Source organism: Saccopteryx leptura, chromosome 1, assembly GCF_036850995.1.
Source record: "Saccopteryx leptura isolate mSacLep1 chromosome 1, mSacLep1_pri_phased_curated, whole genome shotgun sequence".
Lineage (NCBI taxonomy): Eukaryota > Metazoa > Chordata > Mammalia > Chiroptera > Emballonuridae > Saccopteryx > Saccopteryx leptura.
The window spans coordinates 160,832,165-161,120,522 of record NC_089503.1 but is presented as its reverse complement, the minus strand read 5'-3'; the positions used below and the strand labels follow the sequence as shown (position 1 = coordinate 161,120,522).

At 36.9% G+C, this 288,358-nt stretch overlaps 2 protein-coding genes across 5 annotated transcripts; one reads left to right on the top strand and one right to left on the bottom strand.

Moving 5' to 3' along the window:
- Window positions 1-68,021: 68,021 nt before the first annotated feature.
- Window positions 68,022-103,185, bottom strand: LOC136388148 (uncharacterized). The gene is made up of 3 exons (XM_066360127.1): window positions 103,149-103,185; window positions 73,157-73,699; window positions 68,022-73,063 (listed from the first exon to the last, which is right to left on the bottom strand). The coding sequence occupies exons 1-3, from the start codon at window positions 103,183-103,185 to the stop codon at window positions 72,666-72,668; spliced, it is 978 nt and encodes a 325-aa protein (XP_066216224.1). The 3' UTR covers window positions 68,022-72,665.
- NIPBL (NIPBL cohesin loading factor) lies at window positions 73,061-286,601 on the top strand. Of its 4 annotated transcripts, none has more exons than XM_066378956.1 (47): window positions 73,061-73,469; window positions 168,321-168,466; window positions 171,855-172,020; window positions 174,240-174,367; window positions 182,167-182,266; window positions 183,281-183,432; window positions 185,549-185,706; window positions 186,646-186,742; window positions 188,193-188,819; window positions 195,270-196,928; window positions 215,044-215,226; window positions 219,623-219,820; window positions 220,064-220,135; window positions 220,234-220,323; window positions 222,441-222,544; window positions 225,465-225,551; window positions 229,988-230,219; window positions 230,805-230,956; window positions 231,490-231,570; window positions 231,995-232,095; window positions 235,020-235,158; window positions 237,278-237,360; window positions 237,912-238,044; window positions 238,917-239,060; window positions 242,679-242,768; window positions 243,695-243,909; window positions 244,002-244,104; window positions 244,380-244,478; window positions 244,589-244,735; window positions 246,881-247,015; window positions 247,885-247,983; window positions 249,381-249,434; window positions 259,987-260,095; window positions 261,533-261,669; window positions 267,366-267,506; window positions 267,618-267,711; window positions 268,133-268,287; window positions 269,034-269,124; window positions 271,908-272,081; window positions 272,488-272,678; window positions 274,880-274,987; window positions 275,651-275,851; window positions 278,653-278,799; window positions 282,119-282,393; window positions 283,745-283,919; window positions 284,883-285,112; window positions 285,628-285,769. In XM_066378956.1, exons 2-47 carry the CDS (start codon window positions 168,403-168,405, stop codon window positions 285,632-285,634), a joined length of 8,127 nt encoding a protein of 2,708 aa, XP_066235053.1. In that variant the 5' UTR covers window positions 73,061-73,469; window positions 168,321-168,402; the 3' UTR covers window positions 285,635-285,769. The 4 variants fall into 4 exon arrangements, with proteins under 4 accessions (XP_066235053.1, XP_066235042.1, XP_066235026.1 ...); XM_066378945.1 differs by having other exon boundaries at window positions 73,159-73,469; window positions 219,623-219,814; window positions 284,883-285,071; window positions 285,628-286,601; XM_066378929.1 differs by having other exon boundaries at window positions 73,160-73,469; window positions 284,883-285,071; window positions 285,628-286,601.
- The last annotated feature ends 1,757 nt before the right edge of the window (window positions 286,602-288,358 follow it).

Below are 288,358 nucleotides of genomic sequence, written 5' to 3'. Positions count from 1 at the left end.
GTGAGACAAGTAGAGAGTGTGGGGGATATAGTAATGATGTAGGTGATTTAACAACTACAGAATCATCCTTAGAGCTACCCCTTCATGTGCCTCTTGACCAGGTTGACTACCGCCAGCCAGTGCACTCATTTTTTCAGTCTCTCTGAATCACTGGATGGCCACCGACTGTGTGGCGACACCACTCAGTCATTCGGAGGACCCGCAGAAGTCCATCCAGTGTGCTGGCGTCTGGTTATGCCACTGGTAGAAGCAATGCCTTTTGGCAGCCTGCAGCTGTAGCTGATGCTTAACTATAAGGCTTTTCTAGTAAGAGGGTTATTGAAAGTTGTATAAAATTGCAGCAATTTTACTGAACCTCTAAGAAAATGTTCTGTGGTTAGGAAGGGAAAAGAAATGATTTCAAATGCATTATATGAAAGACACATTAAACTAGGCAGTTTAAAGGAAACGGGCTAAAAATAAAGGGAGCACAGAATCAATTAGCCCAGATATCCACCGAGGTGGCGGGAAAAAGGATCTGGGAACAAAGTATGTGTTAATTTAACAGCATCAGGCTAAATGATGAAAAGAGATGTTTAGCAAATAGAAAAACACCTTCAAGTGAAAAGCAAAGAAGAGAAAGGTTTCCAAAGAAATTATTTTCATGTCAAGCTGAACAGAAAGCAGGTAGGAAAGTCCACACGAGAGAAGCAGGGAGCTTCCTCTCAGAAGAAGCAGTTTCATCTAGAAGTTGTGACATCAGGATCCACATCTTTTGTAGGCAGCCCCCAAAGAAGCCATATGGGACAAAAAAACTAGGATTTTCAAACCTGTTTCATTTGTCTTGGAAGGTTGTTTAACTTTTTTTTCTATATGAAAGAAAAACACATCTTAGTCAAGTTATTAACCTCACTGCACCTCGGCTTCTGGCTTTAAATGAGTTTTAATATAAGCAATTAGAAAAGCATCTGGCATATTGGGAATCTCTGCATAAGTGAGCTGTACTTTATCTTAGGTAAATTCAACCATCCTGACTTTGGAGGAGAAGAAAGGACAATTTGAATCACATGAGCAGTTTAGCCCATTGTTCCACTCAGAGAGCATATGCCAGGATCGAGTGACACGGGACATATGAATCACAGTTTCCTCCATGGGACTTGGTTCCCAGGTGCTTTTGGGAGGCATTTAAAGATATATATATTTTCCTCCAACATAGCCTCTAACTTACATCCCAGCCACTTCATCTGACATTTCAACAGAAGAAATAACATTCTGTCCCAGTGCTAGGGAGACCTTGTTATATTGTTCTCTAATGTACTACATTCTTAAGTGATTTTCAGGGGCCAAAGTATAGATATATGATTTTTGCCTTAAATTCTGATATCTAAGATGTCACTTTACATCTGTATTTATTTCCTTTTGTTGTTGTAATAAATAACTACAAACTTGGTGGCTGAAAACAACAGAAATTTACTCTCTCACAGTTCTGGAGGCCAAGAGTCCAAAATCTGTTTCACTGACCAAAGTCAAGGTGTCCACAGGACTGCACTCCCTTCAGAGGCTCTAAGGGCAAATCTAATTCTTGCCTCTTCTAGTTTCGGGTAGCTTCCAGCATTCCTTGGCTTATAGCTGCATTCCTACAGTCTCTGCCTCTGTGGTCACACTGCTTCCTTCTATCCAGTGTGTATCAAATGTCCCTCTGCTTCCTTCTTATATGGACACTTGTGATTGCATTTAGGGTCCATGTGGATAATCCAGGATAATCTCCCTATCTCAAGATCTTTAAATTAATCATGTCTGCAAAGTCTCTTTTGCTAGGTAAGGTAATACCCAAAGGTGTCAGGAATTAGAATATGAACATAGGCCCTGGCCAATGGCTCAGTGGATAGAGCATTGGCCTGGTGTATGGATGTCTTGGGTTCAATTCCCAGTCAGGGCACTCAGGAGAAGCAACTATCTGCTTCTCTTCCTCTTCCTCTTCCTCTTTTCTCCCTCTTCCCCTGGCAGCCAGTGGCTCCATTGGTTCGAGCATGGCCCTGGGTGCTGAGGATAGCTTAGTTGGTCCAAGCATCAGCCTCAGGTGCTAAAAATAGGTCAGTACTTGAGCATTAGCCCTAAACAGGGTTGCCAGGAAGATCCTAGCCAGAGCATATGCAGGAGTCTCTCTCATTATCTGCTTCCCACTATAACTCTGTGTGTGTGTGTGTGTGTGTGTGTGTGTGTGTGAGAGAGAGAGAGAGAGAGAGAGAGAGAGAGAGAGAGAGAGAGAGAGAATGAGAAAGACATCGTGATCATGGGTGAGACCACACTGTGGTTTGACTTGAGTACCACTGAGACAACCCAGCTATGTCCATAGGTTCAAACTGATCTCCAGAGGAGAGAAACTAGTTGCTGCTAGACAGGCTTTTATCATCTGCTTTGAATACATGAGGTGGATCTTCGATTACAAAATTTCCCCAGCTTTAACTTAACAAAACAAGTTCTAGTTCCCCATCTTCTCCATGTGTTGTTTTCAGTAAATACACATTTGGTCTGTGTGAATAAGGAAGATTTCTCAAGCTCTGTTTCAAGACCCATATATCCTATTCCATTTGTCTGATTCCACCCCCCCCAACCCACCCTCTCTGGTTCTTCAAATGCTTTAAGGAACAATCAGTTTTGCTGACACATGAAATCCCATTTTCCACATGTTCTTATGAGATTAACCCCAGCCAGTAGAAGCCAGAAACTGCCTTCCATCAGAAGATAAGGATTGCATGTCTCCATGCTTATTACAAAATTTTCTTGAAGAAGAAAGTGAAAAGGATGGAAAACTGATTCCCAAGCATATAATAATCAACCTCTTTTCAGTCTCCTCTAAATTAAATGGAATAGGTGCATAACAATTGATGCTAAACAAATACAATAATAATAGTAGTACATTTAGAATCTTATATCCAGAATGTGTGCATGGAGAAGATCAGAAGATGCTAGAACCCCCTTGTTTATAGGAGGTAGTAATACCAGTTGAATAAAGTTCAAGAGAATTCAGGTTCTATCCCCTGAATAATGTGAAAGAATGCAGATCATGTAAAACTTCTGATTTCTACTCATTTGAATTCAGAACTTGTTTTAGAAGCAGCTAGGTCAAGATCAAGATTGCACATAGAAACTGAGGAGAGGAAAAGAAATGGTTGAATGTGTGTAGCTTGAGTTATTCCTAAGAAGCCCACCACAATAACCATGATAATCAAACAGAAAAGAGAACGTAATAATAGAGTAATAGTGACAAACTTAGAATGATAGAGACAGAGTAATCATGAATTTATCTAAACTGGTTATACTTCCACCACTGACCAGACCTAACCTACCTGTCCATCTGTGTCTCCTGTGTGTACCTATCTGGACCCAAATTAATATTAAACACCCTTCCCCCAGGAATGTCCACCCCTTTTCTGCTTTCCACTGACCAAAAATTACCCATAGTTCTAGCTCTACTTTTTGTTTAAAATCTTCCAAAGCCATCCAGCTTATGTTGACTAACACACAGATACACATGCGCGCGCACACACATGCATTTTATATATAGAATTCTATCGATTGTTTTTATGTGTATCGTACACACCTTTGTATTATTTAATGACAAGGATCACTATGTAGGTGATGATCACCACACTCTCAGGGTTGAGACCCCATTCCTAGGCCAATTGCTTGAGAGTAGCTTTATTTATTTAGCTATTTTCAGTAACTGTTGGGAGGAGGGGCTAGACAGACTAAGTGCATGATTACTGAATGGACTTGAACCCAAGACTTTTGGAACCTTGACAAGGTGCATGGAAACTGAGGAATTGCCATTTCAAAGCATCTAACGGTTTGCTGTTGTGCAAGAAGTACAGAATTGCACACACTTTTCTTTGTTTGGGAAAAACTACCTTGATGGTATACTTACAAATGTAAAGAACATGCCCTGGAGAAGAAAAGAGAAGTCTTTGAAACTGACTGTAAGGGGCTAAGGGCTAAAGCTACAACGGATGACAATATCTGTGTTGTCGGCAGTTGGAACAGTGGGTCTGGCTTGAGCAGCTTTAAGTCTAAATCCCTTTATTATCAGTAGCAGTGTGCTTGTGCTGGCCTTCCAAGAAAGGTGGCTTTGGGGTGTATCCCTGGCAAATAAAGACTGCTGGTGAGTACACAGCAGAGCTCCCTTCTCCTCTGCCAATAGAACTCATCTAATTTGAGGTTTCAATGAGTAGAGCCCAAAAGTATAAATCCTAGTCATCTAAGCCAGTTCTATTCATCCTGTCCCACTTTGACAGATGATCACTTTCTCAGACTTCCTTTAAGGTAGGGCAGTTCATGACACCCCATTCTGACTAATGAGATGTGACAGGAAATCTTCTGGGTGTGTGTGGTGGTGGTGGTGGAGCGGTGACATCTGTGCTCCACTTTTTTTCTGCTTCTGTGCATTCCTTCCTGCTTTAGACCATGATGTCTAGAGTTGTGGAGGCACTCTTATGGCCACCAGGTGACTCAAAGAAAGATGAAAAACCAACACAAAGGATGGCACGGCTGAAAGATGCAAACAGCCTGAGCTACAGATAAATGTTGAGCCATTTCAAACCTAGAATGCTTTCCTCCAGACTTTCTGTTATGTGATAAAATTATCTTTATTTCTAAAGATATTACTCAGTGGGTATTCTGATACTTGCAGCCAAATGTATACTAAATAATAGAGCGCTTCACTTTTGTCACTGAGAATATCAGCAGCAGAGGTCACGCTGGGAAGACTTGACTAGCAGACCAGAGTAAAAGAAATTGGGTGAATTTTTCCTGAACAAATATGAAACAATTATCTAGGGGCTCTTAGAAGCATGGCCAAGTTCTTGTGCAAATAGTTGGGGCTCAAAGACATTACAGTCTAGATCTAATATAAATGGTTTTAATTGGACTCATAGGCTAGAAAGTTACAGAGGGCAGACCACTGACATTCCTACCTCTCACAATTAGTTAGCTGATTATACTAATCAAGTTGTCTATCTCATTGCTACTCAAAGTGCCAATCTGCAATGAAACATGGAGGTGGCACTAGATTATAACTAACATACTGCTTCCTTCTTGGAGAAATCTTGCCACCAGGGGATAAAAAGGACAACTAAATTGTGCTTCGTGATTGGCATTAGGCAACAAGTTCCTTATCTCCTTGCTGATTGGTAACAGTTTGCAGACCTATAACTGGTCCACAGATCCCACAGTAATGAGTTACAGGTCAGGCACCTCAGTAGCTTGCATATGATAACTCACAAAGAAAGAAATCTCATGGTTCTGCTCTGACACCTACTCTGATAATCACAGTAGAATACTTCTTAATATCTAAATGTGCTGGCTACCAAATTATGGTTCTTTTGAAATTTTCTTGAATACTAACTAAGTGTATCTGTAGGCACTATTGCCCACTTCACCCAGATGGTTAGAAGTAAAGAAATTTCGCCCTGGCCGGTTGGCTCAGCGGTAGAGCGTCGGCCTAGCGTGCGGAGGACCCGGGTTCGATTCCCGGCCAGGGCACACAGGAGAGGCGCCCATTTGCCTCTCCACCCCTCCACCGCGCTTTCCTCTCTGTCTCTCTCTTCCCCTTCCGCAGCCAAGGCTCCATTGGAGCGGGGATGGCCCGGGCGCTGGGGATGGCTCTGTGGCCTCTGCCTCAGGCGCTGGAGTGGCTCTGGTAGCAACATGGCGACGCCCAGGATGGGCAGAGCATCGCCCCCTGGTGGGCAGAGCTTCACCCCTGGTGGGCATGCCGGGTGGATCCCGGTCGGGCGCATGCGGGAGTCTGTCTGACTGTCTCTCCCTGTTTCCAGCTTCAGAAAAATGAAAAAAAAAAAAAAAAAAAAAAAAGGAATTTCATGTTCTGTGTGGCTTCCAATCAGATCTTTCAACTATATCCAATATAGACCTCTTTCTCATGAGGTTAATATGTATGTACAATATTAACACACTAAATATCTGCGGGATCATTTAGGAATTACATTCAGCTATAAGAATTAAAAACTTGAAGGGAAAAAATATTCAGTGACTAAACAAATTAAGGGCTTTGTTTTTCTCATATGAAAGAATCTGGGGTTGGTTCTGGGTTGGTATAGTGACTCTCTGATGCCATCAGATCCCAAGCCTCCCGTCTTTCCATTTGACTGTCCTTGGCTGTTGCTTCAGGACCTCAGGTTGGCTACTCTACTAGCAGATGCATATTCCAATTCCAGGCGGGAAGAAAAGGAAGGGAAAATAGCAAAAGGCACATAGTAGCTAATTCTGACCTCTGTTAGAGAGTTGTAGCAAATGGTCCACCTGGGATCTTCCACTTCTGCATCTCCATGGCCACCTGCAAGAAAGCAGGAAAAAAAAAGTGGTTTTGTTTACCCCTTCTGTTAGTTTGCTATGGCTGCCATAACAATGTACCACAGTCTGGGGCGCTTAAATAATCTTATTTTCTCACAGTTCTGGGAGCTAGAAGTCCTTAGATCAAGGGGTCTATAATGTTGATTTCTTCTGAGGTCCCCTCTTGGTTTGTAGATGGCTGTCTTCTCTCTGTGTCTTCACATGGTTTCTCCTTTATGTGTATCTGTGTCCAGATTTCCTCTTATAAGGACACCAGTCACATTGGATTAGGGCCCACTCTGGTGACCTCATTTAACTACCTCTTTATTCTATCTCCACGCTCAGTTACATTGTGATGTATTGGGAGTTAGGACTCTAACTTAAGAATTTTAAAGAGACACAGTTCAACCCAAAACACCCTCTCAAACATAATCAGGGTCCTGTTTATAAGAAAAAAGGGGAACATTGAGAAAGGGTAGGCACTGTAATATCTGCTGAAACTACTATACTGCTTATAGAAATTAGGGGACATTTCAAAATGAATATGAAGCAATGAAAAAAGGAAGCATTTGATTTTTTTTATTAAACAAGAGCATCAGAAAAGCAAACAAGTCAAAGATAGTTGTTCAGTTATGCAAATGAGATGCAAAACCAACTTTTATTTCACTGGTGAAAGTGCACTAGACAAAAGGCTGAAAGTACTGGAGTATCTGCACATTCCATGATCCCCTAGTTTTTGTGAGCAGTGTATATTGCTTGTTTTTCTTTAAACAAACAAAAAAGCTTGAAAATTGCCTCAAATCAGTTTAGATATTTATAAACATGATGCATGATGAGGACTACCTAGCTATAACAAAAGATCTGCTTGTTTATTTAATTTTCCTTATAATAAAAGACTTTCTCCAGTTGCCATGAACTACTTTAGGAATGCTTTGGAAGACACCAGCAGGTGTTCATAACGTTGAATAGCAATTATCACAAATAAAGGAGAAGCTACTTTTTTGAAAATCACTATTCCTAATGTTTGCTGAGGCCTTTATAATTCAAACTATAACTAAGCAGGACCAATTCTTTCTCCCTAGCAGTTTAGTGTCAGAAGATTTTTATCTCTCAATCATTAAGTGAATTAAGTACATATTCTTGATTTTGTTAGTATTTTTTCTTTTATTTTTGCTGAATTATCCATCATAACAACTAAAAAACATGTTACTACTCAGGTCTATTCTTCAAAGTCTTAGGGAATTGCCACATCTTATAAAACGTTTAAGAAATAGACCCTAGTCAGTGGCTCAGTGGATAGAGTGTTGCCCAGTATATGGATGTCCTGGATTTGATCCCCAGTCAGGACATACAGAAGAGTTGACCATCTGCTTCTTCTCCACTTCTCTCCCTCTTCCCCTCCCGCAGCCAGTGGCTTGATTAGTTCAAGTGTGGCCCCTGGCACTGGGGATAACTCGGTTAGTCCAAACTCATCAGCCTCAGGTGCTAAAAATAGCTAGGTCCTTGAGCATTGGCCCCAGATGGTGTTTCCAGTCTGGTCAGGGCACATTGTCTCGCTATCTTCCCTCCTCTCACCTAAAAAAAAGAAAGAAAGAAAAGAAAAAAGAATTTGCTAGGCAAAATTCTTTTGATATTTTGCTTTTAACATATATAGAGAGAGAGATAGATGTCGATATATGGATATATACAATTGAAATATAATTTTACCTTTCAAAAATGCATTCTTTAAAAGTGTAAACCAAGTGGATGTTCGGTATATTCACAGAGTTGCACAACCATCACCACCACCTAATTCCAGAACATATCTAACACCACCAAAAGAGGCTTCATTCCCACTGGTAGTCACCCTCTATTCCCCTCCTCCAGCCTTGGCAACCACTAATCTACAGATCTCTGTCTCTGCCTATGCTGGACATTTGGTGTAAACGGAATCATACAATATGCAGTCTATTTTGTCAGGGTTCTTTTACTTAACATGTTTCGAGTTCCACCCATGTTGAAACATATAGCAATACTCGATTTCTTCTTTTTAATTTTTTATGGTAATAGCTTTCATTTAGGCTCCCTGGCTCTTTCTACATTCTCTATGCTGCAACCAAGGTGATATTTCTCAAATGCATTTTTTATCCCATTTTTTTTCTTTTTAACCTTTTTTTTTTCTTTTTTTTTTTTAATAAGGCACACTCTTAGGTAAGAGGTGCTTTTTTTTTTTTTTTTTTTTTTTCATTTTTCTGAAGCTGGAAACAGGGAGAGACAGTCAGACAGACTCCCGCATGCGCCCGACCGGGATCCACCCGGCACGCCCACCAGGGGCGGTGCTCTGCCCCCCAGGGGGCGATGCTCTGCCCATCCTGGGCGTCGCCATATTGCGACCAGAGCCACTCTAGCGCCTGAGGCAGAGGCCACAGAGCCATGCCCAGAGCCCGGGACATCTTTGCTCCAATGGAGCCTTGGCTGCGGGAGGGGAAGAGAGAGACAGAGAGGAAAGCGCGGCGGAGGGCTGGAGAAGCAAATGGGCGCTTCTCCTATGTGCCCTGGCCGGGAATCGAACCCGGGTCCTCCGCACGCTAGGCCGACGCTCTACCGCTGAGCCAACCGGCCAGGGCGAGGTGCTTTTTTTAATTAATTTATTTTTTTAGAGAGGAGAGGGAGAGACAGAGAGAGAGAGAGAGGAGAGACAGAGAGAGAAGGGGGGGGGAGCTGGAAGCATCAACTCCCATATGTGCCTTAACCAGGCAAGCCCAAGGTTTCGAACCAGCGACCTCAGCATTTCCAGGTCGACGCTTTATCCACTGCGCCACCACAGGTCAGGCTCTTTTTAACCTTTAAATGCACTTTATCCATTTGTCCCACACCTGACCCCCTGCCTCTGACAACCACCAATCCGTTCTCTGTATTTACAACCTTGGTTTTTATTTTTTTGTTGTTTTTAGATTACACATGTAAGAAAGATCATACACTATTTGTCTTTTTCTGACTTATTTCACTTAGCATGATGCCCTCAGGGGTCCATACATGTTGGCCCAAATGGCAAGATTTAATTTTTTAATGGCTGACTAATATTTCATGGTATATATACCACAATTTCTTTATCCATTCATCCTTCAATGGACACTTAAGTTGTTACCACATCTTGGTTATTGTAAATAATGCTGTAATGAACATGGAGATACATATATTCAAGTTAATGTTTTTGTTTTCTTTGGATAAAGTGTTCCTTTTTATGCCTGGATGATATTCCAGTGTACAAATCTTGCTTTAAGATTTCATCACCATCAAGGATTTTGTATTTATTCTCTGATTCCCGGGAGAGGCAAAGAAAACCATTTTAGATTTCTCACCCCTATTGAGTTCTTATGAACCTCAATTATGCCATCTACACAATGAACTATTTTTCTCTATAACCTTTAAGAACCCAGCTTTTAAGAGTTTCCAGGCCCTGGCCGGTTGACTCAGTGACAACATCGTCCTGGCGTGTGGATGTCCTGGGTTCAATTTCCGGTCAGGGCACAGAGTAGAAGTGACCATTAGATTCTCTACTCCTCCCCCTTCTCTTTCTCTTCTCTCTCTCTCTCTCCCTCTCTATCTATCTCTATCTCTATCTCTATCTACCTTTCTCTTCTCCCACAGCTATGGCTTGATTGGTTCAAGCACATCAGTCCCAGGTGCTGAGGATGGCTCTGTGGAGCCTCTTCCTCAGGTGCTAAAAATAGCTTGATTGCAAGCACAGTCTCAGATGGGCAAAGCATTGGCCCCAGACAGGGTTGCCAGGTGGATCCTGGTTGGGGAGCATGTGGAAGTCTGTCTCTCTAACTCCTCTCCTCTTACTTGGAAAAGAAGAAGAAAAAGGAAGAGTTTCCATAGAGCCCTATGATTATTTTTTTCCTGCATTAAATGAAAATTTGAAGACATATGCTTCCATTTTATTTAAACTAGATTCCCCTCCTCCAGCACAAGATGTAGAAAATTTATTGAATGTTCCTTTATTTTTCTATTGTTTTCAAAGAGCTAAGCTTTCAGAAGCTTATGGGTAGATTTGTAAATAACCAGGCTTGGAGACAAAGACATAAAACTGGAATAGCTATGAAAAAATTTACTTCTGTTGGAAATTATCTATTGAAGGATAAATACTCACATTACCTTGTTGTGCCTGTCAAATGAAGAAAGAGGATACTGCTTTGAGTATTCTGATCATCGGCTTTTAATGAGGGAGAAATTTATTTATGCAAACAGCCATGAAGTAATGTGTGCCTCATTTACTTATGAGCACATCTGGCTTGGAAATAGAAGAATCTAGTAGTCAGACCCCCTGCAAATTCCCCAATCTATACAAAAAAAAGACAAACCACACCCATTATACCTAATAACAAATTCCTTTTGCATCTGGTTTAACTGAGCTTGAAAAAGGATGCTTGTTATCATATTGTGTATTTTCATTCCAAAAATTTCCCTTTCATTCAATTCAAAGGGGACTCTGTGGGCAGAAGTTGAGAGTATAAATGTCAGAATTTTATATTTTATAGGGAGAAAAAATGAGATGAGAAGTCAATAAGTGTGGAATATCTGTATGTATATGAATGAAAATAAGGGGGTTTGAAAGAATATAGAACAAATGATTAATAGGTCTGGAATGCCTTAGTAAGACACATATATGGCAGATAAATTCAGGACCTGCTACTTCATTGAAGTTTCTGGGAGTCCAGTAGATAAAACATCTCAGAATATCTTCTCAAAAAAGTGAAAGAAAAGGTGCTGGAGTGTGGACCTTTTCTTACCCAGAAATGCCCAATGGACCTCTGGGGATGCGGAGATAGCACTTTACAAAGTGATCCTCCAGGCAGCCTGCTTTGCAAGGAGCAGAGAGAAAGTGAAGCTCTTTAGCTGGTCTGTACTAACGTGTCCCTTACAACACTATTCTATGAGATTTGAAATGACTAAGGCAGATATGAAAAGCTGCATTTGAAGAATCACTGCCTAGGCTTCTAAGAGAGTTTCATCAGAAAATCATGCCCTTCTTAAAGATAACTATTTTCCTGCAGAGAAACAGCTTCAGCTTAGTGCTACTCTACCTAGTGGAGACCTCACACATACCTGTGTTAGTTGCTACTGGAACGAATGACTACAAACTCAGTGGTTGTAGTAGGCTGAACAATGGCCAGGTACAAGATATCAAGTCCTAATTCAGGAACCCGTAAATGTTACCTTATAAAGAGAAAGGGTCTTTGCAGATGTGATTAAGTTAAAGATCTTGATTCTCCTGGGTTATGTGGAGGGCCTGAAATGCAATCAAGAATTAGCTGCAAATGTGTGGACAAGTCTCTCCTGCAGATGACCATGCTTGCTCCCGATTCTCCCAACTCACCTACAAAGATCATAATTTACAAAATAAATTAAGGGCCAATCTTTAACTAATTGCCTGACAAGCATGATACTTGTTTTTGTTTTTGTCTTTTTTTTTTCCTATACTTGTTCTAGATGGTTGAATTGATAACACTGGGGAACAAAATTTTTGTTGCATCCACAAAAACACTTGTTCTTACCTAATTCGAGTGTGCTGATCTCAAATCTGACATTAGTTTTTCTCTGTAAGCTACAGTTTCTTTGTAATTCAAGATTTTAGGTTTTCATCTTATTGTAAAATTTTCAACATTTAGTTTAACATAATGAAGTAGAATGTCTTCTTGGGCATCATCTTTGTGAAAATATAATGATTTATATAATTCAGTAAATACACTAAAAGATATGATTGCATCAGAATTTGTCTACAATTTCGAAATAGAACATATTAAAACACTTATTTTAGTCATAAAATTTGTGCAAAACTTACTTAAATTCTATTCAGGCAAAAATTTGCATTTGTAGCTCTTGCGTTTGTGTACTTGTTGAGGACAATCTCATTTGATGCTCCAGCAGTAGTCTGCTTATCACTAACAGCTCCAAGATTTTTGGGAAACTTATCAAGGTGACTTCAGGAAGTGAATCTTAATGCTCATGTTACATCCAATGTTGCGGAAAGCCAACAGCTTCCTTTGTTCATAGTTTTCTGCTTTTTTGTTGCCAAGGAAGTTCTTTGTAACTGCTATAAAAGACTGCCATGCTGCTTTCTCCTCCTTATTCATCTTCCTGGCAAATTCTTCGTCATGTATGAGGTGATTTGTATCAAATACACCTGCTTTTATCTTCTTGAAAGACAAGGCAGGAAAAGCAGAAATATGTTGAAAGCATTCACTTTCTCTATTCAAAGCCTGAACAAACTGCTTCATTAAGCCAAGTTTGATGTGAAGTGGGGGAAAAATGATCCTGTCTCAATTAACTACAGGTTCATTCACAATATTTTGCATCCCTACTTCCAGAGCTTCACGTTTCGGCCACTCCTTCTGTGTCCAGTGTTTCTCCTGAGCTTGGCTGTCCCACAAACACAGAAAGCAAGGATACTTCGTGAAACCTCTCTGTTGTCCTAGCAGGAAATTTACCATTTTAAGATCCACACAAATGATCCAATTATGCTCCTCATACTTCAGAAAGTCAAGGACAATTTTTATGTCATTATAATCTTCTCACAGATGAGTTGAATAACCAATTGGAACCGCTGCATAAACATTACTGTTGTGTACAAGAACACATTTCAGACTTCGTTTAGAGCTGTCAAGAAATAGCTGCCATCCTGTTGGACTGTAAGTGGTAACACCTAGCTGGCTGAGAAGACTACTGATATCATGACAGTAAACAAAGTGTTTGTCTTCAGAAAAAAAAGTCCACAAAAATTTGTTCTCGTTTCCTGAAATGGAATACTTTAGCTGACCAGTGAGGTACATTCTTTTCTTGAAGCCTGGAGGATAATAACTCAGCTGCTTTCTTTGATAGGCCCAAACCCCTCCTACTAAGTCATTCAGTTCGGGTTGGCTAAACTGCTGAGGGGTTAATGACTGCTTGGCAACAGAAGAAGACCCTTCAGAGTCTATAACCATTTCCTCATGCATCTTTATCAAAATACACTTGATCACCATATTCACTTTCTTCATCTTTAGAAGAAATAAAACCATCGAAAACTGGAACCGGGAGTGTCTCAGAGTGTGGGAAAGGTCGTATTGCTGAAGGAATATTAGGATATGCGATCATATGCCTTTTTTTCTTGCCGATGCCCTCTGTATGGATCAGACAGAAATAACAGTCACTGCTGTGGTCCTTAGGTTCATGCCAAACCATGGGAATACCAAAAAGCATTCCTTTGTGTTTTCCTTTTGTCCAGTCACGAAGCATTTCCTCACAATTGTGACACACAATATAAGGAACCCAATTCTTGTCTTGATTGCCAAGGGGAACTTGAAAATAGGCAATATATGCACGTGTCACAAATGATGAAATATTGCGCCTTTGACGTTGAAGTGTGTAACAGCCACATATATAACAGAAGGTGTCAGGATTATTCTTACATTTACGCCTACTTGAAGAAGCCATGATTCAAAAAAAAATTTTGTTCCTCAGTGTAATGTGCCCTTTGTTAGTAATAAAAGTATCAAAATTTTTAAGTATTAGAAATATAGACATTTTAAGGAGATTTGTAAGTGATCTATATACAGTATTTCATATTTTATATTATATAAAGATGCTACGATAGTTATTCATTTTATTTATTTTTTTCTACTTTTATTGGAATACTTAGCAGATACTTCCTTTTCTTTAAATTAAATGCATTCCATCAATTACCACCTACTTCCTTCATACCAAATACTGCCCTAGGCACTTTGCAAATGTCAATCCTCTTTTATCATCATAACAACTCAAATAGGTATATGTAAGTCCATTTTATTACTAAAAAAACTGAGCCTCAGACTTCTGGGATAAGATGGGAGATTGAAACTACTTCAGAGAACTCTTTCCTACTCCACCTGACGAAATGATCAAAAACATTTACATACTTGCAATCACCAAACAAGAAAAGGTGTTCAAACCTCAAAAACAAGTTTCCATAGAAAGAAATAGGAGATTCTGTAGTTGAGCAAGGAAACAACTGGCTCAGTTCCTAATACCACCTCTGCCGTCAAGACCTCGTAATGATCCTGAAAGTTCTCAATAATCTCAAGCCCAGAGAAAAGCAAATGAGCAACCACCCTTGTCTTCCTCTTCCTCCTTCTTCTCTACTGCTTTCTTCAGACTATTACATAGATAGTAATGGGGGAAGCAAAAAGCTTGGCCCTCTGCCCTATTACCCTGATCCCAGAATGAGCCAGAGGCCGGTGAGGAGCCGGAGTACACCTACAGATTCACATAAACGATGAATTCCAGGGGCTCAGGGAACTTCCAGACCAGGCTCTGGCCCAAGTCTGTATAAACCTGGGTAGTCATTTGGGTAAAATGAACTGAGAGTTCCAGTCACCTTCCACCCATGGAGGGATCTGGAAATCAGAAAGAGTGTAAATGAAGTTTGTGTTATAATTCCCCTAAAGTCTCAGAGCCAGTCCTTGGGATGGGCCCTGTGACATAAAAAGGGTGAGGAGAAGACCCGTGAACAAGAGAGGTATGCTGTGCTGATATGAACCCAGACTGTGCTGTGTGCTTCCTCGAAGAGATCTGTTTGCTTCTCACGGGCAGGGAGCCTCATGCAGAATCAAAGTATCTTCTATTTCCTCCACTCCAAGGAGCAGATACCATTGCTTCCTCTTCATAGTAAAGCCTGGGTAAGCAGAGCCACTCTCAGCATCTAGTGAAACCTGAGACCTGAAGTTTGCACAGCCAAATAAAATGATGGCTGGCTCTGAACGGCTCCGATCTGTTGGGAGGAATAGTGAACACCAGCTCTAGGTCTTAAAAGAGAAGCTTATGAGAAGACAAAGGATTTGAGTAAGGAGACAAAATGAGAAGAACAGAGGGCTTGGCAGAGCAAGAGTATTCATGGAGTAACCAGTATGTATCACTCACCAAAGAAGTTCCCACTAAGGAAAACAACTCTGAATTCTCTAATTTCTATTCCTCACTTAGATTAGGAAGAAGTGCCCCTTCATGATCAAAAAGAAGGTCCCCACTACCCCTTTCAATAGCCATGCCCTACTGGCTGGGTGTGGTGGAATGTCATTCGTGACATCAAATGTGGAGCCAGTTGGAATCATCCTGAATATTGGTATGGTCCTTCCCCATGGTCATTGCTCTCTCTCATCTGGTGAATCATTCAAGTTTTAGTGGACATAACTAAACATCTTTAGTTTTTATTTTTTCATTTTTAAATTATTTGTAATTGTGGTAAAATACATGTAACATAAAATTTACCATCTTACTTAATTTTAAGTGTACATTTCAGTGGTATTATGTACTTTCAGACTGTGGTATGGTCACCACCATCATCTCTAAAACTCTTTTCATTGTGCAAACCTGAAACTCTATACCCATTACACAATAATTCCCTGCCATCCCTGTCCCAAGTCCCTGTCAACCACCATTCTTCTTTCTGTCTGTATGAATTTGATTACTCTAGGTACCTTCACTAGCCATGCAATTATTCACTTAGCTCATGAGCTTGTGGTTGGCTGATCTTGGCTGAGCTTATGAGAGGCAGCTCAGCTGAGGCAACTTGGCTCTCATCCATCTCCTCAGATCAGCAAGATTATGGAACATATTCAACTCATGGTGATGTCGGAAATGATGTCAGAAGAGTGAGTGGAACCAAAAAAAAAGAAAACTTAAAAACCAGATTTTGACAACAATGCAATGCAAAGCAATGAATGTAAATACTCAGCACCTGTTAAAGGGCCCAGCAGGACCAATTTTTAAAATATTTTGTTACTTTGTTTTACTTTAAAGCATTTAACTATAAGATGCATAAAATGCCTGCATTTTTAGAGAAAGATTTTCTGATCCTAATTTTACATTGTATTATGTAAGCATGTAATAGAAAACTAAATTATTAATGAATTAATTTATCAAAATCAGAGTTCATAAAAGTTGTTTCTATAAATTACCTTTTTATAGAAGTATGATTCTATAAAAGAGACAAAGAATCAGGTCTAGAAATTTAGAAAGAGCCTTGTTTCTAATAATGACTGATTATTTCTGATAACAGGAAAAATAACAATCTATATCTTAATTTGACTATTTGATCATTTTACAACAGCAGTAAAATATGCATAACATCTAAATGATTATTAATATCAAAATATATCATCTAATGTTTGGAATAGGGAGAGACTTGTGCTTGCTCTCATGGGTGATAGGATCTCTAAGGTCAATGCCAGCTCAAATACTAGTTGAAGATATTTAAAGATACATGACTGTGACCAAAAAGTTCATCAAGATATATGTTGCCCTTTAGGAACCAATGGATCTAAGTAATCAGCTAAAACCTACAATAGCACACACACATATTGAGTCCAGAAAATATTCTTTGTTTGGGAAGCAACAACTTCCAGCCAAATTCCAAACATTGGTGAAGTTGACCAATAACTTTTAAAGCACTTTGCAACTGGAACTTTCCTCTAGCAGCACATTTCACATTTCCATCCAAGTCCCTTCCTGGTTAGTTATATCTCCCATTAAAATTACACACACACTCTCTCTAGCTTGTTTCAGAATGTAATTGATCACCACGGAAATGGTGTTTATCTCAGTAGCAAGATCGTTCTGGGCAGGGAACGAATACAAAATACCCAACAGTAAGACAAAGCAACACACAAAAACTGTGTCATGTCTGGTAGTTAAGATCTATTAGGTGCTCTGAGTTTCAAATATATATCTTCTGGAAATTACAAATAGGATAGTTTCCAGAGAGAGCCCTTCATTACTGTTTACTGTAACTTCTCCCTGGCCCTATTTTACAATAACCTGGTGGCATCATCCTCAGAGCGTGGAGGAAACATGCTGTTTAGAAATCTAGTTTTTAATACACTTTAATGTAATGATCCCTGCTGCTCTATTTTGAATGTTATAATTATGTTATTTTAAAGTAGGCTTCAGGGAACACCAACGTTATTAACTAACTACATAGCGTAAAGGCTATAAAATTCCAACTGTGTTTAACTTAAAAACCAATTTTGCCCGAAACTTCAAGACATCTTTATAAACTCTAGGGTAGTTCAAACAAGCAGAGAAGCCAATGAGGTATTCTAGACTCTCATAGGTCTCATCTGTGAACTTCTGCTCATGTTATTCATGCTAAACTGAATTCCATATGCCTGCCTCTTTTCTCAGTCACAAGCTAAATATTTCTAAAGGCAGTTCAAAGTCATAAGAAATGTGTGTGTGTGTGTGTGTGCGTGTGCGCGTGCGCTCACGCACGCTACATCCTATACCTGCCTTTGGCCTGGCTCTCCTGACATGGGAACCTAGTGTCTTAGCTCACGCTGTTATAACCAAATACCATAGATTTGGTGGCTTAAACAAAAGAAATTTATTTCTCACACTTCTGGAGTCTAGGAAAATCCCAAATCAAGGTGCCAGCATGGTATGTTTCTGGTTAGGATTCTCCTCCTGGCTTGTAGAAGGCTGCTTTCTTGCTGTGTCCTTACATGGGAAAAGAGGGAAAGATTGCTCTCTCTTCTTCCTCTTATAAGGTCACAGTTCTATTGAATTAGGGCCCCACCCTTATGAGCCCATTTAATCTTAATTACATCCAGATACAGTCTTCTTGGGAGTTGAGGAGCTGCAATATATGACTTTGGCAGGACACAGTTCAGCCCATAGCCCCGGGGAAATGCAGCGGCTGGCTGCACCCCCTTGCTACCCCATCTAGCTGTGAAACAGAAAGAGCAAGAAATAGATCTGAAGGTGACAGAACAAGACAGGTGCATTCTTCACAATACCACAAGGTAGGTATTATCATTCGCACTTTACAAAGGAAAAAGCAGAGGCCAGTTAAATAAACTTGTTCAAGGTCAAGTCATACTAACCCAGGTCTTCTCATTTCAAATTCAGCTGACAATAACTTCCATTGATCCTTCACCATATTCAACTACCCTGGCTCACCTTTCTCTGAATTTCTGTATCACTTTTATGCTTTACCTTGCAATTCATCAATGATTACTATCTTGTTTTAATCCCATCGTCCTTTTAAAAACTATCCCATTATTCCACATGTTTCTAATTAAACCAAAATTACCATAAGATCAGGAATTCTGTAACTCTTCAAACAGCACACATTCCATTGCCTAGGTATACAGTAGGTGCTGAATAACTGTTGATTGATTACTTTTCTCCCATAACATTTCCCACAGTATTAGAAGAAGGCTTTATTCTTTTTTGTTAATAACACCCTTCACCAGTTTTCCAAAATGCCATAGTTCTCTAGTCATCAAGAAAAACGGTCTGTAATTCAAGGAAATCCTCTATATAAATACTTTATTATTTTAGATGTAATCTCATAGAATGGCCTATTGGTATGAATCAGGATCTTTAAATACTTTCCAATTTCCCTCTTAACTGGGTTATCTGTCAAGGTTATCTTTTATCTTCACCATGATTCATCCTTATTGTGAAACTGCCATCATCTTTTGTCATAACTGTCCTACAAATATCCGGCTTGCTCACCGTTGATCAGCAAGAAGATGTCAGCATTTTTTGCAGATAAAATTTATTTTAAAAAATCCAAAATTCCTTTGCAAAATCTCCTGAGGGAAAATGAGAAAGATTTCTTTCATCATCGCCATCTATGTTATGAAATATGCCATGTATTTCAAAATCACTGAGAATATTATAAGCATAATGAGACATAAAACAAGACCAAATTTTATAGTACTCGAATTAAAATTTCAAAATCATGCTAACTTTTACTTGACCCTACCTCGGCTGCCAGTTCCTGGACCCGATCATAACTAATAAATCCTTTCTTCAAGAATCTGACTCCCTCCCTGGCAGGATAGCTCAGTCAGTTAAGTCTTCCTGATTGATATGCCAAGGTTATGGGTTCTATTCCCAATCAGGGCACATACAAGATTCAACCAATTAATGCATAAATAATTGCAATAACAAATTGACCTCTCTCTCTCTCTCTCTCTCTCTCTGTCTCTTCTCTCCTTCTCTCTCTCTATAAAAATCAATCCATTTTTTAGAAAAGGAATCTAACTCCCTGATAACTAGCAATTATCCTTCCACATTCCTTCCTCTGGCCCCGCTGCATAAACTCTTCACCACTCCCAGCCCTCCGGCTCATTCCCTCACCACTTTCTCTCCATCCACAACCACATACCCCACTCCCTTTGCTGCCCTCCTTGCCCCAAAGGTTCTTTTTCTGCATCTTTATTCAAGCTGCTGAACCTTCTTGGAGAAAATAACATAATTAGGCTATGTGATGTCTGTGCTTTTGTCTTTTTCCAGGGGCAGGAAATAGCTTTGGCTTTAGTTTTATTCTTATTTTGAGGGGTGTGAAGGCTGCAGCTTCTCCTAAGTTTTAAGTAAAATTAATGGTTCCCATTAGACCCAAAGTATACTTAATTTTTTAAAGTTTTTTATTGATTTGAGAGAAAGAGAGGCATCAAGTCATGGTTCCACTAGTAGTTCCATTTAGTTGTGCACTCATTGGTTACTTCTCATTCGTGCCCTGACTGGGGATCCAACCTGTGACCTTGGCACGCTGGACAACACTCAATCCACTGAACCTCCCGGCCAGGACCCATACTTAATTTTTTAAAAAATTAATGCACTCATAGTTTAAAAATTCAAGCAATATGAAAGGTATAGAAGGCCAAATATGTTTCCTCCCACTCCTGACCCTCGGTCCCCTGGTTGTCTCTGCAGCAGCAACCAGCTTTTTCATGGGGGGCGTTGTCTCCTTTGCAGAATTATAATAGGCGAGGCTGGGTGATGCTGAGCTAGTAGAGGGAACCCAACATCTAAGTAGTAAACACATCAAAGATTTTGTTCCTGTCCTGTATCAGGGTACATGTTGAAGCAGCATCACCCTGTGAAGTACCCCCTCAGCACGTGGCTTCCAGGGAAGGGGGAGCAGGAAGGCTGCGCAGGCGCTTTCTCTTCTACAGGGTCCCACACTGCCCAGGGCTAATCACACTGTCTGCTCCCTCGCAAAGGGAAATCTGCCTGTGCCCAGGAGGCAGAGGGGGACCAGCTACTGGTAAACACTAATCATCTCAATGACCTCCATACTTACCCGTGCATTTTACACAAATGGAAGCATACTAAACACACTTTACTTGGCTTTGCTTTTTCCACTTTACAATATATGTTGCATATGATAGAGTATGATGGCCATACTCTAATTTCTTTATCTAGCATTTAATTAATGGATATTTAGGTTGTGTCTCGTCTTTTGTCACTGCAAACAGTAGCTTTATATATGTCCTTGGAAGAGTAATATTAATAATAAGTGACATGCATTGAGATCGAACCATGTATGAGGCATGTTCAAAGCCTGACGCCTTCCATACCCTTAGCCGCCCTATGTGAGACACACCCTACTCGGCAGGTGCCTCGCTTACACTGGCAGGGGCTAGCCTCAAACCTGGCAGCTGGCCCCAGAGCCTATCAGGATCACATATATATTTGCATCTAGAAGCACAGATTTCTGTAGTAAAAATCTCTGTAAGTAAACCTTGTGAATCAGAAAGTGTTTACACTTTAACTTCTGCCAGATACTCCCAGGAGGGCTAGATCCCTTTTGTAGATTCTCCCTCCCACCCTGCTCTGAGGACCCCGTTCCTCACTGTTTTCCACAAGCAGCCCCAACCCCACAGCATCTTCTTCTGGCAATCCTGGCTCTCATGGGAGGCAACCCAGGAGCACGGGGAAGTTTAGAGCCCATGGCTCCACCCTGGATTGGTTGATGACCCTGGATCGGTTGGAGCCAGTTGATGACTGCTTTTCTCTTTCTGCCTCAGGCAGAAATTTCTCCACACCTTTCTGAGGGCTCCTCAGACCTCACAGCACTGAGCAGATGTCTTCAAAGCAGCAGCCCACCCACAGCGCATCTTTGTGCTGGTTATGCAGATGTACTGGCTTTGCTCTCTGCTTTCTCAGTCTCCTGTCCTCACCGTTGCCCCCTGGGGTTACTTTCCACATAGAGTGTCTGCAGCACAGGATTTGTCTGGACTCTGCTTTATCTTTAAACGTAGTAAGTGCCTTGGTGCACCGGCCGGATCCCGCTTAGGGCTAATTCATTTCCTCTGCGCTGGGACTCTTGCCTGCCCTATGACTTGCAGCTGAGTGAGTCTCTTTTAGGGTGTTGCCTTGGCTGAAGGGAGCCCTTTCGCCCAAACCTTTGCCACAGCCTAGCCCAAGTGACTAGTGGATTTGGGGCAAGGGAGCCTTGCCTCAATTGGAGACATCTCTGAAGGGCAAGCTCAGCTCTGGAGATTTCCATGGGGTCTGCCAAACCCTCTTTTGGAGCGGCATCCTAGTTCAGCTTCTCTCTTTGCTCCATCCTGCTTTCCTCCCTCCGTCACAGGCCTGGTTGCCCAGAGCACTCCCCAGGAAACTTCCTGCAGGTGAATATCTACCGCAGAGCGTGTTTCCTAGGAAACATGGCCTAAGACATTAAAGCAAGACAGTTGGTAGTAGGCGTAGGCCTTAAACATGGCCCTTAGGTTAAGATTTTGGAACTAGATCACTCAGAAATTGTAAGAAGCCCCCATTCCGTTCCCAAGACTCAGTTGTGAGAAATTGAGATGAAGTACAGGTGGACAAGGACTTTCTGGAATATGCAGTAGCTATGGTACTGAGTGGTGGTAATGTTAACTATAATGATTTAGTGGTGGCCTGAAGTGGTTTTTATTTGAAAGGTCTCATAGAGACTAAACAGGGGAATTCACAGGGATCAGATGAGGATCTCTACTGAATTCTTTAAGTATCGACGGAGGCACTAGTCACTCTACATTTTCTCTGGACTGTGGTATTATTTCTGACTCACTGTGTTGGCAGTGGGCAGGGGATAGTTTCAGAGGCGTACAGAATGACTGGTCTATCAGCACAGCAACTGACACGTTATCTATAATGAGGGGGCCCAATTTATGGCAAAAGTGTATGTCAGTGGGCATAGGAGCATGACACAAACTAGTTTTTTTACATACCTCTTTAGCCCAAAGCATCTAGATTAATTAGATGACCTTTTATAGGCTCAAATAACTCTCCAATTCAAGGGTAACCCCCTGGGAAGGGTGGGGAAGAACACAATACCAAAGTTATAGTAAAAGCTTTGGATCAGTGACTTATAAAATGTGCAGTGTCCCCAATGGTTGCAGTACACAGTCCCAGAAAACAAAAGGTAGAAGTGAGATTCATCCTTTTACCATCACTACCAGTGACATATTTTCAGATTTTGTACTTCACTTCTCTGAAACTTTGTTTTGTTAGATCAGATTATCATTATCAAAAGAACACTTCTATTAGAGAACACAATAATTAAGACTTCTCTGGAACTTGAAGCTATGACTATTCCCTGGTCACTTTGGTCTCCTCATGCCAATAGTCAAAGAAAAAGGCTTACCATGGGAATCTAGGCAGATTATGTTTGCAACTCAAAGGATTCATGAGAACATCTCTTGGTGTTTCCATGCCTAATGATAATAATGAACAAGTGACTGCAGCAGCCATAGTCCCCCATGGCCTGACCATGGCTCAGGCACCTCAGAGTGAAGACCTGAGTCACCTCCATCCCCCAACCCAGTCAAGCAAAATATAATGGACTAACTGAAAATATACAAAATGGCTAATAACTACATGAAAACATGTTCAACATCATGAATCATTAGGGAGATTCAAATCAAAGCCACAATGAGGTATCACCCACACCCATTTGGAGAAGAAATGGAAAACAGTAAGTGTTGGTGAGGGTGTAAAGAAATTGGAATGCTGTGTACTGCTAGTGGGAGTGTAAACTGGCACAGCCACTGTGGGAAACAGTGTGTCAGTTCCTCAAAAACAAACACTCAATTACTGCATGCTCAGCAATTTCATTCTAGGGTATACAAACAAGAGAATTGAAAGCAGGGACTCAGATACTATTGTCCATAGTAGCACTATTCACAGTAGTTATAAGGTGAAAACAACCCAAGTGTTTATCAACAGATAAATGAATAAACAAAATTGTGTGTGTGTGTATGAAATAAGCCACATACAGAAGGACAAATAGTATATAATTCTACTTTAAAAAGGTATTTAAAATAGGCAAGTTTGGGCCCTGGCCAGCCAGTTGGCTCAATGGTAGAGCATCAGCTCAGCATGTGGAAGTCCCAGGTTTGATTCCTGGTTAGGGCACACTGGAGAAGTGACCATCTGCTTCTCCCTCCCTGTCTCCCTTCCCCTCCCTCAGCCATGGCTCAAATGGTTCAAGCAAAGTTGGCCTGGGTGCTGAGGATGGCTCCATGGCCTCACCTCAGGTGCTAAAAATAGCTCATTTGCCAAGGTCAGAGCAGCCCCAGATAGGCAGAGCATTGCCTGGTAGGGAGCTTGCCAGGTGGATCCTGGTCAGGGAACATGCAGAAGTCTGTCTCTGCCTCCCCTCCTCTCACTTAAATCAATCAATGAATAAATAATAAAAATAGGCAAGTTCATAGAAACAGAAAGTATAACAGAGGTTACCAGGGACTAAAAGTGGAGGGAATTGGAAGTTATTATTTTAATGCATATAAAGAGTATGGGAGGATGAACAAGTTCTGGAAATGGGACAAGTAGAGATGGTTATACAACACTATGAATATACTCAATACCACTGGATTGTGCACTTCAAAATAGTCAAAATGGTGACTTTTATGTTATCTTTATTTTACCACACAGAAAAAGTGAATACAGTGATACATCTAGATAAAAATTCTACTACATTGAAGCTTTATCTATTTGTTATTGGGGATAAATTAGATAGAAAATTAGACAAAATACAAAGACAATTTACTAATTTTTATTTATTTATTTTTTATAGCTTTTCCTTTCTTTTTTTTCAATTTACTAATTTTTAAATAAAATTTGGTTCGGTTTTTGTTTGGCATTTTCTAGATATCAGTTAGAATACACATAAAAGGATTCTATTTACCTTGCTTTGTCTCTTCATGAGAATACACTTCATACTATCAGTATAAGTACAGTTGACTCTTAAACAATGTTAGGGGCCCTGACCCCTGCAGTCAAAACTTGATGTGTAACTTTAAAAATAACTTTTTTCCATTAATTTGAGAGAGAGAGAGAGAAGGATCAACTCATTATTCTACTTAGTTTTTCCATTTCGTTGTGTACTCGTTGATAGCTTCTCCTACATGCCCAGACCAGGGATGAAACCCATGACCTTGGTGCACTGGGAAGACACTTTATCCACTGAGCTACCTGGCCAGGGCCTGTGTATAACTTCTGACTCTCCTAAAACTTGATATCTATGGGGAATTGGTTCAAGGACTTCCACCCATACCAAAATTCATGGATGCTCAAAGCACACAGTCAGCCCTTCGAATCTCGATTCAACCTATCACCGATCATTTCAATCTTCAATTGGTGAAATCCACTGATGCAAAACCTAGGGATAGGCAGGGCTGACTACATATTTATTTTAAAAAATCCAAGTGTAAGTGGACCTGCACAGTTCAAACCCACGTTGTTCAAGGGTCAGCTGTAATTGTACAATTAAGGTAGAAAGTGATGGCAACATTATTCATTGAACCAATGTGTATTTTATCACTCATTAATCCAGTATACAAGGCAGATATAAATATGTATTTTACCAGTTTTGCACCTTTTAGGGCATATGCAGTCTTCCAACAAATTTCCGTGAGTAGTTAGCTCCCTTCTGTATTCATATGCAATACAGTAGTCTAAGTACATCTTTATATTTCCTGGGCATCCCCTCAGAGATTGATTAAAATGATAAATTAGCTGTTGATGCAAGATCTATGTTGCTTTTCTTTTATGTAATCCCACAGGAAATTTTAAAAATTTATTCATTTTAGAGAGGTGGGGGGAGAGAGAAAGAGAGAAAGAAGGGTGGGAGGAGGAACAGGAAGCATCAACTCCCATATGTGCCTTGATCAGGCAAGCCCAGGGTTTTCTAGGGTTTTGAACCAGCGACCTCAGTGTTCCAGGTTGACGCTTTACCCACTGCGCCACCACAGGTCAGGCAGGAAGTTTCAAAATTAAAATACTGGCATATAACCTGTAATAGTCAAAAATATTCAAATATACTCATTGTTTTATATATATATGTATATATAAAACAATGAGTATATATATATATACACACTCATTGTTATATATAACTAAAGTGGAAAAATTGATAAACAATACAAACATCATGTTCTTGTTTTTATTACTTGACTGTTATATTCAGTTACACAGTCATTGCTCTTACAATACATGGAAGTTACTGTTTCTGTATTTAGAATTGGTAATTTAAGTTTAGAATATGGATTATTATTTTCCCTGAAATTATATATACCATTTTAATATGCTGATGCAGTCAAATATTTCACTAAGGTGATACTTGTTCCTTTTATAATTATAACTCAAATAATTCATTTTAGCCTGTTGCTTTGTGATCTTATTCTGTGCAATTTTACTTTCAAGTTACTGTCATATTATGGTTTTCCTTTTTTTTGTGATTACACTATGTTTTCTTTTGACTTTACTTTTTTACATGAAATACATAGAGTATAAAATTAAAGTGTTTTAAATGAATTCTCTAAAAGTAAAATATACTGACTGGCCCACAAGGCTCCCACAGCTCAAGGCAAGGGACCCTGGGAACTTCTGTTTCTACGTTTGATTATTATGCTAATCAAGATTCAGTTTTTACCCCCAAGTCTGTTGATGCCAGTTGCACTAGTTATTATAATTATATAATTCAATTAAGTATCACATAAAATTAGAAATGAGGGCCCTGGCGGTTGGCTCAGTGGTAGAGCGTCGGCCTGGCGTGCGGGGGACCCGGGTTCGATTCCCGGCCAGGGCACATAGGAGAGGCGCCCATTTGCTTCTCCACCCTCACCCCCTCCCCTCCTTCCTCTCTGTCTCTCTCTTCCCCTCCCGCAGCCAAGGCTCCATTGGAGCAAAGATGGCCCGGGCGCTGGGGATGGCTCCTTGGCCTCTGCCCCAGGCGCTAGAGTGGCTCTGGTCACGGCAGAGTGACGCCCCGGAGGGGCAGAGCATCGCCCCCTGGTGGGCAGAGCGTCCCCCTGGTGGGCGTGCCGGGTGGATCCCCGTCGGGCGAATGCGGGAGTCTGTCTGTCTCTCCCCGTTTCCAGCTTCAGAAAAATACAAAAAAATTAGAAATGAGGGTAAATAAGTTAGGCTTTGATTCTGTGAAAACTAAGTCAAAGGCTTGCCAATGCTTAAAAAACAAGTTGCTAAAAAATATCAAATAACATGCAGGTGAGGCAATTGTAAAAATAATTTTTTAACTGTAAAAATTTGAAAGATGCTGCTCCCAGACTGCTCTGCAATGTCTTTATACTCTCTCCATATTAATGAAATGGAAATCATAAAACTGAAGGTGATGTAGATAAGTGTGTGATTTATGCCAAAAAAAAAAATTATTTTCAAAAATTCAATCAGGGGACAAAGCTCAAGAGAAAGAATTTGGCTCTACTGAAGATTTGGTGAACAAATGCACCATGTACAAGCTTTCATTTTAAAACATGTCCTGTATTTTTATGTTATTTTCCCCTTCAACCACTCTTTAAAATTAAAATATATTTGATGTATAACATATTACACTGCATAAATTTAAGGTCCTCAACATATTAATTAGATACATTTTTAAATTTACAATCATTGTAGTTGTAGCGATAATTAACACCTCTACACATCACATAATTACCATTTCTCTTTTGTTGTTGAAATAATTAAGATCTAATCTCTTCACAACTTTGATATACTTGATTATAAGCATAAGCATATGAAAACACACTTATTTAAAAAATCAAAAAAAGGTCAAAAAGTGAGCCCCGTGAGCACTCAAGGAGAGAGAGAAAGGAGTAAGGGAATGTGTTAGCTCATTTTACACAGACTTAAAAATATCCTGTTATTTGTGCGCTCACTTGAAGCATGTGGACAATTATTTCACCTCTGTAATTGCCTATTTCCTATTATCTTTATTCAAAAACTGAATGAACATTTGTTAATAACAGGAGCCCAACCTAAACCAAAAAGGAAATGTATTACTCATGTAGCCATCCGGTGTGAATGAATCAAAATTATACTTTTTTTTTTCTGTCAGATCAGGAAAAAACAAAACAAAACCAAAATACACCACATAAGATAATATATTTTTTATTGTGCCACAGAATTTTAGTAATTACTTTGGGCGCCATGAGATGAAAACTTGAAAATTGCTGGCATGGGAGAATAAAATGCTCTGTTCAGCCTCCAGCGCAACTGCATGTGGAGTGGAATCGAGGTAATAGCACCAAGAGAAGGAGAAAAATATTCTGGGCAGGCAAAAATTGTAAATGTCCACTAGTAAATTTCTTTTTTCTCACTACTCCTTTTTTCTCTCTTGCACTTTCCTTTCTGGGAAAGGACCTGAATCAAGTCCTCTTTGAACTTTTTCAAGTGGCTCACTGTTAATTTGATAGTAATAAATTTAAAAAGTAAGCTCTCTTTTATTATAGGTAGAATTGTGTCCCCCCAAAATACATATTTGAAGTCCTAACCTCCACTACCTCATAATGTGACCTTATTTGGAGATAGAGTCTTTACAGAGATAATCAATTTAAAATGAGGTCCTTAGGGTGAACCCTAATCCAATAAGACTGGTATCCTTATAAAAAAGAAAAATTTGAAGATGCACACATACAGGAAGAAGGCAATGTATAATGTGAGAAAAGGAGACAGGCAGGGAGAGGGGAAGAATTTAAAGATAGATGTAAATTATTGGTAGTATTTTGGTTCTTGGCTTGGGTGAATATTTACCATACCATTTTGGGTGAGGAGGCAAATAAAAATAAAATTTAAAAATAAATGGTAAATAAAAAAGTACCGTACATGGATTCATGATGATAATGTATTATGACTAACTCAATTCTGTTTACTGTGATCCAAATAAGATATATTATGTAGATAGAAATCATTAAAAGAATAGGGTCAATAACTTTCAAAATACCAGAATAAAAAAATAAGAAAATAAAAGTTAAGAGGAAAAAGGAAAAAGCACCGTCCCAAAAACCATTACTTTTTTGTCTTGTTTTTTAGTATATTTTCTTTTCATACCAGACTACAGAAAATTTCTTCATGCACCAGTTACTAGAAACCAGTGACCTAGACTGAGCCCGCAGAGGATTATAATATCTTCAATATAAACTCACCATGAAACTTCACATACTGTCTTTGGAATTGGGGCAAAGGGCTTTTATTTGTCTTGTCTGAGTCTCTATTCTCAGAAATAAACATTCCAATGACCATAAGTATTAATGCTATTGCACCTTGGAAACACATGGTTTAAAATGGATGTTAGCAGAAATCAGCCTAAAGATGTCACTCAACAAAATATTTCCAGAAGCTGAGCACTTAATTGCCCTTATTAGCACCATCTGCTCATCATTCTTACTTGTGGAAAAGTGTTTTCATCAGCAAACAAGTTGAAAACAAAGCAGATCACCACACTTTGTTTTGAATCTGACACCACATTTTGCCTGCCTCTTATCACAGTCTTAAATAATCAAATTTAATAAGTGAGCTGAATCATAGTATTCGCATTACATGTTTGACCCTGGTTTATTTGGCTCCCTCAGGTACGGATTTTTTTCCAGAGGTCCTCTTCTCCCTAGATCTGCCCCATCAGATTACTTAGCTGGACATTTGAAGACATCTTCTCTTAGTGGTAATATTTGAGCAAATTGTTTCACACACTCAAATTCTTTTTCATTCTACAAATCCAATAGTTCTACAAATCTGGTAGAGGATCATGCAAAAACTAAAATCAGATGCTGGTAATGATCTGTACTAAGCATCACTGCTTATAAAGGCATTTGACAACTAAGCATTAATAATAAATGAGTTTACTGCATGGATTTCCTGCCTTCAATGTTTACTTTAATTCCGTGAATTTAAACATACTTTATCTTGAAGATATCTATAAAGAAATATTATAGTTAATCATAACATTCATTTCAGAATTTGACTTAAAATTTATAAGTTAGGCCCTGTCTGGTTGGCTCAGTGGTAGCACATTGGCCCGGCATGTGGAAGTCCCAAGTTCAATTCCTGATCTGGGCACATTACTTTTTTTGTATGTGTGGCAGAGACAGAGAGAGTCAGAGAGAGGGACAGATAGGGATAGACAGAAAGGAAGGGAGAGATGAGAAACATCAATTCTTCGTTGTGGCTCCTTAGTTGTTCATTGCTTGACTTCTCATATGTGCCTTGACCAGGGTGGGAGTGGGGGGCTACAGCAGAGCAACTGACCCCTTGCTCAAGCCAGTGACCTTGGGCTCAAGCTGGTAAGCCTTGCTCAAATCAGATGAGCCCAGCTCAAGCTGGCAACCTCAGGGTCTCAAACCTGGGTCCTCCACATCCCAGTCCTACGCTCTATCCACTGCGTCACCGCCTGGTCAGGCCCACTCCTTCATACTTATTTATATATCACTTTCTACATAGAAAAATATAACAAAAAAAAAATGGTAATTTTCCAAAGTAGCAATTTAGCTAAAGCAAACATGACATTTATTGAGAAAGAGAATGTAAACAGCAGCTTTCTTAGACATCTTGGCTGTTGGTATAACTGTTTATATTACACAAAATTGAAACTTTTATTGAAAAAAATTAAATTATAAATAAGGAAAATAAGACTATGCTCAGAACTTTATCTAGAACATAAAAGTCTCTCCCAGGAGAAAACAGCAAAAAGTAGTTTTACAAAGATGTAGATTTAAGTTTACTCTTCTGTTTTTTCATAAGAAAAGCACACACAAAATCCCTTGAGTTTTGAATACACTACAGTGTCAGTCATGGAAATAAAATATAGCATTTTTAATTAAAATACATTTTTTCCCCTGGCTTGATAGCCCAGTTAGTTAAAACATTGTCCTGGTGCGCAGAGGTTGATGGTTTGATTCCTGGTCAGGGCACATACAAGAACAAATCAATGTTTCTGTTTCTCTCTTTCTCTAAAAATCAATCAATAAATTCAAACATATTTAAATTTATTTTTATAGAGTTAACTCTTTTTAACTCTAAGCCTAAAAAATATAGCAATTTTGTAGACTGAAAAAATTAAAGGGATTCAGTATAATGACTAAAAGCTGTTTTGTTTTCAACCTAAAAAAATGTTAACAATTATATCTTCTCCCTAACCTTGTTGTGTTAATTACCGGAGATGCATGTAAAAGATCTGGCACATGCTCAGAAAACAGCAGCCATTATTATTGTAAAACATGCATTAAAAATTTGTAAATATTTTAAACTAGAGGTGCACTATATCAGTAGATTTTTCTCTATTTCCTGTTTCATTAACTAACAATTTGGCACTTCTCACCAAACAGCTCATTAGTTGTATTCCACTTTGTAGCAAAGACTGGTTAATACTTACTAAAAGGGTTCACATTACTAAAATATTATTATCACCTACAAAAAATAATAGAGTGCCGTCATTAGTCTTGTTCACAAAATAGAAATATTTCAAACCAATTATTCACACACTTTAGGTTGTGTCATTCTTAATTTTAAAATTTATCTGTGAAGTATGAAATCTCACAGGTAAAAGATCATGTGGAAACACTGTAAGTAGATGGCCAAGTACAAGCCAAGGACAGAGGCATCAGAAGGAAGCCATCCCTGCCCACATCTGAATCTTGGACTTTTAGTCCTCAGGTATTGTGAAAAAATACATTTCTGTTGCTTAGCCAAAAAACAAGAAAGAAAAGAAGAAAGAAAGAAAAAGAAAGCAGGAAATAAAGAGAGAAAGAGAGAGAGAGAAAAAAAAAGAAAGAAAGAAGAAAGAAAGAAAGAAAGAAAGAAAGAAAGAAAGAAAGAAAGAAAGAAGAAAGAATAAGAAAGAAAGAAAAAGAAAGAAAGAGAGAGAGAAAGGGAGAGAGAGAAAGAAAGAAGAAAGAAAGAAAAAGAAAGAGAGAGAGAAAGGGAGAGAGAGAGAGAAAGAAAGAAAGAAAGAAAGAAAGAAAGAAAGAAAGAAAGAAAGAAAGAAAGAAAGAAAGAAAGAAAGAAAGAGAAAGAGAGAGAAAGGGAGAGAGAGAGAAAGGAAGGAAGAAAGGAAAGGAAGGAAGGAAGGAAGGAAGGAAGGAAGGAAGGAAGGAAGGAAGGAAGGAAGGAAGGAAGGAAGGAAGGAAGAAAGAAAGAAAAAAAGAAAGAAAGAAAGAAAGAAAGAAAGAAAGAAAGAAAGAAAAGGGAAGAGAAGGAGGGAAGGGAGAGAGGAAGGGAGGGAGGAAAAGAAAATATGGAATTTGCTAATCTGCAAAGGATTTCTCTCTTATGACAATTAGTATAGTAAGTACAATGTTTTACCTCATTAAGCAGCTTTTAGTAAAACATATCAGCAAAGAAAATAAAGATTTAAAATTTACATGTAAGTTAATGAAGTGGAACATAATTATGGTGATACATTTATTAAGAAAATCTAGTATCTGTTAAAATTAATCTTAACATCATCTATGTAGTACTCCTCTCACCAAAAATGTTTAATATGAATCTAATCATGAGAGAAAAGATTATAGCAGTCCAAACTGAGGAACCATTTCTAAAACATTCTGACCTGGATGCTTTTCTATAAGAAAAGGCTGGGAAAGTGTTCTAGATTAAAAGAGACCAAAGAAACTTGACAACTGGATGCAATGTAGGGTCTGTGATGGGTTCTGAGGCAGGGTTTAACATGACTTATATATTGTCTATTATTAGGACAAATGGGGTAATTTGAAAATAGACTGCATATTAGATAATAATAATAATGGATTTGTGTTAAATTTAAGTGTAATCATTGGGTTATTATGTAGAATATCCTTGTTCTTGAGAGATACATGCTGAAGCATCAGGATGCTTGCAACTAACTTTTAAAATGAAGAAAAAAGAAAAAACAATTTTGAAACATGGAAAAGAAAATCTATAGAAAGAAGTAAATATGGTAAAATGTTAACAATTTTTCAACCTACACGAGTAGTATACGATTGTTCTTTGTACTATTCTTTCAAGTTTTCTATAGGTTTAAAAACATTTTTTTATAATTTTATTTTTTTAATGGGGTGACATCAATAAATCAGGATACATATATTCAAAGATAACAAGTCCAGGTTATCTTGTCGTTCAATTATGTTGCATACCCATCACCCAAAGTCAGATTGTCCTCTGTCACCTTCTATCTAGTTTTCTTTGTGCCCCTCCCCCTCCCCCTCCCCCTCTCCCTCTCCTGCCCTCCCCCCCATAACCACCCCACTCTTATCATTGTCTCTTAGTCTCACTTTATGTCCCACCTACGTATGGAATAATGCAGTTCCTGTTTTTTTCTGATTTACTTATTTCACTCCGTATAATGTTATCAAGATCCCACCATTTTGCTGTAAATGATCTGATAACATCATTTCTTATGGCTGAGTAGTATTCCATAGTGTATATGTGCCATATTTTCTTTATCCAGTCATCTATTGACGGGCTTTTTGGTTGTTTCCATGTCCTGGCCACTGTGAACAATGCTGCAATGAACATGGGGCTGCATGTGTCTTTATGTATCAATGTTTCTGAGTTTTTGGGGTATATATCCAGTAGAGGGATTGCTGGGTCATAAGGTAGTTCTATTTTCAGTTTTTTGAGGAACCACCATACTTTCTTCCATAATGGTTGTACTACTTTACATTCCCACCAACAGTGTATGAGGGTTCCTTTTTCTCCACAGCCTCTCCAACATTTGCTATTACCTGTCTTGTTAATAATAGCTAATCTAACAGGTGTGAGGTGGTATTTCATTGCAGTTTTGATTTGCATTTCTCTAATAACTAAGGAAGATGAGCATCTTTTCATATATCTGTTGGCCATTTGTATTTCTTCCTGGGAGAAGTGTCTGTTCATGTCCTCTTCCCATTTTTTTTATTGGATTGTTTGTTTGTTTGTTGTTGAGTTTTATGAGTTCTTTGTATATTTTGGATATTAGGCCCTTATCTGAGCTGTTGTTTGAAAATATCATTTCACATTTAGTTGGCTGTCTGTTTATTTTGTTATCAGTTTCTCTTGTTGAGCAAAAACTTCTTAGTCTGATGTAGTCCCATTCATTAATTTTTGCCTTCACTTCTCTTGCCTTTGGAGTCAAATTCATAAAATGCTCTTTAAAACCCAGGTCCATGAGTTTAGTACCTATGTCTTCTTCTATGTACTTTATTGTCAGGTCTTATGTTTAGATCTTTGATCCATTTTGAGTTAATTTTAGTACAGGGGGACAAACTGTAGTCCAGTTTCATTTTTTTGCATGTGGCTTCCCAGTTTTCCAGCACCATTTATTGAAGAGGCTTTCTTTTCTCCATTGTGTGTTGTTGGCCCCTTTATCAAAAATTATTTGACTATATATATGTGGTTTTATTTCTGGACTTTCTATTTTGTTCCATTGGTCTGAGTGTCTATTTTTATGCCAATACCATGCTGTTTTGATTGTCGTGGCCCTATAATATAGTTTGAAGTCAGGTATTGTAATGCCCTCAGCTTTATTCTTTTTCTTTAGGATTGCTTTGGCTATTCGGGGGTTTTTTATAGTTCCATATAAACCTGATGATTTTTTGCTCCATTTCTTTAAAAAATGTCATTGGAATTTTGATGGGAATTGCATTAAATTTGTATATTGCTTTGGGTAATATGGCCATCTTGATTATATTTATTCTTCCTAACCAAGAACAAGGAATATTCTTCCAATTCATTATATCTTTTTTGATTTCCCTTAACAATGGTTTATAGTTTTCATTATATAAGTCCTTTACATTCTTTGTTATGTTTATTCCTAGGTATTTTATTTTTTTTGTTGCAATCGTGAAGGGGATTATTCTTTTGAGTTCGTTCTCAAATGTTTCATTGTTGGCATATAGAAAGGCTATGGATATCTGTATGTTAATTTTGTATCCTGCGACCTTACTGTATTGGCTTATTGTTTCTAGTAGTCTTTTTGTGGATTCTTTGGGGTTTTCGATGTATAGGATCATATCATCTGCAAAAAGTGATACCTTTACTTCTTCTTTTCTGATATGGATGCCTTTTATTTCTTTGTCTTGTCTGATTGCTCTGGCTAGAACCTCTAGCACCACATTAAATAAGAGTGGAGAGAGTGGACACCCCTGTCTTGTTCCTGATTTAAGGGGGAAAGCCTTCAGTTTTGTGCCATTTAATATGATGTTAGCTGATGGTTTATCACATATGGCCTTTATCATGTTGAGATATTTTCCTTCTATACCCATTTTGTTGAGAGTCTTAAACATAAAATTGTGTTGTATTTTATCGAAAGCCTTTTCTGCATCTATTGATAAGATCATGTGGTTTTTGTTCTTTTTTTGTTGATATGGTGTATTACGTTAACCGTTTAACATATGTTGAACCATCCTTGAGATTCTGGGATGAATCTCACTTGATCATGATGTATTATTTTTTTAATATGTTGTTGTATTCGATTTGCTAGTATTTCGTTTAGTATTTTAGCATCTGTATTCATTAGAGATATTGGTCTGTAGTTTTCTTTTTTTGTGCCATCCTTGCCTGGTTTTGGTATGAGGGTTATGTTGGCCTCATAAAATGTGTTTGGAAGTATTGCTTCTTCTTCAATTTTTTGGAAGACTTTGCGTAGAATAGGAACCAAGTCTTCTTTGAATGTTTGATAAAATTCGTTGGTATAGCCGTCTGGGCCTGGACTTTTATTTTTGGGGAGGTTTTTAATGGTTTTTTTCTATTTCTTCTCTACTAATAGGTCTGTTTAGGCTTTCTGCTTCTTCTTGACTCAGTCTAGGAAGGTTGTATTGTTCTAGGAATTTATCCATTTCTTCTAGGTTGTTGAATTTAGTGGCATAAAGTTTTTCATAGTATTCTACAATAATTCTTTGTATATCTACGGTATCCGTGGTGATTTCTCCTCTTTCATTTTGGATTTTGTTTATATGAGTTTTTTCTCTTTTTTCCTTGGTAAGTCTTGCCAAGGGTTTGTCAATTTTGTTGATCTTTTCAAAGAACCAGCTCCTTGTTCTATTAATTTTTTCTATAGTTTTTCTGTTCTCTATTTCATTTATTTCTGCTCTGATTTTTATTATCTCCTTTCTTCGGCTGGTTTTGGGTTGTCTTTGTTCTTCTTTTTCTAGTTCCTTAAGGTATGAAGTTAAGTGGTTCACTTGGGCTCTCTCTTGTTTGTTCATATACGCCTGAAGTGATATGAACTTCCCTCTTATCACTGCTTTTGCTGCATTCCATAGATTCTGATATGTCGTATTGTCATTTTCATTTGTCTGTATATATTTTTTGATCTCTGCACTTATTTCTTCTTTGACCCATTCATTTTTTAAAAGTATGTTGTTTAGTTTCCACATTTTTGTGGGACTTTTTTCCTCTTTTAAAAACATTTTTAATCTAAAATTGAGAGTTACAAAAGCCTAATTTGAAAAGTACATTGTATCTAACAATAAGTAGGCCCTCCCTCCTTTCTCAACCCTGCCCTCCTGCCCGCATCCTCTGAAGGTACCAGTTGTCTGCTGGCTGCACTGTCCTGTCATTGCACGGGGTTCTGGTGCTGTGCAGAAACCATGCACAGTAAATCCACTGGAGCCATGGGTGTGTTCTCTTTCATAAGATGGTGTTCATTCTCAAGGGCACATGACTTATTAAGTTCAGATCATCTGCATGCATACTTTGTCTTTGACTAATCAAACAAGAATTTGTATATTATTCTAATTGAAATAAAAACATCATAAAACTTATGGGGAGGGCCTTTATTAAAAATAAAAAAATTCTTTGTTTCTCAGTTTCCCACCTGTACATTAAGAGAACACTACCTGCCATACAAGATTGCTGTCAGGATTAAGTGAACAAGTCTATGAAAACCCTAAGTCAGGAGTTTTCATAAGTTTATTAAGATTTGATAAATTGTGGCAATTGTTTTAATCTTAACCATAATTTAAAGAGTAGGGTCTTATCTGTTGTCTGTAAGGAAAACAGCAAGGTATTATGCATTAGAATTCACAATTAAATTCAAATATATCATTTGTAGTGACAGAGAATGAGTAAAGTCTCTTAAAATGTTTTACTCTAAGAAAAATGACCTCTCTGATAGATGGTACCTGTTCAATAGAAATATGATGTTATGGAGATTCACAGGCAATATTAAAGTACTGTGACTTGTTATATCCATAGTCTTTAATTCTAAAATTTTCCTTAGAAGAACTCTACCTACTGGTTGTAGAATAGTGTGCAATTATTCTTTTTTCTCTTCATGCTTCTTGCACTAGGAAATGCCAATAATAGATGTCCAATAAATGCTGAAGTAAAGATGAGAGAACAAGATAGAATGTGTGCTGGCCCTGGCAGGTTGGCTCAGTGATAGAGCATCAGTCCTGCGTGTGGATGTCCCAGGTTCAATTCCCAGCCAGGACACACAGGAGAAGCAACCATCTGCTTTTCCACCTTCCTTCCCTCCTTTCTCTCTATCTCTCTCTTCCTCTCCTGCAGCCAAGGCTCCATTGGAGCAAAGTTGGCCCAGGCACTGAGGATGGCTCCATGGCCTCCACCTCAGGCACTAGAATGGCTCCAGTTGCAACGAAGCAATGTCCCAGATGGGCAGAGCATCGCCCCCTGGTGGGCATGCTGGGTGTATCCCCGTCAGGCGCATGCAGGAGTCTGTCTCTCTGCCTCCCAGCTGCTCACTGCATAAAAATAGGAAAAAATAAAAAAATAAAAAGAACACGTTCTGTTCATCTAAAAGTAACACTTCACTTGAGTCTAGATATGAGAGGAGATGTTGGAGATTGAGGAAATGGTCATGTCGGATCATGAATTTTCCAGGCCTTTTTTCCATTCCAAAATAGGACTTCTTATGAAATAATTAACTTTCACTAACATTACTAAGTAAAATAATAAATATGTTGCACATAAAGTAAATTTTTTAAAAAAAAAGTATATGGTACACTTTAGTGCATTTCTCATTAATATTTAACTCTCAAGAGTCACTGCCTAATCTAACTTTCCTTTGCTCAGACTTGGTTAGAAGGCTTTTTTTTTTTTTTTTTAGTGAGAACGAGAGAAAGGAAGAGAGGGAGAGAGATAAGGAGCATCAACTTGTTATTGTGGCATTTTAGTTGTTCATTAATTGCTTTCTCATATGTGCTTTGACCAGTGGACTCCAGCTGAACCAGTGACCCCTTGCTCAAGCCAGCAACCATGGGGTCATGTTTATGAACCCACGCACAAGCCAGTGACTCCGCGCTCAAGCTAGTGAGCCTGCACTCAAGCCAGCGACCACAGGGTTTCAAACCCAGGTTCTCAGCATCCCAGGTCGATGCTCCATCCACTGCACCAATGCCTGGTTAGGCATTAGAAGGCTCCTTTTTAACTCAACCTCTGTAGGTTAACCTTTTATGCTACTTGATTTATGTGCTTTGGTTTCTCAGTCATTAGCCTAAATAATTTTCTAACTTTTGAATAAATAAGAAATAACTATACAGTGGTAGAGCGTTGGCCTGGCGTGCAGAAGTCCCGGATTCAATTCCCGGCCAGGGCACACAGGAGAAGCGCCCATCTGCTTCTCCACCCCTCCCCCTCTCCTTCCTCTCTGTCTCTCTCTTCCCCTCCCGCAGCCGAGGCTCCGTTGAAGCAAAGATGGCCCGGGCACTGGGGATGGCTCCTTGGCCTCTGCCCTAGGCGCTAGAGTGGCTCTGGTCGCAACAGAGCCACGCCCCGGAGGGGCAGAGCATCGCCCCCTGGTGGGCAGAGCGTCGCCCCCTGGTGTGCGTGCCGGGTGGATCCGGTCGGGCACATGCGGGAGTCTGTCTGACTGTCTCTACCCGTTTCCAGTTTCAGAAAAAAATACAAAAAAAAAAAAAAAAGAAAGAAATAACTATAGATAATTATCTTAATTAATTCACTTTTTGGTTCTTCAAAATCATATTTTTAATGATCATAAATAAGTTTCTCAAATCATTCACACACAGGTATACACACATATACATACACACATACATACACCATTGGCAAAAAAACGACTATAATTTAGGTTGTTCTGTTACTTGCAGCAGAAATCTTCTTTGCTGATTTTCTGAAAGTTAAAAGATAGTACTTTGCCTGTTCCACTTAAGTTCAAGCACTATCTAAAGCCTTCTAATGATGCCACTTTTGAAGATAAATGTTTCATCTTCTATTTTTTTCCTCTCTTCTACTGTGTACCTCTTCTCACTTCTGACAAGATTTTATTTCTATAAAGGAAGCATTATGAAATTATAAAGAATTAAGTACCTGCAAAATCCCCATTTTAAGTACTTTTTCTCTAGCATTGTGATGTGCCAACTTCTAAAGTATTAAGCAGTTTTATCCTTAGTGTAATTTTAAAATTGAGATAAAAGAGGCCCTTATGCAGGGTTTGCCACTGTGTAGACACAGATCACCTGCATCAGAATTTACAGCAGGGTTTGTTAAAAATGCAGACTCCTCAGCCCATCCCAGAACGGGTGAAATTGCTGTCTTTCCAGGTGGATCCAGGAATATGTATTGTAACATGTTCCCTGATTAAAGATGGAGAGCTGAAGGCTTAAGGCAGTGGTTCTCAAACTTTTTGAAGTCGGGGTGCATTTAAAATCCTAAAAATAATTATAGGCACACTATATACAAATTTCTGAGAAATATGTTATAATACTTAAGTCAAATATTAAAGAAAAAATATATAAAGTCCAAGTGTTCTTTTATGCTAAACGAAATAAATACGACAAAATTGAATTTATTCTGACATTAAAAAACATTTTTATGTTACATTTTTTGTTATGTTTTCTAGAATTTGTAAAAAAGAGGGGTGAAAAAATTTAAAAAATGACAAGAAAGTTGTCTTTTTATATCTATAGATACATTCTTAGTAAGATTCGCCAGGTCCTGGCGCGAATGTGTTAAGTTTTTTAATTCTTGTGTTTATGAGAAACATGAGCCTGGTGTGTCCTAGTGATTTCTTCAATGTTTGGGCATATATTTGAAAGGCAGACTCTCATTTCCTTGTCAATACATTGAAGAATTCCTCTCTTTTTACTCTTAATTGTGTTGAGGGTAGAAAATCCTAATTCACATAAATAGGATGTTGAAAATTGTAGTAAAATGTTCAAAGCTTTTTTAGATATTGCCACATATTTTTCTTTTAAAGAAATACAAAAGGCTTCAAGAGACAATTCCTTATGTTTAATCATCAATCCATGATCAGTGGATATAGCTGCCAGTTCTTCTTCTATTAATGTTAAACCAAATCACTTGAAGTTTCCATGAATAGGTTTCTAATCCAATCATATTGTTCAGTGTTAAGTGATGGAAAATGCTATAAATTAAATTCTGCCCATCAGCCTTCAAGTCCCATTTTATTTACACTTAACTTTTGCTCACTTCCAGAATTGGATTCTTCAATATCACGCTTCTTTTTGAGAAATCTATTAATTTTATTTGGGTGTATTTATCTAAAAATAATATAATGATGTGTTAACAAAAAGAGCAGTATTTATATTTACTTTTATATCTGGCACATGCTGTGAACCAGCGCAGCTAGTAATTCCAGGTCCTGAGTGGGAACGGTGAGGAATTAAGAAAATACACGGAATTAAGAAAATATGGGGTCTGGACGGCCTTATAATTGTTGCTGGCAAGAACAAAGTGTGCCCCAAAACTGCATCTTGCTTTATTTATTATAGGGCAAAGTGGGCCATTAGCAAATCAATGAGATCTTTAATCATGTTTCCAAGGCAACCCAAGAATTTTACCAAGTGCAGAAAACTCCCACCACACATATCATCTTAACTTTACACCAATCAAAGGATAGAAGAAACTTGCCTCCAGTCTTTCCGGGGAACATGGGGGATAGTGTAAACAATCCAGCACCACAGCTTAACAGCCTTTTGCAACCTAATCAGGCAAATGAGGTGGGGGTTGGGCAGACTGTCAATTTACAGCCAATTCCCCACACCTCTGTCCCCCAAAAATCTAAACTCCAAAAACCCTGTTTGTTTTTTGGTCCCCAACAGGCACATATTTCTCTGGAATACCATAGGGCGCATCTGGAAATCTTCTAGGGCACACCAGTGCGCCCTGGCGCACACTTTGAGAACCACTGGCTTAAGGTAACCTATTTTGAATAAAGTTGGTTCAGAGGTAAAGGAGACTTTGTGATGGGATGCCCTAGACTCTTCAATACCCTGAAGAAATAAGATAGTCTATGGGCTACTAATTTTTTTAGGCTTACATTGAGTCACCTCAGAGAAGAAATCTCTAATAAAAGCCGCTTTTCAATGTTCCACATGGAAAAGCAGAACTATTCATCATAGGTCCACGGAAAGGAAGCAATAACCAGCTTGTGGACATGGTGTCCCACCTAGACAAATTTCTCTCTCTGCCTCCCCTAGGCAGGGTGGTCAGGTGGGAAAGAGAGTATAGGGCCTCTGATTCTTGTTTGGATCCTTGAAATAGTTTAACCATTAAGGAAAGAGACTTCTCCACCCAAGGGCTGATAACTGGTCTAAATAATATTTCACTATAGACAATAAAGAGACTGTTGAAAAAATCATTCTGACTGCAACCTACAAATTTTACTCACTGGTTTATGAGCTATTATTTCCACAGCTCTGACAAGAAAAAGAAATTTCCCCGATTATTGGCCAAAAACGTCTCCTAAAACAGTGGTCCCCAACCTCCGGGCCGCGGACCAGTACTGGTCCATGGGCCATTTGGTACCAGTCCGCAGAGAAAGAATAAATAACTTACATTATTTCCATTTTATTTATATTTAAGTATGAATGATGTTTTATTTTTAAAAAATGACCAGAGGCCCTGGCCGGTTGGCTCAGCGGTAGAGTGTCGGCCTAGCGTGCGGAGGACCCGGGCTCGATTCCCGGCCAGGGCACACAGGAGAAGCGCCCATTTGCTTCTCCACCCCTCCGCCGCACTTTCCTCTCTGTCTCTCTCTTCCCCTCCCGCAGCCAAGGCTCCATTGGAGCAAAGATGGCCCGGGCGCTGGGGATGGCTCTGTGGCCTCTGCCCCAGGCGCTAGAGTGGCTCTGGTCGCAATATGGCGACGCCCAGGATGGGCAGAGCATCGCCCCCTGGTGGGCAGAGCGTCGCCCCATGGTGGGCGTGCCGGGTGGATCCCGGTCGGGCGCATGCGGGAGTCTGTCTGACTGTCTCTCCCCGTTTCCAGCTTCAGAAAAATGAAAAAAAAAAAAAAAAAAAAAAAATGACCAGATTGCCCTGGCCGGTTGGCTCAGTGGTAGAGCGTCGGCCTGGCGTCCAGAAGTCCCGGGTTCGATTCCCGACCAGGGCACACAGGAGAAGCGCCCATTTGCTTCTCCACCCCTCCCCCTCTCCTTCCTCTCTGTCTCTTTCTTCCCCTCCCACAGCGAGGCTCCATTGGCGCAAAGATGGCCCGGGCACTGGGGATGGCTCCTTGGCCTCTGCCCCAGGCGCTAGAGTGGCTCTGGTCACAACGGAGCAATGCCCCGGAGGGGCAGAGCGTCGCCCCCTGGTGGGCGTGCCGGGTGGATCCTGGTCGGGCGCATGCGGGAGTCTGACTATCTCTCCCCATTTCTAGCTTCAGAAAAATACAACAACAAAAAAAAAAATGACCAGATTCCCTCTGTTACATCCGTCTAAGACTCACTCTTGACGCTTGTCTTGGTCACGTGATGCATTTATCCGTCCCACCCTAAAGGCCAGTCCTTGAAAATATTTTCTGACATTAAACCAGTCCGTGGCCCAAAAAAGGTTGGGGACCACTGTCCTAAAACATATGGCAATCAAGGGATTTGGTTGGGTTGTACTTGAGATTGACAGGTACTTGAATGACTTAACCAGTTTTTCTCCATTCTTCTGTGCCACCTGAATCTTCAGAAGACTCAGGAGCTAAACAGAAGGCCCCTCAAAAATAAGAGACCACCTGGGCCCTGGTTGTAAGAGAACAGTAGAAGACAAAGAGCAGAGAGGTATGATGAGATACGAAGGCCGCAATCTCAAGGGCCCCAGATGAGGATGGATATATCTACTACATGAATGAAATGGGCCAGAGGTAATTGACTATTTCAAAACAGAAAGGGCATAGATGCTCCAAAATCTAGCCCAGGCAAACGGCACCATGTCGAAACATCACTGAATGTGTATGAGTCTTCCAATTTTTAAAGGGAAGCTAGAAAACTGAATATTTATGTGAAAGCTCCTAATTTCCAAACGTTGACTCAAAACAATTTTTAAACACTGCGTGAGCCAACAAAAACACATATTTAAGACTGAGTTTGACTTGTGAGCCTACAGTTGCAGCCACAGAGTTTGGCCTTCAAAGATAAAATAGAAGAACAAAAGACTATTGAGATTTCAAAATTAACTGAGGAGGGGAGGGTTAAGTATCTTTCGAAAGTATTAATGTGCTATTCGCCTCTGCAGTTCTGAGCGAAATGACATTGGCCCTCATCTACTTGAAACATTGAATCATCCCTTGGCGTGGGGCAAAGATTAGGAATTATTTTACAGAAAAAGAATTTGAAGACAGAGACCAAGGTAAATGAGTTGAAAATTTACACCCACAATTGTTAAGTTTCTAGTGTGATGCTGTTTGAAAAACCCTTGGTGCATTTTGCCTAGCTAAGTTCAGACGTTTTAAAGGAGCTCATCAAACCAGTCATTAGTTACCCACAATCTGTTTTCTACATTAGCAAGCAAATAGAAGATATATTTTAGAAATTGCTGGGATTCAGACTCTACAGGCCTTGCTCAGTTGTCATAATTATTCATATTTGCACAAATCATGGGATGAGGGTGGAGCATGAGGAACACATAGATTTGTAAGTTTCTCTCACTATTGTAATAGGGTGTAATGAACTGGGTAAGAGGTTGGTCTTTGGAGGCAATCTCATTTAAATTCTCAATTCTGTTGCTTCCTAGCTGGTTGACCCTTAGTCTAGGTACTTAACCTCTCTGAGGCTTCATTCCTTCCCTGGCTAATGGAGTAAACCACAGCAATTATCTCATGGGTTTTAAGGTGTAAGTGCGATAATATATGTAAAGCATTTAATTTAGTACATGACATATTGTGAGTATTAGATTCATAGCAGTCATTATGATCGTCTCATTAATTCCCCATTGTGTTCAGCTCTTGACTAGTTTCTCTTTCTGGTGATGACAACTAGTTCGGATGCTCTGCCATCTCCTGCTTTAATCTAGGGCTAAATGCCACTGCCTCTTCAGCCCTGGTTCCAGATCAGATGTGTGAGATGAAGATGTCATATGTGGTTGGCCTGAGTCGCTGTTCTCTTCTGTTTTGTTATGTCATAGGAGGTCACCAAGTATAGCTGTTTAAGATCTCAAGTTTCAAAGCCAGAGTGCTCGGGTTCTGCCGCTTACTTCCCCTCATTGCTTCGGTTTCCTCATCTGTAAAATGGTAGTAATTAGAGTACCTACCACATTATTACTAGTCTCAGGGTGGAAGGGTTAAATGATTAATTCAGAAAACATCCTTAGAACAGTGCTGAGTGCATAGAACACTCAATAAATGATAGGTATCATCTTCAATTTTTAAATGAATAAGTTGAAATTCAGAATTATGTATCCGGGAAGCATCAGAGCTGTGATTTCAATCCAAATCACTATGATGCTAAAGTCTACCTCAACCATTACTAGCCATAACCTCTTCAGCAGGTAAACAATATATTTACTTATTACTTACAAATGCACAACGATAAAACAGTTTATAAATAAATACATGTGTGAATAGGTATTAGATATACATATTTTTACTGTGTTCATTTTAAACAGCAGTTTTTTTCTCCCCCAAATAAATCTCAATAATATTGGAACGCCAATAACATTATAAAGCAGATTAGAAGTTGTGGTGGCAGAAGGGACAAGTCAATACAAGCAGGATACGGGAAGGTCCCAGGTGGGCTGTGCCTTCCCCAGGCTTTTCTCATCAAGATGGAGAGGCACTTTGTCCAACCCTTGGTCTACAGTTTGAGTTTTCTATCGCTGCCGTAACAAATTACCATAAATTTGGTGACTTACAACAATGTAGATTTGTCATCTTACTACAGTTCTATAGGTCAGAAGACTGGCACAGGTCTCACTGGGTCAAAATCAGGGTGTCAGCAGAACTGCATTTCTTTTTGCAGGTTCTGGGGCAGAAATCTGTTTCCTTTTTATCTTCCAACTTCTAGAAGCCTTCTACATTCCAAGGCTCACAGCTCACTTATTCCATTTCCAAAGCCAGCAACAGTGAATGCAGTCCTTCTCACATCATATCTCTTAGACCCTGGTGTGGACTCTCTCTGACCACAGTCAGTAAAGATTCTCTGATTTTAAGGTCTCACAGGACTAGATTGAGACTACCAGGGTAACCCAGAATCATCTCTTCATTTCAAAGTTCATGCTTTTAATGATTTTGTCAAAGTCTGGGATTAGGGCATGAACATCTTCAGGAGGGTGCAGGCATATTCTGCCCACCACAGCTATATAGGACTTGTTTTTTAAGCTGTTATTTTAGGGTAAACATTGATCATTTTTTCTGGTAATTGAAAATAGGGGATATTTTAGTGGAATATAGAGAAATATACAGACCAAATCTTTTCACATTAAGACATTTTTACAAAGATGTCACACAGTGAAAAGGAAACGAAAATAGAATGCAGTGCAGTCCAGGTTATTGAGCTCAATAAAAATATGTTTATTTTGACTAGCTAATTACAAAGGTTATGAAGCCAATTACAAATTACATTTAGTACAATTGTATTTATTTTTATGTATGCCTTACCTCATTCTACAAATATTTAAGGCAGAAATGGGATTTAGGTTTTAAAAGTCTGTCATTTGGCTATGCACAATAAATTTAACCGATAGGAGAGAAAATAGTTATATTTACAAGTTGGTACTTCTCCACACAAGGAAGACATTCATGGTTGCTTTCTTTCACTAAAAAAGCGTAAATAATTCTTCAGAAAATATTAAACTGTTGATTACTTAGTATTTCTCAATAGAACAAAAGCAAAAAAAGAAAAAAGGCTTTCCTTCAGGTTAATGTAAAAGAAATTTACACCACTGTGTTATACAGATATGTAACATAGCCTTTAAAAAGATTATGCCTGCATGACCATGGTCTCTTGCAAATAGTTTCATGAAGGGGCTGTTTTATGCTTTCAAGAGCTCCAGAGTGGGGGTGGGCTGCAGTTGACCACTCTGTCTCCCCTCCTCAAGGACTCTCTGTTGCCCCCATGCCCGCAGCTTCTTCTCCCCATTTCTGCTGTTTCTAACTTTCGCTCCTCTGTAGTTTTTCCCTTGACTCTCCGCTCTCCTTCTTCTTCACTTCCTTATTCTTTCAGTTCTTCTCACTAATTCCCTGCTTCATGACTTGAACAAACAAAAGTTAGCAAGATGGCTTTTATGAAGAAGATAAATCAACCAAAGTGCTCTGGAGGTATCTTGTTTTGTTTGCTGTCCGTTGGTTGGTATGGTCAACCCCAACCATCATGATGCAGAAGGCTTATGCTTTGTTTTGACACTTTTCTCTGCAATGTTTGTTTTGTTTAATTGTGGGTTCAGAGTTGTTTTTGAAGGTCCAGAGTTGCTGAGGGTGGATGTTGGATAGGCAAAGATTTACAGTAATTATGTCACAATAACAAACTAGTTCTGGATAAATTATTTCACTAAACAGAGAAAGAGTCGCACAAGTCCTAACAAAAGTTAATGATTTGAACATTTCTCCAATATTTATTGACCCTAAAATATATGTCAAAACAGTGCACAAAGTTTCAATCACAAGCATGACAGGCATACATTTTAAGCCTAAATCCATGTTTTTCTCTTTGAATCACCATCAGAAAACAATTCTTCTTTGATTAGTATCAACTAACAACAAGAATAAAAGGCAGTTTAAAATTTTTAAAGTCAATTCATTAAAAATTCATCTTAACGCCTGACCTGTGGTGGCGCAGTGGATAAAGCGTCAACCTGGAAATGCTGAGGTTGCCAGTTCGAAACCCTGGGCCTGCCTGGTCAAGGCACATATGGGAGTTGATGCTTCCTGCTCCTCCCCCCTTCTCTCTCTCTCTCTCTCTCTCTCTAAAATGAATAAATAAATAATTGATCTTATCAACCAATGCAGAAAAGCATTTAATAAGATAGGACATCCATTTATGATAAAAAAAAAAAAAACACTCAACAAAATGGTTACAGAGGGAAAGTACCTCAACATAATCAAGACCATATATGACAAACCCTCAGATCATGTATCATAAAATCCCAGGAAATGTACACATGAAACCTATACACTTTTGTTGACCTGTGTCACCCCAATAAACTTTATTAAAAATAAATAAATAAGTAAAATTCTCAAAAATATATATGTTAACTTATCTCTGTAACTTGATAAAATAAGCTAAAATTAAACTGAGTTTATCATGACAATTAGCTAAGTGGCACTAACAGAAGCATTCACTGTGGCTTTATACAATACAATTCTTAGAAAAAGAGACAGCAATGATTCTCCAAGACACTAAAAAAGAATGAAAGTGAGGAAATATTTCTTTAAAAATACTCTAACATGCTTTTAGAGAGATATAGTTCTAAAACTATAGTAGTGTATAGTAGTATAACATTCACTGGATGAATTAAAAATGTTTCCAGCCTGACCTGTGGTGGTGCAGTGGATAAAGCGTCAACCTGGAAATGCTGAGGTTGCCGGTTCGAAACCCTGGGCTTGTCTGGTCAAGGCACATATGGGAGTTGATGCTTCCAGCTCCTCCCCACCTTTTCTTTCTCTCTCTCTCCCTCTCTGTCTCTTTCTCTCCCTTTCTCTCTCCTCTCTAAAATGAATAAAAAAAAATTAAAAGAGAAAAAAAAAGAAATCGTTAAAAAAAATGTTTCTAAAATAATCAGATAACAATTCTAGCTGGGCATTAAGATAAAAGTTATATGGTAATAGATTCTTTCATATAACATTTCTGTCTGGTCACTGAAGAAGAAACCAAAATCAAGCATCATTAACTTGAATCAAATATACACAAAAACTTTATTATGTGGTTCATTATTATCTTACATGGATTTTAATTCAAACTCTACCCCAAGAAAATTAAAACAATTTATAAATAAAGGTTACAGCAATCAAGGCAGTCTATAAAGAAACCCTATTTCCTTATCAGCGTTATAATAGGGCAATTTTTATTTTTTTAAAAAGTAGACTGTGATAGTATAGAACACTATGTCAGACACTAACATCAATATTAATATTTGAGTTCCTACCTTAAAAATTGTAATTTTGGGCCCTGGCCCGTTGGCTCAGCGGTAGAGCGTCGGCCTGGCGTGCGGGGGACCCAGGTTCGATTCCCGACCAGGGCACATAGGAGAAGCGCCCATTTGCTTCTCCACCCTCGCCCCCTCCTTCCTCTCTGTCTCTCTCTTCCCCTCCCGCAGCCAAGGCTCCATTGGAGCAAAGATGGCCCGGGTACTGGGGATGGCTCCTTGGCCTCTGCCCCAGGCGCTAGAGTGGCTCTGGTTGCGCCAGAGCAATGCCCCGGAGGGGCAGAGCATCGCCCCCTGGTGGGCAGAGCATCGCCCCTGGTGGGCGTGCCGGGTGGATCCCGGTGGGGCGCATGCGGGAGTCTGTCTGACTGTCTCTCCCCATTTCCAGCTTCAGAAAATTAAAAAAAAAAATTGTAATTTTGAAAATTAAATATGGTTCAAGATCAGTAACCAATTGCTGATCAAACAAAACAGCCTCTTGCTGTCTTGGAGCATGCGAAGCTCTTACTCACCTCGCACATCTTACTCATCTTTACTCTTGTTTTCTTTCAGCTTGGAAAACTGTTCCCCAGACATCCATATGGCTCGCATCTCTTTTCATTCATGTCTCTCAAATGCTATCTCCACAGAGGGGCCTTGCCCCGGCCATTGGCCATCATTCTCCATCCTCTTTCTTCTTCTCCACAGAACTTATCACAATAGCATATTCAATATTTATTTGTTCTTTTCCCTATTGACTGCTGACACTCACTAGAATATAAAGTCTCTCCTGTTCACCACTGCATCCCTAACAGTTAAAGTGGTTTCTCAATAAATATTAGTTAAGTATTCAATAAATATTTGTTAAATGAATGATTGATTGTAAGAAATTCTTTGAAAATGAAAATTTGCAGTCTTAGACCTAATGTACATTTAAATATTTATACACTCTCAAGATGAATGTCCACTACAGATTTATTTTAATTTAAAATACAAACCAGAATTAACTTTCACTGGTATCTAATTAAGGCAAGTGAAAAATAAAATAATAAAAATATTTCATAATAGTTTAGAAAAATGAAGCTCATTGTTATGCCCTTTCGTCTCAGGCTAGTCCAAAGACAAACTGCAAAGTGCATGGAGTTTATCTTAATCCTCTTCTATCTCCTCTCCAAAAACATGTCTCCTTCCCTCTGCTCAACCTGCCACTCATAGGGCCCTTCTTCTCTACCATGTATCAGCTGAATCTCTTTTACAAGTACACGTGGAATAAAAAACTAACCAATATCTATCTATCAGTGAAAAGACAATTAGTCTTACTGACTCCTCTCCTTATATCTAATCATTTAACTGCTTTTACTGGAGGATGTCACAGTACCATCAAAGTGAGTGTTTTTAAATGTAACTAATACCCTCGAGGAAAAATGTATTGATTCAGCAAAATATATTTGGTGTGGCCAACTTGTGCACAGTTTAGATAGGCTATACTTTGGACCCTAAAGAGTAGTCCATAGATTAAATGAACAAATGACTAGGTTTATTTGTTAACCTAGGTAAAATTTGTCATCTTATTGAGATTAAAACTTTATCATTGCTGTATCTATAAAAAGAAAAATATCAAGGAAAATAATTACCACTAGGTTCTGCTTTAAATTTCAGTTTGTTTCCAGATATGTTATCTCTTTTGATCCTCATGGCCCTGAAATAAAGACAAGGCAAGTATTACACCCACAGGTGGATACACTGTGCAAGTTAAATTTCAGGATCCCTCCTTTGCATGAAGCTTCTAGGGCTAGGCCCTAGCTATACATTTTTGTATTATTTTTCTTAACATGTTCTCCATGTTTTTAGGGAGCCTTCCCTGACCACTTACACCAAACTACACACTGTTTCAAGAGCACCCTGAGGAATAAAGATATGTTTGTTAGGCAGAGAGCATACGGGAATTTAGCTTCTAGGAAGAAGGAGCAGGGTACTGGGTACTAATGACGAGATTTCATGAACTAACGTAACAGAAGGTGAACACTGAGAGTGCAGGTCCTATGCTGAAACTGAGAGTGGATAGAGGTCAGATTATGGAGGGACTGAAAAGCAATGTTTAAGATTTCAGGCATTTATTGAAGTGTTTTAAGCTTGTATTGTATTATTTATTTGTATGCTGCTTTGTATTATTTATTTATTTTTCTGCTCAAAAAGGTGCATTTTCTTTATTTTAAAAAAATTTTTAAAAGCTGGATTATTCCAGTTTTTCTATATTAAGATTAATATTAAGTTAATTAATTAAAAATTAATACAAAATAAACCCAAAGAAATGTGGTAAAATCAAAGAAATATAAATCAAAATTGTAATACATTTTTCTCTTATGCTAGTAAACTAACATTAAAATAATTATTAATAATATTAAAAACTATTAAAGCTGAAATGGAATGAAAACACAAACAATTTTACTGATATTTTCCATTTGGAGAAAAATATATATAATACGAGGTAACAAGTGCTATATAAATGTTTATATCCTTTGATTCAATAATCCCACTTTTGCGATTTTTTTTTTTAAAGACAATTTAAAATAAGGAAAAAGCTTTCAATAAAACAGTGCTCATGGAGGTGTTAATCTAAAACAGTGGCAGTTAATTGTGACTCTTAATGTCCTAAAGCAACCAGGCACAGACCTGGTGATGTTTATCAGGATATAACAGTTTGAGTGATTCTAAAATTTTGGTATAATTTTCTGGGGTTGGAGGCTTCAGAGTGGGATCCTTTCCTTGGGCAGAATAGAGTCTGTTTGAAGGTTCTGGGACCTGGAAAAGATGAAATAATGTGAAAATGAATTGTGCTATTGTATATGAGCTATTCTTAAGTTTAGGGTTATTTTCTGGTTACAGTATTGTTAGGCTGTGGCATACTAATAAAATTTTTATGGGTAGATTTTTGTAAACTACTTTTGGGAGGGCAGAGGATAAGTCACTCAAATGAATCACCATGACATACCTCAGAAATTGATGGAGCTGACAACCTGGGAAAAGGTACCAAGTTTATACAGAGGCATCTATCTCTGTATTTTTAAACTTTCAAATACAAGTCTATAATCAAGTAGCAATGGACAGATTTAATAATTTTAAATAAATATATGTCTAAAAGACCTCTTGGGTAAAATTATAAGGCAAATAACTCATAAAAACATGTTTATATTTGATATAAACAAAGGATTAATATAATTATACAAAGAGTTCTTACAAATAATTGAGACAGATGGCTGCTACCATAGAAAAGTATTTCAATTACATAAAAATGTCAGAAGATGAAATGCAAATAGACAATAAACATAAGAAAAGATATGCAGCTTAATTAGTAATAAAAATGCAAAGAAAGAAAAACTTTCTGGATAGGCAAAGTTTAAAAGGATTTATAATAGTGACGTTGAGGAATTAACATTCTCTTACACTTGATGGGATTGTAAATTGATACCATATTTTTGGAAGACAGTTTGAAAATATATACCAAATTTTTCAATGGATATCAACTTTTGCTCCAGCAATACCACTTCTAGAAATTTATTTCTAGATGACTCAGCAAGTACTCAAAGATTACAAAATAAGGATACTCTCTATAGTATTAAGTTTTATATGTTAGTAAAAAATTAGAAACAACCTAATTGACCTTGAAAAGGGGCTGTTTGAACAACTTATCACTCAACCATACTATCCAGTCATATAAAATAATGACATAGGATGTTGTACACAACATATTCTTTCGTCAGAATGCAGTGTACAAAGCAGTATGCATAATGTCCAGTTGTTCAAAACTATATGTAAATGTATGTATATGTGTGCCTCTGTGTGAGTACGTGTGTACGCACTATAATAAGACGACTAAAAAATTGTTTAACAAAATTTTAGTGGTGCTAATCTCTGGTGACATTTCAGGTGATTTTTCTCTCTTCACTTATGCCTTTGTGTGTTGTTTTGATTTTTTAAACAATGATCGTGTATTATCATTAAAGTCAGAAAAAATTAAAGCTATTCTCACTTGAAAAAATATACACTTCATATTTTATTTTTCACTTTAAACTCCGTATTTAATGCTGTAATTTAGAAAGTTATTCATGGAAATTCTCTTAATTCGTATCATTGTCAATGATACAAAAAAGTGAAAATTAAACCAGTTCATTGTAGTTTGAGTATCATACCGCCAGTACTATTTTTAAAAAGTTTCCCTTTTAAAATAATTTCCATTTAAAAAACTCTGTTTGAAGAAGCCAAGTCTTTAAATAAGAAAATTGTTTTTGCTTTACTATAATTTACAACCTCTTGCTCTCCGCAATACACACACAGAGCCACCCACACAGCCAAATACACAGCCACACACATCCAGCAGCTAGCCACACGCAGAGCCACTAAGCTGAGCCGATCGTGGACCACAAGGACGGCCAGTGGACGCTTCCATTTTTTCAGAGCAGTGGGGGTATTTCCATAGAAATATAACTTAGTTACTTCCCTCTTTAATAAAAGAATCTTAACTATTACCGATGAAGTCAATAGAATAAATTACAATAAACATGTACCATAGAATAAGTGAATCTGGGATGGACATTTGAAGTTAGTATCCTCTTTTTCTCTTATATAGGAACTCGCTAGGAGGGATGGTTTAATCCGGGGCTTCCCGCTCAGGTAAGTAGCTTCACAGTTTTCTCCTCCTTATTACTAATTAGATAATTCTCTAATAACACTAAGGCCCCGGAAGTGTGTCTGCTTCCAGAAATACAAGCACTTGTTTGACCCTCTTCAAGAATTCCCCCGATATTATTGCCAACAGCTAATAGAAATGTTTACCTCTGGACCTCTCCCCTCAGGTGTGCAGAAGGTCAGGGCTGGGAGGGCACGTGGGATGTGCTCAAGTACTATAAATAGAATCTGCGTTTAAACTTTACACACGAAGTAATTTACACTCCTAAGAAGGTGGCTGTGTACAGTGGTAGGAGGAATACCAAATGTCTCGGATGTATCAGGAAAGCCTAGTTCCATGTAAGTACTATTTTCAACGAAGGCTACTCATCAAATGTGTAATTAAATGTAACCTGATTTTTATTTTATAATGTTTAAGGTAAATAGAAAAACATCAACGTGCCCAGGGTTTTGGTTACTTGATGAAGCCAATCCAAAGAAAAAGTCGATGTTTCTAAAGAAAACAAGAGAAATGTAAGTTTGAAGAGATTCAGCACCTGCCTGGTGTTTTACATGCATTATCTCATTGCTTTCTCACTGAAGAAAAGGTTTCATTGGGGAAAGTTAATTTGCTCGAAGACACAGAACTATTAGAAATTATAGTGTAAGAAAGGGAGCCCAGATCAGACTCTTACATCCATGCTTTATCCACAATGCCAAGCTGCCTCTAATAAAGGACTTCAGCAGTCATTTAGGTGTCTTTCTCATTTTAAGTTGAGACAACTTAACTGGAAAGATTAATTCGAAAATGCTCCCATTACTAGTTTGTGGTAGAGCCACAGTGAAAATGTAGACGTTGGAATCCAGGCTGCTTTCCCACTAGAGTGTACAATGACCATACCATTTGGTCTTTTGCTTTTAAACAAAGCAGAATTGAAGATGTGAAAAGTATTTTTTAATCCTTTCTTTTAAATGGACTAAATAAAGTCTTAGAATATTAGTAACATTTTTTTCCCTAAAGCATATAATAAGCAAAACCAATTATGCTGCAGTACATATACTATTTCTGGGATAACTTGGGTGTAAGTAGTTGTATGTAGCCTGGGCTTTATTTCATGCGATAATGTATTGAGTGTTATTATAAATTTTAAAAAAGGCACAGCTTATTTTTGTCTTTTCCATATATTCTGTGACTTGAGTCAAATATTTACTAAAAGTTTATTCATTAGTGAAATTGGTACACTCTTATAGTACCTAAGTAACAGCATATTTATTTCTTAATAAAGCAAAGGATGTTCCTTGTTTAATAATTTTGGTAGCATAGAAAGTTTCATAAAAATCTGTGAAAAGTTAACAGATTTTTATTTGTTTGTTTGTTTATTTATTTATTTAGAGGAGAAGAGAAATTAAAGAGGAAAAGCATTTTAAAATTTCTCAAGTGATAGCTAAGAATTAAAAAAAATTTTTTTCATTGTAAAATATATCAGTCCTATGAGCTAGATAATATTTTAAAAATAGAAACACTGGGTTATTCGGGATAATTTGCCTAATATCAGAGTTAGAATGAAAACTTGAGCTAGTCTAGTAATCACAAATGTTAATTATATGCCAGACATTGTGCTAAAACCTTACAAGTATTATTGCCTTTAATTCTTACCCTTAGCTGTATGAGTTAGCCACAGCTCTAACTTCTAATTTATAAATGAGTGAATAGGGGTTTACAAAGTTAAGTGACTTATTTATAGGAGTTAACTGATTATCCCAAGCCCTAGCAATTATTTATATCTAAATTTTCAAGGTGTATACTTAATAAAATTCTCTTTCTCATAGAAATGAAATTTCAAATAAATAATAGCAAAGGTTAGACATAAAGATATAACATTTTAGAATGTAATATTTGCTTTTAGTTTATCAAAATAGGTTAAAAATTGACCCATTCTTGCAATATTGTATTTTTCTAGCATATAAATACTGCCACATCAAATTTTAAAAAATTTATTGATTTCACCTGAATACATTACTTATATCTGCATCAGCTTCTTTTAAAACTTAAGACTTAAATTATTAAAAGTATTGAAGAGCTAAAGGTAAATGTTAAAATGTGTTGACTTATATAGCAAACTTATTTATATAACAAAATCCATACGCTCTAAAGATATATAAAAAGAGTTGGACCTGTTTGTAACCATGTGGGCCTATTTGGTTTAGTTAAAAAATAAAGCTTGAACAATGTCTATATACTCTGTGCCCAAAACATTTGTACACATCATAAAGTTCTATTTGGAATTAGGTAATTTGGTTTCCCAAAGAAAAGTACCTTAATATTAAACATATTAATAGAGGTTGTATGATTAAAATGATTTTTATGATCAAGAATGTTGTTAAAATTTTTTTTTTTTTTGTATTTTTCTGAAGCTGGAAACGGGGAGAGACAGTCAGACAGACTCCCGCATGTGCCTGACCGGGATCCACCCGGCACGCCCACCAGGGGCGATGCTCTGCCCACCAGGGGGCGATGCTCTGCCCCTCCAGGGCGTCGCTCTGCCGCAACCAGAGCCACTCTAGCGCCTGGGGCAGAAGCCAAGGAGCCATCCCCAGCACCCGGGCCATCTTTGCTCCAATGGAGCCTTGGCTGCAGGAGGGGAAGAGAGAGACAGAGAGGAAGGAGGGGGGGGGGGGTGGAGAAGCAAATGGGCGCTTCTCCTATGTGCCCTGGCCGGGAATCGAACCCGGGTCCCCCCGCACACCAGGCCAACGCTCTACTGCTGAGCCAACCGGCCAGGGCCTTTTTTTTTGTTAAACAAAATTTAACAGGTTTCTTTATTGAGAATTTTCAGAACATTCAAGATGTTGATATATATGATAAATCTTCAAGAGGGGAAAATGGCCAAAGAATCCTTTAATTCTGGATCATTCTTCAAAACTAATGTTATGTGAAACAATTTGGGAAATAATATAGTGACTCAGTCTAATTAATTCATGTTAAAATAGATTTGGTACAATACAATATTAACCTCTTCACACAAAAAGTTGATGATTTGCCAAAATGTGTAATATACACTCTATGGGTTTCCCCCCTAGATTTTATTCCAAGCTTTATGCTATTTCTTACCCTGATAGTGTATGAGAAGGGTACAAACCCCAGAATTTCTTAATTTTTAATTGAAATGTGATCATTTGGGGGTCATTCATTTAACAGACATTTATAGAGTACCTAGCCAAGCACTGTGTTGCTGCTGAAACTATGAGTAGTTTGGGGAAAAGATACATTTTAAAATAAAAAGTAGAATATATTAAGATCCATGTGCTAAGTCCTATGTAAACTCCTAAGGAGTAGATGAAGAAAGTTTCTCATTTATCACTTATTATAAATGTCTGCTTAGCTTATAGCTCTAAGACAAATTTTCTCTTCAGCATTTAGATTATATTTGATCATTAATCCAAGAAATGTTGTATTTTTTGGCATATAATTGTATTATAACTAAATCCATATTTCTCTTTAAAATTTTTTATACTTTTCTAAGCTTTGAAATCCTCTTTCAAAAATTTTGTATAGCTTCTTATGTGGTCTTCAAGATTTGTACTATTTTATTTTTAACTCTCCCTGTTTAAAGTAGATAGAAGTTGGTTTCTGGAGATAAGTGAGACAATAAATAGATTTTTCCCAAATGTCTAGTCAGTTTTCACAGCACCATTTTGAAAATAATTTCTCATGCCCACTGACTTGCTTTCCAAGAGATTTTACATGTGATCAATTGTTGTGTTTGTGCTGTTCTAAATGCAATTGATTTAGTTCCTTTTAATGCAATAAAATGGCTAGATTGTGAAAACTTTAAGAGAGTTATGCTGATGTTACTTCTGGTCTAAAACTTTCGGTAATTAAAGGACCCAATTATGTCTGAGCCTGTCTTGGGCTGTTATAACAAAATTCCATAGACAGGGTGGCTTACAAAACAGGCATTTATTTCTCACAGTTCTGGGGGCTGAGAAATCCAACAAAAGGTGCTAGCATATTTGGTTTTTAGTAAATGCTCTCATTCTGGCTTGCATTTGGCTACCTTCTTGCTGTATCCCCACTTGGTGGAGAGAGTAAGCTCTGGTGCCTCTTCTTCTTCTTTGAAGGGAACTAACCCCTTCATAGGGGCTCTACCCTTATAACCTCATAAGAACCAGATTTTATCTCAAAGACCCTGTCTCCTAATACCGACATATTGGTGGTTAGGGCTTCAACATATGAATTTGGGGAGAGCACACAAACATTCAGTCCACAGCAAAGCCTAAATAGCTAAATGATTATATTTGCTGTTTGGTGTTGCAAGCAAGATATCCAAATATACTGAACTTGAAACTGCAGAAGGGAAAATAAAAGAACTGATGAGTTGGCGAAGGAACTATAGTTATTAATATTCAAACCAGAACATGGGAGTGGGTAAATGTTCCTTGGAGTGTGCATTCATGTCCCACATCAGAACTGCCTTGTGCTAAACAGAATCCCAGAATATGAGGAACTGCCTAGCTATTTGGCAGAAATAAAATAAAGATTTCTAAAGAAATTCACAAATTTACATTAGCATGAATTATGCTTCTAAGTTTCTGCAGCTGACTTTAGAGTGATGTATTTGAATTTTTTAAGCATCTGCCTTGTCAACATGACTCTACTCAAAGAGCAACTGATTGATTGAAGTGAAAGCAAACTATTCCCACCAAGAATCCATAGTATCCCCAGGATATTGAGGATGAATATATACATCACACATTACTATTCTGAAATTTCTGGCTCTGTGGCCAAATTTTTGCAATATATGAGTCTTCCAACTTTGGTAATGTCCATTATAGTTCTTTCCTGAAACAACGGAAGTTGAATCTGAGGGCCACTTTTAGTAATGTAAACCTGGAGATTGAGATGTGCCCTATATTTGGTCCTTGTTTTGTTTTTTATTCAACAACTTTTTGAGATAGCATTCATATACCATAGAATTCACCCATTTAAAGTGTGCAATTAAATGTTTTTAGTGTATTCAGACATGTTCAACCATCATTATAGTCAATTTTAGAATCTTTTCATCACTGCAGAAAAGAAATCCAGTTCTAGTTAGTTAGCTATCACACCTTCTATCCATGCCCTCCCCCAACAGCAGCTTTACACAACTGCTAATTTACTTTATGTCTCTATTGAGCTCCCTATTCTGGATTCTCATGTTACTGGAATCATGCAGCATGTGGTTTTTTGTGACTAACTTAGCGAAACGATTTCAGGATTCATTCATTTGCAGCATGTATCTCTACTTCATTCCTTTTTATGGCCAAATAATACAGATGGGGCAAAAGTAGGTTTACAATTGTGAGTACGTGAAAAACAATTTACTCTTGTATTATTATTTATTAATTATTGTATTATTTTCCATATGAAAAACTGTAAACCTACTTTTGCCCCACTCTGTATCTCATTGTATGGATACTGCATTCTGTTTACACATTTTTCAGTTGGTGACATTGAGGTTGTTTCTATCTCTGTGGATTCTGAATAATGGTACTGTAAACATTTGTGTATAAGTTTCTGTGTGGGCATATCTGTTCATTTCCTTTGGGTATACCCTAGGAGTAAAATTGCTGGGTCATGCTGTAACTAAATGTCTAATCACTTGAGGAACTGCCTGTTTCCCAAAGTGGCCGCACTATTTTACATTTCCGCCAGCAGTGTCTGATGAGGGTTCCAGTATTTCCACATCTTTGCCAATACTTGTCTGACTTTTTTATTCTCTCCACCTAGTGGGTATGAAGTGGTAACTCACTGTTATTTGGATTTGCTTTTCCCTGGTGACTAACGATGTTGGGAACTTTTTCATCTGCTTAGTGGCCATTTGTATTTCCTCTTTGGAGAAATATCTGTTCAGATCTTTTGCCCATTTTTAAATTGTGTTACTTGTTACTTTATTATTGTTTTAAGAGTTCTTCATACATTTTATTTTCCTTTTTTATTATTTATTTAAAAATTAAATTTAATGGGGTGACATTGGTCAATAAGAGTACACTGGTTTCAGGTAAATATCTGTAGCATTTGAAGCCTTGATTGTGTTGTGCGTACATCACCCATAGAATCATTTTAGATGCAGATCCCTTGTCATATAAATATATGATTTGCAAATATTTTTCCCATTCTGTGTTTTTTTCTCTCTTGTGTACTTTGAGGCACAGAGTTTTTAATTTTGAAATCATTTTTTTTTTGGCGTCATGTCAGATCTAATAATCCTTTGCCAAATCCAAAGAAATAAAAATCTCCCCTGTGTTTCCCCCCGAGTCTTATAGTTCTTACTCTTACATTAAGGTCATTGATCCATTTTGAGTTAATATTTGCATATGGGTACAACTTCATTCTTTTGCATCTTGGTTTTTGAGCAAAGTTTGGTCTGTTGTATAACAATATTCTCACTGATTTCTCTAAATTGATTGCAGACTAGTAATTGGCCAATAATCATATGAATAAAGCTGATTATACTATTTGGATAGTGTTATACTAAATACTTTTGAATAGTTAATTGGATATAATTCTATTGTTATGATTTAAAATGCATGTGGCCTATAGACATATGGATTTCTGAATGTGGTTTACTGTTGAAAAACATAGATATCTCTGGAATATATGTTTTGCATAATACTCATTTCTATCCTGATATGATGGAAGACTGTGATATTACCCTTGTCTTACAAGAATCAAAATATGTGAGGAGAGTGAAAACCAGTGACTGGATAGATATTATGAGAGGGGTAGTAGTAAGAGAAGCCAGGGTTAAGAAGGAATAATTTAAATGAAGCAGAAAGAATAGTCAGAAGTGAAATTGGATTAGAGCAACACCTTAATGCTGGTGTAGTCAGAAACTACTTAGAAAGTTTGGAAGCTGTAACTAAACTTTTTAGATTCCGAATGGGTGTAAATGTTATGTAATGCTAAGAACAATTTGCTGCTGCAAAAGAAAATGTCATTAACCTTTTCTGTTCTCTTCAGAAATCAACTGTTCTACTACTCTCCCATTTTCAAGTAAAATGTAAGAGAAAGACACAGTAATTGAATAACTTCCAGGATTAGATATAAGATTTTATAGGCCATTGATTTTAGAGTCAAGTATCTGTTACAATATTTAACTAAATGTCTTATAAATAAAAAGGTTTCTTTGCAAATATTTTAGAAAGTGTTGGATTATAAAACTATAGCAGTGTTTGGTAGCTTGCATTTTCTTAATGGTCCTTATAATTCTTTGGCTTTTTCTTGTTTTATAAGTTCTCCCTAGGTTCAACTCTGGCTTCACTATCATTTTTATGAAGATGGCTCTCATGCTTTCAGCTTTGTCTCCTGAATATCCACACGTATTTTCACCTCTCTACTGGGTATTTCTAAGTGGGCATCTAAAAGGCAACTCAAATTTAACTTATCCAAGACTAAATTTATTCTTACTCTTCTCTGCTCTCAGCCAACACTTTCTCCAGTGAGTCTATCTTGTTTAATGACACCAGAGTCCATCTGGAGAACTAACCCCCTGGAGAACTAACCCTGAATTGTCAGTAATGCTTGAGTCCTCCTCTGCCTCACTTTCTCTTACTTTACATAATCATTGGTGCAAGAAGTCCTCAATTCTACTTAAAATTATTAGGTTAATAGGATCATAGAGGTTTCAATCAAGTGTACATCTCTCTGTGTGCCCACCGCCCAAAGTCAGATCATCTTCCGTCACTGCATATTTGGTCCCTTTACCCCTCCCACCCTCTCACCACCCCCTTTCTTCTGGTAACCAGCATACTATGATCTGTGTCTATGAATTTGTTTTATATCCCACATATGAATAAAATAATATATATAGTTCTTTGCTTTTTCTGACTTATTTTGCTGACCATAAAATTCTCAAGGTCCATCCATGTTCTCATAAATGTCACTATGTCATCTTTTCATATGGCTGAGTAGTATTCCCTAGTATGTATGTACCACATCTCTTTATCCAGTCTTCTTCGGTGTCTCCATGTCTTGGCCACTGTGAATAATGCTGCAATGAACATAGCGGTGTATATATCTTTGTGAATAAAAGTTTTCCAGTTTTTTGGATAGATGCTCAGAAGAGTGATTGCTACTGGGTCATGTGGTAATTTTATTCTTAAATTTTCTTTTATTAGTGCATGAGAGAGACACAGACAGGAAGGAAGAGATGAGAAGCATCAACTCATAGTTGAGTCACTTTAGTTGTTGATTGATTTTCATTAGTGCCTTGACCGGAGGTGGGGGGGAGGGTCCAGCTGAGCCAGTGACCTCTTGCTCAAGTCAGTGACCATGGGGTCATGTCTATGATCCCATGTTCAAGCCACGCAACCCCACGCTCAAGCTGGTGACCTCAGGGTTTTGAACTTAGGTCCTCAGTGTTCCACGTTGACGCTCTATCCACTGTGCCACCACTGGTCAGGCCTTAATATTTTGAGGAACTGCCATACTATTTTCTATTAGCTGCTGTACCACATCAATTCTACTTTATCTTTTAAATCTACCTCCTCCTTCTGACCTCATTTATCCCTCACCATTAACCTCTTCTACCCTCCCAACCCCCTTTCCCTCTGGTAATCACCACACTGTTGTCTGTGTCTGTAAGTTTTTTTCTTTGCTTAATCCTTTCACTTTTTTCACCCATCCCTCCTACCCTCTCCCCTCAAACAGCTGCCAGTCTGTTCTCTGTATCTATGAGTCTGTTTCTGTTGTTAGTTTTTTTCTTCATTAGATTCCACATATAAGTGAAATCACGTGGTATTTGTGTTTCTCTGACTGGTTTATTTCACTTGTATAATACTCTCTAGGTCCATCCATGCTGTCACAAAGGGTAAGAGTGCCTTTTTTTTTTTTTTTTACAGCTGAGTAGTATTCCATTGTGTATATGTCCCACAGCTTTTCTATCCACTCGTCTACTGATGGGCACTTGGGCTGTTTCCAAATCTTGACTTTGGGTGGCGAATGCATAATAAAGTAAGTATACAGATGATGTATTATAGAATTGTACCCCTGAAACCTACATAATTTTATTAACCAATATCACCCTATTAAATTCAATAATAACAAAAAGACCAAAAAATAAATCTACCTCTTCTTCTCCAGCCCTGTCCCCATAGCTGAGCTCATCTCCCTTAAATGATTAACTTTCTTCTTGATGCCCATTTCTCCAGCCTCTTCTTATATTCCATCCTTCCTTCAGTTACCTAAGCTTCTTTCTTTTTTAATTGAAATCACAAAATACAGCCTTATCACCAAAAGACAGGTGAGAAAGGACTATGTCAAAGAGTATGACTACTTAGTTGTGTACATATTTCTAAATTGTATGAATCTTCTAGGTCCCGCACAATTTCACTCTTCTTTTCTAATGTAATACGTACTTCTTTTTAGTGTTAATTTGCAGTTACTTTAAGATGCAAATTTCATCATATTATTTTGGGTGTAAAACTCTTTACTTGTTAAGTGTGGGTAAAATCCAAACACTTTGTACTGGAGTGGCAGATCCCTGGCCCTTTATCTAACCTGCATTCTAACCAAAGCAATTTTCAGATTATGAAATACAAGGAACTTTCTCTTGCATATATATTTTTTGTATATTCATCTTCCTCTTTAGATGGGTCAATTTCTATCCTTCCTTTCTTTCTCTGCCTGGAAAACTATCCTTCACTATTGCTCAGATTTAACCTCTCCTGTGAAGCTTTTCTCAAAACCTCCAGGTATGTTTAGTACTTTCATAGCACTTTTGATGCAACTTACACTCATTATCTTGCTGTTTTCCATTTATTTGATCTACTCTTTCTCTGACTTGTGAGTTATATGAGGGAAGACATAAGGTTATTCATTTGTATTCACTATTTCCAGTACCAGGGTGTTGAGCAGAGGCTTATGGAATGAAGGATCTATAGTAAACAATAATAAAAATGTTGTGCATTCATAGGAACAATTTATCCCCCAACTTTAGATATACAAATTCAAAATCTCCTTAAGAAGCATACTGTCTTCTTAAATAGAATTTTTAGGAATAATATTTCTAAAAATATAGAAAAATACAGAAAATTAGAAATTCATTTATTCAGAGGTCGTACTTACATTAAATATACTTGTTACATCATAGTCAGAATACTTTCAAACCAGTGTTTGGGTATTTTTTTTTTTTCTGAAGCTGGAAATGGGGAGAGACAGTCAGACAGACTCCTGCATGCACCCGACCGGGATCCACCCGGCACGCCCACCAGGGGCGACGCTCTGCCCACCAGGGGGGGATGCTCTGCCCCTCCGCGGCATCGCTCTGCCACGACCAGAGCCACTCTAGCACCTGGGGCAGAGGCCAAGGAGCCATCCCCAGCACCCGGGCCATCTTTGCTCCAATGGAGCCTTGGCTGCGGGAGGGGAAGAGAGAGACAGAGAGGAAGGGGGGGGGGTTGGAGAAGCAAATGGGCACTTCTCCTATGTGCCCTGGCCGGGAATTGAACCGGGTCCCCCGCACGCCAGGCCGACGCTCTACCACTGAGCCAACCGGCCAGGGCCTGTTTGGGTATTTTTTAAAGAGCCATATTTCACAACTATCTTTTTACAGCAATATTATAGGTAGAATTAAAGCCCATAAGATTTAATGTAAGCACAAGATTGAAAATTAAATCATTATCAATTCTAAGCTCCTAGCACAAAATTGATATTCAAAAACTTTTACAAAAAGCCTGTATGTGCAATAAATTCTTCAAATTAAAAATATTTTCAATGCGAAGTATTGTCAAGTACTACTATAGATCTTCTAAATTCATGATGTAAGCCAGTGGTCCCCAGCCTTTTTTGGGCCATGGACCGGTTTAATGTCAAAAAATATTTTCATGGACTGGCCTTTAGGGTGGGACAGATAAATGTATCACGTGACCAAGACAAGCATCAAGAGTGAGTCTTGGCCCTGGCCGGTTGGCTCAGTGGTAGAGCATCGGCCTGGTGTGCAGGAGTCCTGGGTTTGATTCCTGGCCAGGGCACACAGGAGAAGCGCCCATCTACTTCTCCACCCTTCCCCCTTTCCTTCCTCTCTGTCTCTCTCTTCCCCTCCCTCGGCCAAGGCTCTACTGGAGCAAAGTTTGCCCGGGCGCTGAGGATGGCTCTGATTGCGGCAGAGCGACGCCCCAAGATGGGCAGAGCATCGCCCCCTGGTGGGCATGCTGGGTAGATCCCGGTCAGGCACATGCGGGAGTCTGTCTGCCTGCCTGCCTCCCCATTTCCAGCTTCGGAAAAGTACAAAAAAAAAAAAAAAAAAAAGAGAGTCTTAGATGGATGTAATAGAGGGAATCTGGTCATTTTTAAAAAATAAAACATTGTTCAGACTTAAATATAAATAAAACGGAAATAATGTAAGTTATTTATTCTTTCTCTGCGGACCAGTACCAAATGGCCCATGGCCCGGGGGCTGGGGACCACTGATGTAAGCTATGTCCCTTTACATTAAGCAAACGTTACATAGTTTTCCTGGATATGATCATGAGGAACCTGAATATACTGTAGAAAGCTAATGGATGTTGATGGTAGAATTAGGATGAAGGCAACACCAAGAAAACTTATCAGAGAGGGAATTTAGAAAAGGTACAAAATTTAATAGTGTAAGAGAAAGAAGCTGATAAATTAGAAACATGACTATTAAAGCAGTTTGGTTTTTGGAGCTGTTTTAAAGAACATATACAGATTTTAAAAGTGTGTTAAAAACAGTATTCATGTGTGGGTATAAATGCCTGATTAAAATTTTGTATTTAATTTTTCTAGGGAGAGCCAAATTCTTTATTTTACCTTCCAATTTTGTTTACTAGAAGTCACTTTTTTGGTGCTTTTCCTAATGTTATCATTCCTTACTCTGAGATATGACAAGGTATGATGTGCTTTTTTCTTTTTCCTTTGTTTGGTTTTGAGTTTATCATTTACAGTCAAACTTAGATTATTAAATAGAAACTAGATAAAACAAAAAAAAACACTACACATTTAATAGACTTTAAAAATTTGACTTTGGGCCTGACCAGGTGGTGGCGCAGTGGATAGAGCATTGGACTGGGATGCGGAGGACCCAGGATCGAAACCCTGAGGTCGCCAACTTGACCCAACTTTGCTCATCTGGCTTGAGCAAAAAGCTCACCAGCTTGGACCCAAGGTCGCTGGCTCAAGCAAGGGGTTACTTGGTCTGCTGAAGGCCCGAGGTCAAGGCACATATGAGAAAGCAATCAGTGAACAAATAAGGTGTCGCAAGGAAAAACTGATGATTGATGCTTCCCATCTCTCTCCGTTCCTGTTTGACTCTCTCTGTCCCTGTAAAAAAAAAAAAAAAAAATTGACTTTGGTGAGTTAATGGCTTTTTTAGACTTTTATGAGTTAACCATTATTATGCATATCAATCAGGAGAAGGTACAGGGCAAAAGTATTGCCACCTTATTAATGGAATTTTTAAAAAGATGATTATATTTTTCAATGGATGGAAACATGAACAAAATTGAAAATATAATTTAAAAGGTCAGGCTGTTTATACAATTCTGATAGTTCATATTTATCACAACTTGTTTAAAAAAGCACATAATCAGGCCCTGGCCGGTAGGCTCAGCGGTAGAGCGTCGGCCTAGCGTGCGGAGGACCCGGGTTCGATTCCGGCCAGGGCACACAGGAGAAGTGCCCATTTGCTTCTCCACCCCTCCGCCGCGCTTTCCTCTCTGTCTCTCTCTTCCCCTCCCGCAGCCAAGGCTCCGTTGGAGCAAAGATGGCCCGGGCGCTGGGGATGGCTCTGTGGCCTCTGCCCCAGGCGCTAGAGTGGCTCTGGTTGCAACATGGCGACGCCCAGGATGGGCAGAGCGTCGCCCCTGGTGGGTGTGCCAGGTGGATCCCGGTCGGGCGCATGCGGGAGTCTGTCTGTCTCTCCCTGTTTCCAGCTTCAGAAAAATGGAAGAAAAAAAAAAAAAAAAAGCACATAATCAGGAGTAGTAATACAGGTTGAACCACTTTATTTGGTATAAAAATGTCTCTAGGATTGATGTATTGATGTCAGATCAATTTTACTTCTTGGAGATCACTGCCATGATTAATTGATTTGATACCCATATATATAGATATAATGTCAGTATAAACTAGCATTATAAAAGAACTGAGCTACAGAAATTTACGGTCTACTATTCTTGTGCTCAGTATTGAATGATTTGCTTCTAAGTACCATCTCCTTGAATTCAATGGGTTGCATATTGAATTTTCATGACTGTTCACATATTAATTAAATTAAATCATTCAACAAGATTTAAAAATTTTGTCTGGCTCATAATGCTCTAGGTCCTATGGAGATGGTATTTAAAAGTTTATTTTTTTGTTTTTTGGAATGGACACACACATAAGCAAATGTACCTGTAGCTAAAACTTGACTGAATCGTCCTTCTATGCTTTGGACGGTGTATTTTCATAAATGCTGCAATGTGTACGGGGCTAGACCAGCATAATTTAGTTACCTAAAATTGTTCGGGCCTTTACATTTTTTATTTTGATGCAGAAACCCGGCTCTTATAATTTTACTTCAACTCACTATTTTGTCAGGCATTTTGATGTTCTTAGAAGATATTAAATAAGCTGACAGTACAATTATCATTTAGCCACTATATTCCTCCAAACATTTGTCACAAAATAAGTATTACTTTTTGTGTTGACAAAGGGTAGTGAAAACAATTTTATTTTTAAAGTGAGAAATCTCACATAGTTCACTGTAATAATTTCTATTATAATTTATTCCTTGCTTCTTAAATTATCAAAGTGCATCTAAATTTAATGAAAGGTCAATCTACTTATTAGCATCAACTTTGTAATTTTAAAATATGCCCCGTTAAAGTCTAATTTCAGCTTACATAAAAATGAAATTATTAAGAAATGGTTCGCCTGACCTATGGTGGCACAGTGGATAAAGCATCAACCTGAAAATGCTGAGGTTGCCGGTTCAAAATCCTGGGCTTGCCTGGTCAAGGCACATATGGAAGTTGATGCTTCCTGCTCCTCCCCCCCCCCTCAATAATAAATAAAATCTTTAAAATAAATAAATAAATAAATAAATAAATACAGAGCAGCACTTTATAAAAAAAAAAAAAGAAATGGTTTATTGTTATATCTGGCTAGTGATTCATTATGGCTCTAAGATATTGTTTTATATAGTTTTCCATCTTAGATTATAATGAGACATTTCCACTTGTATACTTCTACTTGAATTTCCCCTGCTTAATGGTCGATAAACATCATTATTTTGCTTTGATCCATCTAAATTTCACTACTTATATTAGAAAAAAATCAATAACTAATTGCATATCTTATTCAATTTTTAAAATTTGGTTTTAAAGAACTCTCTTTTATGCCATTATTCTCCCTCTGGGCTGTCCTTAAACAGAAGTGTTTCCTTTCAGTCCGCTTTCTGCAGGGTGATTTTGACAGTTGAAATTGTCACCCTATCCACATCTGATACATTGTTAGCTTTCTATACTTTTAGTTGTCTTTTTGGTAAACTCAGAGTGCAGCTGCCAAAACACTCAAGCTCAAAACAGGAAGTCATGTGGCTTTCCTTTGTACTCCTTTCAGGACTAATTTGGCTCCCCCTGCTGGCTAGTAATATAATTTCTTTCTTAAATTCATAGGGTATGTATTATATTGGTAAAAATACTTTGGAAAAAACTTTGTTTCAATCATTTACTTAGAGACTATTATTTTAGTTCCCTAGAAAATTTTGTTTAGCTAAGGTTTTATCCAAACCAGGTCTTAAATACTTGTGAAAGGAAGCTGGCACATGTCCAAAAAAAAAAAAAGACTTGAATGCTCTTAGATTTGCTAATATTACGTTACTGAAATCTATACTGAAATAATAAAATATTTAAATTTTATTGAAATGTCTAAAATTTATTAAAACATTTTAGTATATCGTACTTCCTATCTTATTTTCGGCTTGGTAGATCCCACTTACACAGTACATTGCCTTTTCAAATTCTGTACACAATTTTCTCCTTTTTCAATTTTCCTTTTTTAAGTTCTCTATACAATGTTATGTACTTAAATATATAAATGAGTTGGATGGCAAATGAAAGTTAACTATTTCCTTTAAGAAATGATTATTTACTTTGGCTAGAGAGAAAACATTATTGAAAATTTATGTTACTTTTTAGAGGAGGAAAAGTTTCAGTCATTTTCAGGGAATAAATTGTATTTATGATACTCTGTAAAGGTAACAGTTTGCTTTTCACTCCTATGACTAGTTAACAAACACCTGTTTTAAGAATGGAAGGGGCCCTGGGTTGGCTCAGTGGTAGAGCGTTGGCCTGGCGTGCAGGAGTCCCAGGTTCGATTCCCGGCCAGGGCACACAGGAGACGTGCCCATCTGCTTCTCCACCCCTCCCCCTTTCCTTCCTCTCTGTCTCTCTCTTCCCCTCCAGCAGCAGAGGCTCCATTGGAGCAAAGATGGCCTGGGCGCTGAGGATGGCTCTGTGGCCTCTGCCTCAGGCGCTAGGATGGCTCTGGATGCAACAGAGCGACGCCCCAGAGGGGCAGAGCATCGCCCCCTGGTGGGCATGCCGGGTGGATCCCGGTCCCGGTCGGGCGCATGCGGGAAACTGACTGCCTCCCCGTTTCCAGCTTCGGAAAATTGCAAAAAAAAAAAAAAAAAAAAAAGAATGGAAGGTGGGAATAAATAGGCAGAAACAAATATTTTTTTTGCCTCATTTTATTATTTTTCTGTATCAGGCATTTGAAATTAGATGTGTTACAACAAATCAATAAGAAAATAGTCATAAATCTAAATACAATAATTTAGCTGCACTAGGAAAATAATTCTTCCTCACGGAACTTCAATGATATTTGACATTTCTATATAGTTTACCTACTCTTACCTTAAGATCATTTTTCTGAACCAATTACCAAATCTGGCACCTCCTAAAATTCCTATTTCACAGGTAAGCAGACCTTTCTAGTATTTTTTTATTTTCTAAGGGAAAATGTAAAAGAAAAACTAAACTGCAGATTAAAAAGAACAAAACACCAGGTTTTACTGGCCTATAATCCACTATATGAAATATACAGGGGTTGGCAAAAGTAGGTTTACAGTTGTTTGTGTGGAAACACGCAGGTTAATTACAACAGCTTTATTAACTCAAAAGAATGTCTTAGCACTGTAAACCTATTTTTGCCCACACCTGTTATTACAAGGTTACCTAGCACTTGCACACAGAAATGAAATTTTCATTAAAAAATACTTTACCTTTGTTATGTACGCTTAGATTTTCTATTTCCTCTATATTTTAAATAAAAAGTACTAGTCACAACCCACTACCATTTATTTCATGATTCATAATGGTATATGACCTCATTTTAAAACACTGGTCTGGAGGAGATGCTTTGAAATGAGCATCATATGCACTGCCTTCATACCTATTTTAGATGTTTTTAAGTGATTTTTAATTAATTTTACATTTTTTTTCCATTGATATGAGGGATAGAAGAGAGAGGGAGAAAAGGAGGGGGTGAGAAAGAGGGGGAGGAGTGAGGGTGAGATAGAGATAAAGGGAGAAGCATCAACTGGTTTCACTTAGTTGTGCAAACATTGCTTCTCATGTGTCCTGGCCAAGGATCGAATCCGCAACCATGGTGTACCAGGACAATGCTCTATCCACAGAACCACCCAGCCAGGGCCTGTTTTTAATGGATTTGGTATTCTTCCTTCATAAATATTGATAATAAACATTTTAAAAATCAATGTTGTTCGAGATTAGTTCAGTATTAAAATACATTCATAGTTTAATTCTATGGTTCACGAACAGATTTTCATGAAGATTTAATGACTATACATAATTTTGTACTGAAATTATATTTCAGAAATGCCTTTTTTGAGGGCCCTACTCTATGCAATGCACAATGAAACTTGTAGTATAACAGCTAACTGGTCACTTTGATTTAGGAATATAAAGCATAGATGTGTAAAAATGCAAACAATAACATAGGAAAGTCAAAGGATTATAAATATAAGTGGATGACATGGATAATAAAATCTATGCATTTAGAAGTGAGAAGGATTAATGAAAGGACAAAACTTGTTCTTGAAGGACAAGAAAGTCATCCAGGAGAAAAACCATTTATTTCTAATATCTTAACAAAAATAGATTAAATATGTTGAATAACCTTCATAAATACTATTGCAAATTTGACTAAGGTACTTACTTTAAAAACTTGAAGTAGGAATTTTTTTACAGAATGTTAAATTGTTTGATATTTTTGTAGCTCACCCTCAAATTAACATCTACATATAATTAACTCTTCATCAAAGTTTAAGATAAAAGTCATCCTAAAAGTAACTTAATTATCCTAAATAGGAAATAATTTTGGTAGATTCTGAAATCTACAAAACATACAAACACTGCATGTTCTTTTTTACAATATTTTAAGAAAATGTTCCTGTAAGAGTTAATTTTATCACTAACAAAGGATAGAACTGGTGGGCATAAAATAGTGCGATTCTAAAAATTTTTATTTTTATCATTTTATGACAAACTATATTTCTCTCAAAGATAAGTTTTATCAATAAAAATAATTCAAAATCAATTACTGCTGATGGCATTCAATAGTTAATACTTAAAATCCATTTTAAAATATTAAATCTTCTGTAATTTATTGATCATGGGACTGTCCAGGTTTAGCCTTGGCAAATAAAACGAATACTTGTTAACTTAGTACTTAAAGCATGGGGACCATTTCAGATTAGATTCAGGCTTTTATTGGGCTACCCTACAAATTAAGAATGGACAAATCAAGGATAGAAGGCCACCATAAATCAACTGATTTTAGACAGAGTTTAAAAAAATGTAAGAGCAAAAAAAAAAGGGGGGGGGGGATAGTTTGAAAAAATTATTAAGCAAAAAACTTCCAAAAACAGAACCCAAGAAACCAGACAATGAAATCAAGACAACACTAAGATTAAATTAATAGATTCTACACAAGATCTCAACTTGGCTACTCAAATTTAGCTAAGCAAAAACACATTGATTTAATGGAGACATATTCTGATATGCCTTGAAACAATTTCTTTAATGCTATGACCTGGAAAATATTGGTATAAACTAGATACAAAATAAAATCTTTAAAGGCAGAGACCTTCTTTATTTTCATTTACTAATGTAAAGGAGGTGCCTATCATAAAACCGATGAGCATTTAGTAAGTGTCTAATAAGTAAATGAGGAAAGAAACTGAAAAATATGTATCTAAAATTTTAAAATGCTACAATAATGCCAAGAATTCGGTTATCTGGACATGCAAAATTATTAGTTTGCCAGGAATACTTACAAAAGTATATAGGAAGATAATTGTTTCCTTAGGCAAACTGAAATTCTATTATTTTGAAACTGAGTGAAAAACATATTCCAAGCCATCTGTATAAGACTTAAAGCTATTCTTAAAGATTAACGAGTAAACATAATCAACAGACTGTTGGATTTACTAAACAATGTCTAATTAATTGTTTGATGGTTATAACTCTCAAGACTGTCTAGTCCAAAAACTCCATAAATGAAATTATGATTATTTGTATTGATAGTATCATAGCCAAAAGCTTATTGCAGATTCTAGTTTGCTGGTATGCTTACTTGTTTTAATTTAAAAGGTCTGTCTCTCCAGCCACCAGGAAATAAAAATCCTCAATTTGTTTCATAGTTTTCAAAAGTTATTATCAATTAATTTATTGGTATACCTGGTGCTGTCATAAAGTAAATGTAAATGAACAGCAAGCTAAAATGTGTATTAAAATATCCACACTAATCCTAACCTCGGCTTTCACTGAATCTTTTCTATTGAAGGAAACTGTAAATCTCACTAGCACTGCTTTGCTTAACAGCATAATTGAGTAGTAACCAGAGCAGCCATATGTGCTCCTTTCTTTATATAGGGCCTCAGAAACACGCACCTTTGAATCTCTGTAAGTGGCACACATTTTGTGCCCAATAAATATTTTCTGAATAAACTTTTCAAGTAATGCTGCATTTGGGGTAAGCCAACCAATTCTTAGAGACTTTAATTTAGTGAAAAGAGCAGGTATTTTGCAAGAAAAAGGGCACACTGGATGAACGCAGTCTGTGATTCAGGAAGAGAGCAAAGTTGTATGAATAGGATGGGACCAATCCACTGTCCTCTAGAAAGCCCATTTACAGAAACCTAAAAAACTTTGACGTTCTACTAGGGAAAACAGATAAATACGTAAGAGCTGTCGAATGCCTGCAGGATGTAGTAGAAAAGGGGGGCAAGGAACTTGCAGGTTAAAGAGTGTCCACGGAAGCCCCGAGGTGACACTGGAGCAGAGACCCTGAAGGTGAGGGCGCAAGTCTTATGGATACCTGGGGACAGAGTCCGGCGGAGGGCAGGGCGAACGCAGAGGTCCCGCCTGCGAGGACCGAAGCGCCGCCTCCCCGCCCCAGGCACGCGGGGCCCCACGCTGCCAGCGCGGCTTTGGCTCTGACTCGCAGCTAGATGCAAAGCCGGTTGGAGGGTCAAAAAGGGACAAGATCTGGCTGAGACCCTCCAATTAATTTTTTAAGGCAAAAGGAATAAACTGGAGGCAAAATCTCCCATTTACAATTAACGGTATCATTTAACTAAATTCATGAAAATATAACACAGATATCGTCCCATTTAGTAAAACTCGCTTACCTACTGCACTTTGTACCTGAAGAATGGCCCCCTTTTAATTTACAGAAGTCAATAAAGAGCCGTGGAAGCATAGTTTTTTCACGTTGTTACAGTAAGACTACAAGAAGCATGGCACGCTACACAGAATCACATTTGTATTCCAGCCTGGTCCAGGACCTTAGTTTCAAATGTAACGAGAAAAGCGATGTTTGAAGTCGGCTGGCCCAGGCCCACCCGTGGCCCGCGGTCGCGGGTGGCCGGGGGCGCGGCGGGCGGCTCTCCCGCGCGCTCGGCTCCACCCACACTTAGAGGGGGGCGCGGACCGGCGCGCTTCGGGCGCCGCGGGCCAGCCACTTGCTCCAACAGCGTCGCCTACAGGTCTTTATCCTGATAGGGAAGAACCAAAACCACCGCCAACAAAAAAGGAGGTTCAGAAAAGACCGCCTATTTCCAGAAATAAATGAATGACAAACACGATTCCAATTCGATCCAGCTGGGAATCCTCTTCACCTCCACGGGCTGCGTTCTGACTCCGCAGAAATAACGCAGAGACGGGCTTCAAGTCCGGCCTCTCCAAAGGAGAGAAGGTGTACGATCCATCCATCCACCACGCTGCAGGGATACCATTTAAAACATGCATCGTCGCCGTCGGATCGCGGGCGTCCTCTCCGCGGCCGCCCCAGGCTCGGCGCCCTAAAGCTAATGTCGACCCGCGGGGGCAGCGAGCGCGGCCTGCGAGCCGGGCCGGGTCGGCGCACCAGCCACGCACACGGCCGCCGCAAGCTCAGGTCGGCCTCCGGGAAAACAGAGACCGGGGAGAGCCGGCCCGGCCGCGCCGCAGGACCGACAGGGAAAGGCGACACCCGCAGCCGGCCTGCGGAGGAGAAGGGTGCTGAGGCGAGCGCCGCCGCCTCGCTGCCGACCCCCGCCGGCCCCGGACGCCGAGCGGCGCGGAGCGGCACGGCGCGGCCGAGGACCAGAGCCCAAGTGGCGGCGGCGGCGGCGGAAGTGGAGTGGGGAAGAGGGGGTGGTTGTTAGTGTTTGGCGCCGGTGGAGGGAGTCATTCCTGCAGCTGCACTTCCGGTCGGCATTTTGTTCTGAGAGGGAGAGACGGAACGAGAGAGAGAGACACACACAGGGCTCCTTCCCCCCCCGCCCTCCCCCCCCTCCCTCCGTCGGTACCGACTCACCCGACACCAGCAAGCCGCAGGGAGGGACGCCCCCGCCGACTGGAGGATTGGTTCCCGGGCCGGCGGCGATGCCCCCCCGGTAGCTCGGGCCCCTGGCCGGCTGTTTGTGAGTGTTTCTATGTGGGAGAAGGAGGAGGAGGAGGAAGAAGAAGCCGCGATTTGTCTTCTCGGCTGCTCTCCCCCCGGCTCTACATGTTCCCCGCACTGAGGAGACGGAAGAGGAGCCGTAGCCACCCCCCCTCCCGGCCCGGATTATAGTCTCTCGCCACCGCGGCCTCGGCCTCCCCGCGGATTCGGACGCCGATTCGCCCAGGTAAATTCCTGCTCTTTCTCGCGGCGGCGGCGGCGGCGGCGGCGGCGGCGGCGGCGCCGGCGCCAGGTCCTCAGCGTCTCTCCTCCGCGCTCCCCTCCCCGCCGCTCCCGTAGCGGCCCCAGGTCTCCTCCGCGGGCGAGTCGCGAGTTCGCTCCTCTCGGTGGCAGCCGCCCTGCTGGGCGGTCGTTTTTGTACCCGCTCCCGGCCGGCTCCGGCGGCGGGGACGGCTCCTGCCGGGCGCCCGGGGAGGCGTAGGCCCGGCGGAGAGTGCAGGCCGCGGGCCAGCGGAATCTACTTGAGCTCGGGGATTAGGAGAGCTCCGGGCGGAGCGGGGCTGCTGCGGCTCGGTGACAGGCCTCGCCCGGGAGAGGAGCCGCCGCCAGCCAGCAGGCGGAAACAATACAACGGGCAGCGGCCGTGTCCCCGCTCGTCCCCATATTTACAACTTTCCCAGTCCGGGAGTGGGGAACGTCCCAGGGAAACAAACAACCCCCCTTCTTCCCCCTGTGACCCCAGGAAGGGAGGAAGTAGTTTCAGTTAGTGAGACCAAATGTAAATACTCCGACGCGGATCCTCTGCTAATTCTTTCCCCGTGGAAAACTTGTTTGGACGTTGGAAAGTTAATCGAGACTCTTTTCTTTTGTAGAAGAATTCAGTCGTTCACATGAATATTTAATACAGAAAACCATAGTGTGGTAGACACCGCATATGCCCCGCTCCCCACCCCCCCTTTTCTGTTGTTTGACAGTGTCTGTTGCACATGGACTTTATATTCAAAGACAAGTATAAAGTACTTGACAGGTTTACCCTGCCACTTTACGTTTGTGTTATATAAGGACAGTTTTAAACGAGTAGACGTGAAAGACTAAGGTACTTCCTGATCTAACTGCAGAAGCATAAAAATTATTTTAAATGTTTTGGAAATTGTGCTAAGATACAGGTAGAACCATTTTTTTTTTTAAGTATACAGATTAATTTATGCTTAAAATCCCTGGGAGGTTAAAAAAAAAATGTAGAAGGTGCCATCCTTTAATGGCAGGGCAGATCTTCTTGAGGTCCCAGGATTGTCATTGGCTGTTTGTGCCCATGATGTTTGACTGTGTAATGAGAGAGGTGTCATTTTAATAGGTCAAATGTATCTGTAAATGCTGGAGAAAAATGTAAGTTCTATCTTAAATTCTAGTTCAAGTGTAAGTTAAATGTTTTGAGCTTGTTCATGGAGGCGTAGGTTGGTAGAAAGGAGAAACAACCGGTTTACAAGTTTCCAGCCATAAAAATTGCGTTGAAAAATAAGTGTACATGGCTTTAGACTATTTGGATACTTTGTGTGATATTCACGGTAAGGAAACTTTCATTGGTTAAAATGAAGCAACACGGATCAGCAAAGTCCCTTGTTTTACTGGTGGGTGTTAACATTGGTTCGAATTTTTGTGTGTGTCTCGTTGAATTGTCATTGTCCAATAAGTAACTTTTCTGAAGGTTATTTTTGAGTTTAGTATTCTGCTTAAAATAAATTGTAGCACACTTACAGCAAACGTATGGAAAAATGTTGAAAAGAGTGAAGTTAATATAGCTGTCACGTACCAGGCATGTTTTAATGCTATAAATCCGTGTAGTAGTCAGTAGCGTGTCCGTGATTTGTATTGGTCAGGGAGCAGTTTGAATTTTAAAAAGCCTGAAGCTCCTGCGGAGCCCCAATCCCGGCCTCCCTCCCTCCCACTAATCTCCCATTCCTGTCTTTGTGCTGCCTGCTCCTGTTAGACACTGTTTGCTACAGGGCCTCAGGCCTACGCAGGGTGGGGGGCATGCCTGTTGGGGGCAGAGAATGCAGACGGGAGCAACACTTCACGTTTAAAGCAGAGGGTTTGGGGTTCGTCGAGGCAGATAAGGGCTTCAGTGTAAATGTTTGAAAGTCCCTTATATGAACCTGTAATTGTCTTTACAACTTTTATTTAGATAAAATATGGAGACATGTCAAGGGATGAACAGATTTCTATTAAAGGTTATGGAAAGGAGTTCTGCTTGCTTGCTTAGTTTTTATCAACAGAAGGAACTTTCCGAGTTTTACACTTAAAGGGAGCTTTCTTACACAGATGTTTGCATCTGTGGTATCTTTTTATGTGACTTATTTTTTTCTAGTGACTTTGGAATTAAATGAAAGTGAATTCTTGTCAGATCTTATTTTCCTGATTGTTCATAGTTAGCGATCTCTAAGTAATATAGATTGTTTGATAGCTCTTAAGATAGCATAAACATCTCTCTAAAGCAGACTGAAAATATTTTTTTATTTGGCCAACTAAGTTAAAAGGTTACTTTTAAAGGAGAAAACGTTATAAAACTATAATAAAACCTAAGCTTGAACTTTAAATTTTTGATAACAGTTGGAATGAATAATTTCTGTTTCTCTAGAGATTATAAGAATCCTGCTCTACTTCCCTGTATTGGTTGGGATAGTCGCCAGTGGTTAATCTTGTATTTCCATTATTATTTTTTTTAATTCAGTGAAAGGACCATAGTGTTACAGTAATCTTACAATCCTAGTTATGTATGTGGAGAAATAGTTTCTAATATAGGTAAAGGGAATTTCAACATTATGATTTACTGTTTCCTTGAGTCTGCAGAGTTACCAATAACATATAATACGGTAATTACTTGTAAAGAAATCAGTTTTAAAGTAATGAAAATCTAGTTAATCAAATTAAAGTTGAATATTAAGTAATAATTGTTAGTGTTTTTAGAAAGGTATATGGGATGCTTCCTTTTAAAAGCCACTCAATATTTGTTTACTGGTTATTTAAAAGCATTTTGAATCAATGTAGGGATCATTATAAAATACTGTCCACCTTTGAAAAGAAAAAAGTTATGTTTGAAGATAGATTGAGATTCTCTTTGGGGAGGAAAAGTGAAAGTTTTCTGTATGGTAGTAAATACAGTTTTGGTTTTCTGCATAATGATCATATTAAATTTCAAAAAATATTATGAGCAAAGCTGGATCAATTCAAAAATTTGTAATTTTCTTTATTTGGAGTTGGACTACACAACTCAAACATGTATTTTTTAAGGATTCCTAATTTCATATTTAATTTTTTTCAGTTCCATCCATTACCAAACTGCTATGCTAGAAACATTTGAACCTGTCTGTATTATATTTTGACATACCGTGATACGGAATTCTACATTTTCAAAATAAGATGTAAAAGTTAGTAATACAAGAGTAAAGAAAACTAAAGAGTTTAAGTTTTTATATGGTTTGATTTAACTTTCCCCACCTCATTGCGTATTAGAAAAACTATAATTTGTAAGTAATTCTGAAATTTTAAATAAAAGATTTCAGTTTCATATGAGGTGATTGGGAAAACTGAAGTAAATAAAAATTCTTACTAGAGAAATGCACTTCAGTTCTGTTTGTCACATTTCTTTGCCATAAAATGAATAGGAAATTACTAAGAACTTTATAGAATTCTGGTAATTAACTGTTTAGTTGAAGTTTATTTTAATATCTGGAGCATATTAAGTTGGCTTTGGTGGTAAGTAATGGTGTTATATAGCCTTTGAAAACCATTTAAGAAATACTTTTTAAGCAGTTTTCTCTTTTTAGCAGTTGTCATTTATCATTATTCTTTGTATTTTTAGATTGGTCCTTTTTCAAGGTGACCTGAGTTCCTTTATAAATATTCTCATTTCCCTGTGAAATAAGTGACCAGCATGACTTCCATTTTTTTAATGATAAACTTGACATCATAGGCCATGTGATTGGTATAGATTCTTGTAGTGAGTCAGTGAGAGAATAAGGGATTCTCTAATTCTTAATAATTTTATCTGAGCTCTGGTCATGGTGCTATGTATTGCTTAGGGCTGACACAGAACCATTTGTGATTTTTTCAATTATCTAAGTCCAAGGTGCTTTTCTCTATTTCTTTTAGAGATAGGATACCTGTCTCTTGGTTGTATTTTCTTGGTATGAAAATAGTACTTTTATGTTAGAAATCCTGACCTTGTGAGGTTGATTGAGTTTTAAAATATATTCTATCCCTCCTAAGAACTGTAAGTGAATTAACTCTGTTTGTAGTAAACAATACATAATGACTCACAAAAATTTTATTTTTATACTCTTTTCTAAAATTACTAGAATGGAATTTTAGTGTTTCTAGTTGATTTAAAAATAATTTTAAACACCATATTTTTTTCATTAAAGGCCATCATTACAATTTTAAAGGGTATTTTATGTGCTCAGAATTTTTTTCCCAAGTAAGTAATAAAATGATTTTAGGTATTTCTCTTCTATATTGTTCTATTTGTTGCAAATCTAGAGTCAGTTTTGATGAATTGTTTATCATCATTATGTTTTAAGGCATATTTCTTTCTGTTCCCAAAGTGTTATTATTAGTACAGATTATTTTTGTTTTCTCTAGCACTGCCAACTAGATAAGATTTTGGGGGCCTATTATTTGTTTGGAATTATGTTTAATATGTCCCCATAGTATTATCTCATTTAATTCTTCTAAAGCTCACGAACAGTTACCATCTACAAATTACAGATGAAGAAACTGATGCTGGAAAGGTTAGAAAATTGCCCACTGTCTTATAATTAGTAAATGATCAATCTGATTTATATGTGTTCTTAAGGATTTAGGATTCCACATTTCTAGTTTTAGTAAAATCTTAATATTATTTTTTGATTGCTCATTTGATTCAATACTTTCAAGTAATGTAACCAAAGAAATTGTTTACTTTAGGCAGAAAACTAAAATAGAATTAAAACTATTATCTCATATATGTATATATAGTATATAATGTTTTTGAAATCAGTAAATCTTTACTATCTTATATTTTAAATTTGAGTTGTTAAGCAATTTGTGATCTTTTTACTGTTAGGTTTTTTATATTGAGTCGAAATTGTCAAAGCATCTGTTTTTAGAAAGGGAAATTCATCTTTAGAAAGTGATTTCATTCATAGAAATGTATGTGACGAGTTGTAGTATATAATAGATGAATCTATAAGTTAGTATGACTGATCTTTTTTTAAAGTTTCAGTATTTATATAACCAAAGAATCTGATGCTTTCAAAGTCATTAATTGAAAAGTTGTACACTAAGTCGGTTGTACAGTTGAACTGTTGTCATTAACACAACCTTATGGGACTCCTTGAATGAATACCTTTAGAGCCTTTGAGATAGTCTTTGTCTTATCCTTACTAGTAAATCTGTATCTTCAGAGGCAGATTTGAGTTTTAGAGATAGTAAAATGTAATTTAGAACTTAGTTTAGGAAAACTAAGATTTAGTAAGATCGTTTTCTTTTTTAAATACTTTTCTGTGTTTTATTTTGTCTTAATTGGGTCCTTGATTGCTTTTTTTTTTTTTTTAAGATTGTATTGATTTTAGAGAGAGGAAAGAGGGAGAAAGGTGGTGGTGATGGAGCAAGAAGCATCAACTCTTAGTTGCTTTGCGCATGTGCCTTAACTGTGCCAGCCCAGGGTTTCCAGTTGCCAACCTCAGCATTCCAGGTCGCAGCTTTATCCACTGCGCCGCCACAGGTCGGGTTAGTATCTTTTATGCTTGTCAGGCTCTGTATTAAGTGTTTTACATTTTAATATGTAATATTATTAGTGACTTCCATGTACCAGAAACTGGGCCAGGGGCTTTATATGAATATTCCCAATTCTCTAAGTTGTAGTGTAAGTTTGGTTGTATTTATTATCTTAAGATACGTATAAAATGACTTAAGGTCACCAGCTGTGGAAGAAAGTGGAGAAAGGGCTCCAGAGTTCATGCTTTACCCATCCACCTTAACCGCCACACTGTGTATCGTGATTGGAAGTTAGTGATAGTGTTCTTGTTTTACAGACAAGGAAATTTTTTTTTTTTTTTTTTTTTTTTAGAGAGGAGAGGGAGAGACAGAGAGAGAGAGAAGGTGGGGAGGGGCTGGAAAGCATCAACTCTCATATGTGCCTTGACCAGGCAAGCCCAGGGTTTCGAACCGGCGACCTCAGCATTTCCAGGTCGACGCTTTATCCACTGCGCTACCACAGGTCAGGCACAGACAAGGAAATTGAGGCTCATTATGTTAAGAAACTTGTTCAATACTTGCAAAGTTAGCAAAGTGTTAGAGATAAGCTTCCAGCCCCAATAGTTCTAATCCTAACACTTATTTCCATTTTGCCATACTGCCATTTTAGGATTTATAATACCTCTTTTTTTAATAAAAAAGGTAGGCTTGATTATAGAGTTTTTCATGTGTGGCTTATAAGGAGAATTGTGAAGATAATTTAAAAAGAGGAATTCTAAAATTTTCGGCAGTTATAGCTAATACATTATTTGATTTGCAGTCCTTTAAAAAAATACCTTGTTAGCCCTGGCCGGTTGGCTCAGCGGTAGAGCGTCGGCCTAGCGTGCGGAGGACCCGGGTTCGATTCCCGGCCAGGGCACACAGGAGAAGCGCCCGTTTGCTTCTCCACCCCTCTGCCGCGCCTTTCTCTCTGTCTCTCTCTTCCCCTCCTGCAGCCAAGGCTCCATTGGAGCAAAGATGGCCCGGGCGCTGGGGATGGCTCTGTGGCCTCTGCCTCAGGCGCTAGAGTGGCTCTGGTCGCAACATGGCGACGCCCAGGATGGGCAGAGCATCGCCCCCTGGTGGGCAGAGCATCGCCCCTGGTGGGCGTGCTGGGTGGATCCCGGTCGGGCGCATGCGGGAGTCTGTCTGACTGTCTCTCCCTGTTTCCAGCTTCAGAAAAATGAAAAAAACAAAAAAAAAAACAAAAAAAAAACCTTGTTATCTTACACCATGTATAATATACAAAATGTATGTGTAATGCATTTTAAAATTTTAGGACAATTTTAAAGTGCAGGTGGGGCAAAAAGGTTTATAGTTGTTCATATGGAAAATAATACAATAATTAATAAATAATAATATAAACATAAACTGTTTTGCATACTCATAACTGTAAACCTTTGCCCCATCCTATATATGCATGCTATACCTGTGAAATAGTTTTAGAAAAATAGAAAAGCCACTTTACGTTCATATTATTGTGATTCTTGAATTATTTTTTATAAAAATGTTAAGCATCAAAAAACACTCAAAAATACATTGAATTTTTAACATAATTTATGTAGGTAAATTGTTTTGCCATTTTACATGTGTGTAGCTTATCATTTAATATGACTATACCAAACTTTTTAAACTTTTCTGTGGTATGCATTTGCCCTTTGGCAGAAAGGAAACCTTTGTCAGTATGCAGAAACATGGAATTAGCAACATTAATGAATTTATTAAAATAATTTTATGTGTTTTTATATCTCCTGAGACATTCAGGAATGCTGACATTTTGAAATAGTGGATTTCTTTCTGTTAGAAGTAACATATTTGGATCACTTAAACTTCTTAGTCCTTATGTACCGATGAAATGCATACATGTTTTATGTGAGTACTGTTCTTAAAAATAGTTATCTTAGATACCTTAAAAACTGCTTGAATTATTAAAACTCAATAGTTTACTCTCAAAATATTAATCTTTATGACTGTATGTTTAGTTTTTTTATTTGCAAAACAAAAATGTCCTTGAAATTAATCCTTGCAACACAATACATCACTGAGTTTTTTCAGCACTGTTCCTTGGCAACTCTTTCAGAATTTTTAAACCACTTTTAATTGTCTTGTTTTTGTTTTTTTATTTTTATGAAGTAAGAAGCAGGGAGGGAAGCAGAGAGACAGACTCCCGCATGTGCCGGACCAGGATCCACCCGGCATGCCCTCTAGGGGGCGATGCTCTGCCCATCTGGGCCGTCACTCTGTTGCAACCTGAGCCATTCTAGCGCCTTGGCCGAGTCCAACTTTACTCCAATGGAGCTGCAGGAGGGGAAGAGAACGATAGAGATAAAGGAGAGGGAGAAGGGTGGAGAAGCAGATGGGTGCTTTTCCTTTGTGCCCTGGCTGGGAATCGAACCCAGGACTTCATACACCAGGCTGACTCTCTACCACTAAGCCAACCTGCCAGGGCCTTAATTGTCTTTTTTTTTTTTTAATTTTTTATATTTTTATATACTAAGTGAAAGGCGGAGAGGCAGGGAGGCAGAGACAGACTTTAGCATGTGCCCTGACTGGAACCACCAGGCGAGCCCCGTCTAGGGCCGATGCTCTGCTCATCTGGGGCCTGAGCTCCAGTGCTCGGTAGCCAAGCTCTTTCAGTGCCTGAGGCAAGGCCATGGAGTGTCTGGGGCCAACTTTCGTGAACCATTTGAGCCCTGACTGTGGGAGGTGAAGAGAGGGAGGGAGGGAGGGAGGGAGGGAGAGAGAGAGAGAGAGAGAGAGAGAGAGAGAGAGAGAGAGAAAGAAAAGCAAGAGGCAAGGGGTGGAGAAATAGATGGTCGCTTTTCTTGTGTGTCCTGACCAAGAATCAAACCCAGGACTTCCACACACCAGGGCTGGTGCTCTACCACTGAGCCAGCTGGCCAGGGCCTTTAAAAGTCTTGATCTGATAGGACTGTGGGTTGCCAATTTCCACCTAAAGAAATGGATCATTTGAATATAGGTTATATGCAATTCAATTTTTACTTGGTAATGTGCAAGTGGAAATTGTACACGGGTGTAAATTGGGCTTAACGCCCCCCAACCCCCATTTTTTATATTGTTCTTAAAACATTGATGCACTTGACTTAATGTTTTCCTCTCAGGGCTCTGCCTATGACTAACAAAACTCTAAGGTTGAAAGTTAAAATGTAATGGCCTAAAAGCTACTGTTATCATTCTGAGACAAGAATTAGGAATCCAGTATTTATACTATAACCTATCTTCAGGTTATCTAGAAAGACATAAATAACATATACTTTTTATTTAGCTCTACTAATCTTTTTATTCTTTTCTCTTTCTCTTTTCATATGTGTGTTTTTTTTCACTGTTAACATCCATCTAGTCTTTATCTCCTCATAAACAAATTTTTACATGGCATGGGGAATACAGGTGTTGTTAAGGTACATGGTCATATAATGTATTACTGTTGACCCTTAAACAAGACACTTTTGAACTCTGTCAGTTTGCTTTATACATAGATATTTATTCAACAGATACTACTTTTCCTTGAGGAAACCTAGACCAGTTTAAAAGACCTCAAATTCTGAAATCTTCGTAAGTTCAAAATGTTGTTGGAAAAGCATTGACATAAACTGTGAAAATGTATATTTGCATAGCATTCCTGCTTCTGCAAATGTGTTACTTCTCAAAATATCAAGTCAAGGACCAAATTTCTGTGTTGTAGTTATCCACTACATTTTTGTTGAATTTATTAATTGGGATTAAGCTATATGATATTGTTTAAAGATATACATATTTCTAAATCTAAGATTTGTGAGGGCAAGTATAGTTTTGTGTTAAGTTCAAAATATTTTCTTGCATATAGATGTTCTTGAGGGCTCCTTTTAGGTAAGAACATTTTATTTGAATACATCCTTAATAATACATATGTAATATCTATAAAAAATAAATCAAAGAAAAGTTTAAACCAGTTTCTTTAGCTGTTGGTAAGGATTATATCGTTTTCATGTCTTGGGGCACAGAATTGGGAGAAAGATACTGGAGTTTAATGGAAGAGGGAAGGTATCTACTTTCTTGTTTTAAGCTTAAGATTGATTTATTATAGTTAGTATTTTCTTTGCTAATTAAGTATTATGTATAATACTATAGATAAGCTAACTAATGAGAAGTACATTATAGCACATTAAAAATGCTATTCAACTAAAATAGTGGTATGATGACTTAAGTAAGGCTTAATGAGTTATCATTTATACAGTAAAATTCACTCTTTTAGGTTTATACAGTTTGATGACTTTTGCACCTGTCAGTCTTACAACCACCACCATAGTCAAGACAGGGAATGTTTATTTCAGAAGGAACCTGAAAAGGTTCCTTCTGTCCTTTTGTAATCAGTTTCCTACACCTATTCCAGCCCCTGGCAACCAGATCAAATTTCTGTCCTGGCAATTTTGTCTTTTCTAGAATGTCGCATAAATGGAATTATACGGTATGTAGGCTTCTGTGTCGGGTTTGTTTTACTTAGAATAAGCGTTTTGAGATTTAGCCATGTAGATGCATGTATTAGTAGTTTATTGGTAACTCAATTTTGAAACTGAATTTAATATACTCTTTAACTTTGATACCACTGTCAAAAATACTTAGAACAGCTTTAGATAGTTCTCTCAGATCTTGTGGCTGCTTTGTTTTTGGACATAATTTTACTTGCTTGTTTTTATCCCTTACTCCAAAAACTTTATGATTGACATTTTTAAGTAGCATTTATTTATATTAGTTAATTCTGTTAGATTAAATGCTCAACAAAGCAGGTAAAATAGACATTGCTCTCTTTTTCATCATGATTAAAATAGGTGGCATGTATTTTGAATAGATAGCACATAGAAACTGGAACAAGAAATGAGGGCTGGTATAATAGTAACTTACCAAAAATTGTGTTTACATTTTGCTTTAAGTTTAATGTTTGTTGTTTGTACTAAAAAATAGAACATAGTTTATAGTGAATAACAGTCATTGCCTCTCTTCTAATCATAAAGTTATAGAAGCAGTGCTCTCTGGCAGGTAACGAGGAACGGGTCATTTTCTGCTACGTTTATTTGAATACCCCCCTCCAACACACACACACACACACACACACCCTTTTGAAACAGTGTTCAGGGATATAGCATTCTCTTTTTGTTCTTTCTTTATGTATTTAACCTCTCGTTTGTAGACTCTTGCCATTCTTCTCTTTGCCCGCCCCTTAAATATTGGCATTCTCAAAGTGGTTTTTCAACCTTCTTTCCGTTCTTTCTTCCTATTCATCTCGTTTATTCATCATGACTTTTTATCTGCTTACTACTTGTATACTGATGACTCATAAATCTATCTCCAGAATATATTTCTCTTCTTAGATCCAACTGTCTGTCTACCAGACACCTCCTGATGTTCCATGAATACTATAGATTCAAAAGTATATAAATCTAAACTCATCCTTTATTTCTTCCCTACTCTTAATGCTGTCCACCTTAAAAGAAAGAAAACTATTATTATAACTATGTGAAGTAGGTTAATGTTTCCACCATCAGCTTAGTTGCCTAAACTAGAAACTTGGTTATATTACTTGATCTTTTCCTTCACTATACTTCCAACACCTCCCTGAATATCATTTGAATCCATCACTCCTCTGATTTGATTCTGAAAATGGTCATGTACATAAAATTTATCACATGAAATAATTTCTAGCATTTGAAGAAAAATTTAGAGGTAATTAATGTTAGGATACTATGGGATACACACACACACACTCTTGAGCTCTAATATTTAAAATTAAAGTGTAATCTTCAGTAACATTCATACTTTAAAATCTAAATGTGACTGTCTTCTGTACACATTTCCATTATATCTAAAATCTAGAGCTTCTGACTTACTGCCTAGTATATCAGCTAGAACAGTTTGAACTCAGCCTTTATCTTTCCATACCTTACTTTAGGGTACTGCGTTTCATGGATGTGCGCATTCATTTCAGTACTGTGCTTATGTGTTCAAGAGCAGAGTCTGAGTTGAGAAGAAAAGAGGAATGTAGCAAGGGGAAGGTAAAGGAAGGGTTTTTTCATTGACTTTTCTATTCTGTGGAAATAAGTTCATCTCAACAACATTTTCACTTTTCTTGCAGATAACAAAAAACTAAAGAAACAAATGCAATGGAGTATGATACCATTCAGTTGCTCGGTATACATAATTTTTTAACGCAAGAGCCAGATGTAACTATTACTTGTTTGTAAAATTGGAAGTTATTGCTTATGGCTTTATATAACATTACATTATCTTTTCCTCAGAATACAAAGTTAATCTTATTTATTCCCAAGTTTGAACACAGGGGTCTACTTAGAGTTACTAGTTTAAATAACCTGAATATTTTTGGAGGGGAAGGCATCATGAAAAACAGTAAATATTTTCTTCACTGTGTCTAGAGTTTATAACTAATGAAATAATAGGTGCTATATTTTGCTCTGGTGCTAATTACCATGGTTTTGAGAAAAGGGGTTTAATCCTAAGGACTCGCAAACAGTTACTGAATAAATTTGTATTAAGTCCTGGGATATAGGGCTAATTGGAGTGACAAAAAAATGGGATATGGCTTGCTAAATACTGATCATGTATAATAGACGAAAGAAAACATGAAGCCCAGAAAAGGTAAGATAGCATTTAAAGCAAATGGTGTGATTTAGTTAATTTGTGTGTGGACAATTAGGTGTGCTTAGCTGGATAAGAGAAAGGTCTGTATGCAGAAGTGTTTTGAATTCTTTCTCCTGTTTTAGTCCCATTCCAGCTTTACTTCTGTTTTTAGGTATTACCTCTGGGCTTGACTGATTTGTAGGATCCAGGGCTAAAGTAACCTGTTATGCATATTAGGAGTTGGGAGGTATTGGTGGGAAAGGGAGAGAGGTATTACATAGTTCTTCATTCTTTTCTGATTGTTCGAGGTGTGTATTGTATGTCATAGTGCTATTGCATGTCCTCGGTATTCAGATTAGGGAGCCTAAGAACTAGAGTTTAAAATGACTTAAAATTTACAAGTCTTGGGATGAACTATCTGAATCTCTAATGTTTTACCTAGCTGTTGAGCCATGTTGCCACCTCTACTGATTATAATGGTTTTATTGATTCTGATGTTTTCAACTAGAAGACAGCCACCAAAATTTCAGTGTTTTTTTTTAAATAAAATTTCATAGTTTAGCAAGTCTCTATTCTCTTAGTTTTCTTGAAAACTATCTATAATTTTCTGGTATGTTAATTTAATAAGGCTAAATGATGTAATTTAGAACCTAAAACTTTTTAAGAACATGAAAGACTTTTTTTTCAGTGATAGAATGTGGAAAAACTATGCTATTTGAAAAATAGGAAAAATATCTATAATCTCATATTTAATATTTTTCTTATTAGGTTTTTAGTGAAAATATTAATATGAATGTAATTATGGTTATATATACTATATTTATGGTATAATTATACTTATATTGTCTTGTTTTCTCTTAAGGTTGTAGTGTAAAGATTTCCCTAATTTCCTATAGAGTGTTTTCATAATTTAAAATGTTACCTAATATTTTGTCAGTGGTGAACCATAATTTTTTTCAGTAATTCTACTGTTGGACGTTTTATTTACTTTCACTTTGTGTGTGTGTGTGTGTGTGTGTGTGTGCGCGCGCGCAAAAATGTGGCAGTGGAACATCTTTATATACAGAGAAAACCCTTTGGGGGCTTTATTCACTTTGAGGAGAATCCTATATGTGCAAGTTGAATCACAAGATTTGAACATTTTTATGGCTCTTAATATGTATTTCAAATAGTTTTATCTTTTCATAATCTTTTTATTTATGTCTTCCTTCATGTAGTAAATTGCATTTTGATAAATGAAAGAAGGGAGTAGTTCCTAGTGATACTAGTTAAGGGATATTCAGTCTGCAAGAAAAAAAAGTGGTGTGTAAGAAACATCAATTTTTACATAGATGCTATCACTTAGTCTTAATACTTGGAATATGAAACATCTAGCATGATGTGGGCATGGCCATGATCTCATATTCAGTCTTCTGTTCATCAAACATCGAGTGTTTTCTATTTCTCAGGACCCGTAAGACATTAGAAGTGACGAAACAAAAGACGCAGACCTTGCCTTCAAGGCTCTTACAGTCTAATACAGACAAATAAAAATCATGTTTCATTATCCAGATTAACAAAGAGGGTGCAGTAGGTGTACTGGAAATCACCTAATTTAGACTCGAGATAGTATATAAACTAAGTATTGTAGGCCACTATTACACTTGGCAGCTTGGGGCAACAATTCGATAATAGAAACTGCAGATGTTTAGGGCTGGAAAAGGAATACACCAAAAAGCTAGAGAAGGACAGAGTTCAAATTACAGAGGAATATATATGCCTTTAAGCAGTCTGCATTTTACTTTAAAGGCATTGGGGAGCCAAGAAATAAATTAGTAATGATGGTAGGTAGAAAAAAGGACACTAGGGAGGCCATTTGGACATTGATGAGATCCTCAGTGAAAACAGTGTGAATGTGTAGGAGGAAGGTCATAACATGGTAAGGAATTAGCCTGGATACACTTTGGTGTTTTTACCTGCAGGTAGGTTGCATAATGAAGAATGAAAAGAGTCAAGGATGCCTCCTTGATTCTCAGGTTTCATACCTGTGGGCCTTGGAGTGTGGAAGTTCCATTCGTTAAGATTGGAAATAAAGGAGGAGAAGGTCATAAAAATTGAACAGTGGGGATGTGGAAGAAGTGAAGGAGGTTATATTATACAGTTTTAGATATGATGAGTTTAACTGACCTGTGGGACATTCAGGTGTACAGTAGATATGGGAGTTTTAAATACTTGAGGTTTTCAGAGCTCAGAAGACATCAGGCTTTTCTTTGACAAAGCATATAATTATGAATTAATTAGTCTATTAGAGGATTATTTTCATAAAGATATTTATAAATCTATGTTGAGATTTTAAAAGGCTATGTAAAATTTAACTTGAAAACCATGTTGAAATCCTAGGGTTTCTTTATTACCTCAACTAAGAATGTCCAAGATAATACTCCGTTTATTACTATAGTTTTGATATTAAGCATACAAATTAGAATTAGCATATAAATTTTTACACCAATGCAAGTTAAATCACTCTTGGCTGCCTATGAATTAAGAATGCATTCTACCAAAAACGGTATTACCTTTCACGTTTTGTACAGAGTGGATATTGAAAAATTTAGTGGTTTGGTCAAATTGTTGTAAGTACTAATGGTTACTTGAAAATTACTTTCAAGGCTGACTTTGATCTCTCAAAACAGTCTTAAATCGGGGTTAAAAGTAGATACTATGTATTTTTTAAAAAATCTTACTTGATTTGAATTACCAGAAGATAATACTATTTTTTCTGAGGCTGTGTTTTTCAGCTTATTGACAATATCACTACGGATTTTAGAATAACAAAGTAAATGTTCTTGTATGACATTTTCTATTGTACAAGGCTCTTCCTAGGGCCTTACTAGTGCTTTTGTTTATCTAACAGTCTAAAGACTACTTCTTTAGTTGGTTTTATATGGAATTCATAAACATAATATGATCTTTTAGTGAGAACTGTGTTACTTTGCTCATGAGGGATTATCTTTACAAAATAAAGATCTACTTTTAACTTTAATTTTTAAATTTTTATTTTTCATTTACAGTTTACATTCAGTATTATTTTGTATTCGTTTCAGATGTAGTGCATAATGGTTAGACAATCATTTACTTTACAAAGTGATCCCTCTGGTATTTCAAGTACCCGTCTGGCACCATACAAAGTTATTACACTATTATTGACTATATTCCCTATGCTGTACTTTACATGCTTGTGACTATATTTTAGCTACCAATTTGTACTTCTCAATCCCTTTACCTTTTCCAATCAGTCCCTTGTCCCCTTCCCTCCGTCAGTCATCAGGCTTTTCTCTGTATCTGAGTCTGTTTCTATTTTGCTTATTATATTTTTCTTTAGACTCCACACATAAGTGAAATCATGATACTTACTTTTCTCTGACTGACTTATTTCACTTAGCATAATATCCTGTAGGTCAATCCACGTTGTTGCAAATGGTAAGATTTTATTCTTTTTTATGGCTTAGTAATATTCCATTGTATATATGTACCACACCTCTTTTTTTCCCTTTTTACTTAGAGGCTGGGAAGCAGGGAGACAGAGTCATGCATGCACCCCATCTGGGATCCACATGGCAAGCCCCCCACAGGGCCATGCTCTGCCCATCTGGGGCTGTTGCTCAGCAACCGAACTATACTGCTCACAAAAATTAGGGGATATATTATCGCTTCATATTCATTTTGAAATATCTCCTAATTTTGTGAGCAGTATATTTCAGTGCCTGAGGCGAGGTTGTGGAGCCATCCTCAGCACGCAGGGCCAACTTGCTCAAATCAAGCATGGCTGCATGTGGGGAAGAGAGAGAAAGAGAGAAAAAAGGTCAAGGGGTGGAGAAGCAGATGGTTGTCTCTCCTGTATGCCCTGACCGAGAATCAGACCTGGGACTTCCACACGCCAGGCCGACACTCTACTGCTGAGCCAACTGGCCAGGGCTTCTTTTTTATTCACTCATCTATCGATGTGCACTTGTGTTGCTTCGCTAGCTTGGCTATTATAAATAATGCTGCTGCAATGAATATAGGGGTGCATGTATTGTTTCAAATTACTGCTTTAGGTTTCTTTGTGTAATATCCCCAGAAGTGGAATTGCTGGGTCATAGGACAGTTCCATTTTTAATTTTTTGAGGAACTCCCTACTGGTTTTTTTTTTTTTTTTAAAGATTTTTATTTATTGATTTTACAGAGTGAGGAGAAGGGGGTGGAGTGAGAAGTATCAACTCATAGTTGCTTCACTTTAGTTGTTCATTGTGTGCTTGTTGTATGTGACTTGACCAGGCAAGCCCAGGGTTTTGAACCTGCGACCTCAGCTTTCTAGGTCAATGCTCTACCCATTGTGCCACCACAAGCCAGGCCCTACTGATTTCCATAGTGCAGCATAGTGGCTGCTCCAGTTCACATTTCCACCAACAGGGTTCCCTTTTCACCACATCCCTGTCAAAACTTGTTTGTTGACTTATTGATGCTAACCATTCTGTCTAGTATGAGGTGATATCTCTTTGTGGTTTTAATTTGCATAACTGATGATTAGTGGTCTTAAGTATGTTTTCATATATCTATTGGCCATCTCTAAATCCTGTATGGAGAAATGTCTGTTTAGGTTTTTGCTCACTTTTTAATTGGATTGTTTGTTTTTTTGGTGTTGAGTGGTATGAGTTCTTTATATATTTTGGATATTAACCCCTTATCAGATGTATTATTAACAAATATGTTCTTCTATTCAGTGGGGTGTTGTTTTTTTTGTTGTTGTTGTTTAGTTGATGGTATTCTTGGATGTGTAAAAACTTGATTATTTTTCTTTTGTTTTCCTTGTCTGAGGAGATATGTCAGAAAAAATATTGCTATAAGAAATGTCAGATTTTACTACACAAGTTTTTCTAGGAGGTTTATGGTTTTGAGTCTTATATTTAAATCTTTAGTACATCTTTAAGTTCATGCTTTGCATATGGTGGAAGAAGGTGGTCTAGTTTCATTTTTTTGCATGTATCTGTCCAGTTTTCCCAACATTATTTATTGAGTCGACTGTCTTTACCCCACTGTATGTTCTTGCCTCCTTTGGCATATATTAATTGACCTGGTGGGCATGGGTTTATTTCTGGATTCTCTATTCCATGATCTATGTGTACATTTTTATGCCAGTTCCATGCTGTTTTGATTACGCTAGCTTTGTAATATAGTTTGATGTCAGATAGTGTGATATAAATATTTACTTTTAGAATATTAAATTTAAAATGGCAATAGCTTTTTCAAAGTATTGCGTGCCTGAAATTATAAAGGGATCAAACTAACTGATCAGGTGTCATAATTTTAAAATGAAGATTAGTGCTTTCCTAGGATAAGTACATCTAAGCAAATATAATCAACTAAGGAATTTTTTTCAAAGTCTAATCCTTTGCTGGAGGTGTAAGCTCAGTTTATAAGTTTTTGTTTTAGCTAGTTGGTTAGGCTTTTTAATCATCCCACAAGAGTTAATTGAATGATTGCTATGTGCTCAGTAATGAAGTCTAGGCATTCGATGCTCAGACTTTTTTTTCAACTTCTTTTCTGAATTTTACATGCTGCCTAAAAATTCCTCTATTTTAAAAAACATCTGTGAGGCATAAAGGCACAGGGACACCACTGTGAGGGGACTTACTAGTAAATTAGAATTAAAAATGGCAATAAAATGGAGAGATGTGTTCATTTATGAAGAATGTAGGGTAGTTACTGGATACTACTGGAGAGGACAGATGAATTGTAGAAAGAAGAGTAGCAGATACTATAAATGAATTTGACAAAAATAATTGAGAAAATTGAAGTAAAATAATTAAGTACCAATTTGCAATAGTACTTAAAATAAATTAAAAATTTAGGAACTGACAGATCTATTTCTAAGTGTGATTTGATGTTTAAAAAGTTTACTCCAGCCCTAGCCAGTTGTCTCAATGGATGGAGCGCTAGCCCGGCGTGCGGACATCCCAGCTCTCTCCCGGTCAGGGCACACATAAGAAGCAACCATTTGCTTCTTGTACCCTTCTTTTTCCTCTCTTTCTTCTCTCCCTCTTCTCTCCCTATTCCCTTCTCTCAGCCAGTGGCTCAGTTGGTTCAAGTGTTGATCCCGGGCACAGAGGATAACTTGGTTGGTCTGAGCATCGGGGTGCTGGGTGCAGTCCTAGCCCAGGTGCTTGCAGAAGGAAATCTATCTCCCTGCTTCTCACATAAAAATAAAATAAAATACAAAGTTTACTCCAAAGTCATTGCATTATTTTGTATATTTTGAATACATGTAAAATGCTTAGAAGTGTGCTGGGTACTTAGGTTTAAGTCCTCATATTAGTTGACAGCTACCTTTCTAATTGTGATGTGATGAAAAAATATCCTTTTCAAGTATATCTCTAAATTAAAATCTTTTAATTAGTGACATTTATAATGAATTATTACAAAGAAAGATATTTTATAAAAAGTAAAGAAAAAGCAATCAAATCAGCTCAACTTCATCTGGTATTGAACTCTTAAGTATTTCTTCACAACTTGGCTATATAACACAGATCAAATAGAGTATCCCAAATAACTCTGTTTATACAAGGAGCTTGATTTAAATCATCTATAATATTCAAAATTATTCATCCAAAAGTGTTATACTGTACTGTTAATGTATGACAGCACACACACAATCATACACACATACTATATATACAAATATATCCACTGTATTTTATAACTCATTTTATATTTTCCTGTTTTATACTTTTTAATAAAAACATTTTTCTCCATCTGTCCAAATCTTAATTACTTTCTGTCAAGATTTACGTGCGGTTGGTGGTGTTGGAGGGAAGGTGAGCATATCAGATTCACCTTTTTTTTTTTTTTTGTATTTTTCTGAAGCTGGAAATGGGGAGGCAGTCAGACAGACTCCCACATGCGCCTGACTGGGATCCACCCGGCATGCCCACCAGGGGGCGATGCTCTGCTCATCTGGGGTGTTGCTCTGTTGCGACCAGAGCCATTCTAGCGCCTGAGGCAGAGGCCATGGGGCCATCCTCAGCGCCTGGGCCAACTTTGTTCCATGGAGCCTTAGCTTCGAGAGGGGAAGAGAGAGACAAAGAGGAAGGAGAGGGGGAGGGGTGGAGAAGCAGATGGGCGCTTCTCTTGTGTGCCCTGGCCGGGAATCAAACCCAGGACTCCTGCATGCCAGGCCGACGCTCTCCCACTGAGCCAACCAGCCAGGGCGCTTTTTTTTAAAACTTACAATACATACTTTGTTCCTGCACCAATTCATGTGATCTCTTCCTGTGTATAGGAATTAGTTATATAAGTTATATGCTGATACATTTTCTTATTGTATATCAAGCTATGGTTTATTTTGTTTCATTTTCACATTATTTGTATTATCTCCCCAGAGTGTAAGCTCTTTGAGGGCAGGGTATGTGGCTTATCTGAATTACATTGAAAAGGTTTGGAAAATACCTCACATTTTCACAAACCATAAAATTCATTCTTTTGGAATGTAAATGGTAAAATTCCGTGGTTTTTAGTATATTCACAAAGTTGTGTGACCACCTTCACTGTCTAGTTCCAGAACATTTTCATCACCCCCAAAAAGAAACCCCAGGCTCCTTTCTTCCCTCCCCACCATTCTTCTTTCACCCTGCCCTTGGCAATCACTAATCCACCTTCTGTTGCTATGGATTTTTGTTTTATTCATATAAGTAGAATTTTACAATGTGGACTTTTTATATCTGGCTTCAGTCACAACATGTATCAATACTTCATTCCTTTTTATGGCCAAATGATAAAACATTGTATGGATATACCACATTGCATCTAACTTTTGCCAGTTGATAGATAATTGGATTGTTTTCACCTTTTGGCTATTGTGTATAATGCTGCTATGAACATTTGTGCACAAGTTTCAGTGTTGGCATATGTTTTCAGTTCCTCCAAGTCGATCCATGAGAGTGCAATTTCTAAGTCCTATGCTTATGTTTAACTCTTCAAGGAACTGCCAAACTGTTTTCCAAAGAGGCTACATGATTTTTACATTTTTATTTATAACTTTTGAGATATACAGTTTCTCTCCATCCTCACCAGTACATGTTGTCATCAGAGTATAGTTATCCTAGTGGGTGTCCAGTATCTCATTATTGCTTTGATTTGCATTTTCCTAACAACTGTGATACTGAGCATCTTTGCATGTACTGTATTTATTGGTCATGTATATATCTTTGGAAAAAATGTAAGTTTTTAGTATATTCTGAATACAGGTTCCTTACCAGATATATGGTTCTCCCATTCTGTGAGTTTTTTTATCTTCTTGATAGTGTCTTTTGAGGCACAGAACTTTTCATTTTGATAATATTTGATTTGTCTTTTCTCCCCCTTGGGTTGCTTGTGCTTTTGATGTCATGTTTAAGAAACCATTGCCCAATCCAAGGTCATGATGATTTATTTATACCCTATGTCTGGGTTTAGATCTTATATTTAAGTCTTTGATCCATTTCAGGTTAATTTTTTATATATGATTTGAGGTAGGGATTCAGCTTCATCCTTCTACATGTAACTATGCAGTTGTGTCATCACTGTTTCTTGAAATTGTCTTGGCAACTCTTAAAAATCGATTGAATGTAGCCTGACCTGTGGTAGCACAGTGGATGAAGCGTCAGCCTGGAATGCTGAGGCCACTGGTTCAAAATCCTGGGTTTGCCCTGTCAAGACACATACGAGAAGCAACTACTATGAGTTGATGCTTCCTGCTCCTCTCCCTACCTTCCCCCGCACCCTTTTCTCTCAAATCAATTAAAAAAAAAAAAAAAAAAAGTCATTTGAATGTAAATATAAGAGTTTATTTCTGGACTCTCAATTTTATTCCATCTATCTATGTGTTTGACCTTAAGCCAGTTCCAGTCTTGTTTTGTAGTAAGTTTTAAAAATGGGAAGTGTGAGTCTTCCAACTTAATCTTTTTCAAGATTGTTTTGGTATTCTGGATCTTGCATTTTCATGTGAACTTTAGGGTCATTTTACCATTTCTTCAAAATAGACAGCTATAATTTTAATAGGGATTATGTTTAATCTATAGATTAATTTGGGGAATATTGCCATTTTAGGTCTTCTAATCCATGAGCATGGGATGTTATTTTATTTTTTGGGCCTTAATTTCTTTTCACTGAAAATATCTTGTAGTTTTCAGAGTACAAGTGTTGTACTTCTTTTGTTAAATTTGTTCCTAAGCATTTTATTCTTTTTGATGCTATTGAAAATAAAAATGTTTTAATTTTATCTTCAGATTGTTCATTGCTAGTGTATGGAAGTACAGTTGATTTTTTAAATATTGATCTTGTATCCTGCAATCTTGTTGAACTCCTTTATTAGTTTAAGTGAGTGGTAGACAACCTGGTCCCTACTGCCCACTAGTGGGCGTTCCAGCTTTCATGGTGGGCAGTAGCAGAGCAACCAAAGTATAAATAAAAAGATTTAACTATGGTAAGTTGTTTTATAAAGATTTATTCTGCCAAACAGCGAAAATCCAACATAAGGTACTAAATTGTAAGTAAAGTACTAATTGGTAAGTAATTATTATATGCTTTAACTTGCTGTGACTCTGCTTTATAAGTTTTACTTCCCTACTTTATAAATCACCATTACTGTGGAACCAGTGGGTGGTTAGAGAATTTTACTACTAACAGAGATACAAAAGTGGGCGGTAGGTATAAAAAGGTTGACTAACCCTGGTTTAAGTCATACTCTTTTTTTTTTTTCCCTAGAGATAATTTATGTTTGTTCTTCAGTAAGGTTCATTCTGCCTTTCTCCAGCTTTCCAAATACTACCTGCCAACAATAGTTATAAGATGGAATTTTTCCTATTTGTCCAATATTTTGTGCCTTAAAAAAACTTGTGCACATATGAGAAGATTAGACAACTCAGAAGAAAAGTTGTCACATTATGGCAAACTTTTCATGTATGCTATCTGGCTGTAGCGTTCGATTAAAAATTGAGGGCCCTGGCCGGTTGGCTCAGCAGTAGAGCGTCGGCCAGGTGTGCAGGGGACCCGGGTTCGATTCCTGGCCAGGGCACATAGGAGAAGCGCCCATCTGCTTCTCCACCCCTCCCCCTCTCCTTCCTCTCTGTCTCTGTCTTCCCCTCCCACAGCCAAGGCTCCATTGGAGCAAAGATGGCCCGGGCGCTGGGGATGGCTCCTTGGCCTCTGCCCCAGGCGCTAGAGTGGCTCTGGTCTCGGCAGAGCGATGCCCCGGAGGGGCAGAGCATCGCCCCCTGGTGGGCAGAGCGTCACCCCTGGTGGGCATGCTGGGTGGATCCTGGTCGGGCGCATGTGGGAGTCTGTCTGACTGTCTCTCCCCGTTTCCAGCTTCAGAAAAATACACACACAAAAAAATTGAGGAATTGTGGTTTAGTACATAAAGCAATGTGCATTACCTATGGTAAAGGTCATTTCAAATATTTGTTGCAGGAATAAATAAATGCCTATGCTAACAATGTGTGTATATGGATGCAACATAAATTCTATTAGTAATTTCTAAAGTCTTCATTTTCCACTGTTCAATAACTGATTTTCAGTAGTCCATTTGAAAAGTGAGTTGTCCAGAAGGGGATAAAAAAATAACAAGAAGGCGGGTAAGAGGGAATAGAGGCAAAATTAATAACTTGAATTTTGATAATAAAGACAAAATTATGATTTAAATAGCTATATCTGCTGATTAAGAACAAAGGAGGAAACAGTGATAATGAATTATTAGTCATTAAGCCTGTGTTTTATATCTAAGTCAGAATTGCACCTGGAATTGAGCCAGTCCCACTAGCAATTAGGAAAACGAAGGAGTATACTTTAGTTGGCTTTTGATGTGTTCTGTTGATCGTCAAGGATTAAATAAGTGCAAAAGTACCCTAAAATGTACTTATTTAATAAATTTTAGCTTCCCTTCTCATTAATGTTGTCCTTACCACTAATCTTCAGGTATTATAATAGATATAAAAATAAGTAGGGGAATTCTTCCTGCCCCCCCTTTTAAAACTAACATTTATCAAAAGTTTTTTATACATGTTATCTGTTATATTTACTAAGAAAAAAATATTGTGGGAGTAGATTGCATTTGCATGTCACAGGTGAGGAAATTGAAACTTAAGAAGTCAAGGTTATACAGCTTGAAAAAGAAGGAAGGAGAATTTGAACCCAAGTTTTTTCATTCTTAAATTTGGTCTTGAACTCTTAATTGCTTTGCTAATACTGCTTCTCCAATCCCTTTGAAGAGCTTACACCCAGATTGATATTATTCATTACTCCTTGGATCCTTAAACTATAAATAAGTGTTAAATAAGATTTAAAGCAGAATTTTTATTTTACTTCAAAAAGTCTCAAGTCTTTACTTTTGGAAATCAAATTTAGTATTTGCCCATTTTTTAAATTGCTATATTACTCAGTTGTCGTGGTTTCAAACATTCCTTTGGTGTCCTTGCTTTGGAAAGTTGGCTCTTGAAACTCTTGAAACTATGGAGTCAAGCTTTGGGTCCAAAAGGTAATAGACTCAGTAAAAGAGGGAGTCCTGGGAGAGCTCCTTGAATAATTTTAGGACAAGAAGTTATAACTTAAAGAGAGGATGGGTAAAAGTTGAGAATAAAATAACTGTTAAGTTCTGTTCTCTTTGTTGAAGACTAATGTTTTACCTTAGCTCTTACCAGCATTAAAAAAAAAAAGTGCAATATAATTGCCTTGTATGTACTTAAAAATTAATATGTATTGTATTTCTTTTTCAATTACCCTCTATGAAAGTTTTATATAATTTGTTTCCTTTGTGTTATACTTTTCTTGGGGAATCTCTCATTCAGTGAAGACATTTATATCGAGTTTGATTTATTGAGCTTTGAACAGTAGAATTTTGGGAAGAGATGTAGCTTAAATCATTCAGCACTTTGATGGTATTGTGCCCTTTTAAAAATGAATTTTTAAATATCAGACACTGAGGAAAGCTCAGTTGATTCAAGCATCAGCCCCAGCTGGGGGTGGCCGGGTAGATCTTGGTCAGGGTGCATGTGGTAGTCTATCTCCCCTCCTCTCACTTAAAAAAAAATGAATTTTTTAATAAGTTTAAAATAACCGATAATAGACTATCTCCAAAAGATTGTTTTCTAAATCTTGGGTCAGAGACATGTTTGGCTCCTGATTTTCTGAACTAACTTTCAATTTGAAGCCTGAGTCACCATTTCTATGATTATTTATTTTTTCATTTTAATGTATCTTTTTTCTTTTTGTCTTTGTCAATAACTGCAAGTCTCTTTTTTCATGCCCTTTAGAGCATCCTTTCCAGTGTATATCAACTTCTTATTTTTAATTTTAATTTTTTTATAATTTAGGCCCAAAGTGAATTAAGGCTTTTCTGCTTTTTTTTTTTTTTTAAGTGGGAGGTCAGGAGGCAGAGAGACAGACTCCCATATGTGCCCCAACAGGCATCCACCAGGCAAACCCTCTATGGGATGATGCCCCGTTGCTTGGCAACCAAGCCACTTCAGCACTGGAGGCAAGGTCATGGAGCCATCCTGGGGGGACAACTTGCTTGAACCATTCAAGTCATGGCTGAGGTAGGGGGAGGGGAGAGAAAGAGAAGGGCAGAGTGGTGGAGAAGCAGGTGGTGCTTCTCCTGTGTGCCCTGACTAGGAATCGAACCCAGGACTTCCACACACTGGGCCAACACTCTACTGCTGAGCCACTGGCCAGGGCAAATATTACTTAAGTACACATGTACACAGTTTAAAATCCTGGTAGTACTTAAGTAAAATCAATTTTAGATTGTATCATCAGAGACTTTGCCGATAGATCAGGTGTAGTTTTGTGGGTTTTTTGGTCGTTGGGGTTTTTTTTTTTTTTTTTGCATTTTCCGGTTAGAAGCAAGGAGGCAGTCAGACAGACTCCCGCCTGCGCTTGACTGGGATCCACCCGTCATGCCCACCAGGGGGCGATGCTCTGCCCATCTGGGGTGTTGTTCCTTGCAGCCAGAGTCGTTCTAGTGCCTGAGGCAGAGGCCGTGGAGCTGACCTCAGCATGCAGGCCAACTTCTCTTCAATGGAGTTTTGGCTGCGGGAAGGGAAGAGAGAGATAGAAAGGAAGGAGAGGAGGGAGGGTGGAGAAGCAGATGGGCGCTTCTCCTGTGTGCCCTGACTGGGAATCAAACCTGGGACTTCCACACGTCAGGCTGACACTCTACTGCTGAGCCCACTGGCCAGGGCCAATCAGGTGTAGCTTTTAGTACCCTTTTTGGGGGGACATGATGACAGACTTGTGGTACTTAATGTCTTAGTTGCTTAGTAACATTATTTTTCTCATATTTTGTTATGGAATCTAGAAGGAATGAATAGAAAGTAGTCCTTTCTGTTCCTTCTTTGAAATTTAGAAAACAGAAAAATTCTTTGCTAACACCTTTAGTTGACTTCTTAGCAATTATAATAGTAATGGCAGTAATGGTTAATACATATTTATTGAGCTCACTGTTTTGAATATTTTCTGTTATTTAATCCTCACCACAATCCTTTGAAGTATACATATACTATTATTCCCACTTTACAAATGATGCTTAAAAAGAATGTGACTCACCGAGGAGATAAGAGAGGGAAAGCCTATAAGCATTTCAAAGTTGCCATAATTAAAATGAATGCATGCTCTCCCTTAATTCAGTTAGACTCTAAGCTTCCTGAGGTCAGGAACTTAATATTATGTTTATTGCTTTATTCCTATTCCTTGGTTGGCAAACTGCTGTTCGTGAGCCACATGCAGGCGGATCTTTGGCCCCTTGAGTGTGGCTCTTCCACAAAGGGTACTCCATCATAATTAAGTTAATAATAATATCCCTACCTATATAGTTTAAAACATTTGGCTCTCAAAAGAAATTTCAATCATTGTACTGTTGATATTTGGCTTTGTTGACTAATGAGTTTGCCAATCACTGTAAACATATTTGAGTATTATGCAAGTGCCAGGCACCTGGTATATCCTTAGTTTTTTTAAGTGAATAAATTTGGTTGTGAGACTGATTCATTAGTCTTAGCTATGAACCTTTAGTGGGAATCCATACAAATCTTATTTGCATTGCATGACTTACTCCTTTTCCTTGGACTACTATTATATTTTCCCTATATTTGGCAGGGCACCTTGCAACTTCCTATTCAATCTTCAAATTCCCACATAATTCCATGTTTTCTGTGTTGACTTTTTAATCTCGTTTAGGCAGTATTTCTTGTTCCCTTCTATTCTTCCACTTTTTTCATGTTGGATTTCCCTAGCTTGGGAATCCTTGATAGGTCAGGGTGGGGGGGCTGTGATAATACTGTGTCTTGTTCATCTCATTTAAATTCAACATTAAGTACAGTTTTTGGCATGTTAGGTGCTCTCTAAATGTTTGAGCTGAAAGAATGCATACAAACAAGGAAAAAATAGACATGTAGATGAGTGTTGAGGCAGTTTACTTCAATATTGTCCTCTGTTAATTACTGTTATTAGCTCGGTGATTTTTAGGCTACTTAGATTATGAAAAATCATTCCTCTAGGCTACTTTCTTTCAGTAGTGTTAATAATTGATCTCAAGTTTACTACTCAAGTTTTTTTAAGTTCTCTGACATCCTTATCCTTAGGGGAACATTTTTTTAAGAAAGGAGGAATAAACTTAATAAAAGATGTATCATAGATAACCCAAGATGTCTAAGAATGAACAAGTTACTTAAGAATTTGAATACAGAACAGAGTATATTAGATTAAATTCTGGAATCCTTAAATACAGGGTATCAGTCAATTATGTCTGCTCTTACACATACCACTTGGGATTGTTTATGAGATTCAGTGGAGATAAGAAAAGGACTGTTCGTAAATCAGATAGTGCTACAATATTTGTGCACAGGCATTTCATTAAACTATTAATAAACAGAAACCCTTTCTTTCCTTATCCGTGGTTTTGCTTTCTGTGGTTTCAGTTACCCGCAATCAACCCCGGTCCTAAAATATTATATAGAAAATTTCAGAAATAAACAATTTAAAAGTTTTAAATTGCACACTGTTCTGAGTAGTGTGATAAAATCTTACACTACCCAGCCTATGGCATGAATCCATCCTTTGTCCAGCTTTTCCACGATGTGCGTAGCATTCTCCCATACTTTACTTAAAAATAGCCTTAAACCTCAAGATTAGTAATGCTGACAATTTAGATATGAAAAAAATAAAAGAAAAAGCTTTAAAGTATTTTAACTTTGCTGACTGTCTTTTACCTAAAAAAGAAAAATCAAGTATGTCTGAATTAAATTTGTAGATGATAGTTCTCTGCCTATGGAATAAGAGAACCACATTTTATATATTATGGGTGTTTAGGTTTTATTTGTTTTTGGCCTTCTTCGGGCTATGTCCTATATAAGTTTTCTAAATTAAAAACCAGTCTTCATTGAGATTTGCTTTTAAATTTTCTAGTGTTAATGCCAACATTTTTTATTCCAAGATTTATTAAGATGACCTTCTGTATAATACAGTTATTGCCCAGGTACTAAATAATGAACATAGTATTAGAATCAGAAGGAAATTATGATTTAAGAAATAGAAAGGTATTAAAAATATTACTTCAAAAGTGACTGAAGAACTTTGGACATATTTTAGAAAATAATCTGTAAATTCTGGTTTTAGTTTCTTTTCGGTGTCCAAGGCTGCATCCAAAATAGCATAGCCACTGTAAAACATGAACATTAAATCTTGGACAGCAAAAAAGAGGAACTGTCTGTACCTATGAGCCACAATAATAAAAAATTTAAGCAGAGAATTTCAGAAGTAGTCAATCAGAATCAGGCTATTTAGAAACTTGAAACTTTACCTTAGGTAAGGAGGTAAAGGAAAAGAAACATATACTATTGCAAATAATTCACAAAGCTGTTATTTTATGTGTATCCCACCTCAGTTACCTACTTCCATATTTCCCAACCAGAGGTGGATAAGTGCTGTTGGCATTTTGGGCAAGACATTATACTGGACTGCTCAGTGGTTTAGTATCCCACTTTGCCAGTTGCAACCCTCAGTTATTACAAATACCAAAAATAACCTCATGGTTTTCTGCACGTGTTGATGAGTACCACTTTTCATTAAGAACGTGTTGATCTAGTATCTAGAAGAACACCAATTAGCTCTTTTAAAAAACATATATTTTCTTCTTTTGATGTTTTTCTTATTTTCTTCTTTTGATGTTAATTACATGTTACAGGTTTTAGGTTGAAATTCACTTTGGACATGAATGATAAGGATTACAGGTTAGTGTATTAGGGAAACAAATGGAAGGCATTTGGATATTCTTTTTCATTCTGATAATTGATGGCTTAGTAAAGTGAAAGATAGTACTTGCCTCAGTCTTTCTGGAGGGCACTTTGCAGTTATGTATTAATCAAAATTTAAAATGCACATGCCCATTTCTCATTAGCACCACTTCAAGGAATCTAGCCTATAGAAATCTTGGAAGGCATAAAAAAACTCACATTTTAGGAAGTTCATTTGCAGTATTATTGATAACAAATTATAAATAAATAGAATTTGAAAAACAATGAACCCACAACAAAAAAAATCCCATCTACTTAAGTGAATATATACAGTGGTTAAATAGTTTACAGTACATACATACTGTATACCCATGTTTTTTCAAGGAAGTAAGACTCTATAGGATGGATAAATTGTTAAACTATATTATTAAAGAAAAAAATAAATTATACCAATATGATTAGTATGGTTCCAGTTTTGCAATAAGAATTTTTTGTACATTCATGTGTATGTGTGAGGGATGGAAGGGGGTTTTTCTTGTTGTTTACACAAATACATTAAAAAGTAGAACCAAGATTATCAAAGATTGAGAAAGAGACCTTAATACTTTCTTTGTTCTTCTCAACAGAGTTGGTTCCTCCATAATTTACCTTCATTTCCTCCTTTACACAGCCCAGTTGCACTTAATAGAAAAGCATTCCTCTTGAATCTCTACACAAAACATCTTTGAAAATGATCTAGTAACTAATAGGGCAATAAACAGCACTATCTTCACCCAAGCCTCAAAACTTGTCATGTTTGACTATTTCTCTCTTTCCTTCCATGTTTTCTTCACTTCAATTGTTGGGTCCAACCTGTAAAATATCTTTCCTGTATATTCCTTTGTTGTTCTTACTGTTTTTACTGTAGTTTGTATTCTCGTTACTTTATGTTTAGATTATTACAGTAGCCTGTGAAACTGGTCTTTTTCTTTCAGCTTCAGCCAATTCTATTTCCATGTTAAATAATGTCTTCTATGATAGTACAGTGGTACCTTGAGATATGAGCAGACCAACATACTTTTTTTAAGATATGAGCTGCGACTCGGTCTGTATCTTTGTTCGAGATCCAAGCAAAATTCCAAGATACGAGTAGTGTGATTCGGGAAGCTGCAGCTAGTTGGCGCATTGGCGCACAGGTCTAGTATCGGCAGCACACCACCAGCATCTCATTCTTTCTCATATGTTACCCGCTGAATCAAGTCGAATCTCATGCACTGTACTCATTCTTGCATCATTTTTGCATTTTTTACTAACCTTTTTTGTGGGCTATCATGGGGCTGAAGAAAGTGAGTGTAAAGGACAGTGGTGAGAAGAAGAAGAGAATGATGTCAATAGAAATAAAGCAAGAAATAATAGAAAAATATCAGCATGCTGTACAAGTATTGAACTGGCAAGGCTGTACGACCGCAATACATCTACAGTTTGTACCATTCTTTTATTTTCTTTTTTTTTTTTTTTTTTTTGTATTTTTCTGAAGCTGGAAACAGGGAGAGACAGTCAGACAGACTCCCGCATGCGCCTGACCGGGATCCACCCAGCATGCCCACCAGGGGGCGATGCTCTGCCCCTCCGGGGCGTCGCTCTGTTGCGACCAGAGCCACTCTAGTGCCTGGGGCAGAGGCCAAGGAGCTATCCCCAGCGCCCGGGCCATCTTTGCTCCAATGGAGCCTCGGCTGAGGGAGGGGAAGAGAGAGACAGAGAGGAAGGAGAGGGGAGGGGTGGAGAAGCAAATGGGCGCTTCTCCTGTGTGCCCTGGCCGGGAATCGAACCCAGGACTTCTGCACGCCAGGCCGATGCTCTACCACTGAGCCAACCGGCCAGGGCCTGTACCATTCTTAAACAAAAGGATGCCATCAAAAGCGCAAATCCAGCAAAAGGAACTACAGTTCTGTCCCAATTAAGGACAAATATCCATGAAAAAATGGAGAAGCTTCTGCTGGTGTGGGTGAAAGATAAAAAGAGCTGACAGGAGATACAGTGACAGAGAGTGTAATATGCGACAAGGCACATATTATTTACAGCTACTTGAACAAGAAAGAACCATCAACCTCAAAAGAGGCAGCTGAAGATACTTTTAAGGCAAGTCACAGTTGGCTTGAAAATTTCAAGAGATCTGTCATCCACTAGATGGTGAGGCATGGTGAAGCTGCAAGTGCTGACATTAAGGCAGCTGAGGAGTACATTGCACGTTTTGCTGCGTTTATTGCAAAGGAAGGCTACATCCCCCAACATGTGTTCAACTGTGACAAAACAGGATTGTTTTGGAAAAAAATGCCCCAGAGGACTTTCATCACTGCAGAGGAGAATAAGCTGCCAGGCCATAAACCTATGAAGGACCGTCTGATCCTTGCATTGTGTGCAAATGCTAGTGGTGACTGTAAAGTAAAACCACTGCTAGTGTATCATTCCGAAAATCCTCGAGCCTTGAAGACTCACAAGATTCTTAAAGAAAAACAGCAGGTTATGTGGCGCGCCAATGCTAGGGCATGGATTACGCCGCAGTTTTTTATTGAATGGGTAAATCTTGTCTTTGGTCCTGCAGTGAAGAAATATCTTCAAGAAAATAAACTCCCAATGAAAGTATTACTAATCCTTGAAAATGCTCCAGCCCACCCACCTGATCTTGAAGATGATATTCTCGATGAGTTCAAATTTGTGAAAGTCCTCTACCTCCCACCCAACACGACTTCAGTCTTGCAACCTATGGATCAGCAGGTCATTTCCAACTTTAAAAAGCTTTACACAAAGCATTTGTTCTGCCGCTGCTTTGATGTGACTGAGAATACAATTCTAACCCTTTGAGAGTTTTGGAAAGATTACTACAACATCGGGATATGTTTACGCATTATTGACTTGGCATGGCAAGAGGTTACAAGAAGAACCTTGAACTCGGCATGGAAAAAGTTATGGCTGATGTTGCAGACAGGAACTTCAAAGGATTCAAACCAGAGACCGAGACTGAGGTAGAAGCGTTGGAGGGGATTGTGTCCCTCAGAAAGTCGATGGGTCTGGAGGTAGATGAGAGTGACGTAAATGAACTCGTTGAGGAACATGAAGAGGAACTCTCAACTGAGGAGTTGAAGGAGCTACTGAAGATGCAACATACAGAGCTTCTGCAAGAGATTAGTAGTGAGGAGGAGGTAGAGTCGGAGGAATTGATTTCTACAAGTGAAATTAAAGACATGCTGGCAATGTTGGAGAAGCTTTCAAGTTTCATTGAAAAGAAACACCCAGAAAAAATTTCAACTGGTCCTGCTTCAACACTTTTTTTTTTTTTTTTTTCTGAAGCTGGAAACGGGGAGAGACAGTCAGACAGACTCCCGCATGCGCCCGACTGGGATCCACCCGGCACGCCCACCAGGGGGCGATGCTCTGCCCACCAGGGGGCGTCGCTCTGACCAGAGCCACTCTAGCACCTGGGGCAGAGGCCAAGGAGCCATCCCCAGCGCCTGGGTCATCTTTGCTCCAATGGAGCCTTGGCTGCAGGAGGGGAAGAGAGAGACAAAGAGGAAGGAGTGGTGGGGGTGAAGAAGCAAATGGGCGCTTCTCCTATGTGCCCTGGCCGGGAATCGAACCCTGGTCCCCCGCACGCCAGGCTGACGCTCTACCGCTGAGCCAACCGGCCAGGACCGCTTCAACACTTTTTAATGACACTTGTTTGTCACATTTCCGTAACATTTTAAAAGGCAGGCAAAAGCAAACCGCTTTGGATAGATTTTTATTCAAAAGTCTTCTGCAAGTGAAAGTGCCGAAAGTGCAGCCAAAAAGGCAGAAACAGGTGATGTTTAAATGAAAAATACGTAATGTTAAGCTTAGGTTAAGTTTAAAGTTAAGAAAGTGCATTTTTTTACAATTAAGTTTTTGTGGTTTCATTTTAAGTAAAGAAAGTGCAGTTTTAGTTTTTTTAAGGTAAAGAAAATGCAGTTTTAGTTTACATGTCTACAGTGCCTGCATCCCTTCCTCCCTCCCTCTCTCCTTCCTCCTCTACCATTCACCTTTGTTAGCCGCACTTGTCTGTCTCTAAGGTAAGAATACAGTACTAAATAATACTTTTTTCTTTTATTTCATATATTTTGTTATGCATTGGTAAAATATTCATGTGTGTTTCTTAATTAAAAACATGTCTTTTTTCATATTTTAGGATGGTTTGGGGATGTTTCACAGGGCTGGAACGGATTAAATCTATTTCAGTTATTTCAAATGAGAAAAATTTGTTTGATATATGAGTTGACTGACTTATGAGCTCGGTTACAGAACAAATTAAATTGGTATCTCAAAGTAACCACTGTGTTGGTTCTTTTTCTTAAATGTATTTGGAAAAACAGCTTTGTGCTATGTATTTCCAGCTGTGGATAGTATACCCTGACAAAAATGTTGCTCTTGCCATTTATACCTCTTCACTTTGTAAACAAATAAACTCTATTTGGAGGGGAGGACATTATTATAGTCAGGATTTACAATGGATATAATTATGGGAAGAGCTTGCATGGTGAGTTGTATTTTAGGATTAGAACTTCTCTCTTTCTTTTCTTTTTTAAATTGAATTTATTGGGGTGACATTGATAAAATTATTTGAGTTTCAGGTGTACAATTTTATAATTTATCATTTCTGTATTTTATTGTGTGTTCACCACTCTGAGTCAAGTCTTCCATCACCATTTATTCCTTCTTAGAATTAGAATTTCTATTATGAAAAAATAATATCTGCTTTTTTAATGTCTATAAGTTCTTGGTTTATTTTATTCTTTTGATGCCATTCATTTTCTCTTTGAGAAATTCTCAGCTGACTAAGAAGAAAAGAGATTTTATTATTTTGATCTGTGTCTAAGACTAGCATTGTGTGAAGACTGTAGGAATCTGGAGAAGCTTGCTAGAAATTGAACAGGTGTCCTCTTGAGAACAGAGATTCCTAGAAGAAGTAGCAAAGACAGCGAAGCACTTGGAGAGATTTTTACCAGACAACATTTATCCAATTCTGTGATGGTATCCCACTTATTACTTATTCTCCCTTTGAGGATCAGTTTTAATGAGCCATTGTTACTCGAGGAATGTGTCATATTCCTCATGTGTGTTGCAGCAGAAATAAAATAGTTGCCTTAGAGAAAGTGAGAGTTGGCAATAACTATGATTGTGTCCTTCACACTATGCCCAAATCTCTCATAATATTCTGCAGGGCTGCCAACTGCCACCCCCTCTAGGAAATCTTTCCTGATTTCTTTCCAGACATTCCCACTTAGAAATAATTTCTTCCTCCTCTGAATTTTTTTGGCTCTTGATTATGACCCTTGTACTTTTCTACTTACATATATTGTGTACCTTTTTAAGAAACTACATTCTATACTGAAAACTCTTCCTAGAGCAGAATGCATGTAACTTTTCTTGTATCTCTCACAGTAGTTAATATAACTCCTTGCACATAGTGTAGAAAATAAGCAAATACAGTATTTCCTGATCAAACTATTTGTTGTTAAATTTACATAAGAAAAAGTTAATGAACTTCAGATGTCATTTTTCTTCTACCTGCACGAATTTTCTTTTGCCCGAGGGGAGAAAGGCAAAAATTACAGTGATATTCAGTGACTAAAGTTAGTGAAGCAGCGTAATTGAAAAAAAGCATCAAGTTAGGAAGTAATGAGGGGAGACGTAGATAAGCAATCAACTTTGTAAATCCTTGTAAGTGATGCTTGATTTGAACTTGAAGGGAAACCATTGAAGGATTTTAAGAGGTGATGAGTCATTTGATCAAATTGAAGTTTTAAATGCATTAGTCTGGTACAATGAGGAAACTATATCTAAAATTAGTAAGACTGGAAGATGGTACCCAATTAGGCTGTATGCAAGAGTCTGGGGGGGAAATGCTAAAGTTCTAGAACAATGGTGGCATACTAGGATAGAAGAGAGTGGATTTAAGAAATAGAAATTAAGTTGATGTCTTTTTGGTTTTTATTTGATGTATGATAAGGTAGAGGGAAGTGTCTTGACTAGGCTTAGAGGTTGGATGAAGTGCCGATACTTAAGTTAAAGAAATAATATAACAGGAAGAAGAGTAGCATTAAGTTTTGCGGCTGAGATGAGTTCTGAGCCTGTTAAATTTGAATTGTCTGTAAGACAGCATGTTGAAGATGTCCAGCTGTTGGTTGGTTATATAAGCCTCAAGGGAGAAGCAAAGGAAGAGGTCAGAAATGAGAGTCATCAGCATGTAGGTCCAAAGTAAGAGTGGTTAATATTTTCTCTGGAGAGTATGTATTGTAAATTCTTAAAAATCCATTCTTTTTTCAGTGATTCTGTGATATCCTCACTAGCCAAGATTTATTATGGGTTACTGTCTATAATTTTTTAATTATAAAAACAATCTCTTTTAACCTGAATCTAGTCATGAGGAAAAACAGCTTAAAGTGTGGAAGGCCACAAAACAATTGGCATTAACTCTTCAAAATTATCAATGTTTTAAAAGATTAAGACATAAGTTAAAGAATTGTTCTATGTTAAAAGAGACTAAGAGACATGATAACCAAATACAGTGTGATCCTTGATTAATTGATTGCATGATCCTGGATTGCCCCTTTAGAGGACATTGTGTTGGGATAATTGGAGAAGATTGAGTATGGGCTGTTATTAGATAATTGTATCATTAAATCTGTGTTACAATTTATTGTGTAGGAGAATGCCCTTTTTCCTTAGGGCGAAGTGACTTAATTCGACTAACTCAAGTGATTCATTCAGCATACAAAAAGATTGTGTGTGTGTGTGTGTGTGTGTGTGTAGAGAGAGAGAGAGAGGGATTAAACAAGGTGTAAAAGAAAAGTGATTATGTATTATGAGGTTTTTTAGTTATGTGATAATGTATTTAATTTTTTCGTTTCTTTACAGAGACAGAGAGAGAGTCAGAGAGAGGGATAGACAGAGACAGACAGGAACGGAGAGAGATGAGAAGCATCAGTCATCAGTTTTTCATTGCGACACCTTAGTTGTTCATTGATTGCTTTCTCATACGTGCCTTGACTGTGGGGCTACAGCAGACCGAGTAACCCCTTGCTCAAGCCAGTGACCTTGGGTGCAAGCTGGTGAGCCTCGCTCAAACCAGATGAGCCCACGCTCAAGCTGGTGACCTCGGGGTCTCGAACCTGGGCCCTCCGCATCCCAGTCTGACACTCTATCCACTGCGCCACCGCCTGGTCAGGCTGATAATGTATTTTTATAAAGTGTTTAGTCTTTTTAATAAATTTTTTTAGTATGGTTGAATTTTATTTTTTTATTTTTTTAAATGTAATTAATTGTGATTACATAGATTCTAGGTCACCCCGAATGCATCCCTCCTCCCCCTTATTCCCCTCAACATCTTCCTTGCCCTCCTTCCTACTCCGCCCTCCTCCCTTCCTTTCAGGTTCATCCCATCCTATCATCCCCTTTCCCTCTGTCCTCTTTTCCTCTGGTCCCTTTGATCCCTCCTCTGTCTCAATTTCATTCCTCAGTTCTCATTATTCCTTGGATTCCTCAAATAAGTGAGGTCATATGATATTTTTCTTTCTCTACCTGGCTTATTTCACTCAACATAATAGTTTCCAGGTCCTTCCATATTGTTGCAAAAGGTAATATTTCCTTCTTTTTCATAGCCCCATAGTATTCCTTTGTATATATGTTCCACAGCTTTTTAATCCACTCGTCCACTGATGGACACTTGGGCTGTTTCCAGATCTTTGCTATTGTGAACAATGCTGCCATAAACATGGGGGTGCATTTCTTTTTCTCAGTTGGTGGTATGGTGTCCTTGGGATATATTCCTATAAGTGGGATGGCTGGGTCAAAGGGAAGTTCCAGTTCTAATTTTTTGAGGAATCTCCATACTGTTTTCCACAGTGGCTGCACCAGTCTGCATTCCCACCAGCAGTGGAGGAGGGTTCCCCTTTCTCCACATCCTCGCCAGCACCTATCCTGTGTTGTTTTGTTAGTGAGCGCCAATCTGACTGGTGTGAGGTGGTACCTCATTGTGGTTTTAATTTGCATTTCTCTAATGATTAATGATGTTGAACATTTTTTCATTTGTCTATTGGCCATCTGTATGTCTTCTTTGGAGAAGTGTCTATTCATTTCTTGTGCCCATTTTTTTTATTGGATTGTCTTTCTGGTGTTTAGTTTTACAAGTTATTTATAAATTTTGGTTATTAATCCTTTATCAGATGTATTGTTGAATATGTTCTCCCATTGTGTGGTTTGTCTTTTTATTCTGTTCATATTGTCTTTAGCTGTGCAAAAGCTTTTTAGTTTGATGTAGTCCCATTTGTTTATCCTGTCTTTTATTTCATTTGCCTGTGGAGATAAATCAGCAGATATATTGCTGCGATAGATGTCGGAGAGCTTACTGCCTAAGTTTTCTTCTAGGATGTTTATCATTTCACGATTTACATTTAAGTCCTTTATCCATTTTGAGTTTATTTTTGTGCATAGTGTAAGTTGGTGGTCTAGTTTTATTTTTTTGCACGTAGATGTCCAATTTTCCCAACACCATTTGTTAAAGAGGCTGTCTTTACTCCACTGTATGCTCTTACCTCCTTTGTCAAATATCAATTGTCTATAAAGCTGTGGGTTTATTTCTGGGTTCTCTGTTCTGTTCCATTGATCTATATGCCTGTTCTTATGCCAGTACCAAGCTGTTTTGAGTACAATGGCCTTGTAGTATAACTTGATATCAGGAAGTGTGATATCTCCCACTTTTAGAATGGTTGAATTTTACAAGTTGAATAAGGTTGTATTTATTACATGTTTGTGCTTTCCTTCATTGATTATGGGAAGTAGTTAAGACAGTAGAGCAGCTGGCTTATCATTGAGTTCTTCTCTTGAAACTAAGCTTACTAAGTAAATGGACCAGAATTATTATGATCTATTATCAGTAAACCCTGCATTAGAATAGGATGGGTTACCACTACAGTCTTACCACAACTAAGATGTATGTTCACTCATATTACCTATCCAACAGTTTCTCAGGGAAGAGATCTGTTCTGACAGCTCACAGGTTGAGAAGCCAGACTGATGGAGTTTCTGACAGTGTGTAACTACATGTCTGGAACTTTAGATCTTTACATCGACCATCACAGGGAGGCAAAGAAAGAGCTAGAGAGTCTTCCATCAACTCTTAAATATTTTAGCCATGAAATGATACCGGAGTATTTACACTCAAAAACCATTAACCAGAACCCTGCCCTATTGGTAAGGGTTTGGGACATGTGGAGAGCACATGGATATTTGCTGAGCAATAAATGTCATATTTTGTAGTTCATCTTAAGAAATATTGAGTGTATCAGCGGTAGAGCGTCGGCCTAGCGTGCGGAGGACCCGGGTTCGATTCCCGGCCAGGGCACACAGGAGAAGCGCCCATTTGCTTCTCCACCCCTCCGCTGCGCTTTCCTCTCTGTCTCTCTCTTCCCCTCCCGCAGCCGAGGCTCCATTGGAGCAAAGATGGCCCGGGCGCTGGGGATGGCTCTGTGGCCTCTGCCCCAGGCGCTAGAGTGGCTCTGGTCGCAATATGGCGACGCCCAGGATGGGCAGAGCATCGCCCCCTGGTGGGCAGAGCGTCGCCCCCTGGTGGGCGTGCCGGGTGGATCCCGGTCGGGCGCATGCGGGAGTCTGTCTGACTGTCTCTCCCTGTTTCCAGCTTCAGAAAAATGAAAAAAAAAAAAAAAAAAAAAAAAAAAAAAAAAGAAGAAATATTGAGTGTAGACAGGTAGTTTTTAAACCTATGGGTTTAAAACCACTGTTGCCATAAATTCTGCTTATTATAAACTGCAGGAAAAAAACTTTTAATCACTTTTAGTGCTGGGAAGTGGCTTATTATATTTATATTAACTATTTCTCACATAACCCATTTTTATTATCTTACAAACTATATAGTAAATGTAAACTGAATTTGAGAGAAGTTTAGTAATTTGCTAAATTACAGAGTATATCATTTGGAGAGCTTGGGGAGTTTTGAGATTTTGCTTTGCCATTTTAATTTTAATGATAACTACTTTTTCTTTTACTTTTTTGGGGGGTATTTTTCTGAAGTGAGAAGCAGGGAGGCAGAGAGACAGACTCCTGCATGTGCCCGACCAGCATCCACCTAGCACGCCCACCAGGGGATGGTGATCTGTCCATCTGGGGTGTTGCTCCATTGCAACCAGAGCCATTCTTGCGCCTGAGGTGGAGACCATGGAGCCATCCTCAGTGCTTGAGCCAACTTTTGCTCCAATGGAGCCTTGGCTGTGGTAGGGGATGAGAGAGATAGAGAGGAAGTAGAGAGGGAAGAGTGGAGAAGCAGATGGGTGCTTTTCCCCTGTGCCCTGGCCGGGAATCGAACCTGGGACTTCTACACCTCAGGCTGATGCTCTATCACTTAAGCAACTGGCTGACACTGTACCAATGAGCCAACTGGCCAGGACCTAATGGTAGCTACTTTTAAATGTCAGTTTCACCTAAAACTTTCTTGAGATTTTTAAAAAGGTTTTTTCTCAGAAAGTATTTTATTTTTCTTTCTAAAATTTACATTATTTACATTTAAAATAGCATTTGGTAGTGTTTTTCAGAGTCTGATCCATCAACCACTGGTATATACCCCTATTTATAATCATCCTCTTTGATATTTCTTAGAGATAAAATTCTAATGTATTTCTGAACAAATATCCAAAATGTTTTGTTTACCTTAAACACATTTGAAATGTCCGTATAGATTAAACATATATAAACTTTAGTAACATATAAAATATTTGAGGTATAGCTCGAAATTAATTTCTATTGCTAAAATTTTAGCTAGAGCTACAGTCAGAAAACTTTATTTTGAATATTTAATCTTAGGATGTTTGTTCTAAATCTATTACAGATAAAATTAGTTAACCAAACTCTTCACTTGATTTGATCCCTGTACTATTTGTACTACTTATTTTTATCAAAATAGATAAATTATATACCAAAAGCTCTTATCAGATGATCTCTGGGGTCAGTACAGGTTCAATAGAGTCTTCTTGCTTCAGTAATTCTTGATGAAAGTTTTGTTTTAAAAATAATACTCATATGAAAAAACAGTGAAGCTCAATCATAACTTTAGAATCAAAGAAAGAGAACTAACATTTTAATAGTAAGAATGCAAAGGTATACTAGCTTAAAACATTTCATTAGCTCAGTAACTTTAACTTCTGTTCGATTATAGTCCAAAGAGAGAGAGAGAGAGAGAGAGAGAGAGCCATCCCTAACATTACTCTTATTTAAATGGTTTCTGACCTTTGTTTTGATATACAAAGAATGATAGAAAACTTTTCACATAGTAGTATGTGGTAACACATACCGAAGGATCTCCGGAACTACCTTTATCTTTTCCAGAAGTAAGGCTAACTGAACACAACAGAAATTGTTTGCATTTATATCAGATTCCCTAAGGAACCGTCTGTTAGCTTATAAGTCAGTGAAATCATATTTCATCATTATTATCATTGCTAGCACACAGACTAAAAGGAAATGCATCTGGTGTCCATTGCTTTACCACATCATTATCTCCAGTGGAAAAAAATATGTGGAATGACTGCACTCAGTTGTTGCAAATGAATTATCAGTGTCATTTCATTTGTGGTAATTCTCCTTTGTTTTTTCCCCAATATCATCTATATCCTGAAGAAAATGAAAGTTAGTGAAGTTTCTTACCTAAGTACACTTGATCCAAATTTGAAGTTTCCGATAAACCTAGATTATTGCCTTTTGGAGGTTTTCTTCTTTATTACAAGGTCATTTAGATGTTTTAATTTGTCTTTCTGGACCAGCATTTTCAAAGTTATGTACTAAATCACTGCTTTGGTTGGGAAGAAACTGACTACTAACTTTCTAAAATACAAGTACACACCTAGCCAAATAAAGCTATCTCTTCATTTTTGTGTTGGAAATGCCAAGGTATTAATAGCAGTGTTTCACAAAAAGCTTTAAAAATTTTGGGCACAATTTCCCCACAATGGGAAAAGTAAAAAATAAGAAACCTATAATTTCAAAATAACAGTATCACATTGATATATTTATATCTTACATTATCTTTATTTCTCTTTTCACCATGTGCTTCTATAAACTTTATTTTCACTTTTATTTGACAAGCATGTTATTTAATACATCCTGTGTTGAAGTTTACAGCACTTAATACGATTGAAAAGGAGATTTTGATTTAGTAAGCAAAGTTGTTAATTGTCAAGTGCATGCCTAGGAAACTAGATATTTTCATTTGAAGTACATTTGTTTACATAAGCAGTGAATCTTCAACTTCTACCATAGCAGTTGATCCATATGCATGATGAAAAAGCCTCTGATGACATTGACACACAGATTCTTGTTCATTGCAGTGTTCACAAGAATAGAATTTTTAAGTATCACATAAAGGTGTCACCATCAACACTAGGCTTAAATAACACTCTTTTAAGCCCAGTACAGACTTGAACAGAACTATTTTGGATATCATCTAAATTTATTTTGTAAATCTTATTGTTGTCTGGTATTCTTGTTTATCATGTGAATTCTAAAATATATTGTGACAGGAGTTCATATTGTGTTGTGGTTAATGACTTGGACCATGCAGCCACCTTTTCTGGGTTTGAGTCCCAGCTCTGCCACTTCCTAATTGTGAAACTTTGGGTAAAGTGCATTGTTACATTTGAAACTAACTAAAGCTTGTTTTATTCTTTTAAAATTAGTACTATTTTGTCATTTCCAGAATATGGGCTCTCATCAGCTGTTACATCAGATAGGATGGGATAAGGGATACAAATATCAAAAAGAATATAGCTGTTGCACATTACGCCCCTGATATCACGGGTAAAAATAAGTTTAAAAAAAGAAAAAAAACTTGTCAAGTGGCACAAATACAGATGTTTTCAAAGTCTAGGAAGGCATAAAGTGATGATGGCAGTTTATAAGCATCCTATCATTTTTTCCAAGCATTTCAACAAAGAGCATTTTAAAGAAAAACATTAAGTAATGGTGCACAGATGATACTCGGATATGGTGAAATCTTACAAGTAGACCTTGAATGAGTAGTGAGCACATTGTTTGAGGACACATATGACCCTCAGCTTTTCACACTTGACTGGATAGGTTTAAAGTTGCTGCTTTAATTTTTTATTAGCCTAAACTTGGGAATCTATTGACTATAATCTTTTTTATGATACAGAACACATTAATGTAAAACAAGAAACAGTGTTCTCAAATGGTAATTAAAAGACTGTTTTGTGTCTCTTCTGAAAAATAGACACAGCATACAATCATGTGCCACATAATGTTTCAGTCAATGATGGACCGCATATGTGATGGTGGTTTACCACATAGCCTACATGTGTAGTGGGCTGTACCGTCTAGGTCAGGGGTCAGGAACCTTTTTGGCTGAGAGAGCCATGAACGCCACATATTTTAAAATGTAATTCCATGAGAGTCATATAATATGTTTAACACTAAATACAAGTAAATGTGTGCATTTTATATAAGACCAACACTTTTAAAGTACAATAAGTCTCTGAATTCTTTTCAATAGCGTTGTTATGCTGTTGCTAACCAGTGATGAATAAAGTATTTCTTACCATTAATGCGACTTCTGGTGCTGCATGGTTTTGCTCATGGCTTTGTAGTCTGGTTGATATGTGGTGAGGTTAAGCTTCATGCAGGCATTGAGACTTCCATCCGTTAAACGTGATCGTAGGTTGATCTTAATGCTCTTTAGATGTGAGAAAGACTGCTCACATGCATACGTAGAGCCAAACATGGTCAGTACAGCAATACTCACACGCTGTAGTGTGTGGTATGTGACGGGTATGTGATGGGAAACGTGTTCCAAGTTTTGACAATCAGCTGGCACATGGGTTGAAGTTTTTTCATTTCTCCCCACCTGTGTTTGCTCGTCAACTCTGCTTGCTGTCATGCTAGTCTTTCCAAATCTTCATTCAGTGACTTGAACTTACTCACCTACATGTCTGAGGCCTTCAGGTCAGCAGTTTGTAGCTCAAAATCTCTGATGGAGACATTGGGGGTGTAACTCAGGTTGGCGCTGTCCACTGCACACTCATGTGGATGGGAGATGAACTTATAAGGATGAGTGGCTCACGAAATGCTCCAAAGTGCGCTTTAAATGACTGCAGGAGATTAGAGCTGTTGGAGATCAAGATGTTGAGCAGGGTCACTTGCTGTGCATACATCTTTAAACTCTCCCAGTTTTTCAAAGTGTAGTAAACAACGACCTGTTTCAGTGTCGGCGATGAAGAGTTCCAGCTTGTTTTCAAATGCAAACACTGTTTGTTGAAGGGATAAGACTGTATTTCCAATGCCTTGCATTTTCACATTGAGCTGGTTCAGATGTTCAGTCATGTCCATGAGATAGTAGAACTTCAGGAGCCACTCAGTATTAGCTAACTCAGGATGCTTGATGTTTCTCATTTTAAGAAAAGTCCGGATTTTGCTCAGACAAGTCGCTAAATGGCTGAGCACCTTCCCTCTTGACAACCAACGCACATTGCTGTGCAGAAGCAGACCAGGATAATTATTCCCAACTTCATCCAGCAGTGTTTTAAACTGGTGATCATTTAAAGCTCAGGCAACAATGAAGTTGACCACCCAAATGACCAGCGACATCACCTCACCAAGCTGCTCACCACACATCTGAGCACAAAGCGCCTCCTGATGTAGGATGCAGTGAAAACTTAGGATGGGTCTCTCTTCATGTTCACGAAGAAGCGCTACGAATCCTCTGTTTTTCCCCACCATGCACTGAGCACCATCAGTACACACCGAAATAAGTTTATCCATGGGTAGATTTTTTTCTTTAGTGAACTCAGTGAAAGACATGAATAAAGCCTCCCCTCTTGGTGTCTCTTTCATAGGCAAAACAGCAAGACTTTCCTCACGTAGTGTGTCACTGACAGCATACCTTGCAATCACACTGAACTGGGATAAATGGTTTACGTCTGTTGACTCATCCAAAGCGAGAGAAAAGAATGGTGCTGCATTTATGTCCTTCACTTGTGTTGCCTCAGTTTGATTTGCCATCATGATGGTACGATCGTGAACAGTTCTTGCCAACAGAGGCATGTCTTTTATTCGTTTAATTATCTTGTTTTTATCTGAAAAGTCATCAAAAAGTTTATTGGCAACATCAAGCATGAATGTTTTGGCATACTCCCCATCTATGACTGGCTTTCCGTTTCACACAGTTGCTAAAGTGCCAGCAAAACTAGCCGAATTCCAGTCACCTTGTTGGGTTCAAACAGAGTTGCTGCTGACTAGCTTGCACTCTCCACAGTAGCTCTTGACATGCTTTCTTCCTGCTGTCCCCTGCTGAATAGTTCGATGCAAATGTAGTATGGCATGTGTTAAAGTGCCGCTTTATATTTGACCGTTTCATCAATGTAATGCGTATTAGACACACTGCAGAACCTGCTCTCTCCGCAAAGGCGAATTCCTCATCCATTTCTGCTGAAAAGTATGATACTCCTCATCATTTTTTCTTTTAGCCATCTTCTTCATCAAAAGGGTTTCTGCAATTAGCTAGCTGACTGCTTGATTAAAAGGAGGGAAGTTTATTTCCTGACCTCACAATGACTCGTGCACATTAGGCATTATCCAATAAAAATTTGGTGTTGTCTCGGAGGACAGCTGTGATTGGCTCCAGCCACCCGCAACCATAAACATGAGCAGTAGGAAATGAATGGATTGTAATACATGAGAATGTTTTATATTTTTAACGTTATTATTATTCTTTTTATTAAAGATTTTTCTGTGAGCCAGATGCAGCCATCAAAAGAGCCACATCTGGCTCGCAAGCCATAGGTTTCCGACCCCTGGTCTAGGTATATGTTAAGTACTCTCTATGATGTTTGCATAAGTGAAGCTGACTGATGACACATTTCTCAGAACACAGTCGTTGTCATTACATAGTACGTGACTGCATTATGTTAGTATTCATTCACTGGCATCTTTAATCTGTGTCTGGGATTTTATCTCTTTTTTTGTTAGTTTCTTATACTTTCTTTTTTTTTCAGACTGAGCTTATTCTTTCACCTTAAAGTATTCACTACTCTTTAGCACCTTTGGAAAAAATGTAAATCACAATGTTTAATCAGAAGATTTAACCATAATTATACTTTGAGGATGTTTAAGTCATACCCAGACTCAGAAATAGAGATCTGTACTCCCCAGTGTCTTTGGATGCTGCCATAGTTACTTTGCTCTCTACTTCAATTTTTTGCTTTGTTGCAAAGTTACTGTTTGCTGTTATTTTGATCTTGCCATTCAGGGTCTATAAATTACATTTTGCCATGGGTCAGGTTTAACCCATCTTTTTAAAACTTTAAGATTACCTTATTTTTTTCCTGAACACCAAATAATTATACTTGAATTCTCTTAGCTAAACTTTTAGTGCTTCCCTACCCATTCACACCTACCAAGAGAAACTCATTTTCATAGGTATATATTGCTTCTGGTTGGAATACTTTTTTGAAAATGGAAGTGAGAGATGTAAATATCTAGGCTAAAATCTTAAAACTAGCCTGACCTGTGGTGGCGCAGTGGATAAAGCGTCGACCTGGAAATGCTGAGGTCGCCAGTTTGAAACCCTGGACTTGCCTGGTCAAGGCACATATGGGAGTTGATGCTTTCAGCTCCTCCCCCCTTCTCTCTTTCTGTCTCTCTCTCCTCTCTCTCTCTGTCTCTCTCTCGCCCTCTCTCTCTCCTCTCTAAAAAAAAAAAAAAATCTTAAAACTAGCAAAATTACCATTAGAACCATAATAGTCTGATAACATCCTGTTGTGACAGTCACACCAAAGCGAAGTTAAGGTCTCTCTACTTGGAACAATCTTGTAATACTGCGCCTGTTGCTTTCCTTGCCATTCCATGAAAATACTCATTCTCCTGCTCATGATCATTTTCTTGATGTTTATTTCACTTCAGAATCAAAACTGATTATTTAGGACTTGAGAACTTACCAGGATTAGTTCACATTTTCACTATTTCCCCACTTTTGTAGTCTCACAAAAAATGTAGCCAGAATTTCAGTTTACCTCAGTTAGCTGAAGGACAACTAGTTTACCACAGAGTAAAATCCTGTAGTTTATAAAGATATTTAAATGAAAATGCCAGTTTTTCAAGACAACTATGACCAGTACAGAATTGATTAATGCTTAAAAACTTTTAAATTTTATATTGTTTTGATAAATTATTATTAGGAAAGGGGAATAAGAAATAATTAGTCTTTTATTGTTAAAATACAGTGTATTTTCTCGTGATTCTTTAAATACAGGGTGGGGTAAAAGTAGGTTTACAGTTATGAGTACACAAAACACAGAAAACCTACTTTTGCCCCATCTTTTGTATAACTAGTTTCTGTTACTGCCCATTTCCTACCCATTTGTTTTTTTATATAATGATCGTGGATTTTGACTCATTTTTTAGAAATTAGATCTTTATTATAATTTTTTTTGTAATTGTAAAGAACTCTTGTTTCTTACGTTAGTTTGATTTCAGAATAAGGAAAATTATGCTATTTATAGTACAAGTTATAAGTTTTATTTTGAGGTTACCCATTTTGAGAATATATTCTTAGAAATTTTTGAATCCATGCGTAAAACAGAACTCGAGTTTGATTTTCCTTTGGCCGTTAAAGGAGTATTGTACTATAACCTAGTATAAACTGAAAAGTATGAAGTACACTTCTGTCTATGCTCTGGGGTCACCCTAGCTTTTTTACTGTAGTTTTTTGGGACTACAACACAGTATTATAAAACCTATATTAAGTTGTATTCCAAAAATTCTTGAATTTGACTTGCTGTATTTTGTGAAGTAGGGCAGGTAATATCTCTGAGGTTGGTTTTACCTATATACCACATTCCCCCATGTATAAGATGCACCTTATTTTGGGGGCTGGGATTTTTTTTTTTTTTTTTTACAGAGACAGAGTGAGAGTCAGAGAGAGGGATAGATAGGGACATACAGACAGGAACAGAAAGAAAAGAGAAGCATCAATCATTAGTTTTTTGTTGCGACACCGTAGTTCATTGATTGCTTTCTCATATGTGCCTTGACCATGGAGCTACAGCAGACTGAGTAACTCCTTGCTCGAGCCAGCGACCTTGGGTCCAAGCTGGTGAGCTTTTGCTCAAACAAGATGAGCCTGCGCTCAAGCTGGCGACCTCGGGGTCTCGAACCTGGGTCTGACACATCCCAGTCCAACGCTCTATCCACTGCGTTACCACCTGGTCAGGCAGGGCTGGAAATTTGAAAAAAAAAAATACAAGAAGTTATTGAACTCAAGTTTTATTCATCATAAAATTCATACAACTCCTCATCTGCGCAAAAAAGCGGGAAATGCAAGTAAAAAAGTCTACAACCACTGTATAAGACACACCCAGTTTTTAGATCTCAAATTTTTTGGAAAAGGGTATGTGTTATACATGGGGAAATACATGGTGTATTACCTAATTTATCTGATAGTATTGTTATGCCTAAACTTGATAATTTTATGTACCATGGAAATTTTGTTGAGAGAATAAATGAAATGTCATAAAGCAAACCTGTAGACATTTGTTTGCGTTTCCTTACCTTTTGGTAAAAGGGAATTTTAAGTGTGAGTGATGATAGGGCAGGCAGTATGTTTGTCGATATGAGCTACAGCTTTCTTTTCTAACACCTCTAAGTACTTTTAATTTTTGTTGGTCAATAGTTTTTATTAAAAATTACTTTTCAAGATTATTTTCAGAAATTGACTAGTTTTTCACTTTCATATTTTTTTTAGTGACCTGAAACACAACAGTATTTAATTAATTATATTCCTTTACAGCTTAGGTATTCTGGTAAATACTCTTGTAAAATTTCATGTCTAGGAGAAGCTTTTCCTGCAGGCTTAAGTGTTACTTATAACTTAGTGTTTAGTCTTAACTTGTTTTGCCTTTCTGTGTTAAAATCTGTATTAGATACCAACTGTTTGGCTTGAATTTAAGTCTAAGAGGATATACATTAAGTGAAAGACCTAGTTAAAACTGACTGATAGCTGTGAAAGTGTTCACTATTATTTGTAAAAACTTTATATATAGTATTATATGACACTTACAAATTGAGCCCTGCCAATTTCTAGTATTATAATGTGTAGGGTAAGACCCAGTTTTGAGTACTTTCATATGATTAAATTTCATTCTATAAATTTATAATGAAGGTGATTAAGAATTATGTTTGCAAGTTCCAAGTTAGTTCACTGCATTCTACTAATTGTCCTATAGATGGCATTGTTATGATTTTTCTGCTCACATTTTTGCCTTCCACAAAGATCCATTATTGTTTCATCTTTAGGATTTTTGATTTGTTAATATGATTGCATAAGTGATTAATCAGACTAGATCAGATAATAAAAAACTCTGACTATAGATGTTAGCTTTGGATAACAGCTATTTTTCTTCTGAACTAATTACTCAAATTTTTAAGCTGTTAAGGTTTACAACTGCAGTTAGCACGAATATTATTGAATTAAATTATTTATTTATAAATTATCTAAATATTTAAATAATGTTTTTTATGTTTCTTGAGGAAACACTATATAAATTACTGTAGTTTCATAGGTTGTCAGCATTATAGAATGAATGAATTAATTAATTAATTTTGTATTTTTCTGAAGTTGGAAACGGGGAGGCAGTCAGACAGACTCCCGCATGCGCCCAACCAGGATCTACCCGGCATGCCCACCAGGGGGCGATGCTCTGCTCATCTGGGGCATTGCTCTGTTGCAACCAGAGCCATTTTAGCGCCTGAGGCACAGGCCACAGAGCCATCCTCAGTGCCTGGGCCAACTTTGTTCCAGTGGGCCCTGGCTGTGGGAGGGGAAGAGAGAGACAGAGAGGAAGGAAAAGGGGAGGGGTGGAAAAGCAGATGGGCGCTTTTCCTGTGTGCCCTGGCCGGGAATTGAACCCGGGACTCCACGCCAGGCCAACGCTCTACCACTGAGCCAACCGGCCAGGGCCTAGAATTTATTTTTTAATTGTATTGAGGCAATAAGTGTAGTGGTTAAGAGTATGGGTTTTAGATTTGATCACTCTGTCCCTTATTACCTGTGTGAATTCAGGCAAATTGCTTAACTCCTTTGAAAAGAGGTTCAGTTTCTACAATAGTCTGCAAGCTGGTTAGAGCAGGACAATATTGTTTTATATAGTTGTATTTACAATGTCTGGTACTTAGCAGGTACTCAGTAAATTTTTTAATTTATTGGAGTAACATTGGTTAATAACATATAAACTTCAGGTATGCAACCTTATACAGCATTTGTATACTCTTTTACTGTGCTCACATCCAAATTAATACATTTTTGATGCTTTGCAAGATTGCTATGAAAATTAAATGGTAACATGAATATAAAGCAGCTAGTAACATGCATAGCAGACATTAGCTGCTGTTATTATTAGCTATAACAGAACACCCCCATTCTAGCTAATAAGTAGATTTTTTTTCTTAGACTTTCATCTCTCATATTCCCTTTCCAGGTTTTCATTCCCAATCCCCACCCCAGATGTTTTCATTTTGCTTCAGTTTTCTATGATATTTCCTGGGCCCTCTGCCAAAGGCCTTTTTCTTTGCGTGCTTACTTCCAATATACCGGTCTCTTTGCTAATGTAATCTTACATATTTTATATTCTTAATATCAGGCTAAGAGACAGTAATTACATTTTTTAAAGAAAACTATTTTACAGTGTTATTAAGCAGTTATTTAAGTTAATAACTATCAGGTAAGAATCTAGTAAAGATTTAAATTTATGTAAACTAGCAAATGCCTAGCATCTAGAAAGTATTCAGTGAGTGATGCTATTTATCAATAGTCCTAATATAAATTATTTTAAAATACACTCATTTCTGTTATGTCATGGTGCACCTCAAAGCTATTAATAATCTTTATCAATGTCTCCTACATTGATTTTATAAACATTATTTCATTCTTTAAAATAACTGTGGGTTGGGTACTATTATCCTCATTTTATGTCTGAGGGAACCTTTAAAGAGGCTAAATAACCCACAGTCATTAACTAATAAGTTGTGGAATTAAAACCTCTGTTCTTGCCAGTATTCCATGTTGCTTGAAGGTTATTCTGCTTGAGGCTAAGCTAAGGGAAAGTACATAAGTTTTGTATCCTGTTATCTGTCCATTTCCCTGTGTTCCAGTCAAATTCCCTGCTTTTTTTTCTTCTGTTCAAACAGAACAGGAACACAGTGTTCCACACTCTATCTCTAAATTTGTTTTAATCTCCTGCTTTGCTCATTTTGCTAGGTATCATTTATGAATATTTTCTTCTCATTCTCATACCCATTTCTAAATCCAGTTCATTGATAACTCAGTTACTTAGTAGCTTCATCATCCCCTTAGCCTAACCTTCCTGACTGAAAATTAAGATCTCACCTGACTTAATTCCTTTGGCTCATTCCACAATAACCTTACCACTTTTGAACACTTGATAAATGCATCTTTGCTGACTTTTTAGTTCTAAGTTTTGCAGATGAGAATTGATTCTTTTAATTAAAATTTTTGGATTTTATGTTGATTTTTAGTAACTACACTTTTTCATGAAGATTTCAATTTTGTCAATGAAAAATATCCACTTTTATGATCATCTACTATATCCCTTAAGATTAACATAAACTAGGCCCTGGTGGGGTGGTTCAGTGGATAGAACCTTGTCCTGCCTTGCTGAGGTTTTGGGTTTGATCCCAGATCAGGGCACATATGAGAAACAACCAATAAGTGTACAACCAAGTAGAACAACGAGTTGATGCTTTTCTCTGTCTTTCACTCCCGTCCCCCCAGTCCTCTCTCCCTTCCTTTCTCTCTCAAATCAATGGAAAAAAAATAAACAAGATTTACCTAGACTACAGCTGAGTTTCCCTAAAATGCTTCTGTCAGTTTATGCCTTTCTTACGGTAGCATTGTACCTACCTGAGAATTATAGTAGGTGCTCAATACTAGTTAAGTGAATGTGACAATAATTACAGCATTTTATGTTAGTTATTCCTTAGAGAAAATTAATTTGGTTGCCTTATAACTGTTTATTGTTTTATTGCTGTAAGTCTTAATATGTTATGCTTTTCTAATAATACTAGTAATTATTTTAAAGCTGCATTTTTTTTTATTATTAAATGAGAGGGTTAGAGGCAGGGAGGCAAATTCTCCCATGCACCCTGACTGAGATCCACCTGGCAAGCTCAGTAGAGGGTGATGCTCTGCCCATCTGGGGCCACTGCTCTGTTCCTCAGCAACTGAGCTATTTTAGCATCTGAGGCAAGGCCATGCGGCCATCCTCTCAGCACCCAGGGCTATCTTGCTCAAACCATTTGAGCCATGACTGCAGGAGGGGAAGAGAGAGAGAGAGAGGATGGGGGATGGAGAAGCAGATGGTCACTTCTCCTGTGTGCCCTAATTGGAAATTGAACCCAGGACTTCCACACACCAGGCTGATGCTCTATTCTGAGCCAACTGGATAGGGCCTTAAAGCTATCCTTACTGAATTTCTGTCCACCACTGATGGCCCATACTGTGCAAGGTGTTTTGTGTACATTGTCTCTAAAACTCAAGGTTGTAGGAACTATCTCCATTTTTCACATAAAGAACAGGACCTCAAAAGATCAAGAATAATTGACTTGCCCTGGCCGGTTGGCTCAGCGGTAGAGCGTCGGCCTGGTGTGCGGGGGACCCGGGTTCGATTCCCGGCCAGGGCACATAGGAGAAGCACCCATTTGCTTCTCCACCCCCCCCCCTTCCTCTCTGTCTCTCTCTTCCCCTCCCGCAGCTGAGGCTCCATTGGAGCAAAGATGGCCCGAGCGCTGGGGATGGCTCCTTGGCCTCTGCCCCAGGCGCTAGAGTGGCTCTGGTCGCGGCAGTGCGATGCCCCGGAGGGGCAGAGCATCGCCCCCTGGTGGGCAGAGCATCGCCCCTGGTGGGCGTGCCGGGTGGATCCTGGTCGGGCACATGCGGGAATCTGTCTGACTGTCTCTCCCCGTTTCCAGCTTCAGAAAAATACAAAAAAAAAAAAAAGAATAATTGACTTGCATAATAAGTATATGTGTATTATGTTTGTATTCTTTGCTCTCTATTCCCTCACATTCACCAATGTGGTGTCATTTTCATATTTGGTTGTTTATTTAGTCTTTTAAAGACTTATAGAGCTGTTGTAGGTTTATGATAAAATTGAGATGAAGATACAAATGTTTGTTATATACTCCCAACCCCAAGGAATGTATAGCCTCTCCTATTATCAACATCACTTACCAGAATGGTGCCTTTTTTTTTTTTTTTTTTATACCAGGGATGAACTTGTATTGACACGTCATAATCACTCAAAGCACATAATTTACCTTCGGGTTTACTCTTGGTCTTGTACATTATGTTGATTTAGATAAAGGTGTGATGACCTGTATACATTATTATAATATCATACAGAGTATTTTCTCTGCCCTAAACAATTTCTGTGCTCTGCCTATTCATTTCTCTCCCTTCTCTGCACTGCTGGCAACCACTGATCTTTCCCTTATCTTGCCATTTCCAGAATGTTTTATATTTGGAATCATACTACGTATAATACAGCCTTTTCAGATTGGCTCTTTCACTTAGCAATGTGGGTTTAGGATTTCTCCATGTCTTTTTATGGCTTGATAGCTCATTTCTTTTTATTCTTTCACCTGTGGAAGAACATCTTGGTTGCTTCCAAGTTTTGGCTATTATGAATAAAACTATTGTAAACATCCATGTTCAGGTTTTTGTGTAGACATGGTTTTCAACTCCTTTGGGTAAATACCAGGGAGTATGATTGCTGACTTCTCAAGCTATTTCAAAAAATTCAAGAGGAGAAAGACTTCCAAGCTCCTTTTATGAGGCAAGCACAATTCTGATTCCAAAACCAGGCAAAGACAACACAAAGAAAGAAAACTATAGGCCAATATCCTTGATGAATTTATATGCTAAAATCCTCAACAAAATATTAGCAAACCGGATCCAGCAATACATGAAAAAATCATACACCATGATCAAGTGGGATTTATTCTGGGGAGGCAAGGCTAGTACAATATTCGCACATCAATCAGTGTGATTCAACACATAGACAAAAGGAAGGAGAAAAACCACATGATAATTTCAATAGATGCAGAAGAAGCATTTGATAAAATCCAGCATCCATGTATGATAAAAACTCTCAGCAAAGTGGGATTACAGGGAACATACCTCAACATAATAAAGGCCATCTATGACAGACCCACAGCCAATATCATACTCAATGGACAAAAGTTAAAAGCAATTTCCTTAAGATCAGGAACAAGGCAGGGGTGCCCCCTTTTACCACTCTTATTCAACATAGTTCTGGAAGTCCTAGCCACAGCAATCAGACAAGAAGAAGAAATGAAAGGCATCCAAATTGGAAAAGAAGAAGTAAAGCTATCATTATTTGCTGATGATATGATACTATACATTGAAAACTCTAGAGTCGCAGTCAAAAAACTACTGGACCTGATAAAAGAATTCAGCAAGGTGGCAGGATATAAAATTAATACTCAGAAATCAGAGGCATTTTTATACACTAACAATGATCTGTCTGAAAGAGAAATTAAGAAAACAATCCCCTTCACAATAGCAACAAAAAAGATAAAGCACCTACGAGTCAATTTAACCAAGGAGGTAAAGGACTTGTACTCGGAAAATTATAAAACATTGATAGAAGAAATCAAGGAAGATACAAACAAGTGGAAGCATATACCATGTTCATGGTTAGGAAGAATAAACATCATTAAAATGTCCATATTACCCAAAGCAGTTTATAAATTCAATGCAATTCCTATTAAAATACCAATGATATATTTCAAAGATATAGAAGAAATATTTCAAAAATTAATACGAAACCAAAAGAGAACATGAATAGCCTCAGCAATCTTGAAAAAGAAGAATAAAGTGGGTGGTATCACACTTTCTGATACCAAGTTATACTACAAGGCCATTGTACTCAAAACAGCTTGGTACTGGCATAAGAACAGGCATATAGATCAATGGAACAGAACAGAGAACCTAGAAATAAACCCACAGCTTTATGGACAATTGATATTTGACAAAGGAGGTAAGAGCATATAATGGAGTAAAATAAAGACAGTCTCTTTAACAAATGGTGTTGGGAAAATTGGACAGCTACCTGCAAAAAAATGAAACTAGACCACCAACTTACGTCATTCACAAAAATAAACTCAAAATGGATAAAAGACTTAAATGTAAGTCATGAAACCATAAGCATCCTAGAAGAAAACATAGGCAATAAGCTCCTCCAACATCACTTGCAGCAATATATTTGCCAATTTATCTCCATGGGCAAGGGAAATAAAAGAATGGGACTATATCAAACTAAAAAGCTTTGCGCAGCTAAAGACAATATGAACAAAATAAAAAGACCACCCACACAATGGAAGAACATATTCGCCAACACTTCCAATAAGGAATTAATAACCAAAATTTATAAAGAAATTGTAAAACTCAACACCAGGAAGATAAACAATTCAATCGAAAATTGGGCAAAAGAAATGAATAGACACTTCTCCAAGAAGGACATACAGATGGCCAATGGGCAGATGAAATAAAGATCAACATCACTAATTATTAGAGAAATGCAAATTAAAACCACATTGAGATATCACCTCACACGCCAGAATGGTGCTCATTAACAAAACAACACATCATAAGTGCTAGCAAGGATTTGGAGAAAAGGGAACCCTCCTGCACTGCTGGTGAAATGCCACTGTGGAAAACAGCATGGAGATTCCTCAAAAAATTAAAAATGGAACTGCCTTTTGACCCAGCATTCCCACCTCTAGGAATAGAATATATCCTCAGAACACCACATCAATGATTCAAAAGAAGAAATGCGCTCCCATGTTTATGGCAGCGTTGTTTACAATATCCAAGATCTGGAAACAGCCCAAGTGTTCGTCAGTGGACAAGTGGATTAAAAAGCAATGGTACATGTACACAGTGGAATACTATAGGGCCATGAAAAAGAAGGAGATCTTACCTTTTGCGACAACGTGGATGGACTTGGAAACTATTATGTTAAGTGAAGTAAGCCAGGCAGAGAAAGAAAAATATCATATGACCTCACCCATTTGAGGAATCCAATGAACAATATGAACTGAGGAACAGAATAGAGACAGAGGTGGGATCATTGGGTCCAGAGGGAAAGGGGATGATAGGAAGGGATCAGAAAATGGAAAGAAATAGGTGAAATTATACACACATAACACAACATTATAGAGAGCAGAAAAGCTAATCCTGGAGGGAAAAGGGGAGGGCGTTGCAGGGAATGGGGAAAGGAAGTTGTTGTGGGGAATACAGGAAAAGGGGATGCTTTCAGGGGTCCCTAGAATCTGTGTAAACACAATAAATTAAAGTTTTTTTAAAAAGTGTATTTAGTTTCATAAGAAATCACTAAACTGTGTTCTAAAGTTTCTGTACCGTTTTGCATTCCCACCAGCAGTGAAGAAGAGTTTGTTGCTTCACATCCTCACCAACATTTGGTGTTTCCTGTGTTCTGGATTTTGGCCATTTTAATGTATCAGGTAAATTTTAAAAACAAATTGGTTAGATAGCATTATGACAGTAGATTCTGAGTTTTTTTTTATTCACTATCTTTTCTATTTTACTTGTATATCACTCCCTTTCTTTCTACCAGGGCAGTACTGCTACTTCCTCTTAATCATATATAAATCGTTTTCTGGATGGAAGTCATATCTTTATGCTTCAGTTCATTAAATATTTTAAGTATTTGATGAGAAATTAACTGTTTGTTGTAATTTTAAACTGTTCAGAGTACAAGATTATCACAAAATGAGATTATGATTTTTTTTGCTGCTTATAAAAACCTTAAGATAGTTTATTACATATTGAAACTTGCTATCATAATCATAGAAAAGATAAGGGTTAAAGTAGTTATATGTTGTCATTTAAGTCTTAAGAAATAAAATGGGACACAGTATTAGAATAATAGATAAAATTAGTTTCTAGAGGAGAAGGAAAATACAGGTAGTAGTATTAAATTTGAAATGAAAACTTCTTTGTTGGCAGTTTAATACAAATGTGCTGAATGTTCCAGTTATTTGTTGCTGTGTGACAAACTACCTCAGAACTTAGTGTGACTTAAACTAACAACCACTTTTGTATGTCCTCCAATTTTGTGAGTAAGGAATTTCAGGTAGGGCTCAGTTTTGTTCATGGAATGTTGGTGGAGATTACATGGAGGTATTTTACTTTCTTTGTATGGTGAAAGGTGGCTTCACCCAATGAGTGCCACCTTAGTGGAGAAGTCTGGGCTCAGCTGGGACATCAACCAGAGCCCAAAATCACCACCATGGCTGTTTCATGGAACAGGGACATTTGACATGGTGGATCAGGGCTCCCAGAGAGTATAATATAATATATGTTGATTGAAACCTGAAAAGTTTCTTATGACTTAGTTTTTGGGAATCCCAGGTCATTTCTTCAAATTCTTATTTGTCATGAAAGTCACTGAGATCAGCCGAGATTCAAAGGGAGGGAAATTAGACTACACTTCAGTGTGAGGACAAGGAAAGAATTTGTGGTCGGTTTTAATCTGCCACAGTTTATCACAGCAATTATCTTAGATTGTGTAAATTCAAGTGAAAAATGAATTGGTGGTAGTGAGGGCAAATAGTTTTATATATTTTCTATTCTGAACAGATTTAAACAATTATTGTTAGAATCAGAGCAGCTGTAATTGAAGTTGATCTTTTCCTGGAACTCATTTATTGGTTTGATTTAAAAGGAGTTGGTTTTATTAATATTAGAATTATAAACCTTTTACCTCTAAATATATAAATTCTTTCTATAATATTTGTTTTATGATTGACAATATAAAACCATGTGCTTTCATCTCAGGTCTTGAGTTCAAGAGTTGATGTGTGAGATCTGAGGAAAGATAAAGAATTTCTGCTTCATTTCTTAGCTTCTGAGCCAACATTGTATCTTTTCTCATTAATTGTATAACATAGCTTATGTTTCCTAAAATAAGGTATAGGGTAGCATTTTACTGAGGGGAGTAAAGAATATCAATGCAAGTTTCTGATTAAGAAATATAATTCAGGCCCTGGCCAGTTGGCTCAGCGGTAGAGCGTCGGCCTGGCGTGCGGGGGACCCGGGTTCGATTCCCGGCCAGGGTACATAGGAGAAGCGCCCATTTGCTTCTCCACCCCCACCCCCTCCTTCCTCTCTGTCTCTCTCTTCCCCTCCCGCAGCCAAGGCTCCATTGGAGCAAAGATGGCCCGGGCGCTGGGGATGGCTCCTTGGCCTCTGCCCCAGGCGCTAGAGTGGCTCTGGTCGAGGCAGAGCGACGCCCGGGAGGGGCAGAGCATCGCCCCCTGGTGGGCAGAGCATCGCCCCTGGTGGGCATGCCGGGTGGATCCCGGTCGGGCGCATGCAGGAGTCTGTCTGACTGTCTCTTCCCGTTTCCAGCTTCAGAAAAAGAAAAAAACAAAACCAAAAAAAAAAAAAAAAAAGAAATATAATTCATATTCAAAACTTGAACACCATTTTAAGGATTTTGGCTTTTATTCTGAATGATAGGAAGTTATTGAAGGATTTTGATCTGAGGAGTGGCGTGATTGGATCTATATTTTACAGAATCTATTACTGCTTTGTTAAATTGCTTGGAAATAGCAAGAGAAAAAAAAAAACAATTAAGAAGCCATGAGGGAGGAAAGTGGCTTGGTAATGGTTGAATTTAGGCTATGTTTTGAACATAGAGGCTCATGATCCGAGAATGGGGTAAGAAAGAAGTCAAGGATAATACCAGGATTTTTGGCCAAAGCAACTGGAAGGATAAGTTGTCCTTAATCAAAATAGGGAATGTTGCTGAAATCTCTGGTGTGAAGAACAGCAATGTGAGGAACTCGTGAAAATATTCAAGTCAGCCTGACTGGTGGTGGCTCAGTGGGTAGAGTGTCAACTTGGGATGCCGAGGTCCCAAGTTTGAAATCCCAAGGTTGCTTGCTTGAGCAAGAGGTCATTGGCTCAGCAGGAGCTCCCAGTCAAGGCACCTGTGAGAAGCAGTCAGTGAATAGCTAAAGTGCTGCAACCACTAGTTGATGCTTCTCATCTCTCTCCCCTCCTGTTTCTCTTTCTCTTATTCAAAACAAAACAAAAAAGTATTCAAGTTTGAGGTTGCTGTTAGATATCCAAATGTTGGATATACCAATCTGGAGTTCAGCAGAGAGATCTTGAAATTATTAGCATATATGATGCTTAAAATTTGAGACAAATTACCAAGGGAGAGTATAGGAATAAAGTAGTTGAGGAAATGAAAATAATGAGTTGGACTAAGAATGTGAAAGAAAGTAAAAAAAAAAAAAAAAAAGGAATGGCAGTATTAATGCCAGATAGGGTAGAATTAAAAGTGAAACTGAAGATAAACTACTCAATTATGAGGTCAAGAGAGACCATTGGGTAAGTGGGTAAATAAAAGGAAAGTCTGTCAAGAAAATACAACAGGCAAACTTTTTTGAATTCAACAAATAGCTAAACATAAAAAAACAAAAAAAATGAAATGTAAAGACACTTTGACAAAACACAATCATATATGCATATATATGTGCATATGTAGAGATTTAATATATCTCTTTAGTACTAAACAGATCTGGGGAGATTAAAGAGACTGAATAATTAACAATTTCAATAAAGAGATATACAGAAGTTCAAATAAAGAATATACTTTTTTAAAAGTGAAACTCTCCCATTTGGTCTCAGGACAAAATTCAAATTTTGCTCTTTGACAACTTCATTTTTTTATGTGATAGTAGGAAATGACCCTTTATTCCTTGCTTCATCAAATATTTATTGATGCCAATCACATGTCATGCTTGATTAGAATATAGTAATATACAAAATATGCCCTTTTTCTTCCCTTTTAGAACAGGGAGAGAATTAGTTATAAAACAACTAGTAACAGGAATTGTTCATTATAGTTTTGACAATTGCTTTTGGGAAGAGAACATTGTATTTGAGGATATGTTGAACAGAGGGCAAAATCTAGTCTAGGAAAGATTGTGGAATGCTTTCACTGAGGCAATGAGCAGAGTAGGAACTAGATAGTATATGAAATTGGGGAATGGGTGGTTGACATGTGAGGAAGTGGATAGCTTTTCAGGTTGAACACAAGAAGACTTGCCGATGTGGTTGCATCCTATTGAAAGATTGAAAGGGTTGCATTGATAGGAGCCAGAGGAAGGAGGCAAAAAGCAGATAAGTCAAAGCAATGTGCAAATTCCTTGAACCAAACTAAATAATCTGTCCTTATCAATTGAAGAAGGCAAAGTCTTTTTGGAGGTCACAAACTGATGCCCTACAGGCCAAATACCTCTTGAAATTTGTTTTCCTTGGCCCATACACTGTTTGGTTTGGTTTTGTCTTTTTAAAAGAAGGAAATAAAAGTAGCCAAGATTTAATACAGAAATCCATCTTAAAAATTAAAAAGAAAAAAGTGGGGGAGGGGCAGATAGCTATCTTCTCTTAAATACAAAGATCTAGCCATATGATCTGAATTCCCAAGTGGCTACAAGCCAGTGGAGTTGCTGTTTTGGGCATTCAGTCACCAGATTGCCATTTCCTTCTCTTGTTTTATATATTCATCTTTGCTTTTACTTATTTAAAATGATTTTGTGACCAGTGTGGGCATTTGCATATGCAACCCCTACTCTAATAGTACATCTATGTGCCTCAAATATTAATAGCTGTAAACATTGATAACATAAGGAAAAGAGCTTTTCTTGATCAGATAATCTTATTTTGATAGAAATTAGAAAAATATTTTTGAAAAGTCAGTTTGGTTGTGCATATATACATATACACACACACATACATGTAGTAAAGTGCTTATTAACAGGCCAACACTTAAGCATAATGTTTATTATTCCGTATGTAAAACAGTCTGGTAGTATAATAGGCACTGGAAATATAAAGATAAATGATAATGTCCATGCCATCAAGTAGTTCATAATTTAACATGAAACTCAGATTTCATAAATAAGTACAATAGGGTACAAATGCAGAAATAGAAGTATGCATTAATATGGAAGTAGCATGAGATTACACATATTAGAGTTTTAGAAGAATAACTCGAAGATTTGAAGATAGAGTAGATAGAGCAGGATGATCACTTTGGCACTACTGTATTGGAGTTACCTATGAAGATCTCTTTTGAGATGGCTGATAACTAATTGCTTATATAATATTAACCCAAATAAAAATTATCAGGCATAGATTAAAACTACTTTGTTAATAAAGCTATTTTCTATTTTCTGTAGAAATAATTATAGTACAAACAGAAGTAACATAATTGGAATCAAGTGGTTAGAGGCATCTAAAAATCAGTGATTTTTGACTTTTAGAACTTATTCAGCAATGTCTTTCGTTCTCTCCATTCTTTTACTTTCCGCCTTTCTTCCCTCCCTTCTTCCTTCCTTCCTCTTTCTTTTCCCTCTCTATTTTCCCTTCCTTTCCTCCTTTTTTTCACTTCCTTTCTTCCTTTTTTACTATAATTGTCTTGATTTTGCTATGTCTACACATTTTATAGTCAAATTTTGTGTGAAATTAGCACCAAATATTACAGTCACTGTCGCTGAGACCTTTGCAGTTCCCAGTCTTTCTTTGAATGCCGGTTCTGACCAACTTCATTTCTTTCCAACATTGCTTTTGTCTGTTTCATGTCTTGAAAATAGTACTGGGATTCATTCAAGAAGATAACTCTCTTAAGCAATAAAAATATGCTTTCTTTATCTTCTTTTTGTGAAGTTATTTTTAAAAATTGACTCCTGTGACTTTATAATACACTTTTGTGAAAGATATTTTAGAACATCCATTCTCAGTCGGGGTGATACTACCCCTAAAAAGGTTACAGTTGGTTGGGAAGAGAAACACTGGTTTATAATGAAGTGACTATGCATCAATTTGTAGAGAACAAGTTTGATTAGGCAAAGGAAAGATTCTAACATCTGGAAGTAATTGGACAGCAAAAGCTGAATTTGCGAAGCAGGATTTTACTATATATTGAATTGCACTTCATGTTGGTAAAAGGCAGTTCAAAGCCAGCAACATTTAAGCATTTTAAGCTAGATAGAAGTATTTTACAGCAAACTTGTAATGAAGCATATTGTAGAGTCATTGAATTCTAATGAAGCATATACTGCAATCTGACTGCTACCTTCCTGGTTTCATTCAACACTGATCAACAATTGTCTCAATGATTTTTATTAAGCTCAAACAAAAATTTCATATTTTCTGTGAGGTTCAGAGATTACTTGCTGCTTTTATTAAAAAGCCAATATTAGTATTATGAAAACATTTCCTTTTTTCTTACATAAGTTTTTATCTTTCCTATGTAAACACTATAAACCTTTTGACAGAAAACAGAAACATAGTTTTCAATTCTTTGTGTAGTTTCTTCATAGTTATTTAAAAACCCTGATTTTAACTGAGAATGTCCAGCTTTATTGATGGACTGTTACAGGTTTTAAGTGGATATGTTTTCCATTTCAAGAGTCTAGAAATAGAAGAGAGGAAGAATAGAAAAAGAAATTTAGTAGAGAAATTGATGATGTTAGGAATTAAAGCTCTTAAGTGTTAAGAACAGAATAAAATTTCAAAGAAGAGGAATGGTCTTCACGTCTGGAGTACTATCTAGAACAGTGGTTTCCAGATTGGTCTATGTGTACTGGAAAGATGCGGTAAGGTGGCACTGGGAGAGGGCAAGATAATTTAGCTCATTGGGCAAAGAAAATTAGAACTTCTAGATATATATTCTTTTTAATCTATCTTTTTTAAGTGTCTATTTTGTGACTTTTCTAATAAAGATAATTTTTATGTGTTGGAGATGAAAGCACAACAGTATTTATTGAAATAATTGTTTCGGAAATCATTTCTTTAAAGTGTGAAAAATAGGCATGGGCTATGAAATCAAATAAATTTAGTTTTTAAATTTCTGGTATTTACATGATTTCTAGGGCAAGTTGATTATTTTGAACTTCAATTTCTCCAATTATTAAATAAGGTAATTCTTTTCATGAGGATGTTTTGAGTACTAAATGAGATAATAAATGTGTAAAAAGGCTCCCTAAAGTTCTCTTTTAATAGAATATAAAATGCCAGCATTGAGAGAATATAAAATGCCAGCTTCGGGGCTACAAGAGATATGTTAATAGGATAAAAAATTAATCATCTGCTTTGTTGTTGCCTGGGTATTTCCTCTGATTGTTTTTTATAATCTTGTACCATTTTTTTCTTTCAATCAAGCTATCATGTAGAACAGTGGTAGTCAACCTGGTTCCTACCACCCACTAGTGGGCGTTCCAGCTTTCATGGTGGGCGGTAGCGGAGCAACCAAAGTATAAATAAAAAGATAGATTTAACTATAGTAAGTTGTTTTATAAAGATTTATTCTGCCAAACTTAGCGAAAATCCAACATAAAGTACTTGGTAAGTAATTATTATTATATGCTTTAACTTGCTGTAACTCTGCTTTATAAATTTTATAAAGTAAAGTTACTTCCCTACTTTATAAGTCACCATTACTGTGGAGCTGGTGGGTGGTTAGAAAATTTTACTACTAACAGATACAAAAGTGGGCGGTAGGTATAAAAAGGTTGACTACCCCTGATGTAGAAGAAGAGCAGGAAAGTCAGGAAACAGGAAGTTTTGCAATTAACTTTCAAAGTGTGCTCTTGAACAAATCATTTTATCTGTTTGCTTGTTCTCATGTAAAACAAAGGGATTGGACTAGATTATTTATAAGATGCCTTCCTACTCTTATGTATCAATGATTCTATTCCAAACAAGATACACGGAGTCCTCTAGTTACGATAGTCTCGATGCTCAGTCCCATAAAATCTTTAAAAAATTGAGATATGAATGTTTCCGCTTACACTGTTTGCATCATACTTTTTTACACTCATTTTTTGTCATTTTTTTTTCTGTTACTCCAGTACAGCACAGTATATTTATGTCCTTTTCCTTTTTTTGTGGCTTGTGTTTTTATGTTCTAGATTATGATTTTACAACTGTTAGGATAGGTAAGTGACTTAGGCCAGGTTGTGTTTTGACTTACACCGAAATTTGGGTTACTTCGCTGTCATAGGAACGGAACTGTGTTGTAATCCGAAGACCCCTGTAATTCCATTGAATGTAACTGCCATCCTAGGCTAAGTGAAATGGTCTCACGACCTGCAGGTGACAGTGTGTGAGCTTGCTTAAATTGCATGATTGATATTTTTATTTCTCACAAGAAATTTTGTCAAGTGCAGTTTAGAGCTAATTAATACCACCAAATCATAGTGTTTGTATAGTATATGAATTCCTAGAAATTGTCAGTATATCACTAATATGTACAGTAAGTTTTTGTATGATTATCTTTTTAAGAAAAAGATACTGACCTAGGAAAATGTAATATCTGCATTTCTATAACTTTGTTGATGTATAATTTACATGATATAAACTTCACCTATTAGGAGCATACAATTCAGTGGTGTTAAGTAAATTATGGTGTTGTGCAACCATCAACACAGTCCGTTTTAGAACTTTTTTGTAACCCCCAAAATCTCCCTCAAGCCTCTTCGTGGTCAGCTCTCAACTCCACACCCTTCCCTCTACCTTATGCAACTACTGTTCTACTTTCTGTTTCTATAAATTTTGGGGACATTGCATATAAAAGGACATGGAGTCTTTTGCGTCTAACTCCTTTCACTTAGCATAATGTTTTGGAGGTTCGTCCATGGCATAACACGTATGAATATTTTGTTCCTTCCTATTGCTGAATGTTATTTCATCATATCAAAACACTCTATTTTGTTTATTCTTTCACTGGTTGAAAGACACTTTGATCATTTCTAGTTTTTCACTTTTATGAATAATGTTTTTTGACCATTCACGGGCATGTCTTTGTGTGGGCATATGTTTTTATTTCTCTTCCTTAGATTTCCAAAAATGGAATTGCTAGGACCTACAATAAATTACCCTTTTTTTTTTTTACTTTTTTTTTTTTTTTTACAGAGACAGAGAGAGAGTCAGAGAGAGGGATAGATAGGGACAAACAGGAACGAAGAGAGATGAGAAGCATCAATCATCAGTTTTTTTCGTTGTGACACCTTAGTTGTTCATTGATTGCTTTCTCATATGTGCCTTGACAATGGGCCTTCAGCAGACCAAGTAACCCCTTGCTCAAACCAGCGACCTTGGGTCCAAGCTAGTGAGCTTTGCTCAAACCAGGTGAGCCTGTGGTCAAACTGGCGACCTCGGGGCCTCGAACCTGGGTCCTTCTGCATCCCAGTCTGACGCTCTATCCACTGTGCCACCGCCTGTCAGGCAATAAATTAATTTTTTAATAAACTGCCGAACTGTGTTCTAAAGTGGCTGTACCATTTGTATATGAATTCCAATTTCTGTGCATTCTCATCAATACTTGATATTATCTTTTTAATTATATCCAAGTTAGTGGGTGTGTTGTGGTATCTCATTGAGGTTTTAACACACTTCGAATGTTTAATGGTGTTGAGCATGTTTTTGTGCTTATGAGCTATTCATATGTCTTCTTTAGTAAAATGTCTATTCAAGCAAGTCTTTTGCCCATTTTAAAATTGGATTTGTTGTCTTTTTCAGTTGTGAGAGTTTGTCTATATTCTGAATACAAGGGTGTTGTCAAATACATGATTTGCTAATATTTTTCCACCAGTCTGTGGCTTGTCTTTTTATTGTCTGGTTGTTTTTGAAAGTACAAAGTTTTTAACTTTATTGAAGTCAAGCGTATCAGTTTTATCTTTTATGGCTCATGCTTTTGTTTTCTAAGACCTTTTTGCCTACCTGGCACAAGGCCACAAAGATTTTCTCCTGTTTATCATTTATCATTTTATCTCATACATTTAGCTCTTTTATCCATTTGAATTAATTTTTATGTTTGGTATAAGGGTTGAAGTTTATTTATTTATTTATTTATTTTGCATATGATATCCAGTTGTCCCAAAACCATTTGTTGTTATCATTTGTGAAAAATCAACCTAACATAAGGATATATTTCTGGAATCTCAGTTCTCTTCATTGATATTCTTACACCTATTCTTAAACTAATTACACATTCTCTCGATTACTGTAGCTTTATATGTACTGTACTAGGGTAAATTCTCTGACTCTGTGGTTTTGTTTTTTTTTCAGATTGTTTTGGCTATTCTAGATTCTTTGATTTCCATATAAAACTAGGATCAGCTCGTTTCTGGTTTTTTGTTTGTTTGTTTTTAAGCCAGCTGGGATTTTGAAAATGATTGTGTTGAAAATTGCTGTATTTACAGGAATTGCCTGCCAGTTCCATGAGTATGGAATGTTTTGTAATTTATCTTTTTCTCTAAGCAGTGTTTTAATAAGTTAAAGAAATTTTTTGAGCATTTTTATAATGAATGGATATTAGATTTTGTTACGTGTTTTTTCTGCATCTATTGAAATGATCATAAGGTTTTTGTGTTTTATTTTATGAATATAGCATTTTAGATTAACTAATTTTTGGATGGTAAACCTACCTTTCATTCTTAGGAAAATTCTCACTTGGTCATAATGTATAATCCTTTTTTTTTTTTTGTATTTTTCTGAAGCTGGAAACAGGGAGAGACAGTCAGACAGACTCCCGCATGCGCCCAACTGGGATCCACCCGGCACGCTCACCAGGGGTGACGCTCTGCCCACCAGGGGGCGATGCTCTGCCCCCCCGGGGCGTCGCTCTGCCTCCACCAGAGCCACTCTAGCGCCTGGGGCAGAGGCCAAGGAGCCATCCCCAGCGCCCGGGCCATCTTTGCTCCAATGGAGCCTCAACTGCGGGAGGGGAAGAAAAAGACAGAGAGGAAGGGGGGGGGGTGGAGAAGCAAATGGGCGCTTCTCCTATGTGCCCTGGCCGGGAATTGAACCCGGGTCCCCCGCACGCCAGGCCGACGCTCTACCGCTGAGCCAACCGGCCAGGCCTGTATAATCCTTTTTATATGTTGCTGCATTAAGTTTGCTAATCTTTTTAAAAGGAATTTTATATCTATGTTCATGAGGGATATTGATCTATATAGTCAATCTTCTTGTGTTTCTCAGCCTGGCTTTGGTGTCAGGATAGTGCTGACTTCATAGAATGAATTGTTTCTTACATGTTTCATAAGCTCCATCAGTGAAACCATCATTCCTAGGCTTTTAGTGTGAAGATTTTTAATATGTAGCTTATTAGTGTCCTTATTTGCTTTAGATTTACTCAGATTTTCTAATTTTTGTAGTTATTTCTGGTAGTTGTTGTTTTCTAGGATTTCTTTTGAACATAAATTCTCTTTTTTTTTTCTTTTTTCTTTTTTCTGAAGCTGGAAACAGGGAGAGACAGCCAGACAGACCCCCGCATGCGCCCGACCGGGATCCACCCGGCACGCCCACCAGGGGGCGACGCTCTGCCCATCCCGGGCGTCGCCATGTTGCGACCAGAGCCACCCCAGCGCCTGAGGCAGAGGCCACAGAGCCATCCCCAGCGCCCGGGCCATCCCTGCTCCAATGGAGCCTCGGCTGCGGGAGGGGAAGAGAGAGACAGAGAGGAAAGCGCGGTGGAGGGGTGGAGAAGCAAATGGGCGCCTCTCCTATGTGCCCTGGCCGGGAATCGAACCCGGGCACGCCAGGCCGACGCTCTACCGCTGAGCCAACCGGCCAGGGCCATAAATTCTCTTAATTTGTTATTTTAAAGTTGTTCATAATATTTCCTTATGATTTTACTTACTTAAGAATCATTATTTTTCCTCTTTTCCATTCCAAATTCTGATAATTTGTGTCTGCTCATTTTCTTGGTTATTCTAACTAAAGTTTTGTTAATTTTGTTGACTTTCTATTCAGGGAAACAATTTATGAAGTCATTGACATTTCTCTTTTGTGTTTGAGTTTTATTTCATTTATTTTATTGTACTCTATTATTTCTTGTTTTGGATTTAATATGCTATTTCTAGCTTCTTAAGGTGTGGAAACTTAGGTTATTTATTTGAGACTCCCCGTCCTCCAATATAGGCATTTAAATTTATGTACTTTCCAATAAACGCTGCTTTATTTCATAACATTTTATATGTTTTTATTTTTATTCAGTTTGAAATATTCAACTTCCTTTTTCTGTTCTCTATTTCACTTATTTCTGCTCTGATTTTTATTATCTCCTTTCTTCGGCTGGTTTTGGGTTGTCTTTGTTCTTCTTTTTCTAGTTCCTTAAGGTGTGAAGTTAAGGGGTTCACTTGGGCTCTCTCTTGTTTGTTCATATATGCCTCAACTTCCTTTTTAATATCTTCTTTGACTTATGGGCTTTCCCAGATTTGTTTCTGTTATGAAGTTTTAATTTTGTTCTATTATTCAGGAAACATCCTTTTATTATTCTAAATTTATTTAGATTTGTTTATAGCCTAATACTATGTGGTCAGTTTGGAGAATGTTCTATGCGTGCTTAAAAGGAATGTGAATTCTGAATAGTCTTTGGGTGGAGTAGTCTATAAATATAAGTTAAATTAGGATAACTTTGCTGATAGTGTTGTGTTGTTCAGGTCTTTTACATCCTTGCTGGTTTTCTATCACTTCTGTCAGTTTTACTTCATGTGTTTAGCAGCTTTGTTGTTAGGTGTGACTGGATACTTCTAGAAATATTGGATTTTCCTAATGTATTATTGACTGTTTTATCATTATGATATATTCTCTTCTTTGTCTTTATCTCAAAGTCTCTTTCATCTGCTATTAATATAGCCACTTGAGCCTTCCTATTGCTACTGTTCGTTTGGAATATCTTCTCCATTATTTTACTTTCAACCTATTTGTATCCTTGAATCTAAAATGCCTTTTTTTCCTTTTACAAGTGATAGGATGGGAGATAGATACCCACATGTGCCCCAACTGAGATCCACCTGGCAACCCCCATCTTGGGCTGATGTTCTGCCCATCTGGGGTCATGCTTGCAACTGAACTATTTTTAGCACCTGAGGTGGGGGCTCCACAGGGCTCTCCTCAGTGTCCAGGGCCAGTGTGCTCGAACCAATCGAACCATAGCTGCAAGGAGAGGAAGGGGGGAGAAGGGGGGGAGAGGTGGAGAAGCAGATGGTTGCCTGTGTGCTCTGACTGGGAATGGAATCCAGGGCATCCACATACTAGTCTGATGCTCTACTACTGAGCCAACTGGCCTGGGCCTAAAATAAAATGTCTTTGGTAGAATAATGTCCTTGAGTCTTGATTTTTTTTTTTTTAGAGAGAGTGCAAAAGAGAGACATTGATCTGCTCCTGTATGTGCCCTGACCAAGGATCAAACCTGCAACCTTGTTGTTTCGGAATGATGCTCTTAACCAACTGAGCTAACTGGCCAGTGTCATGATACTTTATTCAGTATGTTAACCTCTGTCTTTTTTTTTTTTTTTTTTTTTTTTAGTGAGAGGAGGAGAAGCAGAGACAGATTCCCATATGCACCCTGGCCAGGATCCACCCAGCAAGCCTACTAGGGGTGCTGCTCTGCCCATCTGGGTCTCTTGTCCGTTGCATCTAGAGCCATTTTTCTAGCTCCTGACGCAGAGGCCATGGAGCCATCCCCAGCACTCAGGGCCAACTTGCTCTAATCAAGCCATGGCTGCAGGAGGGGAAGAATAGAGAGAGAGAGAGAGACAAGTGAGAGGGGGACAAGTGAAGAAGCAGGTGGACACTTCTCCTGTATGCCCTGACTGGGAATCGAACCCGGAACTTCCACATGCAGGGCTGATGCTCTACCACTGAGCCAAGCCTAACCTCTGTCTTTTGAGTGGGATGTTCAGTCTATTTCCATTTAATGTAATTTAAACCTGCTATTCTTTTATGGTCATTTTTTTATGTTAAATAGCCTTTTAGTGTACATTTAATTTTGTTGTTGTTTTTTTAACCATTTCTAAGATTTATTTTCTTAGAGGTTGCTGCAGGGATTACAATAGGCATCTCAGTTTATCACAATCTACTTTTATAGTTGAATTTTTATTTCAATATAGTACTAGTAAATAAAAGTTAAACTAGATTTGCCTGACCAGGCTGTGGTGCAGTGGCTAGAGTATTGTCCTAGGACACTGAGGACCCAGGTTTGAAACCTCGAGGTTGCCGGCTTGAGCATGGGATCATAGACATGACCCCGTGGTCACTGGCCAGCTAGAGGCCCCTCTTCCCACCATCAGTGCACATATGAGAAAGCAATTAATGAACAACTAGGGTGCCCAAACTATGATTTGATGCTTCTCATCTCTCTTCCTTCCTGTCTGTCTCTCTCTCTCTTTCTCACTTTAAAAAATAAAAAATTAATCTAGATTTGTCTGGAATGTTGTTCTAGATAATCATAAATTTTTATATGTTGATAATTCTGTTTATTCTGTGTTTCTAAGCAATGGTATTGTTAGTTCTGGTGTGTTTTCCATGGTAATTGTCCATGTAGTATTTAGACTCTATATCTAGGTAACTGTGGTTTCTGAAAGCTATATTGAGTTCTGTTATTATATAAGTTACATAGTTATTATAAACTCCCAATTTCCCCATTACATTGCTTTACAAATATGCAATATTCCTGTTATGTGAAATAGGCAAATTAGACTAATCTTTTTTCCAACAAAATTCACTGATTCTATTTGGTAAAAAGTGTCTGTGGGAATTATAATCTTTAATTTGATGTATTTTCATAGTAGTAATGAAAAACTTGTTCACCCATTGTTGGCTGACATCCGATCAGATAGTAGAGACGTTTTTCATTTTTGGCCTTTGGTCTTAGATAAAAATTTAATCTGATTTCATGAGTAAAGAAGGGGGGCCCTGGCTGGTTGGCTCAGTGGTAGAGCATCAGCCTGGCATGTAGATGTCCCGAATTCATTTCCCAGTCAGGGCACACAGGAAAAGTGCCCATCTGCTTCTCCACCACTCCTCTCAGTTCTCTCTCTCTCTCTCTCTCTCTCTCTCTCTCTCTCTCTCTCTCTCTCTCTCTCTCTCACACACACACACACACACACACACACACACACACTTCTCCTCCTGCAGCCATGGCTTGATTGGAGCGGGTTGACCCCAGGCACTGAGGATGGCTCCATGGCCTCTGCCTCAGGTACTAAAAAATGGCTCCAGTTGCAGTGGAGCAAGGACCCCAGATGGGCAGAGAATTGCCCCCTAGTGGCCTTGCCAGGTGGATCTCCTAGTTAGGGTGCATGCGGAAGTCTGTCTTTGCTTCCCCTCTTATCTCTTAAAAAAAAAAAAGTAAAAGGAGGTTTGTAAATTTAAAAGCCATAACATGTTGAAAGTAGAACGTTTTTTAATGTCAACTTAATTGTAATTTTTTATAAAGAATTTTATTTTTTAATGTAATAAGCATAGTTATGGTTTCAGAAATCAATAGTGAAAATTACCTAATTTCATTCACTTCAATACAGAAAAGATACCAACCAGATTTTATTACTTAACTTCCCTTGTTTACTATTCAGCTATACAGCATTTATGTTTTATAAAAAGTTAGTAATATTAATATTATAAGCTTTTTGGATCTGTTTTGGGTTTCAGTTTATATTTTTTAATAAGAGTATTGAAGGGAAGGGGGAAATCCTAGAGTTTAACTGATAGGTCTCTGTTAAAATGTGGTTTCCCTTTCTAATAAAAACAGACAGACTTAAGGATGCTAATATAAGCCTCTGATGACTGAATGATTGATTCTTAACGGCCTAACTCAAGGCCTTACTGCATTCCCTAGAAGTTCTCCTGTTTTCATTTCAGTTTAACCTACTATTAATATGACCATCATTTTGCTAGGTATTATGGGGGGAATGAAAAATTAATGAAAGTGAGACAAGATTTTGCCCTTAAGGTGCTATTGAAATGACTAAACAAACTATATGTGGCCAGATACTGACTTGGTGCATATGTTGCAGTAGGTCATGAAAGGAAAAAATTGTGAAGTATAATAAATAGTAGAAGAAGGTTTTAAGGAAGAGGTGGAGATTGAAGGATGTATAGAATTGGTTTAGATATAGAAAGGAAAAAGAACAATATAAGAAAATGTATTGGCACAGCGAAACAACCAGTCTGGCAAGAATGAAGAGTTTATGTTGGAATAAGGGAAAATATAATTAAAGAGAAAACTATAAATTAAGGAGGAGATTGAATGTAAGGAGAAAGGCTTTGGAATTAAGTTCATAGATATTGTTTTTATAGTTAATTATGGATGTAAATCATATAAATAGTTGTTTAAGGGCAATTTATTGCATTTCGTTATGAAGACAGCTGAAAGAAGTATTGAAGTTTAAAAACACTAGTTAATTGGTAATTACAATAATACAGATCTTTTTCTTTTTTTTTTGACAGAGACAGAGAGTCAGAGAGAGGGACAGACAGACAAACGGAGAGAGTTGAGAAGAAGCATCAATCATCAGTTTTTTTCGTTGTGACACCTTAGTTGTTCATTGATTGCTTTCTTTTTTTTTTTTTCTTTTCTGAAGCTGGAAACAGGGAGAGACAGTCAGACAGACTCCCGCATGCGCCCGACCGGGATCCACCCGGCACGCCCACCAGGGGCGAGGCTCTGCCCACCAGGGGGTGATGCTCTGCCCATCCTGGGCGTCGCCATGTTGCGACCACAGCCACTCTAGCGCCTGAGGCAGAGGCCACAGAGCCATCCCCAGTGCCCTGGCCATCTTTGCTTCAATGGAGCCTTGGCTGCGGGAGGGGAAGAGAGAGACAGAGAGGAAAGCGCGGCAGAGGGGTGGAGAAGCAAATGGGCGCTTCTCCTGTGTGCCCTGGCCGGGAATCGAACCCGGGTCCTCCGCACGCTAGGCCGACGCTCTACCGCTGAGCCAACCGGCCAGGGCTGATTGCTTTCTCATATGTGCCTTGACCACGGGCCTTCAGCAGACCGAGGAACCCCTTGCTGAAGCCAGCAACCTTGGGTTCAAGCTGGTGAGCTTTGCTCAAGCCAGATGAACCGGTGCTCAAGCTGGCGACCTCGGGGTCTCGAACCTGGGTCCTTCCACATTCCAGTCTGACACTCTATTCACTGCGCCACCGCCTGGTCAGGCAATAATCCAGATCTTGATGGGAAGATGTTTAAAATAGGACTCGAGCAGTACAACATGAAAGGAAGAATTGACTAATAATATAGATCAGTGATTTTTAACTGGTGTGCCGCAAGAGTTTTTTAAAACATGCAATACCTGCCTGACCTGTGATGGTGCAGTGGATAAAGCGTCGACCTGGACTGCTGAGGTCAACGCTTTGAAACCCTGGGCTTGTCTGGTCAAGGCACATACGGGAGTTGATGCTTCCTGCTTCTCAGAACCCCCTTTTCTCTCTCTCTCTCTCTTTCTCTCTCTCTCTCTCTCTCTCTCTCTCTCTCTCTTTCCTCTAAAATGAATAAATAAATAAAAATAATTTAAAACATGCAATACCTGATTACTTAGTCAGGAACACCAACCTCATTTCCTGTAGGTTGTCAAATTAAAAAAATGGCAATAGGCATTCAGTGCGAATGAATGTTATAACTATTTTTTGTCAGATCAGCAAAAAATATAATATAGTATATTTTGGTGTGTCACAGCATGTTAGTAATTATGTGTGCCATGAAAAGCAAAAGGTTGAAAATGAGTGACACAGATAACAACAGATTTTTTTGAAATTCGTAGCCTGAGCATTTGGATTGCTAATGAATGGGAGCAGGAATAGAAATCGTAAGATTATAGGAAGTGATTTTCAATTTAGAAATGTTATTTGAGGTGCTATCACTTTAGGGAAATGTTTGTTGAATGTCAGTACATATGGACACATTGATATTATAAGAATTTGTAGTGCCAGTGAAGAATCATGAGTGCATTCTCACATACAAAAGCTATACAACTCTTTCAGAAGCCATGGAAATGAATTTTGGAGAAAGTATACATAGGGGCAGGTAGTTAGACTTGAGAAATGATGAAAAATAATGAGAAAGTATAATCATTGAAGAGTCAACCAGTAAGATACAAGAGAGAAGATAAGAGTTACAGAAGCCAATTAAATTGTTGCAGAATAGAAGGATTTATTCGAAACAAAGTATTGAATGTTGTAATACTGGATTTCTTCACCCTGATATCCCTATTTCTTTCTTTATATCTTAAATTCAAAGGTCAGTTATAATCACACCCTTATATATATCTTCAGTTCCTTTGTCCCTCTCTGTCTTGGCAAAACTACAACTAGGATTAAATTTCACTCTTGTAGTTGAATGGGACTGGAAAAAAATAGTGATACCATGATGACTGGTCTCACTTTAAAGTAATGATTGTGTACCCTTAATGCTCTCAGTAATTGTACACACTTGTTTGATTTTTTTCACTCTCCTCTTCTCCTAGATGACTGTTTCATACTTTCCTCTCCTTAAAACTCCAGCATCCGCCCTGGCCGGTTGGCTCAGCGGTAGAGCGTCGGCCTAGCGTGCGGAGGACCCGGGTTCAATTCCCGGCCAGGGCACACAGGAGAAGCGCCCATCTGCTTCTCCACCCCTCCCCCTCTCCTTCCTCTCTGTCTCTCTCTTCCCCTCCTGCAGCCGAGGCTCCATTGGAGCAAAGATGGCCCAGGCGCTGGGGATGGCTCCTTGGCCTCTGCCCCAGGCGCTAGAGTGGCTCTGGTTGCAACATGGCGACCCCCCCCCCCCCGGAGGCGCAGAGCATCGCCCCCTGGTGGGCAGAGCGTTGCCCCATGGTGGGCGTGCCGGGTGGATCCCGTTCCAGCGCATGCGGGAGTCTGTCTGACTGTCTCTCCCTGTTTCCAGCTTCAGAAAAATGGAAAAAAAAAAAAAAAAAAAGACTCCAGCATCCTTTTCATCTTTCATTTTAGCTGATGAACTTCCTATAACTATAGAATAGTGAAGCAATCAGAAGAAAGTTGTTAAAACTACCTGGCATTGCATTTACTTACCGAGCTACCTGGCAGTCTCTATAGCTATATATACTTTTCTTAACTAATCTGTTATAGATGTCCAGGTTCCTAAAGCCAGACCTCCTTCCTATTCACTATGGGGGGTCTCACTCCCTTGCCTGCTCAGAGGTATCACTCCTGTAATTCTCCCCTCTGTGCTGTATCTTTAGTCTTTTTCTCTTCATGTGATTATTTTTATTAGCAGTCAAACATAATGTTATTTCTTCTATTTTAGATGAAAACTCTTCTCTTGATTCTCTTGCTACTGACCAAATTCTCAGCTCCCCTTTACAAAAGTTGTCTATATTCACTCTTACTCCTCTCCTCCCATTCTTTCTTAAGCTTACATTTTATTAATTTTTCATATTTTTTATTTAGAAAATCAAATTTAATAGGGTGACTGATCAATAAGGGGACATAGGTTTCAGATAAACATGTCTATAGCATTTGGACTGTTAATTGCATTGTGTGCCCATCACCCAAAGTCAGGTCATTTCCTGTCACCTTATATTTGTCTCTCTTTACTCCCCACCTTTCTCCTCTCCTCCCCCAGTAACCACTTCACTTTTATCTATGTACATGAGTCTCAGTTTTATATCCCACCTATGTGTGAAATCATATGGTTCTTAGCTTTTTCTGATTTACTTATTTCACTAGTATAATGCTCTCAAGATCCATTCATGTTGTCATAAATAGTAATACATCATTACTTCTTATGATTGAGTAGTATTCCATTATATATATGTACCATATCTTCTTTATCCAGTTCTCTATCAAGGGACACTTTGGTTGTTTCCATGTCTTGGCCACTGTGAATAATGCTGCGATGAACGTGGGAGTGAATGTGTCTTTGTGAACCAGTATTTTCGAGTTTTTTGGGTAGATACCCAGTAGAGGGATTGCTGAGTCGTATGGTAATTTTTTGAGGAACCATCATACTGTCTTCCATAATGGCTGTACCAGTTTACATTCCCACCAGCAGTGAATGAGGGTTCCTTTTTCTCCACAGCCTGTCCAACACTTATTACCTGTCTTGTTGATAATAGCCAATCTTATAGGTATGAAGTGGCATCTCATCGTAGTTTTGGTTTGTGTTTCTCTGATAACTAGTGAAGATGAGCATCTTTTCGTATATTTATTTATTGTTTGTCTTCATGGGAGAAGTGTCTATATGGCAGTTTTGTTAAGTGTTTTGGTAAGTTTGAAACTATATCAAAATTAAAAGTTATCTCCTTAACCTAAAGAAATGTTTAAAAAGTTTAAATCCTTTCAAAATGTAAAAAAATTTTAATAACTTTTAAAAGTTTTTAAAAATTAAATTTTATGTCTTTTCTTTTTAATTGATTTGACAGAGAGGGAGAGAAAGGGGAGAGAAACAGAAACAGCCATCTTTTGTTCCACTTACTTATGTATTCGTTGGTTGATTCTTGTATATGCCCTGACCCAGCATCGAACTGCAACCTTGGTGTATCTGGGTGACGCTCTAACCAATGGGGCTACCCAGCCAGAGTATAAGTTAAGTTATTTTTATTTATTTATTTTTTTTGCATTTTTCTGAAGCTGGAAACAGGGAGAGACAGTCAGACAGACTCCCGCATGCGCCCGACCGGGATCCACCCGGCACGCCCACCATGGGGCAATGCTCTGCCCATCCTGGGCGTCTCTATGTTGCGACCAGAGCCACTCTAGCGCCTGAGGCAGAGGCCACAGAGCCATCCCCAGCGCCCCGGCCATCTTTGCTCCAATGGAGCCTTGGCTGCGGGAGGGGAAGAGAGAGACAGAGAGGAAGGCGCGGTGGAGGGGTGGAGAAGCAAATGGGCACTTCTCCTGTGTGCCCTGGCTGGGAATCGAACCCGGGTCCTCCGCACGCTAGGCCGACGCTCTACCGCTGAGCCAACCAGCCAGGGCATAAGTTAAATTTTAAGAAAAACTTTCTACCTATAAATTCCTCTATAACTTCTAAATCAGCTAATCTAAACATTTAACTTTGTTTAATAAAAAAAAGCCTGTAATGTGAATTAATTAGATACTGCATAGAACACACAGACTAAATATGCTTAAAAAAATTTTTTTTAAAGTAGATTCATAGAAACTTGAAAAAAAAAGTATAGGACTGTGAGGTGCACCCTTAACTCAGCCTCCCCCAAAGGTAATATTGTATATAATTCTACATTTTAAAACTAGATGAAATTGACATTTGTACAGTCCAAGAATTAATTCGTATTTAGTCAGCTGTGCAGGCCTTCTGTGAATGTGTTTATAAAGTTTTATTGTGCGTGTAGCTAACTGCTAACCACACAGCATACAGAACAGTTTTATCAACACAAGCACCGTTCCCTTGTACTGTCACTTTGTAGCCACAAACTGCACTCCTCATCTCTAACCCCTGGCAACCAGTGATTGGCCCTTCATCTCTATAGTGTTGGTATTTCAAGAAGAAAGCTATATACATGGAATCATACAATATGTAACCTTCTAATTTTTTACTATAATTTTCTTGCAATTCATCCAAGTTGTTACGTGTGTCAAAATTTGTTTCTTTTTATTTTTGAGTAGTATTCCAAGGTATAGCTCTATCACTGTTGTTTGACCATTCACACATTGAAGAACATTTGGGTTTTTTCCTGTTGGGGCTATTACAGATAAAACTGCTTATGAACATTTATGTAAGGTTTTGTATGAACATGTTTTTATTTCATAAATACCCATGTATATATATTTTATTTAGAATTTAGGTTTATTTTTTTAAGTTTTTCTGAGGCAATCTCATATTTTATTTGTGTAAAACCATTATTCCTTCTAGTATTTTAAAGCTATGCCTAAGTCTATAAACACTGATTTTAAAGAGTCTATATAGTCTTTGTGAAAAGGGAGAAATAGATTCACAATTAAACAATTCTAGTTGCCCTGTTTAGTAGCAAAGATAGATATGTATTTAAAGGGTCAGTAGATGACTTCTTTAAGTGTCCTGAATTGAACTAGAAAGCTTCCTCTTTTTTTTTTTTTGCAGGGAAGAGAGAGACAGAGACAGATAGGCAAGAAGGAAGGGGGAGAGAGAAGCATCAATTCATAGTTGCGTGACTTTAGTTGTTCATTGGTGGCTTTCTCACACATGCCTTGACAGGGGACTCCAGCTGAGCCACTGACCCCTTGCTCAAGCCAGCGACCTATGGGCTCAAGCCAGTGATGATGGCATCATTTCTGTGATCCCACACTCAAGCTGTTGAGCCTGCACTCAAGCCAGTGACTTCGGTTTTTCAAACCTGAGTCTTCAACATTCCAGTTCAATGCTCTGTCCACTGGGCCACCACCAGTCAGGCCAGAAAGCCTCTTGATCTGGCCTACCATGCTAACTTGTTAGTACCTTTTCTCCCTGAGCTTGTGTTAGTCCATCATTATGTACTGCCATGTAACCTTCCACCTTGTTCTTGGCTGTGCCCTTTTTTAGAGACTTGAAACGCTGTTTCCTGCCATCCCTATTTCTTCTTCCCCTTTTACCTAACTCTTACTCAGGCGATTTTCTTAATGAGGCATTCTGTGCCTGCTCTGTCCCCCAACATAAACTTCTTCCAAAATGGTCTGTTCTTTTTATTGGGAATAGAGCAAAGACTTCAGAATATTAAGAGCAAGAACTCTGAAATCAGACCTTGGGCAACTTACTTAGCCTTTATATGCCTCACTTTTTATCTTACAATGAAGATAATGGTAGTACCTTTTTAAAAGGATATGGGTTAAGTGAATTAAAATGTGTAAATGTGAATTAAAGAAATAAAGTATAAATGAATATGAAATTAACTATATAAATTTCTTAGAACAATTCCAGATATATATTAGGTGCTAAGTATAATTTCTTACTGTTATGAAATTTATCACAATATGTAATTACATGTTGCATGGTAATTATTTATGGTATCACTCCAGCTGGACTCTCTAAGCTCCATGAGAATATTACCATGTTTGTTTTGTGTGTGGGGGGTTTGGTTTTTGTTTTACCCATTGTATATTCAATACTGGCTGTGTGACAGTCCTATTTTGGTGTTAGGTGCTAAGTGTGTAATAGTGAATATATAAAGGTTTACTTTATAAAAAATCAGGAAATTAGATAAGCAAGAAGAAGGAAATTAGTCACTTAAATATTTTATCACCCAGTGATAAGCATACTTAATATTATCAGTACTGGTAAGGAGAAGCTAAACTACTTCCTCAAGTACAGGCAATTCAGTATTCTGATTGAAATTGAAAGTGTTTAATTTCTATCTTAAGTCTAATGTGCTTTTGTGTTTATATGTAATAGTTAATTGTGTCGAAACATTATTTGAGAAACCTTTCTGTTTACATCCCTTTTCTGCATCCCCCCATTTTACTTAGATTTCTTAAACAATAAAAGTCCCATGTAACATGACATAAATTTTCTATTTTTAGTAATTTCTTTTAGGGTCTTTTAAAATTAATCAGCTATCATATATTCTGGTCACAGAAAATCACTATTTACTCTATAGCATATGGTTTAGCAGGAATAGATCTGAAAAAAAAATAGAAGACTTTAATTAATGCTGACTTTAGTATGAGACAATACTTTGTACCCCTCAAAAGTTCCCTCATTTTTCTAAAAAAAATATTTATTACGGAAAGCTTTAAGTACATGCAAAGTAAACAGAAGAGTATAATGAATACCTATGTCCATCACTCAGCTTCAACAATAATCAACATGCTGTCATTTTAATTTCGCCTATTCCTCTACACCAGGGGTCTCAAACTCGCGGCCTGCCGAACAATTTTGTGCGGCCCGCAGACTAATCCACGAAGTTTTGAACAAAATTGTTCGGCGGGCCGCGAGTTTGAGACCCCTGCTCTACACATTCTCCAACCACTGCTTAATTAGTATCATTATTTTTACAGTTTTTTGGAGTTTGGTAATATTTATGTATGTTGAAAAACAAATCTTAGCTGTATTTTGACTAATGTGTTCACTTCTGTAACTAATATCTCTTCATGATATAGAACATTTTCATCACACCACAAAGTTTCTACACACCCCATCACCACCATAAAAGATAATTGAATAATGGATCATTGAATTCATCGAAATTTTAAAACATGTTAAGAAAATGAAACAAAGGACTGGGATAAAATATTTGCAAAATACTTATCTAATACAGAATTTTTTTTTTTTTTTTTTTGCATTTTTCTGAAGCTGGAAACAGGGAGAGACAGTCAGACAGACTCCCGCATGCACCTGACCGGATCCACCCGGCACGCCCACCATGGGGCGAAGCTCTGCTCACCAGGGGGTGATGCTCTGCCCATCCTGGGCGTCGCCATGTTGCAACCAGAGCCACTCTAGCGCCTGGGGCAGAGGCCACAGAGCCATCCCCAGCGCCCGGGCCATCTTTGCTCCAATGGAGCCTTGGCTGCAGGAGGGGAAGAGAGAGACAGAGAGGAAGGCGTGGCGGAGGGGTGGAGAAGCAAATGGGCGCTTCTCCTGTGTGCCCTGGCCGGGAATCGAACCCGGGTCCTCCGCACGCTAGGCCGACGCTCTACCGCTGAGCCAACTGGCCAGGGCCTAATACAGAATTTTTATCTAAAGCACAGAAATTATACTTTCAGAAGTCACCAGGGAGGTTATTCAACCTCTACTCTAGACCTGTACTTACTGGGATATTAGAGCAGAGATGTTGAGTTGATGGTGCATATATGAGCCCAGTGTATGGGGGAGAAGTCAGTAGGATATAAAATTTTGGAGTCGTTGTCACACAGGCAGTACTTTAAAATCATGAGACTGAATGAGGTGAACAAGAGTGAGGACAGGCAGATGAGAAAGATCTAAAATCGGATTCAGGAGTAGTCAGTGTTATATGAAGAAAAACTAGAATTATATGGTTCTGGAAAACAATTGTTCAAACTGAAGAGTGATCGATCAACTGTGTTGAATGCTAGGTCAAATCAGATGAAACCAGAGGCTTGTGCATTGGCATTTAGCAATGTAAATGCTATTACTCACCTTGGCAAGACATGTAGTGGAATGATGAGAGTAAAAACACAGTATAGTTTCAAAAGAAAGAACAACTAGAGGCAAATATTTATATAAACAACTGAAGAAATTTTGCTGTGAAAGGTAGCAGAAAAATTAAGCAGTTGTTGGAGGGGGCAAAAAGAGTCAAGGTAGGATATTTGGTTTTGGTTTTTGTGGGAGTAGAGGGAGTTATCAGTATGTAGGTGTTTATATGCTGATTGGGATGAACCAGTAAGAGGGAAAATTGATGATGCAGGAGTGTGTTGCTGGAATGCTATTTTTGTGGATTAAAGCAGAAAAAGATCAGTACTGCAGACTATGCGTAACATTTTTTTTTTTTCATGTCTCCTGTGTGTACACTTTCTCACTTGCTTTTAGTTTAATTACAATCTTAACTTGTTCAACTGGAAGAATTTCCTGTAGTATCTGAAACATATTCTCTTTGTTTTTCTACTGACTTGTCTTGAAGCCTCCCTGCCTCCCTGCCTGCCCCTCCCTCCCTCCCTCCCTCCCTCCCTTCCTTCCTTCCTTCCTTCCTTCCTTCCTTCCTTCCTTCCTTCCTTCCTTCCTTCCTTCCTTCCTTCCTTCCTTCCTTCCTTCCAAAGAGACAGGAAGGGAAGGGGGGAGAGAGGAGAGAGATGTGAAGCATCAACTCATAATTGCTTCACTTTAGTTGCTATAATTGCTTCACATTTGTGCTGGGGGGCCAAGCCGAGCCAGCTACCCTGGGCTTAAAGCCAGCAACCTTGGGATAATGTCAATGATGCCACGCTTGAGCTAGTAAGCCAGCACTTAACCCAGTGAACCTGTGCTCTAGCTGAAGACCTCAGGGTTTCCATTTGGGGCCCTCAGCGTCCTGGCCAATGCTCATCCCTCGGCCCCACCACCGAGAAACTAAGTCAAGTCAGAGTTTCTTTTTTTTTTTTGTATTTTTCTGAAGCTGGAAACGGGGAGAGACAGTCAGACAGACTCCCGCATGCGCCCGACCAGGATCCACCCGGCACGCCCACCAGGGGGTGATGCTCTGCCCCTCGGGGGCGTCGCTCTGTTGCTGCGACCAGAGCCACTCTAGCGCCTGGGGCAGAGGCCAAGGAGCCATCCCCAGCGCCCGGGCCATCTTTGCTCCAATGGAGCCTCGGCTGCGGGAGGGGAAGAGAGAGACAGAGAGGAAGGAGAGGGGGAGGGGTGGAGAAGCAGATGGGCGCTTCTCCTGTGTGCCCTGGCTGGGAATCGAACCCGGGACTTCTGCATGCCAGGCCGACGCTCTACCACTGAGCCAACCGGCCAGGGCCAAGTCAGAGTTTCTTGAGAAGATCCTTAACACAGTGAAATGTGAAAATCCAAATAGCTTAACAGAACAAAGATGGCTGATAAGACTATTACATACTTTTATAATTTAATATGAATGTAGAAGTCTTGGTGTATCTATGCTTTTCTTATATTTTGTATGTATCCAAAAAGTTTCCTGCTTGACCCGGCAGTTGCACAATGGATAGAGCGTCAGATGGGAAGGACCCAGGTTCAAAACCCCAAGGTCGCTGGCCTGAGCACAGGCTCATCTGGCTTGAGCATGGGGTTGCTGGCTGAGTGTGGGATAATAAACATGACCCCATGGTCGCTGGTTTGAAGCCCAAGGTCACTGGCTTGAGCAAGGGGTCACTCGCTCTGCTGTAGCCACCCCCCCCCCCCCGTCAAGACATATATGGGAAAACAATCATTGAACAACTGTGGTATCACAACAAAGAATTGATGCTTCTCATCTCTCTTTCTGTCTGTCCCTGTCTCTCTGACTCTATAAAAATAAATAAATGTTTCCCTGTCTATATTTAAACAACAACAACAAAAAATGACAGATTTTTGGTTCTGTCACTTTCAAATGGTTTTGGATAATCAATTCAGAAGAATCTAGCCAACCTTTGCTAGGAAAGTAAAAAAAAGGGGGGGGGATTAAAAAATTTTACAGAAGTTGAAAGTGTGCCTTCTTGTGGACTTAACAGTAATTTTACATAAAAGTCTTTTATATCTCAGATTAAATTATATATCATCAAATATGCTATGGTCTAAAATTGAAAGTATATACATATAAGTGTTACAGTTCTTTAAGACCTAACCCTCATTTAGAAAGAAATAAAATCACTGATTTTGCATTTCTGATACCATTACATAGGAAATACATAGTCTTATGGTGTTTAAGACACAGTCTCAGCCTTTATTTGGGGCTGCAGATAGGCTGTTTCTTTTACATTAGAAAAGAAGGTGAGCCTGACCAGGCGGTGGCGCAGTGGATAGAGCGTCAGACTGGGATGCAGAAGACCCAGGTTCGAGACCTCAAGGTCGCCAGCTTGAGTGCAGGCTCATCTGGTTTGAGCAAAAGCTCACCAGCTTGGACCCAAGGTCGCTGGCTCAAGCAAGGGGTTACTCAGTCTGCTGATGGCCTGTGGTCAAGGCACATATGAGAAAGCAATCTATGAACAGCTAAGGTGTCACAACGAAAAACTAATGATTGATGCTTCTCATCTCTCTCCATTCCTGTCTGTCCCTATCTGACTCTCTCTCTGTCTCTATAAGAAGAAAAAAAAAAAAGAAAATTTTGAGGGTGGGGAGTTGTAGTAGGAACCCAAGTAATTTATAGCAGCATTTGGAAATATCTGCCGTGTCCTCTCTGTAAAAAAAGATTTTTTTTTTTTGTATTTTTCTGAAGCTGGAAAGGGGGAGAGACAGTCAGACAGACTCCCGCATGCGCACGACCGGGATCCACCCAGCACGCCCACCAGGGGCGATGCTCTGCCCACCAGGGGGCGATGCTCTGCCCCTCCGGGGCGTCGACCAGAGCCACTCCAGCGCCTGGGGCAGAGGCCAAGGAGCCATCCCCAGCGCCCAGGCCATCTTTGCTCCAATGGAGCCTTGGCTGCTGGGAGGGGAAGAAAGAGACAGAGAGGAAGGAGGGGAGGAGTGGAGAAGCAAATGGGCGCTTCTTCTATGTGCCCTGGCTGGGAATTGAACCCGGGTCCCCCGCATGCCAGGCCGATGCTCTACTGCTGAGCCAACTGGCCAGGGCCAAAAAAAGATTTTAAATAATCAAATTCTAGGGTTCGGTGTGATTTTATTCCTGATGCAGTTTACTAGTTTTGTGTATTTTGTTATGATTAGACATCATATAATTACTCTACAGACCTTTGCAAGTCAATTTAACTAGAAATCAGCTGGATCCTTTTTAAATGATGGGAACTTTTGTTAAAGTTGGTTTGTATAAAGATGTATGTGAAATAAATTAGTAAGAACAAACAAAAAATTGATTATAGAATATAAAGTTTTACTAATTGTTTTATTTCTTAATAGACATACATGTACTTTAACTGCTTTTGAGATATCCTAAATCTCAACTTTATTTTTTATTGGTGACGACTTTTTCTCTTCATTATATTACTCAATAATGTAACTATTGGGTTGGCAAGAAAGTATTTTCGGTTGTCACAGCGTAATTGTTTTGAAGGACTTCTGTCAGTGTTATGGTTTTTTCCTTTTGACATTTGATATCAGTCACATTTAGGTTACTTTAGAAGCAAGTTGTGCATAATTTTGTTTGTAGCTGTTAGTTTAGGGTCAATTCTAACATGGAGTGCAGAAATGAACATTTTCGGCATATTTTACTTTCTTTTTTATTTTCGTAAAGGAAAGAAAGCTGCTGAGGCTCACAAAAAGATATGTGAAGTTTATGGTGTTGATTGCATAGCAGAATGCACGTGTCAGAATTGGTTTAAAAAATTCTCTTCTGGAGATTTTTCACTCAAAGATGACCAACGTTCTGGTCAACCTACTGAAGTTGATGATGACCAAATCAAAGCCATAATTGAAGAGAACCGTTATATAACTGTTGGAGAGATTGCAGAGAGGTTAAATATATCACACGCACAATTGAAAATCACTTAAAATGTCTTGGATTCTCTGAGAAGCTCAATATTTGGGTTCCACATGAATTGAAAGAGATTCACTTAACACAACAAATCAGTATTTGCAATATGCATCTCAAGTGCAATGAAACCAACTCTTTGAAAAGAATCATCACTGGTGATGAAAAATGGGTCATCTACAGTAACATCATTCGAAAACGATCATGGTCCAAGTGTGATGAACCAGCACAAACCACATCTAAAGCTGAATTGCATCAAAGAAAGGTCATGCTGTCAATTTGGTGGGACTGAAAAGGTGTTGTATATTTTGAGCTGCTTCCAAGAAACCAGATGATCAATTCAGATGTTTTACTGTCAACAACTAATGAAACTGGATGAAGCAATCAAAGAAAAATGGCCAGAATTGGCAAATCACCAAGGAATCGTGTTCCACCATGATATTGCAAAACCTTACACATCTTTAGTAACTCATGGGAAATTATTGGAGCTTGGTTGGGAAGTGATGTCACATCCCCCATACAGCCCTGACCTGGCACCGTCTGATTATCATTTATTTCAAAGTTTGCAAAACTCTGAATGGTAAAACTTTCACAAATGATGACCTTAATTTGTACTTGGTTCAGTTTTTTGCTGATAAGGACCAAAACTTCTTTTTTTATAAAAATTGATTTTAATTTGTTATGTTTACATAGTTACAAGTGTAACCCCAAATATATCTCTCTTCCTCCCTCCCTTGTTCTCCTTGATACCCCCTTTGCCCCTCCCCCACCGCCTTCCCCCCTCTATGATTTACTGTTCTGCTCTCTATCTCTCTGTGTTACGTTTATATACTTTCACTAATGTCTTTCCTTTCTTTGATCCCCTCCTCTCATCCCCTTTCCCTCTGACCGCGTTCCCTCTAGACTCTTGAACCCCCTTCTCTGCCTCTCTTCCGTTCCTCAGGTCACGTTGTTCATTGGATTCCTCATATGAGTGAAGTCATATGATATTTTTCTTTCTCTGCCTGGCTTATTTTGCTTAGCATAATAGACTCCAGGTCCATCCATGTTGTTGCAAAGGGTAAGATTTCCTTCTTTTTCATAGCCGTATAGTATTCCATTGTATATATGTACCACAGCTTTTTAATCTACTCGTCTTCTGATGGACACTTGGGCTGTTTCCAGATCTTGTCTATTGTAAATAATGCTGCAGTAAACATGGGGTACATATCTTCTTTTGAATCAGTGATTTGTTATTCTTAGGATATATTCCTAGAAGTGGGATAGCTGGGTCAAAAGGCAGTTCGATTTTCAGTTTTTTGAGGAATCTCCATACTGTTTTCCACAGTGGCTGCACCAGTCTGCATTCCCACCAGCAGTGCAGGAGGATTCTCTTTTCTCCACACCCTCACCAGCATTTGTTATGTGTTGTTTTGTTAATGAGCACCATTCTGACTGTGTGAGGTGATATCGCATTGTGGTTTTAATTTGCATTTCTCTAATGATTAGTGATGTTGAATATTTTTTCATATGACCATTGGCCATCTGTATGTCCTCTTTGGAGAAGTGTCTATTCAGTTCTTTTGCCCAATTTTTGATTGGATTGTTTACTTTCCTGGTATTGAGTTTTACAAGTTCTTTGTAGATTGTGGTTATTAACCCCTTATCGGAAGTGTTGGCGAATATGTTCTCCCATTGTGTGGGTGGTCTTTTTATCTTGTGCATGTTGTCTTTTGCTGTGCAAAGCTTTTTAGTTTGATATAGTCCCATATGTTCATCCTGTCCTTTATTTAACTTGCCCGTGGAATTAAATCAGCAAATATATTGCTGCGAGAGATGTCGGAGAGTTTACTGCCTATGTTTTCTTTTCCAAGATGATCATGGTTTCATGTCTTACATTCAAGTCTTTTATCCATTTTGAGTTTATTTTTGTGAATAGTGTAAGTTGGTGGTGTAGTTTCATTTTTTGCATGTATTTGTCCAATTTTCCCAGCACCATTTGTTAAAGAGACTGTCTTTACTCCATTGTATGCTCTTACCTCCTTTGTCAAATATTAATTGTCCATAAAGGTGCGGGTTTATTTCTGGTTTCTCTGTTCTCTTCCATTGATTTGTATGCCTGTTTGTATGCCAGTACCAAGCTGTTTTGTGTACGATGGCCTTGTAGTATAACTTGATATCAGGAAGTGTGGTACCTCCCACTTTATTTTTCTTTTTCAAGATTGCTGAGGCTGTTTATGTTCTTTTTGGTTCCATATACATTTTTGTAATATTTGTTCTATATTTTTGAAGTATGACATTGGTAATTTAATAAGAATTGCAGTGAATTTATATATTGCTTTGGGTAGTATAGACATTTTAATGATATTTATTCTTCCTATCCGTGAACATAGTATGTGCTTCTACTTGTTTGTATCTTCCTTGATTTCTTTTATTAACGTTTTATAGTTTAACTCCCTTGGTTGCTTAAATTTACTCCAAGGTACTTTATTTTTTTGGTTGTAATAGTGAAGGGGATTGTTTCCTTAATTTCTCTTTCTGACAGTTTGTTGTTGGTATATATAAATGCCACTGATTTCTGAATATTGATTTTGTATCCTGCCACCTTGCTGAATTTATCAGTTCCAGTAGTTCTTTGAGACTTTAGGGTTTTCTATGTATAGTATCAAATTATCAGCAAATAATGAAAGTTTTACTTCTTCTTTCCCAATATGGATGCCTTTTATTTCCTCCTCTTGTCTGATTACTGTAGCTAGGACTTCCAGAACTATGTTGAATAAGAGTGGTATAAGGGGGCACCCCTGCCTTGTTCCTGTTCTTAAGGGGATTGCTTTTTTGTCCATTGAGTATGATGTTGGCTGTGGGTTTGTCATAGATGACCTTTTACCATATTGAGGTATGCTCCCTGTATTCCCACTTTGGGAGAGTTTTGATCATAAATTAGTGCTGGATTTTATCAAATGCTTTTTCTGTATCTTTTGATATCATGTGGTTTTTATCCTTCCTTTTGTTTATGTGATGAATCACGTTGATTGATTTGCAAATATTGTACCAGCCTTGCCTCCCCAGGTCCAAAATTTCTATGAGCACAGAATCATGAAGCTGCAAGAAAGATGGCAAAAGGTCATTGAATAAAATGGAAAATGTATAATTGATTAAAGTTTATTCTTTGTATAAAAAATGAGTTTTATTTCACAGTATAAAACCGAAATTACTTTCTTGTCAACCCAATATATCCTCTTTTACATAATTTGTATATATCAATATAGCTACACTATTGGTACACACACACACACACACACACACACACACACACACACACACATTATTGATATCCAGCACTGAGCTTAGGGTTCCAAAAGCAAAGTGTGTGTCCAAAGAGAGCTTTAAAATTTGTTCTATTTGCATTTTTTTCTTATTTAATGTGACTAATTTAGAACTGTGGAGAAGCAGAAATGTTTTTAAGGAGTGTGGACTTTTACAGTGCAGCTGGTCGAGAACTGTTTGCTTTTGAGCTATGATTTGAAGAAGATTATTTGAAGTGTCCTAAAGAAAATTGCTCTTGAATAGTAGGCAGCAAAAAAGAATCTGAAGATAGCTTGACTAAAGTGAAAGGATTCTGCTGGAGGACTCCAGTCTCTAGGGAGTCACTGTTTTCTTTTTAAAATAGTAAATAGTACAGTATAGATTTATTTATTTACTTATTTAACTATTTAGGATTTATATATTCCACTTATTTCCCAAAAGAATTTGAAGCAGTTTATCCTATTTAATATAATTCAAACAGATAAAAAGATACCAGTTTTTAGACCTCCTCTTTACACACACAAAAAATAACATTACCCGCCTGACCTGTGGTGGCGCAGTGGATAAAGCGTCGACCTGGAAATGCTGAGGTCGCTGGTTCAAAACCCTGGGCTGCCTGGTCAAGGCACATATGGGAGTTGATGCTTCCAACTCCTCCCCCCTTCTCTCTCTCTCTCTCTGTCTCTCCCTCTCCTCTCTTTAAAAAAAAAAAAATAACATTACCAAGGAAGAGAAGTGTTAATTAGCTAAAGTCTAGGTATATAAATTTTCAGTTTATAAAAATAATTTCATAATCACACAAGGTGACAACATGTAAAGAATACTGAACTAGATATCCAGACATTTATATTCTAGTATTGAATAGGTCAGTCACTAGTTGTGAAGATGTTGAATAAACATTTAGGTTTTTCTTTTTTTTTTTCCCTTGGTGAGAGGAAGGGAAATAGTGAGGCAGACTCCTGCATGCACCCTGATCAGGATTTACCTGGCAACCCCATCTGGGAGGGATGCTGAGTACCAAGCTATTTTAGTGCCTGGGGCCATGCTCGAACCAATTGAGCCAGTGGCTGTGGGTGGTGAAGGGGGAAAGAAGACAGAGAGAAAGGGAGGGAGGGAGAAGCAGATGGTAGCTTCTTCTGTGTGCCTTGACCCGGAACTGAACCCGAACAGTCCATATACCGGGCCAGTGCTCTATCCACTGAGCCACTGGCCAGGACCACAAACATTTAGCTAAAGAACATTTTACCTTTTATTGGTTTTTCTTTCTGTCATAGCAATGTAGATGTTTCCTAACTTTATGTCCTTCAGAAATATTTGGGATTAAATGTTTGGTTAGAAATGTCCAAGTTCAGATCCCAGCTCTGCTATGTGCATATAAACTCTGAGCCTTCATTTTTGCATCTGTGAAGTAGAGATAATCTTCACAACCCTCTCAGTTTGGTATAATTGAGGAAAGGTATATGTTAATGTCTGACACATAAGAAAATCTAAAAAGAAAATAATTCCCTTGTAATCTTCTCTATTGGTTATTTCATCTATTAGTGTAATTTCATTATTAACAGCCCTCCATGAACACTTCCATATCCAGCTGTAGTTCTGACCACTTTTGTCAGCTCTGGAATATTCAACTTCCTGCTTTAGACATCTCCAACTATACGTTACATTGGCATTTTAATCTAAATGAGTCCAAAAATCAAACCAGAATTATATGTCAGTTCTGCAGTATTTTTTCCAACAACTTTCTGCCCTATTCTCTTTCTCTTTACCACCCCATCCTCTTTATCATTCTTACATTAGTCTTACTGAAAGTTTATATTCCCTTTTATCAAAAAGATGTGGGGGAAAAGATCACTGTTTTATAACAAACTTCTTTGTAGGCTCCAATTCACCTTTCTGGCTTTATGCTCTGGCCAAAGTGTTTGTGATTGTACCCTGCATATCTATTAGTCTTTATTAGCAACTAGTACAGTACCTTCATACAATAGATTCATAGTATAAGTTTTAGATATAACTATTTGACTATCCCAGAGAAATTCTTGTACAAATAGAAACAACTATAAGAAGACTCATTTAATGTTTTTTACTTTTATACATAGTTTATATAATTGTGTCTCTGAATTATAAATCAATATTCTAAAAATTTTCGAGTAATACATAAATACTACAAAAATGTGAACTCCCCCAAATCCCAGAATACATTTCTCCAGTCATTGTTACTGGTCTGAAAAAATATTTTTAAAGAACCTTTTTTCATGCTGAGACGATTATTTGGTAAACAATGTATTTTAAACAAGAATGGGCTTGAACTTTACACATTGATATTCTTTTAATTAGCAATATATCTTTCATATATTTTCATGAATTTTAAGAATCTGGTGTTTTTACATTAAGTTTATTGGAGTGACATTGGTTAATAAGATTATATAGGTTTCAAGTGTACATTAAATTTCTATGATACACGATCTATATTTTGCATTGTGTACCCACCACCCAAAGTCAAATCATCTTCTATTACCATTTATTTGACTCCCTATACCCTTTACTTTCCCTTAACCTTCTACCTCCCACTTCCTTCTGGTAACTACCATATTGTTGTGTACATCTTATGAATTTTGTTTTTCTTTTCATTTATTGCTTTCAGTTGTTTATCCCACATATGAGTGAAATTATATGGTTCTTAGTTCTTTCTGTGTGATTTATTTCTTTTACGATGATATTCTCAAGGTCTATATACATTGTCACAAATGACAGTATTTCATCTTTTCTCGTGGCTGAGTAGTATTCCACTGTATATATGTATCACATTTTTATACAGCCCTCTATCAAAGGATACTTCAGTTGTTTCCATGTCTTGTCCACTGTGAGTAATGCTACATTGAACTTAGGGATGCATATATGCAAATAAATGTTTTTAAATTTTTTGGGTAGATACCCAGAAGAGGGGTTGCTGAGTCACGTGGTAACTCTATCCTTAATTTTCTGAGGAACCTCCATACTGTTTCCCGTAGTAGCTGTACCAGTCTACATTCCTATCAGCAGTGAGTGTTAGTGTTTCTTTTTTCTCCACCTCTCCAACCCTAGTTACTACTTGTCTTGTTGATAGGTATGTGAGTTAGATCGATTTGGCAGGTTTTTTTTGTTTTTGTTTTTGTTTTTATTCTGTTAAAACATGAAATAGTCGCAGTATAATTGGTTTGGATTTTAAGTCAATGGTTCTTTCCCTGTTTGCCCCCTGGAAGATGTACCGTCTTTACCATATTTCCATGGCCAAACTCACATTTCAAAGGGTACAAGCTATTTCCATCTTGTTCACCACTACACTCTGCTTGCCTAGCATGTTATCTGACACAGTGACACAAAATACACATTGGATGCATCATCCTGAAGGACTAAAGATGTGTTCTCTTGGGTGCTGTTTGTCACTCAGGAGTGCCTATATGGGGTTGGATGAACTGTTTTTCTAAGCTAATATGACATTTAAAAAACTATTTTAACTATTAAATGAAAGGAAAATGCTTTCGTTATGTAAAAATAAAAGATGATGCAGATTTTTCTGGAGAAAAACAAAGTAGAATTTTAAAGTAATTTTAGTAATTAAATTAAGGCAGACTGAATATTTACTGTGGGAAAAGTTACCAAATTGATATCTTACATTTAGTGTACAGTTATCTCATTCATATATTGGGGGTTTGTTCTTGACCAGATTTATTTATTAAAATGTCATTATGCCAATTTTGAGAAGTTATAAACATATTGTAAACATACAGGATATTTACTTATTTACTATTATCTCTTACCCAAGATTGATTTTCTTCAGGAGTTTTGCTTACTAACATGTAGTCAGGGTCAGGAAGAAAGTAGAAGAGTACTGGAGATACCATAAAATTTGAACCAAGTACTCAATACGGTTGTGAAGTGAGGAGTCTGATTCTGTATAAAGATCATAACCTTCTTTATAGCTATATGGTATATCTTACTAACATTCATTTAAATTTGATGTTTCAGTAAAGCTGTAAAATATTAGAATTAGAAAAAGAATTAAACATATCTGCACATATGAAATATTTGAGTTAACATTCCAGACAATAGCAAGATGAAGAAAGTGTATAAGAAGTAGATGTTCACTTTATTGACCCCTACTACTTGCCCAGTGCAGTTTTAAGTATTTTACATTTATCAACTCATTTCATCCATTTAGCAAAATTAGAAATAGTAATATTACCATCTCATATTTCAGAGATGAGGAAGCTTGGGTACAAAGAGACTCAGAAACTTTTCCAAGGTTAGACAGTAAGTAAAGGAAATTGGATTCAAACCCAGACAGGCTTTGTCTTTCTTCCTTGACTTATGTTGTGATTGTCTCCTTTCCTCTCATCTGTATTGATTGATTGTACAACATGATTTTTAAATGCTGTATAGTAACCTTTCATGGATGTAACATTTTTTATACCAATACTGTAAAACTAATAATATTTTAGTTTTTATGTAAAATGTCCATGTGCCAGACAGCCTGACTTTGACTCCTGTATGACGTTAGGCAGGTTACTTATCCTTTCTGTATGTCGGTTTCCTCATTAAGTAAAACTGGATTATTAAAGATTAAATGAGAACACATAAAGTGTCTATAACTGATTTTTACTACATAGGAGGTGCTCAATAAATGTTAGCTATCATTTCTACCAGTTTTTCACTACTAAGAAAAATGAAATTGTTGAGACAAGACTACACACATATTTTGGCTATATATTCAAAGCAGCTGTCCAGGAAAGTTTATTACCATCAGATAGATGATGAGTGTCTTTTAATCCAGAGTCTCCTAATTTGGATATTATTATTATGACTATCAGTGCTGTTTTATTTGCATTTCTTTTAGTTGCTTGAAGAAATCATAAATTTTGAAGTGAAGTTAAATGAACAAAGAGCTAGAATCTTTAAAAATCTTGGCAGGCATTTAGATGTTCCCTTCAGACTCATTAGAATGAGCTAAAATGAGATTTTACCATAATCTCTTCCACTAATTAAGCATTATTTAATTAACCCTCAAGCCATTCTAAAATTAGTCTATAAATGATTTCTTATTCATTTGTGTGTGTGTGTGTGTGTGTGTGTGTGAGAGAGAGAGAGAGAGAGATTTACAAGTTAGGTTTTTTTCTTACCTTTTATTGCTGGTATTTATTTCAGCTAACTTATTTTGAATTAATTGTGGATGGGTATGCAAAGAACTATTTTATATATATTAGTAATATTCTGGTGAAATATATACTAGAATTTCAAATAAAAATTTATAGTAGTTCAGAAGTACGGATCATTTGTACTGAAAGACCCCTTTTCCCTGATTCACCTGTTTTCCTTCTGTTCCCCAAACTTGTGTTTTTTACTTAGCAGTAACACTGTTAACTTTCTGAATCACTTACAGTAAGTAGTGTTTTACACAGGCACTTACTTCATTCTTATCACCACTTAGGAGGTGGGCTAATTTCTTCACTCTTCCATTCCTTTAAATCAGCAACTTTCAAACTGCTTTGCCTTGGTGACTCACAACGAAAGCCATTTTACTTTGATTCATAAAGCAATGTGTAATACACCTTTATATATCTATTCCCTCCATCATTCTCAGTGTTGATCTTAACCCTCTAAATTTATCTTATAATCCACGAATCAGTCACCATTCACAGATTTTATGCAAAGCACTGCCTTAAGTGACAGTTCTAAAGTACTCATTATAATCTTTTCCATTTGGTTACCATTTCATTCTGGACACATTGTTTCCCAAAGGTAATGGCTTTCAGCTTGGGTTTCAGCAGTTTCCTGAAAGTCAGTGTACTTTCACAGAGCCAGGGAGACCAAAGCTTGCCCAATACAGAGCCAGAAATGCCATGTCTAATTAGTTAGGGATGTATATATCATTTTAGAATTTAGGGATGCTGTTTTTTGATGGACTCTGGTCACCTTCCTTCATAGGGCAACATTTCCACAGATTACTCATATTCATCAAAATCTATGACTTTAGCAAAAGTTACAACTTCATTTCTATTGAAGTTTTCTACTGTTCTTCAAAATCTTGGATTCCAATGAAATCAGCATAGTTCAGCAATGAAGTGTAAAGATACGTCAGTAATTATCTACTCAGTCCACACTTAAAGCAGTTTAAATCAAACAAGCATTGTTGCTTCCCTTCCTTCCGCCCTTCCTCCAATTTTAAGTTGACATCAAAGTATTCAAATGTCTCATTACATTACTAAGAAAAGCACAGAATGTGGTTAGGTTTATTAATCTTCAGATTCATATTTGGTAACTAATTATGTAAATCAATTTTAGTCTGAAAAACTCCAGCCTAGGGTTCGGTCTGCTTTATATGTTACTTTGGATTTAGGAAAACAGAATAAGCCCACAGTAGAATCCTTTGGCATATGTTCGTTTTGGGTTCCTATCCTCTGAATTAAATAATTAAACATGGTCACTTGTTACTTAATATAATTGAGTGTAGCAATTTACACGTATAACAGTGCAAAACAAGGTGTTTTTATGCTTTTATGTATATAATTTTCTTACAATATTTCCAACAATTACTAAGCATAAACAATTGCTAAGTAGGTATTGTTTCCTTAAATTTCTTTAGTAATGGTTAAAGAATCCAATTAATAACTTTGAAGAGTAAAGTTTACAGTGAAACGAAAGGACAAATATAGGAGAGCCAAAGGATATCTTTTCTGTACTCTTTCCTGTGCCATTTCCTTTCACTGGACTTCTCATAGCCAATTTTGTGTCAGTCATTCATCAAAGGAAAGTGGTGTTTTTTCCTTGTCCAGCTACTAGAAAAAAAATGTACCTAAAATGTCATTAAATTATAAAGGAAAAAAAAGATGATTACCAAAAGTACAGGATGGTTGTTACGTCTGGAAGGAACTGGAGTGCTAGCCTTCTGGATGGTGGTTCTGTGGATGCTCACTCTCTTATACCACATATATATATCGTATATATATTTGTGAACTTTTGCAATATATCTTATATTCATAGTAAAAGTGTTTGAGGAAAAAGAAAATGCTTAATTTGGACTACATGTATACCTTTTTGTTTAAAAGGACTTATTTGCAGAGTTCTATTAAGGTTTTTGAGGAAAAGGAGTTAGAAGTTATTTTACTGTTTTGAAGTTTCCAACTAAAAAAAACTAAAGAGTCTCTTAAAAGTGACTGACAGGCATATACAACCTCAAAAAACTAGAAACATTTAAACTGAAAATTACAGTTCATCTTTCCATTTTATCACTGTCTTAGTTGATGTGGATTAGACTTCTATTTGGTGATTACTTAAGGCATATCTTTGATAAATTATTAAGTCATTGTATAGGAACATTAAAATGTTAACACATGCTTTTCTCTGTCCTAGATGTGTTTATATATTGATTATGTGATTGATTGATTGATTGATAAGAAGCATGCAGTGATAGGAAGAACAATACACATTTCCAAAAAATAGATCAGAACGAAAAATTTAATTATTTACAAAGAATATTGGGAAATAAATGTTAAAAACTCAGGATAGATCAAAGGTAGCATGACTTTTAGCTGAATTTGTATGGAGTTTCAGGACGTAGCAAGAACTAGCTGTATATCTTGAAGAAGTATAGAAATTAGACTAAAGTGTATATGGGCTACCTAGATAGGAAGATGTATTAGGAAATGACAGTGAGGAAACACAAGGTGAATTCAAGAGAATTTGATCAGCTTGATTAGAGAGGATGGTTTATGAAGGAAAGTTGTGAAAGACATAGTTAAGTGAGTTGAATCTAGATTTTAATGTGTTTATGATATGGAAAAGAATTATAATGCTTATCAAAATTGAGTAGCCTTATCTAATAATATAGCCTGCTGATAACACAGACTCTTGAGCATCTTTGCTCCACAGTTACATTAAGTTTCACTATAAATTAATTTTCTCAGTAAAATGCAGATAATAGCACCAATCTTACTTGTTTATTGTGAAGACTAAATGAGTTAATATGCAAAGCAATTTGCAGTGCCTAACATTCGGTAAATACTATATGAACGATGGCTATTTTTGTTATATAAGTTGGACAAACAAGAAAAGCAGATTTTATATCTTATAAGCATTTCCTCAATAGTAATATATTTGTTGTACTATAAATAATTATATCTTTTTCATTTCAGTGTTTGGGAAATGGGAAGTAATGACAGCTGGCACTTGAACTAAGAAGTACTTTTATAGGCACCACCATTCCAGAACTTCAGGATGAATGGGGATATGCCCCATGTCCCCATTACTACTCTTGCGGGGATTGCTAGTCTCACAGACCGTAAGTTTGGTTAATTTATCTAATTTATGTTCTACACTGTGTTAACAATGACTTTTAGAGAGAGTATAACAAAAAATTTAAGATTTTAGATTCTGAATGATAAACACCATTATTCCTTTGATTCATTGGTATACATGTGAAGGTCTACTTTAATTAACTACTAATAATTAAGACCTTACTTTATTTCTCATCCAAAGGACCAATTTAGAAGTGTAGCTAATGTGTTTGAAGGTCTTACATGATGAAGGGATAAATATAAAAGTATGGACCAAAGAAGACTAGACCAAACCTTAAGAAAAATGAAAATTGAAGAAACATTGGTTTGCATATTGGAACTAATATGGACCTTTCAAAAAGCATTTATAAAAATTTTAAAAATGTATTTATAGCCTGACCTGGCGGTGGTGCGGTGGATAGAATGTCAGACTGGGATGCAGAGGACCCAGGTTCGAGACTCCAAGGTCGCCAGTTTGAGTGCGAGCTCATCTGGTTTGAGCAAGGGGTCCCTCGGTCTACTGTAGCCCCCCCCCCCCCAGTCAAAGCACATATGAGAAAGCAATCAATGAACAGCTAAGATACCACAACGAAAAATTGATGCTTCTCATCTCTCTCCCTTCCTGTCTGTCCCTGTCTTTCCCTCTCTCTGTCTCTGTCACACACAAAAAAGTATTTATAGAAATGGTAACTGAAACGGGCCTTCAAAGAAGTAAATTTGATAGCCTGATGATCAATAACCTTTTTTACTCTGAACAGTTAAGTTTAAAAGAATATTGTCTCATTCTTTTGAGAGTTACATAGTGTAACTCTCAAAATAATTTTGAGAGTAATACATTTTTTTTTTAGGGACTTCTTGTTTTGGTGGGCAACTCTAATTCTCTGTCCCTGGGTAGTGGTGCAAAGAGCTACCCACAATATTTGTCCCATGTCATCCTGCCTGGATAAATAGAGACAAAATAATATTGAAAAGGAAGTATAGAAGGTGAGGAGGTGGCATACTTTTCTTTGTGTAGCAGTAGGAAAGATTTAGTGCTTTCTAAGAAAAGAGCTATGTGAAAATAACTTCAAGAAATGTTTTTTATCTGTATTCACTGTCCTTCAATTATTTCTCTGTTAGCTTCCAGCTACACTGCTCACAGAAATTAGGGGATATTTTATGGCTTCATACTCATTTTGAAATATCCCCTAATTTTTGTGAGCGGTATAGTTTTAGCAGGGAGCAAAAAAGATACCAGACCACAGCTTTGAGGTTAGGTACAGAAGTAGCAGCCTAGTTCATGAAGTCTGAGGTAACTGAAAAGTGGCTGGCAGGGTCAGGATTAACTCAGGTACGAAAACTTTTAAAACTTTTTAATTTTATCCCTTTGTTATTGGTGAGGCATAAACTTATATACCTACTGGAGTGCAAAATCAGATACAGTACCAGGGATTTCTTTTTGTTTGTCCTCCCCATTATCTCAGAAAATAATAATTTGTTTCCTGGGGGTTTTTTTTTCTTTCTTTTTTTGTATTTTTCTGAAGTGGGAAACGGGGAGGCAGTCAGACAGACTCCCACATGCGCCCGACCGGAATTCACCCGGCATGCCCACCAGGGGGCGATGCTCTGCCCATCTGGGGCGATGCTCTCTGTTGCGACCAGAGCCATTCTAGCACCTGAGGCAGAGGCCATGGAGCCATCCCCAGCGCCCGGGCCAACTTTGCTCCAGTGGAGCCTTGGCTGCGGGAGGGAAAGAGAGAGACAGAGAGGAAGGAGAGGGGAAGGGGTGGAGAAGCAGATGGGCGTTTCTCCTGTGTGCCCTGGCCGGGAATCGAACCCAGGACTCCTGCACGCCCGGCTGACGCTCTACCACTGAGTCAACCAGCCAGGGTTCCTGGGTTTTTATTAATAAAAAAACTTATTATTGCTGCATGGGGCTGAGCAGCATGGTAGTTATACTGTGTAGGTCGTAAGAAATTAAGCCTAAAACAAAGACATGTTAGTTAACTTTCCTAACTTTTAGTTTAGGCAAGGGAACAAACTTCCATTTTATGAAAAGACATTAAATAATTGAATTTAAAGTACCATCAAATATTTCTGTTCTTTTGTTTCCTGTTTAGAATAGAACGAAGAGGAAAGAATTATTTAGGAATTTATAACGTAAATAAAAAATTGTTAGATACTCTTCTTCCTCCAGAGTCCTATTCTCTGAATGTTCTCCTGATAAAGTGAGCTATTTATATATACTTAAGCTTTTAAAAAGCATATTACTGTACTTACCTATTTGGTGAAGAGTCAGGTGTTGTTTCTGGTTTATTTATTTGAGAGTGCTAGTGCTTCTGATAAGTCTTATAAACAAAAACAAATGAAATTAATTAATGTATTCTCAATTTTTAGAAGTTCCTTATTTTTAGCCTTTTTTGGCTCCTTACTAAATTACTAAAAACTTAAGATATGAAAAATCAAAATGAATATAAAGAGGCTGAGTTTTATTCTGAGAGTAGTATAATCTGTTATGGTCAAAGTGATGTTTTAAGACTGAGGTCGGGAACCTTTTTGGCTGAGAGAGCCATTAATTCCACATATTTTAAAATGTAATTCCATGAGAGCCATACAATGACCCGTGTACATTACACATTATCCAATAAAAATTTGGTGTTGTCCCGGAGGACAGCTGTGATTGGCTCCAGCCACCCGCAACCATGAACATGAGCGGTAGAAAATGAATGGATTGTAATACATGAGAATGTTTTATATTTTTAACGTTAATTTTTTTATTAAAGATTTCTCTGTAAGCCAGATGCAGCCATCAAAAGAGCCACATCTGGCTCACAAGCCATAGGTTCCCAACCCGTTTTAGGAGTTTTGTAGAGTTAATTGGGATTTGTTGGGAGAGAGAAAGATTGCCTTTTAATATGTCACATTGGAAAAATAATATGTCACTTTGATATTTATAACTTACTTTTTTTTAAATTTAATTTTATTTATTTATTTTTTACAGAGACAGGGAGTGAGTCAGAGAGAGGGATAAACAGGGACAGACAGACAGGAACGGAGAGAGATGAGAAGCATCAATCATTAGTTTTCCATTGCACGTTGCAACACCTTAGTTGTTCATTGATTGCTTTCTCATATGTGCCTTGACCGCAGGCCTTCAGCAGACCAGGTAACCCCTTGCTGGAGCCAGCAACCTTGGGTTCAAGCTGGTGGGCTTTTGCTCAAACCAGATGAGCCTGCGCTCAAACTGGCGACCTTGGGGTCTCGAACCTGGGTCCTCTGCATCCCAGTCCGACGCTCTATCCACTGCGCCACCGCCTGGTCAGGCTATAACTTTTCATTTCAAAATATATATAAGTACTAAAGAGAATTATTACAGTCACTCAATTTCTAATAATCTGATTTTATTCCAAATAGTCCTGAACCAGCTGCCTCTTCCATCTCCTTTACCTGCTACAACTACAAAGAGCCTCCTCTTTAACACACGAATAGCAGAAGAGGTGAATTGCCTTTTGTCCTGTAGGGATGATAATTTGGTTTCACAGCTTGTCCATAGCCTCAACCAGGTATCAACAGATCACATGTAAGTACAAGCTAAAATCAAGTAAAAAGTTTTTTTCTTACTAAGCAAATCAGTATTTCTGGTTTTACTTTTAATTTCAGAAAAATTAGATATAGAGTTTATTTTTAAAATATATCAATATCTAAGTGAATATAGCCTTCTGTGGTGAGATTGTAAGAGATTTACTTTGAGACAGTAGTTCTGACCCATATAGTTCTATGAAGATCTTTTCAATACTTTTGGAATAATCTTGAGATATTCATCACAAGGATCTGAGCAGAGGTCTAAAGTTGCTCTTGAAGGTGTCTATTGTTTTCCTGATGTAGTGTGAGTGTTCAGAATTACCAGCCACTAGGGATGCTGCTGCTAGCTATATTTGGAGTAGGCTCCCTTGCTTTTTCATGGGAAATACAAGATCTCAAGACTGACTTCATGAAAGGCTACTATAGAACTAGGGACTAATTTTCCCCAGGATTTATTGTACAATCTGAACAAAGACGTGTGTTTTCACACAGTAGACTTTTTTTTTTTTTTTTTTTTGTATTTTTCTGAAGTTGGAAATGGGGAGGCAGTCAGACTCCCGCATGTGCCCTACCGGGATCCACCTGGCATGCCCACCAGGGGGCAATGCTCTGTCCATCTGGGGCATTGCTCTGCTGCAATCAGAGCCATTCTAGCGCCTGAGGCAGAGGCCACAGAGCCATCCTCAGCACTGGGCAAACTTTGCTCCAATGGAGCCTTGGCTATGGGAGGGGAAAAGAGAGACAGAGAGGAAGGAGAGGGGGAGGGGTGGAGAAGCAGATGGGCGTTTCTCCTGTGTGCCCTGGCCAGAAATCGAACCCGGGACTACCGCATGCCAGGCCGACACTCTACCACTGAGCCAACCGGCCAGGGCCCAGTAGACTTTTAAAGTACTATAAACTTAAATTATATAGTTAGTGTATTAAATTTTTGCACGAGCATACTTTTAAAATTTTACTTTTTACTGCAAAAGCAGAACGTGTATCTTAACAACACAAAAGTGTATAAAAAGTTAAATCTCTCACATCTTATCCCTTTACATCTCATCACTCAGTAGTGCTCATATATCTTTCCATCCTTTAGTTTTTTTACATATATTTAAAGATTCATTATTTAGAGAAATGAGAATAAAGCACATTATAATGGACAGGTCTTTGCCATTAGATGCAGTACATACTTTGGGACCATTGTTAAAGCTGATGACTGAATCGAAATACTGAATGTGAATTTACTGATGGGAGAAGCTGAGGAATGATTAGTTAAAATCAGAAGGAAGTAAAATACTAATATTTTGTCACTCCAGAAATTCAAGTGTCTAAATATTACATCATTTGTTATACCTGCACCTAATCAATAGTTTTCACCAACTATTTTAAGAGATAAAGGGAAACAATACATACACAGTCATGATTTATTTTATAGAGAGCTACTTTAAGATTGCCCTCAGAAATTTATTGCATCTTATCACTGGGCACCATCTCTATGTCTTTTTTGTTAGATTTAAAGAGTGGAATAGTGACATGTTAAGAAAGATTTAATTTTATCATTTCTCTTCCATAGTTATGAATTTAATTTCTATTTACTTCAGGTTTTTTGAAATTGTGACTGTCCTTAACCACTTACTTGGGGTTTTATCTTCCTCGTGACTTTATTTGAGAAAAGAATATAAGATGGAAAAATTATATAACCTCTGTGTCTTGTCTTAACTAATATGGCAATAGTATTTCATTCAGAGGACATTTTCGAAATGACTAACTCATATTTAGATGTAAAAGAGAAAATATATTCCAAGCCCAAATATCGACTGCTATGCATAATTATCATAATTATCACTTCTATACCTTTCTGTTTTGAATAATTTAGAGTAGACTTTTTTTTTCTACTTTGAAATTGATATGAACATTCTTAAACTCATAGATCCATAAAATATGTTTTGGGTTGGTTTTTTACTGTTTAAAATAAAATGGGGAGGAAAAAAATTTATCCTTAGAAAAACCCTCTTATGTCATTTTGATAACTCTTTCTTCCAGAAATAACATCTCCAAAATCCACTTGTTAGACATCCTTGTGTGATTTGGTTTTATACCATAGTCGTCTTGATTTTCTGCTTCAGCCTCTTCTGAATTTTACTAGTGAATTGCTATCTAACTAATGTGGAGTAGAAAATTCTTAACCAATCAATGGCTTTTAATTTTTTATGTTTATTTTTTCAATTCCAGAGAGTTGAAAGATAACCTTGGCAGTGATGATCCAGAAGGCGACATCCCAGTCTTGTTGCAGGCTGTCCTGGCAAGGAGTCCTAACGTTTTCAGGGAGAAAAGTATGCAGAACAAATATGTACAAAGTGGTGAGGTTCATAATAATTGAATTTTGTAGTGTATTTTTAATGGGTCTATATCAGAACTTGTTTAACATGTAGTAACTAAGTTGAAGTGTCTCCTTTAACAAGCTAACCTATCGTTTATGAATGCTGCACTGACACCTTGAATCAAGCCAAGAATAAGAAAGAAACTAAATGGATGTTAATATTCTCAAACTTAATTTTCTTCAAAATTAGACAAAATATAAAGTGTATTTTAGATATTTTGGAATGTGTTAGTCTACTCAGAGAGCTTTAGGAATATTTTTAATTTTAGAAAATCTTATAATTGGTTTGAAAGAAGTATTTTCATTAATCAAATAATAAAAATATTTGCAGAGCTTTTCAACATGCAGTACATGTATAAATAATTGTGCCAGGATAATTTCATTATTGGTGGTGATTACATTTATGGTTATGTAGTAACTAGTTTAATGCTTCTCTTGCTTTAGCAATGGAAAAATAGGTTTATAATAACTTCTATTAAGGAAAAACTTTTTTATAGTAAATATTATAAAAGTCATGACAATACGATGTTCAACAGGGGTATAATTTTTATGTAGTCTAGGACCCTGGTTGGCAAACTGCGGCTCGCAAGCCGCATGCAGCTCTTTGGTCCCTTGAGTGTGGCTCTTCCACAAAATACCACGTGCGGCGCTACCTCGATAAGGAATGTACCTACTTATATAGTTTAAGTTTAAAAAATTTGGCTCTCAAAAGAAATTTCAATCGTTGTACTTTTGATTTTTGGCTCTGTTGACTAATGACTTTGCTGACCACTGGTAGAAGCACCTTTGAGTTAGGAGCATTGTTCTGGTCTGAAGTTGAATGAATTTGTCAAGCCCAAGTACTTGCATGGCTATCATGATTAAAATAGAAGACAATAGTTTAGACAACTCAAGAAGGTTTAACTTAATTGATTAGTTATATTCAAGAATATTGCTAGATTTATTGGAAACACCTCCATGAAGCTCCCCATTTCATCTCCTAGTTTTTGAAATAGTATTACCTGTTGATTTTATTTGTATGTGAGTTTGTTTTTAAGACAATTGCATAGTTATTGACTCCCCAAAGAGAATCGCCTCTGCCCAACTCACCTTGAGCTAATCAAAGGCAAGACTGTATCTTGACCAGAACTAATAAGTGGGATTGCAATAGTAGGAGACAGATCTGAATGGAAGAAAATATGGAGAGATTGTTGAATGGAAGAAAGACTAATAGGATAGGAGCATTTAGTATAGGATGATATGTGTAAATACGCAATAGAATAAAGGAAGTCTACCAAGGCTATTTGTACTACCTTTTGGTAACTTATATTTTCAGACATTTAATTTGGGTAGTACATCTAATAAAACATTTTTTGTAGGCTATTGACCTTTTTGTCACATATTTTGTGTTCCATACTACATATATACTTATATTTTTAGTCAAAAATATTAGATTTCTCCATATTCTACTTTGTCAAAACATAAACTAGCATTTAAAAATCAATTGCACGTTGTGATTTTTTTTCTAAGCATTTTTCAAGTGATAGTTGGCTTTAAAATTTTTAAAGGTAATCTTTGCTGGGTGTAAATGTGAATCACACATGGAGAAACTTTAATAATATACAAATCATTTTAGTTATATTTTTTGGAACTTTGATATGAAGGAAAACAACATTAGTATTACTTGTAGACTTTGAGGTGATTTCAAGCCCTCATCTCCTTCAGCCACTGTCTTGAGAGCTAGAATCTCTTCTGTAGTGTTCCCGGCAGATGAACATGTAACTTCTGTTTGAATGTTTCTGGTGAAAGGCTCTTTTCATATCAATAGCAGGATGAGAATATAATGTGATGCTTGAAACTCCCAAAAAGATTGGCTGTGCATATTGTAAGAAGGTTCAGGGTTAATGATAGGTTTTATCTTTAATTTTAAAGTATCTAAATAACTGAATTTTCTTTTCTCCCATATAATTAAATGCCATGTATGTAACAATTGAAGGAACAATGTCAAGCTTAAAAAGCAATGTGAGAATCTGAGAGCTACCCCACATTTTCTTTTATTAATCAAATATTTGTTTAATCCTTAATATGTGGCAAAAATTGTTGTGGGAAAAATAGGAGCATTCTGTTTTGCATCAGGGAGCAGCTCAAACTTTGGGCCCTAAAGTACTTGTAAAAACCTAGGTCTGTAATAAAAAAAAAATTGAAAAGAAAAACCTAGGTCTGAATTACAGTGAAACAAATAGTGTATTAAGTAAGCTCCGAAGGGTGGGAGATGCATTTAATAAAGTATTCCATTTAATAGAAAATCACCCAAAGGCCTGTTGTAGAAGGATGTGTGTAATATTTGATCGGGGCTTAGATAAATGACTTCTAAAAGTTCTTTTTTTTTTTCTCCTAACATTTTTTAAAATTAATTTTAATGGGTTGACATTGATAAATCAGGGTACATATGTTCAGAGAAAACATCTCTAGGTTATTTTGACATTTGATTATACTGCATTCCCATCACCCAAAGGCCAGTTGTCTTCCATCACCTTCTAACTGGTTTTCTTCGTGCCCCTCCCCTCTCCCTACCCTACCTCAATCTCCTCCCCTCCACCCCGTAACCCCCACACTCTTGTCCATGTCTCTGAGTCTCATTTTTATGTCCCACTTCTGTATGGAATCATACAGTTCTTAGTTTTTTCTGATTTACTTATTTCGTTCAGTATAATGTTATCAAGGTCCATCCATGTTGTTGTAAATGATCCGATGTCATCATTTCTTATGGCTGAGTAGTATTCCATAGTATATATGTACCAAAGCTTTTTAATTCACCCGTCCACTGACGGACACTTGGGCTGTTTCCAGATCTTCGCTATTGTGAACAGTGCTGCCATAAACATGGGGGTGCATTTCTTCTTTTCAAACAGTGCTATGGTGTTCTTGGGGTATATTCCTAACAGTGGTATAGCTGGGTCAAAAGGCAGTTCGATTTTTAATTTCTTGAGGAATCACCATAATGTTTTCCACAGTGGCTGCACCAGTCTGCATTCCCACCAGAAGTGCAGGAGGGTTCCCTTTTCTCCACATCCTCACCAGCACTTACTCTGTGTTGTTTTGTTGATGAGCGCCATTCTAACTGGCCTGAGGTTTTAATTTGCATTTCTCTAACGATTAGTGATGTTGAGCATTTTTTCATATGCCTTTTGGCCATCTGTATGTCCTCTATGGAGAAGTGTCTATTCATTTCTTTCGCCCATTTTTTTTATTGTATTGTTTGTCTTCCTGGTATTGAGTTTTACAAGTTCTTTATGTATATTGGTTATTACCCCTTATCAGACATATTGTCAAATATATTCTCCCATTGTGTAGTTTGTCTTTTTATTCTGTTCTTATTGTCTTTAGCTGTGCAGAAGCTTTTTAGTGTGATGTAGTCCCATTTGTTTATCCTGTCTTTTATTTCACTTGACTGTGGAGATAAATCGGCAAATATCTATATTGCTACAAGAGAAGTCGGAGAGCATACTGCCTATGTTTTCTTCTAAGATACTTATGGTTTCATGGCTTACATTTAAGTCGTTTATCCGTTTTGAGTATATTTTTGTGAATGATGTAAGTTGGTGGTCTAGTTTCATTTTTTTACAGGTAGCTGTCCAATTTTCCCAATACCATTTATTAAAGAGGCTATCTTTACTCCATTGTATGCTCTTACCTCCTTTATCAAATATCAGTTGTCCATAGAGCTGTGGGTTTATTTCTGGGTTCTCAGTTCTGTCCCATTGATCTATATGCCTGTTCTTATGCCAGTACCAGCTGTTTTGAGTACAATGGCCTTGTAGTATAATTTGATATCCGGAAGTGTAATACCTCCTACTTTATTCTTCCTTTTCAAGATTGCTGAGGCTATTCATGTTCTCTTTTGGTTCCATATAAAGTTTTGGAATATGTGTTCTATATCTCTGAAGTAAGTCATTGGTATTTTAATCGGTATTGCATTGAATTTATAAATTGCTTTGGGTAATATAGACATTTTAATGATGTTTATTCTTCCTAACCATGAGCATGGTATATGCTTCCACTTGTTTGTATCTTCCCTGATTTCTTTTATCAATGTTTTATAATTTTCCGAGTACAAGTCTTTAATCTCCCTGGTTAAATTTATTCCTAGGTACTTTATTTTTTTGGTTGCAGTGGTAAAGGGGATTGCTTCCTTAATTTCTCTTTCTGACAGTTCATTGTTAGTGTATAAAAATGCCTCTATTTCTGAGTATTAATTTTATATCCTGCCACCTTGCTGAATTCATTTATCAGGTCTAGTAGTTTTTTTACTGCGACTTTAGGGTTTTCTATAACAATATCATATCATCTGCAAATAATGATAGTTTTACTTCTTCTTTTCCAACTTGAATGCCTTTTATTTCTTCTTCTTGTCTGATTGCTGTGGCTAGGACTTCGAGAACTATGTTGAATAAGAGTGGTGAAAGGGGGCACCCCTGCCTTGTTCCGGATCTTAAGGGTATTGCTTTTAATTTTTTCCCATTGAGTATGATGTTGATTGTGGGTTTCTCATAGATGGCCTTTATCATGTTGAGGTATGTTCCCCGTATTCCCACTCTGCTGAGAGTTTTGATCATGAATGGGTGCTGGATTTTATCAAATGCTTTTTCTGCATCTATTGAAATTATCATGTGGTTTTTCTCCTTCCTTTTGTTTATGTGATAAATCACATTGATTGATTTGCAAATATTGTACCAGCCTTGCCTCCCCAGAATAAATCCCACTTGATCCTGGTGTATGATTTTTTTCATATATTGCTGGATCTGGTTTGCTAATATTTTGTTGAGGATTTTAGCATCTAAATTCATCAGGGATATTGGCCTATAATTTTCTTTCTTTGTGTTGTCTTTGCCTGGTTTTGGAATCAGAATTATGCTCACTTCATAAAAGGAACTTGGAAGTCTTTCTTCCTTTTGAATATTTGGTAGAATTCACGTGTGAAGCCATCAGGCCCAGGACTTTTCTTTTTTGGGAGTTTTTTGTTAACTGTTTCTATCTCATTTGTTGTAATCAGTCTGTTTAGGTTTTCTGATTCTTCTAGATTGATTTTTGGAAGATTATCTGTTTCAAGGAATTTGTCCATTTCATCTAGGTTGTCTAGTTTTTTGGCGTACAGTTCTTCATAGTATTTTCTTGCAATATTTTGTATTTCTGTTGTGTCAGTTGTTATTTCTCCACTCTCATTTCTAATTTTATTTATTTGAGTCCTCTCTTTTTTTCTTGGTGAGTCTGGTTAAAGGTTCATCGATCTTGTCTACCTTTTCAAAGAACCAGCTCCTGGTTTCATTGATCTTCTGTATTGTTTCTTTAGCCTCTATGTCATTTATTTCTGCTCTGATCTTTATTATTTCCTTCATTCTACTAGCTCTGGGCTTTACTTGCTGTTCTTTTTCTAGTTCTTTTAGATGCAGGGTCAAGTTGTTTATTTGAGCTTTTTCTAGCTTCTTGAGGTATGCCTGTAATGCTATGAACTTCCCTCTCAGGACTGCTTTTGCTGTGTCCCATAAATTTTGAGTTGATGTATGCTCATTATTGTTCGTTTCTAGGAATTTTTAAATTTCTTCTTTGATCTCATTGTTAATCCATTCGTTATTTAATAAAATGCTATTTAGTTTCCAAGTGTTTGAGTATTTTTCAGTTTTTCTGTTGTGATTTCTAGTTTCATGCCATTGTGATCGGAGAAAGTGCTCGATATAATTTCAATTTTCTTGAATTTGTTGAGGCCGCTTTTGTGCCCTAACATGTGGTTCATCCTAGAGAATGTACCATGAGCACTTGAAAAGAATATATATTCTGCTTTAGGGTGAAAGGTTCTGAAGATATCTATTAAATCGAGTTGATCTAGTATGTCCTTTAAGTCTGCTGTTTCTTTGTTAATTTTCTTTCTTGAGGATCTATCGATGTTAATGGGATATTGAAATCCCCTACTATTATAGTATTGCTGTTGATCTCACCCTTTAAATCCATCAAAGTCTGCTTTATATATTTAGGTACTCCTGTATTAGGTGTGTAGATATTTATAATGGTTATATCTTCCTGTTGGATTGCTCCCTTTATCATTATGTAGTGACCTTCTTTATCTCTTACTGTAGTCTTTGTTTTAATATTCATTTTCTCTGATATAAGTATTGCTACCCAGCTTTTTTTTCATTTCCATTTGCATGAAATATTTTTTTCCAGCCTTTTACCTTCAGTGTATATGCATCTTTTCTTTTAAAGTGTGTCTCTTGTAGACAGCATATGTATGGGTCCTATTTTCTTATCCACGCAGCTACCCTATGTCTTTTGATTGGATCATTTAATCCATTTACATTTAAGGTTATTATTGATATGTGATTGTTTGTTGCCATTTTATTCTTTAAAACTGTATTCCTCTTTTGCTATTTTCTTTTTCTCCTTTGATCTGTTTACAACAGGCCCCTTAGTATTTCTTGCAGACTTGGTTTGGTTGTAGTGAATTCCTTGGGGTTTTTTTGTCTGGAAAGCTTTTTATTTCTTCTTCAGTTTTAAACGGTAGCCTTGCTGGATAAAGAAGTCTTGGTTGTAGGCTCTTGTTTTGCATTACTTTGAATATTTCTTGCCATTCCCTTCTGGCCTCAAGTGTTTCTGTTGAGAAGTTGGAAGTCATCCTTATGGGGGCTTCTTTGTGGGTGATAGCCTTTTTTTCTCTAGCAGCTTTTAATATTTTCTCTTTATCACTTAGCTTTGGTATTTTAATTATGATGTGTCTTGGTGTAGCTTTCTTTGGGTTTCTCTTTAATGTGCTTCTTGAACTTGTGAGATGTTTTCCTACCTTAATTGAGGGAAGTTTTCAGCTATGATATGTTTAAACAAAGTCTCTATTCCTTGTTCTTTCTCTTCTTCAGGAACCCCTATGATGCGGATGTTATTTCTCATCATGATTTTACAGAGCTCTCTTAGAGTTTCCTCAGACTTTTTGAGTCTCTTTTCTTTTTTCTGCTCTGCTTCCGTACCTTTATTCATCTTGTCCCCTAACTCGCTGATTCGATTCTCAGCTTCATCCATCCTGCTTTTAATTCCTTCCATTGTTTTCTTCATTTCTGATATTGTATTTGTCATTTCTGACTCTTTTTTATTATTTCAATGTCCTTTTTTATATTTGCTATCTCTTTATTTAGGTGTTTGTAATGACCATCTATTGTTGTTCTAATATCTTTGAGCATCCTAACAATCGTTACTTTAAACTCTGCATCTGGTAATTTGGTTATATCTGACTCATTCAGGTCCTTTTCTGGGGATTTCTCTTGATTCATTTATGTTGCATTTCTCTGCTTTCTCATTTTTTCTGTGTAAAATAAGGTTTTGGCCACTGGGAGTCCACTGGGTGTGGCCTCTGTGTTGTTTAGGTGTGGTCTGTCTGCAGGCCCTCCACCCCCTCTGCTGTTGCTGCCTAGAGCGTTCAGGTATGGGCGTTGCTAGTGTCTGTCCACTGGGCTAAAAGTTCTTTTTAATTCTAAGACTAAATGATAGGACTTTTAGTAAGCAAGTAAAATTTTTTAAGATATTTAAATCTCTATCTCTTCTCCTAGATTGATTATATAGTAAAAGGACGTTTTGGTCCAATTGGTTGTACTTGAACTTTACAGCAGTTTCTGCATTTTGTTCTTCAAAATGAATATGTTGATCAAAAAAAGAAAACACAAAGATCTTTTGAATGTTTGTGAAAGAACAATTGATATAAATCATTTGAAGGATACTTTACCATTAAATAACATGTTTATCCTTATGTGTGTTGTTTAGGAATGATGATGTCTCAATATAAAATTTCTCAGAATTCCATGCACAGTAGTCCTGCATCTTCCAATTATCAACAAACCACTATCTCACATAGCCCCTCCAGGTAATATATATCTATATATATATATATATATATATTATTTTAGTAAGTATTGTTTTCTGTGGTGAATAGACAGTGTATACCTACATTTAGGTAATGGTAAGTTATATGTAATTAAGAAATTAAAATGCTTACTTTTAAATAGTAACCCATATGAACATTTCCCTTAAAATTTTATATATGGGAGTACTCTAGTATACTGATTGAAGTAGCTATCATTTTAGTAACTTAATTTTAAATGGACAAAAGATTGTGTTAAAATAACCAACATGTTTGAGAAAAATAAAGTTTATAGAGTAGAACTTGGGCAGTATGATTTTGTATACTTTAAAACAGACGGAAACTTTAATGCAAGTAAAAATAAATGAATTATTTCAGTTTTAATAAATTGTTTAGAGTAACTTAGATTATGATTTGTGAATGATTTTTTTTTTTTTTATTTTATTTATTTATTTATTTTTTTTTTTCATTTTTCTGAAGCTGGAAACAGGGAGAGACAGTCAGACAGACTCCCGCATGCGCCCGACCGGGATCCACCCGGCACGCCCACCAGGGGCGATGCTCTGCCCACCAGGGGGCGATGCTCTGCCCATCCTGGGCGTCGCCATGTTGCGACCAGAGCCACTCCAGCGCCTGAGGCAGAGGCCACAGAGCCATCCCCATCGCCCGGGCCATCTTTGCTCCAATGGAGCCTTGGCTGCGGGAGGGGAAGAGAGAGACAGAGAGGAAAGTGCGGCGGAGGGGTGGAGAGGCAAATGGGCGCCTCTCCTGTGTGCCCTGGCTGGGAATCGAACCCGGGTCCTCCGCACACTAGGCCGACGCTCTACCGCTGAGCCAACCAGCCAGGGCTGTGAATGATTTTTTACTATGATTATTTTTCAGATTTTATTTTCTGTTTGCATAGGTTTTATTTTAGATAAATTAAGAATTTGAAGAATTTTATGACAATTAAATTCAAGGAATAGCATATTTATTCCATTTCCTGATATTGTTGTTTTTTTGGATTTTGCGTTTTAGCCGGTTTGTGCCACCACAGACAAGCTCTGGGAACAGATTTATGCCACAACAAAATAGCCCAGTGCCTAGTCCATATGCCCCACAAAGTCCTGCAGGATACATGCCATATTCCCATCCTTCAAGTTATACAACACATCCCCAGATGCAGCAAGGTAAGAAAATGGATTGTTTGTTTAAAGGGAATACCTGTTATTCCAAGCAAATTATTTTCTTTGCTTTATAATTTTTAAAACACTATAAAGTTATTTGTCAACAAATATTTCTATGTAAGATGGCTTAAATTAAAAAAACAAACATGAGATTCTAAATATTTTTTTTTTTAACAAGATAAAACCACCTTTTTCAGAAGAATAAGTGGAAATCACAAAATCAAAAGAGAAACAAAGTTTGAGTGCCTGTTCAGTAATGTGTCATTCTTGGAAATTCTCAGAGGCTTGAGGAACTAAAAATGTAACTCAGGGATTGACCCCATTCAGATATAAAAGTGGTTATAGTTAGGAAACATTACTGTGGTAAGGAACAAATGAAGAGGTAGCTAGGACAGAAAAGAATCCAGAATGAGGCACACATATATTGGAATTTAGAATATGTGAGAGGTAAATTTAAAACAGTTTTTCAACTTTATATTATAAAAAATTTAACCACGCAGAAAAGTTGACGTCTTAGCACAGCGACCCCTTCACCATCAGGCATTGTGACTCTTTGCCCTGAAATACATCTGCTATAAAAAGGAAAATTCTCCTACGTAAACACCAACTATAATCATTTACCCTAAAATAATTAAGAACAGTTACATGATATCATTTAATATATAGTCTACATTCCGTTTTCACCAAATATGTCATTTATAACCTTTCTTCTTTTCAAAACATGATCTAACCTTGTTTCTTACGCATTGCATTTTGTATTTAAATCTTTTCCCCCATGATAGTAATTTTCATTTTTTAAAAAAGTTTTTGCTACCTTTCTTTTTGTAGCATATGTCATATTCTAGACTTTAGTTTCCTCATAGTGTTGTTAATTTGCTCATATATTCCCTATATTTCCTGTGAACTGGTAGTTATCTTTAAAGGCTTTATTAATGCCTAGTTATATATTTTTGGCAAGAGTACTGGCTAAGTAATGTACACTTTATACTGTATCACCTCAGAAAGCATATAAATAGTGTCCTGTGGTCCCCGTATTAGTGGTATTTATCTGGTGACCGCTTCATCTCTTCATTGTGTAAGTACTTATTTTCCCCATTGCAATTAGGAAGTAATCTGAAGAGGAATACTTTGATATCATATGAATATCCTGTTCCCCATTAATCTTTTACCTAAAGGGTTTAGCATCCAATAATAATTCTCATTTCATCTGTTTTTACACTGGTCATTGAAAAATGGTGACTTCTGTTTATCATTCTGAAGATGGTATTTTAAAATCATTGTGTAAGAATGAATGGTTTAATAAATCATGATGGATTGATTGGCTAGGCATTTTGAAATTATAGTTGGATTCCTAGATCATCTAGAGCACAAATGATCTACATAGATAAACTATTTACATGTTTGTTAATATTTTAAGTCATAAAATTATAAGGAGAAAACATGGGTGAATTTTTGGAAATGACTTAGAGTTGAGAAGGCCTCATTTCTAAGCACTCTTAAAACCTGCATTCCAGAAATGAAAAAAAGCAGATTAATTATAAATTTTTGTCTAATAGGAGAGAAGAAAAAAGTAGACTAAAGAAATAAACAGACAGTTTTTACTGAAAAAGAAAAGCGAATTGAATACAGAAGGGTTTAATATATATATGAAAATATAGACAACCTGGCTCACAATTCAAGAGATGTGAATCAAAGTTAAAATGAAATTCAGTTTTATATCTATCAGATTAGTAAACAGTTTATGATACCTACTATCAACAAGTGTGCTGAATTTCACAGTTATTATAGAGGTATATATTGGTTCAACCTTTTTAGAGAACAGTTTCACAATATCTGTGGTAATTTAAAATACATATACCTCCTTCTATAGTTTAAATTTTATCTCCCTTAAAAGGAGGGGAGAGGATAAAACATTCTGAGACAGTTTTATCCACAAGTTCTAGCAAGCTTTTGAAGATGAGACGTTCTAAGATGATTAAGGTCTGGGTAGTTAGTACATGAGTGCTTGTTATATTATTCTTTGTAATTTCTGTATGCTTAAAATATTTGAACAATTATTGTCCTCTAAATCATGTTAACAGTATTTTTATATATCTCTTTTTATTCTTATTAATTTCAGCATCGGTATCAAGTCCCATTGTTGCAGGTGGTTTGAGAAACATACATGATAATAAAGTTTCGGGTCCGTTGTCTGGCAGTTCAGCTAATCATCATGCTGATAATCCTAGACATGGCTCAAGTGATGACTACCTACACATGGTGCACAGGCTAAGTGACGTATGTAATATATTAGTTGTCATTAAGGTAATAAAAGAGTCTAATATTTGTCTCAGAGCCTAGTATTTAATTCCACAAAAAGGATAGCTACTTTATACCAAGTACTATACTTATACTGGGTCTGAGAATCTAGCTATGAACATTACCGTTCCTGTACCCACAGAGCTTAGTCTAGAGCGGGGTTGGTAAACTGGCCAGTAGTCTGACCCATAAACTGTGAATTGTTTTTACATTTTCAAAGAGTTTAAAAACAACAATAATAATAACAAAGAACATTATGTGATAGAAATTGTATGTAGTCTAGAAAACTTAAAATCTTTATTATCTGTTAGTTTATGGGAAAATGTGCCAACCCCTGTTCTAGAGGGTTAGGCTCTTAATGAAATATAATTTCATTATTAAATATATGCTCACACAAAAATATTCTCTTAAATAATGAATGTTTACTTATTACTACTTGGTCTTTTTTCCTCTATGACCTGTATAAAGTTTTTCCCCTGAAATTAATGTTGCTTTGATGTTATTAAAATATTCTGCATTATAGAAATTTGTCTTGCTTGGTTTGGTGGTATTATCTCATAAGTTACATGTACCTGAGGAAATACCACCTATGACAGTGGACTCTGCCCTTGAGACATTTACAGCCGGGTAGGGTGTTCACAGCTCCTTTTGTAGAAAACAGCAAACAATAGTGGAGCGCACTAGTAATACCAGTTTTCTTATTCATTGCCATGCGTAGGCTGTTGATTCTTTTGGATACAATTTCAATTCTTCTAAGATATACCACGAAGAAAACAGGAAAGTGCAGAAGAATTATGCTTTTGAATTGGTACCAACACTTTACCTGTCAGTAATTTATGTCTTTTATTGGTTCTCTTTTAAGATTTCTATAAAACCTCTCCTATCTTTCAAGATACAAATTTTATACTCTATTCTTAGGATGGAGATTCTTCAACATTGAGGAACGCTGCATCTTTCCCATTGAGGTCTCCACAGCCAGTATGCTCCCCTGCTGGAAGTGATGGAACTCCTAAAGGTATTATTGTAACTAAAGTTTCCTTCAGCAGTTTGCATTTCAGATTGAGTCAACAACTCAGACTTCTTAAGGCAGATATCAAAAACTATTTTCTATTGTTTTTCACTTGTTGAAGAAAAACATATCTTTACAGTTTCTTTGTAAATTAGTGATGTGTTTTTAGATATGTGTATATAGTATCATTCTCACTGATAAATCCAGTGGTCTTTATAAAACACACATTTCTTACCTTACTTATACACTTGAAATTATTGATCAGCTTTCTCTATTCTCTGTCTCCCCTCCTATATAAGCTTCATACAAAAATACTATTGATAGAACTTCAAACTAATATTTTTTAGTAAATTGTTCCATTATCATCTTTATCACACTTTATCCAATAGATTTATTCTCTAAAAAGTTATTTTTATGTATCATACATTAAGTATATTAGCATTGTTAATTGAAAGTACAGATTTATGTCACATGGAAAACCACTTTAAAATATTTATATATTTAAATACTAAAACCTTAATTTAAGACAAGTTTAGGTTTAAGTTCTTTTAATAAAGCACTGCATCTTAACCAAATTTTATAGTTTCCTATGGGTTTTTAAATTTTTAAATAAACAGTCTAATTAAAAGTAATATATTGTATATATTACTCAGATATAATTATGCTTTTTATTTCTGAAGTATATTGATGCTACTTTCTGTTATCAGCTAGTTAATTAGGAGACATTTTGCATTCACTAGGTTTTTTTTTAACACTTCCTTCTATCATATAGCATTTATTAATTTAATGGGATCTAGGCTGAAGATATTTTCATTAAGCCTTGAAATTTGCTGGACTTGCATAGTTTTCTAATAAAAGGATTAACAAGCCAAAGAGAGTATATGGATGATGGTAAGTAGAGGGAGAAAGAGAAGATCACATAAATGTATAAATCAGTACTTTACCACTCATGTGTGAAGTAAACAAAAACTAAGAATTGTAATTTTTCCCACTTTCTTTTTTTAAACAAATAGGTACGTGAAGTATTTGGCAGGATTAATTTATTTTTTTAATTTGACAGACTTTTACTTCAGATATTTTAGTTTTTCTAGATGATCAGTGAAAGAATAGAGATCATCATGCCCAGAATATTTGTGTCATGTCATCTTTAGAAACAGTGATTGCTTTTGCTGTGTTTAAGTATTTATATTATACTGGCATAAAAATAGATATAATACTGGTCTGAAAAATGATATTCATACTTCAGTTCAAACTTGGGTCATCGCCCAGCAAGCTCACATACCATGGGGGGGGATGTTGAGGCTTTCTTTTTATATTTTGTAAAATAACTTGGATTTGATAATTTCCTAATATTTTTTTAACATCACTGTACTGTTACTTATTATTTCTATCACAGTATAAGAAAATGTAAAACTAGCACAACTGTTCATTCATGCCTGTTGAATTGTTTTTCTAGGGTCAAGACCACCATTAATCCTACAATCTCAACCTCTACCTTGTTCATCACCTCGAGATGTTCCACCAGATATCTTGCTAGATTCTCCAGAGAGAAAACAAAAGAAGCAAAAGAAAATGAAATTAGGCAAGGATGAAAAAGACCAGAATGAGAAAGCGGCAATGTATGATATCATTAGTTCTCCATCCAAGGACTCTACTAAACTCACATTAAGACTTTCTCGTGTAAGGTCTTCAGACATGGACCAGCAAGAGGATATGCTTTCTGGTATGGAAAATAGCAATGTTTCAGAAAATGATATTCCTTTTAATGTGCAGTACCCAGGACAGACTTCAAAAACACCCATTACTCCACAGGATATAAACCGCCCACTAAATGCTGCTCAGTGTTTGTCGCAGCAAGAACAAACAGCATTCCTTCCAGCAAATCAAGTGCCTGTTTTACAACAGAACACTGCAGTTGCTACCAAACAACCCCAGACTTCTGTGGTACAGAATCAGCAACAGGTATCACAACAGGGACCTATATATGATGAAGTGGAATTGGACGCATGGGCTGAAATTGAGCGAATAGAGAGAGAATCAGCTATTGAAAGGGAGCGCTTTTCAAAAGAAGTTCAAGATAAAGGTAAAATCTCATTACTACAGCTTCTTACTCTGGGCAGATATAGATTTATAATGTCAAAGTTTTTTTAAACTACTCTTTTTTTTCCTCTTTTTTTTAATAATTCTCTAGTTCACTCTTCAATATTTTTGTTACTAGTGCTCAGACCTCAAATTAAATTCTTAATTTCATTTTTTATCTGAAACAACTGAGATTCAGTAATTCTAGATGACAGGTCCATCACCTGTTATGTACCATGTGCTTTTATCTGCTTGTTTACTAAAGTGAACATTAGCATTTCTATGTTATGTGCATTTTTGACAAGTTATGTTAATACAGTTTTGCATCATCACCTTTTTTTCCTGCCAAAACAAGGTTTACTGCTATAGAATTATTTTGAATCAGTATATTTAAGAAAAATTTGTATATATGTTTATAATACAACTAGATTTTTCACTTGTTTATTTTACTCCTGCCATCTCTTAATTGTGTGACCTTTTTCAGTAAAGAAAATTATGAAATGAATTTTAAGTTAATATTAAATAACAAAACTGAAGTATCAAAGATCTTGTTTGTAATTACAGTTAAGTGTTCCCTTTTCTCTAGCTAGTATACTAGGATAGAATATCAAGACAAATGTTCTATGAATTTCTGAGTCTTATTCCTGCTTTATAAATAATTACAATCAAGTGAAAGTAGTTCCTTATTAAGTTCTTGATTATTTTAAGAGAGACTGATGAGTCAGTGATTAAACTTAGTAATATAATTTATGAATTTGCTATCTCTATGGATAGATATACATACTTGACTATCCAAACCAAAGCATACTTTATGATTTAATTTTATAGTTAAATATTCTAGATTGATATGCAAGTCTCATATTTTCTTGGTGATTATAAAATAAAACTAACTTAATGTTGGGAAGAACTCATTTTTATATATGATTTTGTTCATATGTGACAAGATGATCATTTCTAAGTAATTATGTTCCCATGCTAAGAAACATGCTGAAGATTTGTATTATTTTTTCTATCATACCTTTTTTTAATGTTATTGAAAAAATAGACTGTATTTACTAATTGTTGTATTACAGTGTTTGCTAAATATCTAAATCATAGTTAGATGCAGATAATGAGATTGCCAGAAGTTCATTTTATTGGCTAGGGAACTAGGATTTTTTTTTTTTAACTACTAAATCATTGATGTTAAGGATGAAGTAAAGTGTTGCTTTTTCCTTCTCTTTGATTAGTGGTGTGGGGTTCAAGAAATATATATACTATGCAGGTTCCAAAATGTATCTCTTCCTCTAACATCTTTTAGAAGGAAGTGCATGTCAGATGAAGAGAGCAATGTTATTCAGCTCGTGATAATATTAAATACTACAAATTTCTAAATCCTATGACAGTTTTGCAAGAAACATGTAAAATTGTAATTTCTTGATCAGGAAATTATTTGTTGCCTTGAGAATGGAATTTTTGCATGACATTTTAGTCTGTGCTTTGGAAAATTGTTTCTATGAAAGCAGTATGATTTTAAAAAATTATTGGTAGGAATAAAAACAGAGGAAATGGTGAATTTCTGGGTTTATTTTTTAACTTTCTTGAACATTTATTGTATCACATTTGTTGAAAACAAAGTTTTTACCTTTAAAACTGAATGATAATAAGGATAGTAAATATGGCTAATTGTCTATTAGCAAACTGATTTTATACCAATAACTCATCTTTAATTAGTGCTCTCATTTCTAACTTGTTTTCTGAAAATCATGTTCCCATTATTTCATGGCCTTATTTGAAAACCTTTGGAATATAGGTACCACCGTTGATTTGAACCTTGTCTATTTGTATTCAGATTCTACATTGTGTGATGGGATAGTGTTGTATATATAAGCAGTTATCTTGAGATTTTGGAAATAAATGTTTGCTATGTTGCTCCAAGATTATATAGGTGAGGTCCTAAATACAAGCAAAATCTTCTGAAGTGGTAGTTTTTAGTCCTTGAAAGATGAAATAATTTTTGAAAATTTATCACTAGTAACCACTACATTTTAGGACTGAATTGTAAAATTGATATTTGCTATATTCTAGGGTTTGACACTGAGAACTTTTTTTATACCTATTTTATTAGTGGTGATAAGGAGGAGCAAACAAGAATACTTTGATCTACTGAGAGCTCTCCTCTAGGGTCTGAGCTTGTTTCCTATTAGATTCATTTGTTACAAGAGAAGCATTCCCTTCAATAGAGCAGAAATAAAATATCTGTACCTTGTAAGACTAGAAATCCAGTTATTTGATAATTGTAGAATTTGAGAAAAGGAATAGAGTACTCTCAAGAAATATTTTACCCAGGCTGTGGTAGAACCTAATATACCTCTGTCCGCACTTAGAATACACTGTTCTGGCTGCTGGATATTTATTTCCCTTTGTCCTGTTTTCCATTCTTTGAATAGTTTTATATACACTGATAGGTTAATTCTCTGTAACTTAATATTTTATAATATTCCTAATGGACCTTTTCTCAGTCTTTTGCTCATATTCTAATATCTGTAATTACATAAATTTTTAAAGGCTATTCATCTTTACTTCTGGAATAACCTATCATATATATTAATATCTCCTTCATGTGCTGAAAATTCCTGCTTACTTTTGTCAAAGAGAGGTTTCTTTGTTTATCTTTGCCTAATTTCATCTTTTCCCAAGGTCCACTTTCCATGTTAGCAAGTATAAGGAATGGCCTAGCTATACTAATGTTTTTTTGTAATGTTGCAATATTCTTGCACTGTAACCCTTTTAAGAAGTAAATTATTACTTACTGTTCTTTGGAATAAGAGACTAGGATTTTGAACAGGAAAAGGGGCACTGAACCACTGTTAAATGTACTGTGGTTTAGAGGTGGGACATTTTCATTTCTAATAATTATCTACTATGTGTACAATTATTGTGCTTTCTATTTTAAGTGTTTTCAGTTATCACTTATAGTCAATTTAAGCAAGTGATATACTTTGTTTCTTATAAGTATAGTCAAGTTCAGAATTTCTCTAAGGGCTTAATTTCAGAATATTAGCACCTGGATGACAAGTGTTGGTTTTGAGATTATATCTTTTTGTAAGCATTTTCTTCAGGAATATATGCATTCTCATAGTTAATCTTATGATTCCCAATGCTAAATAGAGCTTGGAGATGATAAGTTTCCCAAATATTAAAATTATTTTTCATAGAAATGGCTTTCCATCACTAGGTAAAGGTTATGATGTAATAAAGACAGGTAATAAAAGTAGAAAGGCAAAAGTGACCAATGCAAGTTCAGAGCTACAAGAGGAGTAAGTTCATGTTAGAACTTAATTTGATCAAATAGATTAGAACTGGCATGCTCCTAACATACCCAAGAATCCTTGCAACAGTAATAGAATTTTTCCTGGTTACAGAACAGGTGAAGTACCATATTTCCCCTGTATAAGACGCACCTTAATTTTGGGACCCGAAATTTGGGGGGGGTTATGTATTACATAAAGTTATTGAACTCATTTTAATCATCATAAAATTCATACAACTACTCATCTGCATAAAAAAGCAGGAAATGCAAGTAAAAAACAACCACTGTATAAGACACACCCAATTTCTAGACCCCAAATTTTTTGAGAAAGGGTGTGTCTTATACATGGGGAAATACGGTACTTTTCGATAATTGAAAACTTGAAACTATTTATTTAGCAATATTTTAAGCATAGTGCAACAGATTATAAGTCTTAATACATTACTCTTGTGCAAATGATTTTGTTTTATTATAAATCTAGCATCTATAGTTTAAGATAACTCAAAAATGATAATTTCTTTGAAATTATTTGCTAAATCAGTTAATCTGTAAATGCTTACATAGTTTGTAATTCTTTAAAAGTTAGCCTTCAAGATATTTTAATGCTTTCCTGAAAGACAGATTGCTCATATTAATAAAAGGATGAACCACAGATATTTTTAAGAGAAATATTCAGATGCCTGAGATCTATGTCATTACAGTTCTTAAGTGTGCTTAGGTTACCAAAATAACTTTCACAAAGCATATTTTTGAAAAATATAAAAAAATTTATACTATTTAAATTTCTAGATTTTTGTCATAAAGGTTTAAGGAATAAGTATAATATGATAAAGCATCATTTTATGAGGCAATAATTATTTGGTGTGCCCTATGGCAAAATATAAACATTATTTTATGTGGCAGAACATTCAGAAATAAAAATCCACAAGCATTACTTTATTATTGAGTCCTTTTTTTTTTAAGCAATTGATGCAAAAACCTTTATATAAATTTTTACTGGGTTAGTTTTAACTAGAGAAATGGTCTAATAATATACTTTATTATTATTACATCATTTAGCTCTTTTGCAACTAGAGTATATGTGATAGTAGATTTGATGTCTGAATAACTGAAGAAGCAGAATGACTTAGTTCTATAAAATTACATCTGAAGCAAATTTTAGTAATATTTGGTTAGATTTAAAGCTGGATGAACTACTTTTTTTAAAACAAAATGATGGCCTGACCAGGTGGTGGCGCAGTGGATAGAGCGTCAGACTGGGATGCAGAGGACCCAGGTTCAGACCCCGAGGTCGCCAGCTTGAGCGCGGGCTCATCTGGTTTGAGCAAGAGCCTACCAGCTTGAACCCAAGGTCGCTGGGTACAACAAGGGGTTGCTCAGTCTGCTGAAGGCCTGCGGTCAAGGCACATATGAGAAAGCAATCAATGAACAACTAAGGTGTTGCAACGCACAATGAAAAACTAATGATTGATGCTTCTCATCTCTCTCCGTTCCTGTCTGTCTGTCCCTGTCTATCCCTCTCTCTCACTCTCTGTCTCTGTAAAAAATACATACATACATACATACATACATACATACATAAATAAATAAAATAAAATAAACCAAAAAACAAAATGATGGAACTTTGGTCTATAAAACCAGCATTACCATTAAAGATTTTTTAAAAAAACTTGATTTCTTAATAAGGGGCTGTTTTTTAGTAACTGGTTTGACTTTATGCTTGTCATACTGTTTTACTTAAATGATCTTATATCACATTAATGGATATGTTAGAGAATCTAGAGGTTCTCCTGTAAAAATTATTTAAAATGAGTCTTAAAACATAGCCAGGCAATTCAGCAAGTATATATTAAAGCAGGAAAACCTCAAGATACTATATGTAATTATTCCCAAGAACTAATTAAAGATGTACAGAAAATGACCTCACAGCCTCTAAGTCAAGTGGAATCATACACAGAAATACATAGCTGTTCAAAGTTCCTTGACTTTTTATTTTGGTGATGGGTTTGTGTTTGTGTGTATTTTTGTCTTTACATTTCAGAATACTGTAAATCAGTGGTCCGCAACCCCCAGGCCACGGACCAGTACCGGTCCATGGGCCATTTGGTACCGGTCCGCAGAGAAAGAATAAATAACTTACATTATTTCCGTTTTATTTACATTTAAGTCTGAACGATGTTTTTTAAAAAAAATAACCAGATTCCCTCTGTTACATCTATCTAAGACTCACTCTTGACGCTTGTCTCGGTCATGTGATACATTTTTCCGTCCCAACCTAAAGGCTGGTCCGTGAAAATATTTTCTGACATTAATTAAACCGGTCTGTGGCTCAAAAAAGGTTGGAGACCACTGCTGTAAATCATTTCTTACTGAGGCCAAGAGAGAGATCTCTAGAAGTTTACATTGAAGAGACCAAGCATTTTTCCCTAGGGCAAGTTGCTTAAGACAGGCTTTATCTAAAAAGTCCTAATATGCTTTCGTGTTCATACTTACAGTGTTACCTTATTGTAAATGTACTTGTGTGCTGCCTTTTAAATTACATTTGTGCTGTTGATACCTTGAAGAATTTGAATCCTGGATCAAAGGATAATAACAAAATACTATTTTTTTCTTACTTTCTTCACTTATGTTTTTCTTTAGTGCCATTGTTTCTATTTTATTTTGGGTTTTATTCTTTTCCATACTTTTCTAACATTGTAATGTTTATATTTTCTATGTAGTATATTGGCAGATTTAGGCTCCTTGTAGTTTTTGTTTAAAGGTTAAAATGATCATAAATGATAACAGATGATTTATAACTGGTTACATTATAGACAATATAAAGAATTTTATTCGTCTTTAACATATACAAACAAAAATATATGTTTGTATTTAATGTATTAAAAGTTCCATTTGTTTTATATTCTTAGGCTTATTTATATACTCAGCAATTATGCTGTTAAATTCTTTTTACTATAGTCACTAATATTTATTGAGATACAACAAGCATAATATTTCTTCAAACCTTGGTTTGCCTACTATTTTATATATGCATGACATTTACATTCAACACATTTAAAGAAACATTATGACTTTAAAAAATAGTTCATGTCCATATGGTTTTTTAAGACGATAAGAATATATGTCTATTACTGATACTGAATATTTATCTTTAAATTTCAGATAAGCCTTTGAAAAAAAGAAAACAAGATTCTTACCCACAGGAGGCTGGGGGTGCTACAGGAGGTAATAGACCAGCTTCTCAGGAGACGGGTTCTACGGGAAATGGGTCAAGGCCAGCATTAATGGTTAGCATTGATCTTCATCAGGCAGGAAGAGTGGACTCTCAGGCTTCTGTAACTCAGGATTCAGACTCCATAAAAAAGCCTGAAGAAATCAAACAGTGTAATGATGCACCTATTTCTGTTCTTCAGGAAGATACTGTTGGAAATCTTAAATCTACACCAGAAAACCATCCTGAGACTCCTAAAAAAAAGTCTGATCTTGAGCTTTCCAAGAGTGAATTAAAACAAAATGAAAGTAGATTGGCAGAATCTAAACCAAATGAAAACAGACTGATGGAGACAAAGTCAAGTGAAAGTAAGTCAGAAACTAAAATTGAGACACAAACAGAAGAACCTAAACAGAATGAGAGCAGAACTGTGGAATCCAAACAAAATGAGAACCCCTCACCCGAGCCTAAACAGAATGAAAACAGACTGCCTGACACAAAACCAAATGACAACAAACAAAATAATGGTAGATCAGAAACAGCAAAGTCAAGACCCGAGACCCCAAAGCAGAAGGTTGAGAGCCGACCTGAAACCCCAAAACAAAAGAGTGATGGGCGTCCTGAAACCCCAAAACAAAAGAGCGATGGGCGTCCTGAAACCCCAAAACAAAAGAGCGATGGGCGGCCTGAAACTCCAAAGCAGAGAGGTGAGAGCCGACCTGAAACTCCAAAGCAAAAAAGTGAAGGTCGGCCTGAAACACCAAAACATAGGCATGAAAATAGGAGGGATCCTGGAAAGCCATCAACAGAGAAAAAACCTGAAGTGTCTAAACATAAACAGGATATTAAATCTGATTCACCTCGGTTAAAATCAGAACGAGCTGAAGCCTTAAAGCAAAGACCTGATGGACGATCTATATCTGAATCACTAAGACGTGACCATGATAGTAAACAAAAATCAGATGACAGAAGTGAATCAGACCGACATCGGGGGGATCAGTCTAGGGTTCGAAGACCAGAAACATTGAGATCCTCTAGTAGAAATGAACATGGCATTAAATCTGATGGTTCAAAACCTGATAAACTAGAAAGAAAACACAGACATGAGTCAGGGGACACGAGAGAAAGACCATCTTCTGGAGAGCAAAAATCAAGGCCTGACAGTCCTCGTGTTAAACAAGGAGATTCTAATAAATCAAGACCTGATAAACCTGGTTTCAGATCACCAAATAGTAAAGATGACAAAAGGACAGAGGGTAACAAGAGTAAAGTAGACAGTAATAAAGCACACCCTGATAATAAGGCAGAATTTCCAAGTTATTTGTTGGGTGGCAGGTCTGGTGCATTGAAAAATTTTGTCATTCCAAAAATCAAGAGGGATAAAGATGGCAATATTACTCAAGAGACAAAGAAAATGGAAATGAAAGGAGAACAGAAAGACAAAGTAGAAAAAATGGGATTAGTTGAAGATCTAAATAAAGGAGCTAAGCCTGTAGTTGTCCTGCAAAAACTGTCTTTGGATGATGTTCAGAAACTTATTAAGGATAGAGAGGATAAATCACGAAGTTCCCTTAAAGCTATCAAGAATAAACCATCAAAGTCAAACAAAGGTAAGAATAATTATACTAATGTCATTTGTATTATAATCAGTTTTCCTTAGGGATAAAAAATGGAAATTTACAAAAATGGAAATACTACTACATGGAAAATAACATTTGTATAAAATAATAGTGAATTTTTTTCAGTAATATAGACAAAAAGTTCTCAATTAAAATTTTTTTTATCCAACTTACTTGAATTACTCACCATAGTCATAATTTTTACTATTTAGTTCAGAGAGATAAGTTCCTTTGTGGTTTAGTTATTTTAAGTATTTTTTAAAGTTGCATTTTGATCAAGTGAGTGATTAGAATGGCTGTATTTAACAACTTTCTAAAAAGTTATTTTGATTGTAGAAATATTCCATTCTATAATGAGGTAATAAATTGAATTTTAATTTTTAAGATCTCATTTAAGCTAATTTGTTATACAAAAACCTTGTTCTAAAGTTTTAAAGAATATACAATGTCTCAGTACTATTTTCTTATATACCTATATCTGAGTTGTTGTTTTTTTTTTGTATTTTTCTGAAGCTGGAAACGGGGAGAGACAGTCAGACTCCCGCACGGGCCCGACTGGGATCCACCTGGCACGCCCACCGGGGGCGATGCTCTGCCCACCAGGGGGGCGATGCTCTGCCCCTCCAGGGCGTCGCTCTGCTGCAACCAGAGCCACTCTAGCGCCTGGGGCAGAGGCCAAGGAGCCATCCCCAGCGCCCGGGCCATTTTTGCTCCAATGGAGCCTTGGCTGCGGGAGGGGAAGACAGAGACAGAGAGGAAGGAGGGGGTCGGGGGTGGAGAAGCAAATGGGCGCTTCTCCTATGTGCCCTGGCCGGGAATCGAACCCGGGTCCCCCGCACGCCAGGCCGACGCTCTACCGCTGAGCCAACCGGCCAGGGCTATCTGAGTTAATTATTGATGAATGGTTTGAATTTAGGTAGTTTAGAAAGTTATGTAAGAGGTTATTTATTTTTGCGGGCAAGGTGGTAATTTACAGATGTTTTATTTTTAAAATCTATAGTTTTGCTCTTATGGAAAAGTAACAGGGAATAGTATTTACCTCAAATTGGGTTAAATGATTAGTTTGGGGGGAGTTTTGTTTGTCTGAGTTTTTGTGTTTTTTTTTGCATGGTGGTTGAGTTAAATTCTCCAGTTATTTAAGTGAGTAGTATTGTTTCTTAGGGGTAAACAAAGTTCTTAAATGCTGAAAATACAGTGGCAGTTTATGGAGAAAATACAATTTTGTGTTCTTTTATATACTACTTTATTAGCCTGTGCAATATAAATAGATTGAGACATCATTCTTAAGGCAATAGAGGGGAAAGTTTGATTTTTAATTTCTGATTCTGTGAAATAAGCTCATTAAGTAACTTAGATTTATACTTATAAACAAATATATGAAACTCTAGAATTATGCTATCTGATATGATTGTCATTAGCTTTATTAGACTATTTAAATTGAAATTAGTTTAAACTAAGTAAAATTTAAAATTCACATTCTCACTAGCTACATGCAGCCAGTGGCTACCTTATTAATGCAGACAGAGAACATTTGCATCATAACAGAAAGTTGTATTGTATAGCACTGCAGTGTATTAGTAGGTATAGAGGGTGTGATGGTTATTTTTGTAAAATGCTGTTGTGCCTTGTCTATCAGAAAAAGCTATTGAAAACCTAGTGTCACTACTAAGAACTCTATTCAAAAAAAGTGAGTTGTCATGAGTAATCTTTTTATTCTGATTTGGTTTTCATTAAACATTTACTTTTGACTTTATTTTTATTTCAAAAAATGAAAAGGACTGCCTTTGAATAACTAATATCTGTACTCTTTTAATGAAACTTTCAGATTTTAAATTTGCAATTAGAAGTACAAAAAGATAAGACTTCATCTTTAATAGCTTTTATTATCTAACTGGAGAGCATATTTTCATAATTGTTTATATAAAAGGTTGTTGGAATGTGGTGGCTAACAGTAGAATTTTGTTGTCTTTAGATAAAGATTGTATTTAAACATTTCAACTGAAAGTTTGCAAATGGTATATATGGATATTCAGTAAAGAGTATAGTTACACAATTTTAGAAAGGTCAGATGGAAAGATGGAAAGTGGTACCCTCTTGTCCCCTTGATCTGGACCATCTTTTTCTACCCTGCCCTCTGTCAGCTTATGCTAGCCTTGCTTTCTAAACTCTGTTTTAACAAAGAACCTCTACACCTGAACATCAACAAATGGATATAGCTCTTAATTAGTAACTACTGTATTATTTCCCATGGTTCTTTCACATGTAATTTCATTGCCTGTGAATGTAAACTTCTTAGTACTAATCCTTATTTCTCCTAAGTGTACAGTACTTTTAACACAAATATATACACTTGATATGGTCTAGTAAGTAGGCTATCTAGGTGTCTCTGCCTGTAGAGTGTCTTGTGTGCATGCATGTGTATGCACACCCACAATTATTAATATAGCTGCAATTATAAGTGGACCTTTTATCAAAAATATTATTTCAGTGCTTAGATTCATTTCAGGATCTCATGTAGATATATTTTGGCTTTGTAATTTAAAATTCATATCTAGTATTTTTTTAATAATGCATTAATTTTGGTTTATTATACATCTCTGCTGCTAAGTTTGCAATGGCAGTGTTAAGTATTGTGGACTTTTAAAAATTACATGCACAGTTGTACATTCCTGACCCTTTGTAATACATTTTACTCGGGGATATTTTGGAGAATCACAGAAAATCACCTATCCTGACATATTGGTGTTTTTCTAACTAAAGGAATTAGACTGAATATTGCTGGGATACTTTTGCTGTTAATTCCTAGGGCCAAAATTCTTGGTAGATTTTTCATTTTTAGAAGAGCCATAAAATTTCAACCTTTTAAGTATTTGAGCTGATGTCTGTATTTGAAACATTTATTCTTTAGAGTAACTTGAAATTTGGTGAACATGCTTTCAGCTGATATTTGAATGGTAGGGAAGGGTATAGATTTATGACTCCTTGTGTGTATTACTTATTTTTGTCTTTGTATTTTTCTGAAGCTGGAAACGGGGAGAGACAGTCAGACAGACTCCCGCATGCGCCCGACCGGGATCCACCCGGCACGCCCACCAGGGGGCAATGCTCTGCCCCCCCCCCCCGGGGCATCGCTCTATTGCGACCAGAGCCACTCTAGCGCCTGGGGCAGAGGCCAAGGAGCAATCCCCAGCGCCCCAGCCATCTTTGCTCCAATGGAGCCTCGGCTGCGGGAGGGGAAGAGAGAGACAGAGAGGAAGGAGAGGGGGAGGGGTGGAGAAGCAGATGGGCGCGGCTCCTGTGTGCCCTGGCCGGGAATCGAACCTGGGACTTCTGCACGCCAGGCCTACGCTCTACCACTGAGCCAACCGGCCAGGGCCTATTTTTGTCTTTTGTGTGAACATATTAACTGTAAAGTGACTTGATTTCTGTGGGGATTTGTGTATATCACTAGTACCTAGCATAACACATGGTATATAATATAATAAGAGCCTATTAAATGCCTATGTAACAAATAGAGACTGTTACCCCTATGTTCAGAAAAAGCTTTCTTCATGTATAAATTAAAATTGTGCTTTCATACCTTAAGTTTCCATCCTACCTCAAAAGCTACAGTTTTCTACTTTCTGTTCCCTAAACTTTGTAATAACTCTTTTTACCCTGTCAACTACCTAGTTTTTATTAATATTCAGAGGAGATGTACTCATATTCATGTCTGATTAGTTTTTACACTTTTCCTTTATTTTGCTCTGTAACTATTTCAAGATTGGTTCAGTATCAGTTCTATTCTCTTGCTTCTATCGTCATCCCAGTGTTTTATCATCATCTTGTTTCTTGTCAGCTGGGGGAATGGAGGTGGAGAACAAACACAGCCTTTTATAAAACCTTTAACATTTAAGAAATATCTGCCTATTAAAATATATTAAATGTAAAAATATCTTTATTGTTAAAATATTTTACTAAGAATATTATCTTAGTATATACCCTAATGTATAGTATGTCTCCAAATTAAAATTATAAAATCTTAAATCTTTGGCCCTGGCCGGTTGGCTCAGCGGTAGAGCGTCGGCCTGGCGTGCAGGGGACCTGGGTTCGATTCCCAGCCAGGGCACATAGGAGAAGCGCCCATTTGCTTCTCCACCCCCCCTTCCTCTCTGTCTCTCTCTTCCCCTCCCGCAGCCGAGGCTCCATTGGAGCAAAGATGGCCCGGGCGCTGGGGATGGCTCCTTGGCCTCTGCACCAGGCACTAGAGTGGCTCTGGTCGCGGCAGAGTGACGCCCCGGAGGGGCAGAGCATCGCCCCCTGGTGGGCAGAGCGGGTCGCCCCTGGTGGGCGTGCCAGGTGGATCCCGGTCAGGCGCATGCGGGAGTCTGTCTGACTGTCTCTCCCCGTTTCCAGCTTCAGAAAAATACAATATATATATATATTTAAGACTGTTAATTATCATCAACATGCCTTAAAAGTATTAACAGTTTAGTATCTGTAATTACACATGAACAATTTGATTTTAATTTTTTACATTACAGAGTGTCTCAAAATAGCTTAATATCCAATGGAACCTGTTTTACTTCCTTCCCCTGCTTCCTTCCAACTTGTATGCCATTATCAATTCCATCACTCACTATTTTCAATATCCCATGCCACTTGGTATTTGAGATTTTATGGCATTTAAACTATAGTGCTTATTTGATTAGCTAATGATTGTAGTCATTATTAGTGGCACTTACTTCACCTCAGTTATTACTGTGGCAGTTAACCCAACAAATGTTGATCACTAAAATGCATTAGCTAGTTGCCTTGTATGTAGCACTGAACAGTCTAGTTGGATTATGTTTAGGACTCTAACCTTATGTAAATTTGAGAGAAAGTAAGGTTTCTAAGAGTGAATAGTTGACATAGTTTATCAATTCCTAAGTTAAGGAATTCTTGGTAAAGTATGTGTGATTGTAATATTCAGAATTTTTAATAGTGATGCAGAATTTTATTTTGGTTCATTTGATTAGTTGTATAAAATACTTTTCACAAAAGCTTAAGTTTTTAATTTTGTAAAGACTTTTTTAGCAGTGATGATACCTTTAGGAAATATTTGGAGAATATTTATTATAGAAGTTGGCTTAATATATACCTAGCTGTTGTTGAATGTGATCTCAGAGTAATATTTTGAAAATTTTTGTCCATGATTTTCATTCATAAAATTCTTTTGGTCTATAATTTGCTTATTAGATATTTGATATTAATTTAAAGAGATTCTTTAGGCAGAAATTTTTTCATAAAGGTTAAATATATTAAAGTTTCTAGTGGTATTCCCTTTACTTTTCATCTCTCAAGCCAGCCTGAGGATAGAGCTTCTGTAAGGTTTTCTTATCTGTAGAAATAGACATAATTGCCTGACCTGTGGTGGCGCAGTGGATAAAGCGTCGACCTGGAAATGCTGAGGTCGCCGGTTCGAAACCCTGGGCTTGCCTGGTCAAGGCACATATGGGAGTTGATGCTTCTAGCTCCTCCCCCCTGTCTCTCCTTTCTCTCTGTCTCTCTCTCTCTCCTCCTCTCTAAAATGAATAAATAAATAAAGAAATACTGATCAGTTTGTTGATTTAAGAAAAAAAAAAAGACATAATTAGCATAATGTTCTCATAGTCCATTTGTGTTTTTTCAAATGGCAGAATTCCTTCCTTTTTGTGACTGAAGAATATTCCACTGTATATGTGCCACATTTCTATATCCATTCATTCATCAATGGACTAAACAACTTGAGTTATTTCCACATCTTGGCTATTGTAAATAATGCTGCAGTGGCGATAGGCGTGAAGATAGCATTTTCTGTATATAATATATCATCTGCATGTAAAGACATTTTACTTCTTCCTTTCTGAATTGGATGACTTTATTTCTTGGCAAGTTGCTTTGGTTAGGACTTCCAATACTTTAGTAAAAGTAGCTAAACTGGGCATCCTTAACTTGTTCCTGGTCTTAGAGGGAGAGCTTTCTACTTTTGGTCATTGAGTAAGAAGACGTTAACTGTGGACTTGTCATATACAGTCTCTATCATGGTGAGGTTTGTTTCTTCTGTTCAGTTTATTGAGAGATGTTTTCATGAGTGGATTTTGAATTTTGTTAAATGGTTTTTCTGCATTTATTTATATGACCATATTATTTCTGTTCTTCATTTTTTTAGTGTAATATCACATTGATTGATTTGCAGAATTAACCCATTCCTGCATCCCTAGAATAAATCCCATTTAAATTATGGTATATGATCCTTTTAATGCATTGCTGGATTTGATTTGCCAATATTTTGTTGAGGGCTTCTGAATCTATGTTCATCGAAGGTTTCAGTTTGTAATTTTCTTTCTTATAATGTCCTTGTCTGGTTTTGCTGTTAGGGCTGGCTTCATAAAATGAAAGTGTTCTCTCCACTTCTTTTTTTTTTGGGGGGGGGGGGATTGAGAAGAAATGGTGTTAAGTCTGTCTTCCTTAAATGTTTTATAAAGTTTACTACTGGAAACATTTTGTCTTGGCCTTTGTTGGGAGGTTTTTTATTACTAATTCAGTCTCCTAGTAATTGGTCTGTTCAGATTTTTTTATTTCTTCATGATTCTATCTTGGTAAGTTGTATATTTCTTGGAATTTATCCATTTTCTCTAGGTTGTCCCATTTGTTGGTATATAACTGCTCATAATAGTCTATTATACTTTTTTATTCATGTGGTATCAGTGTTAATGTCTCCTCTCTCGTTTGCAATATTAAGTTCTCTTTAGCTTTATTTTATTTTATTTGGTAAATTTAGCTAAAGTTTTGGCTCTTTATATTTTATAAAAGCAGCTTAGTTTCATTGCTCTTTTTAGTCTATTATATTTATTTATGCTCTGATCTTTGTTATTTCCCTTACTTCTGCTAACTTTGGGCTTGGTTCTTTTTTTTATTCCTTGAGATATAAAATTAGGTTGTGCTTCTATCTTTGATTTTTCTCACTGTATATACAAGGAAAAAACCATTTGATACCTCCTTCCTACTTTCTGTATTAAGTAGTAGTAAATTGCCTTTTACATAATAGACTTCCTAGAAAGCACATTTCTTTTTATAGTTTTTCTTCATAGTGATTTGATAGCTGCGCATTGATAAAAATGCTATGTTACTATCAAAACTGTGGTACTTAAAACCAGATATTTCTTAAAATCTTTTCTTTTGCCCGCCTCATTTGTTACAGTGTTTTTTCAGTTATAATCCAAACCTTGGTATTTTGTCTTTGTTATATAAACAAATTTGCAGTGACCTGAACTCTACAGAATTTAGCTATATAATTTACATAGTTATATATAGGTGGGTGGCACTTTGTTCCTTTTTAAGTAAAATATGGCATGTTATAGAGCACAGGTCAGCAAAATTTTTCTGTAAAGGCCCAAATATTTTAGGCTTTATGGGACACTTATCTCTAACATTGTAGTACAGAAGCAACCATAGGTAATGTGTAAATTATTCTGTCGCTGTATTCTAATAAAACTTTATATACGAAACAAGTGGTGGAGCAGATTTGAGCCCATAGGTTGTAGTTTGCTGAACCTAATACAGATATATAAAGTTGAAGTTTTATATAGGTGGATATGATAACTATATTGTTTATTCCATGGCAAATAAGACATAAAATTTGCATTTCCCACTTCTATATAAGAATCTTAGCGTATATGAAAAGATTGATCTGGACAGTTTTATTTTTTTAGTTCCTATCCAATATTTATCAAGGTAGCATGAAATTAGCCAAATATAATATTTAGTAGGGTATTTAATATTTGTAATACTTATTTACATGTAGGGGGGCTATATATTAAATTATTAATATATAATTAATGCATTGAATATAAATATCTAACAAATAAATACAGATTTCAATTGCTTTTAAAATATTTTATACGGCCTGACCAGGCAGTGGCACAGTGGATAGAGCTTCAGACTGGGATGCTGGGGACCCAGGTTCGAGACCTCGAGGTCCCCAGCTTGAGCGCAGGCTCATCTGGTTTGAGCAATAAGCTCACCAGCTTGGACCCAAGGTCGCTGGCTCCAGCAAGGGGTTACTCAGTCTGCTGAAGGCCCGTGGTCAAGGCACATATGAGAAAGCAATCAATGAACAACTAAGGTGTCGCAATGTGCAATGAGAAAGTGATGATTGCTACTTCTCATCTCTCCATTCCTGTCTGTCTGTCCCTTTCTGACTTTCTCTCTGTCTCTGTAAAAAAACAAACAAAAAAACAAAACAACTAAGGTGTTGCAACCCGCAACACCTTAAAACTCTCTGTTCCTGTCTGTCTGTCCCTGTCTATCCCTCTCTCTGACTCTTTCTCTGACAAAAATAAAATAAATAAAATAAAATATTTTATATGTCTCACATGTCAATTATGAAATTCTTTCTCTACTTTTCATTTTGTGGTTAAACTTTTCTGTAATTACCAATATTAAACAACTAAGAACTGCTTTCAAGATTTAAGAAATAATTTTATTTAAGCTGTAAAGTTTCTTCTTACAAATTCTAATCATTACACTAAGCATTCAGTAAATATTTTTGGCCATCTTTAACATTTTGTACAATGTGCTAGATACTGAAGACACAATAGTCTATGACTTTATCAAATTTATGAACTCAAGGATATTATAAGTAACTAAAGATGCAGTGACCATGTTATGTTCTTAAGGAAAAGGGTGCTGTGTGAATACAAAGGCATTAGAGGATTGTGTGTTTTATTTTTTAATAGGAAGGCAGAAGGAAAAAGCACAATAAATTTAGAGAACTTAAAATTTGGCTAATTTTTACTGCAGTGTAGAAGAAGTGAGGTTAAGCTAGATTAGCTAAAAATTAAACACTGTTTTTCAGCCATGTGTAGTAAGAATGTAATAAAAAATAAGCCATTCCTCACATTGTTAGAAAATGTTTTTTCTAAAATATTATAAGACAGATAATGCTAAAATTCTCTATACATTCAGCCTAGTATAACAGTAGTCAGTAGAATAATCATAAATTTTATTTATTTACTTATTTATTTATTATTTTTCTGAAGTGAGAAGCGGGGGGGGGGGGGTGACAAGCAGACAGATTCCCGCATGCTCCCTACCGAGACCCACCCAGCCTGCCTACCAAGGGGCGAGGCTTGGCCCCTCTGGGGCGTTGTTCTGCAGTCAGAGCCATTCTAGCACCTGAGGTGGAGCCCATGGTACCATCCTCAGTGCCTGGGCCAACTTGGCTCCAATGGAGCCTTGGCTGCCAGAGGGGAAGAGAGAGAGAGAGAGAAAGGAGAGGGGGAAGGGTGGAGAAGCAGATGAGCGCTTCTTCTGTGTGTGCCCTGGCCGGGAATCAAACCCAGGACCTCCACACACCGGGCCAATGCTCTACCGCTGAGCTAACCAGCCAGGGCCTAATCATATAATTTAATACTTGATGAGATTGATTAAAATGCTTAAATATCAAATATCAGTATGTGAATTTTATTGTCCTTGATTCCTTTTTTTGTTTCTACTTAATTTTAATATGTTAAATAGTTAATAGTATTTTAATCTAAATATTTCTTCCTGAAGTTTGATATAAGTATATAATAGTGACATAACAGTTTTCCAAAATGGTTAAATTCATACTGCTATCTTTCATACTTTTCACAGAGACATATCAAATAGTTCTTAGAAGATTTCCTTTTTAATGTCTCACCCTTCCAAGTCACCTCATAAATTATTGCTAAAGTAACATTTCTAAAGCACATTCTGATTCCGTTATTCCTCAGAAAGACTAATGTAAGAGCCTTACCTACTTTTCCAGGCTTACCTATTTTCCCTATTAAATATCTTGTTCTTTTGCGAGCAAACTACTCAAACTTCCCAAAACTTATTCTGGCTACCAACTCCTATATCTTTACTCCTGTCCTACATCTTCCACTCCTCCCTCATCACTCCACCTCATCTTTCTCTGTTGAAAACCCACTAATCCCTCACATATAATCAATAATCTTTTTCTTGTTTCCCTAAAATTAATATTATATTTCTTTAGGAAAATTAATCTTTTTTTTTTAAATGAGAGGAGGGGAGATAGTAAGACAGATCCCCCATATGTGCCCAGACCCAGATCTAGGGCTGATGCTCAAATCAACCAAGCTATTTTTAGCACCTAAAGCTGACACTCTGACCAACTAAGCTATCCTCAGTGCTTGGAGCTGACACTGAAACCAATCGAACCACTGGCTGCCAGAGGGGAAGAAGAAGAGAGATAGAGAAGGGGGAGAGGGAAGGGGAGAGATGCAGATGGTTACCTCTCTTATGTGCCCTAACTGGGGATTGAATCCTTTTGCTGGGCCAATGCTTACCCACTGAGCCTGCTGATCAGGGCCAAAGGAAAATTTATCTATTAAGTTAGTATAATATTTAACACTTATTTCTTTCAACTCCTGTTACAAATAGTTAGATGCAACATGTTATACTTACCATTTTGCATTGTTTTCTCTACATTTACTATCTGTGTGGATCAATATAGTTAGTTCATAATTATCCTTAATGTCATCTACACTTGTATTCCCCTGTTAGACATTTTGATGTTACAATAGATAAAACTGACCTAAACATCTTTCTTCATTAAGCTTTTTTGCTTTTGTTCTACAAATGTCCTTTGGATAAATTTCCACAAATGGTATAAATGGGTTAAAGGGTTAAATACTGTTGGCTGTGTGTTATATTTTCTACACCCTTGGCAAAGTGTGAGTATACTCATTTCAACAAATTACAAGTAGATCTACAGAACTCAGAAGCAAAGCTTGGATCATTTCATATCGTCTCAATCAATCTTATGCATAGCAGTAAACTTCTAAAGGTATTACAGTATAAATGCATCATGGAAAACTTGAGCTTTATAATAATGATTATGAGTCAAGATGTCCTGTTTTTAAAAGATGGCGGCAAGGCTTTTTAGAAAGATTTACATCAGAGATAAATAGAAGAGTAATTTCTGAGTAATCCAAGATTTTACTGTCATAGGGCTTCAAAATCATAACATTGGCAACTTTTATGTCAGAATTACAGGCACTGATTAAGTTCTCTGATACAAAGTAGTCAGTATTGTGTCAACTTATAATGAGTAAAATCAATATGATTAATTTTGAGTACAGGTATATTACTCAATTTGTTGTTTATCTTTCATTGACCTATAGCTTAAAAAACATTGTTTTAAGCCCACACATTATTGAGTTAGATTAACCTAGAAAGTCTTTTCAACTTGAATTGACTCTCCTATTTTGAGAGAAGTGGCAACCATTAAACTTAAAAGACTCCAAATTTATTTTTTTAAGAGAGAGAGACAGAAGATAGGAAAGTATAGAGATGAGATGTAGCACTTTAGTTGTTCATTGATTACTTCTCCTGTGTGCCTTTGAGATCAGGCAGTGAGGGACTCCAGCTGAGCCAGCAACCTTGGGCTTCAAGCCAGCGACCTTTGGCTCAGCCATTAAGCATGGGATCATTTCAGTGATCCCACACTCAAGCTGGATGATCCCATGCTCAAGTCAGCAACCTCAGGGTTTCAAACCTGGGTCCTCAGCGTCCCAGGTTGATGCTCTATCCATGCCACCACCAGTCAGGTGACTCCAATTTTTTTTTATTGTGACCTAACATAAATAAAATGCATCTCGTGACCTAATACATGCAAACACATAATAATACCTACCCTTAATACTGGTAAAACACTGATATTTTCACTGTATTTTAAACACAACTGCTAGTCAAGACCCACAAAATTGATTTCACAAGTTACTTAGGGGTTACAACCTGCAACTTGAAAATTGTTGGCTAGTGCTTAGGTTATAATGGTGTCTAGTGATTATATAATGATTCTTTGCATTAGTTTTAGGAATATTTCTCGAAGTGTATTATAAAGAGAGTAACTGTAGATTGATTTGACTGACCACCCCTCACCTACCACTAATGAATTAACTGCTGGTCTTTTTAAAAAAATATTAAATGGTTTTGTAATTCTGAACAAGCATTATTTGACTTCTAACCAGTACCTGGGGTCTCTGATTCTTTACCAAAATTAAGGCAAATTTTTTTTTCTTTTTCTTTTTTTTGGTGACAGAGACAGAGAGAGGGACAGATAGGAACACACAGACCAAAAGGGAGAGAGATGAGAAGTATCAATTCTTCATTGCGGCACCTTAGTTTCTCATTGATTATTTCTCATTTCTGCCTTGACTGGGGGGCTACAGCAGACCGAGTGATCTCTTGTTCAGGCCAACGACCTTGGGCTCAAGATGGTGAGTCTTGCTCAAACCAGATGAACCTATGCTCAAGCTGGCAACCTCAGGGTTTTGAACCTGGGTCCTCCGCGTCCCAGTCTGACGCTCTATCCACTGCGCTATCGCCTGGTCAGGCAAGGCAAACTTTTTACTAAATTATCTCATTTTACATCACTTCCATTTATCCTAAACCATCAAAACAAAAAGAAAAGAAACCTCTCTATTTCCTGACTCATTTCTTCTAGAAGATGTTGTCTTAACCTTATTCTCTTTCCTAACTAAGCCCTCCACCTCCTCCATCATAAACGTATCCCCCTCTTATTGCCCTGTTAACATCTATTGTAGAAAATATGAATTTTGGGTTCCTTAATTTTCACTTTACAAAGGAGACTTAGCATCAGAAAATGCTGTCTCCTTTCTCCTAGTTTGCTTTTGCTTTTTTCAAATAATTGCTAAATATACATGTCAAAGCCTTCCTCTGAGGTCAAGGTTCTTATTTGTCAATCTTCCTTGTTCCTACATTCAGTGTGGATTTTGGTCCCTTGTGTACCATCTTCCTCTTTTCCTCCAGTTCTGCCATCCAGTTAGGTAACCTTGGATTCTAGGTAGAATCCATGTGAGCATTCAGTGTCCTCTTCTTGTAGTGGAACCCCACAATCTTTCAGTTTCTCTTTAGGTTGCTTCCTTGTGTTTCTGCCTCATAAATGTTACCCTTTTTTAGGGCTATGTCATCAGCAGTTTTTACTCCTTGGATACTCTTTCTATCAGTGGCTTCAAATAAAAACGTTGGCTTGCATTTAGGGACTGTTTGCACCAAAAAAATAGGTATCTTCAAACCATGTTAACTTGGGGTAACAAGAGGGGCAGATTGCTGAAATTTTTTTTGTCCCTGATTGAAGTTAAAGGTTTATTTAATGCTATTCCTTTGTCATATGGGTAGGTTATTGAAAGAATTCTCACTGAATTACATTATGCCTCTTTAAGATTTTTTTATGGCTTATAATTGAGGTTTATATGAGTTTTCTTGATTTATTTCTGAACATGATGGTTTCCATTGTCTGAAGCTTCAGTCCTGAAGACTTCATTAGCTGGCATGGTTTATTTTTATCTCAGGATTGTTTTTCCATAAAAACAAAACAAAACAAAAACAAAAAAACACTGATATCAAATCAGTGATTTTTGGGACTTTTTATGTTTTTGATGGCTCTGGTTTTAATAATCTTGTTAATGTGCTAGTATGAGTAATTTATAATACAAACCCAAAATGATTGCTAAAATTTAGCACATCTAGAAGTAAATGTATTCTTTAGCCTTATTAGAACCAGAAAATAGAGGCATACTATATCTAATGGAATATTTATCTACATATACTGGAAGAATGATACCTCACAAAATTGTGACTAAATAGCATTAGCCCTCAAGCAAATAACTTAAAATATTATGGCATTCATACACCTGACTTAAAGAATAAGATTGTTGGAATGGGAGAAATTAGGTAAGAGAGAATCACAAAGTACTAACAGTCTGAACTTTTTTTTTTTTTTAACAGTCTGAACTTTTTAAGAATAAATAACTCAGCAAGTAATAATCTCTAAAATCATCTAATCAATATAGTGAGACATTATGGTTCATTTAAAGGATTATTCTCTAATTCAGGGAAAAGAATGTAACCAAATATGTCATAAGGATCATTTGAAGTACTTGCTTTTTATTCATTTCTCTTGAAACTGAATCACTTATTTGATCCTTGATGATGTGTTAAAGACCCTGAGTGTGAGTATTGGAAAGTCAAGCATTTTCTTTCTTACGCTTAGTAATGAAGGGATGTGGCTGAATCACTTTATAGTGTTTTATAAAAAGGAAGAAAGGATGTTGTTAATTCAGAAAGTGCATAGATGTGGGTTGACATTTCTATTCAGGGTCCTTTTTGAAGGACAGTAGTACACTGAGAGACATGAACCATTGCTGGATTTCTTTAAATTGGGTCATCATCAGAAATGAAACATTTGCTTTTTGAATTATTTTAGTGTAACTTTCAAAGTTGTATGGAGGTTAAAATCTACAGAATAGGGTAGCTCTTAAATCTGATCTTCTTAATTTGGGGAATAAAGGACAGTAGACTATAATAAAGAAACTGAACACAGTTTGATAACCTGCCTTACCTAATATACAACACAAGTTTTCTGTGGTTGGCTATTGTGAGAAATATTTTTTTAAAGAGGGAAAGAAGAGCCCTGACTGATTGGTTCAGTGGTAAAGCGTTGGCCCAGCCTGTGGAAGTCCCAGGCTCAATTCCTGGCCAGGGCACACATGAGAAGCGGCCATCTGCTTCTTCACCCTTCCCTTCTCCCTCTTTTCTCTCCCCCTCTCCCCCTCTCCCCCTCTCCCCCTCCCCCTCTCTCCCTCTCCCCCTCTCACAGCTAAGGCTCCATTGGAACAAAGTTGGCCTGGGTGCTGAGGCTGGTTCCACGTCCTCCACTTTAGGCACTAGAATGGCTCCTGTTGCAGCAGCAAAGCAATGCCCCTAGATAGGCAGAGCATCGCTCCCTGGTGAGCTTGCCAGGCGGATCCCCCGGTCCAGCACATGTGGGAATCTGTCTGTCTGCCTCTCGGCTTCTCATTTCAGAAAAATACAGAAAAATAAAAATAAAAAAATAAAGAGGGAGAGAAGAGAGCAGAGTCTTTGCTCTAGGGATATAATAAACCACTGTAAAGAGAGTGTTAGTACCAATACATACCATAAACCTTTATTTATTGTATATTAATCTGCAGGATACTTTTATTCCTAGGTTGTTATTATCAAGTCATTATGTCTTTGTGAATGGGAATTTAAGCAGAACATAACCAGTTAGGTAAATCTACTTTTTAAAAAATTTCACAAAGGCCAAATACTTTATGTTATCCTAGTTTATAAACCAAAAAGATTATAATGTTTCTGGTAGTACAAAAAAGATTTCTATTTTAAAAAAATATTGGAAATGTATTTGTCTATAAAATACAGCAAATCAGAAACTATACAGGATGTATATCTGTAAGTGAACATAAGAAATTGAACCACAAAGTTAGGAATCAGGAAGCATTTGTTGACCATATACATATATATATATACACACACACACACGTGTGTGTGCGCGCGTGCGTAGTTATTATAGGTCATGTGGCAAAGGAAAAATATATATTAGAAGACATGGTTCTTCCATTAAAAAATGTATTTAATCAGAGGTATTCAAAACATTAAGGGTTTTTAAATGAGATTGGAGTGTGTTTACCTTGGGAATGAAGAAACCGACAAACCCAAAGCTAAAATTGATATATATATATTTTTTTACTTCTACCAATATTCTAAAAAGTAGACCTCACTGATAAATGACAATTTAATTAAGAAAGCCAATACAAAGAAATATATGTTTTGAAAATTACACAGATAATTTATGCTCAATATTAGTATGTCAGGATTCTCAGCAATGGAGTTTTGGAATACCAGTGCTCCCTCATCTGTCGTGAGTGTTAGGTTCCAGAACCCCCTGCAATAGGCAAAAATCCACGAAGTAGCGACCTTATATTTAATTATTTATGTATATTTTAAGGCTTTATTTCAATTTAATATTCTTTTAATATGTTTTAATTAATATTTTTATATTTTTTATTTTTTAGGCTATAAAATGCTTATTTTACTACAAAAATAATTCAAATATAAATATATAAAAATACCTATATACCACAAAATCCCGCAATACAACAGAAAATCCATGATACAAAATTTGATAGATACAATTTAAAAATCCGCACTACAGGCCCTGGCCAGTTGGCTCGGTGGTAGAGTGTTGGCCTGGCGTGCAGGAGTCCTGGGTTCGATTCCCGGACAGGGCACACAGGAGAAGCACCCATCTGCTTCTCCACCCCTCCCCCTCTCCTTCCTCTTTGTCTCTCTCTTCCCCTCCCTTAGCCAAGGCTCCACTGGAGCAAAGTTTGCCCGGGCGCTGAGGATGGCTCTGTGGCCTCTGCCTCAGGCGTTGGAATGGCTCTGATTGCGGCAGAGTGATGCCCCAAGATGGGCAGAGCATCGCCCCCTGGTGGGCGTGCTGGGTGGACCCCAGTCTGGCGCATGCGGGAGCCTCCCCATTTCCAGCTTCGGGAAAATATGAAAAAAAAAATCTGTGATACAGTGAGACCGCAAACAGTGAACCGTAATATGGCGAGGGACGACTGGATTACCAGTCATGATTATTACATCTTTGTTCGGTAAAATTGTTGCTGTACATGTCCTTAAAAGGCTGGAAGATTAAAAGTTACTGAAATAACTTCTTCATGATGTTGAGTAAAAGTTCATAAAAAATACAAAAGGGTTATTTGAGATTAATTAGTTTTATATTACTAGTAATGTATGTTCTTGAGGCTTTGAAATTGTCTTAATCAGTACCCATTTTTTTCATGATTTATTTTTATTTTTTTATATAAGCACATTATCATTTGAATGTTGACTATAGTTACTAAAATTCTCTGCTGTAAACCAGTATGGTATTCTTTGCTCCTAATTCCTAAAATTTTGCAGGTAAGACATCATTTTTATATTTGTATTTAAAGATTTACTTGGGGTAAGTAAAGTTAAAATTGTCATCTTTAATACTCATCAAGAACATATTGTCCTCAAAATAGATTTTGCTACTTCTACTTTATTTTGTAGCTCTCAACAGGATATTAATAATTTATTTCTTCATAACAGCGGTTTGTGTGTTTGTGTATCTGTCTGTAGGATTAGGCAGTATTATGTTAGTTTTTATTTTATTATGTTAATATATATATTCTGTCTTTATTCTTTCATGGGAAAATGTGAACTTATTTCATAACAAATTTGAATTTACTATTTTCGGTTATAGACATTTATATTTTAAAATATTTTTGTTCTATTTGTCCTACTTTTCATGTTTCTATTATTTTTAGTTAAATGTATTTTTTTGTTTTATCTATTTGAGGAAATTCTCCTTAATACTTAAAGGCATTATCATGCCTCTCAAATAGTTATTGTTAGGTAAAAGCATTTAAACTCTTGTTCCAGCCACTATACAGCCACCAAAATCATGGAGGAAGAAAAGGAGATGATAAGTATCCTTCAGTTCTTCTCTTTTATACAGAAGGATAGCAATACTTTTAAAATAGCTGCTTTAGATTTCTATAAATCAAATCTGGGTGCTACCAAGAGATGAACCATAAATGTACTTGATAATGCTAGTGGATCTCTAGTTTCAGAAACTTTTTTCAGATGGTATTATATCAAAAATTGATGATAATAACTTATTAGCACATTTTTAAAATATGTATAAAAACTGCATTATCACTTTAGGGTTAAGACTTACAGTTGTGCCTGACCAGGTGGTGGAACTACGTGGATAGAGCATCTACCTGGGGACCCAGTTTCGGGTAGCCAGCTTGAGCACACACTCACCAGCTTGAGCATGGGGTCTCTGGCTTGACTGTGGGATCATAGACATGACCCTGTGGTCGCTGGCTTGAGTCCAGAGATCGCTGACTTGAGCAAGGGTTCATTGGTTCGACTGGAACCTCTCCTCCCCCATCAAAGCATGTATGAGAAAGCAGTCAGTGAACAACTAAAGCACCGCAACTACAAGTTGATGCTTCTCATCTCTCTTTCTTCCTGTCTGTCTGTCTCTTTTTCTCTCTTGCACACGCTTAAAAAGAAAAAGATAGTTATAGTCGTAAACGTGAATAAGTTTTATTAAAATACAAAGGTGATTTATAAAACTTTTATAAATATATTTTATTTTTATTGTAGCAGTTTAATTAAAATTTCCCTTTTATCGTCATGTTGACATTTTTTTCTTACCTTTCATTAATAGGTAGTATAGATCAATCAGTGTTGAAAGAATTACCCCCCGAACTCCTGGCAGAAATTGAATCCACCATGCCACTTTGTGAACGTGTGAAAATGAATAAACGCAAGCGTAGCACAGTTAATGAAAAGCCAAAATATGCTGAAATAAGTTCAGATGAAGATAATGATAGTGATGAAACTTTTGAATGTAAGTATAATGTAACTCCGTTGTTACTTTAGAATTAAAAAGCAGATTGATATGTTTGTGTCATTTATAATTTTTTGGGTTAGCAAAGAGTACAGTGATTTAATTCTTAATAATATAGCAAGATTTTTTTTATACTTTAAAAATATGTGATAAAAGAGATCAGTTGGCACCAAGAAAAAAAATTTTTAATGGTTTATAATCAGTGTTAAGTAACATGTATATGTCTTTATGCATTTACCTGACGTTGATTGAGCTCCTACTCTGGTATATGTGCTCAACATTGAGAATAAAAATACAGATAAGATGTGGCCCATCTTTGAAGAGCTGTCATTATAATGGGGGAGGGAATGTAAACAATTGTAGTATAGTGATAATAGTAAATCCAGGGTGATGTGGGCGCACATTGGATTAGCATCAGAAATCATACTGGGGGTTCAGGAAACGCTTACTGGAAGAGGTGACACTTGAGTTGAGTCTTAAAGGACACGTAAGGGATAGCCAGGTGAAAAAAAATAATTTAAAACCTACTATCACTAAATTGTGAATGGATTGGACCTGGCTTCTCCTTTTTGCCCAGCTGTGTCCTGGAATTCCTCCCTTGTTTCACTGTTTTCCAGAGCTGGCTTCTTCACTACACAGCTACCTCTCTACAACACTGTGATCACCTGTCTTTGCACTAGACTTGCTATACCTCGCCTGTCTTCCTACTGGTCCACTGAAAAAGTTCTTCTCTTTTATCCCTATCTTCCTTCTTCTGGAGCAAGAGAATTGAGCCTAGCCAAGAGGGGTCAGCAGCCTTGTTTGACTTAAACGGCATTCAGTGGAAACAGACTATGGGAGATCTTCACTTGTGTGCCAACTGACTTAGTCATTATGACCAAAAGAAGTGGGAAGACCACCAGTGTGTTCTGCCTTTTCCACCTAGTGTCCATAGATTGAGGTGTGACAAGCAAGGGCAGGAAGGACAGATGCATGCTGTCATTTTTAAATGTATATTGCTGATGGAAGCCCTTCACCTCCTCCAAAGTTTTTAATCAATGTTCATTTACTTTGATCGTCTTAAAATTGTGAGCTCTTGAACTATCAGCGGTAGATTATGAATACTGAACAAATCTGAACAAAGTTTTAAGATTGAAATAAAATATATAGCAAAGTTAACCTGGCATATTTATATGTATAATTGTTATTTGTATTATCATGAGATGTATTTATGTGCAGTATATTTCAATGGCTAAAGTTAATACTTTTTATTATAATCGAATCAAATATTTTGGTCATTTGGGAACATATGCTCTGGAAAGGGAGAAAAGAAAGGAAGTCTGGTAGGCAGAAACTCGCTCCCCTTTATATACATGCCTCTCCTCATTCTTCCTCTCTGCCCTTAATACATCAGCCATTTCTAAAAGGAATAGGTAAAAAAGAGAAGTTTCTTAATTGCAGATTGATTTCTAATCACACTTCAACTCCAGTTAGTAGTTAATTGAGAGTGTGCCGGCATTACTGCGCTGGAGAGAATTGTGAAGCTGCCTCACAGTTGAGTAAAAAAGACAGTATAATCAGCAATGCCCACGAAGTGTAAAATAGGAAGGGAGCCACACACATGCTCATGTTTGTCGTCAGTGCAGCCACTGTTCTTTTTCTTGTTTCTTTTATGAGAGCTATTGTTTCATCTTAAGGAACACATCTTAAAGCTCTGGATCCCATTATATCTGTGCCCAAGTGTATTGAAAAGTATATAGAGAACCTGGTCTTTAACCCCTGCTAAAAATAAAGAGAAATTTCTCTGGGTTTTTATAGAGATCTTAGAGCAGATTCCTGGGACTTTTTTTGTTTTTGTTTTGTTGTTGTTTGCTTTATTTCTGTACAAGTAATACAGAAAAGTCAACACTAGATCACTGATGTGAGCAATAAAAAATTCCAATTGATAGGTGACAAACAACCAAATTGTCATTATGCCATAAGAAAAAATGTAATGAAAATACAGTGCAATACAAAATGTAGTAGTATGAACATACACACGTAGCAAGTTTATGCTGCTTAGAGAAGGGAAACGAAATATTACCGCAGTTTAATCAAATTGGTTTCCCAAAAATCTAAAACCAAGGAGTGGGGAAGGATGGGCGGGTAATTTTGAAAGGCCATTCAAATTTAGAAGGCATAGCAAATGTAAGGTCTGGGGAAGGACAGGTAAGATTCGTAAAGGGAGGGTGGACAACTCCCAAGTCATACTTTACGTACCTCTCTGCAGGGTGGGGCAAAAGTAGGTTTATAGTTAGTTGTTTGAATGGAAAATAATACAATAATTGATAATAATACAAGAACAAACTCACGTACAAACAACTTTAGCCCTGCTTTTGCCCTACCCTTTATTAAGCTCCTTCCCCTATTTCCAGGGTAATGAGGGAAACAGAGAAAGAACAAACTAGCCATAAAGAGCCAGGCTCCTGATAGCCTGTTGCAACACACAGTGTATCATAGAAGTAGGGTTTTTTCTAATTTTCATCCAAATTGCCTCAAGTTTAATGAATTTTAACAAAAATTTCCAATGCCTATAAAGTACCACCAGTACAGCATATTGTATGTACTTACTAATAACTATAAGATATTTCAAGCATTTTCTCATAGAGTTGAATAGATTCTATGAAATAGGTTTCTTATGAAATTAATTAAAATTCAAAAAGACTGAGTCGGTCATGTTTGAGATCATAGAATACTTTGTGAACAAGTTTGATTGTTAATTGTTATTTCTTAGATTTGGTAGATATTTCAGTACCTGTTGAAAAAAACATGTAGTGAATGGATTCTATAAATGACCTATTTCACTCTCTCTCTCTTACACACACACATGCACACCCTATTTATATTTATGTATAAGGCAGTCCCTCACTAAGAGAAGGGACTGGGAAGAACCCTAATCATAAAAGGGGAGGAAATCCTACCTCTACCTCACATATTTTATAGTCACATTTGTGCCTAATCATGAAGGTTTAAGTATATCCATTTGCATTTGTCCTTTTATAAACTTTCTTGCTCTGTCAAGCCTAGGACCACAAAGAAGAGGAAACAAAATTATTTTTTCTGTCTAACTATCAGTGTATTAGACAGAAGGGTCCAAAACCTGAAACCAAACTAAATTATTGAATAGTAATAGCTGGGGTGGCATGTAAGGGTAAAATAGCCAAGGTATAGATGTTGATAGTCTGCACAAGGACATGGGTACAAGCCTAGATAGAGTGCATGAGCCAGAGGTCGGCATCCTTAAATATCAACCAGTTAGAGGACTCAAGCAAGAATTTTGTCTTACGTATTGGAGTATTGATCACAGTTAAGGAGTCAGATTAGAAGCCAGTTACAAGAAAACAAGGTTGTCAAATTTAGACAGACTAGAAGGTATTTCATTGTCAACAATAAGTAGTCACTACAGCAACCAGTGTATGATCCCAAGACGTAGGACACATCAGTTCTCTATCCTGGTTTTAACTTGGTGGTGCTACACCCTAGAGCAGGTATGATAAATATTTGTCTCTTGTATCGCCCTCCAGCATTCAGTGACCAGACATTTCTAATCAATCTTTCTTACTGAAATGCGATGCTTTGTCTCAGGGCTCAGAATTAATTCTCAACACAATGCTCTAGGCAGCTATCACTAGTGGATCAGAGTTGATGTGTCAGATGAAGTGTTTGCCAGTTCTGCCTACTGGTGATTTTAGCAGATTCAAGGTAACATTCATAAATATGCTTATGTAGCACGCATAAGCTTGTATGCTTTTCTTCTTGGGCTTAAACAAGCATACTGTTGGAGACCTGAATTCAATATATATGAGTATTTACAACTATTCAGGTTTATTCTATCTCTGTATGTAGGCTTGTGATATTAGGTTGTTAGAGTCTACTAAATTTATAGCTAAGTTGTGGGCTTAACTTGGCTGATAATTAATTGTACACATGGTTACCCATATTCTGCAACACTTTTCTCAAAGGTTGCTTTTCCTCCAGACTCTGTTCCCCTTCAAGAATTCAAATGCTTTAAGGTATTTCTGTTTTTCATCCAAATCCTAGATAAAGATTGTTTTACATGCCTCAATTAATCCTGAAGTTTAGATTGTGTTGTTGATATCAAATAACTCTTTGAAATGAGCGCTGTGGTTTAATTATCACAATATTTATATCTATATTAGCAAACTGAGTTCATGTAAAAATCTTAAATTCTAGATACATAAGGCTAAAATAAGTGGTATAATTTCTACACCTTAATTTATATTTCTGATTAAACAGGTTGAGTCAGAATTTCCTAGTCCCATACAATGTAGTTTTTTCCCCCATGTGGTTCATTTGTAAAAGTTTGAATGGTTTTTTTAAATGAGGTAAATTATTTGTCATGGGGATTTGCTTCTAGCCTCTAGGAAACGGCATAAAAAAGATGATGATAAAGCTTGGGAATATGAAGAGCGTGACAGAAGAAGCTCTGGGGATCATAGGAGAAGTGGCCACGCTCATGAAGGAAGAAGGAGTTCGGGTGGTGGTCGTTACCGAAACCGAAGTCCATCAGATTCTGACATGGAAGATTACTCTCCTCCTCCCAGCCTTAGTGAGGGTAATTCTCAGTGTCAACGGGTTTCTTACATACGCCAATTTACATTTAGGGCTTTAACTCTGAAGAATATTTGATACTTTTACAACTTAATTAACAGCTCCTAATTTTTAATCAAGACAAGAGTATATATTTAGTTTGAATTGGCAGTGGTTATTGTTTTAGTATTTGATTAATGGAAGAAACTAGAAACACAAAAATATTTTGTCATTCCTGCATTTCAGTATTTCTTTTTCTTCATTTTAGTTGCTAGAAAAATGAAGAAAAAAGAAAAACAGAAGAAGAGGAAAGCTTATGAACCAAAACTAACACCTGAAGGTAACATTTAAGTTCCTTTGTTTTTATTCATATCTTCCAACTTTCATTTTCTAATTGGAATGAGGACATAATAAACTTTTTCTTTTTCTGTGTTGCAGAAATGATGGATTCTTCAACTTTTAAGAGATTCACAGCCTCAATAGAGAATATTTTGGATAATTTAGAAGATATGGATTTTACAGCATTTGGTAAAATTATTTAAAATACACTTATTTATCTCTAAATATAAAATCAGTTTAAAATACACTTATTTACCTTTGTGTCTAGCTTTCTGCTAATTACGCTAGTAGATACGATGGCATAATCTATGCTTTCAGGAAACTTAAAATCTGGTTGTGGAGTCAAGTCTATATTATCAAAAACTGAAAACTTGAGTATAAAAATCAAGTGATAAATTAGTTAAGTAATAATAGTCTCTTCAGTATTTGGAAGTGCAGCTACCACAAGTAGAGTAATTAAGGAAGGCCTTACGCAGATGAGACTTAACTAGGCCCTAGATAAGGAGGGAAGCTAACATGAGCAGAAATAAGAACCCATTCCTCTAAGCATTTTATTCTAATAGCAATATTTATGGAATATTTACTGTTTGTTAATAGTATATTAGGTGCTAGAGATAGAAAGAGAAATAACCCAGCCTCCGGCTTTAACCACCCTAGGTCCTACTTAATGTTCTCAATAGGTTCTTGGAAATGGCAACTTCAAGGAAATGGTATATAATGAAACCAGTTTTATCAGAGATTAATTGATAGAGAAAGAATTAAAATCTGTTGCATATTTCTAGTCACAGAAACATCACCAAATTTCTAAATAAAATCCCAAAAATGTGAGCTATGTGTATATTTTAGAAAAATTAATAAAAACCAGTAAGACAATTATTTTCCAATCTGCTTATTCCAGTTTAAGGTCATGAGTGGCCGGAGCCTATCCCAGTAGCCTAGTATGCAAGGTGGAACCAGCCCTGGACAGGATGCCCTTTATCACATGGTGCACTCTCACCCACCCACACTCTCCAGGCTGGGACAATGTAGACACACCAATTAACCTAACATGCATAGCTTTGGGGTGTCAGAGGAAACTCTAGTACCCAGAGAAAACATATGAGATACGAGGAGAGCATGCAATCTCCACAGACAGTGGATGCAGCCAGGAATCAATTTTTTTTTCTCAATAACAAAATGACATTGAATAGAACAAAGTTATTCAAGGACCTGCTGTAAAACATAGTTTAAAATGGGAAATAGAATAGTAAACCAATACAATAAAATTAATGTAATAGTCATATCATTACATATGTAAAGATCATAACTATATAAAAATGTTAAATTTATGTAAAAATACTGCTTACAGTGTTTAGAGCTACTCTCAATGTTATGCCACCTTCAGCCGGTGCAAACACTTGTGCCTAATTTATACAAAAGCTATATGGCATACAATAATTTTTATATGTGTTTATCTATGTGAAAATGCCATAAAAGATATATTTGCATATATTTTGAAAATATTTGTTTTGTGCGAGTTATTTGCTTACGTATCATTAATGTGTTTCCCCATTATTTGGAGTATCAGTTCTTCATTTTTAAAACTTTCCAATTCTGTGCTGAGAAACCTTTGTCTTCCGTGTCATTTAAGATTCCAACAGGAAGACATATGGCACTCTCAAATGAGGATAATTTGAGGAGGAATTACTTACAAAGAAACCAATTACAACAGTGGGGGCAGAATAGTGCCGGAACCCAGGGTTTACAGGCATGGAACTGTTACCATCTCTACACCCAGAGGAACATGGGTAAAGAGAACTTACCAGAACTTACTCAGTAGGGGGAAAAAGTTGTAGAGCAAGTTGCCTTAACAGAAGCAGTAACCTTTTGGTCAGAGGACATGGGCAGTTTAAGCAGACCTTGCAAAAAAGAAGTCAGGGATATAAATACCCTGACCTTGTTCTCCTTCTCTTTGATCTTCTGATAGGGCACCCTCTTGGCTGAACCCAAACAGAAGCCAGAGGATATGGGAGACTGTTGATGTACTCTGTACAGGTCAGCCTCCTAGGGCAGAGTGCTTGGTTGATGGTCTATCCAAAATAGCAAAGATAAGATAACTTATCTCCTCTTCGCATCTTAGATCTCCCAATTTTAATCAGTGTCCTCTTTCATTCAAGGTTTGATTGAGGTTTACAGTGGCCTCTTAGGTTGTTGGTTAGTTTGTTTTATAAGTGTTTGTGTGTATTTTAGAAACTTTATTAAAAAGTTTACTATTTTGAGCTTTCTTTTACCTAAACTGTTTGTGTTTGTTTGGTTTGGTTTTTCAGGTGATGATGATGAAATTCCTCAGGAACTCCTCTTAGGAAAACATCAGCTTAATGAACTCGGCAGCGAATCTGCTAAAATTAAAGCAATGGGTATTATGGATAAGGTACCTCACTAAAGTAAAATTTATTAATTTATTTAATATCTAATGTTTGAGATTAAAATGTTGAAAGTAAATTGCAAAGTTTACATAAAGTTGATAATAATGAAAAGAAAATTCATTGTTCCTTCTGAGAGTCTGAGTTTCTCTTAAAGAAATCTTGAAATTAAAGAAATATGTTACAAATTATTCTAAAGAAAATCATTGCATTGAAAGAGGCATGGTCCTGGACTTCTTCACTTTTTAATTTTTTCATTGTCTCAAAAATTTTATTATTTACATGCAGAAATAACACTAAATTTTTCTTTGACATTTGCTTTAATAATTACATTGGTAAAAGAGTAAAGCTACGGTTTCAGCACTTTTAAGTCCATAGTCTCATTGCTGTAGGCTTTATATTAACTTCTGTGATTTGTCCTTCATAGGAGCTCTCTGTTGCTCAGTAGTCTCATTTCATTAATGGAATAGGATATTTTTCTATGATAATAAATTCAAACAATAGTAACAGCATCATGGAGTTGAGTTGCTTCCCATCATCTCTATGAGCCACCACTCATTTGCATTTGATTGATACGCAAATAAAATTTCCAGACAGATTGTCTCTCCTCTTCTAATCAGGCTCCCTCTTGCACAAAACTCTCTACTATTAAGTCTTATGTTTCCTAGTCTGTAATGTAGAGAGGATGATTTGTTCTTCGGGAGTAGTAAAAGAATTAATAGAAAAGTATGTTTAGCCCTGACCAGATAGCTCTGTTGGTTGGAGCATTGGCCCAAAGTGCAGAGGTTGCCACTTCGATCCCCAGTCATGGTGCATATAGGAATGGATTGATGTTCCTGTCTCTCTCTTCCTTCCTCTCTGGCTAAAATCAATAAATAAAAAATAAAAATAATTTTTTTTAAAAAGTATGTTTACCTATAGAGCTTATTGTAAACAATTTAAATTTATTTAGTTTTTAAATTTTATAATTTTAAAGTAGACTAGAAAATATTTTGATGTTTTCACAAGGTTAAAATAATCAGTTATTCATTTTTTATTCATTTATGTATCACCTATAATCCAAATAATAAATGTGCCATAAATTTGATGTTTTTGTTGTGTTATAATTACCATTTAACATTATATTAGTTTCGGTGTACAATATGATTCAATATTTGTATATATTGCAAAATAATAATTACAACATAAATCTAGTTAACATTCATCATCACACATAGTTACAGTTTTCTTTTTCTTGTGATGAGAACTTTAAGTTCTACTTAGCAACTTTCAGATACACAGTTGACCCTTGAACATTTGTTTGAAATGCACAGGTCCACTTATACACAAATTATTTTAAGTAAATACAGTCAGCCCTTGATATCTTCAGGTTTCACATCCTTGGATTTAAAACAGTATTTTTACTTTGGACTAATTTTTTTTATATTATAACTAAAAATTTGTACCTCTTGATCAACTTCACTAATTTTGTCCACACTCCACCTCTGGCAACCATCAATTTATTCTCTTTATCAATGACTTTTGCTGCTTTTTAAATTCCACGTATAAATGATACAGTATTTGTCTTTCTCTGTCTGACTTGTTTTTCTTAGCATAGTGCCCTTAAGGTCCATTCATATTGTCACAAATGGCAAGATTTCTTTCTTTTCTGGGGCCAGTAATATTCCATTGTACATACATGCTACATTTTCTTTATCTATTTATTCATTATTTGACACTTTGGTTGCTTCCATGTCTTGGTGTCTATAAATAATGCTGCAGTGAACATGGGGGTGCAGATATCTTTTTAAATTAATGTCTTCATTTTCTTCAGAATATATTATTGCTGGATCGTATGGTAATTTTATTTCTAATATTTTGAGGAAGCTCCACATTGTTTTTCCGTACTGACTACACCAGTTTACATTGCCACCAACAGTGCAGATGAGTTCCCATGAGTTTGATTTTTAAAGAGAGACATTACATAGTTAACCAAGAATTAATGTGCTATTAGTTTACATTGATATTACTATGGTATAGTGAGGTTATATTGATTTATTTTTTATATATGGTATGGCATTAGTTTTCTGAGATGCCAGTGCCAATCTTAGGTTTTAATTTGTAAGTGCCACAATTACATGTAACTAATAATAATCTGTTTCAAAGGTGAATTTGCTGAGTATTTTCAAAGCATCAAAGGTTTACCAAAGGTCTCAGTAGTTTAATCTTTTGGGAAACTGTCTAAAGCAATACTCCTGTATGAATAATAACTATACCTGAGTCAGTTATTCTGTTGATTCTCCCATTTGACTCTTCTGGCTGATTCGGTTGAGAGTTCTAGCTGTATGCTAGGAGTCTAAGAGGAGACCTGTTCAATCAAAGAATGTAAATAACAGTTGCTTCCTGGCAGAACCTCTAAATTGACTAATTTTTTTAAATGGAGGAAGAATCTTTATAATAAATAAAATAGGAGATATTAAAATAATAAATATTTTTAAATAAAACAATATTATTTTACATTTGTAACTCATTTTCAATTTTATGCTTCTGTTTAGGAAAAATGCTATCCTGGGTTTTAAGACATCTGCTGAGTAGCATTATAGTATGGAAGCCATGTTGTAATCAAAATAACAAATGAAATCTTGTGTGTGTGTTTCGCATGCATGTTCAGTGTCACTGGCACAGAAATAGGGGCCAGGTATCAGAGCACACTTATCTTGACTAGTTATATGGTAAGAGTTGAGTTAGAAACGTGGATTTGCTCTTCTGTCTAAACAAGTGATTAATTCTCTGCACAACTCAGACTTGAGTAGGAAAGTTTTCTGTTCTTCAGGAGGGTGGTAGTATTATATACTCCCAAGCCTAATTGGAATAATTATATAGAATGTTTCTTGTATAATTTATTACTTTTACCAATGATGGGTAAAAGACTTTATGTTGCTATTTTAGCTTTCTACTGACAAAACTGTGAAAGTCTTAAATATCTTGGAGAAGAATATTCAAGATGGGTCAAAACTTTCCACTTTATTAAATCATGTAAGTTTAAGATCTATATTGTTCATTTTACCCTTTACTATTGTTAAGATATAAATTTTTTCATAGAAAGTCTGATTCATAAGGAAAATTCCAAATTTCATTAATTTGTGCTCATTACTACCATTTACTATTACATTTATAAGTATTGCTGCCAGAGTTGCACTTTTAGCAATTCAAATCTAATTTTATACATTATCAGAATAATAATGACAAATGTAAATTCATATAATTTATAGGACTGTTCTTGAATCTTAACATTATGCTCTTCTTTGAGTATGGTAATAAGTGTGTTTAAAAAGTTCTTTCATTTCTGAAATGATAATTCTTTTTCTTGACCTTCCCTGGAAAAATAACAAATTTTATGTTGACTTCCTAGTGCATTATAAAACATTAATTCTTGTATGCCATTTTCATACCTAGCTCAAATGGTTGTTGAAAGGATTAAATAAGTCAATTCATGTAAAGTGCTTAATAGTGTCTCAGTAATGTTCGCCATAACTGTTACCACATTTTAGTATGTATATATATCAAAAGCTGTAGCAACATGGTGTAATAATGAACGGATTTATGAACGGATTAAAGTACATTGCCTGCGATCTGTCTTCCTATTATTGTAGCAGCTGTTCAAAATATATGTTCATTCAAATTTATCTTATCTCTTTCATTAATGAATAGAAACATTGATGTTTATAGGCATTTTTAACCCTTTGAGTAGTGAGTTTTTTTTCATGCTCGCTGACCCCCGGGCGTGAGGCTTTTTTTTTCTTCAAAAAATGAAATTAGTTCCAGTTACAGTTTTATTAACTTAAAATCATGTTTGATGACCAATTTAGGGAAACAAGAAGAACATACATTTGCCTTCTTTTTTTTTTTTTTTTTTTGTATTTTTCTGAAGTTGGAAACGGATGGCAGTCTGACAGACTCCTGCATGTGCCCGACTGGGATCCACCCGGCATGCCCACCAGGAGGCGATGCTCTGCCCATCTGGGGCGTTGCTCTGTTGCAACCAGAGCCATTTTAGCGCCTAAGGCAGAGGCCATAGAGCCATCCTCAGCGCCCAGGCCAACTTTGTTCCAGTGGAGCCCTGGCTGCGGGAGGGGAAGAGAGAGACAGAGAGGAAGGATAGGGGGAGGGGTAGAGAAGCAGATGGGAGCTTCTCCTGTGTGTCCTAGCTGGCAATCAAACCCGGGACTCCTGCACGCCAGGCCAACACTCTACCACTGAACTAACCGGCCAGGGCTGCCTTTTTTTTTTATGTTAACTTACGCATTTTTAAAATAAATTGATTGTACTCAATGGTGGTCAGGAGGCACGAGAACGTACGTGAACGTTTGTACTCCTCAAAGGGTTAATATAACTTAGGGAAGGTTTTAAGTTAATGAATATTTTTTATTTTTAAAAGCCTGATTTTCGCCTGACCAGGCGGTGGCGCAGTAGATAGAGCGTCAGACTGGGATGCGGAAGGATCCAGGTTCGAGACCCCCAAGGTCGTCAGCTTGAGCACGGGCTCATCTGGTTTGAGCAAAAAGCTCACCGGTGTGGACCCAAGGTCGCTGGCTCCAGCAAGGGGTTGCTCGGTCTGCTGAAGGCCCACGGTCAAGGCACATATGAGAAAGCAATCAATGAACAACTAAGAAGTCGCAACGCTCAACAAGAAACTAATGATTGATGCTTCTCATCTCTCTCCATTCCTGTCTGTCTGTCCCTGTCTATCTCTCTGCCTCTGTAAAAAAAAAAAAAAAGCCTGATTTTAAAAATAGTGTATTTATATTAAAAACTTTCCAAAACATATAAAGCACAAAAAGGTCCATATTCTCATCCATCAATAATTACTATTAACACTTTTGATACATTTACTTCCATTTTCATATGTAAATACATACTATGTATATTTCATACATGCACTGGGTTTTATGTCATGAGGTTTTATGTTCTTGATGTTTTCAGAAGTCACAGGATTGCTGAGTCATCTACATGGAATAAAAAAATGTAGAAAATAATCTCAATGGCTTGTTAAATATATTTATATTTTTCCAATGTCCCCTGTAAATTAAATTAGTTTTTGAATCATAGAAACAAGAGGTTAAAAAAACCTATAGCAGCAACATACTCCACCTTTAGTCTACAAGTTTTATTTAAAATACTTTAGCAAGAAATTGTGATAAATATCAAGAATCTAGGGTTCTGGAGAGCTGGCTGATGCAGTCTTAATTTTTTTTTATTTCTGAAAACCTTAGCACTATTTAATGTGTTGCAGACAGTCTGCTGTTTAGCGTGAAGGATGAACCTCCTTATCTGACTCTTCCAAACAGCAATTTAGTATCAAAGAAAAGCTGCCGTATCTTATTTTGAGTAGGTGTGTAAGTAGTAAAATGAAAGAAAGCTGCAGTTAGGAAAAAGGCAGTCAAGTTTTTCAGGCATTAGTAATTAGGAAGCCCCCTTTGGTTAAATATTATATGCTTTCATTTGTTTTATTTTCTTCCCCAGTGTACAAACTTTGAAAAGTATGCATATATAAGTTTTCCTAGATAAAGTTAATATTTCATAACTAAGGATGTGGTAGATTAAAAGCACCCCTTCACGCCTAACCAGGCGGTGGCGCAGTGAATAGAGCGTTGGACTAGGATGTGGAGGACCCAGGTTCGAGATCCCCGAGGTCGCCAGCTTGAGCGCAGACTCATCTGGTTTGAGCAAGGCTCATCAGCTTGAGCCCCAGGTCGCTGGCTCGAGTGAGAGGTCACTCGGTCTGCTGGAGCCCCAGGTCAAGGCACATATGAGAAAGTAATCAGTGAAGAACTAAGGAGCTGCAAAGAAGAATTGATGTTTTTCATCTCTCTCCCTTCCTGTCTGTCTGTCCCTGTCTGTCCCACTCTCTCTCTGTCCCTGCCACAAAAAAAAATAAAGGCACCCCTTCACAATTGTAATGCATATTGCTGATGGGTAAATTAAAGTGTGGTCTTCATTCAGGTGTTGGATTACTCATTTTAGAAAATAAATTATAGCCTGACCAGGCGGTGGTTCGGTGGATAGAGCATCGGACTGGGATGCGGAAGGACCCAGGTTCGAGACCCCGAGGTCGCCAGTTTGAGCAAAAGCTCACCAGCTTGGACTCAAGGTTGCTGGCTCGAGCAAGGGGTTACTCTGTCTGCTGAAGGCTCGTGGTCAAGGCACATATGAGAAAGCAATCAATGAACAACTAAGGTGTCACAATGAAAAACTGATGATTGATGCTTCTCATCTCTTTCTGTTCCTGTCGGTCTATCCCTCTCTCTGATTCTCTCTGTCCCTGTAAAAAAAAAGGGAAAATAAATTATGTTTTTTGTAGTGTGCCTAATCATTGCTTTTAATCTCAATTTAAAAAATACATGGTTGTTGAAAAACAGGTAGGAATGATTGAGGAACATTACAGTGTGTCCGTAAAGTCATGGTGCACTTTTGACCGGTCACAGAAAAGCAGCAAAAGACGATAGAAATGTGAAATCTGCACCAAATAAAAGGAAAACTCTCCCAGTTTCATACCTATTCAGTGCAGTTCGATGTGGGCTAACGCACAGATTTTTTAGGGCTCCTTAGGTAGCTATCCCGTATAGCCTCTACAGACTCATCACTGACTGATGGCCTACCAGAACGGGGTTTCTCCACCAAACTGCCGGTTTCCTTCAACTGCTTATCCCATGGAGTAATGTTATTCGTATGTGGTGGCGCTTCGTTATAAATGCGTCAATATTCACGTTGCACTTTGGTCATGGATTCGAATGTGGCGAGCCACAGAACACACTGAACTTTCCTCTGTACCGTCCACATCTCGACTGGCATGGCCGAGGGCTGATCCGCTGTATACACGGTGTTACGTCATCATCTGCACATGCGCACATGCTGCCACATCATCCTACAGAAACTGGGAGGGTTTTCCTTTTATTTGGTGCAGATTTCACATTTCTATCGTCTTTTGTTGCTTTCCTGTGACCGGTCAAAAGTGCACCATGACTTTACAGACACACTGTATACTACTTTTAAATAAGTCTCTACCTTTCATTATTGTTGTTAATTTTTGCTTTGTTCTCAAACAGCAAGCAGAATTTATAGTTTTTTACTATCATAATGTTTCTATCCCAAACATAAAATTATTTTTATGTATACAGCTATTGTCTGTAGTTAAAATCTTAGATTTAGATGAAGTACACAGGTGAAGGTAACTATTGTATAATTTTGTCATTGGAGTGTCATCTAGTGGTGAAATTAGGAAGCAGTATATTATGTTGAAACAAATATATATTTTGTACTTCATTTCTAATGTTTTTTAAAGAATATACACATATAAAAACTCTTACTATGTTTTCCGCTCATGAAAATCAGATTTATCATAATTTATTGTTTTATATTTTAAGGTATAAGTTTGTTTATTTCTATTTCATTAACAATGTGCTGTTTTATAGAATAATGATACTGAAGAAGAAGAAAGGTTGTGGCGAGACCTAATTATGGAGAGAGTTACAAAATCAGCAGATGCCTGTCTTACAACTATCAACATTATGACATCCCCTAATATGCCAAAAGCTGTATATATTGAGGATGTAATCGAAAGAGTTATACAGTACACTAAATTTCATTTGCAGAATACACTTTATCCTCAGTATGATCCTGTTTACAGATTAGATCCTCATGGAGGTTAGTTTGACCTTTTATACTGGTGGTATTTGAGTATAATATCAAAATTACTTATATAATTTTACCATATTGAATAGGTCAGAATGCAATGACTTAAAATGGCATAAAAATTAAATGGATTATAATAATAAACACGGCTGTTGATTTAATTACAGTGTAAAGTTTTTAGTTAATCCAGTACTTGTTCAGTTATTTCTTTAGCACCTACTTATGTATAATAAAGTAATTTCAATTGGTCAGGGAAAAAACTTAGACTAGCTTCTGGTTTCATTTATCACTTCACCTTAATTTTTCTTGAAATACCAGTTATCTACAAAATGGATTGATCCAGGATATACTTTTTTTTTTATCTCTAACCTTTATAATTAAGCAATGAAATAGTTAACATATATATTTATAGTTGAGAGGAGGACAAATTGGTTCATTAATAACCTACATTTAGTTATCTATTTAATAATTGCAAATTAACTTAAAGGGAAATATAATCTTCCTATCTTATAATTTAACCTTACAATTAAATATAGAAGTAAAGATGAAGTAATTTAGATACAAGAATTTAAAATTCCTTGTTTTGAATTCTTTTAGGAGGCTTATTAAGTTCAAAAGCAAAACGGGCGAAGTGTTCTACGCATAAACAGAGAGTAATAGTAATGCTTTATAATAAAGTTTGTGACATTGTTAGCAGCTTATCAGAATTGCTAGAGATACAACTTCTTACAGACACAACAATTCTTCAGGTAAGTTTTTTGAAACTTTTTTGTATTTATAGACCAAATGATATAAGAGTGGAGGGTCTAATTGAGTTCGGATAACCTTGCTCAGTTGGTAATAATATCAGCACTGTGTAATGTTTCATGCAGAGTGTATCTTAAAATAAATTCCAGGGAAGTTTTAAAAAGAAACACTTTTTATAGAAGACAGATAAATGAATGTGGTAAAAAGTCTAAACTCCTAATTCTTTGAAAGATAAAATATCTCAGGCTGTTTTTGTTCAGAATGGCAGCAAATTTTTTGTATGTCTTTTTATTGTGACATTATCCATCCACAAGGTGGAGATTAGAGGAGTAGCAGCTGTGAAGGGAGGTATGTGCTAGATAGAGTGTTTGAGGGTGAGAGGGGTCAGAGAAAGAACTAGATGCCGATCGATGAGGGGAAAGGAAATGCCCTCTCAGTGTTTTCCAGTGTTTGTTAAGGTGTTAGCATTTGGTAAGGTAGAATGTTACTGAAATCAACTAAGGATGTGTGCTAATTGTTCTGTGTGTGCGCGCAGGTATCGTCAATGGGAATAACACCATTTTTTGTGGAAAATGTCAGTGAACTGCAGTTGTGTGCCATTAAGTTAGTCACTGCAGTAAGTATAATCCATTTTTATTTTTATTTATCCCCCCAGAAAGATATTGATGTCATTTCATTCAAACTTGCAAAAATTAATGCAGATTCTAGTTTTCCATAGATTCATTTCAACTAAGAACTATTTTAGTGTGCCTTAGATTTTAAGCACTTCTAAATACTTAAAATTATTTCAGTTAGTAATTCTATTATATTTACTATAAAGTAAGAATTGTTTAAAATCGTTTGAATTTTGTCTTTTCATACTCTGACTTCATAAGAATATAATGATAGAAAATTAGATTATCTCAGTCATTGCTATTAAAGATGTTAAAAACATTTTCATTTTAAATGGTGATTGTTTTTTATCATATTATAGTATCATTTTTGTTTTATTTTCAAATAATTATAACAAACTTACTTGGAATCTTATAATTACTAAACAGGTATTCTCAAGATATGAAAAACATAGGCAATTAATTTTGGAAGAAATTTTTACTTCACTTGCAAGATTACCAACCAGCAAGAGGAGTTTAAGGAACTTCAGGTAATTTTAACAAAGGCCAAGTATAATAAAGAACTCCCTTTATATTGTAGCCATTATATATTCTTCATCATTTCTAATTTTTTATTTTGATGATCAAGTAAAAGAACAATGTCTGGAATAACAGTCCACATTTGGGAGACTTGAAGTTCAGTGATTCTCAAAGATCTATGGTAGGGTTTTTCAGTCCTAATGCTGTTGACATTTTGGGCCAGATAATACTTTGTTGTGCAGGGCTGTTCTGTACATTGTAACATGCTTAGCAGCATTCTTGCCCTCCAGCTACCTGATGCCAAGAGCAACATTCTTCCTTCCAATGAATGACAAACTAAATTTTCTCTAGACACTTACAAATGTCCCCTGAAAAGCAAAATCATTCCTGGTTTAAGAAGCACTATCCAGTCTTAGTTGGGTAGCTCAGTTGGTTAGAGTATTGTTCAGTTTGCAAAGGTTGCAGGTTCAATCCCCAATCAGGGCACATACTGGAATCAACCAATGAATGTATAAATAAGTGGAACAATAAATCGATGTTACGCCCCACCCTCTCTCCTTTTCTCTCTCTCTAAAATTAGTAACTAAAGGAAAAAAAATTTAAAAAAAGAACCACCACCACTGTTCTGTGAGAAGAGCAATAGGAAATTAGCTCTAAAGCAGGGATCTCAAACTCGCGGCCCACGGGCCGCATGCAGCCTGTCGAACAATTTTGTGCGGCCCGCAGACTAATCCACGAAGTTCAAGAAAAGTGTTGCGTAACAGTTGCCTTTTGTAGACCTAGTGCAGCCCGCCGAATGGCTGTGATCTTGCTCTGCGGCCCACATGCTAAGTTGAGTTTGAGACCCCTGCTCTAAAGAGTCAGAGGCAGTTATAAGGATTTTATAAGCCTTACTAAAGAACTTGGACTTAATTCTTTATCTAGTAGGAAGTTGCTCAATACTGGTTTTGTAAGAGAGCTGAAAGGTTGCTCTACCAGCAGTATAGAGAGTAGACATGAAGATTAAATGCTCTGGAATCTTAGAATGGAGTAACTAAGGAATGTTACCCACAACTGTGGTCAGCATTATTGTCTTTGTTGTTATAGGTAATCATCATCATTATTATAACTATGATTATAATATTCCTGAGTGATTAAATGTGTCAATCTGATATATAAAATTAGATTGCTTTCAAAATTGTCATCTATAAAATATTTTTATCTTAATTTTTAGACTAATTGTATACTGATGAATAAACATCTATTTGTTAAGCATGTAGAAAAGCTATCAGCGGCCCTGGCCGGTTGGCTCAGCAGTAGAGCATTGGCCTGGCGTGCGGGGGACCCTGGTTCGATTCCCGGCCAGGGCACATAGGAGAAGCGCCCATCTGCTTCTCCACCCCCCCCCTTCCTCTCTGTCTCTCTCTTCCCCTCCCGCAGCCGAGGCTCCATTGAAGCAAAGATGGCCCGGGCGCTGGGGATGGCTCCTTGGCCTCTGCCCCAGGCGCTAGAGTGGCTCTGGTTGTGGCAGAGCGACCCCCCGGAGGGGCAGAGCATCGCCCGCTGGTGGGCAGAGCGTTGCCCCTGGTGGGCGTGCCGGGTGGATCCCGGTCGGGCGCATGCGGGAGTCTGTCTGACTGTCTCTCCCCATTTCCAGCTTCAGAAAAATACAAAAAAAAAAAAAAAAGCTATCAGCACGTGAAAGAATTTCTTTGTTTTTTTAATAGCTTACAAATGAAAGATTTAGAATTTGATTTTTTTTACTCCATTTGATTGACCTTACACCCTAGCACAGATGATCAAGAGCTGACTGTGTAGCAGATTTTAATAAGAATGAATACCAGGATGCATGGGCATTTGTAAATCTTGAAGACTTTTCTCATTTAAGAATTTCATTTTGAGAAATATTTTATATTTTTTATTATAATTTTTTTATCTGCAGTACACAGAGTATGGAAATTCACATTAAATGCTGTGGGGTTTGTTTTTTTTTTTACTGTTTTAATTATCTAAGAATGCATAGGGATTTAGTTGGTTGGTTTTTTTTAATTATTAAAAGTAAATAGGCCCTGGCCAGTTGGCTCAGTGGTAGAGTGTCGGCCTGGCGTGCAGGGGTCCTGGGTTCGATTCCCGGCCAGGGCACACAGGAGAAGTGCCCATCTGCTTCTCCACCCCTCCCCCTCTCCTTCCTCTCTGTCTCTCTCTTCCCCTCCCGCAGCGAGGCTCCATTGGAGCAAGGATGGCCCGGGCGCTGGGGATGGCTCCTTGGCCTCTGCCCCAAGTGCTGGAGTGGCTTTGGTCACGACAGAGCGACGCCCCGGAGGGGCAGAGCATCGCCCCCTGGTGGGTGTGCCGGGTGGATCCCGGTCGGGCGCATGTGGGAGTCTGTCTGACTGTCTCTCCCCGTTTCCAGCTTCGAAAAAAAAAAAATACAAAAAGAAAAATGCAAAATAAATAAATAAATAAAAGTAAATAGACATGGGCCCTGGCTGGTTAGCCCAGTAGGTAGAGCATCATGCCGTCATGTGGATGTCCTGGGTTTAATGCCAGGTCAGGACACACATGAGAAGTGACCAACTGTCTGCTCTCTTCCCCTTCCTCTCCCCCCTCTATGCTCCCCCCTTACTACCGGTGGCTCGATTGGTTTGAGCATCTGCCTCAGTTGCTGAGGATAGCTTGGTTGATTTGAGCTTCAGCCCCACATGGGGATTGCCGGGTGGATCCTGGTTGGGGTGCGTGCAGGACTCTGTCTCTCTCTATCTCCCCTCCTCTCACTTAAATAATAATAATAACACTGTAATAATAATCAGACATGATGCTGTTAGAATAGATACTAAAGATAATGCCTAAGAAGTATTGGTAAGGAAAGCATCCCGAAATTTTCAGATTATAGATGACATGAAAAATAAAATTCTCTTTTTATTCTATGATTTAAATATTTTCTTCTCCATTAAAGGTTAAACAGTAGTGATATGGATGGTGAGCCTATGTATATTCAGATGGTTACAGCACTGGTTTTACAATTAATTCAGTGTGTAGTACACTTACCATCATCAGAGAAGGACTCTAATTCAGAAGAAGACTCAAATAAAAAAGTAAGAAATCTTTTGTGAGTTTTATAACTTTACTTTTATAGGAAAGATCAAATATATTCTTGCCATTGGTTTAAAACTGAAGTTTTTATTTAGAGCTTCATGGCTGGGCTTTAGGATCTTTATGGAGCACCAGACCACATTTAAGGAGACTCCAGGTCTGGTTCTATTATATGTATCAGTGATGAAATACACAAATCATTTTAATCTGAGTTTGTTTCTTTATCTGTGAAATGGGATGATAGTACCTAATGAACCTACCATACCAATTTGTAAAACTCAAGTGAGATATTGAATGTGAAACTGAATATTATAATCATATGTAATATCTGTATTAATGCATAATGTCTAATTGTAATATAATTGATTCACCAATAAAATGAGTTTATGTCCTCACTGTTAAGTAAATCATAGTTAAAATTTGCTGTTGGTTTGTAGCTTTTACACACTATATGCTTATAATTTCTCCAAGTTTTATAATACTGATTCAAAAAAGTTCAAAAGAAACAGATAATTTTATTTGTTATATTCAGATATATATATGTGTGTGCTAATAAATATATAATTAAGTGAAAATTTCATATCAAAAATGTCTGGTCCCTCTTGTTTCTCCCTCCTCTCCTAATCCCATTACTTTCTCTCTAGTCTTCCCTTTCTTACTATCAGTGACCAGTATCATGAGAGTGTTTACTCCTTCCATTTATGTATTAATCTGCATAAATTTGATATGGAGGGTTTTTTTAATTTACATAAGTGATATACTGACATATTTATAGCTAATTTTTTCACTCAACATTGTTGTTGTAGCTATAACTAAATAATACCAAATTCTTTTTGACATGGGTTAGTTCATATAACCATATCAAAACTTAGAGCAAGAGTTTCTCTACATATATCTAGAAATACAATATTAAATCGTAATGTACATACAACTTGACGGAACTTGTCAGTTTGCTTAACAAAGTGGTGTTCTAGTTTACATTCTTACTTTTTTATTTGACCTGGTCTGGTCAGTGTGAAATGATAACCATGTTTTATTTTGCATTTTCCTGGTTAATAGTGAGTTTTTTCATGTACTTATTCCCCTTTGGTTTCCTAAACTTTGAATTGACTGCTTATATCCTATCCTTTATACAGTGTGTCTGTAAAGTCATGGTGCACTTTTGACTGGTCACAGGAAAGCAACAAAAGACGATAGAAATGTGAAATCTGCACCAAATAAAAGGAAGACTCTCCCAGTTTCATACCTATTCAGTGCAGTTTGATGTGGGCTCATGCACAGATTTTTTAGGACTCCTTAGGTAGCTATCCCGTATAGCCTCTACAGACTCATCACTGACTGATGGCCTACCAGAACAGGGTTTCTCCACCAAACTGCTGGTTTCCTTCAACTGCTTATCCCACCAAGTAAAGTTATTCCTATATGGTGGCACTTTGTTATAAATGTGCCGATATTCACGTTGCACTTTGGTCACGGATTCGAATTTAGTGAGCCACAGAACACACTGAACTTTCCTCTGTACCATCCACATCTCGACTGGCATGGCCATGGGCTGCTCCGCTGTATACACGGTGTTATGTCATCATCTGCACATGCGCACATGCTGCCACATCATCCTACAGAAACTGAGAGGGTGTTCCTTTTATTTGGTGCAGATTTCACATTTCTATCGTCTTTTGTTGCTTTCCTGTGACCGGTCAAAAGTGCACCATGACTTTACGGACACACTGTATTTCTAATGAAGGAGTTGAATTTTCTTCTGTGTTATAGTCCAATGTTTTATAAATTTTGAGCTTGTATTGTTTTTGTATTTTCAAACAATTTGTTGTTCTGGTCTAGATTGTGGTAGGCAACTATTAATATTGTATTTATTAATCACATTTGCCACTCCTACATATTTTAATAATATGAACTCTCAATATTTTTATTTAATTTTGATGAAGTATTGAAATATGTAAAATATGCTAATTATGCACATATCTTTTTATATATAAAAGAATAGTTAAGTACTTTAGTATTTAAATATATTATCCATATTGAGTAATAACATAGCATTAGCAATTTAGCTTTTATTTGCTGGGTATTCCTTACATCTGTATAAATGTATTTCTCTCAATCTAGGTTGACCAAGATGTTGTCATCACCAACTCTTACGAAACAGCCATGCGAACAGCCCAAAACTTCCTTTCTATCTTCCTTAAAAAGTGAGTATAGTAACATAAGCCAATTTTTTCACCAATGTAAAGAATATTTTATTTATCTTAAGTAAAACAATCCAATTTTCTGCCATAATCCCTGGCCCTTGATTTCCTGATCTTTAAAATGAGGGACTTCAAATATTAAAAATACAAAATTTTGTGAACTTATGTTTTAATCCAAAACTTGTACTAGATTGATATTCTATAATTTTTTTCCAGTAAATTTGGTGCATTCTAATTGAATAGGAAAGTTGTGGGAAGAGCTTTTTAGCCTTCTTAAAAATTTATGGTAACCTTATAAAGAGAAAAACAGTAATCATTTAAGAAAATATATTGTATTTGCCAGAAAGTAATGTTAATATCAGTCAATAAATGAACTCCCTATATCAAGGGGGAAATGAAAATTGAGAAACTGATCCACTTTATACCAAATTTTTATGTGCTCTCCTAATACCTTGTTATTAGATACAGAGAAAAGAAAACTTAGTGAAATTTTAGTTATGTTGGGTGACATGTCACCTAAGTTCACAGCCTTTTCATTATTTATCTTTGAACAGATGTGGTAGTAAGCAAGGTGAAGAAGATTACAGACCACTATTTGAAAATTTTGTTCAAGACCTTCTTTCAACAGTCAATAAGCCTGAGTGGCCAGCTGCTGAACTACTCCTTAGTTTGTTAGGGAGACTGTTGGTAAGAGTATAGCATTTAAAGATTATTAGATTACTAGAAGACAACATAATGAGGATGTACTCTGATTCACAGATGATGAATTCTTTAAAAATGTGTAAGGAAATATGACCATTGAATCTCTATTTTTGCATGTGCATAATTTTACACAATATTGCGAGTATTTTGTAGAAAACTGAAATGTGACTTTTGGTGCTTTTATTTCATTACATAGATAATAGTGCTTTAGAAATTTTTTTTCTTTTCTTTTTTTTTTGTTTGGAAGTCTTACATTATTAAAAGCATCTCAACACCAAGTCATAAGTTATTGTAGTTACTCATTTCAAAGCATGAAACTGATGAACATAAACTCTGTCATTTTTAAGAGTATTTTTAAAAACATGACGTTTTTAGTCCTCGTATAGCACAATAGAGAAATGCAAAGAAATTCTGTGATTTCTGTTTTTATTTTTAAACTATATTTGGTCTTACTTGTATAATACAAATTGTTATAAAGCAGTTGGGACCTTACTTTCTTTGAACTGGAAAATAAATTAATATTATTCTGGAACCAAGATCATGGATCTTAGGCATCAGAACTCAGCCTAAGAAATTCTTTGTTATATCCCATTTTTTACAAATAAACAGTTGAGTCTGTAGCCATATTTAAAGAAAGTGACTGTATTCTTAGGGAAGTTTAATCTATAATTTTAATGAAAAAGTTAAGATTTCAGAAACTCAAAAGACAGTTATCTTATGGAAAAGTATCCCAAGGAAAAAGTTTATATTTCAGACAATACAACAAGGATTTGGAATTTATATGATAAATTTATATTAAAAATATGCTATTATAAACTGATTAAATTATATCAGAATTGCTTTATTTTGATGTTTAGGTTCATCAATTCAGTAACAAGTCAACAGAAATGGCTTTAAGAGTAGCATCTCTTGATTACCTTGGAACTGTTGCTGCCCGGCTGAGGAAAGATGCTGTCACAAGCAAAATGGATCAAGGGTCTATAGAGAGAATTTTAAAACAGGTATTCAGATAAAGGATTAAATTTATGGGGATATATAATAGTTAAGTACTTTCTTTAGGTATTCTTATGTCAGTGTTGCATTTCATTTTATAGATTCCAAATAAGATCTATACTTTTAAAAGTAGGCTTTTGAAAAGCCCTACCAAGAAAATTAACACCTTTGGGTGAATTATAATGTCTAACAGGAACATTTAAATTACATATATGCTTAGTTTGCTTTTGTTTGCTTAGAAACCATTGTTATGTGTGATATTTTATATTTGGTTTGACAAAGTTTTATTTAAATCTTTAGTTTCTTGAGATGATAATTTTTCAAACCCGTTCAAATTGTTTTGTACCTTTGAATGTTGTGTATCTTTTTATAGTGGGGAAAGGTGAGGAGGATTTTCATTTTATTATATGAGAGAGCTTTCATGTTAGGGGGAAAAAAGTTGTGTTTTTTTTGTTTTGTTTTTGTTTTTTGTTTTTTTTATAGGAACAGAATGAGTCAGAGAGAGGGATAGATAGGGACAGATAGACAGGAACGGAGGGATGAGAAGCATCAATCATTAGTTTTACATTGCGTGTTGCGACACCTTAATTGTTCATTGATTGCTTTCTCCTATGTGCCTTGACCGCAGGCCTTCAGCAGACCTCTTAACCCCTTGCTCGAGCCAGCGACCTTGGGTCCAAGCTGGTGAGCTTTTTGCTTAAGCCAGATGAGCCCATGCTCAAGCTGGCGACCTCGGGGTCTTGAACCTGGGTCCTCTGCATCCCAATCCGACGCTCTATCCACTGCGCCACCACCTGGTCAGGCGTATTTTATTGATGCACTTAAACTTTTTTTAAGTATGGATGAGGTGGCAGTAATAATGCAAGTTACTTAAGAAAACTAGGCCCTGGCCGGTTGGCTCAGTGGTAGAGCGTTGGCCTGGCATGCGGAAGTCCCGGGTTCAATTCCCAGCCAGGGCACACAGGAGAGGCACATATCTGCTTCTCCACCCCTCCCCCTCTCCTTCCTCTCTGTCTCTCTCTTCCCCTCCCGCAGCTGAGGCTCCGTTGGAGCAAAGGATGGCCTGGGCGCTGGGGATGGCTCCGTGGCCTCTGCCCCAGGCGCTAGAGTGGCTCTGGTCGAGGCAGAGCATCACCCCCTGGTGGGCAGAGCATCGCCCCCTGGTGGGCGTGCCGGGTGGATCCCGGTCGGGCGCATGCGGGAGTCTGTCTGACTGCCTCCCAGTTTCCAGCTTCAGAAAAATACAAAAAAATAATAATAATTAAAAAAAAGAAAACTGGTAGGTAAATTGTCTTGAATCCTATCACATACAACTGTTTTCATTTTTTTTCTACTGTTTTTTGTTTTGTTTTGTTTTTTGTTTTCTTAATGTCCATAACCTTATCCATGCTGGCCATTAAAAACACATCTAATTTTTTTTACTATATATATTTTGTATTTTGAAATAATTTTAAACCTACAGAGAGAATGTAAGATTAGTACAAAGAGCTCCTGTAAACTTTCTACCCAAATTCCTTAATTGTTAACAACTGATAACATTTGTTTTATCATTCTTTTTCAAAATATACTTTCATGTGTATCTATCTATGTATTCTTTTTCTGAATCATTTGAGCAGACATGATGCCTCTATTACCACTGAATTTGAAAGTGTGATTCTCTAAACAGGTAGCACCAACATTAACCTCATATAGGAACTTGTTAAAATGCAAATTCTCAGGACTTTTCCCGGACCTACTGAATCAGAACCTCTGGGGGTGGGCCCAGCAGTCTGTGGTTTAATATACTCTCCTTGTGATTCTAATGAATGCTGAAGTTTGAGAACCACTACTTAAAGTATATTTTCTACAAATAAGAACTCTTACTTTGTAGCCACAATACAATATTAAAAGCAAGAGATTACCATTAATATAATACTAACATTCCTATTTTTTTAATAGGTTATAATTTGTTACTATCATTATTTTAATGCTCAGGTTGTCCAAGATTTGACCAGTGAGAGCCCCTTTAAACTGGCTTTTGTATCTTTTTGATATATTTCTATCTCTCTTTGAGGACTTTCTTACTTTGTGGCATAATGAGATGTTTCAGGCTCATCTTTTACTTTCTTGTCACAGCCCTGGAAATGGCCATTTCTTTAAGTACTGCTTGTTTCTTTTATTGGAAAATGGGAATTTAGAAACCAAGATCTAGGTACTAGGTGACTTTTATTATTTCTTAGAGTAGACCCAGGACCCTTTATTTGTCGCATATGGCCATGTAGATAGCCTATAAAACTAGATAGTAGCAGTCATTTGTAAATATTTTATGACTCTTGACATACTTTCAAATTACTTCTGGAAGTTGACAGTGTTATAGTTTATAGTACAATAATGAATTTCTGAATGTATTCATTTCACCATTCCTAGAACATGCGTTACTCTAATCCTTGTTTTCTACACACTTAGATATATTCTAAATCATATATTTGGTATTTCACATGGCAAGGCTACTGTATAAGCTGTAGACATGAGTGTCACCTCAGTTAGTTTATCTGTATTATTCTTGACAGGACCTAAAGATTCTTTTTGCTCCTGTATCAAGTAAACAGCTCACTCATTGTATAGTTAATATCTACATGAAGTAAAGTACAATTTTTTGTGTTTATTATAAATAAAAGTATTTTTCTTCCAGAATTAAAATAAAATAATATCCCAAAGAAAACTAACACATAACAATACATATAATAACAGTTTCCATTTACTAGGTCGAAGTTTTGAGGTGTCTGTTTTTCCAAACAGAAGACTACTATTTAGGACCTTTCTACTTCTGAGGATTTAACACATTGGTCTTTTTTAGGAGAGAGGAGGGTAGATAGTGAGACAGACTCCCATGTGTGCCTGACCAGGATCCACTGAGCAAGCCCATCTGGGGCAAATGTACAGAGCTATTTTTGGCACCTGTGGCTCTCCTCAGCACCTGGGGCCACAACTTGAACCAGTTGAGCCACTGGCTGCCAAAGGGGAAGAGAGAGTGAGTGGAGGGGATGGGGAGAAGCAGATGGTAACTTCTCCTGTGTTCCCTGACTGGAAATGGAACCCAGAAAAGTCTACACCAGGCCAGTGTGCTAGCCACTAAACCACCGACCAGGGCCACGTTGTTCTGATTTTTATGTCAGCTACTTATGAGCTTCCTCAACAAAAGATGACATGTAGTTCATAGAAATAAAGGCCAACTTCCGCTATCAATGTAATAATGTGTTTTTCAAAAATAGTATTTTTCTGTTTCTTCCATTTAGTTTGTTATACTTATATTTTCATTCTTGTCATTTATTAGGTTTTTTTCCATCATATTTGTGTTTACAACTATGGAATTTATGCAAGTATGTTAGTAGCCTAACCTGTGGTAGTGCAGTGGTAAAGCGTTGACCTGGAACACTGAGGTTGCTGGTTCAAAACCCTGCACTTGTCTGGTCAAGGCACATATGGGAGTTGATGCTTCCTGCTCCTCCTCCTCCCCTTGTCTCTCTCTCTCTCTCTTTCTCTCTTCTTTCTCTCGCCCTGTCCCTCTCCCTCTCTCCCTTCTCTAAAGTAAATAAGTAAAAATCTTAAAAAAAAAAAGTACTTTTTTGTTTTTACTTATTCTACAGGTTTCAGGAGGAGAAGATGAAATTCAACAATTACAAAAAGCGTTGCTTGATTACTTGGATGAAAACACTGAGACAGATCCTTCGCTAGTGGTAGGATTCTTTTCGCTTTTTTTTTGAAATACCGCATGTTTATTCAAATTGGGTCTGAAAGAATGTTAGGAAATATTATGAAGAGGAAAAATGTTTGGAATATCGATTTTTGAAACAAAAGGATAGTTGATCATCTAAACAGAAGGGAATGGTTATAGATTGCTTTGTCTTACCTATATGGAATTCTGGTACAGATATAGTATACTAAAATTGTGTGACATGGGAAATATTTGAAAATCCTTCTGTAGGTTATCTTTGAGACTGGGCTAGATCATTGGTTGTCACAGTGGGCATGGTCCTGGTCCAGGTGGTATAAAAGGTGATCTGTTAGCATATAAAAAGAAAGTATTAGAATTTTATATGTATATTTATTTTTAATATTTTATTTTGTGTATGTTGTATTAAGTATTAAAAATATTAATATAATGGGTTCCTATGTAAAATTTATTAACTATATTAGTGAACAATTTACATATATTGGGATACTTTAATTTTAACTGATGGGAAATGCAACATAAAGAGATTGGAGATAACTAAGCTATTTATTAAGCCAACTACTGAAGGTTTTCTTAAAGAAGTTGAAATTTTGAAAATAACTAGTCTTCCACATTCAGCACTTTATTCTTTTGTTCTAGACTTTCTAGTTGACACATAATCTAATTTAACTGGCTCATGTGATACTGTCCTTAGTAGAGTAGTCAATAGTAGTATTGTAAATTTCAAACAGTTGTGTTTATCAAATTATCTTTGATATCCTTATAACAGGACAAAGTAAAATAATATTTTTATTTATATATTTTGACATTCCAACTTTCTTAAAATTTGGTATTATCTGATGGAACTTGTTTTAAAATAAACCTTAATATTTGTATTTCTGATTATGTTCTAATTTCATCAAACTCACGTCTTACCTAATTTCTTTTCAGTTTTCTCGTAAATTCTATATAGCCCAGTGGTTCCGTGACACAACTCTTGAAACAGAAAAAGCAATGAAATCACAGAAAGATGAGGAATCATCTGAAGGAGCACATCATGCAAAGGAAGTTGAGACAACGGGTCAAATTATGCATCGAGCTGAAAACCGGAAAAAGTTTCTTAGAAGCATTATCAAAACCACACCTTCTCAGTTCAGCACATTAAAGTAAGATTCAGAGAGAAAACACCTTCCCAGTTCTTTGAAATTTATTTACCTTCTTTACCAAAAAAATAAAATTTTAATAACTTTTGTTGTAGGATGAACTCAGATACTGTGGACTATGATGATGCTTGTTTGATTGTTCGATACTTGGCCTCTATGAGGCCGTTTGCCCAGAGCTTTGATATTTATTTGACACAGGTGAGCTTGCCTGGAAGTCCTTATACCATGATATTGATTTTTCTAATTCTGGATACTTGTGGGGTAGTATGTGATATCTGGTCATTACTGAGAACAGATAAAGATTATGAAAGGAGCATTTGTTTCTGTGTTAACAATAAGTAAGGTCTTTTACTCACGTAAAAATTAAAGGGAGATAAATACAGTATCTTTATTCTTTTGCTCTTTTGCATGCTATACTTTGTTAAGTGTTATGTGTTCTATAATTTTTGAAAATGTCAAATTTTACTTGGCAGATCCTTCGAGTTCTTGGTGAAAATGCAATTGCCGTTCGAACAAAAGCCATGAAGTGTTTATCTGAGGTTGTTGCTGTAGACCCCAGTATCTTAGCAAGGGTAAAGAGGAGCACCAATGATTCATATTTGAGTTTTTCATTCAAATTAAAGTACTAAAATTCAAGTTAAAATACTGAGTGTAAATTATATTTTCTTTATTTTTTTTTTAGCTTGATATGCAGCGTGGAGTTCATGGACGATTGATGGATAATTCTACTAGTGTCCGGGAAGCAGCAGTAGAATTACTGGGTCGATTTGTCCTTTGTCGGCCTCAGCTTGCTGAGCAGTATTACGACATGCTGATTGAAAGAATATTGGTTTGTTTTCTCATTTTTATTGTGATTCATGAATATAATTTGGTTTTCTTAGTACTACCACATCTTTTATAAAATGTTAATCTAGAAAAGTAAATATCAGATTATATATTTATATTATCCAATCTGTGAAATTGCAGCTTTCTAACGGGCATATTTCAAGAGACGGGCTGCTCAATATTGTAAAACAAATCATTGGTGAAAATTGGATTCCTTTTTTCAGTTACTATTGCCTTTTGACTGTGTCAGTGTATAGTAAGTAAATGGTAGGAACTACATGACATAGTTAGATATTTTGGATAGGAGTCTGGAGTAATTATATGTATATAAATGGGGAGAATTATTTCAATGAGATCTAAGTACAGAACTTTGATACCTGACAATACTTTTGAATTCTTTATATGTATCTGCATGTTTCCTTAAAGCTGGATTATGACAAACAAGTTAAACCAGAACATCATTTGTGTCTTAAGAGAAAAATTAAATACTGTTCTAAGATACTTAATTTTCTTGTATGTCATGGATTTCTCTGGCCCTGAAGCATTTTCCTGGAATATAAAATGAAACATCAGCATTACTAGACATCTGTGGAATCTACACACCACCCACTGCAGGCATATTGACTTCTTTTGTAACTCAACAGAGATGCATTGGGCACATGCAGTAATAAGAGTTTATCTACCTTTAGCCTAATATCAAAATGTTATTGAGAGTTATAGATAATGAGCCTCAACTATCATAAAATTTTGATGAAAGAAAAATTTAGGGAAAGAATAGAAGAATTTTTCCTCTTTTAATGTCTCGGTCTTTCAGGAGTGAAGGGCAGAACCAACAGGATTCTCACAGCTAATAAACTCTGACAGCATATGCACTAGCAATATATCTTAACAATATTTTCATAATTCCTAAAATGAATAATGAAAACAATTTTACACAATAAGTATTTTGTGCTTACTTATTTTGAAAACTCTTTATGAAAATTTGTAAAGTTAAAGAAAAATATTACAGTGAAAACCCATGTATCCATCACCATGTGTTGTCTATATTTTTTGCTAAATTAGTTTGAATTAAAACATTTTTCTACTTCTCCCCTAGATATTTCAGCTTAAGTCTCAAAAAAATAAGGATATGGCCCTTATTAACAGAAACCATTATCTCACCCAACCAAAATATTATCTAGTAGTCAGTTCATATTCAAATTCTTCATTTGTCTCAGAAGTTGGACAAAGAAGTTTCCTTTCTAGCTTTTTAAAAAAAACAGTCTAATCAAAAATTATGCCTTAAATTTGCTGATAATATTTTAAATTTTAGTGTATTCTGTAATTCTTCTATACACTTCCACTGTGACATTGACCACGTCAGTTTTGTTATTCCTGATTATGTTTTTGGGTTTTTTTTTTGTTTTGTTTTGTTTTTTCAGAGACAGAGTGTCAGAGAGAGGGATAGTTAGGGACAGACAGATGGGAACGGAGAGAGATGAGAAGCATCAATCATTAGTTTTTTGTTGTGACACCTTAGTTGTTCATTGATTGCTTTCTCATATGTGCCTTGACCGTGGGCCTTTAGCAAACCCAGTAACCCCCCGACCTTGGGTCCAAGCTGGTGAGCCTTGCTCAACCAGATGAGCCCGTGCTCAAGCTGTTGACCTCGGGGTCTCGAACCTGGGTCTTCCGCATCCCAGCCCGACGCTCTTATCCACTGCACAACCGCCTGGTCAGGCTGTTCCTCATTGTTTTAATTTGTTCTTTTGTTTCTTGTATTTCTTATAAACCACAAGATAGTGACATGATTTGATTATACTTAAGTTAGACATTTTTGTTAAAGTGTTTCATATGCTGTTTAAGTGCCAGTCACTATTCTAAAAGCTTTATGTTAGCTACCCCATTTAATTTTGGCAAGTTTTACTCTAGTATTGTGTTTAGTGCTATTTAATATTTTTTCATGTATTGGATAGCTTATTTTAAAATAAGGACAATATAATAAAATAACCCATATTATAAAAAGCATGTAAAGAAGAAATATGTAGACCATATTTACCATGTTTTAGTGACTATACTGCTTATTGGTATTTATTTTCTATTTTTATCAAATTTTATACACATAGGCATATCGATTTTTTTACTTTTAAAAATACCTTTCTGTTCTTAGGATACTGGTATCAGCGTCAGGAAAAGAGTAATAAAGATTCTAAGAGACATCTGTATTGAACAACCAACATTTCCAAAAATTACAGAAATGTGTGTAAAAATGATTCGTAGAGTTAATGATGAAGAGGGCATTAAGGTAAGATAAAACATTGACTGCTTTGAAAATCATTTTTATTTAATGTCTTAAATAATTTAAATGTTTATTATGTCTAGACTTTGTTGATTTAAATATAGGGGTGGGCAAAAATAGATTTACAGTTGCTTATATGAAAAACAATGCAATAATTAACACTACAAAAATAAACTGTTTTATATACTTAACAACTGTAAACCTATTTTTGCCAATGCCTATATATATAGAACTTTACAATTTAATCAATATTTTTAGATTATGAAGTCAAGAAAAAGACTTTGATACATATTAATTTCTAGATCTTGTATTAAGAAAATTAATATTTTCTAACAAATTCAGCTATTATAATATTTTGTCATTTAGGGATTGCATTATATATAGGATATTTATTATCAAATTAAAGTTATTTTGATTTTCACATCGAATATACTTAGTTTTCTAGATTAGTAAATAATTTGTTAAAAGTTTAATCCTGAGTTTATTAGTGAATTTATATATACATGATTATCCAAATATTTGTGTTTGAGGGGGGTTGTTTTTTTTTTTCTTTTTGGTTATTTTAAATAACTTCTTCACCAAAACTAGTAAAAATATCGCTTCGTTTGTTCAAAAAATTTGAGTATATACCCTACAGAAGTTCTAGGCTAGACATAGTGTCACCCATTTAAAATATTTACCAAGTTAAAAACAAATTATAATTTTGACAAATTGGTGATTTTTTTTTAAGAACTGAGAAATTCATACCCAAAATTCCTAGTAGCTTATGTTTTGATTATTTATAGCCTTGTGTTAGGCTTTAAAAATAGAATATGGGATTGAGAATATTACCATAATTGTTACAATTACTTAGCTTGAAATTTTCTTTCTTCTAGAAATTAGTAAATGAAACATTCCAAAAACTCTGGTTTACTCCAACTCCACACAATGACAAAGAAGCAATGACAAGGAAAATTTTAAACATCACTGACGTGGTAAGAGGACTGCAACAGGGGGATGGTCCCCGTAGGTGCTAACCTAGTTGAGATCTACCCCATTTTACAAAGGGAAGGGCAATAATGAGGTATCTGGTTAACCTCTACATTGAGTACTACTTCCCCATGCAAGTAAGATGAGATTGGTGTTCCTCTGAAGCCCCATTTTTTGGCATTCATTGACTTAAGCACCAAAACTGAAATGCTTCAAATTTCTCCAGTGATTGAAACCTGAGTGGTAAAGAAGTGGATGATGGATAGATGCAGTAATAGCCAAAGGATCACAACCTGAAATGAGATAGTAATTCCTTTTTCAGAAAGCATGAGTTAAGATTAGTTGCATCATGTTTAATTATACACATAAGCTTTAAATTTTTTGACCCACAAAATTTCATATTTTGAATATAAGAAATTTTATATTATCAATTACATGATTATCTGTTTCACTGATATCTTTAGACTTGCTATGTAGAAGGAAGTATGAAGCAAACATTCTCACTTTTATTATTCTAGACCTTAGAGTTTTCTGACAGAATGTAATTCAAGTTATTGTTTAAAATATAATACCAAGCCCTGGCCAGCTAGCTCAGCAGTAGAGTGTCGGCCTGGCGTGTGGAAGTCCTGGGTTCAATTCCCAGCCAGGGCACACAGGAGAAGTGCTCATTTGCTTCTCCACTCCTCCCCTTCTACTTTCTCTCTGTCTCTGTCTTCTCCTCCCGCAGCCAGAGCTCCATTGGAGCAAAAGTTGGCCACAGCACTGGGGATGGCTCCATGGCCTCTGTCTCAGGTGCTAGAATGGCTCCGGTTGCCGCCAAGCAACAGCCCATATGGGCAGAGCATCGCCCCCTGGTGGGCATTCCTGGTGGATCCCAGTTGGGCACATGTGGGAGTTTGTCTCTGTGCCTTCCCACTTCTCACTTCAGAAAAATACTAAATAAATAAATTAAAATTAAAATATAGCCTGACCTGCGGTGGTGTAGTAGATAAAGCATCGACCTGGAAATGCTGAGGTCGCCGGTTCGAAACCCTGGGATTGCCTGGTCAAGGCACATATGGGAGTTGATGCTTCCAGCTCCTCCTCCCTTCTCTCTCTTTGTCTCTCTCTCCTCTCTCTCTCACTCTCTCTCTCCCTCTCTCTCTCCTCTCTAAAAATGAATAAATAAAATAAAAATGAAAAATTAAAATATAATACCACATTTAATTGTAGCACATTACACTAATTTTTTAATGTTTTCTAAAATATTTTTAGAATAAAATTCTTACTGAAAATAATAGTTTACTTTAAAAATAAAATTTTAATTGCGGGCATTGATGAGGCATTTATATACTTAAGGCTAAAGCCAAACAAAAGTATATTTTTATCAGAATAAGTAAATTCACCATGTTTTCCCCCATAGGTTGCAGCATGCAGAGATACTGGATATGACTGGTTTGAGCAACTCCTTCAAAACGTGAGTGTTATTTTGACTCCTAATAACAGATAACATGAAATATAATAGAACTTCTTTGTAGACTTTATGATATAATAGAACCTTTCAGTTATTTTTTAAGTATTTGCCTTTTGGTAGAGACAATATATTTCAATATATTAGACTGAATATTTTGGTTTATATCCCTATTTAATCCATTATTCAGTTACTTATTGTAAGTTTCTAAATCAGTAATTGAAATTCTGTCTTCCCTTCCAGATAATTATTTTTTATCCCTTTAATCTAAATGATAGACATGAGACCTATAAAAAGACATACAGATTGCATATGTATTTACATTATTTGACATATTATAAAACATGTAGAATTTCCTATATTAGTACAGAATTAAACCACAATTTATGTTTTTACCTTCATAAATAGAAATGTTTATCTCCCTATACATTTTTTATTCAGAAATTTTTAAATAGATAGAAGCACCCATCACCCAGCTTCAAAAATTATCAGCATTTCCCTATTTTGTTTTATCTCTTTCCCTCCCCCATCTTTTAAATATTTTTGCTCTAATACTTTTAAAGCAATTTCCATACTTTATATCATTTCACCCATAAATACTTTAGTATCATTCTCTAACATAAATTACTTCAGAAAACAATATCATTGTCATCTATATCAAAATATTAATAAATTATTTCCTAGTATCTAATAGTCAACTATTCACATATCCCTGATTGTCTCAAAAATATATTTTTATAGCTGGCTTGCAGTTGATTTGGTTAATATAGCTCTTAAGTCATTATCTATAATAGTTGACTCCTCATACCTCCTTTTTTTCATGTCACTTACATGTTTTTCTGTAGAATGTCCTACATTCTGGATTTCATAGATCTCTTTCTTCTGGTGTCATTTAAGTTCTTCTATCCACCTTTTTTTTTATTTTTATTCTGTACCCTCTTAGATCTAGAGGTTTAATAATATTTAAGTTCAGTTTTGACAGTAGGGACAGTAGTATTTCACAGGTGATGATAAATGTTATTGCATCACATTAGGACACACATAATATTTGGTTGTCCCATTTTCAGTAATCTCTGAGTTTAGGTGTTGTCACCCTGATGCATCTATTATAAAGTCATTCAGGACTGGTTTTAAATTATCGTTATCCAAGTGCAAAATACTGATTTTTTTCCTAATTATTTTATTTGTTTCATATTAATTAGCTGAGATTCTTTTTAAAGGGGAATTTTGTCCTGATAAATGATCTATTACTGTGAAATATAGTTTGTACAGGAAATGTAGGGGAAATGCTTGATTCTTTTCCATTACTTACTGATTTTCAGAATAATGAGTTTCCTTGTCATCTTTCATAGATGACTTACCAGTTTTCTCATTTTTTAATAGCAGTATTTTTCTCTTCGACATATTTTAATGTATTGCAATTATATATGTATGAAGCTCAGATTATTTCATCTTTGCCCATTGTTAGTCCCTTCAAGGTGTTCTGGTATCATTTTGATACAACCTAATTACTCTTTTGTAATCTGAGTAACTTCTGCCTCTACAAAATGCCCCAAACTTGTTTTATACATTTCCTCTCCAACCCTGAAGTCAGCCATTTTCCAAAGAACCCTAGTTCCCTTCAATGGGAATAATCTGGGTGCTGTAGATGTTTGTTGCTAAGGGTTATCAGAGCTTTGGACTTTTTTTTTCTTTTTTGTATTTTTCTGAAGTTGGAAACAGGTAGGCAGTCAGACAGACTCCCGCATGCACCCGACTGGGATCCACCTGGCATGCCCAACAGGGGGCGATGCTCTGCCCATCTGGGGCGTCGCTCTGCTGCAACCAGAGCCACTCTAGCGCCTGAGGCAGAGGCCACAGAGCCATTCTCAGCGATGGAGCCTTGGCTGCGGGAGGGGAAGAGAGAGACAGAGAGGAAGGAGAGGGGGAGGGGTAGAGAAGCAGATGGGCGCTTCTCCTGTGTGCCCTGGCTGGGAATCAAACCCGGGACACCTGCACGCCAGGCCGACGCTCTACCACTGAGCCAACTGGCAGGGAGAGCTTTGGACTTTTAAAAATATGTATTTTTTTAGGTAAATATAAATATTTATGTTGATTTTTTTCTTTTTTGTTTTTGTTTTTTTAATTTTTTTAATTTTTTATTTTTATATATGGATTTTTTTTTTTTTTTTTTTTGGTATTTTTCTGAAGCTGGAAACGGGGAGAGACAGTCAGACAGACTCCCGCATGCGCCCGACCGGGATCCACCTGGCACGCCCACCAGGGGCGACGCTCTGCCCACCAGGGGGTGATGCTCTGCCGCGACCAGAGCCACTCTAGCGCCTGGGGCAGAAGCCAAGGAGCCATCCCCAGCGCCCGGGCCATCTTTGCTCCAATGGAGCCTTGGCTGCGGGATGGGAAGAGAGAGACAGAGAGGAAGGAGGGGGGGGTGGAGAAGCAAATGGGCGCCTCTCCTATGTGCCCTGGCCGGGAATCAAACCCGGGTCCCCCACATACCAGGCTGCCGCTCTACTGCTGAGCCAACCGGCCAGGGCCTATATATGGATATTTTTAATTCACATTTAAGATTATGAGATTCTCCTTTATTATTTTTTTCTTTAAGGCTAAAGAAAAAAGACCATTAAAAGTCTATCTTGAAATAACGTTATCTGCTTGATTATGTCAACAATTTATATACTGTCTAGCAAAGTTCATTTGTTTCTGTTTACTTTTAAATTTTTAACAATGTTTTTAGTAATAAAACAGTATTTAATTGTTTGTTTTTAACAACCAAAAATTTTTGAGGCATAATTTACATGCAAAAATATTCACTAATTTTGGCCCTGGCTGGTTGGCTCAGTGGTAGAGTGTCAGCCTGGCTTTCAAGAGTCCCAGGTTCGATTCCTGGCCAGGACACACAGGAGAAGCACCCATCTGCTTCTCCACCCCTCTCCCTCTACTTCCCCTCTGTCTCTTTCTTCCCTTCCCGCAGCCGAGGCTCCATTGGAGTAGAGTTGGCCCGGGCGCTGAGGATGGCTTTGTGGCCTCTGCCTCAGGCGCTAGAATGGCTCTGGTTGCAACAGAGCAATGCCCCAGCTGGGCAGAGCATCGCCCCCATGGTGGGCATGCCAGGTGGATCCCGGTCAGGCGCATGCGTGAGTCTGTCTGACTGCCTCCCCATTTCCAACTTTAGAAAAATACAAAAAAAAAAATTTACTAATTTTAGGTATGCAGTTTAATTTTAATAATTGTGTAACAGTGGTATAAACCTCCAGCACAAGCAAGATATAGAATGTCACCCTTAAAAGCTTTCTTGGGCCCTGGCCGGTTGGCTCAGTGGTAGAGCGTCGGCCTGGCGTGCGGGGGACCCGGGTTCGATTCCCGTCCAGGGCATATAGGAGAAGCGCCCATTTGCTTCTCCACACACCCCCCCCTCCTTCCTCTCTGTCTCTCTCTTCCCCTCCCACAGCCAAGGCTCCACTGGAGCAAAGATGGCCCCGGGCACTGGGGATGGCTCCTTGGCCTCTGCCCCAGGCGCTAGAGTGGCTCTGGTTGCTACAGAGCGACGCCCCGGAGGGGCAGAGCATCGCCCCCTGGTGGGCGTGCCGGGTGGATTCCGGTCGGGTGCATGCGGGAGTCTGTCTGTCTCTCCCTGTTTCCAGCTTCAGAAAAAAAAAAAAACAAAAAAACTTTCTTATGCCTCTTTATAGTGATCCCTTCACCCAGACCCTAGGAAACCACTGGTCTACATTTTGTCACTATAATTGTACCTTTTGTAAAACTTTATTTTTGTAAAATCATAGAGCATATAGTCTTTAGTGTTTGACTTCTCTTAATTAGGAGAATGTTACTAGTATATTAGTGTTTTATTCCTTTCTGTTGCTAAATGGTAACAGTAGCATCATAATTTCCTCACAAACTTATGGACTCTTGGGTTGTTTCCAGTTTGGGCTGTTATGATTATTGTTGCTGTGAATATTTATGTGCAAGTTGTGTGGATGTGTTTTCATATATCTAGTATAAATTCCTCTGCATGCCATTACTGGGTCATGTAAGTGAGAAACTACCAAAACTGCTTTTCCATAGTGGCTGCACCATTTGCATTTCCATCAGAAATGCCCCTGTTGCTCTACATCCCCAATACTTGTTATTGTCAGTCTTTTGAACTTCAGCCATTCTGGTGATGTGTAGCAGTGTGTTGCTTTAATTTTTTTTTATTTTTTTTTTACAGGGACACAGAGAGTCAGAGAGAGGGTTAGATAGGGACAGACAGACTGGAACGGAGAGAGATGAGAAGCATCAATCATCAGTTTTTTGCTGCGATACCTTAGTTGTTCATTGATTGCTTTCTCATATATGCCTTGACCACGGGCCTTCAGGAGACCGAGCAACTCCTTGCTCTAGCCAGAGACCTTGGGTCCAAGCCAGTGAGCATTTTTTATTTTGCTCAAGCCAGATGAGCTTGCGCTCAAGCTGGCAACCTCGGGGTCTCGAACCTTGGTTCTCGGCATCCCAGTCCAATGCTCTATCCACTGTGCAACCACCTGGTCAGGCGCTTTAAAATTTTTTTAAGATGCCTTCATGGTGTTCCCTTATGTTATTCAGCCTATGGTAATATCTTAGACTCCTTTCATAAATCACCTTTCATGTCAGGATTTTACATGACATATTTGGTATCACTTCCCTTCTAAATCAAATATCTACATTATCGACCCTTATGAACACCTTTATTATATTTATGTCAGCCATTCCAAAGGGGACATTGTAATTTGTAGAAGGCTTTGTTCCCATGTTTCATCTGATAATTAAATGTAGCTGTCAGAAATGTTATTATTTAGTATTAATAAAAAGAATGTAAGATAACATTCCTGTGTATTATTGGCAAGTGAGAAACAGAAGGATGACTAGATTATAATCTCGAAACCGTAGTAGTTTTTTTATATTCTTTATATCTTGACCCTCTAGTCATCTTTTGTCATTTAGTTATTCATTCAACTTTTTCTCCGTTCTTTCCTACTTGAGTTTCTGCCAACAGTTTAGTTTACCGATGACATTGTGGCTTTGTGATACAGTCATTACAGTAGCCAATTCCAATAACCCCGGTAGTCCATTCTCTATATCCTTCCTTGCTTCTCTTAGAATCTATGTATACATTGTTGTTATAACTGCTGAGTACTTATGTCTCTGTCACAAATATTTATTTTTTCATTTTTATAGCATTTACTTTTCAGTATAAGAAAAGTAATATAAGAAAGAAAACTCAAAAATATTTATATAAATATATGTGACAGACAACTTCCATTGTTAACAGATAGGGGCATCTAGGGACAGAGGCAGTGGTAAGGGGATAAGATCGTTCTTTTTCTGTTGCTCTCAGTAAAATCAGAAACAACAAGCAAAGTTATATGGGCTCATAGCGTGATCCTCAGAAAAAGCAGAAACAAGGTGCCTTAGAACTTCTGATCAAGCCCATTCTTTTTCTTTCTCCTTTTTTTGGTGATTGACTGATTGTCATTATGGGGTCGTATTAATGCTGTGAGCTGCAATTTATCCAAAATTATATGCTGGATAACATTAAATTAATGCTGTTAATTTATTAGTTTTGTTGTTTTGGTTTTGATTTTATCCTTGTGAAAGCATGGTAAGCCTAAGGCATTTTTTAATCTTTATGCAGTCTCACCGCACATACACAACAGTTAACTGTGAGATATGGATTTTTTATTTGATCTTGGTAATCATAATATATATGTATATCAAATCGTCATGTTGTAAGCTTTAACTAACTACAATATTTTGTGTTGCTTATTTATTGATAAAGCTGAAAAGTAAATGCTATAAAAATGAAAAAATAAATATTTGTGACAGAGACATAAGTACTCAGCAGTTATAACAACAATGTATACATAGATTCTAAGAGAAGCAAGGAAGGATATAGAGAATGGACTACCGGGGTTATTGGAATTGAGTCAGAAATAATTAGTGCACTTACTATTTCTCATGAGCTCATATACACACATTTTATTCCATCCAGTTTCAGATTTGTCTCATTTTTATTATTTTCATTGTGGGTCAGTTTCTTATAACATTGATTGTCAATTCATGGAATATGGTTTCCTAAGGAAACTTCCAAGTATTACATAAAATCGCTTCAAATACATGCACCAAACTCTGTTCGTTGACTAAATAATATTGTTAGTATGTGTATGTGAACACATACATACATATAACACACAGGTAGTGGTTTGGGCAGAAGTATTACTTGTAAGGATAGCAAATCTGTATCCAGAATAGATGTTTATTCCAATAATGGCCGAAAACTTTCCTTACAGGATGGAAGCAGTCCAGTATGATCAAACTGCCACCAGGTAGTTAGCTGATCACCCAGGGCATGGTTTCATATCAGGGACTCCATGTTGGTCTCTACTGCTGGCATATTGGGCACTCAGCAGTGGCCATAGCCAGGTTGGTCTTGAAGCGGAGAAGTCCAGCTGGCTGAGATCATGCATGACTTCCCTCCCTGGCACCACTGACAGTTTGTTCATGAGCCCATTAAGTGACAAAAGGAGTGGCTGATGTCCTTGGAGATGTTATCTACAGTACAGAACAGGTCATTCTCTTCACTTGATAATTCAACTCCTCCTCTGCCAAGGTCATCCTTTTGTGAACTAGCAACATTCAAGTAGAGAATCAACATTATGATTTTTTTGCCCATTCAGAGCTATTAATCCTCATGCCTCTTCCCCAGAGTTCCTTGTCACTGACTTTCCAATCATGTTCTTTCTAAGTCCCTGACCTTGTAGTCAAACCATTGGCCCTGACCCACGATTCAGCATATAATTACACATCTAGTCATTTCTTCAGAGGAAAGCAAACAACCAGGTGCACTGTTCAGAGTTCTATCCAGTGAGAGAATTTCTCTTCACCACTGTCCTTCAGGGATGTCCCAGAAAGGTGCAGTTTTGCAGCAGCTGTCCACTTTCAGGTGGTTCTTGCATATTGTGCAGACCCCTCCATAAACCAGGCCCAAGTCTTCTCTTCCTTTGTTAACTGATCATAAGGAACTTCCCATTAGGCTGCAGATGTATCCTTCAGGTCCTAAATGGTAGAACTAATCTGGGCAGTCTCTCCAGTAATGCAATATTGCTTTTGATATTCCTAGATAGATGTAGTTGTAGTGGCTTCTACTTGGCCTTTGCCCACTGTCACTTCACAAATCAAAAAGCCAAAATGGGAATTCTGCCATCTGCTGACATGATAACTTCTAAGAAACTAGGAATAACATATGACAGAATAAAATACAGAACCTAAAAATGAAAGTTATGCTAAGTGGGAGAATGTTAAAAGAGGTCTTATCAAATTCCAGAACAAAAAATATTCATGAAACATATCAAGGTGATTATAAAATGTGTATGGAAAAGCAAAGAGCTGTTACTTCTGAAAAATGCAGGAATACTGATTTGCCTTACCAAACATCGCAGTAATTACATTTTATGGTACTAAAGAAGAACTAACATCTACATTTCCAAAAAATTTAAGAGAAGGGAAGACAGGATCCTAAACTCATTTTAAGAATGTATGGTGACCCTGGCCTATTGGTTCAGTGGATAGAGCAACAGCTCAGTGTGTAGATGTTCCAGGTTTGATTCTCTGTCAAGGGACATATGAGAAGCAACCATCTGCTTCTCATCCTCTCCCTCTCCCCGTTCTCTCTCTCTTTCCCTCCCACAGCCACTGGCTCTATTGGTCCAAGTGTAAGCCTCAGGCTCTGAGGATAGCTTGGTTAGTCTGAGCATTAGCCCCAGACAGGAGTGAACAGGTGGATCCCAGTTGGAGCCCATGCGGGAGTCTATCTCCCCTCCTCTCACTTAAAAAATAAGTAAATAAATGTATGTACTAAGTAGATAAGTAGACTAATGGCACAGGGGAGGGAGCCCAGAAATAATCCTCCACATATATAGGATGTACTTACTACCAAACAGAAGTGACACTGCAGTGGGGAGAGGATTAGTGGGGAGAGGATTTTAAGTGAATAGGGCTGGGACAATTGGCTATCTATAGGAATTTTTTTTTTTTTTTTTTTAGTTGATTCCTGCTGCAACTCAATCAGTGCCATATACGTTAAAGAAAATCTTTAAAACTTTTAGGAGAAAATAATATGTGAATATATTTTCAAACTTTTGGAGGGAAGAATTTTTTAAACAAGTCACAAAAGCCATTAACCTTTAAAAGAGATTGTTAAATTTTACTGTTAATGTGAAGAACATTTAAAAATCAAAAGACATATTAAAGAAAGTAAAAATAGAGGTCACAAACTGAGAAAAGATACTTGACGTAAGTAACTGAGAAATGACCATTATTAAGAAGATATACAGAACTCCTCACTTACTTACCAATAGTAAGGGAAGAGTACTGAATAGGCATTTATGGAGGAAATGGTACATATGGCTTATATGGTGTTCACTCTCATTAGTAATACGGAAAATACACATCAAGACCACATTTTATACAATTGGCAAAAATAAAAAAGTCAGATGATAAATGATGCAGAAGAGATTAATTAAATTGTATATCTTAAACACTGTTACTAGTTGAGAAAATATTACAACCAATTTTTTTAAATAGCATTATTTCATAAAGTTGAAAGTTCATATGTCCGATGACCTAGCAATTATGCTGCGATGTATACTATATCCAGTAGAATCTTGCCAGAAGAAAAATGAAAGAGTGTTCATTGTATCACTAAAATTGTAGTTAACCTGACTTCAGAAGAATGGATAAATGAATTGCAGTATGACACACAATGGCCTGTTGTAAAGTAGTGAAAACAGGTAAAATGCAGTTGGATTACAGTTAGTGATACAATGTTGAATGAGAAAGGCAAAAAGGTGTAGATTACATCCAGTATGGCACCTTTTACAAAGTTGAGAATCAATCAAGACTATAAATGGTATACAGCTTAGCCAAGTTTTTAAAGCAAAGAAATGGCAAAATTCCTCATTTTGGTTACCTTGAAAGTGAAACAGAAAGATGGCACAAGAGAAGGTGTACATTGGGAAATATAAATTATTGGAAATATTCTTGTTCTTGAGTTAGGCTCACAGTGGATCATTAAGTAAATGATGGGGCACATACCAGTATTGATGGCGTGTCATGAACCACTTTTTTTTTTTTAAAGATTTTGATTGATTTTACAGAGAGGGGCGGAGCAAGAAATATCAACTCATAGTTGCTTCACTTTAGTTGTTTCTTGCTTGAGATATGGGCCTTGACAGGGCAAGCCCAGGATTTCGAACTGGCAATCTCAGTGTACTAGGTCAATGCTCAGTCCACAGCCTTACCACAGGCCAGGCCATAATTTATGATTAATACTTTGTGTATACTTGATGTCTTGGAGAAGAAAATGTAAAAATCAGGGATGAGAGGATTGTTTTATACTCCTGGCTGAAAAAGACCAGACCAGCATGTAATTTTAATAGCTGCTTAAGGAATTAAGTTATGGAGTAGGACAAAGAGAATTGCTGTTCAGAGTTGAAACTGGGTAAATTGAAGTCTTCTGCTTTCATTTACTTTGTTAAGTTTGATGTGAGTTCAGCATGTGTTATGTTACTCTGATTGCTATTAGTTGGTTTAGTCATCATGCATCTTAAAGTGTGCTTTCTAGCCCTAAGCACATGTGTTGTTTTTTTTAATTAATTTGAATTTTTACTTAATTTTAATGCCCCAGTTATATTAGCCACATTTTAAGTGTTGAGTAGCTGCATGTGGCTCAGGGTAGCCATATTGGAGAGCACAGATGTAGAACATTTCCATCATTATAGGAAGTCTCATTGGAAAGTATGGAACTCTTCACAGAAATCAAATATACATTTCCATTTCTTTAGTATCCCCAGAATTGTATAAGCTAATCTTTATTAACAAAATAAATATGCCTCAGATGACTTTACCATTATCTACCTATGATTATAAAAGATTGGATTGGTTGGAATTTAGGGGGGGGACTGTTTCAGAGGGATTTTTTGCATATAATTAGACATCTCTTTCTTATCTCATTTTTCATAACACTTTTCGAACATTGTTTATTAATAACTTGGCAAAGGATAACACAGGAGAAATTAAGCCTTATGTTTTATCATTCCAAGATTTAAGGTGTAGTTCAGATATAGTTACATCTTTTACATAAAAGGTGTAATTAACCCATAATATAGGTTTTTGAGACATTAAAACTCTTGGAGTAATGAGGAATGGAATTATAATTCTTTAAAATGATGCAACTGACACTGAATGGTATTCTTAAAAGAAAGTCACCTTTCTCATTTCTCTCATATCCTACCTGAGGACCTACATATAGCAATTTAAATATTTCATACTAAAATTGTTTGAAAGTATTTAGAAATTACTGGTTTATAAGTTATTTTTAAACATTTGTTTTATATTTTTGTTTATTGCATTTTCAGTATTGTTAATAACAAATTGAAAAGCTTATTACTTATGGACACATTTAATGTGTTTTTATTATTATTATTATTGCCTAATGAATAATTATACTGGGATCTTTTTTTTTATATATATACATATATAGTTGTTGAAGTCCGAAGAGGATTCCTCATATAAACCTGTGAAGAAAGCTTGTACTCAACTTGTTGATAACCTAGTTGAGCACATTCTTAAATATGAGGAATCTCTAGCTGGTAAGACATTTTATATATTGGTCATTAAGTTGATTTTATAAGGTATTTTAAAATACTTTTGCACATTTCTCATTTTTGCCTCTGGCTCTGGCTTAGCCTAATAATGAACTACTTCACTTTTAAATGGAATCTGTTTTTTGTTTGATGTTGCAGCCTTGATTGTATTGTTAAGGTTGACTGAGATTATATAGAGCAGTATAATGAAAGCATAGGCCTCATAGCTTTCACATATCTTTCAATGGCATATAATTTTAGATGTCATAGTGAACAGAAATAAATTGCACTCATCCAAAAACTGGTTGATATCTTTTAAATCCTATAAAATTTTCTCTCAAAATGAAATTGTTTGAACTATTATAAAAGTTTTTAAAAGATTTCTAGTACATTTTTAATATCATTTATAGTTGTTATATAAAAATGTGCTTAATCTTGCTTGAGCTAGAAAACTTAATATTTTTAATTTTAAACTTCCTTAAGTAGTAATATTTTATATTATTTGTCAGTGACAAGTCTGAAATTATTAATCAAAGTATAAATAATTATATAAAACTATACAAGTCATAATTGATATCTATTGCTTAAAGCACACAAAATGACCATTACTTCCCATTGCCTGAGGTAGACTAAGGAGGAACAGTAGTCAGCCTCGGTCAGTCTCCAATGTCGGGGGCAAGTTGCCTCTTACCGAGGTACCTAAAGAAGTTGTTGATATCCTCTATATTTTTATGTAGTTTTTCTTTAATTTTTTTTTCATTTTCCATGTGTACCTCTTTTTCTTTTTATCTCCTTGTTCTGTTTTCCCTATCATAGATTTTAAGGGTGATACTGTTGTCTCTTAATATTAAAAATTTCTAATCTCCTCCAAAAACTAATTTGCCATTATCCCATTGTATCTCCTAACTAGCAACATTTTCCTCTCACCTGAACAGTATTTTGTTTTTCTTTCTAATGTAGCACTGGTCCAGCCTCTTAATTTCCCACTCCCATCTTCTAACATTGTTCTACTACCGCAGCATCTCATTTTCCCAGTATTATTAAACACAGTATCACCTCAGCTAAATTTGTTTTGTTCCCTGTTGCTAACTTTCCCATATCCACTTTCATTCATTTGTAGATATAACCAACACATGTTTATCCCCAGAAGCCCGTCCCTACACTTCCCAAAGTTCATTCTACTCTTTAACTGCAGTCCTCCTCCCCTCAGGGTAGAACTTGCCTTCTGTCACACAGCCTCTTTGTCCTTTTTTCTTAATATATGTAATTTATAATGACAAAAAGTGAAGTGCAGGAAGTCTAGTATAACAAATGTTAACCAGTTATATTGAGGCATGTATAGAATCTGTTCAGGGGATAATACTGAGTAATTTCAATGATAGTCTGTATAATTTTCACTGCCTTGTCATATTCTAGTGTCTTATTTCTTGTTTGTCTTTCCAGACTCTGACAATAAAGGTGTGAACTCTGGAAGATTGGTAGCTTGCATAACCACTTTGTTCTTATTCAGCAAAATAAGACCCCAGCTCATGGTTAAACATGCCATGACTATGCAGCCATACCTTACCACTAAATGTAGTGTAAGTATAGAGCTGTCCTGTTTTTCTGTTTTGTATTAAATATGTACTAAGCATTTTAAACGTAGAATTCACATGCGTCATTCACACAAATATAAAGTTTTGTATAAATACAGTAGTCCACCGTATTTGTGGGGGACATGTTTCAAGAACACCAGTGGATGTCTGAAACAGCAGATAATACCAAACCCTGTTTACACTCTGCTTTCTCCTGTACCTGTATGAATCTCACTTAAAGGAAGCACTTTATGGCTTCTCTTTGGCATATCCGAATTGCCAGCATCACTGCTCTTGCACTTTAAGGCCATTATTAAGTAAATTAAGGGTTATTGGGAGAGTCGGTCTGATAAATCAAAATGACTACTAAGTGACTAATAGTGGGGGTCGGGAGTGTATATGTCATAGGAATGCCAAACAAAAGGAATGATTCATGTTCTGGGCAGGACAGCACAAGATTTCATCATGCTACTTAGAATGGCACACTGTTTAAAACTTATGTATTGTTTATTTCTGGAATTTTCTATTTAATGTTTTTGGGTTGCAGTTGACCCTGGGTAACTGAAAACGTGGAAAGTGAAACCACAGATAAGGGGGGCTTCTATAAGCCTACCTTATGTATGACAAATGCCCTTTTCAATTTTTTTTTATATCCTGTCCCCATCTATTCCTCCGAGTCTCAGATGAAGCAACCTGTAGTACCTTACATTCTTTACCCGTGTTTTTGTAATTGTAGACACAAATATATATGTGGTTGACAGGTTTTTTAAAAATCAGGTCATATTACACATTTCTTTTATTCACTTATCTCAAATCACCTGATACATATATCTAATTCGTTCTTTTAACTGTATCCAATAGTAGCCATCTTATAGATGTCCTATGGTTTATTTAACCATTTCTTATTTTTACAAGTATTTACATTGATTCCTATTGATTGCCCCTACAAATAATTCCTTAGTAAACATTTCTATTCGTAGACAGTTGACCCTTGAACAACCCAGGTTTGAACTGCATGGGTCTACTTATAGGTGGATTTTTTCCAATAAATAGTTGGTCCTTAGTTTCTGCAGATTTTGCATGTCTGTTTAACCAACCATGAATCTAAAGCAGTCTTTCCTCATTCCCAACTGCCATTGGTTGAATTCACAGATGTAAAGGACCAACTGTAGTTATGTTTTTAGAGAGTCACAAGCTCTTTGTAGGCATTCCCAGGGACGTGTTGCAGCGATAGGGATGGCAGCAGACGATGAGGTTACTTCCAGAGAGGCAGTCTGTTCTGGTTCACCATTATCACCCACTCCTTTGGCTGTTACCCATCAGTTGTCTTCTGGCCTCAGAGTATTCTTTATCAGACCCTAGGGCCCCTAGGCCCCTTCACTCACTACTTAGGTGGACCATCATCATACCTCCTACACAATGGGCATTGGCTTGCCTGGCTGTGTCATGTCCTTGTAGGCCATGGTATTGTGCAAGTCTAAAGGCATCACAAATGGTCGGCTCAACTACTCTGGTTCCTTGAGACTTTCCTCTTTGGGATAGCCTTCCTCTCCATCTTGATTGTTTACAGACCAGACTCCAAAAACAAACTTAAGAAGAGATCCAAATGCTTTCTCTCCACTTTGACCTTCAACCCACCTTTTCTGGGGGGTGCTGTGTTTATTCCATATTTCTATTTTCTGGAAATTTAAGACCCTCTAAGTTATTCATTATTTCATATGCTCTGTCTGAGCTTGAGTAGATACTAAGTTTTCAGCTTTCCAATTCTGCAGACTAACCTATTTGGCAGACAGATTCCAGATTCCTTTGAAGTCCTTGGCTGTGTTGGTGCTATCTCCCTATCATCTGGTTTAAGCCATGTACTAAGTTTGCTTGTACTACCTTTGCTCCCACCTTATGACTAACAATCTTACCCATACCACCTTCTTAGCTCTCCATTCCCAAGAATTTTCCCACCTTTCTGAACCAAGAAGTGACATGTCCTCAACACATCAATTCCACACTCATTAGCACCAGTGAGGCCAGCTCTTATCCTCTCAAGCTTCCATTTCTCACACTACCAAGAAAAATAAGGAAGGTAGGTTAAGCAAGTGCCTGGAGCCAGGCAGGCTGAGCAGTAGGCACTTAAGGACATGTTGACACCCAAGAAAAGAGAATAGGAGAATGCCTTTCCTGATCCTGCCAGCCAGAGTGAGCCTTCCTTCCCTCCACATGGCCCCTTGGGCACAGTGCTCTGTAGGGTGTAGGAGTCTGATGGCCACTGCTATATTACTCCTTCAAGTCAGGACCACATCTTAGCTTTATTTTTCCTGTGGCACCTGCCCCCTTTCCTTACACACAGGTGTTCTATCAGAGTTTATAGAACAATGGGGGCGGGGGACTTTGATTTCACTTTCTGGTATCATTCCAATTTTATGTGAAAGCTGCAGAACCCATTTAGTGTGCCCTTGTCTCAAAGAGAAGCACAAGACCATCTGTGACTGGTAGCACCACCTTTCTGTCGGCCCTCCGATGGGAAACCTGTACATTTTTCATACTTTCCTGTTCTTGGTCTCTTTCCCCAGACTCTGTAGATGTCTCTCTTCAGCTCTGGTGTATTCCAGCACAGATATTCCTGTTCTAAAGATGCTAGACCGTGGGTGACCATCTGCTGGTTACCGTCTCTCCCTCCCTCCACCTCATTATACCTCATTACCATTGACTAAGGCAGGAGGGTCATTGACTCTGTCACCTCCAGGAGCCGCAAGGATTCCGTTTGTTCTCTAGGAAAGAGGCCTGATTTTTCTTACATGTTATAGTAGGGCAGCAATTTTCAAGCTTCTTTCATCTTGTGGCACACATAAACTACTAAAATTCTGTGACACCAAAAAATATATCTTTTGATGATCTGACAAAAATATAGGTATAATTCTGATTCATTCACACAGATAGCTATTGTGTTGGCGGTGTCACTTTTATTTGACAGTCTAAAGCAGTGGTAGTCAATCTGGAACCTACTGCCCACAAGTGGGCGTTCCAGCTTTTATGGTGGGCAGTAGTGGAGCAACCAAAGTATAAATAAAAAGATAGATTTAACTATAGTAAGTTGTTTTATAAAGATTTATTCTGCCAAACTTAGCGAAAATCTGAGAAAGTACTTGGTAAGTAATTATTATTATATGCTTTAACTTGCTACAACTCTGCTTCATAAATTTTATAAAGTAAAGTTACTTCCCTACTTTATAAATCACCATTACTGTGGAACTGGTGGGCAGTTAGAAAATTTTACTACTAACAGAGTTACAAAAGTGGGCAGTAGGTATAAAAAGGTTGACTACCCCTGGTCTAAGGGAAAAGAGATCAGCTCCCTGACTAAATAGCCAGGTATGACGTGCTTTACCAATTTTCATAGCCCACTGGCTCACGTCGCTTGCCTGGGGGCATGCTGTGTGTTTTAAGCAGGCATTTATGAGAAGCAGCCCCCTTCCCTTCCCAAAAGTCCCTTGTAAAAGCATAGCCCAGAAAGATTATGGACTATGAATTGTTTCTCATGACGATCAAGTTCTACACATCTCAGTCTTTCCCTCTGTTCTCCTCTGATTAAGGGTTGCTCTTTGGTAAGGCAGAATACTTGAGAATTAAACATAATGGAAAACAGCTTGTTTTTTAAAAAGCATGGTCCTCTCCACGGGAAATAATGACAGTCAGTAGTCGTACTGGTGCCTGCCAAGAACAATGTGGTAGGTTACTGAATGAAATGGGTTAACTTGAATAAAATGCTCGAAATTGTCTCTCCAGCCAAATTTTTTTTAAAAGCTGTATGCAGATATTTTGGCACCCTGACCCCTGAGTTGTTCCAGGGTCAACTGTTCTTTTTCATTTTAGAGAGGGAGGCAGGGAGAGAGAGAAACAAGGATTTGTTGTTCCACTTATTTATGCATTCATTGATTAACTTTTGTATGTGCTCTGACTGGGGTTTGAACCTGCAACCTTGGTGAATCAGGATGATGCTCAAGCCAACTTAGCTTCCCAGTCAGGGCCTCAACTGTACTTTTAAATTCTGGCGCTGTTTTGGGGGCTGAGGTGGCTAGATTTTGAGGAATGGACTTCCTAAGTTGAGGAAATTGGTTTTGGTTTTAAATAAATCTTGCCAGGCTGCTGGTGGACATGTTTTATAGCCTCTTTGGAAACCAGTACATGACAGTCTGTGTCACTGTTGTACTGTTTGCCAGTCTAACAAGTGTAAAGATAGGTTTTACTGTTGCTTCCATTTTTCCCTTTCCTGATTTCCAAGAAGGTTAAGGATCTTTCTTTGATGTTAACCAGTTGGACTTGATTTGACTGTTTATATCATTTGCCTATTTACCTTTGAATTGTGGGCCTTTTTAAAAAATTTAAATGTTTTAGATATTGAAACATCTTGTTATATTCATTTCAAATATTTCTTCTTAATATTATATTCTCCTGTTCTTTTCCTTCATGATTTCCATCTCTCTCAATTTTTTTCTCCTAAATTTTTATATACTTCTCCTACTTGGTTTTCCAGGCCAATAGTATTAAGAGTAGTTTCAAAAAAATTACTATATTGTTTTAAAAAGTAAAATTTTAGTAGTGATTCTCAAATGAATTTATCTTATTTGACAAAACCTTTTCTATCCCTAGAACCACTTTAACTTGTCCCCTATTGCTTAAAGGGGGTGGGAGTGGGAGATGGCAGGGATGACAGGATTTCTGTTACTTAGAAGTGTTCACACTACCAATTTTTATATTAATCACATAGGTATGCTTAAATGAATGTAAGGTGGGAAAGTTTTTAACCAGTGAGATAAACTCAAAGAATCCAAAATGAGTGTTGGTAAGCTCTGGCTAAGAATAAGGAGTGGTAGCTGGATAAAGACGTATGTTGAAAGCCTTACTCTGCAGAACAAAACAACACTCTGGTGATCTTGGGGGAATTGGGTGACTAAAAGGACAGAGGTGGGAGACTTTTTACTGTAAATCCTAGTAATGCCTTTATATTCGGAAAAAAGGCTTTACCAATTTTTTTAAAAAATTGGTTTTTAATCAGTTTTAAAATGTCAAAAAAATTTTAACATAGTACTGTAAGTTTTAAAATAAAGCCTTCTACCTAGATTTAGGAGACTACATTTTCATCTGTTATGAGTAGGGCTTCTCAGCCTCTGCTCTGCTGACATTTATTTAGGTCCAGATTATTCTTGTTGTCAAGATCTGTTCTGAGCATTGTAGGATCCCTATCCACTGGAAGCCACTAGTACTCCCCACACCCTTTTTGTGACAACCAAATATGTCTCTAGATACTGCCAAGTTTTCCTAGGGAGACAAAGTTAATCCCAATTGAGAACTACTAGGTTAACATAGCCCAGTTTGAAAAACACTAACTCAAAAACTGTAACCGCCTTGGTAAAATTCTGTAGCTTTGTTCAGAATTGCTTTGTATTGCATTTGGGGGGGGGGGGGAGTAACTGTAACATTATGATTATGTGATCCAAAAATCAGGTGGTAAGTTAGTGGCATACCTAGAATCCAAGTTCCTGACAGCTGTCTAAGGCTCTTCCCCCATATCTTAAAAAAGCCATTTTCTGATGGGTTGTTTCTTAAGTGAAATTTTACATATCTAATACTTTAATTCCCAAGTACATAAAACTGTATATATTTTCTTTTTAGATTTTGATATTCATAAAGCACTAATTTTATCCTTGTAGACACAAAATGATTTCATGGTTATCTGCAATGTTGCAAAAATCCTAGAGCTGGTGGTACCGCTGATGGAACATCCAAGTGAAACTTTCCTTGCCACTATTGAAGAAGATCTGATGAAGCTGATCATCAAATATGGCATGACTGTAAGCATCTCTATATTGATTAGTATATAACTCACACATGATAACTTAATCATATGTTTTTACTTTTGTCTTTAACTTTTGTCTAAATAGTAACCTTTCTATATCTTTTAGGTAGTACAACATTGTGTGAGCTGTCTTGGGGCAGTTGTAAATAAAGTGACACAAAATTTTAAATTTGTATGGGCCTGTTTCAATAGATACTATGGTAAGTTCAATGCCTGGGCTTTAAAATTATTCTGCTAGAGTCTACAGTATGTCCATAATGCGTCTGATAAAGGGTAGATCTAGGGACTTGAAAGAAGTGTGATTGTCCTCTATGGTCTGCTCTCAAAAGCAGTATTTTCTAGTATCATTTGCATTCTCTTAATAACCCAATATGATTATTTCAAAAATGTATCTCCTCAGAAGTAAATGTTGGTAAGTTTTCTGACAACTATGTAAAACAAAATTTAAATTTTTTTTTACATTAATTCTCTTAGGCTCTAAGGAGTGTCCTTGTAATTCTAGACATATTTAATTATGTAGAACCATTAGTAAAATTCTTACTGTAATTCATTAACAATAATTATTTGAGCATAACAATTCAAGGATTAAGGGTTTATTGTAAATATATATTACTTTATCAGGTGCCATTTCAAAATTAAAAAGTCAGCACCAAGAGGATCCAAATAACACTTCACTTCTAACAAACAAACCAGCACTTCTTAGATCCCTTTTCACTGTTGGAGCACTGTGTCGGCATTTTGATTTTGATCTGGAAGATTTTAAGGGCAACAGTAAGGTAAAGATTTTAATATTAATTATTCAGTATATTATAATAAAATAGAACTGTGTGATCCTGTGAACAAAAAATGACTATAATGATCCAAGAAGAAGGCAGCGTTAGTCTGGGTTAAGGAGCTGGATGGGGCTGCTCCCAAAACTATTGGTCCTCAGACTGGCTTCTGAGCTGTGAACTTGCTACTGGTCTATAAGAGGAAAAGGGTGTGCAACTGATACCAGCTTCATTAGAATAGGCACACTGTTCAGGTCAGCAACTGACTTGATTTTCTTCACTTTTGCAGTGAGGGAAGCAGTACATTATTTACATTCTGACACATGCTTCTTTGTCACAGACCTTTACTGTATTTTTCGCTCCGTAAGACACACCTAGGGTTTTAAGGAGGAAAATAAGAAAAAAAAAATACTCTGAACCAAATGGTGTGTTAAAATATTTAATAAAATACCATATTTTTTGCTCCATAAGACGCATGGGCATTTCCCCTCCACTTTTTTGGGGGGGAGGAGTGCATCTTATGGAGAGAAAAATAGGGGGTTTTTGTTGTTGTTGTTTTGTTTTATTTTATAGACTTTTATTTTGAATGTCACAATTCTAAAATTTATAGATTTATAAACTTAAGGGTGACTTATGCTTTAGTAAAGTTTGCATGTGGGAATTCTCATTGTTTGCTTTTAGATTTTTTTTTCTTATATAGTTGAAAACTCATCTAAGTTACTCTTCTTTATACTACGGATTTTTCCACTTAGGTTAACATAAAGGATAAAGTACTTGAATTGTTGATGTATTTTACAAAACATTCAGATGAAGAAGTACAAACAAAAGCCATCATTGGTCTAGGTAAGTTAAGTCTAAATTTCATCATAGTTTTAGTTGTTTGAGAGGTTGAGTAATTTATAAAATATTGTGAGTCTAAACTGTTGATTTAAGTATGTTTCTGTTCATAGTAGGATCTGGTGTATAGAATATAGGATTGGAGTTTAAAATGCCTAGATTCCATTCCTGGCTCAGCCAGTGACTTTCTGGGTGACACTGAGCAAGTCACACAGCTTCTCTGTTAATCAGTTTCCTCATTAATAAAATAGAGATGACAATACTGTCTCCTTCCCCTCCTTTGTAGGGTTTCATAAGAACATTCATTAAAATACTTGGATCAAGATAAATAATTTAGGAGAATTTTGTGCTGTTGCTTTTTTTTTTTTTTTTAACTTACAGTACTGAGATGACATGCTTCTCCAAACCATACAGGTTTCAGGTGTACAAGTCAGTATAATACCATCTACACACTGCATTTTGCTTCCTCCACCCCAAGCAAAGTCTGCTTTGCTCTTGCATGTTTTTTTGTTTGATTTTTTTGTTTGTTTGTTTGCATGTTTTTTAAATTGTTCTATTTCTTTACAAAGCTTTGTCCTTATATGTGCCTGCCTCTTCTAGTTAAGATAGTGGCCAGTCTACACAGACTTTTAATTTATATAGAAGCACCTGGTAACCAACCCAAAAGAAACAGTTTGGATGTATATCTATCTGTCCCATATTATTTTTCCAGGAACATAGATGTAGTGAATGTGTGGCTTTGCAGAAAGTTAGGGATTGTGGCTTATCTGGAAGGACATTAGAATATAGGAGAAATATGAAAGAGATAGCATTAAAGGACCTGAATGCACTTTAAACAATACAAGAATTTGTTTTGTGCAAATACGTGTAAACTTCTCAATAATTAATAGCTTACTTTGGAACTTTCTTTTGGTAGCATTAACAAGGTTTATAATTTAATATGCATGGAGCATCATTTATATTAGTCTTTTGAACTAATATGATTAATAAGATTGAGTTACTCAAATCTTATTAAATGTTTGATTTCTTTAAATAAATTTAAATTTTGTTACTATATTCCTGTTACCCATTCAGAAAGTTACATATAGAAAATATAGTAAAAATTCAGATATCACTTATTAGGAAGTTATATTAGTACAGTATTACCTTTAAGCCAAATCTGTACTTTTGAATAGTTAGTCCTGACATATACTATATAAAGTAGCAAAACTGATAGTGTTATATCTATAGTAATTCACAGAACAAATACAGTTGACCCTTGAACAAAATGGGGGTTATGGGCATCTACCCCTACACATTTGAAAATCAACATATAACTTTTGACTCCCCAAAAACTTAATTGTTGCTTAGCATCTATGAGGCATTGGTTCCAGGACTCCTCCTAGATGCCAAAATCCATGATGCCGAAGTCCCTTATATGAAATGGCATAGAGCAGTGCATACAGCAGGCCCTCCACATTCAGAGATTCCCCTCTGCAATTGAAAATACTGTTTTTGACTTGTGGTTGGTTGAATTAATGGAGGTAAAACCCATAGATACAAAGGGTCCACTGTATATTTATTGAGGGGGAAAATGCATGTATCAGTGGACCCACGTGGTTCAAACACACATTATCCAAGAATCAACTATATGTAAATTTAACTTAAAGAAGCAATACCATCCAGAAAAATAGTACTTCTAGACTAGTTAATGAAAGACATCTTGCCTGGGCCAAAGTTATCTTGTGTGACCTTGGGCTAGTTATCTGATCACTCTATGCTTTGAGTTTAGTTGTTATTTGAATTAGTAATACTTGCTATCATCAAAGATACTCATTTTATCTTACATAAATAAGCACTTTATACAAATAAACATGCATAATAGTATTTTGCTACTAAGTTGTGGTTATAGAATTCACCTTTGCAGCTCCATTATAACATCTATGAGAAATAAATGGAAGGTGCGCTCTTCCTCCCAGGAGCACACCCATCCCATGCCTTCCTTCCCTTTCAGGCATGCATCTTCTCAACTCAAAGGGTCCCTACGAGACTTGCAACCAGGGAGCAGTGGGCAGCGGGCAGTGGCACCTCGCCATGGGCTCCTCCCCAGAACCTGTCTCTGACTTTCTAGCGAGCCAAGGCAGCCTCGCCTAAGCCCTCCTGTTGCTTTCTCTATCCTAAGCCCCTCTTTTGTTTTTCAATGTCTCCAGCTGTAAGAAATGTACTCTCAAAATTAAAAAAAAAATGGAAGGTATTTTTAGCTTTAGTTTACTTTAGAATTACTGTTTTATCAAATGGATATATTTCAATATATTTTTAAAATAATGCCGATATAGTACCTTCTTTTAGGGATCTAAACAATGTTTGCAGACATTACCTCTTAAATCCTGAAAACATCCCTTTGAGGTAGGTAGGTGGTAAATATTATTGTCCCCATTTTACAGATGGAGAATTGAGGCACAGAGAGATTATGTGACTCACCCAAGGTCACACTACAAGTCAGTGGTGGAGCCAGGAATAGAACCCAAGACTCCTGACTCCTAATCCAGCCCCCTAGCCACTAGGCCCTGCTCCCTCCTCAAGGTTTCCTCTTGTGTGAAATTCTCCTTTGAAATGCACTTTCTTGTTTTTAATTCCTGGGGAAAGAAGTACCGCCTCTAATCCTTCTCTAGGTAAGGCCACCAGTATCTTCTTCCAGTCCTTTTAAGTTTTAATTTTTGAAATAAGGAGCTCTTTATATAATTTATCAACATTTTTATTATTATATTTTAATATGAATATGTCAAGAGGTTTTTTTTTCTCTCCTTTAGGATTTGCCTTTATTCAGCATCCAAGTCTAATGTTTGAGCAAGAGGTGAAAAATCTGTATAATAATATCTTATCTGATAAGAACTCCTCAGTAAATTTAAAGATACAAGTGTTGAAAAACCTCCAGACCTACTTGCAGGAAGAGGACACACGCATGCAGCAGGCGGACAGAGACTGTGAGTGAGAGTGATTTCTTATGTCAGTGTGGCTGCTGTTAGAACGAACGCTGTGGCTCATAGTTTATCCAGATACCCACATGTCCTTATATAGTAGATACAGGAATTCAGTTCAAAAGTCCTTAAGTCCGTAGCTCGCCTTATGGGTGTTCATAAACTCCCTAAAATAGTTTGTAGAATTTAACATGTGTGTAGACATGAACATTTTGAGGGAGGCGAGGGATTGTAGTTCTCTTTAGGTTCTCAAAGGGACCTCCAACAGAAACCCCAAAGAAGAGAAAAAGATGAATAGCCTTTGAGCCAGAGCACCAGCTATAATATTTTGTGCTTTGGGTTATAGTCTAATTTGGTATATTTAAGTACAATTTAGTATATATTTTCTTAATATGTTTACTTCCTTTCATAGGGAAGAAAGTTGCAAAACAGGAAGATTTGAAAGAAATGGGTGATGTTTCCTCAGGGATGAGCAGTTCCATCATGCAGCTTTACCTCAAACAGGTGCTTGAGGCATTTTTTCACACCCAGTCAAGTGTACGCCACTTTGCCCTAAATGTCATCGCGTTGACTCTGAACCAAGGTCTTATTCATCCAGTTCAGGTAAGTACATTTTAGTAAGCAGAACTTACTAGGAGAGCCAGGCTTGTCGTTTGATGACATTGTGATCAGAGGATAAGTATTTCTCTATTCCTCTTAGTTGTTTTTTGGTTTAGGGATTGTTTTTGTTTTTTGTCCTAAACTCTTGAGTCCAAGTTTTAGTCTGTCTCTTAGGTTGTCATTACTGCAAAATACCCACATATTTATAATGTCTATTAAACAAACTTCCAGTTTATATTAGCCAAACATGTACTCGGAATGATTTTCTAAATAGGGATGTTAGATTTGTTTTAATTCGTATTGACTCTTATCCCAAAGAACCAATATAGCATGTAATGTCAAGAGAGTTAGCTAGGAAGAGTGTACTCTAACTATTAAACTGGGTGGATATAATCCACAGAGAAGTAAATTATATAATCTGAGCTCAGTTCCTTCATCTGTAAACTAGAGGTACTATCTGTCCTTGCCTTGAGCATAGCTGTGAGGACTAAATGATGTAATAAAGACCTGTTAGTATAACTAAGAATTGGCAGCCAGTGCTGATGTGGTGTACATCTGACAGGCTCCGGAGAATGCCATAGCTATAGGACTGAGTTTATTAGATAAGCAAAGCTTCTTACCCTTCAAGATTTTTATTTTGGCTATTTTTTTGTGGAACTTTTTCTAAAATTTGCTGTATATAAATGTGCTGTGTTCTTCCCTGTGTCCTGAAAGGAGGCACACTAATGAAGCATGCTAAATGGCATTTATCCTGTATTTCATGACTCAGGGTTATCATTATCAAAATCACCTAATAAAGTGTACAGTGGTATGTTGAGACTCTCAATTTTTGAAATACTTAGACACTGATACTCTAAATGGCCTCAGGTGGTTGTGTTTTTTATTATTTACATTTAAATTTTTTTCTTTTAAATTTTACTTATAAAAAATTGTAGGAGTGATGCAGTAAGCTCCTTTATACTCTTCACCTCTGTTTACCATTTGTTAGATTTTTGCCACATTTGCTTTTCTCTTGCTCTTCATACATAGAGTTTTTTCTGAATTATTTGATAGTAAGTTTCAGATATCACAGTTTTTTACCTCTAAACACTTTAGTATAACCGGTATATTTTCTAAGAATAAGAACATTCTCTTAAGAACCATAATGCAGTAACCAAATTCAGGAAATTTAATATTGATACATTATTATCTAATATATAGTCTATTTTCAAATTTTGCCAATTTACCCAGTAATATTTTTGAATGGACTTTCTCTCTTTGATTCAGGATTTAATTCATGCTCACCCATTTTAGTCAGTGCCATGTCTACTTTTTTTAAGTTGTTTCTTTTTGTTTGTTCATTGTTTTTCCATCCTCCCCCTGCTGTCTGACTCATATTCACCTAATTTACTAGTAGTGTTTCTTGACTTGAGTACAGTAAATATGGCTGTTACCAAAACACTAGCTATCCAGTCATTGAAGCCATATCTAAAATCAACTTTTTAGGGAAATTTTTATATTTTCCTAAAAGTTTTGAGTATAGAAGGCACATTAACTTTTGCTCTGTTTTATCTTTAATATATATATATATATATATTGTATGTGTGTGTGGTGGACAGAGGGACAAACAGGAAGGTAGAGACATGAGAAACATTAATTCTTCATTGCGGCACCTTAGTTCATTGATTGCTTTCTCATATGTGCCTTGACTGGGGGCTATAGCAGACCAAGTGACCCCTTGCTCAAACCAGTGACCTTGGGCTCCAGCTGGTGACCTTGGGATCTTGAACCTGGGTACTCTGTGTCCCAGTCTGATGCTCTATCCACTGTGCCACCACCTGGTCAGGCTGCTCTGTTTTATCTTTACATAGCAAATTTAGTCAAGCTTGAAAAATTATTACATTACACATTTGTAGTATATATCATAGTCTTAAATGGATATTCTTAGTGTGGGGGAGCTCTATGTTTAAAGCACCTTAAATTCACACTGAAATTGTTTAAATTTCCTGTCAATATTTTTGCTTGTGTGCCAGTGTTTTTTGGTTTTTGCTTTAAGCTAAATTTAAGGAAGATTAATCATTTTTAAAAGAACACTAAAATATGATATTTAAAGGCCTATAAAACTAAATTCATATATCAGATATACAGCAAGTTTTAACGTGTAAAGATACACATAGAGCTTTTACTACTGTGCTATCTTAAAAATCCCATATTTTTATTTTCAGTGTGTACCATATTTAATTGCGATGGGCACAGACCCAGAACCAGCTATGCGGAACAAGGCTGATCAGCAGCTTGTGGAAATAGACAAAAAATATGCTGGATTCATTCATGTATGTATTTTTAAATTGTATAACCTAAATTTAAACATCTTTCTTTAGTAAGCCACTTACTTGGTAGCTTTCCTGCCCATATTCTTATTAGAATAAAATACTTTGCTTCATACTTCCTTAAACATGCATTTAACTGATTTTGTCCCCCAAGATGTTTATTCTTGTTTAAAATTCACTCTTAAGATTGAGCTAGAGGTGATAGTCTAGCACAGGGGTTTTCAGCTGTTTTACATTTGGGGACTACTGAAGATAGAATTATTTAGGGGACCGCTAAGGCAGTAAACACCCTGAATATAAGTGAATTTGACTAATATTATTGGGTCTGTAATCTTTTTCACTGACTGGCACGAGATTTCTAGCAGATCAGTCTGCAGACTTTCGGTTGAAAAACTGTAGTGGACACACTGGCATGCGTGGGTTCGAGTCCCTGCCATGTGACCCCAGGAATGAGTAGTGGCTCTTCCAGGTCCTGAGTGTTTCTTCTGTAAAATTGGAATTGCAATAGATGATTTCTGATGTTCGTCCAGCACTTGGATTCTCTGATCATCTTATTTATATAACAAAACCAACTAATGGAGTTAGCCTTAGACTATACAACTCAAAGTACATTTTTAATCTGACTTGTAATTTCCATGATAAAAATGAGGCTTTTGTTGATTTCAGATGAAAGCTGTGGCTGGTATGAAGATGTCTTACCAGGTACAACAAGCAATCAACACATGCCAAAAAGATGCTGTCAGGGGTTTCAGACAAGACGAGTCCTCTAGTGCTCTGTGCTCACACCTTTACTCCATGATCCGTGGGAACCGCCAACACAGACGCGCCTTTCTCATTTCTTTACTCAACCTCTTTGATGACACTGCAGTAAGCACAAAATTATTATTTTAAGGAAATAAATGTTTTATAAATTTTATGCCTAAAGTAGTCACCAGTTTTTAAATATTACAATTTTAGTAAATATTAAATTGTATTTCTTTGAGTCTTCTGTGTTAATTATTACAAGGTATAGAGTAAATATTGAACAGGAAATTTTGCATGGGAATAAATACGGTGAGAGATAAAGTATAATTATGTCTTCATAATGAGTATCTTTTAAAGTAGATAACAGTTCCGTTAAGCATATATTTAAACTGTATCACTGAACTATCACTTTGGGATAGATAGATGGATGGATGGACAGATGGATGGATGGATGGATGGATAGATAAGGTGAAATTTTACTCATTTCTGTCTAACTTAAATATTGTTAGAATAACTGTTCTAGGATTTTAGCTGCTGACATTTCCTTCTTGTTCAACTTAACTTCCTTAATGAAGAGCCCACATTTGTGTAATTACGATTTGACCCTTGGGCTGTTGTACAAGTGGCATTGTCCAGAACCATAAGCCAAGAAAATAGAACATCCTATTCTTTAAGCTTACTTCTCAATTTATTCATTCATTATACACAAATATTTATGCAGCACCGATTATTTGGCAGCCATTATACTAGGAGATGAACATAAAATAGTAAATAGGACAGAAATGGTATGTGCCCACATAGAGTCTAGAAGATAAATCTTATAGATATCTGTTTCAGACATAATTGGGATATAATTTAATAACTGCCACCATCATATCAGTGCTAAGCTTTTATTTTGTGTGGGATAGTGTACTAGGTATCCAATATTGGATCTTACCTCCAATTGAGTATATAGGATACAAAATAAAGGAAATAATTAACAGTTAAAGTTAGCAGATTCTTTAGCTTACCCTGGGTGCCAGGTGGTTTGTGTCAGTGATACTGCTGTATGTCATGAGCTTGTGCTGTGAGATGCTAACTCCAGCTCTCAGGCAGTGCTTTCTTCCTACTACCTCCAATAAAGAATGTCGGAGGGAGAACCAATTACTGAAAACTTAGAAAGAGTAGGTGAGATGGATCTACTATTTAAGGCAAGGATAAAAACATGAATAAGAGTACAAAGATAAGAATATGGGGGAATTAATAGGTTGTTATTTGCAGCGGAAGGATCATAGTGAGGCATCTTATAGACAGTGGAAGTGCCGAAGAGCATTTTAGCATGTGTTTACATTGGAGGTAATCTGTTATGGCGACAGGAGGAAAGGAAAGAATGGACAGAAGGGAAGGGCAGAAGAAATGTGAGGAACACAAAATATTTAAGGAACACAAATGTTTGAGAATTATGTTCACATTGGAAATAATGTGTTCATCTATTATGATGACAATAGGAAAGAAAAAATGGATAGTAGGAAAGAAACGTGAGGGAGGAATAAATTAAATACAACTATGAGAAGAATAGTCAGAGGATAACTGGAATATATTTGTGCTGAGCATTTGAAATAATAATAGGATTATTGCTAAAAAGCAATTTGAAGAGATGTTGGATTGAGAAGGATGTTGATAAGGAATAGTCAAAGAGCTTGGAAGAGAAAACTAAGGAAGGAAGCTTTAAGGAACGGTGGATAATAGTGTTCACACTACTGAGAAGTCAAAGAGAATATGAAGTAAGAAAAAATAGGATGGGTATTTGGTGGATAGAAACACTCAAGCCAGGGAGGCACAAAAGCATGACTTTAATTAAAGAGTAGTAGGCCAGACCTGGAAGGAGCAGTGTAGGACTTATTTTGTGGCCAAAGTTGAAGAATTTCAGAGGTTTTTAAAAGGTTTATTCAGAGTAGTGTCGATCATTTTCAGTTTTAGGAGGAAAGATACATATATAAATTAACAGTGTTAAAACTAGAAAATGAGGTAGTGTTCCATCTGCATCTCCCCAACTTTAACTGTAAGTGTTGAAACATATTTAAAAATAAAGAATAGAGCTAGAGTTTCATAAATATACTAGCAGGTTTATTCCGTCTGTCCTGTGGGATTTTTGTTGTTCTGCTGCTGCTGTTGGGTTTTCTGTTGTTTGGATGGCAGGACAATGAAGATGGTAGGAGGGAGTGTTTTTTAATTGCTCTTTTTTTTTTAAGCTATAAATGTTCTAAAGGAATTTAAGTGTTAACATGTCCTTCAGTTTATGTTGTGTATGATCATAAAATGCTAATGGTTTGTTACTTTTTAAAGCAAACAAGTGGTAGTAACCATAATTTTTTCTTTAAATGTTGCATACCTCTGAGTTTTTTTAATGTGAAACTGTAGTGGCACCGTCAGAAGGCTCTGATGTTCTGAATTACACATGCACAGCAAACTGACAGGTTTTATGAACTTGGTAGTTGTTTTAACCCACATGTTAGCACCATACCTATCACTTACTTCTGAGGGCAGAGTAGTAACTGTGTGTAACTGATCTCCAGTTAACTGGGTTCAGCTCTTAGAAGCACAGTGACAGTAATTATGAATTTACATGTATGCTTTCTGATGTGCTATGGATTTATCATGAAGATTCCATATGCTCTATAAGAGTAGAGGAAATTCCACTAGGGTACGCTAAAAAATTTCACCTCTTTCCTTCTTGAGGTACTATCTATGATAAGTCATTATGAACTCTCTTAAAATAGGTGTAAGATTCTCTTATAAAATTTATTTCTGTTCCTCCTCCCTCCACCCACCCCTGTTCTCTGAAACATTAACTGAAAGTGCCCTGTAATATTTTTTCTAACGACTTTTTTGATGGATTTCTAGATAATCCACTAAACATGTGTACTTTTTTTTTTAATTTACAGAAAACAGAAGTGAATATGCTCTTGTATATAGCAGACAATCTAGCCTGTTTTCCATACCAGACACAGGAAGAGCCGTTGTTTATAATGCATCATATAGACATTACACTCTCAGTTTCTGGTAGTAACCTACTGCAGTCATTCAAGGAGGTAAGTTACACACATTACTATTCTTAGTGTATCTGTCAAAGTACAGACATGCTATTTTCACTATTCTGTTTCTGATTGTTCTTTTTATTATTTTTACAGTTATATAAAATCTTTCTAAGTGAACTTACTAAAATCTGGACAGTGCTTGAACTGGAGAGAGGCAGTGGGTTGCCATTTCATTTCTATTAAGAAATACCTAAAACCATTCCATTTCAGATCATATACATACTTCCGTGTGTCTGTGGGTTGTTCTGTTGACAAGCCATCCCACTTCTTTATTTCTCTCGCTTTTAGCACTGACTTGAACTGTTTAGTGTCCATTCGTATGTTCATTGAAACTCCATTTTATAGTACCTTGCTATCCTATAAATCTGGTAATGCTGTAGATTACAGTAGTACACTTGGGAAGATACAGAGATAGATTAGTTATAAAGAAACACAGGAAGTGTACAGTACCATTGATTTCCTTATCCTTGAACACCAGCATTATAATTAAGTTGATATATTGTGTGCCCAAAACTTTAGTAACTTTGTTATAAATTCTATGTCTTGTCTTTTGTTTTTTTAAGAGGAAATACAATTGTTTTAATTGTAAAAGCACCAGTATAGCATTGGGCAAATCGTTGGCATCCTGTACATTTTTTCGTGTGCCTGACAAAGCAAGTAGATCTCATTTTATAAAATCACAGTTCTCAAAAGTTAGCCTAATCAAACTAGTGAATGAGGAAGATTATTTTATTTTAATACCTAAGGATTAGAACTGTAAAACTTTAAGCCCCACCCTAGACTTGCTGAAACAGAGTCTGCATTTTTAACAAAATCCCTAGGTATTTAATATGCACATTGAAGTTTGTGAAGTTAAAATTTCCCAGGAACTTCAGCCATCCTGTTATCTTATCTCACTTCCCTTACTGTTGTGTGCATGCTTGTAAATGTTTCTCCTGTTGTTTAACAGTTGCATTTTGAATAATTGCTTTGTAATCTAGTCTTTCCCCCCTCTTATACCCCCTGACTGCTTCTTTTTAAGTGACAACAGTTTCATCAAATACAAAGAAACAAAATTGAAGTATTTAAGAAAAACTGCCTATTGTTGAAAAGTTCTTGAAGGGAGAACTTGAATAAAAGCTGGGAATGTTGGCCCTGGCCGGTTGGCTCAGCGGTAGAGCGTCGGCCTAGCGTGCGGAGGACCCAGGTTCGATTCCGGCCAGGGCACACAGGAGAAGCGCCCATTTGCTTCTCCACCCCTCCACCGTGCTTTCCTCTCTGTCTCTCTCTTCCCCTCCCGCAGCCAAGGCTCCATTGGAGCAAAGATGGCCCGGGCGCTGGGGATGGCTCTGTGGCCTCTGCCTCAGGCGCTAGAGTGGCTCTGGTCGCAACATGGCGATGCCCAGGATGGGCAGAGCATCGCCCCCTGGTGGGCAGAGCGTCGCCCCATGGTGGGCGTGCCGGGTGGATCCCGGTCGGGCGCATGCGGGAGTCTGTCTGACTGTCTCTCCCTGTTTCCAGCTTCAGAAAAAATGAAAATAATAATAATAATAAAAAAAAGCTAGGAATGTTCAAGCCTGTTGTATTCTCCCAGTTAAATTATAATTACTGCTTTTCCTCTATATTGGTTTACCTATATACCAAATTGATACTTTTATAACTTAATTTATTTCATTACTTTCTTATAAGAAATATTTTCCTTTTGAATGATATTTTAGAAGGAGTTTTATTTGGGGGGTAGGGGAATAGGGAGGTAGAAGGAGTGGATTATACCTATACCATGTGTCCGTAAAGTCATGGTACACTTTTGACCGGGCACAGGAAAGCAACAAAAGACGATAGAAATGTGAAATCTGCACCAAATAAAAGGAGAACTCTCCCAGTTTCATACCTATTCAGTGCAGTTTGATGTGGGCTCCATTTGTTGCCCTACACACATCCAAACGATAGTGAAGTTCTTGCCACACACGGATAAAGACGTCTGATGTAACAGAGTGAATAACGTCTGTGATTCTCTGTTTTAAGTGATTAATGTCATTGATACGTTCAATGTACACATGTTGCTTCACATAACCCCAAAAGTAAAAGTCTAAGGGCGTCAGATCCGGGGATCATGGTGGCCATGCTTGACAGAACCCCTGCCTATCCACCGCTGGGGGAATGTTCTATCCAGAATCTCACGAACAATGGTGGCATAGTGTGGAGAAGTGCCGTCCTGTTGAAAGATGACACCTTCTGGAAATTGTGGCACTGCATACAATTCCAACATGTCAAGATAGGACTTTGCCGTCACAGACTGCTCCGCGAAAAAAAATGGGCCTATCACCTTATCATGCATCAGGCCACACCACATGTTCACTTTAGGGGTGTTACGTTTGTACTCAACGTAGGCTTGAGGATGTTCAACAGCCCATATTCGGACGTTATGGCGATGAACATGTCCACAGATATGGAAGGTCGCCTCACCGCTAAACATAATCTTCTACAAAAATCTTGCATCATTGTCTATCTCATGAAGCATATCTGTAGCAAACGCGCATTGTGTGGGTCTATCCATGGGTTTGATAGCGTGCAACAGCCGTAATTTGTACCCCGTAAAACAGAGACATTTCTTTAACACCTTATGAACTGTAGTCTTGCTTAGGTGTAATTGTCAAGTACACGCACGCACAGATTTTTTAGGGCTCCTTAGGTAGCTATCCCATATAGCCTCTACAGACTCGTCACTGACTGATGGCCTACCAGAACGGGGTTTCTCCACCAAACTGCCGGTTTCCTTCAACTGCTTATCCCACCGAGTAATGTTATTCCTATGTGATGGTGCTTCGTTGTAAATGCACCGATATTCACGTTGCACTTTGGTCATGGATTCGAATTTAGCGAGCCACAGAACACACTGAACTTTCCTCTGTACTGTCCACATCTCAACTGGCATGGCCGTGGGCTGCTCCGCTGAATACATGGTGTTACGTCATCATCTGCTCATGCACACATGCTGCCACATCATCCTACAGAAACTGGGAGGGTTTTCCTTTTATTTGGTGCAGATTTCACATTTCTATCGTCTTTTGTTGCTTTCCTGTGACCTGGTCAAAAGTGCACCATGACTTTACGGACACACTGTATATGATTTTCTTTAGTCTTAGAACTTAGTATTTTCCCCAAAGATTACACCTCTAAGTTGTTTATGGAAAGGCAGAAGGTTTCATTATGTAAAATATTAGCATGAGGATGCTGTTTGAAGCTGTTGAATGGAGCATATGTGGATTGTTAATGGTATTTTGTTTATTATTTTTTAAACAAGTATTTTAAATAATTTCACCTTTTTTTTCAGTCTATGGTAAAAGACAAAAGGAAAGAGAGAAAATCATCACCTAGTAAGGAAAATGAGTCCAGCGAGAGTGAAGAGGAAGTGTCCCGGTCGCGGAAGTCGCGGAAACGTGTGGATTCCGATTCAGACTCAGATTCAGAAGATGATATAAATTCGGTGATGAAATGTTTGCCAGAAAATTCAGCTCCCTTAATTGAATTTGCAAATGTCTCCCAGGGTATTTTGTTGCTTCTGATGTTAAAACAACATTTGAAGAATCTTTGTGGATTTTCTGATAGGTAAGGTTACGTAAGCAGGGGGAGAAAAAACTTTTTCAATTAATAAAAAAATATGAAACCCATTGTTTTAAATTGATTGATTTTAGAGAGATAGAGGGGAAAGAGGAAAGAGAGAGAAGCTTTCCTTTGTTGTTCCAGTTAGTTGTGCATTCATCTGTCTCTTCCCATACGTGCCCTGCCTGGCGCTTGAACCCACAACCTTGGTGTTTCAGAACAACTCTAACCGATTGAGCTAACTACCCAGGGATAAAACCCAATTTTGATTGCGTGCTTATTTTAATATTAAAAATGGTCCTGTTATCAAACAGGAAAAATGTATATTCCTTTACTTGGTAATAATGCATTATAAATTAAAGGACTTACTTTGTTGATTTCTTTAAAAAGATCTTATTAGAGAATTAGGCTAATCTTAAACTAGAGTGTAAATTTAAGTTTTCAAAGAGCTATGAATGAAGAATAGATGCAGACCAACTAGGCTGAGCTCTGACAGAACCAATAGTTTTTAATGTACTCTGTAAAGTAAGAGATAGAAAAGTATGAACTACTTACTGTGAATGCTCTGTAATTTTCTTCATTATCAGTCACTGTAGGTATCTCTTTTCTGTTTGCACTCTTGGAAGTGTGGTCATTTTCCACATTCCCTGAACCTGACATTAGGAATCACAAAGTCAGATGCTTGTGAGAGACTGATAATGAAATGAGTAAGGTGGGCCTGGTGGAATGTCAGAGGCACATTGGAAAGAGCTCAGATATCATCTAGGTATTCATCAGCTTATTGCAAAAGAAGAGAAGGGGCATGCTGAGGTCACAGCTTCCACTTTTTCAGGAGAAGCTATATAATCCAGATTTTTATGACAAATATTTTGATGTTAAATGTAGGCAAAGTAATTTAAAACTTTATACGGTTTGGGGGTAGTGCTAAGGAGCTGAAACATTTTAAAGCAGAGTTGTTACTGTGAAGCAGGTTTGTCAACAATCCTGCTGGAGGCTCTGTAGGAAATAAATTGTTGGACGAAAGGTAGAAGAAAGTAAACCAGTTAGGTAATATTATATTAAAACTTCTGTAATCACAATCATGGTATTAAAACGTAGTGGTGAGAAACTACTTTCATTTAAATGATGCCTTTTTCCAAGACAAATGCTGAGGAAAACCAGAGATTCTTCCTCTTTTTAATCTTGACTCATGTCTTTACTTTCTTTTTTTAAATTATACTTATTTTGTGTACAAGTTCACTGGTTAAAATTTGTATGACAAAAACCTTAATTGTTAGTAAATAAACTTTAACTAGAAGCAATTTAAATGTAAATGCCTGAAAATGTGTTAGTTAATGGTTTTGCTTTCCCATAACAGTAAAATTCAGAAATATTCTCCATCTGAATCTGCAAAAGTATATGATAAAGCGATAAACCGAAAAACAGGAGTTCATTTTCATCCCAAGCAAACACTGGACTTCCTGCGGAGTGATATGGCTAATTCCAAAATCACTGAAGATGTGAAGAGGAGTATAGTAAAACAGTATCTAGATGTGAGTGGTACCATCAAAATATTTTTTCTTCCAATAATGGCTTTTTTAAAAAGTACATTTCGGAAGGGTGTTAGTTATCCTCCTTTCCATTAAAAGCAAGCATCGTGAACTGTCAAGATTATTTCCCAGTCTGATTCTGAGGAATTACTCTAAGCTTGCTTTTTCATTTCACCCACTGCACTTTATTTTTACCACGCGCTGTGAGTATATGTGATGCCAGTGAATTAATTGAACTCTTTAAAATGATTAAAATTTTTAAATGATAAATTTTGTTCAGTGTATTTCACCACAAAATTTAATTTTTTAAAGAAATGTTTTCAGAGACTGTTTTAAAAGTAAAAATAAAGTTTTTACTGTACTTAAAGCACGTAGCTCAGTGTAACTAATAATAAATTTCTTTTGACCAAGAATGAAACCTGCACAATGGTTTTACTATGATTCATAGGCTGCAAATCTTACTCTTGAAGTTGAAAATTATTCTAGTTCTCATTAAGATTTTTCAACATCCATTGCTTCTTCTGGTATCCTTTTATGTTGGCAGAGAGCAAAGGGAGCAGAAAATTTAAAAACGTGTGTCATTATTTATTAATCACCTGGTTGCTTGATGACTTGGACAAAATCTGGCCCCTGCTGCCTTTTTGTAAATGATGTTTCATTGAAACAGCCACGCCCATTCATTTATGTATTGTTTGTGGCTGTTTTCACACTACGATAGCTGAGTTGTATGGTTGTGAGAGAGACTATATAGCCGGCAGAGCCAAAAATATTTTCTCTGGCTCTTTACAGGAAATCGTTGCCAGCCTCTGACTTGAACAATACCTAAAGCATGTTCTACGCATATCGAACAGCAGCCATAGAAAACATTTAGGGGAAAAATTAAAAAAGAATACATACATTTAGGGATTTGACAGTCTTGTTTGAAATATCTACTTAAAATTCTAAATTAATATCTAATTTTTGTAGTTCAAACTTCTCATGGAACATCTGGACCCTGATGAAGAGGAAGAAGAAGGGGAGGTGTCAGCTAGCACAAATGCTCGGAACAAAGCAATTACCTCGCTGCTTGGAGGAGGCAGCCCTAAAAATAATGCAGCAGCAGAGACAGAAGACGATGAAAGTGATGGGGAGGATAGAGGAGGAGGCACTTCAGGGGTGAGGCGGAGGAGGAGTCAACGTATTTCGCAGCGTATTACGTAAAATGATTTTTATGTGCTTATACATGTCAGTCTTTTAAATGTACACCAAGTAATGTCATACTTATGAGAGAAAACATTTTGTAGATAGAGATTCTCTACTTAACCATTTATACTTCCTTTTGTAGAAAGTTTAACATAAAAGACAATAAAAAAGAAAAAAAACGAGATTTATTCAGCATAAAAGGTTATTAATTTTTCTTTGGATTGTATTAATGTATGTTATCCTTTTTTATTGTTGATAAGTTTTATGTAGCTTTATGGTTCATATGTATATATAATTTTATATATCAATAAGAGTAAAGACACGGGTACAAATTAAGAGTTTTATGGTTTTACAAGTATATGTTAACCCCTTGGCGCTGGCGGTCACGGTGCATCTCATTGCCGGCAATGGAAGTGTGCTGGGAAATCCCAACTCCCCGCGTCAAGGGATTAAAGCAATAAAAACAATAATTTCACTAAAATTATTTTGTATAACACTTGGTCTTTTTTCCCCCCTCCCAATGTTTTAGTCATTGAGAAGGTCAAAACGAAATTCAGACTCTACGGAGTTGGCAGCACAGATGAATGAAAGTGTTGACGTCATGGATGTCATCGCTATTTGCTGTCCAAAGTACAAAGATCGACCACAAATTGCAAGAGTAGTACAGAAAACCAGCAATGGCTTCAGTGTTCAGTGGATGGCAGGCTCCTACAGTGGCTCCTGGACTGAGGCTAAGCGCCGTGATGGCCGCAAACTGGTGCCTTGGGTAGACACTATTAAAGAGTCAGACATTATTTACAAAAAAATTGCTCTAACGAGTGCTAATAAGCTGACTAATAAAGTTGTTCAGACTTTGCGATCCCTGTATGCCGCCAAGGACGGGACTTCCAGCTAATGAATTTGTACACGCAGCCAAATTTACAGGAATTTTTTTAAAAGGCAGAAAAACTTGAAATATCAACATTCTGGCAAAAAAATATCAGTTTTATGAAGAGTAAGAATGGAACCTGGGATGCAGGAACAAGAGAAGGAAATGTTGGGCAAACATTTTTGTGGGAGCTCCCTTCGCTGTTGTGCAGCAGAAACAGATTCTCAGTTCATTTTTACTCCCACTGTATTATAGTTTAACAAAAATTGTTTATATCTTGGAAAAAAACCTTTCTGTTTAAAAAATAAACAAGTGAATGTTGGAAATTAGTCTGTTAATGTTCTTAATAAAGTGTTCTTGGAGTTTAACCTAGCAGCGGATGGCTTTCTTTAGCTTAGCCCAGTTTCCAGGGAAGCATTGTTTTTTCCAGGCTGTAAAATGGCAGAGTCTCCTGGATATATAATTTATTCTGTTGAAAAAAAAAGCATGCAGTATCTATGACCTATCTGCAGAAGGAGTTTTTGTAAATGTAGATTTTGATGTATTAGGTCACCCTAAAAACAATACAAGAAAAGGGATCCCCAGGTAACTGGTGGAGTGAATACTGCAATAAATTTTTTTACTTCTCTTTGTTACTTGTCTGTTTCCATTTGAATTTCTTATTGTAAAGATCTGTTTAAATCCATTTATATTATTTTGCAGTCTTTTATGTAAAATTTATTATATCACTGGTTTTCCAAGCGAAACATAAAATATTGTTTATACATTTTGTATAGGCGGACTTCTGAATAATTGGTATCTATTATTTTCATTCCCATAAGAGGGTGTAAACAATTAACTCCAGGGTTTTATTGTATCCTGAAATATTTAGTATTAACTATATATGATTTAGCACTGTGCCAAACACATTTTCAAGAGTACGTTTTGATATAAAAAGAAACTATAGTTTATTCCTTGTATGCTTCAATTTATTTCTAGTGATGTCATGATGATAATATTTATTTTTGCACTGTGAACTCTGTGGGACAAAACTAGATTGGATTTTTCCCCCGTGGAGTTTATTTTATCAGCAACGGATTTGAGGTGGATTATGAAAACAATATGACTTATCAAAGAGTAAATTACTAATTAGAAAAAATACAAGAATATAGAGTTCAGCATATAAAATATTAAAGAACAAAGATGTGGGTTAAAAAGCCAATTTTTAATGCCAAGAGCCATACATGTAATACTTTCTGTTATTTAATTCTTATAAAAACTCTACTAAATATTTTATTCCTATTTTGTAGATAAGGAAAACAGGATTAAAAAGAGTCAGTATTTTGCTTGTAAATCTTATAATAGAGATTTAAATTTGGATTTGAAGTAATCGCATCTCACTACTCTAAACCAGTGGAACATCAAGGATAAAGGAGAAAATCCTTACTGAAAGTAAACCACCAGTTCCTGAAGGATTCTTGAAGTATATATACTAGGGATTCTTATTTAGAGTGAGTTTTAGGAAGTAGGCACTCAGTAGTAGTAAAGTTGTGTCATAGATGGTCACAAATGAATCGCTGTGTTTAAGAATTTTCCATTAAGTTTCAATATTTTAGCTATTAGTATGCCAAATATTGCTAGAACTCATAAGCCTTAACCTTTAAAAATACAAACCAAAGTTTTCAAAATATAGATTTCTTAAAATGATATTTTGGGTCTTGACATAAAATTAAGTTAAGGCTTTGGCCATCAAATAAACAAAATCAGCCTTTTCAGGTCTATTGGAGATTTACAAAGTTCAATCTTAATTTTTAGTTCATTGATATTGTAGTAAACCATATCTTTACTGACTTGTAGTGAAAAGAAGATATGCTATATTTGATATAAAAATTTCCAAGTACCTCAATATATTAATATGAAAGTTTAGTATTTTCTTATTTAAATTGTTATTTTGGCAGAATGAGAAGTTTAAAAAATCCATATTAAAAAAAATACAAATGCAGTAAACAGAATTTAGTAATCTCTAGAAGAAGAAATTATGAAGTTTTAGAGACATAATATATAGCTTACTGTGTCCAAATGTTGAGTATTTCAATTGTTAGCAGGTAACTGAAGCACACAGACAATTTTTGATGACTGTAGTTTATCATGAATGCAGGTAAGTCAAATATTTTTGTGCAATGTAGATTTTATGAACAGGAAGCAAATTTATCATATGTTTATTTAGGAAGGAAGCTTAACTAGGCAAGTGTGGTTGTCCCTCCCCACACACCACTTTTAGTTGCACAAAACTCATTCTGGTTACTATTCCAATGTCCACCTGGCCTGCATCTTCAGAAATATTTATATAAACTGGAAAAACATTAATTTTTCAAATATAAAACCCATCAGATCACCCATTTGAAATCGTGTA

Bases quoted from the DNA above. Each gene is read 5' to 3' on its own strand.
- LOC136388148 (XM_066360127.1), bottom strand. From the start codon at position 103,185: ATGAGTACAGTGCATGAGATTCGACTTGATTCAGCGG. The intron at 73,700-103,148 runs GTAACATATGAG...GGCGCCCGGCAG, and splicing joins GATTCGACTTGATTCAGCGG to GAGCCGTCCCCGCCGCCGGA. The intron at 73,064-73,156 runs GTGAGTCGGTAC...TCTCCCTCTCAG, and splicing joins CTGCGGCTTGCTGGTGTCGG to AACAAAATGCCGACCGGAAG.
- NIPBL (XM_066378929.1), top strand. From the start codon at position 168,403: ATGAATGGGGATATGCCCCATGTCCCCATTACTACTCTTGCGGGGATT. The intron at 244,736-246,880 runs GTTTGTTTTCTC...TTCTGTTCTTAG, and splicing joins TGCTGATTGAAAGAATATTG to GATACTGGTATCAGCGTCAG. The intron at 260,096-261,532 runs GTAAGACATTTT...TTGTCTTTCCAG, and splicing joins ATATGAGGAATCTCTAGCTG to ACTCTGACAATAAAGGTGTG.